This window comes from Rhinatrema bivittatum, chromosome 11, assembly GCF_901001135.1.
Source record: "Rhinatrema bivittatum chromosome 11, aRhiBiv1.1, whole genome shotgun sequence".
Lineage (NCBI taxonomy): Eukaryota > Metazoa > Chordata > Amphibia > Gymnophiona > Rhinatrematidae > Rhinatrema > Rhinatrema bivittatum.
The window spans coordinates 91,193,034-91,459,977 of NC_042625.1; the positions used below are offsets into that span (position 1 = coordinate 91,193,034).

At 45.3% G+C, this 266,944-nt stretch overlaps 10 protein-coding genes across 20 annotated transcripts; 9 read left to right on the forward strand and 1 right to left on the reverse strand.

Moving 5' to 3' along the window:
* The first annotated feature begins 19,854 nt into the window (after nt 1-19,854).
* On the forward strand, nt 19,855-30,856 carry IFNLR1 (interferon lambda receptor 1). Of its 2 annotated transcripts, none has more exons than XM_029571191.1 (7): nt 19,855-19,971; nt 21,498-21,597; nt 24,497-24,672; nt 25,164-25,312; nt 25,952-26,102; nt 26,215-26,345; nt 29,331-30,856. In XM_029571191.1, exons 1-7 carry the CDS (start codon nt 19,896-19,898, stop codon nt 30,171-30,173), a joined length of 1,626 nt encoding a protein of 541 aa, XP_029427051.1. In that variant the 5' UTR covers nt 19,855-19,895; the 3' UTR covers nt 30,174-30,856. The 2 variants fall into 2 exon arrangements, with proteins under 2 accessions (XP_029427051.1, XP_029427052.1); XM_029571192.1 differs by having other exon boundaries at nt 25,955-26,102.
* An 11,851-nt stretch (nt 30,857-42,707) lies between these two features.
* Nucleotides 42,708-60,294, forward strand: IL22RA1 (interleukin 22 receptor subunit alpha 1). Its single transcript, XM_029571189.1, has 7 exons — nt 42,708-43,061; nt 51,798-51,921; nt 52,978-53,153; nt 53,549-53,730; nt 54,889-55,030; nt 55,921-56,042; nt 58,884-60,294. Exons 1-7 carry the CDS (start codon nt 42,728-42,730, stop codon nt 59,832-59,834), a joined length of 2,031 nt encoding a protein of 676 aa, XP_029427049.1. The 5' UTR covers nt 42,708-42,727; the 3' UTR covers nt 59,835-60,294.
* A 7,206-nt stretch (nt 60,295-67,500) lies between these two features.
* On the forward strand, nt 67,501-122,426 carry MYOM3 (myomesin 3). 2 transcript variants are annotated; one of them, XM_029619600.1, is made up of 37 exons: nt 67,519-67,652; nt 69,727-69,856; nt 72,177-72,269; nt 73,047-73,206; nt 74,631-74,788; nt 78,964-79,059; nt 80,041-80,129; nt 81,422-81,466; nt 84,092-84,232; nt 84,838-84,999; nt 87,304-87,445; nt 88,101-88,300; nt 88,734-88,787; nt 90,370-90,497; nt 91,900-92,083; nt 92,729-92,903; nt 93,839-93,960; nt 96,629-96,819; nt 97,361-97,487; nt 99,015-99,193; nt 100,323-100,437; nt 101,313-101,469; nt 102,185-102,291; nt 103,690-103,734; nt 104,613-104,749; nt 106,994-107,138; nt 107,783-107,842; nt 110,189-110,256; nt 110,986-111,096; nt 112,078-112,165; nt 112,667-112,705; nt 113,989-114,094; nt 114,954-115,117; nt 115,204-115,240; nt 116,182-116,204; nt 116,357-116,412; nt 121,682-122,426. In XM_029619600.1, the coding sequence occupies exons 2-37, from the start codon at nt 69,747-69,749 to the stop codon at nt 121,946-121,948; spliced, it is 4,281 nt and encodes a 1,426-aa protein (XP_029475460.1). In that variant the 5' UTR covers nt 67,519-67,652; nt 69,727-69,746; the 3' UTR covers nt 121,949-122,426. The 2 variants fall into 2 exon arrangements, with proteins under 2 accessions (XP_029475458.1, XP_029475460.1); XM_029619598.1 differs by lacking the exon at nt 69,727-69,856 and having other exon boundaries at nt 67,501-67,652.
* Nucleotides 122,427-127,021: 4,595 nt separating this feature from the next.
* Nucleotides 127,022-131,716, forward strand: LOC115073484 (fatty acid-binding protein 2, liver-like). The gene is made up of 4 exons (XM_029571926.1): nt 127,022-127,164; nt 129,801-129,973; nt 130,966-131,055; nt 131,584-131,716. Exons 1-4 carry the CDS (start codon nt 127,098-127,100, stop codon nt 131,632-131,634), a joined length of 381 nt encoding a protein of 126 aa, XP_029427786.1. The 5' UTR covers nt 127,022-127,097; the 3' UTR covers nt 131,635-131,716.
* A 5,812-nt stretch (nt 131,717-137,528) lies between these two features.
* On the forward strand, nt 137,529-161,016 carry SRSF10 (serine and arginine rich splicing factor 10). Of its 2 annotated transcripts, none has more exons than XM_029619899.1 (6): nt 137,529-137,945; nt 146,587-146,691; nt 152,586-152,689; nt 153,121-153,283; nt 157,713-157,774; nt 158,618-158,754. In XM_029619899.1, exons 1-5 carry the CDS (start codon nt 137,881-137,883, stop codon nt 157,768-157,770), a joined length of 495 nt encoding a protein of 164 aa, XP_029475759.1. In that variant the 5' UTR covers nt 137,529-137,880; the 3' UTR covers nt 157,771-157,774; nt 158,618-158,754. The 2 variants fall into 2 exon arrangements, with proteins under 2 accessions (XP_029475759.1, XP_029475758.1); XM_029619898.1 differs by having other exon boundaries at nt 137,543-137,945; nt 157,713-157,766; nt 158,618-161,016.
* An 11,484-nt stretch (nt 161,017-172,500) lies between these two features.
* On the reverse strand, nt 172,501-181,100 carry PNRC2 (proline rich nuclear receptor coactivator 2). The gene is made up of 3 exons (XM_029570895.1): nt 180,897-181,100; nt 179,887-180,107; nt 172,501-175,411 (listed from the first exon to the last, which is right to left on the reverse strand). Exon 3 carries the CDS (start codon nt 175,391-175,393, stop codon nt 174,971-174,973), a length of 423 nt encoding a protein of 140 aa, XP_029426755.1. The 5' UTR covers nt 175,394-175,411; nt 179,887-180,107; nt 180,897-181,100; the 3' UTR covers nt 172,501-174,970.
* A 9,726-nt stretch (nt 181,101-190,826) lies between these two features.
* CNR2 (cannabinoid receptor 2) lies at nt 190,827-207,949 on the forward strand. Of its 6 annotated transcripts, XM_029571080.1 has the most exons (4): nt 191,048-191,305; nt 193,970-194,246; nt 200,395-200,550; nt 201,752-207,949. In XM_029571080.1, exon 4 carries the CDS (start codon nt 201,795-201,797, stop codon nt 202,878-202,880), a length of 1,086 nt encoding a protein of 361 aa, XP_029426940.1. In that variant the 5' UTR covers nt 191,048-191,305; nt 193,970-194,246; nt 200,395-200,550; nt 201,752-201,794; the 3' UTR covers nt 202,881-207,949. The 6 variants fall into 6 exon arrangements, with proteins under 6 accessions (XP_029426941.1, XP_029426940.1, XP_029426939.1 ...); XM_029571081.1 differs by lacking the exons at nt 191,048-191,305; nt 200,395-200,550 and adding an exon at nt 190,827-191,035; XM_029571079.1 differs by lacking the exon at nt 200,395-200,550.
* A 3,538-nt stretch (nt 207,950-211,487) lies between these two features.
* AKIRIN1 (akirin 1) lies at nt 211,488-217,886 on the forward strand. 2 transcript variants are annotated; one of them, XM_029571168.1, is made up of 5 exons: nt 211,488-211,815; nt 212,055-212,198; nt 213,118-213,252; nt 213,435-213,536; nt 217,604-217,886. In XM_029571168.1, the coding sequence occupies exons 1-5, from the start codon at nt 211,605-211,607 to the stop codon at nt 217,612-217,614; spliced, it is 603 nt and encodes a 200-aa protein (XP_029427028.1). In that variant the 5' UTR covers nt 211,488-211,604; the 3' UTR covers nt 217,615-217,886. The 2 variants fall into 2 exon arrangements, with proteins under 2 accessions (XP_029427028.1, XP_029427029.1); XM_029571169.1 differs by having other exon boundaries at nt 211,489-211,815; nt 213,435-213,506.
* A 3,140-nt stretch (nt 217,887-221,026) lies between these two features.
* RHBDL2 (rhomboid like 2) lies at nt 221,027-239,110 on the forward strand. The gene is made up of 8 exons (XM_029571577.1): nt 221,027-221,220; nt 227,816-228,083; nt 229,081-229,229; nt 231,096-231,208; nt 232,300-232,400; nt 232,689-232,749; nt 236,872-236,933; nt 237,708-239,110. The coding sequence occupies exons 2-8, from the start codon at nt 227,868-227,870 to the stop codon at nt 237,885-237,887; spliced, it is 882 nt and encodes a 293-aa protein (XP_029427437.1). The 5' UTR covers nt 221,027-221,220; nt 227,816-227,867; the 3' UTR covers nt 237,888-239,110.
* A 14,041-nt stretch (nt 239,111-253,151) lies between these two features.
* MYCBP (MYC binding protein) lies at nt 253,152-264,490 on the forward strand. 2 transcript variants are annotated; one of them, XM_029571279.1, is made up of 5 exons: nt 253,152-253,305; nt 255,307-255,379; nt 261,933-261,981; nt 262,439-262,568; nt 264,324-264,490. In XM_029571279.1, exons 1-5 carry the CDS (start codon nt 253,291-253,293, stop codon nt 264,366-264,368), a joined length of 312 nt encoding a protein of 103 aa, XP_029427139.1. In that variant the 5' UTR covers nt 253,152-253,290; the 3' UTR covers nt 264,369-264,490. The 2 variants fall into 2 exon arrangements, with proteins under 2 accessions (XP_029427139.1, XP_029427140.1); XM_029571280.1 differs by having other exon boundaries at nt 253,180-253,305; nt 255,284-255,379.
* Nucleotides 264,491-266,944: the final 2,454 nt, after the last annotated feature.

The window sequence follows — 266,944 nt, forward strand, 5'->3', positions numbered from 1 at the left end:
AAAGCGCAAGATGGGTCTTGCTTGTTTTATCTTCCCTTTCGGGCCCATCCGCTCCCTGTTGGGTCTTTGCGTCCCCATCACGCTCCTCGCCTGTCTCCTGTGCAGGTTGCCTGCTCTTTTTTACTTCCTGCTCATTGGGTTTGGAGCTATCCTGTGCTGTTGGCCCACTCCCCACTTCTCATCACGTTCTCAAACAAGGAAGAATGTGAAAACCTAACCGGTACTTAGATTTTCTAGCACTTTTCTCTATGCTGGGCTGCATAGAGAGAGGAATATCTAGTAATAGAAAGGAAGTGATGATCTCCTTGTACAGGGCCTTGGTGAGGCCCCACCTGGAGTACTGTGTTCAGTTCTGGAGACCGTATCTCCAAAGGGACAGAGACAGGATGGAGGCAGTTCAGAGAAGGGCAACCAAAAAGGTGGATGGTCTTCATAAAATGACTTATGAGGAGAGATTAAAGAACCTAAATATGTACATCCTGGAGGAGAGGAGGAGCAGAGGAGATATGATACAGACTTTCAGATATCTGAAAGATTTTAATGATTCATGGTCAACATCAAACCTTTTACAATGGAAAAAAATCAATAGAACTAGGGGTCACGATTTGAAGCTCCAGGGAGGAAGACTCAGAACCAATGTCAGGAAGTATTTCTTCACGGAGAAGGTGGTGGATGCCTGGAATGCCCTTCCGGAGGAAGTGGTGAAGACTAAAACTGTGAAAGATTTCAAAACGACGTGGGATAAACACTATGGATCCATAAATGCCATGGGGGTGGCTTGCTGGAATGTTTACTACCTGGTGATTACTACCCTTACTCAAAAAAATCCCTTGCATGGTTATTGCAAACGCAACGTTGCTCTCTACTTCAACGGCAAAGGGAAATGTGGAAAAGAGGATTTGCATTCAGATAATAACCAAAAAGGACTGAACTACACAATCTGGGTAAATAAATAAATGTGGGGGTAGCTTGCTTATTACGGCGGTTAGTACCCTAAACCAATTAAGCCTGATACATCACTCGAATGCATACACAGTGTTGCTCTCTGCTTCTATGGTGGGGGTAATGTGAAAAAGAGGATTAGCGTTCAGACAACAACCAACAAGGACTAAACTTCATAATCTCATTTCTATGTTTCTATGTTTTCAGCTTTGGCCCTATTGAAAATGAGCTCACCCTTATTGAATCGAGGGCATTTTCAATCATGTAGAAATCTGGTTCATGCTGCATCTTCCCCCCAAGTGTGGAGGTAATGGATGGATTTTTCTGGAAATAACCATGTCTCTGGACCGATGGATAGGCAAATGGGTTGAACCTTCCTCTGAGTGCATTTTAACATCAGGGCCGGTGCTTCCATTAGAAAAACTAGGTATCACCCAAAGCGCTAATATTTCAGGGGCAGCAAAATCCCACTAGCATGAGGTCGGCAAAGGGATCCCTGTGCTGGAGCCACTGCTGCTGGTAGAAGGGAGTGCAGTGCTGGATTTGCCTGATTGAAGGTTTGCCCGGCCAAATTCTCTTGCACCAGCCCTGTTTATCAAGAGTTAAAAGCGCTAAAACTATTGAAATCTGGAGCTTTTCCCATCATGGATTCACATCCTCTCTTTACTTGCTTTCTCCTCTGTTTCTTTCTTCCCTGGTCTAGGCTGATGATCTCACTCAGCGTCTCGCAGGAGACCCTGGAGAAGCCAGACAGATCCCTTTATCCCCCCATCTCTTACTGTCATAAGCACCAGGCAGGAGAAAGGAGCAACATCTCCGCAGTTCAATATCCTAGCCTGAAGGATAGCATCAGCGTCCGATGCTGGCTGCTCATATGCTGTGTTTGCTTGCTCAAACAATATGGGAGAGGGAAGGCATTATTCATACCAGACGTTGGCGTCCCGCTGTCTGATCCTTGAAGTACTGTAGGGCACCAATGGGATCAGAGACGTTTACCACTTACCTAAGTGGGGGCTTCTCTTGGTAATTTTGCATAAAATACCCTTGCTAAAAGCGGTTACAAACCTGGCACCTGGTGTTATGTTAGGCACCTGGAAGACCAGGAACACGTAGGTAAGCAGCTGCCCCATGACTGAGTAGGACGCAGCGTTACCGGGAAGTTCTGAGCGTTACAGCGGGCAAATAACGCAGCCTTAACAGAAGTGCCCTGGTGCCAAGCAACATGAGAGAGGGCAAATTTGGAAGCCATCGCCGCTGGGTAAGACAATCCTCCACCTGCCGAAAAGGGCTTTTACGGAAATTGCCACCACATGCGTGTCTTTCTCCGTTAGGAAGGGGCTTTGCAAGACCATGCGCAGTTTTAGCAGGGTGGAGGAGGGGCAAGATTCAGACAGGGCAATCGAGGGCGCATCCATCCATTTTCATACCACTGATCCGATGTCTTGGATCCTTTCCAAGGGGGCTTTTTCACACTGTTGTGGGCCTGGTTTGTTTTTTTTTTTTTTTTTAAATCATTTCCGAACATCAAACACATTTTTTTTTTGTGCGGAAATGGATCTTTGCAAATATCCTGGAGGCCCGTTTATGTAAAACTACGCCCATGACTGGGTCGGACTAGGTGTTCAGCAGCAAGGATACGACTTGCTCGCAGGCGAATCGGTTTAATATAAATTATGCACCTAAGTTATCGTGCACAAGTTGCAGCCTGCGCGTGCGCCCAGCCGGTTAAGCAACGATGGTCAGAGAAAACTGATGCGTCCCGTTAAAGCCTGCGCACGTTGTACATGTAGACTTTACTAATCTTCCCTGTCCTTAACGCTTTCTCGTTCCTAGCTCGTGACCTGGTACAGATCCCTGCTGATGAAGGAGCTTTTCAGGAAAGGTAGAGAGGGAAATCACAGATGATCTGGGCTCCGCCACAAAGCGGAGGAATTTTCAAAGGTTGGTGGCCAGCGCACGGAAGACGCCGCTCCAGAGACGATCAAACCACCTATTGAAAGCCGTTCCAAAAGCTCCCACTGCTGCCACCAGTTTAACAAAGCCCCTGTATGTTTAGGGATACGTTTTACTGGCCATGTGCGAGGGCACTTTGCAGCCCTCACAAACCACTGTGATATTCAAAGACAATTTATCTGTGTTGTTTCTGTTGAAAGAGCAGGTCGTAACGAAGCTGGGAGCCACTCATCTCCTTTCAGTCATGCCACATGACGGCATCCAGTACGTGTGTGAGATACATACTTAGTTTTTGACCAAGCCTTCCAATTTCACCCCCCCACACACACACACCGCTCCACACCCGCACTCCCAGCAGATCCCTTCTTTTTAATGCAGATAAAAGGATGTACCTTGTGAAAGTGCCCGCATATTTCCAGGCCGGTGCCATTTTGTACAGAACAAGTTAACGACGGTGCCCGCTGCTGTCTGCCCAGCGCCATTTCTAAGTGCACCTCTGCTAGGACAGGAGCAACTGGGAATCGCCCCTGCCCTGTGAAGAAAAAGAGAAATATACTGAGAGGGTTTGGGGTGGAAGGGGGATGGCAATGGATGCCCGGGAGGGGATTTTTAAATCTGCAACCGGGCTGACATTTTTTTTTCATTTCGTTTTGGTTTTTCTTTTCGTTATCTTTCGTTATTTTTTTGTAATGTTTTGTTTCGTTCTTTTGCTTTAAATACATGAAAAGAAATGAAACAAACTCAAACAAAAAGAAAAAGCAAAAAAACCTGAATGAAATGTCACATCCTACACACATTTACGCCTGCTAATTTGTGTGGGTAGTTTTTCCGTGAAAAACACAAGCATGCTTTTGAAAACTCAAAAGTATATACAGTATGTACTGCAAGCCCCTCCCAAACCACTCCCCAGCGAACGCCGTGTGAGTGGTGACAGTTTTGTAAATGCCCATTCCAGCTGTGAAATTTCCCCTCTCGTACACTCTCATGCTGCGTGGCACTATAGCACTTACATTATTTTCCTGGTAACAATGCGTAAAATATTTCCAAGCTTTCGTGCTGGCTGTTCCTGCATTCCCTCCTGGGCATCAGAACTGCCAAGTCCTCTTCAGTCGTGGGGCAGCTGCTTGCTTACGTGTTCCTGGTTTTCCCGATACCTAACATGCAGGCACATGCACCGTGAGATAACTCAGCAATCTGTGATTAACCGTGACTCCTTCGAAATAGCATCACTCTCGATACTAGCAGCAAATGTTACCAAAGAAAACTTTTCAAAAGACACTTCTAGATGTGGCAGAGAAGCCATTTGAACACTCACTACTTTAGAATTGATCTATTTCCAAAACTTTGAGAATGACCATTGCGTCTTTTACAAATGTCACATATGAGTGTTGACCACGAGCTCTGCAATTCTTTCCCCCTCTGACAATCATTATGTACAGGCCAGAAGCCGTTACCTGGAGATACTCATTCAGCTGCCTGTGTGGAATTAGTGGGTGGTCTTCATTTGGTTCCCAGTGAACAGGTGTGCGTGCCACAAAAAAAAAAAAAAAAGACTCGATCATAATTGGCAGTGATTGGAATTTGGAAACCTAATTGGCAGTCCCTGCAGAGAATGAAAGGACCGAATGGACCGAGCCATTCATCCATGGAGGTGGTCCTTCCTTCCCCAGAGCGATGTGGAGCAACACTGATGTGGGCAGTAGGGGGAAACTGCTGGAGTTCTTATTTCATTGGCAGAGGGGCATTTTAAATGGTAAAAGGTTCATGACCCTTATTCGAGGAAGCATTCTGCATGTCCTCGGCACTGGACTGGCTCCTATGTTCACTGAGATAATTTATAATACTGTAGAACTGTCTGGTGGAGAGCTGGAGAAATGTAGCGTGCTATGGTATGAATGAAGGTTCACATCATGTTTCTTAAATGTACTTGCACAGTGGATCACTGTTTCATGTTTGTGAGTGTTGCATCTTCAGATACATGGGTACTCACAGCTCTGCATTATTTCACATATACATATGCACATTTTCCAAGTTATTAGAAGACATGTAGTTGGAAAACCTCACAGAGTTCTCTGAAAACTCTGAGCTTCAGTGCAAATCTTTGAATACCCACCTCCCTGTCCTGACACAAAGATCCAACGAGAGCGAAGACAGAGTCCAAGCAAGCCTGAAATGATATGAAACTGGATGTTTGCAAGTAAAGATGCAGACAGCTCTGGTTCATCTGATTCTGCTCATGAAAGGTTCCAGTGCATCAACCTCCACCTCTCCCACTAGAGATGGGGTCTGAGTTTAATCCAAACAGGTTTACCTAACCCTACAGCCTGCGTCTTGACTCTCCGGTTCTGCCATTTTACCAGGCTGGAAAGTGAAGACATTTCTCTCCAGTCCAGAAATATTGTCAAGGCTCAGAGTATTTTGCAATGTTTGCAAACTGTTGGTGATAGCTCTGAGGTTGGATGCTTAACTGGCACCTTCTGCCCTAGTAGACATCAGTGGTATTTATGAAGATTCATAGAAACTCCCTATCCCTCAGTCACGCTGGGGATAGGGGGCTCGGAATAAATCCAAAAGGGGTTGAAATAGATTTTGGACGAGGATGCAGGCCTGAGACATGATAGGAAGTGCCTCCTTTAAACACAACACCTGACATGTCTGAGCACCACCAGTCTCTGCGGCAGAAAATCATTGCATCTCCCTGCTCTAAAAACATGAACCGCCTGTTGTGGTTTGTGTGGGTTAGTGAGTGCTATCAGCTAAGCAAACAGGGCTGGCATGTTCGATACTATGCCAGCAGTAACGTGATACCATGTGGCTCCCCTGTGCACCGACTCCGTGCCATCTGCATGACTCACTGAGGGCGACTGCCCCAGAAGAAACCTCAGCCGAGTCCCTGCTCCCAGCACACCCAGACCATTCCACGCTTGACAGCTGGTTCAGCCCTTCAGGATGGTTCTCTCACACTCAGCTCCGGGGTCCTGGATCTCTGGCATGAAGTTCTTTTTTTTTTTTTTTCCCTTGCCTAATTAGCAGCCAAGGGTAGGACTAAAGAACACAATTTATCTTCCTTCTTTTTGTAATGTCAGACTCCAAATACCAGCTCATGGCTAATCCCCATGGGACATGGGAAAGCCGCTCTTTTGTGCTCCCAAAGGGTGTTTTCTCATTCCTGAGGTTTTTCTTCCCATTGCAGATCTGCAGATTGGTTTTAGACCCACCCAACTCCCAGGACAGGGGGGTCAGGAGAGCGCTGGCCGTGCTCCGTGGACCCTGAGCAAGAGAGAGGGAGCCATTCAATTATTCTTCATGCCCCGCTCTCCAGAAAAGGATCTTATTATGCCCCGATTACATTCGTGATAAGCCACTCATCTGAAATACATATTTTGCTCACTCATGGGAACTAGGTGAGCAGAAGGCAGGAGCGGAGCCCCAGAACAGAGGAGAAACAGGATAAAATATATCTCAGCTGTTCTGAAAACAGAGAAAACAGGCCGCCAGGCGGAAGGACCTGGGGGTCCATTCCCGAGCCGGGCCGGCTGGTGCTGGGGATACTGCAGGCATTGTATTTGCTTCATGGTGACCCTTCTGATCTTGGGCAGGGTGGCCAATGAAGCGGACAGCCAAGGACGGACAGTGGGGGTCCGAGCAGCGCTGCCTCGTCTCAACACCTGCTGCTAGTGGCCACAGTCATCAATCTCAGCGAGGCTGTCAGGGTAATGTGCAGCCAAAATATGCACATTGAAGCCTTAAACGCCCAGCTGCGCTCACCGTGGCCTAGCCCGACACTGCTCGAGCAGTCCTGACAAAGGTTTAGGAAGCTGCAGCAGGGGCACGCTCTCTCAGAAGGTGCATCGAAGGCTAATCTAAATTGCACAGCAATGTAATTTAGTTTGTACGTCAAAGCTTTTGGTTTTATGATATTTTTCAGAGCTCATTTTATGCTGCGTGTTGTCTGATTTAATATTATGCATCTAATTTTATACTGTGCATGGCTTTGATTTAATGGAGAAAGGTGATTAAATAAATTATTCAACTAAACTGCAGTGTTTGGATTCATTTTCTGCAAGTTTAAAAAAAAAATGATTCCCTAACATCTGCCTCCAGAGTGCAGTGGCAAAGAGGGGTGAACTGATGCAACAGGACTGGCTCACCCTGCCTGCGTGGCAAAATGGCAAATGCCAAGCATTGTGAGGGTGGCCCTAAAAGGCTCTGATGCCTCTCAATCTGCACTTTAAGCTTAGAAAAAGTAAACAATAAAATACAATTATAAATAAAAAACAGCAAAAAATAACATTTAAGTACCCAGACCTGTCTGGTGAAAGAAATCTCTTTGCTGTTTACTCATCCTGGGCACCTTTTTAGGTTTAGGCTTGCGAACCGGCTCCAGATTCACCCGACAGCATTGACCCAATCTTGGCTTTGCCCCATTGCATGCAGGGACTTGTAGTTCTGATTTCCGTACAAGTGCCTGCATGCGTGGAATAAACCCAGGACTGGATTAATCCTGTCGGGCGAATCTGGAGCCAATCGACAACCCTATTTTGGATACTTACCGAATAATTTCTGGAACCACTGGGACCCTATTATTGAACAGCGATGTGCTGGAGGGGCCATTCCCTCATGGGAGGGGAGATGAGGAAAGGAGCGCTGGTCACACTGTTTTATGAAAAAAAGTAACACTTTGCTAGAGAACAGCACTGGCCAGAGTCCCTTGATAAGAAACCAGTAGCACTTTATTATATTGAAAGCACCAAAATATATTGTATATATGTTTAAACCCAATCTTTTAACAACTTCCCCTGCCCACCAGTTTTGTGTTGTGGGTTTTTTTTAAAGGACTAGTCCCAGAAAGAACCTTTGTAGGCTGTGATACAAGGACCTCCAGACTCCGAGAACAGCAGGACCCTCTTCCAGATGTCACTGGGACCCGGGCATTACAGGATCTCAGAACAGAAAGACCCCCCAGGTTTCTGCAGGACCAATTCGGCTCCATCAGCTCATCAGCCGGAAAAGGTTGTCTGGGGGGGGGGGCTGGCGTCACCGTTACCCACCCCATTTTCTGATGGATTGTATAATTCATTTTACAATCAGGGCAGTAATAGCTGCACAAAATGACTCGCACGGAACAAGGAGTGCCCCATTTTTGGAATGAAAGTCATCTTTAAATAGGCTCGGCGCGTGTCCTGAGGACAGTCCTAAATTCTGCCCCAGGGCCCTGCTTTTGGCAGCGCACCAGATTTGCAGGAGTGCTCGGTGAGTGGCTGAGCAAGTCCCACACAGAGACGTGTGCTCTTTAAAAAAAACCTATAAATACATTTGCAATCTGGTCTGACGAACTTGCCTAAGAACTGCAGGTTCATGACATGAGTTAATTTTAAAGCATGATTAAAAATCCAGTGCAAACCCCTAAAACCAGCGAATCTGCATCGAAAGTTGAGCAGATTTGCCTCAGTTCACGAGCTCCACACTAGGCAGATTGCTGCAAGCAGGCCAAATCCCTCAGAAATCTGCATCCTAGTCAAATTTTTACCACATTCGCTGGGAAAAGCTCAACCGATTCCGTCAAACTCGCACTGGGCTGAAATTTGCCCGAGTCAGGCTCGGCCTAAACTTTTCCCCAGTTCCTCCATCCTATGGGGACCCTCTTCCTGTTGTTCTGACTGGGTTTCCACTGCTTCTGCCGGTTCCGGTTCATTCCAAAACCTGACACTTCCAAGCGGGCGCATCGACACGCACAGAACGGGGGCTGGGAAATGGGTCAGAAAGCAACCAGCGCCACTGTGGAAAGTGTGACGTGGCCCGCTCTTCACTTCCAGCTTTCAATCGCATCTGCTGGCCGAGGAGAAAAAAAATCCCCGTTTGATTTCTGGTTCTGCATCACCACCTTGTGGTAATATGGACAAGTACCTTTTTTTTTTTTTTTTCCCCTCATAACCAAATATAAATTGGGGCAAATCCATGCCAGGAAATAATTTGTGGATATTGGCCATGCCTATCCGCAGGCACCTTCAAATGCGGAGACTTTCATCTTTGCCGATCTGCTAGTGGCGGGAAAAGGAGGCGCGTGACCTCCCGGTGGCAAAGGAAGGCCTTGCCTCAGCTCTTAACCCTCCGCTGCAACAGATGAGACTTTGGAAGGACACCCAAACATTGCCGATGAATACAGCAGGTCTGGATGGATCCCTTTGCTGTCACTTCTCGGGGTGAATTTCCAGTTTGGTCGGGGAGACCAAGTCAGTGCCCTTTCAAATACCAGTCGCAGAGGCATTGCGAGTCCAGTGATAAGATGCCACCCCCTGCGGCCATCTCACATTATCCAATGCAGGGAGAACACCTTCAGAGGGCCAGATCATCTGGTGCCATCTTGGAGTACGGCTTAGGAGGGGCAGAGGCAACTGAGATGGCTCCTGCATCCTTTGGATCCCGTGGCTGTGTCTACGGTGGCGAGCCCGGGAGAGATATTTTTTTTTTTTAAGTCTGGTGGTGGGCTTAATCGGTGAAGGGCAGCTACGGCAAATGAAACTAAAGAAAAACAAACACAATTTCACTGGTTTCTGTTTCATTTACAAAACAGAATGACACAACAGCGCATCTCTAGTAGGATTTTTTTTTTTTTGCCACGGAAAATAAGGTGGGTAGAGTTGGAAATACGCATGTTATTTTCTGATCCTGCCGAAAACGTCTCTGAGAACGTTGCTTCTAAATGTGGCTAACTGTGCGCACGTTTTAGCTGCATTGAAGGAGCACGATGTTTTGAGATGGCTGATATATGCATATAAGTTGCTATTTACTCATGTAAACGGCTTTGAGAACTGTCTTCCGGCTGCTGAAGGGTTCTTGTCTCTTCCCATTGCCTCCTTCTGTCCGTGTTTGTCTCGCAGGGTACGCTTGGCTGCTGAATGCTGGCGTCCCTTCTCCTAAGTCGGGATTTACTTAGGATGAGTAAGAATGGAATGAGTGCCCATAGGGGTTCCTTCAGAAACGGGCCGGTTCCGGTCTGAGCTTTGCTGACACGATCCATTTTGAAGGCCTGGCAACAGTCAACGCTGAGCTGGAATGGCAGATGCCTCCCGGGCACCAGGACAGGTTAAGCAGGTTCAGGCTGTGGCCCTTTTGCCTCCAGGGAGCTGTAGTTCTAGCTCAGTGATGGTGAACTCCAGTCCTCGAGTGCAACAAACAGGCCTGGTTTTCAGGAGCTCCACAATGAATAGGCATGAGATAGATCTGCATACAATGGAGTCTGTGCATGCAAATTGTTCTCATGCATATTCATTGTGGATCTCCTGAAAACCAGGCCTGTTTGTGGCACTCGAGGACTGGAGTTCGCCATCTGTGTTCAGCTCCTCTGAGAAATGCAGTGCCGAGGGCAAAGGTTCAGCCCTCCTCCAGTGCAGTGATGCAGTGCCAGGGCCATGGGCAGGGTGACCATGCAGCTCTATTTCCAGGGGGGAACAAGCAGAACCAGTCCTGGTTTTACCTCCAGTGCTTGCAGGTGATGTGGTCCTAGGGAAATCAGACCTGAAGCTCCTTGCACGCCCTGGGGCAAAACCAGGTCTACTTTTAGATCAGTTTCTGATCCAGTGCCACCTAATGGTGGCCTCAGATCATTACATACAACTTGATTTCCCCTTAAGGGGAAAGAAGAAAAAAGAAACAATATAAACTAATTTAAATGAAAACCAGTATAATATGCCTGGAAATTAAAGAGAAAAACAGGGCACTGGGATAAACAATGAAATATTACAGTGAAGAATGTAATCTGGGGAGGGGGGGAGGGGGGGGTGAGCAGAGCACACTATTTAGTGTCCACCTAGTGGGGTGGAGGAGTAGCCTAGTGGGGTGGAGGAACGGGCTAGAAAGCAGCGCTCCAATCCCACTGTTGCTCCTTGTGACCTTGGGCAAGTCACTTTACCCTCCGGGGACCCTCGTTTACTAAGCATTTTTCCCACAGACACAGAATTTAGTAAATGAGCCCCTTAGACTGTGAGCCCTCTGGGGACAGGGAAGTACCTACAGTACCTGAACGTAATCCGCTCTGAAGTGCCGAAAAGTGGAATATAAATCAACAGACCCCGCGACGTAGTGCTCTGCCCGGAGGCAGGGGGGCGGAGATCTGCAGTTGTGGTGGGGGAGTGGGGTGGCTGGGCGGTGTCAACTGGACGGGTCCTAGAAGCGGTGGTAGGGATGCTAAGAGCTTGGTCTCCGGAGGCGCTGGTAGATTTTTGGGGTGGAGGGCTTTGCAGCTGCTGGGATGTTGGCAGGAGCTGAAGATGAGGGGGCTGCAGAGGAGGGAGGTTCAGGAGTGGTAGATTTGTCATCTTTCCTTGGCTTGGGGCACACCATGTGGATATGCCCCACCTCACCTCCTCTGATCTATAATATATAGGGTGCAGGGCCCCCTCATGTGGGATGATAAAGGACCCCCTCCACCTCCTCCCTTCCTTGAAGCAGCTTCATGATGACCTGCAGTCTGTAGGACAGGACAGGGCATACGGAGTGGAGTGGACCACCCCCAGGCTGTGCACATACCCCATTAACACTGCCTTAGGTATGTAGGGTGGTACATTTGATAGCACCACCCTAGCTCTGGGGACCCCCAGAGGCTCAGTCGATACATAGACCCCCTCCACCACTAGGCCACTCACAATTGCCAAATGAGCGGCGGCCAGCGCACGGAGAGAGAAGACCATTTTTCCATACATCCTGCTGGCCGCCACTATAGCTGCAGGGCCCACCCCTCCGGCCAGTGCCTGTACATGGGCCTTGATAGTTGCCCCTCCCATCGCTGGGCACCTGACCCCCATGCCTCTGGGTGAGGCCGTGGAAGGGGGTGGGAGGGCTCCCTATGTCTGCACCTGGCAGGTGAGTCTGTCTTTCTATTCCCCCTGCCAAGCCATTTGCTGCTGCCCCCAACACAACCGTCATGTGCGATCTAATCTAGGGCAGTCTGACGGCAGCGGAGGTGGATGTGATGACAAGAGGAAGAATTAGGGCTCGGATGTTGGCCTTTTGTGCACCCTGGCTGCCGCTCGAGGTGGACTGATTATATCTATAGCAGCAGCAGCGACGTCGTTTGCCTTTCCGGCTGACGGTGCAGCCACTTCCAAGATGGAAGGTTGCTGGCCAGAGTGGCTGCGGCAGGGATTGCGTTTACAGTGGTTCCAGCCACAGAGGATTCCCTCTAAAGAGGGTTCTCTGCCCCAGTATTTGACAGTGCTGGGGCAGGAGTAGCATCGCCGGCAGCGGCAGGATGGATTTTATCGTGAGCCGCTGCCGGGTTATGTAGAAGTTGCACTCTCAGGGAGGGCAGTGATTGTGGGCGCCAGGGGGAGAGCTGCAGCTGAAGCCGAGGCAGCGTTATGGGTGCCGGTCAGAAGCCAACAGATGTTCTGCTTTGGCATGGACTTCCAGCTGGCATTCCCACCCCCGGCTTTACCAGAGCCTGTTTGAGGCTACTTCTTCCTCACTGCCCGGGCTGTTCTGTCTTTGCAAATACTGGCAATGGGGACTGGTGCCGAAGCAGCCTCTAAAGAAATTAAAAGTGAGGTGAAGGATCTCGTTAAAGTGTGACTATTTTAAAACATTTTTTATAATTAGTTGCATAACAATAAGTGCAATTATCTATCTATTTATTTATTTAAGGTTTTTATCTACCGACATTCGTAGGTGCATCATGACGGTTTACACAGAACGGTATTAACAGGAGAGAGAGAGTTACATAAAACTGGAGCATTGTCAAGAGAAGAGATAAGGAGTTTCAAGAGATAGGGTAATAACAAAATGCGAAGAATGAGAAAGGAGAAACAATTGCGAAGTTACAAAACCGTGGATTAGGCATCAAACAAGGTGTTGAGAATGCAGTAGGATGGATTAAGGGTAAGCTTGTTTGAAGAGCCAAGTTTTGGGTTTTTTCTTAACTTTCCGGGTGCACTGTTCTTGTCGGAGATCGGGTGGCATGGAATTCCAGGATGACGGACCTGCAATGGATAGTGCATGTTCTTTTCTGGTGGTGAGGTGGGACAGCATAGGTGAAGGTATGCATAGAGTGCATTTATAGGTTGTTCTGGTTGGTCTGTTAGGGGTGTGGAATTGTAAGGAGTCATTTAGCCAGTGCATGCTCTGGTTGTGTAGGGTTTTATGGATGATGTTGACAGTTTTGTAGATGATACGGTAGGAGATAGGGAGCCAGTGAAGATGTCTGAGGATGGGGTGTTATGATCTTTTTTGCGGGTATTTGTGAGTATTCTAGCAGCGGAGTTTTGAAGCATTTGTAGACGTTTAATTGAGGCTTTGGGGAGACCAAGGAGTAGGGAATTGCAGTAACCTATTTTGGAAAGTATTGTGGCTTGGAGAACAGTGCGGAAATCATTAAGGTGGAGGAGTGGTCTCGGTTTCTTTAGGGTGTTTAGTTTAAAATAGCATTCTTTCATCGTCGAGCCAATGAATCTTTTTAGGCGGAGGTGGTTATCTATGATGACACCAAGGTCTCGTACTTGCTGCAAGAATGTAATTGCTTGGGGTAAGGCGCTATGGGATTATGGGGTGGCGAGATAATAATAAGTTCCATTTTGGAGGTATTGAGGGCCAGATTCAGGATGGTGAATAGGGTGTTGATCGAAGAAAGGGCATTTTCCCAGGTTTTAACCGTGAAAGCCTAAATGAAAAAGTGAATCTGTGCTCCAAAAATTAAAATGGGAGTGCAAAGAGGAGTGAGAAGTAAACTAAAATGTAAACTTACTTAGAAAAAAGGCTCCTTGGCTGCTCCAGGATGGCCATGCAGCAGGTGTCTGATTCCTGCTCAGCCGGGCCATTCCCCCTTCAGGAGCCCAAGTGTCCAAGAAAAGAAAAAGTTAAGAGCTTGTTACTCTTTTAAATTATAAAAATAAAATAAACTCAAAAAGGCAATTATGGAGGAAGAATTGAAATTAAATAACTAAATCAAACAAAACAGCAGAGAAAGAGCCCTGCCCTTCAGCTCTTATGAGAGACTGAAAGGCAGAGCACAACCAAATGTAAAAGTTTAAGTCAAAGCAATAAGACAAAAAATATGTCCTAGGATTAACCCTACCTAAAAATAAAACTCACCCGAAAACTAAAGCCCTGAAAAACTGTCCCTGAAACTAACTGCGTATGCAGGGGAAGGCAGAGGGGCCTTCTCTAAAGACATGAAACAAACTCTAAATAAAGGTGAGGCCTGACGCCGCAACACAAACTGAACTAAAATATGTCAAAATAATAAAGCTAAAGAAATGGAAACATAAGAAAATACAGGTTTCTTAATAAAGGTTAAACTTGGAAATTGTGCATCAGACCCCTGAACTCAGCCAGAGGAGTCCCCCAAGGCTCAGCCCTATCCTCCACCTTGTTCAACATTTATAGGTTACCCGTCTGCCAGCTCCTAACCGACCTAGGCCTCACTCATTTCGTTTATGCGGACGATGTCCAAATTCTTTTCCCTATAACTGACTCCCTCTCTAACGCATTAAAAATGAGGGACAACTGCCTCACGTCAATTAACACCGAGCTCCTCCTCATATCACACAATTTAACTATCAATTCCCTCGCAAACACAACCTCTAACCCCAATGCACCCCTTTTCTCCCAAAATTCCCGAAACCTGGGAGTCATTATAGATAATCAGCTTAACTTTAAAAAATTCATAAAGACCACCACTAGGGATGTGCAGAGGGACGCCATACGTTGCATTCATAATTCGTATTCGTCGGGGGGAAGATACGCTGCATTCGGCAAGGGGGCCCCCCGATACGTTAATGCGTTACTTTTTATTTGTTTCCCAGCTAAAATTAAATTAACTACAATCCCCCACCCTCCTGACCCCCCCCCAAGACTTACCAAAACTCCCTGGTGGTCCAGCGGGGAGTCCAGGAGCCATCTCCTGCACTCACACCCTGGGCTGCCGGTTTCAAAATGGCACTGATAGCCTTTGACCTACCATGTCACAGGGGCTACCGGTGCCATTGGTCAGCCCCTGTCACATGGATGGCCGGCGCCATCTTGTGCTCCTACCATGTGTCAGGGGCTGACCAATGGCACTGGTAGCCCCTGTGACATAGGAAGGGCAAAGGCTATCAATGCCATTTTGATTACTGGCAGCCGACGGCCCGAGTGCAGGAGATTGCTTCTGGACCCCCACTGGACCACCAGGGACTTTTGGCAAGTCTTGGGGGACTCTGCTGACCCCCACAAGACTTGCCAAAAGTCCAGCGGGGGTCCGGAAGCGAACTCCTGCACTCGGGCTGTCGCTTGCCATTATTCAAAATGGCGCCAATAGCCTTTGCCCACACTATGTCACAGGGCCGACCGTCGGCCCCTGTGACCTAGTGAGGGCAAAGGCTATCGACTGCTATCGACGGTCGGCCCTGTGACATAGTGTGGGCAAAGGCTATCGGCGCCATTTTGAATAATGGCAGGCGACGGCCCGAGTGCAGGAGGTCGCTCTGTTCAAGGATAACCAATTTTTATTTATCCTTCTCATTCGCCCCGTATATTACTCTTTTTTATTCATGCTTTAATATTGATTTTCTTTATTATTTTTTTCGTTTTATCTTATTTTCTCCTTTTACTTTTTACTTGTAAAATCCCTTCTCCCTAACTGCTTGTCCGACCCACTTGTTTATTCTTATTATCATATACTTATCAAGGCTGCCGCCTTTGTCTCTTCTCATGGGTTCGGATCTGCCTGCTCGACATTGGCCATGTTTCGGCACCGTGTGCCTGTCGCCCACGTTTACACGTATAGCACAAAAAATATGTCGACACTGTGACCCCGGATTGGACACAGTAGATTTCTCTCCCGCAGTCCCTGAGCAGGCACACAGTGCCGAAACATGGCCAATGTCAGGCAGGCAGATCCGAACCCATGAGAAGAGACAAAGTTGGCAGCCTTGATAAGTATATGATAATAAGAATAAACAAGTGGGTCGGACAAGCAGTTAGGGAGAAGGGATTTTACAAGTAAAAAGTAAAAGGAGAAAATAAGATAAAACGAAAAAAATAATAAAGAAAATCAATATTAAAGCATGAATAATAAAGAGTAATATACGGGGCGAATGAGAAGGATAACTGAAAATTGGTTATCCTTGAACAGAGCTACCGTACAAAAAATACCACCAAACAAGGTTTCCCTTGAATCAGCTGATGTTGGAGACTGATGCAATTAATAGCAGTGGTTATTCCCTAAGTAAACTTGATTAATAGCCGTTAATGGGCTTCTCCTCCAAGAACTTATCCAAACCTTTTTTGAACCCAGCTATACTAAGTGCACTAACCACATCCTCTGGCAACAAATTCCAGAGCTTAATTGTGCGTTGAGTGAAAAAGAATTTTCTCCGATTAGTCTTAAATGTGCTACTTGCTAACTTATGGAATGCACCCTAGTCTTTCTATTATTCGAAAGTGTAAATAACCGATTCACATCTACTCGTTCAAGACCTCTCATGATCTTAAAGACCTCTATCATATCCCCCCTCAGCCGTCTCTTCTCCAAGCTGAACAGCCCTAACCTCTTCAGCCTTTCCTCATAGGGGAGCTGTTCCATCCCCTTTATCATTTTGGTTGTCCTTCTCTGTACCTTCTCCATCGCAACTATATCTTTTTTGAGATGTGGCGACCAGAATTGTACACAGTATTCAAGGTGCGGTCTCACCATGGAGCAATACAGAGGCATTATGACATTTTCTGCAAGGTCTTCCTGCAATTTATCACAATCTGCTTATGATTTAACTACTCTGAACAATTTTGTGTCATCTGCAAATTTGATTATCTCACTTGTCTTTCCAGATCATTTATAAATATATTGAAAAGTAAGGGTCCCAATACAGATCCCTGAGGCACTCCACTGCCCACTCCCTTCCACTGAGAAAACTGTCCATTTAATCCTACTCTCTGTTTCCTGTCTTTTAACCAGTTTGCAATCCACGAAAGGACATCGCCACCTATCCCATGACTTTTTACTTTTCCTAGAAGCCTCTCATGAGAAACTTTGTCAAACGCCTTCTGAAAATCCAAGTATACTACATCTACCGGTTCACCTTTATCCACATGTTTATTAACTCCTTCAAAAAAGTGAAGCAGATTTGTGAGGCAAGACTTGCCCTGGGTAAAGCCATGCTGACTTTGTTCCATTAAACCATGTCTTTCTAAATGTTCTGTGATTTTGATGTTTAGAACACTTTCCACTATTTTTCCTGGCACTGAAGTCAGGCTAACCGGTCTGTAGTTTCCTGGATCGCCCCTGGAGCCCTTTTTAAATATTGGGGTTACATTAGCTACCCACCAGTCTTCAGGTACAATGGATGATTTTAATGATAGGTTACAAATTTTTACTAATAGTTATTTATTTAAGACTTTTATCTACCGACATTCGTGGACACATCATGCCGGTTTACATCGAACGTTGTTAACAGAGAAAAGTAAGTTACATAAAACAGGGGCAGGAGCAACAGGGAAGTTAAGGAAATAAAGTTATTTCAAAATATATGGTAAACGCAGAGAATAACGCTAATGCTAAAGGCATATCAAGATATATGAATAACGTAAGACGGAAACAATGTGATCACTTGGCATTGGGGTCATCTAGCACAGCTAAGCAGGATTGCAAGGAAGTAAGTCCATGTAGGGAGGCATGGGTGGGGAGGTGGGACTCTTACATTGAACGATGTTAACAGAGAAAAGAGAGTTAAAAAAAACAGGGGCAGGGGCAACAGGGGAGTTAAAGGGATAGAGTAATTTCAAAATATATGGTAAACGCAGAGATTAACGCTAAGGTATATCAATATATGAAGAATGAAAAGCAGTAATAGTATGATCAGATGGCATTGGGGCTGAGAGCGATTGCGAGATAGTATGTCCCAATAGAGTAGCATGAGCAGACTGGTGGGACTCTTATAGGGGGGCGGGTGGGGGGGGGGGGGGGGAGTTTAAAAGGTGGGATGTGTGAAGAGAGAATTGGTGGGGGGAAAAAGGGGTTAAGGGAAAGCTTGTTTAAAGAACCATGTTTTGAGTTTTTTCTTAAATTTTTAGGTCTGAAATTTCATTTTTTAGTTCCTTCAGAACTCTGGGGTGTATACCATCTGGTCCAGGTGATTTACTACTCTTCAGTTTGTCAATCAGGCCTACCACATCTTCTAGGTTCACCATGATTTGATTCAGTCCATCTGAATCATTACCCATGAAAACCTCCATTACGGGTACCTCCTCAACATCCTCTTCAGTAAACACCGAAGAAAAGAAATCATTTAATCTTTCCGCGATGGCCTTATCTTCTCTAATTGCCCCTTTAACCCCTCGATCATCTAATGGTCCATCTGACTCTCTCTCAGGCTTTCTGCTTCAGATATATTTTAAAACATTTTTACTGTGAGTTTTTGCCTCTATGGCCAACTTCTTTTCAAATTTTCTCTTAGCCTGTCTTATCAATGTCTTACATTTAACTTGCCAATGTTTATGCTTTATCCTATTTTCTTCTGTTGGATCCTTCTTCCAATTTTTGAATGAAGATCTTTTGGCTAAAATAGTTTCTTTCACCTCCCCTTTTAACCATGCTGGTAATCGTTTTGCCTTCTTTCCACCTTTCTTAATGTGTGGAATACATCTGGACTGTGCTTCTAGGTTGGTACTTTTTTAACAATGACCATGCCTCTTGTACACTTTTTACCTTTGTAGCTGCTCCTTTCAGTTCTTTTATAACAATTTTTCTCATTTTATCAAAGTTTCCCTTTTGAAAGTTTAGCACAAGAGCCATGGATTTGCTTACTGTCCCCCTTCCAGTCATTAATTCAAATTTGATCATATTATGATCACTATTTCCAAGCGGCCCCACCACTGTTACCTCTCTCACCAAATCCTGTGCTCTACTGAGAATTAGATCTAAAATTGTTCCCTCTCTCGTCGGTTCCTGAACCAATTGCTCCATAAAGCTATCATTTATTCCATCCAGGAACGTTATCTCTCTAGCGTGACCCGATGATACATTTACCCAGTCTATATTGGGGTAATTGAAGTCTCCCATTATTACTGCACTACCAATTTGGTTAGCTTCCCTAATTTCTTTTAGCATTTCACTGTCCGTCTCACCATCTTGACCAAGTGGACGGTAGTATACCCCTATCACTATAGTCTTCCTGGATACACAAGGGATTTCTACCCATAAAGATTCAATTTTGTATTTAGTCTCGTGCAGGACGTTTATCCTGTTGGACTCTATGCCATCCCAGACATAAAGCGCCACACCTCCTCCCGACTGCTCCTCTCTGTCATTGCGATATAATTTGTACCCGGGTATAGCACTGTCCCATTGGTTATCCTCCTTCCCCAATGTCTCTGAGATGCCAATTAAGTCTTTGCCATCATTCACTGCTATACATTCTAATTCTCCCATCTTACTTCTTAGACTTCTGGCATTAGCATACAAACATTTCAAAGTTTGTTTTTTGATTGTATTTTTATTCTGCTTTTTAATTGATAGGGATAAGTTAGAATTTTTTAGCTCAGGTGAGTTTTTAGTTACGGGCACTTGGACTACTTTTCTAATTATTGGAACCTCACTGTCGGGAAGCCCTAATTTTAATGCATCATTAGTATCCTTTGAAGATACCTCCCTCTGAACCATGTACAGGCAGCTGACGAGTGAATCTTCATCAGAGCCCCATGCAGGTGTTGCCGGATGGGTATTAAGAAAACAGACAAGCAGCTTCAGGGAAGAAGTCAACATGGCATGCGGCCAAATTTAAAACTTTTTTTAAACCTCTCTCTCTCTCTATATATATATATATTTATATATATAATATCAGTTTAAATATAGCATGACATAAAAGGTAGGAGAGCTAGGAATAAAAGCAAAGGTGGGACGGCCCCAGTGCTGCACCTGGCGCACCCCGGGAGGCGGGACCCGGCCCCCCCCCCCCCCCGTGCACTCTGCACCGCGCAGCGAAAGGGAAAGCGCCGGCGAGCGCCAGCGCGGGAGGCTGCCCCCGCAGACGATGTCGTCCCTCGCCCGATCTGCCCTCCTGCTCGCCGCCCTCCTGCAGCGCCTGACCGGCGATCCGGCCCCGACAGGTGGGAAGAGCTCGGCGCCGCCCCTCCCAGGTCCCTGCGTCCGGTGAGCGATCGGCAGGAGCGGAGCAGCGCTCTCCGTTTACCTCCCCCCCCCCGCCAGGGACTCGGGCAGCTGCGGAGTGCGCAGTAAGTCTGTGACAGCACTCGGTGACTGCGCGGCCAGGGGAGGAGCCCGCTCTTAGCTTCCAAATGAACCTTGGGCAGCAGCGGTCACCCCAGGTGGGCGGGGGACCAGCCCTGGTGTGCACTTGTAGTTCCTGCCTTTCTGCGAGAGATCGCACCGGGGGTCAGAACCGGGCCTGGCTCGCCGGGGTCTGCAGTCGGTCCGTGACTGCGACCTGTAAGCAGGGCTGCTTCTAGCTAGGACAGGACTTGGGAGAGTTTTACCTGTAAAAGATCAGCAGAGACAGCCATTACAGTGAAAAACCCTGCTTTATCATGGCCAGACAGGAAAATCCAAAGCAGCAATGTGTGACTTCTTATAAACAGACAACGTCACCATTACAGCATTAGCTGCGGGGGAGTACAATGTGCATACAACACTCCTTATATTCGGTGCTGGGTTCTGTGATTCTGTAACGGTTCCTGCATGTCAGAGCAGATCCATTCAGCGGCACAGTGACAGGTAGGGGAAGACCTTGCTTCTGCTTCCTGGGCTGTACCTGTCCTGAGGTGGGGCGGTGCCTGTGTGTGGGAGGGATGCCCTGCACTGCTACCTCTTCTGTGGTGGCTCAGCCCATGTGGGAAGCTTGCCATACTGTCTCCCCTACTGTACCTGTTCTGTATAGGGACAGTGTGTGTGTGTGTGTGTGTGTGTGTGTGAAGCTTGCACCACCGCTGCCCGTGTTGTGTCTGTGCTGGCACAGCGAGTGAGCATGCGTGTGTATGTTAAGTGGGAAGCTTGCAGTACTGTCTCCCCTACTGTACCTGTTCTGTATAGGGACAGTGTGTGTGTGTGTGTGTGTGAAGCTTGCACCACCGCTGCCCGTGTTGTGTCTGTGCTGGCACAGCGAGTGAGCATGCGTGTGTATGTTAAGTGGGAAGCTTGCAGTACTGTCTCCCCTACTGTACCTGTTCTGTATAGAGACAGTGTGTGTGTGTGTGTGTGTGTGTGTGTGTGAAGCTTGCACCACCGCTGCCCGTGTTGTGTCTGTGCTGGCACAGCGAGTGAGCATGCGTGTGTATGTTACGTGGGAAGCTTGCACTACTGCTACCCATTCCTGCCCTGTCCTGTGGTGGGGGCTGTGAGTGTGTAAAGCTTGCATTGCCGCTGCTTGTGCTGTGCCTGTTGTTTGCAAAAGTGGAGTGACTTCGGCCTTCAGTGCTGCCACTCCAGCTCCTTTTTTAAACACTGAACCATTAGGAAAAAAGAAAAAAAAAAAGATAATGAAAGTTCACAGTGTGGCCCTTTCACTATTGTAGCCATCACCATAGTATCTGACTGCCATACCTCCAGCTAGTGCAAAACGCACACTTTAGTCACCGCAATTTCAAATGAACAGGCAAATTATTTCCTGTCTTCTCAGATCCTCGGAATGTAACTTTGTTATCAAGGAACTTTCGAGTGTTGCTGACATGGCTTCCAGCAGACAATCACCCTCCCGATGTGCTGTATTCGGTTGAATGGTAACATTTTCTGAAATCTCCTTCTGAATATCTAGGTGCTTGTCTGTCACTCTCTCTCCCACAGACAGCCCCCCCCCTCCCGTATTAAACTGATCTGCACACCTTTATCCAGATTCAGTCGTCTTCAATCTATATGGGAAACCTGTATAGAAAAGTGAATTTGTTATGTGTTTGAATGTAGGCTGCTCAGGTTTTCAGAATACTCATAATGAATATGCATGATAAATATATCTGCACGTGTTATAGATGCATATTCATTGTGGATACCCTGGGCACCCGACTGGTTGAGAAGTCACCAGGACAGGTGCGGGAAGCCAGTCTAAGATTGCTGATGCAACGATACCCATGGTGAGGATGTTGGGGAGATACCAGTTCCGGAGACGGTTTTCAAGGATGATGAGTCAGATGAACTGAACCAAATCACTGTGAACCTGGAAGAGGTAGTAGGCCAGTTTGACAAACTAAAGAGTAGCAAATCACCTGGACCAGATGGTATGCATCCTAGGGTACTGAAGGAACTCAAAAATGAAATTTCTGATCTATTAGTTACAATTTGTAACCTATCATTAAAATCATTCATCATACCTGAAGACTGGAGGGTGTCCAATGTAACCCCAATATTTAAAAAGGGCTCCAGGGGCGATCTGGGAAACTATAGACCAGTGAGCCTGATTTCAGTGCCAGGAAAAATAGTGGAAACTATTCTAAAGATAAAAATCATAGAGCATATAGAAAGACCTGGTTTAATAGAACACAGGCAACATGGATTTACCCAAGGGAAATTGTGCCTCACAAATCTGCTTCATAAAGGTGAACTGGTAGATGTCGTGTATTTGGATTTCCAGAAGATGATTGACAAAGTCCCTCATGAGAGGCTTCTAAGAAAACTAAAAAGTCAAGGGATAGGAGGTGATGTCCTTTCATGGATTACAAACTGGTTAAAATACAGGAAATGGAGAGTAGGATTAAATGGTCAATTTTCTCAGTGGAAAAAGGTAAACAATGGAGTGCCTCAGGGATCTGTACTTGGACCGGTGCTTTTCAATATATTTATAAATGATCTGGAAAGGAATATGACGAATGAGGTTATCAAATTTGCAGATGATAAAAAATTATTCAGAGTAGTTAAATCACAGGCGGATTGAGATACATTGCAGGAGGACCTTGCGAGATTGGAAGATTGGGCGTTCAAATGGCAGATGAAATTTAATGTGGACAAGTGCAAGGTGTTGCATATAGGGAAAGATAACCCTTGCTGTAGTTACACGATGTTAGGTTTCATATTAGGAGCTACCACCCAGGAAAAAGATCTAGGCATCATAGTGGATAACACATTGAAATCGTCTGCTCAGTGTGCTGCAGCAGTCAAAAAAGCAAACAGAATGTTAGGAATTATTAGGAAGGGATCACCTTCAGTGACTAATCTGTGTTATTTGACCCTTTGTTTTAGATATTATTTGATTTTATTTTTTGTGTTTGTATTTTTATGTTAGTTATAATCTGACATTTATTATTTTATATTGTGAAATATTATGAGTGTATTTTTATGATCCGCCCTGAATATAAGAAGGGCAGAATAGAAATATTTTAAAATAAATAAATGAAATAATTAATAAAATGGAAAATGTCATAATGCCTCTGTATCGCTGCTTGGTGAGACCGTACCTTGAATATTGTGGACAATTCTGGTCACCGCATCTCAAAAAAGATATAGTTGCAATGGAGAAGGTACAAAGAAGGGCTACCAAAATGATAAAGGGGATGGAACAGCTCCCCTATGAGGAAAGGCTGAAGAGGTTAGGACTTTTCAGCTTGGAGAAGAGACGGCTGAGGGGGGATATGATAGAGGTCTTTAAGATCATGAGAGGTTTTGAACGAGTAGATGTGAATCGGTTATTTACACTTTCGAATAATAGAAGGACTAGGGGGCACTCCATGAAGTTAGCAAGTAGCACATTTAAGACTAATCAGAGAAAATTATTTTTCATTCAATGCACAATTAAGCTCTGGAATTTATTGCCAGAGGGTGTGGTTGGTGCAGTTAGTGTAGCTGGGTTCAAAAAAGGTTTGGATAAGTTCTTGGAGGAGAAGTCCATTAACTGAGATGGGATCTACTTAGTGTTTGGGTAATTGTCAGATTCTTGTGGCCTGGATTGGCCTCTGTTGGAAACAGGATGCTGGGCTTGACTGACCCTTGGCCTGCCCAGCATGGCATGTTCTTATGTTCCAGTTTATCTGTACAGATTGCTATTTCCCATATAAACAGCTTTGAAAATTACCCTCCTAGCCAGGGGGGGGAAGGGCAACAATAACAAGTCTTTATGTGGCTAAACTCATGTTGACCTATGTAAAAATGAGGGTTGTTTATTGGCACCTGGGTATGCGCTGCGGGTGAAAGGGCACATCCTGTTATCCGTACAGGGGCGACACTGCAAAGCATGCATGGATTTTACCGTGAGTAGCAGGTGCAAACATATGAGGATGAAAAGTCCCCGCTTTCCCAGGGCCATCCCACACTACTGACACAGGCAGATAGAGATCTGTGGGCTTCCCCCCCCCCCCCCCCCCCCCCCCCCCCCGATCCTCCTCATCTGCCCAGTTGTGTGTCTGCATCTGGGGTTATGTAAACCAAGGCTCTGTTTGTACCCGGAGCTCTCACCAACCTCCTCGCCGCTGGCAAAATCCAATTTCAGAGAAATGTGCTAGACTTGGTAATTTCAAGGCAGGAGGGTGTGTGTGTGAGTGTGTGTGTGTGTATGTATGTCTATCTGTGTATGTATGTGTGTTTCTGTGTGTGTGTATGTATGTCTATCTGTGTGTGTGTGTGTTTGGGGTGGGGCACGGAGAATATTCAAGCTGCGTCACGTTTCTCGTTGTTTTCTATGTTTTTATATTTCAGCTTCCAGCCAAACAAATGGAAAGCAGTTTGCACAAATATTACTGAGACAGAATGTGACATAACCTGTATGGACTGTGGGAGTCCGAATAAAAAGTACAGCGCTCGTGTAAGGGCCTCTTCCGAAGGCTTGCTGCCATCCTGGAAAGAGGCTGCGCCTTTTGACTACTATGATGGTGGTAGGTTGAACAGGGCGGCACCGCTTCCTCCCTTCTGGGGAGGGTGGGGGTGGGGGGGGGGGGGGAAGAGGGGTCGACAAAGCCTTAAAACTCAGCAGCAATCTCTGCAGGAAAAAATAAAAAGAATCGATCCCTCTCTCCTTCCTTCCACCCCCGCTGTGTTTTAAAAGGGGAAACGGGCCAAGAGATTGCAAGCGCCAGACTGCGACCCCCAAACCCCATCCTAGTGTTTGGGCTTTTACCTCCGGACGTGGATGGTGGGATGAGGATCTGACGTTTGCAGTCACAAATAAGTCCCCGGTTTTATAGGACCACTTCAGTCTGTGATCCAAGACACCTCCACCACATGGCAGGTGGCGAGAGCGACCTTCTGCTGACCATCAAAGGGAAGTCTCAGACTGGCACCATCACTTGCAGTTGTACCCACTCTTTGTTTCTCTAAATCTCCTTGGGTCCTACCTGTAACTTGTTTTCTGTCCAATGATTTCCAGTGGAGCTCGGTCCACCCGAGCTGAAAGTGAACGATACGGATCCAGAACTGATCGTTGAAGCCATCGTAGATGTGCCAGATTGCATGGTATTCCTGTTCCTGGGTCTGAAGTGCGAACTGCGTTGGTGGAAAGCTGGAACAGATGATCACGTATGTGCAGCGCAACTTCAGCAAAGTAGAAGCTTCCTTTAACCTCCGTTTCATAGGGTTTTACATCCTCAGAAACCACGCAACAATCTTCTGTAATGAGGGGATAGAAGAAATCCGTTCTTTGTTTAAATATTTAAAAGGACGGGCTCTTTTGACTTCTGAAGACACGAGAAAGCTTCTGAAATTGGCTGCACAGAACTTTTTTTTTTTCGACTTCCAAATCTTAAAATGAGGCCCAGAGGCTCAATGGCAGCGCACATGCGGAGGACCTGAGTTTGATTGCTGGGCCAGCACCCTGCTCCCCAGGCCAAATGGGAACCAGGGATGCTATGGCGGTAGAGTTCGCAGACCCTGAGGCAGTCCTGCTCATCGCGCCATAACGAACCTCCTCCCCTGCAGTGGCTGGATGGAGGTCCGTATATTACACCAGTATAAATAGATGTTCATTCTTCTTTCCAGATTTACTCACAGGGCCTCCCTCTTACCTCGTAAGCCCTGCTGCATAGTTTATAAAATACTAGCATCAATCTCCACGCGTCCACTTATGCACATAAATGCTGTAATCCGGATAGGCTGGAAAGTTAGGCTCCCGGTGTATTATAAGATCATAGTAACTCTCTCTTCTTTTGCCTTTATCAGCAGGACTACTTAAATTGCGATGTGGATTACCTACAAATAAACAAGACAGGATACAGCGGGAATTACTGCATGTCTGCGAGAACAACATTTTCCCTAGGAGAGCAATTCCACAGTGCATATTCAGAGCCACTGTGTTTGATGCTAAATGAAGGTAAGCTGCTGAGAAAGCTCTGACCTCTCTTCTAGTGCAGTGGCCCTGAGGTCGAAATAGAAAATTAAATACGAATGATCCTGTTGGTTGGTTGGGTTTTTTTTGTATGCAGAGACTCGCTGGAGAATTCCTCTTGTGATAGGCATCGTGCTGGTGTTACTGGCTGCCCTCACTGCTGCCGTGGTCTTTGTTTACTTGTGTGCCTACAGGGGAACTTATGGACTAAACTCGCCCATGGCTTTGGTATGTATGTGAGGGAGGGGGAGGAATCTCACATTTTGTATTTTCTTTCTCTCTTTTGTATATCCCGTTGAGCCTCTAAAATGCATCGTGCTGCCCTGGTTTCTTGCTCTGTTTTGACCATCTCCTAAACTTACTCAACTGTTTTCTGGTAGAGCTCCGGTAGAGCGCACTGTTACCCCGCGTTTGGACGCGCTAGCTCTACCCCTTATTCAGTAAGGGGTAATAGCGCGTCGAAAACGCGTGTCCAACCCCCCCCCCCCCCCGAAACTAATAGCGCCCGCAACATGCAAATGCACTTAAATTCCTGCGCAATTCCTGCGCAATTCACTAAGTAAAATGTGCAGCCAAGCCGCACATTTTACTTTCAGAAATTAGCGCCTACCCAAAGGTAGGCGTTCATTTCTGCTGGCGCCGGAGGTCCTAAAAGTTTAAAATAATAAAAAAAAAATAAATTTTAAATCGGCTTGCGGATTGAAAACCGGATGCTCAATTTTGCCGGCATCCGTTTTCCGAACCCATGGCTGTCAGCGGGTTTGAGAACCGACGCCGGCAAAATTGAGCGTCGGCTGTCAAACTCGCTGACAGCCGCCGCTTCCATCAAAAAGGAGGTGCTAGGGACGCGCTAGTGTCCCTAGTGCCTCTTTTTACCGCGGGCCCTAATTTGTATGCTTGTCCCCCCTGAATCGCGCGCACAGGAGAGTGGGCACTCGCCCGCTCTCTCGCGACCTTTACTGTATTGGCCTGATAGTGTTTTGCATCATTCGTAATGTTTCAGCACAGGGAGAAGCAGTTTATTCCTATTGCCTGTAGCAGGCTGGAAGAATCCTGCACAATATCGTAGTCATGCTTATCTTTGCAGGCAGCTACACTTATCACTTACCGGTATGAAGAAAGGCTGAGCAGGTTAGGGCTCTTCAGCTTCAAGAAGAGATGGCTGAGGGTAGAGGATAGAAGTTTATAAAATCATGAGTTGCTGGGACAGGTAAATAAGAAATGGTTATGTCCCCTTTTGAATATTTCTAAGACCAGAGGACACTCCCTGAAACTAACAGCTAGCAGATTTAAAACAAATTGCAGAAAGTACTTTTTCACCGGCGCACAATCAAGCTGTGATATCTTTTGCCAGAGGATGCGGTTAGTGTATGAGCAGAGAGGAGTTTGAAAAAGATTTGGACAGATTCCTGGAAGAAAAGTCCATAATACATTTTTAGCCAGGTAGGCTAAAGAAAGCTATTGCTGTCCCTGGGAGTGAGTAACAAGTCTGGGATATGCCAGGGATTTCCTAATGAGCTGGACCGGCCACTGTTGGAGACAGGATGCTGGGCTCAATGGGCCTTTGGTCAGACTAATCACGGCACTGCTTATCTTCTTATCCATTTTTTTACTTTTCAGTCTTTCTTATGTTAAATATATTATCCAAATAAATTACAGTGCAGACATTTCTTAGTATGTACTGATGATCATGTTAATGGCAGTGCTTTGGACTTCCAGCACATAAAATAAAATGCAGGTGCTGAGGGGCTCTGCTCCTTCCTTGCACTGTTCTGAGGCTTAGAATTAAAAGTGCTCGAGCGGATGGAGCAGGTGATAGGGAATCCATCTCCCCTCTGGAGCTTGAACTAACGTCCCCTTTGGGGAAGGGGCTGCATTTTCAGCTTCACTACAGTTCATTGTCAATCCCCCATCTAGAGCAAACCCAAACCCTGGGAAGGAGTCAGTCCGCAACTTGGATGAGGGTTCCAATAATGCCAAATCTGAATTTAACCAAAACATGGGGGGTATTCAACAAGGCTCCCACAGCAAGGATCGCAACAAGCAGCCAGTAGCCAAAATAACTTCTTTAGCAGCCTGACAAACTCCTCAGCATAGGAAATTAATTTCCCACAAAATTCCAGCATAATTCATCTGAGAAAATCGGCCACTTACTCTGTTCCGAGGCCAAGATAAATGATGAGACTTCCAGAGGCAGGCTGGTGGTGACCTAGGGGCTCTTCCAAAAGCCTAGGATTGACGTATATAACATATTCCCTCCCTTGGTAAATAGTATCTTCTCTGGTGGTTAGAGCAAGGAGCAAACACATAGCAAGCAGGCAAAAAGGTCCTTACCCTCACTACAAGTCTCACCCTTTATATCAGTAGGTATCACTCTGACATCCCCCAGGCTTAAAAACACAATTCCCCTCCCCTCACCTTCCACCACTAAATCATTTGTAAGCCATTGCTTTACATGGGTGGAGGCGAGACCGCACCTTGAATACTGTGTGCAGTTCTGGTCGCCGCATCTCAAAAAAATATAGGTGCACTGGAGAAGGTACAGAGAAGGACGACCAACATGATAAAGAGGATGGAACAGCTCCCCTATGAGGAAAGGCTAAAGAGTTTACAGCTGTTCAGCTTGGAGAAGAGACGGCTGAGGGGAGGATATGATAGAGGTCTACAAAATCAGGAAAGGACTTGAACAAGTTAATGTAAATCGGTTATTTACTCTGTCAGACAATAAAAGGACTAGGAGACACTCCGTGAAGTTAGCAAGTAGCTCATTTAAAACAAATCAGAGAAAATTCATTTTTACTCAATGCATAATTAAGCTCTGGAATTCTTTGCCAGAGGAGGTGGTTATGGCAGTTAGTGTAACTGGGTTTAAAAATGGTTTGGTTAAGTTCCTAGAGGAGAAGTCCATAAACTGCTATTTATCAATAAGTAACAGTAGTTTGGATCTATTTAATGTTTGGGTAATTGCCAGGTACTTGTGACTTGTATTGGCCACTATAGAAAACAGGATGCTGGGCTTGATGGACCCTTGGTCTGACGCAGTTTGGCATATTTTATGTTCTTAAGTGAAAATTAGATAGTGGTTAGATACAGACCTTATGTGCATAAAGGTCACAGGTTTAAGCCAGAGCCAGACACATGTAAAATTAGATTAAAAGACATTCTGAAACATTCTCAGATCTCTTATATGCCCTCACCTTCTCCCCCAATTAGGATTTTGTGCATATGAGACCCACTACTCCGAAGCAACCAGAACAGCGAGAGGAGTATCTTGCTTTTATAAATGTACAACCAGAAGGGAAAGGGAATCCAGTTTCCCTCGCTTCATCGTTGCTGGAGGACAGCGAGGAAGAGGAAGGCAACTGTGGAGGTTACACGGAGAGATGGCAAGCCCCGCAGACAGAGCCATCCGAGGAAGAGTGCATGGAGAGTGAGAGTGAGAGTGAGACAGACTCTCAGGGGCATCGCTCTTCTGCATCAAATCCCCAGGCAGGATCCCCGCAAGCTTTGAAGGTCTTGGCATTTTCCCGGGACCGAGCGTTTCTGGAAAACAGAGAGTACTTTTTGGAGATGGATAACGTGAGAGATCCCAGCGGCTGCCAGACCAGAGGAGAGCCTTTCACCGGCGTTGAGGGCTGTTTGCTTCACAGCAGGTCTCCAGACTGCTCCCAGGTCCCCCTTCCATTACCCCAGCTACCCTTTGGGACTTGTGACTTCACCATTCCACCCGCCACGCAGCGCATCCCTGCAGGAGGTGTGCATGAGCTGCAGCGGTGCTCGGAGACAACAGACCTTCTCGCGCTATTGCCCAGCGTACAGGAGGACATTCGTTTTCAAACACTGCAGCTGTCAGAAGACAGCGGCCAAGCATCCTGCTCCAGCTGTTGGGATAGGGCTGAGCTGATGGAGGACACGGCTGAACTGAGCCAGCCAGTCGTACTGGGTGTGAGTCCTGGAGAAGTCACAAGAGCAGAGAATATCCATGGGGACTTGGAAGCAGGAATCGGGCAGGAGAGAAGATGCCAAGGAGGAGGGCATTATATGTCGAGAGAGTGACAAGGTGACAGAATGAGTGGATGTGTGCACTGAGCCGCGACGGCGTGTGTAAAATGCCATGCCTGCGCTGTACCGTGACACTCGTCTCTTCCTCTTCCTTGAGCTCTGTGATTCAGACTTCCTCAGTTTAACACCTCCAGAAGACGGCGTGCTCCTCGTGGGCTTCTCCATCGGAAATCCATCCCCTCTAGTGGATCTCTACGCTTATCTCTGATTTCCTCCCCACTCTAGATTGGGGTGTAATCCTGGACAGCCTCCCATCAGTCCTGTGATTGTCCTGGAGGCTCAAACACCAGTGAAGCACTTACTGTGTGAAGCACTCACGGTCTCCAGTTAACCCCCTCCCCCTCCCTTCATCACCGCCTAATCTCTTCTTGCCTTGCACATCCTATCTCCCTCCTCGCAAATCCCAGTCTGCATCTTCCCACCCCTCCATCCTCGTTAGGAAGAGACTCCGTGTTACAGCAAGCACAGGGCACGCACCGGCCCCATCACTTACGATTGGATTCAAGATAGAATCAAGCAATATTGTCTAGGGGACAGGGAGGGGAGGGGCTTATTTGTTTATTATCAACATTTAGGTCCCTGCTCTGAGCAGTTTTTAACTAGAACATCAAATTATAGAAATACATATAACAAGAAAGGTTTTTTTTTTTAAATTTTATTTTATATTCTGCTTTTCGGCACTGCAAAGTGGATTACATTCAGGTACGGAAGGTACTCGAAACAGCAGAAGCATCACAAACACTGCCTCCTGCACATAATTAATGGCCCCTCTAGATCAGGGGTTCTCAGCTCGGTCCTCGGGACGCACCTAGCCAGTCAGGTTTTCAGGATATCCACAACGAACATGCATGAGGGAGGTGTGCGTGCGCTGCATCCAGGAGATGCAAATCTATCGCATGCATATTCGTTGTGGATTAGGGATCTGCATTCGCCGCGTACGTCGCCGACTTCCTAGTGCATGCGGGGAAAACGGAGAGCACGCGTGTATGTCATTTATTAAAAACACACGCATGCTGTCCGTGAGGTACGCGCCTACCCGCCGAAACGGACGTGGCGAATGCACATCCCTATTGTGGATATCCTGAAAACCTGATTGGCAGGGTAGGTCCTGAGGACTGGATTGAGAACTGATGTAGATCACTTAGAAAGTGGAACCAGGCGCCTATCAAGACAGGGATGGGTCGTCACGGAGATTCCACTTTGCTTGCTCCTAAGCTCATTAAGGCTGGCAGTAGCCAATGAGTGTGCTTGGTTTCTCTCCGAATGCTCCAACCAGCTTCTAACAGCCTCTCCCGTATTCCGCCGTGGTCCTGACTCCCTCCTTACTGGCTCCTCGCTTGCTTCCTTCCCTCTGAGCCTCAGACCAGGCAGTCTGCTGGCCCTCCTCACCTTCTAGACGCTGCCTTTAAGTCTGCACGAGACGCTCCCATTCTGTTTCCTTGCACTACTAGGTTCGAGTTTCTCTTCCCGGTTGTCTTAGTAGCAGGCAAGCTCTGGAAGGCCTTTATTTGCATCAGGCTTACAGTTATCTGATAATGTAATGTGCAATGCTTAATTCTTCCTCATTCATATTTATTATCATGCAAAGTATTCTACATGCCAGGCTGGCAATTATAACATACCTTTAGATAATGCATATAAAATACCATTTATAAAATGATTTTTAAATACCAGTTCCCACACCGATAGCGCTGAGAAATACATACAGTACGTCGTAACGTGATTATCATAATTCTGAACTGTGAACGTGTGCCATAGGAAGTCCCTGATCAGGTTACAAGGGGGCCATGTTGGCGAGGCTTTCGCTGACCGCTAGGTCCTTGTCACCTCCAGCCGCACAGCTGCATGAGAAGCAGATTGTTACTTCTGAACCTTGGCAGCTTCCTGGGCTTCAGTTAGGGGTTTCATCCACAGAAAAGCGAAAAGGACTCTGGACCAGCAGCTGGTGAGGCCTCATCTGGGCTACTTGGTCCAATTCTGGAAGCCACATCTGCAAAAGGATAGAAACAGGTTAGACACGGGCCAGAGAAGGGTCCCCAGGACGGTGCGCTATGAAGCGAGGGAGCAGTGGGGGAGTATTAAGGGCGTACACAGACATTTTTTTATTTTCTTTTGGGTTCTGTTTCTTATTTTTTTGTTTAATTTGTTTAAATTTTCGCCAAACATTAACACTGGCCCTGGCCTCGGTCTGCTGATGCCATTTCTAATAGCAGCAGAGTCAGGAAGGAATGACCCCTGAAGATATTTCTGGTAACATGGTCTGGGGTGAAAGAAAGGAACGGTGTGGGGGGGGGGGGGTTGTGTTTTTTTTGCATGGCAGACTGGCAACCTTAATTTAAAAAACAAACAAACGAGGAAAACAAATTAAATTTCATTCCTTTTTCTTTTCTTTTAAAAACAAACTGAAACAAAATTGTACGTTTTGTTAAAATTTCCCATTTCATTTCAAACAAATAGAACAGCCCTAGGAGATGCAGTAGAGACATTCAAATACCTCAAAAGTATAAATAATGCAGAAGACGCAAACGTTTTTCATTAGAAGGGGAGTTCTAAAACAAGGGTGCATGTTATATTTTGTACTATTTATTGAATTTTGTATATTTATGTATTGAATTTTTTGGAATTTTTTTTATATTGTAAACTGGGTGAATTTTATATTCAGAAGAGTGGGTGATAAATCCAAATAATAATAATATTCTGTGGTAAACTGTTTGGGTTTTATTAGATGGAGTATAAATGCTAATGTAATAGGAGGTGTAGGGGAGTGGGAGTAAGGAAAGGGTGGTGGATGCTTGGAATAGTCTCAGTAGAGTCTGTGGAGGTACTGACGTTCAGAAATGCAGACACAAGCACGGTGGATCTTACGAGACGAGAAAATGTGAAGAAAGCCAGGTAGAGTCTGTGCTGTAGCGATAGGGAGGGAGAATGGGTTGACTGGATGGGCCTTGTGGTCTTTATCTACTGTTTATAATCAATGAGGACAATATTGAGTGGTGTGGACACTGGGAAGTTGGCCAGGCAAACCTTGGTCAGGATATTCAATGGAACTTAACTGGTGTTAAGTCCAGCTGAATATGCGTAATTTGTCAGGTAAGTCATCTGGAAAACCTTAGACCTGCCTTCCACCACGAACAGACTTACCCATCTACATTTAAATCCCAACCCTAGAGTAACTCCGGGCCGCCTCTGTTTTATCTGAGTAATGCCTTATCCATTCAGTGGGGTGGGAAATTAAAATCTGAGTCCCAAACTTAGCCAGACAAACCCTTTCAGTACCGATCTCTATGAGATAGATATTCAAATACTATCTGGCTAGAGAAGTTAGCCAGGATACTCAGTGGTGCAGCCATTCTGAATATACCTGGATATCCTTTTAGTTAGCCACATAAGTTTATCTGGCTGACTTTAGACCTGTTGAATTGCAGGTCTAACTTATCTGGCTAACTTAGGGCCTCATTTTCCAATATCGCATTGGTATCGCATGCGATACCAAAAAGGGGTGTACCTTATGCTAATAAGCATGTGTATCATGAATTGCACTATCAGCTATGCGAAAGGCTGTTATTGCAAGTTGCACTATTAGCCTGAGAGAGAGAGAGAGAGAGAGACTTACCATAGTGCCTCCTCCCTAGTCAGGTATTTGTATCCCTATGGGAGGCCCACCTAGTAACTCGAGGTGAGGGTTAAGTATTAGTATAGGGGGTTAGGGACCACTTTGACATTCAAAGTGAGACGTACGAACAGAACAGTGGTCTCTTGTGAAGATTTGATGATCTACGCAGTGAGGAAACTCACTCCAAGATGAGATTTGTGCAATGTTCTCTCAACCTAGAGTCCATCAAGCTAGGTGGAGTTACTAGGTGGGCCTCCCATAGGGATATAAATACCTGTCTAGGGAGGAGGCACTATGGTAAGTCTCTCTCTCACACACAAACGCGATTTGTGGAATTATCACACGTGGTAACTCCTTGGAAAATGAGGCCCTTAGCCAGATAAGTCTAAATATCACTACTTCTGCAGCTAAGTCTGCCAGACAAGTAGCTCCTCCCAGTTAGATTGATGATGATTTTCTGCCAAAAACTTAATCAGCTAAGTTGGACTGAAAATTAGCCTAACTTTCTGCCAAACTTTGGCTGGGTAAGTCGAGTGCTCAGCATGTTTTGAAAGCTGACCCCCTTCACTCTGCTGAATGCTTCTGAGCTTTGAAGTTTAATGGTGGGGAAAGGCAGTGATAATGCGTCCATAGAGGGGCCAGTTCGTAAGCTTTCTCTCCCATTCTGCACCTGTGGGAAAAGACCTTACCAAATCAGGCCCATGATGTCAAAAGCTTCCATCACAAAGTTTCCATAGGGAGGATGATTTTAAAAGGGAGCTGTGCAGCTAACCAGGGAGTTACCACCCTGGAATAACATTGTTTTTCACCTGCTTTCAGTTTATTTGCTCTTAACAGAGTTGTTTTGCTGACAAGTTAAACATTACCATAAGCTCCACAGAAGACCTGTGCTTAGTGAGACCCTGAGAGGATGGCTTGCTGATACCCTTGCTTTTTCTGTAGCAATTACTTTATGACATGAAAAGTGATTTATAGCATGCAGTGCTAGATAATGCATTTATTGCATCCCATGGACCTATGACATCATTCTGCGTTGCAGTAGCTTTCATTACATTACCCAACAGTGAGATTCCAATTATAAGAAAAGTAGTCCAAGTGCCTAAAAAACTCAGCTGAGCTAAAAAATTCTAACTTATCCCTATCAATTAAAAAGCAGAATAAAAACACAAAAAAAAAACAAACTTTGAAATGTTTGTATGCTAATGCCAGAAGTCTAAGAAGTAAGATGGGAGAATTAGAGTGTATAGCAGTGAATGATGACATAGACTTAATTGGCATCCCAGAGACATTGGGGAAGGAGGATAACCAATGGGACAGTGCTAGACCGGGGTAGAAAATTATATTGCAATGACAGAGAGGAGCACCTGGGAGGAGGTGTGGCGCTTTATGTCTGGGATGGCATAGAGTCCAACAGGATAAACATTCTGCACGAGACTAAATGCACAATTGAATCTTTATGGGTAGAAATCCCTTGTGTGTCGGGGAAGACTACAGTGATAAAGGTATACTACCATCCACCTGGCCAAGATGGTGAGACTGACAGTGAAATGCTAAGAGAAATTAGGGAAGCTAACCAAATTGGTAGTGCGGTAATAATGGGAGACTTCAATTACCCCAATATTGACTGGGTAAATGTATGATTGGTACATGCTAGATATATAAAGCTCCTGGATGGAATAAATGACATTTTTATGGAGCAATTGGTTCAGGAACCGACAAGAGAGGGAGCAATTTTAGATGTAATTCTCAGTGAAGCACAGGACTTGGTGAGAGAGGTAACGGTGGTGGGGCTGCTTGGCAATAATGAACACAATATGATCAAATTTGATTTAATGACTGGAAGGGGGACAGTAAGCAAATCCACGGTTCTCGAGCTAAACTTTCAAAAGGGAAACTTTGATAAAATGAGAAAAATTGTTAGAAAAAAACTGAAAGGAGCAGCTACAAAGGTAAAAAGTGTCCAAGAGGCGTGGTCATTGTTAAAAAATACCATTCTAGAAGCACAGTCCAGATGTATTCCACACATTAAGAAAGGCGGAAAGAAGGCAAAACGATTACCGGCATGGTTAAAAGGGGAGGTGAAAGAAGCTATTTTAGCCAAAAGATCTTCATTCAAAAATTGGAAGAAGGATCCAACAGAAGAAAATAGGATAATGCATAAACGTTGGCAAGTTAAATGTAAGACATTGATAAGACAGGCTAAGAGAGAATTTGAAAAGAAGTTGGCTGTAGAGGCAAAAACTCACAGTAAAAACTTTTTAAAATATATCCGAAACAGAAAGCCTGTGAGGGAGTCAGTTGGACTGTTAGATGATCGAGGGGTTAAAGGGGCACTTAGAGAAGATAAGGCTATCGCCGAAAGATTAAATGATTTCTTTGCTTCAGTGTTTACTAAAGAGTATGTTGGGGAGGTACCCGTAATGGAGCAGGTTTCCATGGGTAATGATTCAGATGGACTGAACCAAATCACGGTGAACCTAGAAGATGTGGTAGGCCTGATTTACAAACTGAATAGTAGTAAATCACCTGGACCGGATGGTATACGCCCCAGGGTTCTGAAGGAACTAAAAAATGAAATTTCAGACCTATTAGTAAAAATTTGTAACCAATCATTAAAATCATCCATTGTACCTGAAGACTGGAGGATAGCAAATGTAACCCCAATATTTGAAAAGGGCTCCAGGGGCGATCCGGGAAACTAGAGACCGGTGAGCCTGACTTCAGTGCCAGGAAAAATAGTGGAAAGTGTTCTAAGCATCAAAATCACAGAACATATAGAAAGACATGGTTTAATGGAACAAAGTCAGCATGGCTTTACCCAAGGCAAGTCTTGCCTCACAAATCTGCTTCACTTTTTTGAAGGAGTTAATAAACATGTGGATAAAGGTGAACCGGTACATGTAGTGTACATGAATTTTCAGAAGGCTTTTGATAAAGTTCCTCATGCGAGGCATTTAGGAAAAGTAAAAAGTCATGGTATAGGTGGTGATGTCCTTTCGTGGATTACAAACTGGCTAAAAGACAGGAAACAGAGAGTAGGATTAAATGGACAATTTTCTCAGTGGAAGGGAGTGGGCAGTGGAGTGCCTCAGGGATCTGTATTGGGACACTTATTTTTCAATATATTTATAAATGATCTGGAAAGAAATACGACGAGTGAGGTAATCAAATTTGCAGATAATACCAAATTGTTCAGAGTAGTTAAATCACAAGCAGATTATGATAAATTGCAGGAAGACCTTGTGAGACTGGAAAATTGGGCATCTAAATGGCAGATGAAATTTAATGTGGACAAGTGCAAGGTGATGCATATAGGGAAAAATAACCCATGCTATAGTTACACATTGTTAGGTTCCATATTAGGTGCTACCACCCAAGAAAGAGATCTAGGCATCATAGTGGATAACACATTGAAATCGTCGGTTCAGTGTGCTGCGGCAGTCAAAAAAGCAAACAGAATGTTGGGAATTATTAGGAAGGGAATGGTGAATAAAATGGAAAATGTCATAATGCCTCTGTATCGCTCCATGGTGAGACCGCACCTTGAATACTGTGTACAATTCTGGTTGCCGCATCTCAAAAAAGATATAATTGCAATGGAGAAGGTACAGAGAAGGGCGACCAAAATGATAAGGGGAATGGAACAGCTCCCCTATGAGGAAAGACTGAAGAGGTTAGGACTTTTCAGCTTGGAGAAGAGACGGCTGAGGGGGGATATGATAGAGGTCTTTAAGATCATGAGAGGTCTTGAACGAGTAGATGTGAATCGGTTATTTATTCTTTCAGATAATAGAAAGACTAGGGGGCACTCCATGAAATTAGCATGTGGCACATTTAAAACTAATCGGAGAAAGTTCTTTTTTACTCAACGCACAATTAAACTCTGGAATTTGTTGCCAGAGGATGTGGTTAGTGCAGTTAGTATAGCTGTGTTTTAAAAAGGATTGAATAAGTTCTTGGAGGCGAAGTCCATTACCTGCTATTAATTAAGTTGACTTAGAAAATAGCCACTGCTATTACTAGCAACGGTAACATGGAATAGACTTAGTTTTTGGGTACTTGCCAGGTTCTTATGGCCTAGATTGGCCACTGTTGGAAACAGGATGCTGGGCTTGATGGACCCTTGGTCTGATCCAGTATGGCATGTTCTTATGGTCTCATGGGAATGGCCAAGGAGCTGAAGGGAATAATAATATTGCTTCAGGGTTTCTTCTCTTTGAATGCATTTGACTCATCAGATGAAGGGCCGATCCATGATAGATGGGTCTCCTGGGTTCAAAACATCCCACTCTGCAGGAGGACTGTGTGAGAATGGAAGATAGGGCATCCAAATGGCAGATGAAATTTAATGTGGATAAGTGCAAGGTGATGCATATAGGGAAAAAAAACCCATGCTGTAGTTAGACAATGTTAGGTTCCATATTAGGAGCTACCACCCAGGAACAAGATCTAAGTGTTATAGTTGATATTACATTGAAATCGTCGGCCCAGTGTGAAAAAAGCAAACAGAATGTAAGGAATTATTAGGAAGAGAATGGTGAATTAAACATTGTATGTCATAATGCCTCTGTATCGCTCCATGGTGAGTCCGCACCTTGAATACTGTGTGCAATTCTGGTCGCCACATCTCAAAAAAGATTTAGTTGTGATGGAGAAGGTACAGAGAAGGGCGACCAAAATAAGGGGCATGGAACAGCTCCCCTATGAGGTAAGGCTAAAGAAGTTAGAGCTATTTAGTTTGGAGAACAGGTGACTGAGGGGGGATATGATGGAGGTCTACAAAATCATGAGAGGACTAGAATGGGTAAATGTGACTCGATTATTTACTCTTTCAGATGATAGGAAGATTAGGAGGAACTCCATGAAGTTAGCAAGTAGATCATTGATATGATACAGACTTTCAGATACTTGAAAGGTTTTAATGATCCATGGTCAACAACAAACCTTTTCCGTTGGAAAAAAATCAGTAGAACTAGGGTCACGATTTGAAACTCCAGAGAAGAAGACTCAGAATCAATGTCAGGAAGTATTTCTTCACAAAGAGGGTGGTGGATGCCTGGAATGCCCTTCCGGAGGAAGTGGTGAAGACTAAAACTGTGAAGGATTTAAAAGGGGCATGGGATATACACTGTGGATCCATAAAGGCTAGAGGATGGGAATGAAGAGAAGAGCCATGGGGGTGGCTTGCTGGAATGGTGGCTATTACCTGTTGATACCTACCCTTACTCAATAAGCCTTCACATGGTTAATGCAACTCCAACATTGCTCTCTGCTTCAAAGGCAAGGAAAAATGTGGAAAAGAGGATTTGCATTCAGACAACAACCAACAAGGACTGAACTACACAGTCTGGGTAAACAAATAGGGGCAGATTTTAAAACTTCTGTGCGGGCATAGATTTGTTTGCGCAACCTGGCGCGAACAAATCTACGCTCAATTTTATAACATGTGCACGCTGCCGCACGCATGTTATAAAATCCAGGCTCGGCGCGCGCAAGGGGATGCACACCGAGCCCGAGGGGAGCCCCGATGGCTGTCCCCATTCCCTCCAAGGCCGCTCCGAAATATTCACTCTTTCAGATGATAGAAAGATTACTTCACTCCTGCTCCTTCTTTAAACTTTATATTTCTCGGTTTTAAATGCTTTTGTACAGCTATTTTACAAAGAAACAAATACAGTATAAGACCGAAGGGATATGATAGGAACATCAAATAGAGGCCTAAGATCACTAATAGCGCGACCAGTGCCACTGAAGTCAAAACATCAAATTATGAGACAAATTCTAAAGTAACAGAGAAAAGCCGAGCAGTTAAAATATAGCCAGCCAATCAGCACTGAGGCTCCAGCCAATCAACATGGAGGCTCCAGTCAATCAGCATGGAGGCTCCAGCCAGTCAGCGCTGAGGCTCCAGCCGGTCAGCGCTGAGGCTCCAGCCAGTGAACACGGAGGCTCCAGCCAATCAACATGGAGGCTCCAGCCAGTCAACACGGAGGCTCCAGCCAGTCAGCGCTGAGGCTCCAGCCAATCAGCATTGAGGTTCCAGGGCCAGCAGGTCTCAGGAAGTTAGCTTGAAGTAATTTAAAAGCCTTTTAGAAACATGGCTATTCAGACAGGCATTTTACTAGCCCCTCCATGACTATTGACTTTGTCATTCTTTTATATACATTTTACTTGCTTTTCTTTTATGTTTTTATTTGTTTATAAGTACATATGGTTTTATTGTCATTTTATTTTTTACTAATGAATATAATGTATTTGATTTTATGTTTTGTTATGTATGTTTTAGGTTTCTTTATGGATTGTTTGTAAATTGCCTAGGATATAGGCGGTATATAAATCTGAAATAAAGATAAAGATACATATCTTTCCCAAAACTTGACTTTCAAAAAACCCCACCTGAGGAGACTCGGGGCAGGATGAATGGGTGCCCCCTTGGGGATCACAAGTGTGAAAGCCAAAATTAACAATTCTAGTTGCCGTCGGGCTGTGCATTATCCTGACTGATGTGCCCTGAAGTTGCATTAAAATCATATTAAAGCATTAAAGAGATGAAATTGCCCAGCATAGCCTTGGTCTGACCCAGTATCACATATCTTATGTTCTTCTGTCCCTGTTCCTTCATCCCATTCCCCACAGTCTAATCCCAAATGTATACTCGCTGGCCTCTGAGCTCTTCCTGTGGTTTCACTGTTAGGTGCAACGCTGGGGTTTTCCTACGTCGGCTGTGCGTTAGCATCTGCTGGCCCAGCAAGATACATGAGCATTACTGGGAAGGCTGCTTCCCTTTAGAGCAGGAGTGCTGTGATCCCCATATAGCCACCCGCCGCCCCAGTTACAGAGGGCTAGCGGGGTATAAGTCACATTTAAGAGGTTTCGCAGATGTTGAAAAGGACCCTTTGCAGCAGAGAGCACCAAGTTGTGGTGCAAAGGAAGTCCGCACAGCAGGCTGGAGTTCCCAGAGGTTTTATTATTGGGGTAGAAAAGTTGCAGGCCTTTACAACGGAAGACAAACATACAGGCTGACGCAGTATTCGCGTGGGAAAAACGGGTGCTCATGATTGAGCGCCGTCATCCTTCACACGCGCATATCCACCTCCCCTGGGTGTGTGATGCAGTAGGAAAATGAGCCGCTACGTTAAAAAGGGGGCTCAGACACAGGTTAGGAAAACGGACGCTTGTAAATTGAGCGTCCGTTTTCCTAACCTGACCGCCATCAAGACTTTATTTTTATTTTTCACGTTGCTTCCTTCTGTGGTTCCTCTGACTTAATATCGCCACAATGTTAAGTCGGAGGAACCACAGGAAACCAGTATTTTCTGCTTTTTTCGTTCAGCTTTTGGTGCTCCACAAAACGTAACACCAGCTCCGGGTCTGGTGTTAATTTTTGAGGGTTAAAATGTGTGCATTGGGTGCATGGTTATTTTTTACGTCAGTGGGTTTTAGCTAATAGCCTCAACAACATGGCATTTTACATGTGATGAGAGCTATTAGCCATGCCCTGGCTTGGAGGTGCATTCTGGATGCACAGATCTCCTTATTGCATCAGGGGTTATGAAGGCACGTCCATCCGCGGGTTAACCTGTGTGCTATCCTGAGCACACGGTATTGCATCGGCCTGACATTCTATAAAGAGCCACTGTTTTTATTCTTACTGAATAGCCATTTTCTCTCCCCCTCTTACTGAGAATTCTGAATTCACTCTGCAAGGTCCGAGGGGAAATCCATTAGTTCAGGGCAGACAAGAACATAAGAAATTCCATACTGGGTCAGTTCAAGGGTCCATCAAGCTCAGCATCCTGTTTCCAAAAGAGGCCAATCCAGGCAACAAGTACCTGGCAAGTACCCAAACACTAAGTAGATCTCACACTACTGATGCCAGTAATAGCAGTGGCTATTCCCTAAGTCAACTTGGATTTCTCTTCCAAGAACTTATCCAAATCTTTTTTAAACCCAACTACACTAACTGCACTAACTATATCCCCTGGCAACAAATTCCAGAGTTTAATTGTGCATAGAGTGAAAAAGAATTTTCTACGATTAGTCTTAAATGAACTACTTGCAAACTTCATGGAGTGCCCCCTAGTCCTTCTATTATCCGAAAGTGTAAATAACCGAGTCACATCTACTCGTTCAAGACCTCTCATGATCTTAAAGAACTCTATCATATCCCCCCTCAGCCGTCTCTTCTCCAAGCTGAAAAGTCCTAACCTCTTTAGTCTTTCCTCATAGGGGAGTTGTTCCATTCCCCTTATCATTTTGGTTGCCCTTCTCTGTACCTTCTCCATCGCAACTATATCTTTTTGGAGATGCGGCGACCAGAATTGTACACAGTATTCAAGGTGCGGTCTCACCATGGAGTGATACAGAGGCATTAGGACATTTTCCGTTCTAGTAACCATTCCCTTCCTAGTAATTCCCAACCTTCTGTTTGCTTTTTTGATCGCCACAGCACACTGAGCCGACGATTTCAATGTCTTATCCACAAGACTCAGTCTGTGCCTGCCCACCTGGACTGATGCAGAAGTGCTGGTCACCTCTGTCCCACAGGGCACTGACACCTCAGGAATGCCAGTTTCCATCCGAGAGTCCTACTGGGCAGACGGGGGGTTTCCCTCAGGCATCCTTTTCCCTGGTGGTTCTCGTCCCTTCAGGAGAGGATGACCCTGGCCTGGAAACCCTCCCCCGACTGAAACCGCCTTCCAGCGGGCGTGGACCGGACCATGGAGAACAGCTTGAAGTCCCAGACCAAGTTCCTACCGTACTGGAACTAAACCGCCTGGCATTCACTGCTGCCCAAGAGGCTAAGCTGCCAAAATGTCTCTGAAACTGCCAAGATTTTAAAAAATGTCTTACAAGTAGAGGTAATCGAGTCAGCTCGCAATACCTCTGCACTGCTATTGCATAATACCGGCCCGCTGAGAAGGTTCGGTGGGGAATGCTGAATCCATCCGAATCCCCGCTCCGTGGCTCTGGATCGAACGGTCCGGTCCGGTCCAGTCCCGCAGCACAGCTTGGGGCTGAGGAGAAGGGCAGGGATTCGCTTCCTCTCCTCCGCCTCCCTGCATCGGATTGGACTCCAGCCCTGGGAGGGACCCGGGACCGGGACCGGAAGGAGCGGGCGGGCCAGTGGCGAGGGCGCTCCCTTCTCAGGAAGCAGCGGGCTGGCTGGCATTCCCACGTGCGCCCTCATTACACGGGGACGCCCGAGCGGCCGCTTCCCTCCATGAAGAGCGCGGCGCTGCTCCTCTGGGCGCTCTGCTTCTGGCTGGGTAAGTACCTGCCGCGTCTTCTTCGCGCAGCGCGAAAGAGAGGAGGAAAAAATCGACCCCCGCCCAACCGAGAGGAATGGGGGCTACCGAAGGCTGCTAAAGGATGGATTTAATTGGGAAACGAGGCATCTGAAAGTCGCTGCTGCAGCTGCTCTCCAGATCCTCGTCTGAGAGGACCAGAGGGCTGCCCTGCGCCCAATAAACGGGGGCACCGCTTCACTGATCCCTCTCCAGGGCTTGGCGCTGAGGTCTGCACCCTCTGCCCGAGCTCTGCTCCCCCTGCGCCTCTCCCTCCTGCCTGCGCTTTCTCAGTCTCCCTGTGAGCTCTGCTCCCCCTGCGCCTCTCCCTCCTGCCTGCGCTTTCTCAGTCTCCCTGTGAGCTCTGCTCCCCCTGCGCCTCTCCCTCCTGCCTGCGCTTTCTCAGTCTCCCTGTGAGCTCTGCTCCCCCTGCGCCTCTCCCTCCTGCCTGCGCTTTCTCAGTCTCCCTGTGAGCTCTGCTCCCCCTGCGCCTCTCCCTCCTGCCTGCGCTTTCTCAGTCTCCCTGTGAGCTCTGCGCCTCCTGCGTCTCCCCCTCTCCTGCCTGCGCATCCTCGGTCTTCCTGTGAGCTCTGCTCCCCCTCTCCTGCCTGCGCATCCTCGGTCTTCCTGTGAGCTCTGCTCCCCCTCTCCTGCCTGCGCATCCTCGGTCTTCCTGTGAGCTCTGCTCCCCCTCTCCTGCCTGCGCTTCCTCAGTCTCCCTGTGAGCTCTGCTCTCCCTGGTCTCTCTCTCTCCTGCCTGCGCTTCCTCAGACTCCCTGTGAGCTCTGCTCCCCCTCTCCTGCCTGCGCTTTCTCAGTCTCCCTGTGAGCTCTGCTCCCCCTCTCCTGCCTGCGCTTCCTCAGTCTCTCTGTGAGCTCTGCTCCCCCTGCGTCTCTCTCTCCTGCCTGCGCGTTCTCAGTCTCCCTGTGAGCTCTGCTCCCCCTCTCCTGCCTGCGCGTCCTCAGTCTCCCTGTGAGCTCTGCGCCCCCTGCGTCTCTCTCTCCTGCCTGCGTTTCCTCGGTCTCCCTGTGAGCTCTACTCCCCCTCTCCTGCCTGCGCGTCCTCGGTCTCCCTGTGAGCTCTGCGCCCCCTGCGTCTCTCTCTCCTGCCTGCGTTTCCTCGGTCTCCCTGTGAGCTCTACTCCCCCTCTCCTGCCTGCGCGTCCTCAGTCTCCCTGTGAGCTCTGCGCCCCCTGCGTCTCTCTCTCCTGCCTGCGCGTCCTCGGTCTTCCTGTGAGCTCTACTCCCCCTCTCCTGCCTGCGCGTCCTCGGTCTTCCTGTGAGCTCTGCTCCCCCTCTCCTGCCTGCGCTTTCTCAGTCTCCCTGTGAGCTCTGCTCTCCCTGGTCTCTCTCTCTCCTGCCTGCGCTTCCTCAGTCTCCCTGTGAGCTCTGCTCCCCCTCTCCTGCCTGCGCTTTCTCAGTCTCCCTGTGAGCTCTGCTCCCCCTCTCCTGCCTGCGCTTCCTCAGTCTCCCTGTGAGCTCTGCATCTGTCGTCTGCTGCCCGAGTTGATACCAGAAATGTCAGCAGTTGTGTTTTCATGTTTCATCACATTACCCTAATTCCTCGTCATCCCGTCCTTCACCACCAGCTCAAGTTTATCCTGATGCAGGGACTTGTGGGTTCCAAAGTTGTGATGTGCATGGAAAAAAACTTTTCTTTTGATTCGGTTTTTCGTTTTGTTTTATATTTCGCTTTTTTTTTTTTATTTAGCTCTGGCTAAAACAAAAGAAACAAAGCATTTTGTTGTCTTTTTGTGTTGTTTTGGATAGGAAGTGACACAAAATAAAATAAGAGCGTCATTATTTCCTTGTCGTTTTAAAATGACAGCAGATCCCTGCTCCCGAGTGACAGTTTTGGATATTCTGCTGAGTGCAATTGGCGGTTTCACAAGCCTCAAAGAATCTGTGCCGTTTTGTTTACCTGAGATTGTGTGCAGTGCGGATTTGCATCTTGAAACCATTGCCCTCGTCTTTGTGTCTGTTTATTATGTACTAATCAGTTTTGTTGATTGATTTGATTGTATTTGTGCATGGCTTTGGGCAATCCAAACTGGATGAAGGAAATGGTACAGAAATGTTTTGAAATAAAGAAATCCAGGTCAAATTGGTGAAAAAAATGAGAAGTAACTAACTTTAAAGGGGTTTAAAATTCAAACATAATATAAAATCGAGATAAGTCACTGGAAGATCATCTGGATAGATGCACATTTTAAAGCTATTGGTAATGTGTGTACAGGAGATGAATTTGGTGTATTAATGAAGTGTGGAAAACAACCCTCTACGATAAATGGTAAAATCTCTGTGCCAAAGAGCCTATAATCTTAGTCTTATAAACAGAGTGGTCATGTGACGGGCTCAAGGTCACACTCTGGGTGGTGACATTAGAGAAGAACTGGATGGGGCTCCAGGAGGTCCCTATTGAAAGCCTTGCTGGCTAACAGGCCGATACAGTACAGTGCGCTCCGACGAGGGGCCGGTGTCCGATCTCCTGCGGACTTTACTGTATCGGCCTGTAAGTAAGTTAGCCAGGATATTCAGTGGTGCGTTGAGATAGCCGGATACATTTATCCAGCTAACTTTAGACCCTGCTCAATAGCAGTTCTGAGTTATCCAGCTAAGTTAGCTTGATAAGTAATTCATCCCAGTTGTGCCCCCATCCTGCCCACCACTTAGTGGGCTGACTAGTGGAGAGAGGCAAGCAGTGGAGTGCCTCAGGAACATGTACTTGGACCTGTGCATTTTATTATTATTATTTTTATTTTTCAAATTTTTAACATCTGTCACATAGATAAAAATCACACACATGTCTCACAAAGAACAAAGCAAAATTGGAATAGCAGTAAGATCATCAAAACCATATAATGCCTAGCTAATTACAGTCTGCAGATGTACACCTTACAGATGAATTATCTATTCTCCAGTTTTATCCCTGAGAGATGTTTCCAGATGAAAAGGATCAGTAAATACAAATTCAAACACGTACATGGAAATCTCCTATTGATAATACCCATTGTCTCATCAGGAAAAACCTTTTCCTCCACCACTGTAAAATAGCAGACATCGGGGTATTTTCTGATCACAAAACAGGAAATGTTTTATTCAGGCAATATTTCTGGAAGACCATTTCTTTATCCTTCTCTGCACAGGAGGACACTAGGAGAGTAGCTCTTAAAGGGATGTCATCTAACGAGGACGCAAGAAAAAGAGACAAATCCGAACTGTTAGGCGTGAATAGATCCAGCCTCTCTTCCTCCATGTTAGTGACCTTCTTCTTACTGGGAATGTACTCAGTCTGGGACACGGCTGGAAACTCTTCCTCAGATATACTCAGAATATCTCCAAGATATTTTCATAAACATCTCATAATAATTTGATAACCTCACTCATCGTATTCCTTTCCAGATCATTTATTTATATATATATATATTGAAAAGCACCGGTCCAAGTACAGATCCCTGAGGCACTCCACTGTCTACCCTTTTCCACTGAGAAAATTGACCATTTAATCCTACTCTCTGTTTCCTGTCTTTTAGCCAGTTTGTAATCCACAAAAGGACATCGCCTCCTATCCCATGACTTTTTAGTTTTCTTAGAAGCCTCTTATGAGGGACTTTGTCAAACGCCTTATGAAAATCCAAATACACTACATCTACTGGTTCACCTTTATCCACATGTTTATTAACCCCTTCACAAAAATGAAGCGGATTTGTGAGGCAAGACTTCTCTTGGGTAAATCCATGTTGACTGTGTTCCATTAAATCATGTCTTTCTATATGTTCTGTGATTTTGATCTTGAGAATAGTTTCCACTATTTTTCCCGGCACTGAAGTCAGGCTCACTGGTCTATAGTTACCCGGATCACCCCTGGAGCCTTTTTTTAAATATTGGGGTTACATTGGCCACCCTCCAGCCTTCAGGTACAATGGATGATTTTAAAGATAGGTTACAAATTTTAACTAATAGATCAGAAATTTCATTTGAGTTCCTTCAGTACCCTAGGATGCATACCATCCGGTCCAGGTGATTTGCTACTCTTTATTTTGTCAATCTGGCCTACTACAGCTTCATAGTGATTTCGTTCAGTTCTTCTGACTCAACACCCCTGAAAACCATCTCCGGAACTGGTATCTCCCCAATATCCTCATTAATAAACACGGAAGCAAAGAATTCATTTAGTCTTTCTGTGATGACCTTATCTTCCCTAAGAACCCCTTTAACCCCTCGGAACCAACAAGATGGCAACTCGTCCCTCCACGAGGCTTACTGCACCATCGTCCTCTGTCTGGTAAGCCCCCCGGACTAGTGTTTTAATATATTTATAAATGATCTGGAAAGGGGATCAACAGGTGAGGTAATCAGATTTGAGATGGCGCAAAATTATTCAGAGTAGTTAAATCACAAGCGGATTGTGATAAATTGCTGGAGGGCCTGCAATTATCACAAGTTCCTGGAGGAAAAAGTCCATTAACATTTAAGGGAGAGTTGCAGAAATCCACTGCTTATTCTTGGGATAAGGCGCTTGGAATCTCTCTACCCCCTGGAATCCTGCCAGGTACTTGTGACCAGGCTTGGCCACTGTTGGAAACAGGATATTGGGCTTGATAGACCTTTGGTCTGACCCAGTATGGTAAGCCATATGACCTTGTGAGACTGAAAATTTGGGCATCCAAATGGCAGATGAAATTTAATGTGGACAAATGCAAGGTGATGCACATGGGAGAAAAATAACCCATGCTGTAGTTACATGATGTTAGGTTCCATATTAGGAGCTACCACCCAGGAAAAAGAACTAGGTGTTTTAGTGTATATTTCATTAAAATCATCGGCTCAGTGTGCTGCAGCAGTCAAAAAAAGCAAACAATGTTAGGAATTATTAGGACGGGAATGGTTAATAAAATAGAAAATGTCATAATGTCTCTATCGCTGCATGGTGAGACCGCACCTTGAATACTGTGAACAATTCTGGTCACCACATCTCAAATAAAATATAGTTGCACTGGAGAAGGTAAAGAGAAGGGCGAACAAAATGATAAAGGGGGTGGAACAGCTCCCCAATGAGGAAAGGCTGAAGAGGTTAGGGCTGTTCGGTTTGAAGAAGAGACAGGGGAGGTGGGGGGGGTATGATAGAGGTTTATAAAAGCATGAGAGGACTAGAATGAGTAAATTTGAATCGATTATTTACTCTTTCAGATAATACAAGGACTAGGGAGCACTCCATGAAGTTAGCAAGTAGCACATTTAAAACAAATTGGAGAAAATTCTTTTCACTCAATGCACAATTAAACTCTGTAATTCATTGCTAGAGGATGTGGTAAAGGCAGGTAGCGAAGCAGGGTTCAAAAAGAGTTTGGATACATTTTAGAACGGGCCCGGCCGCACGCGTAACCCCAGTTACATGCCGAAGTGTTGGGCCCTGCAAAAGGTGTGTGCCGGGAGGCGTTGTGTGGGCAGGGAGAGGCGGGGCAGAAGTGGGCCAGGACAGCGCCAGCAGCTGGAGATTATTTCTGCTCCCAGGGAGCAGTAAGTATTAAAATAAAAAATTTAGGGATAGGTAGGGGGAGGAGAGGGGAAGAGGTAGTAAGGTTAGGGATAGGAAAGTTTCTTCCCAGTCCGTTTCTTAATTGGAGTGGACTGGGGGAGGCCCGATTGCATCACCGCGCTTATTTTCCTAATAACCCCCCCCCCCCACCCCGTGCACGGAGCAGGCCACCTGCCCGCACACGAAAATCTGGTGCACATATGCACGGGACCTGTATTTCTTTTTTAACATGTGTGTGCCGACGAGCGCATGTTATAAAACTGGCGTGTCCATGTGTGCATGCGTGCTCCTTTTGAAATCGACCTCTTAATTTTGGTTCCATTTCGACTGCCTGTAGTCTAATACCCTTCCCAGTCTTCCCTGTCCCCAGCCGTAAGACTTCTGTCTATTGGTGTTCAAAACCAAGTTACTACCTTTTTTTTACAACCACCAATTTATACGGGACAAGGTTTGCTCCAGATCAGAGCAGGAAGGGGCCAGGATCTGGGTGTTGTCAGAGTGAATATATTTATTTATTTATTTTTTACTATACCGGCTTTCATGACCGGAATCACATCAAACCGGTTTACATTTAACAAATTGTGCAAGGTAAAGAGAACTCAAACCACAGTAACAAGAGCATGGTTAGGAGAGTGAAACAGTTACAATATAACAGGGAAGTAAATAACTGGGATCAGGAAAAGAGAAGGGGGGAAGTTAACTGACAGCAAAATATTTACAGGGTAGCAAAAACGATTCCAATATAATAAAGTTTGAATAGCAAATGACATTAATAACACGGTAATGGAAATGACGGAGAAGTGAGTGGTTTCTTATTTAAATCCATTTTTTGATAAAGTGTTTGTGATGTTGGGTGAGGATCTCAATCGAGGCCTGGAAAGGCTTTTTTAAAAAGCCAAGTTTTCAGCCTTTTCCTGAACGTTAGTAGGCAGGGTTCCTGTCTCAGGTCAGCTGGGATGGAGTTCCATAAAGGTGGACCTGCTGTTGAGAATGCTCTGACACTGAGAGATTTGTGTTGGTAAGTTTTGGCGTGTGGTACCTGAAGCGATTCTTTGTAAGATTCCCTGATGGGTCTGCTTTATGCTTTAAAGCCTGCTTCCCGCACTGTGCTCCCTATCTGCCACATAAAGATGTTAAACAGCGGTGGAGAAATTAGAAGAGGGTTTCCAAAACTTACCTCTTTCCTACTAGAGGTTGTACCCCGAAACACCACCCTCTGTCTTTTCCCTTGCAAAAAAAAAAACGTTTAAGCCATTTAATCACCAAATTTCTCAATCCCAAAAACTCGCATCCTTGTACCAGAAGAAAAGCACTCGACAGATCTGATAGTATCAAAAGTGCATTTTCTCCCCATCTAACCTAGGCAACGCATCCTCTATCAATGAGAGCATCAAGGTCGCTGTACTACAGGCCTTGCTAAAGCCGCCTTCTGCGGGATCCAATATATCGGCATTTTCCAGATCAGTAGAAATTTGTTCAGTAACCACTTTTTCCATCACCCTGGCCACAACTGGTAAACTTGATATCGGGCAATAGTTACTGCACAGTTTTGGATCCAGTTTTCATGTTTCGTTTGGGCTGAAATAATGGCAGTCTTCCATACTTGAGGGAATTAATCAGACTCAGCAGATAACGTAGCACCTTATCTGAGCAGCCTTTAGTTAACCCTGCTGGGCAAGGATCACGTAGATAGCTGGATGGCCTGATAGCAGCCAGGATCTGTTTCGGTGCATAGCCAGCTAAATCTGGTGCCGTTCTGAAGCCTGCTCCCGGGCACTGGAGTTCTGCTCTGCTCAGGATGGTAGGGTCTGCAAAACCACATGACATTTCAGGTTCATTTGCGCAAGACCATTCCTACCTGAAGGAGCGTGGCGTGAAGGGTTTTTCAACACGCATGAGAGTCGGCGGACTTTGAACCGGGCTGGGCCTCTTGTAAACCTCTGGCTGGCACGATATTAGATCGGCGTCTGTGTGGATGACTTCCCTCTGCAAACACGGGGGTGGGCAGCTCTGCAAATTCTCACAGTTCACACGCTCCCTCCCTTCTAATAGCAAAAGACTGGGCAACCTAAGGGGCCGATGTAACAAAACCCGCACTAAAATTGGAGTTCCATTTTAGAGTTGGTGGTAAAGACCAGAGGCCACAATAAAGCTCTGGAATTTGTTGCCAGAGGATGTGGTTAGTGCAGTTAGTGTAGCTGGGTTCAAAAAAGGTTTGGATAAGTTCTTGGAGGAGAAGTCCATTAACGGCTATTAATCAAGTTTACTTAGGGAATAACCTCTGCTATTACTGGCATCAGTAGCCTGGGATCTTCTTGGTGTTTGAGTAATTGCCAGTTTCTTGTGGCCTGGTTTGGCCACTGTTGGAAACAGGATGCTGGGCTTGATGGACTCTTGATCTGACCCAGCATGGCAAGTTCTTATGATTTAGCAAGTTAATGGCATGCAATTGCTCCTTGAGAAAAAAAAAGTGTGCTAAAAGTTAAATGTAATTAACCCTTTCTTTGTGGCTCTTGGATACCTACTGTGTTCATATTACACTCAGCAATGACTTTTCCACTGCTATCCATTCAGGCTGCCGTGCAGCACTCCACATAGCGCGAACCTGGAAATTAAAAATGAAATATTTTATGGCCTGTGACTCACTGGCTCCCTGAGGGAGACACCGAGCTCCGCTTGCTTCTTCCCATGCTGGTTGTTTCCAGCTGAAAATCACACAGTTAAAAGTGCAAGCTCATTATTCTATAGCACTGTTTGAAACTTCAAGCCATAAGCGCTATTTTCCCAGATCTTTTGCGCCATTAAGCAGAGTAATGAGTGGGGACAAATATTATTTTGCTGACAAGCGTTTGACCTGAAGGCTCTATCGCCATCTGGACTTAACAAAAGAAAAGTGGAAACCAGGCTTTGCTTTATTTTCTCCAGTTGAAATCTGCATTAACGGCAGTGCGTGTATTGGATAAGCTAAGCTTCCTCTGTGTGCTGAGATGGGATTAGGTCATCCCGAGTACATTTCCTACACTTCCCTATTGATGGAGAACCTTTATTTCTAAGGGGCTGAAATGCCAGCCGTTGATTGGAAGCCGCTCAGGTGGGTGGCGAGTGAACATCCTAAGGTGCTGGGTGGCGAGTGTTGCTTTCGCCTTCAAACTAACCTGTTTTTTTTGCTTCTTTTCCTAGGACACGCCAGTGCTGACTGTCTGCCCCAGGTGAAGAATGTGACATTCAGGTCGCTGAACTTCGTGCACGTTCTGCACTGGGAAGCTGTGTCTCAGGCCACAGCCTACAGCGTCCAGTATAAAAAGTAAATGCCTCTCCCGAGTTGCTTGCGGCAGTTTGCAGGGGCTGCAGTGCCCACGCTGCTCCTGGAGAAAATCGGGTATTTTTGCAGGTTGCAATTGCCTTTTGTTGTTGCACCAATGCAGAAATTCTCCCAAGAGGTAGTGGTGAGAGACTTAAGCTGTATCTCCCCCACTCCCATGGGAAAACGATAGAGAGATCTCATGGTGGGGATAATTAATTTTAAAGATGGAATTGTACATGTAGCATATTATAGCAATTTTCAAAAGCCATTTACCCCCATTAAGAGCATTTATAAGGTAAAATCTATTGACAATTCAATGGAACATATTGTAGCAATTTTCAAAAGCCCATTTACTTTGTATAAAGTGCACTTACATGTGTAAAACCCAGTTTTAAGTTTGTAAATGCTCTTGAAAATCAGGCCCAAGGATTGTGGTAGGGATTTGAGTGGTCTGTGTTTTCCCGCAAGGATTCACAGTACGTTGATCCTTTCTCTCTGCTTAGCCATACTATAAAACTGAGTTAATATGGAGGGAGCCATTTTGTTTATTGGTGATGTCATCAGTGCACAACACTGTGTTTCACTGTTGTTTAAGCTCCTTGGCAACGGTAGTGCTTTATTAATCCCTGTTGATTGTAACTTTGACTCATTCCTACCTACTGTTTATCTTTCGTTTACTTGAATAGTTACCCCAGTTTTTTATTCTTGTTAATTGTAAACCGATCCGATATGGTTATTTACTATGAAGGTCGGTATATAAAACTGTTAAATAAATAAATTAATTAATTAATCTTCTGGCTCATGTTCTCCCCTCGAACTGTAAACAAGTCCTTCACAGACATACACAAAATTGAAATAGTAAAACTTTTGCTTTCCTGAATGCATCTAATGACCACCTTGAGTAGAGAGCGCTCTGGTGAGCAGCATCTGGCCAGTCCTTCAAGAAGATTCTAGCATTTTGTCTATATGGTGAATATTCTTGACAAATGTGCTCCACCGTGACTTTCCTCAGGCAAATATGCACCTTGCAGCTCGAATTTCCCTTGTGTGCTTTAGGTATGGTGAGAGCAAATGGGTCCTTAAGAATGACTGCCAGAACATCACCAAGATGTTCTGTAACCTCACGTCCGAGCTGGATGACCTGAGTGAGCAGTACATCGCCAGGGTGACAGCAGTGACGCAGGACTGCGCATCGGGATGGGTCGATACCAAGAGGTTCTCCCCCAAGGAAAGTGAGTATTGCTGCCCCTCAGCCACGCTGGCAAAGCCCCTCCTACGGAGTTGCCATGGAGCTCTGGCTTGCCAGGGAGGCTACCAAGCTGTCCGGGGGCCCAGACAGCCGCCTCTAGCCAACTAGGGCGGGATCCGCGGTCAATCTGTCTCCCTCTTGGCCAACTCTCAGAACTGTCTGAGACCCCTGGAGGAGGCCCGTGTGATGTGCGCATCTGTAATTCTTTTCCAGACCGACTTTAAACCTCCGTCCTGCGTTTCTTATGAAAGTAGTTCATTGTAGTGCCGGCACTCGTGACCTAAAACCTTGCACTGCGTTTGCATTATAGGTTGCTGTGTCCCTGCACATGGGGGGCGGGGGCCCGCTGCATCTCACGATGTCTTGCTTTCGTTACAGCTGTCTTTGGACGTCCTGCATTAAGTTATGTGGCTGGTGTTCGATCTGTAAAGTTTCTAATTCAGCCTACCTACATTCCTTTAAGAAGTAAGACGGACGGGCATCAGCTGACAGTGGAAAGCATTTACGGTTACGATCTCCTCTACCATTTGACTGTATCCAAGTTGAGGACTCACAAGCAGGTAAGAGATGCTACTTTTATTTACCACCGCAGACGACTGGAAATTTCAATGAATATGCAGAATGGACAGCAGGCTCTGTCTTGAATATTTTTTTGTTTTGTTTTTAACCCATTGTTTCGCATGTGGTAAAATCCTCTTGAAAGTAGATCCTTCGTTCCCTTTAGTTCTTCTCCAATTCCTGATCTGCCTGGAGAGGGCGCTCCAGAGCACAGGTTCTCCATTGAGAACAGTCTCTCTTCCCTATGAAGTCGGCGCAAGGGTGGGATGGATTCAGTTCCTCATCTCCACGCCCTTGAGAAGGTTGGGTGGACTTGTATTACTTTCCTATAGTAAAACCCACCAAAGGTGTGCGGTCATCTTTAAAATTACAGAGAAATAATTATAAAAAATAATCACATAAGTAGAAAATAAACCCACTCCAACAGCTACTTACTAAATCTATTTCAATCGGAAGCAAAGAAAAAAAAAACTTTTCATGATTGGCAATCCTATAGAGAACCAATGCGCCGCTAAGAAACGCCTTTTATCATCTGAGGCACTGGAGTACGATCGACAGCCTGGATCGCCAGCACTGAAAACCTGTGGAAGCACACGGTCGATTCCCCAGGACAAAACCAGAGTCGCTTATCTTGACCACCCAACATAGATGAATGTACGAGTTATCCCCCAATGAAGTAAAGTGGTGCTTACCACCCTCTGAGGCGGAGGGACCCTCGAAACACACCGGGCGTTGGGGACCTGAGTGTCATCCGCTCTGAAGTTCCTGGAAAGCAGAATAAAAATGTAAAAGTAAATAAGTTATAGGTTGGCCAATGGTTGATAGCTTTATTTGCTTCTGACTGCGATATATGGTAAGGAGTTGTGGAGAAGGGAAAGAACGACCACGTTTGTCGTATCCCATCTGAAAGGACACGAAAAAAGCAATGAAGTGCTGTTTCGTTTTCTTGTCCTAGCATGCGTTTGAATGGCTTTAGCACGCACTAAAGCACCATTTATCGTGCACTAAAAAGACACAGAGGAAACGAAACAAATTGAAAGAGTTTTTTCCATTCATCCTCACAAAATAACACAAAACTAATTTAGCAACTAATTTAACAGCATTGGACGGCTCTCGAACCTCTTTCACATCTGTCCGATCTCTCCGATTCTTGCTTGCAGTGGACGATGACGAAGAAGGGGAAAGAAATTGACGTCGTCAGCTTAGAGCCGGACACCGACTACAACGGGACGGCTTTCTTTTCCATTCCAAAGACCGGGGAGAAGAGCAAGGAGCGGGCTTTTCTGGTGAGGACGCTGCCGGGTAAGTGGCCAGGATCTTCTCTGGTCTTCTGCACCTCCCGGGTTTGGGGCAGAAAATCAAGACACGGCGGGCATTTAATTTAAAACCCCCCAATAGCAGCAGCTTTGCTTTCTGATCCTGGACACGGTCCCTCAGCCACGTGCGTCCTGGCTGGGCTTGCTGGCGACGGGAACCGAGGTGGTTTTTTTAAGCTTCCCAACTTCCGATGCGCTTTCCTTTTTGTAATCCGCTCTCCGTTGTTTGTCCCCTGACAACTTTGCCTCTGCTGCCCTGGCCCTCAGAAGTTCCTGGGCTCTCTCGTTCCTACTGGATCCTCGGATGGAGGTGCGCGCTTGCTCTGTAGCTCGGCAGAACCCGCCAGCAGTACCGTTTTTGGGAAGGCAGACACAGCCGGGTGTAAAGCTAGAACCCGCCTGAGCTCGGGGAGAGACAGAATCACGGGTGGGGATAGAAATGAGCAAAGCGCCTGGCTGAACTCATTCCATTGCGCTCCGTCTCTCCCAGAGGTTTGGGGAGAAGCAGGGACGTGGCCGACCAGTGTCCTACGCTCCTGTCTACGGCTTCTGGTCAGTTGATGAGGCCAGAGGGCACCACTAAGGCATCCACTGCCACAGTTAGAAAATGTTTTCCTTCCTGCCCAGAGCATGTCGGCAGTGGAAAGGTTTCCTGTGCAGTAAGAGTAAACTGTAAAAAAAGAAAGTTTTCTGCATTTCTAAAAGGACCATATTAGGGGTTTTAATTGTTTCCCACCGTGATGCAGTGGCCCGTCCTGCTCAATACCTGTTAAACTCGCGTCGTCATGTGGTTTTGCTGAGGGGGGGGGAGGCTGGGGGAGGGATGAAAATGTCGTCGTCTCATGCTTTCCCCCTTTTTTTTATTTTCTTGCCCAGACACAACATGGCTGCAGCTCTTCCTGGGGGGACTTGCATTCTCCTTGGTGCTCCTGGTCTTAATTATATGCTACATGGGTTATAAATATGTACGGCATCAAGGGCCGCAGCCCAAATCCTTGGTGAGTGACTTCCGCATGCCAACAAACAATGTAAACCTGAGTGCTTGGAAAAGAAGCTTTTTTTTTTTCTTGCTGTCCTGCCCACCCAAATATTCAGGATATGACAGAAAGACCTGAGGACTCTGACAGGAGTTGGTGGGGTTGGGTGTTTCTTTTTTGGATCCATGTGTGTGCAGGCCCCTTTAATTCGGGGCGAAAGGTCCTGTTGGGTTGTTATGGCTGCTATAGCTGGGATGTAAATGATGCCCATTACCATGGAAACAAGGTGACATCAGTACCGGTCTAATTAACCCTCTCACAACTGCAGAGGTTCTTCCAGTCACCTCAGCAGAACTTCCAAGAGCATGTTCGGGTTTTTTAGCAACAGGAAAGGGTTGGAATTGAGTGGCACGTCTTGCTTTTTATTTATTTATTTATACATACATACAGTTTTATAGGTGGGGGTGGATGTTTCTTTTTTGGATCCATGTTTATCTATCGGTTCCACCATCTGACCTCTTAGACCTGTCAGCATCGCCTGAGACGTGGGAAGCTTGGCTGGCCAGTGCCAGAATAGATGAATATTACTGGTTGGCCTTTGTCTTGTGGTTTTGTTTTGGCCACCATGGATCCCTAGACGTCTTTGGACAGCTCGACTTCCATGGGTGCCATGACCACACCAGACTCCCTCGCGCTATTGAGCGATGATGATGATTTGCATAGAGGGCCTGAATTTTAAAGCCATTTTGGCACACAAGACCATGACTGTCCTGAATCGAGCGTGGCTTGGGCCATGTAACTTGGTTTTATGTGTAAGTTTGCATGAAATGGAGAGAGGCATTCTGGGGGGGGCAGAGTTGGATGTAACAGGCTCCAGTGGAGCAGGTGTGCGCACACATTTCCCAAGCAAACTTATGGCTCTACGTTTGCTTTGAGAAGTTGGGGTGAAGTTTGTGTGTGAAAGGAACCCGCAGGCGTCCCTTTACTGCAGACAGTTATGAAATTATCCTTGTGCTGTTTGTTCATGAGTTTGCAGGGGATTCCTGCTTTCTGTGCAGTACGAATCGTTGAGGAAAGTGGCATATCTGCCTCCTGGGTTGCATATTTCTGACACTCAAGGCTTTCCAAAGCCTGTCTTCATGAGCCGGGAACCAGTTGGCTTTTCAGGATATCCACAATGAATATGCATGAGATAAATCTACATATACTGGGTCTCCAGTGTAAGCAGCTACAGGTCATGCATAATAACACGATTTCTAGTCTCCTCATCTCCTTCCACCTCAAGAAATGCAGCGATTTAAATGGAACTAAAAGTCCACAGCTTTCTTTATTCTTCAATAAAACACAACGACATATTTACAAAGTGGTACCACCTCGCGCTACTCCTAATCGTAACAGCTTTGCTGCTGTGAGTAAGCCGGGCAAGTCTGAGCTTCTTGCTGGGCCACCTTGTATGTTATCGGACAACTCTGCCATGTTTGCTTTTCCGCCTACCCGAGGTCTCCAGTACCAGGCGAGGCAGCATCACCCTGGCTGCAGCCTTTCTACTGTGGTCACACACCTCCCGAAAAAGAGGGCTCCACCCTTCCTGGTGGGAGAGTACTGACCTCCCTCCCTCAAGAAAAGGTGCCGAACCTGCACGTTCCTACTTATTTCCGCCCCCTCACCACCACCACAGCTGTGACAAAATGACAGAAGTGCAGGTAATAAAACTGAACCACGACCATGTGCAAAATAAAACAGACATTTTTAAAATTTTACATTTTACAAATCAAACGGGTCAACGAGAAAGAGAAGCAAAGGCTTAACCTTTATGTGGGAGTAGGTGGGAAGGGTAGCGCCTGCTGCAAAGCTACACATCGCACCCTTACGTTCTGCCCGAGGGCTCATTTCTGTCCCCCCTTGGCTCTGAGATCTGCATCAGGAAATTTCCTGCCACAGCTGGGTTACCTCGGGCCAAGGAGAGCTGGATCCTGTGTTATTCAGGGGCTTCCCTACCCTTGCAGGCCGGGGACCTGGAGTTATTGTGACTCCGAAGGGCAGCTGAAGGAAGGAGTAATGCAGATGTTCTTATTGTTAGGCTGTTCACTGAGCCACAGGGCAATGATGTAACTTACCTCCGGTCACAAAGTAAGAAGAGTGGAATGCAGAAGTAGTCACCGCCCTTCAATAACAAATGAAGGAGTAGTGGGGGGAAAAAAAAAAGTTAACAGATCTAAAATAGCTACGTTCTGAGAGTAACTTTCAAAGGCGTTTTACCTTCCAAAACTCCCTGCGTGATGCGTGGGTAAACCTGCGCATCGAGCGGGGGAGGGAGGGGGTGTGCACTTAAGCACGTACTTCTGCATTTTCAGAAATCTGCGCCTACGTTTTCATGGGGAAAAAAAATTCTGCATGCACAGTAGCAGGTGAAATTGGCCGTGGGTAGTGTTGGTGGGATTGTTTGTTAAAAGGAAGGTGGGCGTCATGCACGTGTTTGAAAACGGGTGCAGGCTGTTACAAAATGACGCCCTAGAAGCTCGTAGCTATTTGGGATCCAGTTGTGCAATCGCATCCTCATAGGGCATGGAGCCTACTTCTAAGCATTTAACAAAACGTGTCCTGTGTAATTGAATGAGAAGCCACAAGATGCATAGGCGATTTGCTCAAGCAATAATTGCACATTGAGAAAGTCAGGAGGGGTCTGGGTGTTGATTTTTAACCAAAAGAGTAACCTGAAAAAGCACATTTTGTATTCTTTACACTGGATATTATGCTCCTTCAATACTCCTACTGTTTGTTAATCATTTTCAGTCTTAATACACAAACAAAACATTTAAATAACTACATTATTTTTACTCCATCTAAAAAAAACCAAAACAGGACTTCAATGGATTGACGTCATTCCAGCCAATGAACCCAGCGAAGGGACAACCGAGCCACTCGTGCATAAATGGCTTTTCCAGCCCCGGTCACTTCATCTCAGCAGCACTACCTCCAGGCCTCACCAGTGCACCCATGGTACCACAGCCACTGGCTGTGCCAGGAAATGCCTATAAATCGCAGACCGTACATCCTCAACCCACTTTCAAGCCATCAGATCCCAAAGATGAGTCTCCTGCGATGTATCGTTCTCAGTTTCAAGAGAAATATAGCCTGAAAGGAAGCTGCAAGACTTTGCGTTCAGCGTATGGCGTATGCGCAGAAGTGGCTAGCCCCGCCGGCCACCGCAGCTATCGGCCCAACCAGGGGCTTGCGGATACTTTAACTGATGGACTTAGCCTGGCCGAAGTGAATGCAGAGCAGTACCAACGTCAGACTCTGATTCTGCCAGATGGCTCCCCTGAGGGTCATCCATCTATGAACACTAAAAGGTTGGATGGTCTGCCCTACCAACAGCAGCGCCCCCAAGAACCCGGGTTCCCGTTCCACAGCGGCCGGCTGGTCCTGCCGCCCGAGAGGGAGAATGGGGAGCTGCACCTGCCTCTACTCATGTCTTTGCTGGTGGAAGGCATGGAGCAGAGCAGCCACCGGCCCCTGAAGGTGGAGGAGGACTGGCGCGCGGAGGGTGGGCTGGACGAACAGCTGCACTCGCTCACCGGCACTCGGGGCGAGCTCCTTGATGGGAGAGAGGGCGCCTTCTCAGATTCCTTGGCACAGCCTTTTCAGTACCAGAGCAGAGAGCCGCGGACTGTAACGGAGCAGCTGAGGGGCGCACAGAGCCATCCGCAGAGCGGAAAGAGCGAAGCTCTGCATTCGTACAGGCAGAGCAATCCCCCGAACGCGGAGCCGTTTTTCTGGAACTTGTATCTAAAGTTACATCGGGAGCAGTGATGAGTGATTTAGAGAAAGCAGAGTCCTGCACAGGAAGTATTAAATGATACTATTAGGAATTTCAGTGTTAATAATAATAATAATCCCTCATACCTACCTTTTTTAAATATCCCCCATTTGTTCCTTCCTATGGAAGTATTGTCTGTATCAGAACTTTCTGCTTAGAACATTTACCCTGCAGAAACTTCAAGAAAATTGCACATTATGAGCTGAAATTGTATTATTCTTGGTTTATGTGAACTAGTTGCTTTTCATGACAGCAAAATTGCTCTTGACCTTCAAGAACTTTTTAATTTAAATTTCTGAGCTAATTGTAGCTGAAGTAAAATGTACATCGCTTTTATATCTGCAGGTACTGTATAGGGGCTCACACCTTATCTTGTAGAATGGAGAGAGCTTGTTGACATGTAGTCGGGCCGATATAGTAAAGTCTGCGGGAGAGCGCCCGCGCCACTCTCCTGTGCGTGTGATTCAGTATTCAAATTAGGGTCAGCGGTAAAAGTAGGTAAAAAGAGGCGCTAGGGACACTAGCACATCCCTAGTGCCTCTTTTTGGACAGGCGACGCTCAGTTATGCCGGCGTCTGTTCTCAAACCCGCTGACAGCCACGGGTTTGGAAACCGGACGCCGGCAAAATTGAGCGTCCGGTTTTCAACCCGTGGGCCAACTTCACAATTTTTTTTTTTAACTTTTTGTAACTTTTGGGACCTCAGACTTAATATCGCCATGATATTAAGTCGGAGGGTGCACAGAAAAGCAGTTTTTACTGCTTTTCTGTGCACTTTCCCGGTGCCCGAAGAAATTAACGCCTACCTTTGGGTAGGCGCTAATTTCTGAAAGTAAAATGTGGGGCTTGGCTGCACATTTTCCTTTCTGAATTGTGTGGGAATACCTAATAGGGCCATCACCATGCATTTGCATGTTCCGGGCACTGTTAGGTTCCGGGGGGGTTGGATGCGCATCCAATCATGAGTTAACAGTGCGTGCCGCCGGAGCGCCCTGTACTGAATCGGCTTGTAATTTCATTCATTGCTTCATGCTAAATATTCAAGTCACGCACCAGTCACACTGGACAGATTATCTGCCAAAAGAGCCAAATCGATTAGACCACTCAGGTTGCTGATCTGGACCTTGCCCTGCGTAAATCCTGTCGCACCTGATAACAGAGCCCACCTCTGTGTGAGGCCTAAGCTCCATGTCCCCCTCTCAAACTGGGCTCTAATGACTCTGAGACCTTAAAATTCTTTCCCCTTCTTATTGTTTATGCCAAAATAATCCTCATGAGGCAGCCGTGACCTTCCCGATTTAGGCTGCTGCAATAGGCACGTAACACAGATAGGAGTGAATTTGCTTCATGGTCTTGGCTCTGGGAAAATAATATCTTAAATGTTTCATCCTGGCAGTAGGAAAATTCAGTGTTAGTCCAGCTCATGGACAGCCCAGCAAGAGGGGGTCTCACCCCGCAGAAAGTGTGGCCCCTTCCCTAGCTTCAGTATAAGGGGGTACAGGTGCTGGTGCAGATCCAGTCCCACGCGTGTTGGGGGGGAGAGGGGGGATAAACTTCTAGGCACTTGGACGCTGCCCAATCACACTTCAGTAATTCAACAAGAACTCTTAAAATTCACCAACTTCAAATGTCACAATCTGACACAAAGTGCCTTTTAGTCTGAGCCAAATCTGTCTCTTCCATCTGTACCTGTGACTCCTAACGGGTGGGGGTTACCTTCCAGGGGCCCCCCCCCCCCCCCCCCTGAGACTGGCTGAGCTCTGCTGCACTGCAGGGCGGCCGGGTTTCCCTGGGAGAAGCCCCACCTGCATGCAAGCTCCTTTCAGCTGTTGTACTGGGTTGGTACCGTGGAAGCTGAGGGGGGTAGTCAGTGTCGAGCTCCTCTTCCACCCCCTGCTCTTCCAGAGTTTTCTCCCCTGAGGAGCCAGCGTGCCCATGCCTGCAAGCTAGTCAAGATCTGTATTATGTTTAGTAAGTTAGTCTAATAAAAAAGTATTACCTTGTATTATTTTTATTTCTCTGCCTTCCAGTGAACTAACATGGTACCCGCACATCCTCCTGGAAACTCTAGGGGTTTCTACAGCCCATTGTAGCAATAATCCAGTTTGGCAATGTCCCATACCATCCATAATATATCGGGCTTGCTAGTGTGTCCATCAGTGCTCGCGCATGTGCTGCAGCCCGCCGATAGATGGTGCAGGCGGCTCCATCACGCCACAGGTACGAAGGACAGCGGCCATGGCAGGACAGGCAGAATATAGCAGAGGAGACCCTGGCACGTCGTGAATGGCGCGCATCCTGCGGCACACGTTCTGTTCGCGGCGAGGCTGGAGGCCCGGCGCGCCATTCCCAGGGAAAAGGGAAGGCCCCCGTGTGCTGCGATCGGCGCACCCGGGTCTTCATCTTTGCCATGAACGCTCCGTGGGACGCGCTCCATTCACAGCAGGCCGGGGTCTCTGCTGAAGGCAAAAATGGAAGGCCCCCATTTGCCGTGAATGGCGCGCCGGGCCTTCATCGTCGCCGCGCATGGCGCAGGTCCCGCAGCAAGCCGGTGTGAGCGAATGTGTGTCGGGGTAGTAACCGCCGTAATAAGCAAGCTGCTCCCGTTTGTTTACCCTGCGTGGAGAACCAACAATGGCTGAATTGCACAGGCAGGGTAAACAAACGGGAGCAGCTTGCTTATTACGCGGTTACTACCCCAAACCAATCAGCCTGCTACTTCACTTAGATGCAGCTCTAGCACTGCTGTCTGCATCGATGGTGGGGGTGGAAGGGAATTAGAACCAAAAAGTTACCAATAAAGGGCCCTGACCTCAGCGGTCAGAGTAACAGATAAGTATGAAAACAAATAGGTGTGAAAGCTTGCTGGGCAGACTGGATGGGCCGTCTGGTCTTCTTCTGCCCTCACTTCTATGTTTCTATGTATGTGAGAGAGCAGGAGCGTGTGAGAGAGCATGGGGGAGGGGGGTGCCGGTGAGAGAGAATCTGTGAGAGAGGAGAGGCGGGGTGACAGAGAGCAAGGTTGGGGAGGGGGGTGGGGAGGGTGTGAGCATGGGAGGTAAGAGAGGGTGGGTGGGGGGGGGGGATGGTTAAGTGTGGGTTTCAGAGAGAGGGAGCCGATATGAGGGGAGGGGGATGCCGGTGAGAGAGGAGAGGGGGGTGGGGGGAGTGCGGGAGACAGCTTGGTTGGTAAGAGGGGGAGTGCGTGGATGCTTGAGTGTGGGGTTTCAGAGAGGGAGCCTGTATGAGGGGATGTGTGTGTGTGCGCCAGAGGGTGAGGGAGCAGATGTGCCAATACAAAGGCTGGCCACCCGGGCGTAGAACGGGTACAGTTGCTAATTTCCTTATAGTCCAGAAATACATCCTCTGCAAAAAGGAATCATGAACTTTGCAAGGAAGCCCCCAGCGCCTTATGCTTATAAATAAAATGAAATCCTTGTGCTTTCCTTACAGCCCTGCCCTGGGAAGGGCAATGTTCGGCCACCCAATTTAACTTTAGTTATCCAGCTAAAATATTTGAAAAAACTGCACTCGAGGGGGACAGATTTCAAACCCCATTTGCCCTGTGTAAATGGCCTGAAGAAAAAGGCTCTCTGAGAATGACCCCCATGCAGCCGCATTTTCAAAGGAGTTACCTATGGAACTGTTTTGCATACTGGCCTAGCACTTTCCAAAAGCCACTTACAGGCGCAAAATGGGTGGACAATTCAATGCCATACATTGTAGCAATTCCATGGATAAAGTACATTTACACGTGCAAAACCCAATTTTCAGCATGTAAATGCTTTTGAAAATCAGGCCCATGTCTATCAACAATGATGGCGCTTTTATCGGCGGATTAGAGGTGGGGCTAAGGCGGGGGAGACGGCAACGCTGGTAGCTCTGCCCATACAAAGCTACCTGCATTTGGTTTTTTTTTTTTGGGGGGGGGGGGGGGGCGCAGGAAGAACCATCTGCTGGTGCGGATCTCTGCAAGCACTCCTCCCCCCTCCCCCACAACCAGTTTTTCCCCAGAGGGAAAGCCTGCACCGACTTTCTCATTGAAAACTGCCCCAGGAGGGTAAAGGTCAAAGCCGTTTACATCCCTAAAACCTGGTTTTATGCCCACCCGTGGCTCGTTGGGAAAGCTGCCGGTCTTTATGCGCGGAGCTCAATTTTATGTTATTTTCTGGGGGGGGGGAAAGCGTGCGTGGAAATCCACGCGCACGAGTTGCGCCCTGCCTGCGACCGATCCGCGGAGGCAGCGAGCAGCAGAATGCGCGGGCAGGGCTGCGCGCGCTCTTCCAGGATGTCAGGGCTCTGCTTGGGTCTGGGGGCTTTACCCGCCCCCTCCTGCTTGGACGGGGATTTATTCTGCACTGGATTGGGCGGAGGGAAGGAAAGCCCGGGCCTGCCCCCCCCCCCGGGGGGGGGCAGGCCCGGGCTCCCCGCATCTGCCGCCAGCCCTCCCAGGGCGCTATAATCCGCCATTCCTCGCCCTCCCCCCCTCCTGGCCAGGCTTGCGCTCACTTTTCCTGCCGAAGGTCCTCGGAGAGATATTTTTGGAAGGGGGAGCGAGGGCAGGAAAAGCCTTGAGCAAAAGAAAGATTGGGTTTCCTTCCCAAAACGGGCCCTGCCGCGCTTCAGAGCAGCGATTAACGTCCGACGTGGCCTGCGGGGTCCGGCCCGAGCTGCCAAAGGTGCCAGAAGGTCATTAAGAATGAAAGAAAGAAGGGGAAGCCGCGATGAGAGAGAAATCTGCACCGAGTGGCTGCCCAGAGAGCGCAGGATTCGGTCCCCGGGAGCCCTTCCCAGCCCTGCAGGGCTCTGCTGCCTCCAGGGGGGAGGAGCTTGGCAGCCCCTGCGCCGGCCGCGCGCCTCCCTGCCCCCGGCCGCCTGTCAGGCTGACATTTGACGGCTGCGGACCGGGCGGTGCTGAATGTGAGCGGGGTCCGCCCGCCGGCTTATTCTTAGTAAAACCTCGGAGATCAGCAGCAAGTGACGGAGGGGACCAGCTGTGGCGGCGGCAGCAGCAGGTGCGGGCTGGACATTTATAGGAAGAGGCTGCCCTCTTTCTGAAGGAAGCGAGCACAGAGCCAGTCCACTCACTCGCTGGAGGGCCTCAGCTGTGGTTTTTTTTTCTGTTTCTTGCTGAATTGGCACCCGGAGCCTTCATTCATAATTTGCTCCAGGGATCGTGTTCTCCTGTTTTATATTCTCCTTTCCCCTCCCCCCGTCTTACCTAGTCTGGTCATTGGAGTTACAGCCCTCGGCTAAGAGCCTTAAAAAGAGCAGAAAAAGACAACAAACCATGCTTAATTTTTTAACATAAAATATACACATTTGTTAAAGCTCAGAAGCTGACACCCTAACAGGTGAATTTTCAAAAGGATTTACAGGTGTAAATGTAACTACTATCGTAGCAATTTTCAAAAGCCGTTTACCCGTGTAAAGTGCACTTACGTGACCAAATCCTATGGACAATTCAATGGCATATATTATAGCAATTTTCAAAAGCCCACTTGCTCAAGAAAAACGCATTTACTTGAGTAAAACCCAGTTTCATGCGTAGAAATGCTTTTGAAGATCAGGCCCGCGTGTGTCTCATGGAAGAAGCCAATCTCTCAGCGCTCCCCAGTGAACATGATACGCAATGGAAAGCTCCGACACACCCAGTACCAGGGAGACGATAACTTCATCACCCATGTCAACACCAAGCTGACCCATCACATCATTGTCTTCAGATGCATTGGACGTGTAGAGTTACCAAATATTCACAGCGCTGAACCCAAAGGGCTCGAGTTAACAAATGTCCCGCGTGCTCATTCCATATGAACATTTGTCATTGTTTCGTTATTCCTGCTCCGTTAATTTTGATTGTACGACATCACCACCTCCGGATTCCCCTTCATCGTTTTATTGCCTCAGTTTCCACTTTCAAAGGGTTTTATTCATTCCAATTTCAGTAGACATCTCGACTCCCTCTCCCTACTCCCCCCCCCCCCCACCAGCGAAAAACCCCAAACCAAAACAAAACCCAAACCAGAACACACCCAATGAGGGTTTCCAATCAGAGAGGCGGCAGCGTGTCCGAGAACAGCTGGATCGTACCTGCCATAGGCCGATCCAAGGGTGCAACGTCTCCGGCTCCTGGCGGAGGAAACGCTGCTCCCAGGCCCTCTTACCCGAGAGAGCAGGATGCATCCTGTTCCCTGGAAAGTGCCCACATCTGATTATTATCAATGCCAGCAGGGAAAGGCGCCTGAGGTACCGAGCTGGCCCGGAGTAGAACAAATTGCACATTTCTCCTCCTTCCTCTCTTCCCCCCCCCCCCCCCCCCCCCCCCAGCTCTTCCCCTCCTATTCCTCTTTTCCCCTCTCCACCTCCCCTCTGTATCCATTTCCTCCCCTCTACCTTACCCCTTCCCTTATTCTCCTTCTCTCCTCTCTCCCCTCCTTATCCTTTTTTCCCCTTCCAACCTCCCTCTTCTCCTCCTCCTCCTTTTCTCATTGCTCTGGCAGGGTTGCTGTCCCCCATTGATGGTCGGGCACGGGCCACTTCTGCCTCCTCCTGGGCCATCACTGCTCCTGCCTCTCTCAGCCCCATGCACCCAGAAACTGCACTGAAGGCTGCTCCCCCCCCCCCCCTCCCCAGCCCTGCTGCCAGCAATATTCTGTAATTATATGACTCGGCTGAATTATTTCTAAAGGTCCTATAAAAAAAAAAAAGAAAAGACAACTCTGATTTCCAAGAGCCACAGGCAGGCCTGGTTCTCGGGATATCCAATATGTGTATGCATGAGCTATAACTGCATACAACGGAGGCAGAACAATGCCAGGTTTGTGGCTCCTGAGGACTGCAGATGGCCACCCCATCCTGGGTGAAAGCTTGCAAACAGCTGCCAAGGCTGCAGTGTGGACTTTGTAGTTCATTTTCATAGGGATACTGTGTGGTTAGGTTCCCTTTGAAAACCGAAGAGCACCTGCTGACTTTGCATCTACTTTTGTGTGGGCAATAAAAAAAAAAATGGAAAGGAGGCGGTTTTTGCTTTCACGCAGAGAGCATGCCCGAGGCCTTTCTTTGGAAGTGTCCTCTGACAGCAGAACCTGCAGGAGGTGTCTCGCTTACCCATCCATCCTGTGGTCCCCAGCTGTGCTGTGTTCATGGGGGAAAAAACCCCCCCACTTTCGTTTCTTTTCGTCTTATTCTGGTCTGGTTTGTTTCAGTTCTTTTTAGCCTGCAATGAATGATTTTAGCCTGCGCCAGGATGGTGGAAACGAAACTAAACAACATCTAGTTGCTGATGTGTCATTTCAGATGGGGAAAAAAAAACACAAAACGAAACAACGAATGTGGTTAGTTCCCTGTGACTGTAAAACCAGTGTCCCACCTTTTGAGGTCACCAAAACTCTTGCCTCTCTGAAGCAGGCCCCGCAGGCCCGGCCTACGACACGCACACAGAATGAAGCAGCTTCGCTAATTATTAGAAACGCATCGTGAAATTAATATCGATATCCCTCAGTTTCTAATTGCAGCCGTTTGCACTGGCAGCTGTGGCTTCTTGCGTTGATCTGGCAGATTTGTGTGGGTTACATTAAGCCATGGGCTGCCCATTGTGTTACTACCACAAGCTTGTAAGCTGCTATATATAAAACCCTTGGACGGGCTCTGGCTGTGGGACACATTCTTTCAGGGGATGGTCATCTTCACGGCGAGGGGAGAGAGAGAGAGGGGGGGGGGGGCAGAGGGAGAGGAGAGCCTTCCTTGTCCCTTCTGTCTCTCTCCTGCTTCTGGGGGACGAGGAAGTACATCCCGGGTGGATCTGACTTTTCGGTAAGTAGTGCTGGGCTCCCCAAGAGATTTTAACAAGACTTTAAGCTATGGCAAGAAACAGTGACCCCCATCTGGCACTTCCAATCCCTGTCAATTTCATCAGAGCCCCCCTCTTGCCTTTCCATGAGCATGAAAAGTAGTGTAAAGGATGAATCTTTTTTTTGTACTTCTGTAGATCAATTATTTGACTTAAGACACCATTGAAAATGGTGATCCTGTGTGGTTAATATTATTTAATAGTTGTATGCACTGTTTGCTGAGGGAAATAGGACGTGATCTTATGTGCTGACGGTACAATGCTATTTCTGTTTCAACAGCTTTCTATCAAATAGCAATGTTATGGGTGCACTTGGAGGGTATTCTCTTTGGAGAGTTGGTTTGCATTTAGGTCAAATACTGCTTAGTTTTGAATTCCCTTCCCACTGATCGTGTCCCCTGCAATGGAAAATGTATTTTTTCTTTGGTGCGTCTATGAAAGGGGACTTGCCTTCTGTGGCACAGACTATGATCTGCCTCCTAATCATCTGATGAGTCGGTTTAATAAATGAAGAGATCAGCGTGCAGTGCTGTCAGGGGGAATGTCCTCACCCACTAGAGAACAAGATAAACCAATGGAATGCATCAGCTCCTGGATAAGTACAGGATGTTCCAAATAAGAAATTCACTTTTCAAGGGCCTGATTTATTGAGGGGGTTTTTTTTCTAGGCATAGAAGAGGGGCAGGGAGTTTTAATTATAGGAAAAGACAGTTTGCAGAGATGCGGTAGGGCTCTGATAGCCCGGAGGCTACACACACAGTTTCTCTGCAAACTCGTTTTGCTGCTTTTTCTTCTTAGTGCTTTTTCCCCTAGGGATTTCATCACTTAATAGTGCCAGTTCGTTTCTCAAACGTTGGTGGGGATTGCGAGTGAGGAGAAAGACGTGTCTTGGAGCTGGGCTAACTGGGAACCAGCAGAGCTGGGAGCCAGGCTTGCTTCAGGAGATAAAGAGATCATTACCAGCCAAGAAGGCTCCCTAGAGGAAAGAGATATTATCATTAGGAATGGCGAGCACAGAGTGCCAACTCCCGGGATACTCAGAACGCCAGCCGCGAGTGCACGCAAAATATGGCAATGAAGGCAGCTGGGATTGAGGCAGTGCTGGGAAGGTAGGGAGCCTCCTTGCCTAGCCTGGGAGATCCTGAAAGAGTATATTTAAGTTAAAATCTGGCCTAGTTCCAATTCCCTGGGGGACATGAGTGAATTATGTACAGTACAAGATCCAGAGAGGCATCAAATGCACTGTGTGCAGGGTCTAGCAGATATTTTGGAGAGGAAATCATGGACAGATGTGTTTACATGATAATCAGATTATGCACCACCGAGCAGTAATTAACAGAGCCATTTGATTAGCTCTCTAAGGGGCCTGTTTACTAACAAGCATTAAAAGTGCATGTTCTGACATGCAGTTCACTAGTGAACATAAAGCCTTTTGTGAAGCACACGTTACAAGTGAAGGAAATATGGATGTTAAAACCATCTAGAGATGTAGTTAAAGTTTTGTGTTAAAAGCATGGATGCATGCATTAGCACAAACTGCACTACATTGAAATGAGCTGCTTTGCACAGTTTGGAATGTTAGTAGGAAATTTAAATATTTACTGTGTTAGTGGATTGCTTTGTAATGCTCAAAGCAAGCAAACACAACAAAACATCAATAAACAAAATAATGCAATAATCAAATACATCATAATGATACAAATACAATCCATCAATAAATACACTCTTAAAATATAAATACAATAATACATTAACAGTATGGCCATTCATAAGTGTCAATATCAAGACTGACCAAAGAATATCACTGGTGAATTAAAAACAAAAAGAATCACAGAACAACATGTTTTATTAGTCGTGTTTGTTGCTGACTAAGCAAACATTTATTTCACTTAGAATAACAGGGCATGGGATACAAGTTGTTTTTTGGGTTTTTTTTAATTCGTACAGTTCTACTTGCTGCCTGATTTCTTGGTGATTTATTGCTGTATTAATGCATTTAGCCTACTAAGCCTTGATTGTCCCCTGCTCGACTGCTAGGTAACAGGCCTCCTGTCAGCATGGCAACAAGACACGAGGTCTACCACAGAGAAGAGGAGCAGTCTGACCAGCGCCAGCAGCACAGTCTGCAGATTTCCTCTTCAACTCAGAAAAGGAAATTCAAGAGCAGGTGAGGCTCACTTAGTAATAAGTGTGCGATACACTCCAAGGTGAGCCGTGTGATTCAGTTCCCATCCCTCACTTTTGCGATGGTGAGGGAACTCACTTAACCTCCTCAGTATTATGCAATGTGCAATTTCTGGCAAGAAGTTCTTTCCGGAAGTGACACTGGTTAATTGTGTATATTATTTTGTATACTGATAATATTACATAATTGATGCACTGTACTAATTTAAAAAAAAAGAATGTTAGTGCTCATGTGCTAGCTTTTAATTGCTGAACCAGCTCCTCTACACTTGTATTCCCTGTCAGAGCAGACTCCAGAAAGGCTCGGAGAGAACGCGGATTCCCTCGCACTCTCAGGATCTGATTGGTCCATGGTGGTTAGTGTCACTGTGACATCACAACACATGAGACAAACGCCAGTCCACGCGAGCTGACTATCGGCTCCCAGAAAGTTTGGGGAGAGTGCAGACTCTCAAATGTAGAGGACGATATACTAACCAGTGGCGTTTTTGCCTGGTTAGCCACTGTCTGGCAAACGTTTGCATCCATAGCTCACTTTTGCGCAGAATGTTTCATGCAAAGTTCGTGGCCATGGCAACATGCAGAACATTTCTGTGGCTGGTGGCTGGTGGGTCCGTCATGTTCTAGTCAGCCACAAAATGTTGCTATCCAGGTTAAAAAAAAACCCCCAAACATTGGTATATCAGGCACTAAGCATTGCAACGGTTTGATTCTTCCCTTTCAAAGTGCGAGCAACAAGTGAAAACTGCAAACCCGTTCTCCGATCATACTGCAGGCTTGTTTTGCTGCCACTTTATTTAACGGTTTTGTTCCTCTGTTAAGTGTCCTGCTGGAATTATTTGTTGCCAGAGGATGTGGTTAGTGCAGTTAGTGTAACTGGGTATAAAAAAGTTTTGGATAAGTTCCTGGAGCATAGATCCATAAACTGCTAGGATGGTAATTAATAAGCAATAGTAGCTTGTGATCTATTTGATGTTTGGGATCCTGCCAGGTACTTGTGACTTGGATTGGCCACTGTTGGAAACAGGATACTGGGCTTGATGGATCCTTGCTCTGACCCAATATGGCAATTTCTTATGTTCTTATAGGTGGACTAGAAATAATTTAAATAAGAAAATAAAAGAAAATAAATAGTAAATGACAGAAGGAAAAGACTCAAGTGGTCCATTCAATCTGCCCAATAACGGCCACATTTTTAAATGGCCATGTGCTAAAAAACAGGTTATGCGTGGGCGGTCCGGGGGTGGGAAGGGGCGGGGCTGGAAGCAACCGGTACAGCAGCCATTTGCCGCTGTGCTGGGGAAGTGCTGGCGCACATAAGTGACACTGGTTAATTGTGTATATTATTTTGTATACTGATAATATTACATAATTGATGCACTGTACTAATTAAAAAAAAATGTTAGTGCTCATGTGCTAGTAAGCAAAAAACAGAAAAGAAAAGGTAGGAAAAAGGGTTTAGGGGGTGGGGAGGAGATGGGGAAGGGAAGTTTATTTAGGGGGGTAGGGAAGTTCCCTCCCAGTCCGTTCCTTAATTGGGAGGGAACTGGGGAAGGCCGGGATGCATCGCCGCACGGAAATTGCATAAGTCCTCCTCCCCACCCTTGCGCAGCCCATGGATTTTATAACGCCGGGAGGCGCGTGCACATGGAGGTGCGCGCGTACCTTTAAAAATCTGCCCAATAAGTTGTTAAGACGAGTTAAGTGCTGCTGGGTTCAGGTTACCCCTCCCTTCTGTTGAAGGCGGATTCTGGCACATGCGCCTCTTTTGCTCCGCCCCCTTCCCTGGCCCTGCCCCCTTTGCAGCAAGGGCAAGATGCAGCCACATCCGCAGAGGGGAGAGGACGATTTCAGAACCAATCCTTCATCTTCATCGTGGAGAACCTGCTTGTAAATGTAAAATAAAGTTGTTATTGCTTTATTATGTAAAATGTCTGGTTTTTATTATTTAATTGATGTCATGTTTGTTTCACTGTGAATGTGATTCTGTAAACCGCCTCGATCAATATTTGTTTTGAAGGGTGCGATACATAAAACTTTTAAATAAATTTGCCCGCTCCGATTTTACCCAGGGAAGGACTTAGTTACCCGGGGAAAATCATTTGAAATTTGCCTTCTCTGGGATTTTCAAGCTGGGTCCCACGATGCGTTTGCTGAACTAATGACACAAAGCTTGGGGCTGGAATTTTCTCAGGATGGCCCTGGAAAATCCAAATTATCTCAAGTCAACCCTCTCTTTTTTTTTTTTTTTCCCTCCCCCTTCCCCTGATTTGCTCTTCGGTAATTTCCATGCCACGGGGAAGCGACGAGGATGCTGCCGGCGTGGAGCTCTCAGCCCTTGACATGGCCTTGGCGAGAGCTGCATTGACTTTGGACATCCGCCTGGAATCGCCATGGTAGGTGTCCAGGGTTAGCTTTCCTGATCTGTGATGCGGGGTTCCTGCACGGGGCACTGATACATTCCGCCTTTCCCCAGGATGTTTGAGGTGTAGGTGCGCTGGTGCAGAATAAGAGGCGCGCGCGTGATTTGAGCAAGGTTCTCAAATTAGAAAATGAAAGAAAATGTAAAAGATTACAAACTGAAATCAAACGACCCCCCCCCCCCCCCACCACCATAAAAAAAACCCTCCTGTATGACCCTACTAGGTTGTATGTACTCACTCTTCTCCAAAAACATATCCATTGATACTTTCTTGCATTTCCTTAAAGAAACCGAAGCAGATCCCAGATGGTCCAGTGGCCCAGTAAGAGTCCTGCATGCTGCCATGTGATTGCCATCCCCGGCTTTCAGCCCAGCTGGGAAATGGGAATGCAGCAGAGGCAGCATTCACAGCCCCTGGTAGGAAGGATTTTGTCATTGCTCAATGGTGACACCTAGTGGCCAGACCCAGAGAGCACTCATACTGGGCTCCTGAGGGAGCAGTTGTCTGTGGCCTCTGGTCTAGGACCTTCACTAAATAGCTGGGCTAGGTAGAAAGAAAAGAAAACCCTAGGTTATAGTGAAGAAAAACTCGTAACCCAATAAAAACTGTTTCCAATTGTGCTTAAAACATAAAGGGGTAGTAAGAAATTACTGGAACAACAACAACAAAAATCAAAGCACAGCCAATTTTGGTCCAAGTTTGTCTAACATCTGTAGATTCATGGCGGTAACAGAGGTTTTCCTTTTACAGGGAATTCACGCTGAGAAGAGAAGCCATGGCTCTGGAGCTGGAGACCAGGGGGCAGAAAAGAGCTGCATTCGGAAATGACATGGAGAGAGTGGAAAAGGAGTTAATAAGAACCAGTCGCTTCCTAAGATTACACATGGATCGAAAGGCGCTTCGAAGGAAGGTGAGAATGGAATTTCCTAACGATGGATCTACTGATGGAAGACAGAAAGGTACTGAGAAATGGGAGCTAGGGACTTGGAAAGCTCTTTAAAAAAAAAATTACAGAGTATTGTAGACTCATTAGCTGTCGTTAGGCCGATATGATGACCGTAGAGAGACGTGTGAAACGTGCAGATTTAACCTCGCAAGAAATTCTGCAGGACATCCGCAGGATCCACAAACTCCACAGAATTTTTGCTAGGGGCGCTCATTTCATTTTTACGCTTTTATTCTGCCTTTTTCCTTCATAGATGTGAACCCAAAGTGGTTTACAGCAGTAGGGAAAGGTCTGTGCAGGATGCTAGGGATGTGTATTTGTTTCTTCTGTTTTGGCGGGTAAGCACATACCTCATTGAATTTGTAGTGCATGCGAAAAAACGGACATTTGTACATGCATAATATACGGTTTTTTTCGCATGTACTATAAAGTCGGCGAGGTACGCGCGTACCCGCCAAAATGCAAGAAATGAACGTACGTCCCTCCAGAATTCTTCAAAACGCCACGGAACGCCGCCAAATTCTGTGGGAAACTGCATAATGCTGCAGAATTGACCATTGTAACCTATGCGCGTCTATGGAATTTTGCTGAAGGCACATCCCAGTCGCCATGTGATGTTTTTATGCATTTTAAGTGAAATAAAACACGGGGACAGGTGGCTTTCATGAAATATCCAAGGAGGTCAAAATCAGTGAAATCTTACGCACAGAAAAACGTCCACAAGTCTAGAGCCCATTCTGGCTAATGTATTGTAGAGATGTGGGAATATGTTTTCCCAAAGTAAAAAAAAAAAAAAAAGAAAGTGGTGTTGTCTTGTGAATAATTGACAAGACACAATTTCTTACCGTCATTCAGCAGACCTGTCAATGCCCTCCTGCTTCCTAGACGTTATGCAAAAGGGCTTTTCCAAACCTTTGCCGGATTTTTGCTGAGTGCACAGATGATTACGCGTTAAATCTTATGGCTAAAGATTTCATGAGAAAGGGAAGACCTTCTTTTGAAATGAGTTGTGAAGGTTAGAAATGTTCTCTTCGGACACCCCTAGTGGTGTGTCTCTGACAGATCATTACTTTTCTGTGCCGTTCTTATCACCATGAGCAATGGTGTTAACACCCAGTGGCTGGTGCACGAGAAGTGCAAAGGTCATGGCCGGTTCTCATTTTTCCCCTCATTAAAATATCTCCCTTGGGGCTGTAAATTCAACCTTGCCAATTTGCAAAATAAAGTAACGTTACCTTTTAAATGCTACTTTGTATTTTTCTGTTGTTCCTTACCGTTCCAACCCCTTTTCCTCTGCTACTCCCTGCCCCCCCTCCCACCTTAAAAAAAAAAAAAAGAATCTTTTGCTTTTCTGAACGAGGGCTGAGCCTTACTTTGCACTGTTGCAGGCCGAGGAGAAGATTCGGGAGGCGCGAGAGGTCAGGGAGCTGTGTTCGGCCAGGGCACCCATGTTCTGGATCCCGCTGAGAGCTCACGGCGTCTGGGAGAAGATGAACGTCACGCTGTCTTGCACCGTTCGGGGTTCCCCTCCGCCAGACGTCAAGTGGTAAGCTATCGTTTTGTTTTAGACTTTGAGGACGATTTTCAAAGCCGATTTTTTTTTCCCCCCCCCCCCCCCCCCAGGTAAATAAGGATATACCTGGGTAGACTGCCCTGCCTGAGCGTTGCTCCTCTGGGAGCAGAATAAAAAGTGCATGCAGGATTTCAGATCACACCCAGCTTTAGCCCAGGTTAAAAAGAGGCGTTGGCACTGAAGGGGGGGGTGGGGGTAGTTAGGTTGGGGGATTAAACCGTGTCTGCAGCTTTGGATTTCCAAGGTGAGGTGTTGTTACCCCGAACGGCTACCTGACCAAATAGCAAAGTCTACAGGCGTACACAGTACGCACGAACCCAGTTCCTGAGTAGTTTCTCTTTCAAAATTAACTAAAAGGTACATGAGTACCTTGCAAACCCAGCAGACTTTTCAGAATTGCCATTCCATATGGATAGATTTAAGGACCAGCTGAAAAGACCCATTAAAAATGAGAGGCCGAGATGACCTCTGCTCCCCCCGATGTCTGTTTGCCAGCCCCTGGGGACCGCTTTTCCCCTCAGCAGTGTTGTCCATCCCCCTGCCTCCCCTCCCCCGTCCTGCTGCAGCAGTGGGTGGCATTAGCACCCGTGCTGTATCTGGCAGAGCCCGGGCTCCCTGCCAGTCGTGCTACTCACTCTTTGCCCTTCCCCCTTTGCCGGGCAGCTATAGCATTGTCCTTTAGAACAATGTTTAATGGGGTTGTTTTATGGTAGTTAAGTCTTGGTCAGATCAAAGAGGTCCAATGCATTCTCAAAAGAGTTGCAAGAGAGACTGAAGGGAGCCATTGGATATTTTCTGGCATTTCTTGCAGGTGCTTGCTAGTTACTCGCCATGATGCGGCTTTTAATCAGAAGAAGCAGGTGCAACGGGATGGGAGCTCTAACTCTGATATGGCCAAAGGTGTCCCCAAAAAATTGGTCCAGAGGGCTCTCGACCAATTTAGATTTCAGGATGCCATAATGAATATTTATGAGTTGAATCTGCATACATTTCGTCTAGGAAGCAAGTTAATTTGCATATTGTAGTTATCCTGAAAACCGGATCTGGTGGAGGTTCTTAAGGACTGAATCTAGTCTCCAGATCCTGGCCAGCTTGCCCCCTCCCTTCTTCTTTGCTGTTTACCCAAGGTGCACTTGGTCCCGTAATGCAGGTGGGGCTGTGGCAACAGAGGGACAAGATCTGGGAAGTGCATCCTCTTCCTGTTAAAGGGCTTTTCTTCTTGCAAATGACATCAGCTACTATTTCTGTCCAAATCTTAATGAGGATTGCTTAAGGAACCATCGCATCGTTACGTGAACAAGTTAAACTGGCTCCACCAGGCAATTATGAGTCCTAGTGCCAGCTTTTATTACGTGCCAGGGCTACTGTCCCAGACAGAACATCAAACAAGCAACTCGCTTTCTTTAGAAATCTTGCAAGACTGACTTGAGATTACTTCATATGCAAAGCAAAGGCCTATCAGCATGTTCCATCCCATCAAGGACATTATCCGCCCCTCCTGTAATTTTTAATTCCCATCCATAGAAAGTCTGGAATTTGTTGCGTCAATCCAGTCCTGGTTTAACTGAATTGCATACAGGAAATTGTAGGTCTGATAAAAGTCCAGGCATACAGGGGGGTAAAGTTCAGGCTTAGCTTGCTTGTTATATATATTAAAAAAAAAAAAAAATAGGAACTGGCTAATCAACTTCAGGCCTACCAATCCCAGAATGCTTAGAAAAAAAGTCAGAAAGTTCGGAATGTCTCAAAGAGCCCCCTGAAGCCTTGCAGGGAGCTGGCAGCTGCTGGAATTTTTTTAAAATTTTCTTTTTATAGAACTAAGTGATAAGCCTCCTAGAAAAAAAAACCCCACTTAAAATTTCACCCAGTGTAGATTAAAAACTGCCAGCTCTAGGAACATACATCAGTTCCTTTCTCCTGAAGAATTCCTTGGTCCCAGCCTCCTGGAGGAGTGGGCCCAGAGTTATGAGCTTTAAAGTGTGACGAGCAGCCCTCTGTGCTCAGTGGGTCTGCCTGCCAGCACAGGGACGTGTCATACTCGGCTAAATAAAGTTCTGGCACCAAAGAGCGTGGGACACTCAGGGTAGTGTGTGACAGATGAGGCAGCTGCTGAAGCCTTGACTCTGACGAGAGGAACAGCTCCTGTGTACGCCAGGGTCCAGTCACTGCCCGTTGCAAGGCAAGAACCATTTCAACATCTCCTTTCCAGGCAAAGTCTTCTCCCTCACGGCTGACGGCAAGCTTCACACCCCACTGAAGGACAGGCCGGGGCCAGTCCTGCTTCTCCCCCCCCCCCCCCCCTCCCCTCACTGGACTAGTTTGTCTGCAACTGCTCCTTGACTTCCTGCTCAATGCGTCATGAAAATGAATATTTTAGATGGGTACTGCCAAGAAAAAAATAGAGAAGAAAGCTTGAAATGTGCTCTTCCTGCAAGCAATGTCATCAAACAGCTCGGATTGTTATAAAGTCATGAGCCTAGTGCCTGGAAACATCGGTGAAAGAAAAAGCACATCTGCAACTTTGCATTCTGGTTTTTCTAGTTAGTCACTGAGTGTGTAAAGGAAATGATCATTTTAACCAGTAAACTCATCAGATATGATCTTGAAGTCACAGAGCAGCCATAGATCAGCAGCCTTCTAAGAAAGTTTTTAAAGGCGTTACATATGTAAATGTAGTATACTATCCGAGCAATTTTCAAAAGCCACTTAACGTGGACAATTCAATGGCATATATTGTAGCAACTTTCAAAAGTCCACTTACTTGGGTGAAGTGCATTTGCACGTGTAAATCTCAGTTTTAAGCCTGTAAATGCTTTTGAAAATCGGGCCCTTAGTGTCTCATTCTTTTATAAAAACTTTTGTGATGTGAACAAATGCGAACTGCTTGTCTGGGTAGGGTAGAACCTAAAAGCTTTTACACGAATAAAATAAATAAATCAGAGAAATACTTTACGAAAGAACAGTAAACGTTTCCTTTAGGATACAGTGCTTAGGGCTGACGTCCACGGGGTCAAAGCACGTAATTTTCATGTGTAAGTCTACTTTGAAAATGAGTGGGCACGTGCAGACCCTCGCACGGCGCACACTACTAATGATATCATCCTTTGCTCATGCAATGCTCCTTGGAAGCCAGAAGGATGCAGCGGGAGAATTGTAAATGCTGCCTCCTATTATTCCCTCGCATGTGATAAGATCAAACATGGGCGGGGCTCTGACCTTAGGGGGTGGGTGCAGCCACGGCACAGACCAGCCAAAACCCCCCACTTTCTTCCAGCAAAGAGAAGGAAGACGCACACACCGGTATTCAGGGTTACAAAATCTGCCCGAGCGGTAGAAAGTGTTATAAAGCAGGCTGGGACACAGAGCCACGCCGATCGCTTTAAGGCTTAAACGAGTCCATGCATCTGTAAAATGTGCCTAGCGGTAAATGTTGACGAGTAATCATAAGGCTTGGGATTAGCTGCACGGAGCAGCAGTTGCTACCTTTTAAGAAAAACTTGGGAGTAACCTGTACGGAGCGGCAGTTACTACCATAAGAAGCTTGCTGGGCGGACTGGATGGACCATTTGGTCCTTTTCTGCCGTCGTTTCCGTGTTACTGTGTGTGCAGGGACAGTAGGTCCTTCACATTGCTTGCAATTGTAAAAGAAAGAGGATCAGATTAGGAATTAAAAAAAAAAAGAGGAGTATCCTGGTCTCAGTCCTCCTGCAATGGCGACAGAGAATGGACAGGTTTAGGGCTTGTGATCGCAGGGTTGGCTTCTGGTAGTGCAGCGGACTCGAGTCAGCTGAGGAAGCTGTGAATGAAAGGCTCATGGCACCAGATTCCCGGCCCTGGTTCCAAGTGAACTGAAATTGCAAAAGAGCCATTCTCCCCTCTCCTCCCTCTCCCCCCAAAAAAGGTCCTGCTTGGCTGAGCACTCGATCATTTTGGAGAAATTGTGACTGGTTTTCTCTTTCATCGATTTGGGTGTTGATGACAATGATTTGTGTCCGATTTATGCAAGATAACACAAAGATTATCAGATATGAACTGGGAAATGCAGCATCCAGAAAAAGCTAAGCAATGATAAATGTGAGCCTAAAGCATCCCACGTAACGCAGGTCTTGAGTCACTAATGGAGCGCAGCGTTGAATTCTGTCATTTAGGTATAAAAACGGCGTGCCGATCGAGCTGCGCTTTGCCGAGCCCGGGAAGTACAGAATCCAGAACAAGTTTGGCGTGCTGTCCCTCGAGATCTGCAGGTAAGGTGCCGCGGCTCCTGCTACGCTCTTTGCAAACAGAAAGACATTTTAAAAATGGGATCTTCTCTAGCACAAATAACCCGAGGTGGTTACAGCCCTCTGAGAAGTTATCAGATGAGCAAGGCTGAGCAAAGCTTGGCTTGAGGGCGGCTCTGTGGGGCCTGAACTGACCTACAGCGAGCACGCAGGGGTTCATGGCGGAGTGGCCTGGTATTCTCACTTTCTTTGGCTACAAAACTGTCCAGTGTTTCTTTTTTTTTTTTGTACTGTCCTGCACAAAGGAGTCACCCAAGTCGCTGCATTTTAAATGACATTTCCTGTTCATGTTGGACTCGGCCTTTTTTTTGCCTGCCCGCGTCCCTGGGGAAGGCAGTTTTCGAAGACCATTTCTATGGATCAAAAGTACGCGCTCTCTTCCACAACGCGCAGTCTGTCAGACGCACTTGGAGGAGGCGTTCCCAGGGGCGTGGCCAGGTCGGGGGAGGGAAAAGCGCGTGCATACGTCTTCAAATCTTCGCGCGAACTTTTCACACACAGTTGTACCTGCAGGTAAAACGGGCACAAGTGACCGGAAATGTTTTCCTTTTGATAACTGGCGCCGAGGCGGTGGGTAAACGGTCCACATGGACTATGCACGAAAGCGGGCGGTTTGAACCATTGCCCACTCTGAGGAGCTGAAGAAAAACGGGGGCCGGGGGGGGGGGAGAAGGGAGTGTTCCCCCTCCCCCCAGTCAGTCCGGTTTTCAGGAGAGCCACAACGAATATGCAACGTGTAACCCGGTATCTGCAGATATATCCCTTTATTGTATTTAAGTACCATTCTTTCATACCGTACACTCTCTGCGCAGAAATAAAATATGACAATTCTTCAGTCTGTAAAGGCTCTTGCTAATCCCTTTGTATGTGATGCCGAGCGGCATCGATCTGTACGGATTAAGAAGATGAACAACAAATACCCAATCCGGATTCTTTGCTTTGCAGATGTTCCTCGGAAGATTCTGCTGATTACAGCGTTATAATTACCAACAAGTATGGTCAGGCCACTTCATTTGCAAACGTACTCGTCAGAAGTAAGTAGGGACTATTTTTATTTCAGTGGAACAGGATTCGTACCATGGCAGTAAAAGCAGAGACTGGCGGGCTGTGCTGTGCTAGCAGTACAAGAGTTAATGCAGGTTAATACCTGGATATAAACTCATTACAGACACCCAGCTAATGAGGCTGAATGATCTTTGGACGCAGCGAGGTTGATATTCAAAGGCTTTGCCCGGTTAAATGTTGGAGTTAGCAGGTCAAAGGCTCAAGGTTTGAATATTTCCCTCTCTCCCGCCTCTCGCCAAGCGGATAATTTTTGTGTGCGCAGGTCACTGTGTGTCCAAAGTTTATCCCGATTAAAAAGAGGTGACGCTGGAGCTGCTCCTTTTGCAGGGGTTAACTTTAGCCAGAATGAGCAGATATTGAGCTAAGATTATGTGCACAGGTCTGGTTGGAAAAGCACCAGTCGTCAAGTTATCCTGGTGCATTCAGCAGAGAACATATCCGGGGAAGTCCTGCTCAATATCCAGACAGAGATATGCACATAACCTACCTACCCACCAGCGCTCTGAGTCTTGACCTCGGCGTTCCTAGATTGCCCGATATTCCAGCTCCTCTAAATGCATCACTTTTCTGCTTTCTGGCCCCCTCGGCTGGGCCTTGTCTCGTGTCTCCAAAAGCCCTCGGGAATTCTGGGTGGATTTTCAGCACTGAGAATTAGGAAAACTTCAGGGATGCCCCAGCTATAGTGATGTCGAGGGAAAAGTTGTTTCATTTTTTGTTTCGGGTGTTTTTTTTTTAAATTCGTGTTTTGATTTCCTTAATGTTTATTTCGGTTCGTTTTGTTTACAGAACCAAAATAAACATTTAATATAAAAAAAAACACCAAAAGAAAAAGCAACAACAACAAAAAAAAAACAACTGCCCCCACACTCTTCAGGTACCAAAACAGAGTCTCTTACCCCTTCCTGAGATCTGCAAGCTAGGAAGAGGCAGGAGTGATCCCCAGTTTGGAAACGATGCAGGCTGGCCCTGAGGTCCGGAGCATGGAGGAGTGGGGGATGGGGAGAGATATGAAGAAGGCCTGGGGAGGGGGAGGGGTATTTTGCTGTTTGGGTGGCTCACAGGGATATTTTTTGTTGACTTTCTGGAAAGGCACTTGGTAATTTTGCCTATGGTAACAGTAAATATCCGCACACCAGTTGCCCTCAAAAGATTGCATCTCTTTTACCAATTAACTTTATGGCTTTTTCTATGTGTACACGAAGGTCAGATATAAGCCATCCCGAACGCAGCATGACATCTTTGTCATTTCTTTTTTTTATAGCATATTTTGGGCTGCTATCGGGACTTGATTGGGACGCATCGAAAAGTGAGTGTGCCTTCCTGAATGCCTGCTTCTGGTGGCGATTCTGTTGCTGCTGCCACACATGATAAACCTTGCACGCTCTTGTGAACCATTGTGTGAAAATCAGCTTTCACCCTTCACAAGGATTTTGGCGTTTTGTCCACTTTGTTGCCGACATTTTGCACCACAGGATTTGATGCAAGATCTTTAAGGATCTGTTTTCCAAAACCCTGGCACACCCGAGGCAGCCGGTTAGATATCAGCTGGCAACATTTAGAAGAATTTTTAACTACAACTTCGCTGGCTAAATTGTGGATGAATATTCTCCTATCAGCGGGCTAAAATCTAGATCAGTTATGTCGGGCACTGGGGGATTTTGAAAACAGATAGATCCCTCTGGGTGACTACAGAACATCTAAATCCTTAAGTGAGGGGGTAGATATTTAGAAAAAAAGACTGCTGACCTCCCTGCCCACAACCTAATCAGTCACAGATTCTCGCTCCACATTCCTCCCTCTCCCCCCCTTATTGTCACTCCCTCCCTCCTATACCATGCCCCCAACAGCTGATGGGGAATTCCCCAGCTGGCCTCCTACCAATCCATCCCCTATTCCTCTTTCTTCCCTCTCCACCCTGCAAAAACTCCCCTGGCTATGATCCCTCCCTCCCATCCACCCCGCAGCAAGAATAGATGATGAGGACTGGAGCGGGGGTGTTCCCCGTCAGCTGCTCTTGCCCTGGGGTGGTAGGGAGGGAGGGTTTTCTGATCGGAGGGAGGGAAGGAGTGGGCAGTAAATATTAGATCAGGGCTGGCTCCGGCGCAAGCTGCTGGCTACATTAGGGCCAGCACTAAAAAATCCATGCTAACGTCCCTCCCCTGATCCAGCCTTTCCCCTAGGGCCGCCCCCTTTTCGGGAGGTTGAATTTAGCTGCCTTGTGAAACTTACAGGCCAGTGCAATATCGGCGCGCAGGAAGCAGGCGCTCAATGCTGGGCGTGCGCCCGGCCACCTCTCCTGGGCACCTGATGTCCTATTTAAATGACCCGCTGCGCTAGGAAAAATTGTGTGCCCTTGACATCGGGTGCGTAGGAGACATGGCTGGGTGCCCAGCGGCTGACCTGACCTAAGCTCCTATCTCCCAAGCAGTCCGGTTCGGACCCCGGAGTCCAGTACCTGAACTCGGGAATCGGAGGTGCTCAGGAGAAAACCGCCCTTGCCAGACTGCAAGTCTCGGTCCCTCCCAGCCAGGAACCCCTGCCAGAGACCCTCCTCGATCAGGGCTGTTCCCGATTGGTCCTTTTCACTGACATGTGACAGTGAATGGACCAATCGGCAATAACAGCTCCGGCGGGGGTTCCTGGTCTGGAGGGGAGGAGATTTGTAGTCTGGCAAGGGCCATTTTCGTAAGGACCTCAGATTCCCGAATTCAGGTGCTGGACTCCCCCGGGTCTGACTCAGACCGCTTGGCCCATCGGGCCAGACCCTGGAGCTGGTCAGACTGGGTCTTTTTATTACAATTTTTTTTACCTTACTCCTCTCTGTTCCTCCGACTTAATATCGCCATGACTTTTTTTTCTTTTCCAAAATTAACGCCTGCCTGGAGAGTAAAATGCGTGTTGGGCGCATCGGGGAACAGCTGATTTAGTTAATTAGCCATGCACGCGATTGGACGCGTGTTTGGATGTGTTAACCCCCGTTTTGCATTGGAGGTTATGGACGCGCATCGACCTGTGCACTGCGGCCAGCGCACGATATTGCATCGGCCTGTTAATGAATAGGCAGAATCTGGCAAAAGAGTAGGTGCAGCGTATATATCTAAGACCATCCTGGAATAAAATATTCTGGTGCCTGTGCTCATCCGTGCAGATATATTTATTTATTTATTTAGCATTTTTATATACCGATTTTCCAGTAACAGAATTACTAATCAAGTCGGTTTACATTTTAAACAATAACATGACAGGAGGATGTCTTACAATAAACAGGAAGATTGAACTTGGATAAAAATAATTGGGGTTAACAACATAAAGCTACATCTTTAGTCTTGATCATTTGTTGGCATTCAAATAGAAGCTGAAGTTAGGAGAAAGCTTGGTTGAATAACCAGGTCTTGAGTCTCTTTTTAAATACAATAGGGCATTGCACTAGTCTGAGGATATACAGACCTTTATTTCTACGTAGGGGGTACAGTGAAAAGTAAAATTCTGCAACAGTGTTTAGGAAAAAAAAAAAGCTTTAGAAGTGTCAAAATCGCTCCCACGGGAATTGGGAGCCGAGATGTAACCCAGCCCGGGGCAGGCATCCATATACCCAGCCGTATTTGGGTGCGCTTGGGCTTAATGGGCAGCGTGAAGGATGTTGATGAAACATCTCTAGTGACTCCTTCTGCTCCGGAGAACCCGCAGACGTCTTTCTTCAGGCTGCGGTGAATATTTTCCATTGCTGTCACGTAACTTGTGAGCTTCTCCTTTCGCGACAGAAAACACCAAAAATATGTCTCGCTGTGTGGTCTCCGGATAGACTGGGTCCCCGACCCCCCCCCCCCCTGGCAGCTCTTTTCTGTTGAAAAGTCGCACCCTGTTCCCCGCTGCGCATCCCATTGCTTGTCGGTGGGTCACGCTTCTCCGTTCTCTTCTTCCTCTTCCACAGTCGGGCTGGCCGGACGCGAGGCGGACTTTCTCAGCGTGCTTAAACCCGTCTTCTCCAGGGAGACCGAGCCTTTCACCCTGAGCTGCACGTTCTCGTCGGATCTTCTCCAGCACCAAAGAGATGTCTCCTGGTTCAGAGACGGTTAGTGTCCCTCCCTCTCTCCTGTCCCTCCCTTTCCCTTCACCCTACTCTTTCAGACTTTTCCGGCTCAGTAAAACAGTGCCTTTAACATCTCGGAAACAAATCAGCTTAGGTTTTTTGTTGTTTTTGTAAAGAAAGTCTGGAAGATGGTAGCAAAATACCTTGTGATATTAGAAAAAGACTTTTTTTCATTTTTAGATTTTAGGGTTTTTTCCTCAAATTTTCCTGGAATTAATCTATTTGGCCCTGCCCGTAAGAAATTTAAAGGAGCTCCTACGTCTTGCTGACTTGGGCATGACTGAGACTGAAACGGTCGGGCCTCAGTACATTATAAGGTTGCACAGCGTTACCATCAAGCACCAGATACCGTACCCTTAAAAAGAGACGATGAATTTTTTTCTTTTAACTTGTTCCCTCCATATTTCAGGGCCTGGTGCCCGCCCAGAGAACTTCACCCTCCCTGGCGGTGCCACTGCCCCATCTTCAGAGCTTAGACTGATGGGCCAAGCAGGGCATTCAGCGAGAACTTGGTGCCCAGGGGAAGGCTGCCGGGCACAGAGCGGAGGGTGCGTGTGTGCCTGAGATCCTCTTCTCTTTCGTTTCAGGCCTGTTACTGAAGGAGTCCGACCGGCGGAAGATGAAGTGCTGGGGTCCTGAAGCTTCGCTCGCCGTCTCTTCTGCTTTCAAAGAAGATGAGGGGTTTTATACCATTTGTATTCCGACGCAGACGGGCTTCAGGAAGCAGAGTGCTTACGTTTTTGTCAGAGGTAAGAGCCTTCCCACCCTCCCTGTGCTACCTTGCGGGGATTACTCCATTGCGATTCGTTTCATGTAGAGACGGGAAAACAAGGAACACAGCACAGGGCAAGAAAAAAAACACACTGTGCCCATAAACTTAGGATTCAGGAAAGTTTTTAATACCAAAGGTCCAGATGTATCCAGAGAGGTCCAAACTCAGAAGTGAAGTCGCACGGTCCCCGGACACGGACCGTGTTTCGTACAAAAACTGCGGCGGCAGGGACCCAAATCACAAGCTCGTCAAATGTGTCGGTGAAGAAACAGATTCCCAACATTCAGCGAATGCAAAATGGATGAGGAGATCGAATCATCTGTGAGGTATCCAATCCAGCATTCGTTGCTTTCCTCCGAGAAGAGAGACGGCAGGTCGGAAGGCAACATGTGTGCAGCACTTCTACCAGCTTGAGCTCTTGAGAACAGGGGACGCAATACATCAGGACACAGAAATCACTCTTCCCAAAGATGAAGCCTTGTCCAGATAAGTTTTGGAGAGCGAGGCAGTCATAAATATACCCTTTCATTTGGTAATGGGGCCGATGTTTGCTCATTGATTACCGTGAAGGTGATGGTCTGTCTACCCCCCCCAGCTCTCTCTAACTAAATGCTGGACATGTCTACTTTTTCCTTTTCATTTGCAATAGAATATCATTTAAATACTTATTTGGGTTGGTTCTCTATACTGGGGAGTGCTCTTCCGTTGTGCTCAGTAGCTTTCCCTAAGCTCTGTGCCAGGTGCCACTAGGGTCACCCCGGGAATAGTGAGAGTGCCTGCCTTGATTTAGGCTGGCAATGAGAGGACTCCCAGTCACAGCCTGAAATAGCTTTGTGGAAGATACTTGGCATGCTTGGGACAGATGCGGAGGACAGAGATGGGGCAAGGGCTGAGAGGTTGGGTGAAAGACATGGGTGAGGGATGAATAAAGGGATTTTACGTGCATCTGCCCAAACTAGATGAGATTCAGGCCTGCTGTTGTGGTCTTTATCTGCTGCTGTTTCACCTGTTACTGATCTCCATAATGATTGCTAGCATGAAGGGATCAGTGGGGGAAGAGATGAAGCTTATCCTCCGTCTCACTTTCCTGTGCCCGAGCACATGTGGTGAAAACAATCCTGGAGCAAACATCTGGTCAGGCTTACGGAGGAAGCGTCCAGCTCTACATTCCACACCCGTCCAAGCCTGGTTGCTTTTATGATGATGGCGCAGTGCCCCAGCGACCTCGATTTTGCCGTCCACTCACAGAAGGATGAACACCAGCTCACGTAATTGAGTTTTGTGCACCAGCATTAGGCAATCAGAAGACCGTGCAGAACCTCGTCAATGATTAAAAAGTATAAAACGATCTAAGGGTGGTCACGTCAGCACGGCCCTCTAATCAATAAAATACCTGCCCTGAAATCCAGTCTCTGCTGTTAAATGCTACAAAAGCAGTGCCCGACGCTGTCATTCACTGCTGCGCTCTGCAGCCCTTTGGGTCTGGCAAACTCCTGTTAGCTGGTACGATGGTGCGACGGTTGTTCAGAAGACATTTCAGAGAGCTGGGGGTCCTCTTACAGAAGAAGGTCTCAGGGACCACTTCATACTCTAGGTCAAATATCTCCAGAAGGTTTTGGGTTTAAAAAAGGATTGGCTAGGTTCTTGGAGGAGAAGTCCATTACCTGCTATTAATCAAGTTTACTTAGAAAATAGCCACTGCCATTAGCAATGGTTACATGGGATAGACTTAGTTTTTGGGTAATTGCCAGGTTCTTATGGCCTGGATTGGCCACTGTTGGAAACAGGATGCTGGGCTTGATGGACCCTTGGTCTGACCCAGTATGGCATGTTCTTATGTTCTTATGTTCTTATGATCCAGGGTATATGTGTTACAAAAGAAGGCAGACCGTGATTTATCATTTCTCCTGGGCAGGTTCATCTGTACCAGCGCATCTCTTGGAATAAATCTGTTTAAAACTCCATTTTTCCCCCACTGTCCTACCGTCCTTTACAATCATAACAGTCTGGGAGTCTCAAACTCCACCCTCGCGGCCAGTCAGGTTTTCAGACTATCCATGATGAATATGCATGAGATACATTTGCATATACTGGCTCTGCAGCACATGTAAATTTAACTTAATGCTCGTTCATTGTGAATAGCCTGAGACTGGAGGGGGGATGGGGGTGTGGGGGTCGCCAGGGCAGGTTTGCGAAGGCTTGCAGTCTGGCGGGTGACTGTGGGAATCTGGGATCTCATTTTAAATGGTTCAAACCCAGTCCCGATCTGTCTCTGCTCCAGATGCTGCGGCTGCCGTGGTTGGCGCTCCGGGGGCCCCGCTGAGCGTGAAGTGTCGCGACGTGTACAAAGATTCTCTGCTCCTTTCCTGGACGCCTCCCAGCGACGACAGAGGAAGCCCAGTCTTCGGGTATTATGTCGAGAGGTCAGTAACGCTGCAAGGCGACACGCGCGGGGGGGGGCCCTTCTTCCTGAGGGGCTTCTCTTGTTCCGCGTCCACGTCAACAGTGGTTTTAGAACAGAGTCCAAGGGAAAAACCCCCCCCCCGAAAAATGGCGCATCAGTGCCCTGAAGTCTATAGAGCGCTTTCACCCTGGTTCTAAGCAGCGGCTCACGTAGCGGGAGAAATTCACTGCGGTATTTGTAGGATTTAAACATGGGGGAGAAAAGGGATGTGAAGACAGAGCTCACAGGAAAAAATACATTTGGAAGAGTCAAGGCACCCCCTACAAATCTGAGAAATAGGAGTGGACATTCATTCAGGTGTTTACTTCAAGCTGAAAATGTTGGGAGCCCTGGCATGGGAGAAAATGGCTGGAGCTATGGAGGGGGATGTGCTTTCCTCTCAACCACATCATTCATGGCATATTTCAGCCCCTCCCCCCCCCCCCCTTAAATATCCAAAGTCCTTCATTGTAAGTTTTAAAAGTTTCAAAGAAAATTGGGAAACTGAAATGCATGGACGCCTGTGGTCCCAGACTCATCTTTTCTATGTATTACTGTTAACCGTCTTGGTTCCTCGTGAAACACATCGGATGTAACCATGCGTGGAGCTCTGCCTTGTCTCTCTTGTGTTTCAGGCGAGACGTAGAGACTGAGGAGTGGGTGCCCTGCAATGAGCACCCCGTGAAGATCTGCAGGTTTCCCGTCTCGGGACTCGCTGAAGGGAAAACGTACCAGTTCCGAGCTACGGCCGTCAACCAAGCAGGCGTCAGCCACCCTTCCAAGCCCAGCGCGGCCGTCACGATGAGAGACCCCACTGAGGGCAGCCGATCCATAGGTACGCTGTGACTTGTAAGAACTGCAGCTGGCACGGCCGCCGTTACTCCTGCAGATCAATGACGCCCTCTCGTCATCTGGGCTCTTGCCAAAAAGCTGTTTCGGCGTCGGTGGATTGGAAAATCGTGCTGCCTTCAGTATTTTGTAAAAGCAAAATGTGTTCACCTGCCAAAATCAGAATGAGGGACAAGGACGTCATCAAACTGGCTGGTGGCAGATGAAACCTCTATAAATCTAATGGATATTTATTGTTGGCCCAGGGCAGGGTCTGCAGGGAGGTGTCAGGGTTTTATTGATCTGCATTGGTGCAGTGTTTTCATCTTAAATCCTTTGAGCCGTTCCTCCTCAGCTGCAAATTCTCCCTGTAGTATTCTTGCCTTGGCATTATTTTGGAAACACACTGAGGGCTAATCTCAGGTTTCTTTCATCACTAGTGATCCCTTATGATGAGGGGAAGCAGATTGTCATTTCTAAAGATGAACTGGAAGGTAATTCTGTACATCTGCTCTCTTTTTTTTTAATGCCACAGTCAAAGGGTGCGCTGCTGCATGCCATCTCGAAAAGCAGCATAAAACACCGTTTCGTTTATTTTGCTTATTTTGTTTTCTTTTTCCATCTGTATTGTTTGTTTTGTTTATTTCATTTGTTTCATTTTTAATGTGTGCTCTTTTTTTCATAACTTGCGGATTTTGAAAACGGTGCATGTTAAAATGCTTTGGCGTGCTGCTAAAAGATCAGAAATATTTAATTTGGTTTTTTTCGTGCCGTTTCAGATTAGAAATGGCACAACACGATATAACTAGCACACCCCTAGCGACACTGATTCTACAGAAAGCTGAGAGCTCTGCTCTGGTTACAGGGGGCGTGATTTCATGCACATTACTGCTAAGTACTCGGGTACATTTGTTACCCTGGCCCTGGTAGCTAACGGCCAACTAAGGTATGAGGGTAAAGAAGTACCCAAGTACGTTTTCTTTCACCTGCTACTTCTGCGGGCAGTGGAAAATGTGCAAAACAACAGGAATGTTTCTGTTTAATCAGGCCAAAAGTAAATGCAATGTGCAACTTGACAATTACTTTTAGCTGGACTGCCAGTCAGTTTTCAGTCAAGGCAATCTACCTAGATAACTGCACTTGTTACCCAGCTACATCCCTTTGAAAATTATCTTCAGAATGTTTCACATTCTTCCGGAACCTTCCCTGCAGTCCTCTTGTCCTCTGTGATGGCGGCCATGTTGGAAGGTTCGCATGGAGCAATGCCCTGGTGATCCATGTTGTTGATGATGTCACATTGCACTCGCATAGGCTGTATATAACACCAATAGACCAACTGGAGAGCAGGACGTGTGATGTAATTTCTGACATTATTTGCCAACTTGGCTACTTCTGGGGATAGAGGGGAGCCATGGAGAAGGCGAGTACATGATAATGTAAAAGAGGTATATTTAATTCGGAAAAAGTAACTGATTGCTCACCCTGTGAACATCTAAAATGCTGCTCAGTGGCCAGTGCCTGAGGATATCCGTGAATAACAAATATTTCCTATTCTCTGAGCCAAGTACTGGAGAATGAATGCTAACTGGGCTGATACCGATATCAACTCGTCTGTTTTTTAGGGGTATGCATGGAGAAAAATATTTAGTTTTTGTTTTGCTGTTCTGTTTTTCTTGTTTTGCCAGTTTAACACAAAGCAAAACTTTGTCTTTTTTTCTATTATTTTGGATTGGATACGACACAAAACGAAACACATTTTTTTGGTGTTTTTGTGTCCTTTGGAAATGATAGTTGAGGCGCTACTGTTTATTGGTTTTTGCTCCTTCTTGTGGTCCTTTTCATTGATCTCATTTCACTGTACACTAATATATGATATTTTGGGAAAAAAAGTGCACATCTTTTATGACCATCCTCATCTGGCGCCATGAATTTGATGATATGAATTGTATTTTGCCGTGGGATTTAATATAATCCCTGCTGAAGGCCTCTGCATGGAATATTTAGTAGGATAATCGTTTTTCCTAATTCCGCTTTCTGTAATATAATTGTGAAATCGTTCATTGTGGCTTGCACTAGGAGACATTAAGATTCCTCTGCCACCAACTAATGTCCACGCCTCTGAGATCAGCGAGGATTACGTGGTGATTTCCTGGAACGAACCAGATCCCAGAGGCAAGGAGCCACTGAGCTACTACATGGAAAAGGTAAAGCAGGTGATATGCATGCACAAAAGTCTTAAGGAAAAAAACAAACAAAGAAAACACTGACTGCTGCTAGATAGAGAGAGAGAGATTTTAAAGATCGGATTTACTGTAGGATGGCTGACTCTCACTGGCTATTTTAGATCAGTTCTTGGAATGTGAGTGTCCTGTTTTTCAAGAGGTCAAGGTATGAGACCACAGAGAGGGTAGGCTCAGGTGTAACCTAAAGAAATATGTATGCAAATCTCGTATCCATATTCAGTATGGCTATCCTGAAAACCCTAACTGGTCAGGCATGGCTCCTGGAGAGGGTTGGAAAACACTGGTCTAGATTTACATGCAGATATGCAATGGAGGATATTTTGGGACTTGAGTGGCAGGAATAATGAACGTCATGAATCCCCAATGAAATAGTTTGAATTGAGGGAACCAATAAGGCTAATGTAACATACTATCATGCAGCTTTCAAAAGCCCACTTACATTAAGTGCACGTAATGCGGGTAAAACCTATTGATATGTAGTAGGAACTTTCAAAGGCTTTTGAAAATTGCTACATTATATGCCTTTTGAATTGCATATACTGCACTTCATGTGAGTAAATGGGCTTTTGAAAACTTCTACGGTAATGTTTAATTTACATTTTCCTTTGAAAATTACCCTGGGTTTTTGCAAGACCAAATGCAAAACTTGAAATTCTTTAGCCCAAAAGTTGGGACTTCTCTGAATGCAGAACAGTTGGTCGCGCTATAAAATTGCTAAGAACCGTGTACTGTAATTTGCCCAGTAGGGATGTGTATTTGTGTGAAACGAAATTTCCTGTTTCATTTATCTTTAGTTTCATTTTCCAAAATAGCCATCAGCCCTGCCCCCAGCCCCCACCCACCCAGCGGAAAAAAAAAAAAGACTCAGCACCAGCCCTGCAGAAAGTTTAAAGTTGAAGCCTCCCCCAACCCATCTCACCCCATCTGTCAGTGATCTCCAGGGGCTCCTGTCCCACTGGTGCCAACCACAGGGTCGCAAGGACCTGGACAGGCAGAGGCCCCCCCCATGTCGTAAGAGCCGTGGCTGGAGGTGCAGGCAGGGCTGAGGATGAGGGGCAGAGGGGTCGGCTTCATTCTTCAAACTTTTATGGCACCGGCGCTGGTTGGAAGGGGAAGGGAGACTCTCTGGCCCCTTCCTTTTTTTGTTGTCTTGTTTCATTTGTTTTTCAGTTTATTTCGTTTCAAATAAATGAAACGAAATGAAATAACCAGAAACGAAATGAAGATGGAAGAAGGAAAACCAAACAAAGTGAAAAACAAATCGAACCAAAATAATCTAAGTGTCCACCCCCTGTTGCCTAGTCCTTGCCTAGGAAGTCAGATGGTTCCTTTCCTTTTCTAACATCCCCCACCTCCCCCCAAGTCCATTGCAGGCAGCGACAGCTGGCAGAGGGTGAATCTGGAGGCTGCTGTGGAATCTCCCAGGTGCTCCGTCTTTGACCTCATCCAAGGGAAGTCTTACTGTTTCCGCGTGCGCTCCGTGAACAAGCACGGAATAAGTGTTCCCTCGCTGCCCAGCGAGCCCGTTTCTCCCACAGCCACGCTAGGTAATTTTATACCTCTATCAAACCTGCTACTTTAGCTTGTGAAAGCGGAATAATCTGGTTTTTTGGGGAGGGGGAGAAGGGGAAGCAGTTTATGATGGCTACAAGAAGAGGATACCTTCTTGCTAGCTCTGCAAGTCTTCCCGAAGTGTAGAAAATGTGCAGCAATGCCAAAATTGACCCCAGAGGAAGTAACTGGAGCTGCATGGCTGTGACAGCGCTGGGGGGTGTCTAGATTTAAGCAAGAGTGAATATATTCAGGTCTGAGGCCTGCTGGTGATGAATATGTTGGGTGTTTATAGGAAGGTGGGTGGCGTGGAGTATCTCTGCTAGCTCTTCCCCTGCATGCATTTAGGTATCTTTTGCGGGGGTTTGTCAGATATCTCACGGGTATCTGCTTTTATGATCTTCGCTCACCAGAGGTCAAAATAATTGGCAGCCAGTTGAGCACTGTGAGTCTCGGCGCAGGCACCTCCGAGCCTGCTCTCCTGTATGACAGGTCTCATGCCGAGTTTTCCCACACGCTGGCTGATCTCATCTGTAATTAATGGCTGATGTGTTTTCTATGAACTCTTTACGAAATCTGCAGTCCGACCTGCAGGACTGCAAGCTGGGCGTGAGCACATTCAACTTCATTTGCCATTTCAGCTGTTCCGCCTCCTCCTGAGCACGTGGTAGCCTACAGAGACACCAAGACCTCTGCCGTGGTGGAATGGGACAAGGTGGAGGACGAGCACGAGCTGCTTGGCTACTACGTTTACAGCCGCGAGTCTGGCGAGACCGAGTGGCAGACGGTCAACAACAAACCAGTCACGGACACCAGGTGAGCGCAGGAAACCTGCCTGTCCTGTGTTTTATCCAGGCAGTAGGCACAGCATGGGGTGCATCGGATCGGTGCCTCCTCCCCGGGGACCACTTCTAGACACTGCAGTATCGAGCATAACAGCAGTGACCCCCCCCTGCGTCGAGGTGGGTTCATGAGGTGGGTTCCTGTCCAGTGGACTGGGGCCAATGACACACTCTTTATGTGAAGAATGTAACGGCAAGCCAGCGGGGCTAGGCCAGTCTCACCGGAGGGGCTCTCGCCAGCTCTGCTCAGCAAGGCACTTCATGTTATAAAATAAGATGAGGAGGGGCTCCCCCTCCGGCACATCACCAGGTCCATCGGGTCCCGTTCTGTAGCTGTCACTTTCAGAGCATCCTGAAATCAAAGTTCCGCTTTTTTCTGTTGAGAAAACTGGAATATGAGTTCCGCCGCTTGAGAAAGCAGAATCGAAATGAAAAAAGAAATGAGGGTCAGAGAATTTGCATGAATGAAGCAATGAAGATAACCCCAGTACACTCAGCAGAAGGCTTCTGGGGGGAGACGGGGGTTGTTATCTTACCCGCACGGTCCAGTTTTCTTTTTTTGTGATTTCAGATTTTGTGATCTGCAAAATCTACCAGGAGGTAAAAAAAAAAAAAAGAGAGAGAAATTTGGTAGCGGGTTTAGGGAGCACAGTCCGGAATCCGGATTTCCTGGTGCATTTCATCCTGCCAGACTGTAAAAATCAGCAGGGATAGTGATTGTCACAACTTGGTCTGCAAAGAGAGGCTGATCCAGTCCTGCTTTCCTCTCCTCATTGCACCGATGAACTGGTAGCTCCTAATTCTCTTAGAGAAAATGCAGCTACGAGTCCCCCGCGTGCAGCAAGACCAAAGCACAACTGGGCCAGGCTGCCACCTCTCCACCTCCAATGGAACCCGTGTCTCTTGCAGATTCACCGTCCCGGGGCTGCAGACGGGGAAGGAGTATGCGTTCTGCGTGAGGGCTGTCAACGAAGCTGGCATCGGCTCGCGGTCTCCGGAATCCACGCCGATGGTTGTCAACGAAGCCATCTGTAAGTAACTCCTCGGGCCCTGCTGGGCGAGCAGCTTGCCCCTTCCTGTTACAGGGACCAGAAACCCGCACATGCGCCAGCCCGCCCACCAGAAAAGAGCCGCAGTGATGCAGCCAGACCACAAACTCATTCACTTCTGAGGGTCTTCTGAACAGTCAGCACAGTGCAAGCGACCAATGAGATTTTTTTTTTTTTAGACAGTTCTGTTGGTCAGTCAGAGCAAACCAAATCATGGTAACGCCCTTTTTTTTATTCTGAGTTTTATTCTAATCCAGCTAAGGTGCTAGTGTCTGCATGTGAATCGGGGCATTATGTGTCTAATCCTTCCAGAGCTGCATGCAGACATCGCACTGATCCACGTAATATCAAAACGCAGCACCAATAACTAGGGTGTGAACTCAGTAAAGAAAGGTCTGCAAAGCAGTCCTGTCACCGTAACACATAAGTGCACAACTAAAATTAAGAAAAAAAACTGTAAAAGTGCAAGAAATAAAAATAAAATGCATTAAGAAGAAAAAACAGAATGGTTTAGCGCAGACGTTAAAATAGAACAGTAGATGAAAATTGCAAAGACCTGTAAATCTGTCCATTTCCCTTATCCATTGCAATACCAGAGACCCTAACTACTCTCTAATGTTACTCTGCTCTCTATTCTTGCTCTCAGGCCTTCTGCATACAAATGTTTTTTCTACCCTGTCGCTTCCAGTGGGAAGCTGTTCCCTGACTCCACCACCCGTTTGGTAAAGCCTGTGTCTTCCTTGCCCCTAGCCTCATGTCCTGACCCATTATGCCAGAATCTCCTTTCCATCAAAAAATGGGTTGCCCAGGTGGCCTACGCATGAAACCAAAAGAGGAACAGAGAGTCAAGAAATGAGCAACCCAGACAGTACTTCTGCTTTAATAAGGCTTATGTCTCATTACACAGTGTTTGCTTGTGTATTAGTCTTCTGCTTTACAATATCCTCTCAGATTGCAAACAGCATTTAGGAAGCAACCTGCCAGGCCTCCGGGGACCATATGCCTTGTTCTGTAATTCACGATCCCAATAAAGCATGTCTCATGGAATGCCACCAGATGGCGCTGCAGGAATATGCATTCTTTGCAGGACATTTAGTACACATAAAACAGGCCTCAATAAAAATCGATCAAATAATTATTTCATTCACCAAATCATTTTTATTTGTTTTTGCATGTTAACTAATAATTAGGAGGATGTGTCTAGTGCATCCTGGAAAAGCAAAACAAAGTATTTACTGCTGAAAGGGTTGCAGCTCAGTCATCGCCTATTTTGAGGTCCCTTTGGAGCCCCAGCACACAGTAAGGGCGATGCAATAAGGTGCGTTCAGCAGAGTGCATGATTTTACCCTCAGTTGTGTGCACATTCATTGTGCGCAACTGTTACTCCCAGTGCAGCAAGGAGTTTTGTACACAAAAAATGTGCACCTAGAACTGTGCATCCTCACCTGGAAATCTCTTGCAAACCAAGGGATTAAACATTTCCCTCCCAATGCAGAGCTGGGCGCTGGCTTAACTCAGGTTTCCTTAGCGCTGGGAATTTTCCTCCTGGTCAGAGGTGTGGAGTAAGATTTCCAGCACTTGTGTCAGTCTAAGGGCAGAAGCTGAAATTCCAGCACTGGGACCCGTAATTGGGATTTATGAGCAGAAAACACGCTGTCTGCACTGAAAGCATTTTTGTGCGCATGAATCATGAGTTTGTGTGCAAAGATTATGGTTGAGAGACCTCCTCACTCCCCTGAGTTTAGAATGTGCATAGATCATGGTGGAGAGACTTCCTCACTCCCCTGAGTTTAGATCATGGTGGAGAGACTTCCTCACTCCCCTGAGTTTAGAACGTGCATAGATCATGGTGGAGAGACTTCCTCACTCCCCTGAGTTTAGATCATGGTGGAGAGACCTCCTCACTCCCCTGAGTTTAGAACGTGCATAGATCATGGTGGAGAGACCTCCTCACTCCCCTGAGTTTAGAATGTGCATAGATCATGGTGGAGAGACTTCCTCACTCCCCTGAGTTTAGATCATGGCGGAGAGACTTCCTCACTCCCCTGAGTTTAGAATGTGCATAGATCATGGTGGAGAGACTTCCTCACTCCCCTGAGTTTAGATCATGGTGGAGAGACTTCCTCACTCCCCTGAGTTTAGAACGTGCATAGATCATGGCGAAGAGACTTCCTCACTCCCCTGAGTTTAGAACGTGCATTCAGCCTGTGCTTGAGTGCACATTTTCACTCGGATTTGTTTGTGTGCACATTTTCCAGCCAGCGCACTGCACCGTTTGACCTGCTCATGCATTAGCTTGTTGCATCAGGAGGTAAACCTATTTGTAACCTGTCGGCCACAAGATGCAGAGGGCATTCTCTGAGCTGAAACCTGCCAGATACTTTTGCTATCTTTCCATTTATTTTTCTAAAAGTGATAGCTCTTTCTCATCAGGCTAAACCACCACAATAACTGCTCTTGCCCATGCTTCAGGACAGTAACTCTTAATTACAGCTCGCCAAGCACCCTCTTTAGAAGACTTTTGGTTTTTTTGTGAATCAAAACTGGTTAGCTCCTAAAAGATTAGCCTAGCTCAGAGCCAGTTCATGTTCCCTCCTCTTCTCACCAAACGTTATTCTTCACCTGTTGGCCTGTATGTTTCTGAACACAGATTGTCCATCACCGCCGTACGACTTTGCTCTGCTGAACTGTGGAAAGACCGAAATGGTCATCGGCTGGAAAGCTCCCAAGTTCACCGCTGGCAGAGAAATCCTGGGCTACTTCTTGGATCAGCATGACTCATCGGAGGCTGAATGGCACGGCGTCAATAATATCAAGGCTATTCCTCAGCGAGTTTGCAAAGTAAGGGGCCAGCACCTCGCCTTTAGCATCCGGTGAAGGTGCAGTGAAATCGGACGGCACTGCGCCCGAGCACCCCTCCCCCCTCCCGTTCCCACCTCCCGGTGCATGGGTTAAGAACTGGCTTAAAGAGAAAAGTGCCCATCGCCGAGCCGTGCACAGCGTCTTCTGTGGCACTGCTCAGACAGATCCAGTTTAGCTCCTGAGCAGTCATGAGATCGGGGAACCGCAGTCCGCTTGTCTGAAAGGTCTTTCATGGATACGAGACAGAATGGAAAGGCAGCATAAGTGTTTAGAGAATGTGGTTGATCCTGTAGGTATCTGGGTCTGTGCCGTGGACTGATAGAATTTCACCACATCCCTTCACACCCCCATCTGCACACCTAACTCTTTCTAAAATTCACAAAAAAAGTTCCCAGAATAATCCTATCATTGCTTACTGGATTTTGTGGGTCACCATAAAATTCTGATCTTTTGGATTGATATTAGGAATCTGTTGGGGGATTTTGTATGTAACAAATTCTGTCTTTTTCTGATCTTAAAGGTAAGCAATCTAAGCGAAGGGCATTTCTACCAGTTCCAGGCCCGTGCCCTGAACATTGCTGGCCTAGGAAAGATGTCTGAGCCCAGCGAATTCTTTAAGTGTGAGGAATGGACGATGCCCCAGCCAGGTGAGAGAAAGTTCATGGCCACAGCAAAAGTACCAGATGGCTTCTTCAGGTCACCGGGAACAGGGCTGCACCAGGTCTGGGCTTGCCCCTCTGCATTTTGGGAGATGTAGTTTAATTTTCTCTGAATGAAGTGGGACTCTGTAGATGTAGTGAGCCTAAGTTAGCTTCTCAGCAATAACCTGGAGTCTTCTGAGAGCCTCACACACAAAAACAAACAAAAAAAAAAGAAGCTCAGAGCACTCCAGTTATTCCCAGGGGTGAGCACTTTCTGTGCATTTAATCTTTGTCCAATGGAAATATATTTACTTCCTAACTAAATGCAATTGTCCTTTCGGAGCTGGAGGACTGCACACCTCAGTGCGTGGCTTAGTATTGTGGTCTTTGCAGAAATATGCTTGCGTGTATTTTTATGGCTTTCTAGCTGTGTCTGGGAGCAGCTGCTATTAGATTTAATTTTGATGTTTCCCGTGCAAACGAAACCTGCTTTGCATCCATTAGTATTTCTCGCCTACACTGCAGGCGTGGTGGTGTTTCTTACACATGGCTGCAGGTTATGAAGGATGTAACAGTGCCCCAGATAGCCGGGGGGTGATGCTGCATCCAGCCTGCTGCTCAGAGTGGTGACACATTGGCACCCGCACCCCCTCCCCACCACCACCACTGATAGGTGATCCAGGTGGCTGCAAGGGGCAGGCAAAACAGGCACCCACCTGGAGCACCTATCAGTGGTGGTGGGGAGAGGGGTGCGGGTGCCAATGTGTCACCCTATCAGGAATCTGTTGCCCTGAGAATAGGCAACAGATTCCTGATAGGTTTTGGGGGTTTTTTAAATCATATTTCATTGCATTCTGGGACTTGTAGTCCTTGTTTTTTTCAGGGAGAGTAGAGCAATGCATTCCAAAATCCAGGTGGAAGTTAAGCTGAGGCAAACAGCGACTGAATCGCATCCAGATCTGGAAGTATAGAGGAGGCAACTTTAAAAAGTCATTTGTCCGGGTACCTGGCCAGCTGAAAATGACCCAGCCCTTATTTGGCTAAAAGTGCACGCAGGGGTCAACACCACTGAGGAAAATGTGGGCAGACCATAGGGATGGAAATAACGCATGTAGATCACATTTTCAGATTTGCGTGTGTTACTTTCCAGGGAAACGTATCCACAGAAAACATGGATGCATTTTTTTTGCCTGGGTCCATTTTCCAAAGGAAAGTTTGCTCGTATTTTTCCCTTTTGGAAGTTAAGAGCATAGACACCCAGGAGCATCGCCGGACTTTGCCCCAGGCTCTCAGTTTTGAAAATTACTACCCCCCCCTCCTCGCAATGGCCCGATGACCTTGACCCAAAACCCTCTGACACCCCCTCCCCCAAACATGTTGCATGAGGCAGGAAGCGTGACTCTTGTGCATGGCGGAAGGAGCTAGAGGAGAGCCACGTGTGGCACCTATTAACGTACCCAGGGCGTGCTCAGACGGGGATAAAAAGTGCCTTAGTTATCACCGCTGATTGTCCAATGATTTGCCTTGGCGTAGGTCCACCCTACGATGTGACGTTCACCGAAGTGCGAGACTCCACCCTGATGCTCCACTGGCAGCCCCCATTGTATACAGGAGCCAGCCCAGTCACGGGCTATTACGTAGAGATCAGCGAAGAGGGATCGGACCAGTGGAAGACTCTCAACAAGCAGCCGACAGGGACCACGCATATGAGGGTGTGGGCCGTAGATATCCACTGCAGCCATACTGTTCTTTTTTTGTTTTGTTTTCACAAAGTTCAAATTTATGTAAAGAAAGCACCTGTGAGGTTTAAATAGATCCTGCTTCTGGTGCGCTGGCTCTCATCAGAATCCCGTGCAGGTATCCTACCTGACAAGGAGAGTGGGAACACGGCCTTTTAGAGAGCCTTATGGCCAATTATATTATCTGAGAAAGTGTTTAAGTACAAAAAGTGAAACGTAGGAAGGTATAAAGGGAACGAGACCTAGGAATAGGATCCAAGTGAGAATCAGCAGTGCCAAGAAACAGGAAAGTGGATGACAGGAATAATTTGGCCAGTATCACTGCTTTATAGAGGCAGTGGCTCCATTTCAGACATGAGGTTAATTTGTAGAAGGCAGAGTGGCTCGCCTGCCCCTCCATATCATCACATATAGACTGTGGCGTTGTAGAGAGACAGGCAAGGAAAAGGGACAGAGCAACAGGCAATCCAACAGACAGACGGGCACGGGAAGTTATAGGACAGCACAAAGGATCTGCTGAAGACAGCAGTGACATACAAGGTTCCCTGGGTACAGGAAAGCAATGCATGGGAAAAGCTTTTGTTTCATTTTGCTGTTTCTGCATTTTTTTTTAAACTCTTTATTTATATGACACAATGAGAAGGAAGACATTATGGTATGTGATAAGGCGTGATCAGACAAATAAGTGTCTTGACAAAGTAGCAATGAGATTAAATGACACAGGTTGTGTTTCTGCATTTCAGCAAAATGAAAGTTTTTTTTTCTGCTGTTTCATATTAGAAATGATAGGAAACATCGAGGACATTTTGTTTCCTATGTCGATTTAAAACGTCTGCACACCCCTAGAATAAAGCTAAGGCGGTAGGTGAGGGGTGAGGTGAAGAGGGAGCTCAGGGCTTAGCAAAACTCTTTGTGAATAATGGAGGCTCTGAGACAGGGTTTGAAGGTGCGGAGCAAGGTGAACGAGAAGCTGCGGCTTCCGGAGGCAGGAGAATTCCCCACCCCGTCCTGCTCTACCTCGTGAGCAGCTGTCACCGAAATGGTTGCTGAGAAAGCTATTTGTTAGCTTCTTGGGGTGTAATCTTTCTGTTGGCATTTGTAGGTATCCGAGCTGGAGAAAGGGAAGTCCTATGTGTTCCGGGTGAGCGCAGTGAATAAAGCCGGCACCGGAGCACCTTCTGTTCCCTCGGATCCTGTGATAGCTGAAACCAAACCAGGTGCATAATACTAACAGTAGAGGGGAGGGCTTGGGGGCTACACAGAAAGATAGGCCTTGCCTCCCTCTTCTGGCTTGGCCATTTCAAAGGGAAGGAAAAGGTGTTCCCATAACTAACAGAAAATCTCAAAGAATGTTTGTTTTTTTCAGTATGTGGACGATTGTTGCTAAATTCCAACCTTAGTGGCACCTTCCTGCTGCTCCTTTGGCTTTCTAGCTCATTTGGAAATGGCCTCTGCTGGGCCTATGGCACCATCAGTCTTCATATGAACTGCGCAAACTCCCCACCTAACTTAGCCATTGCAGTGACTGTCCAGGCTGCAGCTCTCTCTGCAGCCTGCTGCATGCGCTCCCAAAGGCTACCCAGCTGCTGTTGATGGTTGCACAGCGTACGTGGCCTCCCCCAAGATGGGCTGTGAATGCTCCATCTGCAGCCCCAGCCGTCTCTGATGGATCAAACCCGGGTCTTCTGCACGGTAGTGCCCGGCATTACTAGAAAATCACCAGGCCGGCCCAGAAACCTGTTAGTTAAGACCACGGCGAGCTTCAGTTTTAATTGAAACTGTGCTGTAGAGCTGTCATGGAATACGAGGCAGATAAGGACGAGAGCCCTGGGCACATTCTTATTACGTTGGTGCTCCCTTTAAGGCAGAGATAGATATCTGTGTATTTACTTTGTTTACCCCGTGCCTGATTGCTCACATGTTTATTGCATGTTATTGCGTCCTTGTTTTCCTAACGATGGCACCGTACCTCTATTGTTTTACCCACCTATAATACTGCACCCCTCTTTATTTTATTTATCCAAATGAAGCTGCCATACCCCGCTTTGGAGCGGAAAATAAATCCTAACAAATAAGTATTATTTCTTCCCAGGCACAAATGAAATAGAAGTGGGCGTGGACGAGGAGGGCTTCATCTACTTGGCTTTCGAGAACCCCGAACCCTTGGACGATCCTCAGTTTATCTGGAACAAAGATTACGAAGCCGCTCTAGACGCCGAGCGAACCGAAATCATAAACGAAGGAAACAAGTGAATTTGCCAAGCGTGCGACTGTCAGGCTGCGGGGAGGGAAGAGGGTTGGGGCGAATAAGAAATGGCCGAGAGCGCCAGGGCCGCTGCTTCCTTTCGGTGAACGAGGGCCACAGCTTGGGGGTGGAAAACTCGCGGGAGAAGGCCCAGAGGCCAATGGCGGCCGAAGCATGCAGGAGCTGTGGGTGGGGAGGGAGAGGCTGCTTAGGACACCGAATACTCTTGCACCATCCCTGGGGCGTGGAGAATAACAAAAGAGACTCGGAGAAGAAGGCAGGGAAGTTGGAGGCAAACAACCCTTCAGACACTGAGCTGGAAAAATGCTAAACATTTTCAGATTGTCCTAAGCAGTTCCGTGCTCGCGCCTCCAGTCTTCTGCTGCCGCACCGGGGAAAGTTCTCCTGCGGCCAAGCGTCCTCTTCAGAGGGGTCGGCACAACCCTCAGAGCTGTGAAGGTGCTCCGGGATGTCCACCTGCAGGGCCCTTCATCCATGCTCCTGTGGCCATAAACAGAGAGCACACCCCTTCCCACCCCCAGTGGTCACCCCCCCGTTGCACTGCCTTTTCTTTCTGATTTCTGGCTCTTCTCTCTAAACTACTAGCACTATTTCTGTAGCACTACTAGATGTACACAGCCCTGTAGAGGGACACATAAGGGCTCTATCCTTCACATAGCCAAACTGGTGTTTGTTTTTTTTTTACCTGTCTTCCCCAGATCTAAGGTCAGACTGACCAGGCCATCGGAAGAGGATCTGGGGACATATTCGGTGGTGGTGCCCAATACAGATGGTGTCTCTGCCAGCCGCACACTGACAGAAGAAGGTATGACGTACGATTTGTATAGCAGATGTTAACCCATGTAATATTCTCTGCCGAGAGCCGCGATGACGTCCCTGTCTTGTATTTGGGTCACTTTATTGCTCAGATGTGCTGTTTATCCATTCTCACCCGTTTCACTGGAGTTTCATATCTCTCAATGGCACAGTTTGCCTTTCAGAGAGAAGCACTATGGGGAGGATGTTAAATTATTAAATTGTACGATGATGTTCCTAGTGCGTGAGTCCTTGTAATAGGGATTAAATTAAAACCTACAAATATCATTGTAAAGTTTATATATTGGTGGCAGAGAGGAAAGCAGGACACAATTTCACTTTGAGAGCTAAGGTGAAGTGTAATAAAAAGAGGAACGATAAAAGAAGATAATAAGACGGAAGACAGCAGAAAGCACCAGGCCAGACCGCTCCATTTTCCTCTCCTGTTACACTGCCGTAGCCCCAGTGAGGGTCCTCGGTGCTTATCCCTTGACTCTACCACCTCCCCCCGGGACGGGGGTGGTCTTTCCATGCATCCACCACCCTTTCCATGGACAAATAGTTACTGATGTTACTCCCGAGTCTGCCCGCTTTGAGTCTTGCTATCTGAGGGGCACAAACTAGTCTGGTCTTCAGGATATCCCTAGTGAACGCGCGAGAGAGGGGTTTGCAGGCGCCCGGCCTCAGTTGCTTGCAGATCTATCCCATGCATATTTATCGGGGGGGGTTTCCTGAAAACCCCAGTGGCTGGCGGTCCTTGAGGATCTCAGATGGGCACCCCTGTTCAGGCCGGCGTTCGGGATGCTGGTGGTGAACGTGCCTGAGATGCAGCAGGTGCACGACGGGGGCAGCACATTCATTGCAGATATCCTGAACACCAGACTGACTTGGGTGGTCCTGGAGGTTCTCTAACTACTGTTACGGAGCGTTGTCGGGAAGGGTGGCGGGGAGTTTGCCTCTCAAATCACTGGAGTATCTGGTAAATTCTGCCAGTGGCACCCTTAGCCCAGGCCATCCTGGCTGCAGGAGAACTCCACTTCTCTAAGGCTGCTTTTTAAATGTTTTTGGTCTAAGAACGTGCAAGTTCTTCTGTAGTTAGCCGGATAAAGGGAAGGAGCCCAGGGTCCGATCATCCTCTTCTCCAAGAAGAAACCATTGCAAGCGTTTGATTTTTCTCGTGTGCATTTCTATGCTGTCTCCCTTCCCTGAAGAGCATACAGTCAAGGTGAGCCCCTGCGGCACAGGGGCGATAATTTCACTTGCCCAAGGTGGCAGAGAGTGGCAGAGGCAGGACCTCAGCCCGTTACACACAGCCCTCCCCCACCTGCAGGATTGACAACTTTTCTTCTACATTTTCTCTGCAATTTTAACCTCGGTGATTTTTTTTTTTCTTTTCTTTTCGTTACAGAGCTGAAAGACCTGCTGAAGCGCAGTCACGAAATAAGACACCCACGTAAGGAGAATTTCTCATTATAGCTACGGCACATGTTCAGACTTGATCAGCTTCTAGGGTCGCCGCCTTGCTCCAGGTCAACCGAGCTGGCTGCTCCGGTCCTAGTCCCCAGCACATGGATGGAGCTGTGGCTCTGATTTCCCCAAGAAAGTCGGAACCAGGAATCCATGCAGTGAAATCGGTTGAAACCAGGGTTGCATCAGCCTGGGGTTTGGCGGCCACCCTACCAGCTCCCACAGAACAGCCTTCCTCTTCCCAGAAGCCTTCCACTGTAAGGAGTTCCTGGCATCACGAAGGCCGAAGGAGTTTAAGGTTTCCGCTGGTCCTCAGCCTGGGCAGGACACGCCCTAGGGATCAGCCGGGTGATCCCTCCTGCAGTGCAGGGATAACATCAGGGTTGCAGGTCTGCGGGAAACGAAGCCTGGATGGCATTGGTTGCAGGAGAAAGTGCAGGGTGCCAGAGGAGATTTTGGACCGGAGATGGTGCTGCTACACCGGGAAAGGGTTGGGCCAGGGGGCGGTGATGCCGTGACAGAGCGCACCTCTTCCTGCCCAGGCTTGCTTCGGAGAAACCACCCTCTCCAACCCCTTCCTAGGTTGCACCCGTTACCCCCTCCTCCGGTGGCTCAACTTTAACGGCTGTTGTCCATTCAGGACACATCGGGACTTGTCTGATGAAGTCGTAAGAGATGCTGGTTTCTAGCACAGCTGACAGTACAATAAAGGAAGCCCTATAAACACCCTGCTGGCCACGGCAGAGCAGGTGTAACTCCCAGGGGCTCTGCAAAGGCTCTCGCTGCGTAAGACCTTGCCCTGTCTGGTTCAGTCGGGGCCTCAGGTTGCCACATGTCTGACTGTCTCTCTCCCCTTCCACGCAGTCATCCAGTTGATATCCGGGTGGAACATTGATGTTCTCGAGAAAGGCGACGTGCGCCTCTGGCTACAGGTGGAAAAGCTGTCGCCTGCTGCGGAGCTGCTGTTAACCCTGAATGAACAGGAGCTTTCAGACACTCCGGTTTGTGACATGTGTTTCGTGATTATTTCATTCGATAGTGGTAGCGTACGGTGTGCGGCGAGAAAGTGCTATCTCCTCCTTAAACTTGAAATCGGGCTGCAGTCTGAGCTGCCCTTCCCCGTCACTGCTGCTACCCTCAGGAGCAATATGTTACTCACTTGAAGGCTCGATAGCAGCTACACCAAGGGGAAATGCTGTACAGTCTGTGGAAATATGGCCATCAACTTGCCCCTCCAGTCATCCCTCAGCCCATGTCCTCTGCACTCACAATAAGAGCCAGAAATCATCAACCTTCCCCTCCAATTACTTCTCACCCATGTCTGCTACATGGCCCCTCCATTGTTCCTCAGCCCACGGCCCCTACATGGCTACCCCTGACTTTTCATACGATGCAAACTACTGAAGTCAAGCTGAAGCTGTGGGAGGGAACAAAGGCAGCAGGGAGAGAGCTCTCCTATTGGTCAGAGAGAATGGAAGGGAACAAAGGCAGCAGGGAGAGAGTTCTCCTATTGGTCAGAGAGAATGGAAGGGAACAAAGGCAGCAGGGAGAGAGTTCTCCTATTGGTCAGAGAGAATGGAAGGGAACAAAGGCAGCAGGGAGAGAGTTCTCCTATTAGTCAGAGAGAATGGAAGGGAACAAAGGCAGCAGGGAGAGAGCTCTCCTATTGGTCAGAGAGAGTGGAAGGGAACAAAGGCAGCAGGGAGAGAGCTCTCCTATTGGTCAGAGAGAGTGGAAGGGAACAAAGGCAGCAGGGAGAGAGCTCTCCTATTGGTCAGAGAGAGTGGAAGGGAACAAAGGCAGCAGGGAGAGAGCTCTCCTATTGGTCAGAGAGAGTGGAAGGGAACAAAGGCAGCAGGGAGAGAGCTCTCCTATTGGTCAGAGAGAGTGGAAGGGAACAAAGGCAGCAGGGAGAGAGCTCTCCTATTGGTCAGAGAGAGTGGAAGGGAACAAAGGCAGCAGGGAGAGAGCTCTTCTATTGGTCAGAGAGAGTGGAAGGGAACAAAGGCAGCAGGGAGAGAGCTCTCCTATTGGTCAGAGAGAGTGGAAGGGAACAAAGGCAGCAGGGAGAGAGCTGTGCTATTGGCTGAAGGCTGGAAATGGAGCTCTAGAACCAGGAAAGCCCTTTATTGGGTGATCTAATCCTGCTGCCCCTGTACCTGTTACAAAGGAAAATCTGATTTTGCAGGATACAGACACCAAAAAATCAAACCATACTGGACTCTGAATTTAGCAAACCTGAGCTGTCTTCCAAGTCAGTCAGGCTGATGCAATAAGATGCGTGCAAAAAACAGGCATTCGTATTGAGCATTTGTTTTCTTAATGCGCGTGCAGCCACATCCCCTGTGCGCCCGAAGCATTATCCAAATGAGAATAATTCTGAGCGGCGTAAAAAAGGGCGCGCTGAGCGGGAAATGTGCGTTTCTGGTGCTCCAAAGTTTATTACATTAGGAGCATGGGCGTCTAAATTGTGCAATCATAAGAAAAGTGCACTTGGAAAACTCATTTAGAAAATCCGGCTTTCACTGCCATGTGCTATTAGGAGCCTGCAGGTTAAAAAGCCTTAATTTACTGCTTCTCCGGTGTCCCTGATCAAGAAAATGTATATATATTTTATCCAAATAATACACATTATTCTCTGACTTGCTTTCTTGTAACTAATTTAATAAGTGCTGATTAAAAAAAAAAAAGTCTTAGCAAACCTGAAGGAAATGTATAGCAGCATGAGGACCTTTTCCTTCAGACACATTTTTAAACCATTTTAAACCTGCACTTATTAAATTGGTGACAAGAAAACAAGGTGGAGAAAACCATATATTATTTGCTATGAAATATATACATTGACTTGACCAGGGAAACCGGAGAACAGTAAATTCAATCAGTCAAGATGATACTAAGGAGGAAGACACATTTATGGCAACACAGAGGAGCAATTTTTTTTATGTTGCTTTCTGAGCCTTCGACTGTGCATTAACTTTACTCCACCTCCAGAGCTGGAGTGACATTTCCCGCGTTATAGAATGTGCGTTCGGGCAGTAAGAGCTAATGTCTTCATTTACATGGAATTTCAATGCGTTGAGCGCTATCCGGTACACGTTGTAGACGCGTTAACCTCCTAACTGCATCGCCGGCTGTTATTGCGCGCACGAAATCTGCGCTCAAACCCGTGCGCTAGGCTGGACGCACCTTATTGCATCGGCCTGAGGGTGTGTGTGTGTGTGTACTCTGTATTTTCTCTCCTACAGACGCGGAAGATCAACTTTGACAGGGCAAAAGGCCTCATTGAGATAATAATCCAGGACTTTTCGGAAAAGGACAAGGGGACGTATACAGCGGATCTGAAGGATGGAAAAGCAACGAACCAGTTCTCGCTCCACCTCGATGGGGACAGTAAGCACATTTTGTATGCGGGTACTCTATTGCAAATCCATGTATTTATGTTCACTCGATTTTCTCAGAGCCAAACTGGGTCTAGTCTGTTTCTGATTATCCAGGTTAATTCGGGGAACAATATTTCCAGATCTGAACCTGGATTCAAACCAAGTCATGAGAGGGGGTTTTTTTTTTCATTTTGATTTCTCCAACATTTGCTCAGACAACATGGGCATCGTTTCTCCCTCCCACTTAATGACATCATTACGTTCTTCCTGTTCATGACATCACAGTCATAATGACATCAGTTTGGCATGGTCTGGGGATGCTAGGAGTACCAGAAAAGCTTTGGAATATTTTAACGTGCATGGCCAACTCAGAGGCAGTATATTGATTATTTTTATCCAGTGAATCAGACCTCATAATAAATGCCCCTATTGCATAGACTGTGCCATTCAATGATAGGACCTGCATACACTTCTGAGCTAAAGGATCCTATGACAGACCGTGGAGCGATTTTAAATAGAGGGGCACATACATCATTAAAACCTGTTTGCATGGAAAAAAATAATTGATATGCTTGTTGAGGCCTGGCCCACATGGGGGTCTTTCTGAGTTCATGCAGTTTGGATTGCATAGTGAGATACGTTTTGTATTTACAGAGTTTAATGAAATTCTGGCGGAGACCGACCGAAAGCGAAAAGATTGGGTGAGAAAACAGGGTAAGGCGTTCAGCATCACCGGCTTTTCCAGGATCCAACTATATCGCCGCTGGTCAAGCCTAAAGCAGCACGGCCTACGACGTTTTGTACTGAACTCTGAGATACAAAGAGGCCCCCATGTACTAATGTGCATTTTGCCTTTGTAAACGCAGTGACGTGGAAAAACTGCAAAATCGCATTGGCAAAATTTTGCAGACCTTATTTGCCAGTTTTGCACACATAATTTTGTCTTTGCGAGAGCAACAGCAAACCGTATGCAAAATCATTAATAAGCTGCAGAATTGTAAGACTCGGTGCAATCACAGTTTTCCCAGAATTACATTTTGTGCAGAAGTCGCATACGTTGATGGTTGTGCTGACCTTCAGCAGGTCCTCATGCAGGCACTTAAAATAAATAAATAAGGATATATATATATAGATACACACACACACATAGGTAAAAAAAAATGTTGACCATGAAAATAACAGATTCTGACGTCGTTTTGAAACATTCACTGTGTAAAAGAGAAGGATGGAGAGGGAAGAGAGAGGGGAGAAATGAGGAAAGAATGAGAGAAATGGCGATGCCATGCCAATAGAGCATCTCAAGCAGGAAGGAGAGACCCAATGTGAAAGAGACAGAGACACAAGAAGGGGGAAGAGAGAAAAAGAGAAGGTGAGAAGAGGGAGGGATGGGAGAGACAGAGAGGAGAGAGAAATGGCAGGAGAGACCGGGGAAGGGTTAAAGAGAGAGAGAGAGAGAGACCATGAGGTCTATATTCTGCCACAGTCCAGATAGCTAAGTTAGCAGGATAAACTTATCCGCCTGACTTTGGAGACATATTCAGTAGTGCAGCCACACAATTTAATATAGCCGGCTATCTTAAGTACTTAGCTGGCTATTTATTTATTTATTTATTTAACATTTTTTTATATACCGGCATTCATAGGACACATCATGTCGGTTCACAAGTAACTGAGAAAGGAAATTACAATGAACGGGGATGGAGGGCTAACTGGGAAAAAATTGGATAATATACGAAACTGGATAACATATGAAAGTATAGGAGAGAGAGTCAACGAGCAGGGATACAACATTGTTGAACGACATGGAGATTACTTATCCATGTTAAGATAAATATGCATAAGCAAAGATTAAATATGTATAAGTAATGTTAAAGGAGGCATGTGTGTGCACTTATAGACTTAGTATAGGAACTTATTTACAGTATAAAAGGAGGCATGTGCACTTATGTACAATTATATACAGGGGGAGGAGGGAGGGGGAAAGGAAACAAAATGACAAGGTACTTTCAGGCAAAGGTAGCTAGAGGGGTGAGGGGCGGGGTGGAGGGGAGGCTACGGGGCGCAGGGGAAGGGTATAGGGGAGGGAACGGGGGGGGGGTACTGGGATGGTAGAGGGAGGTCAAGGAGAAGGTATAAGGGCTGAACGGGAGTTGAGGTGGTTCAGAGGTGAACTATGACTGGGGTTGAGAAGAGTTGGGGTAGGCCTGTTTAAAGAGCCATGTCTTGATTCCTTTTTTGAAGTGGCTCAGGGACGGTTCTAAGCGGAGTTTGGCAGGGAGGGAGTTCCAGAGGGTGGGACCCGCAATGGAGAAGGCTCTTTCCCTGGTGGTGGTGAGGTGCCCAAATTTGAGTGAGGGGGTTTGAAGGGTGCCGGCGAGGGTGTTTCTGGTGGGGCGATTAGTTTGACGGAAACATGGCATATCTTCAAGCCAGGGGGAGATGTTTTTGTATAATGTGTTATGGAGGATGGTGAGTGTTTTGTATTTGGAACGGAAGGCAATGGGGAGCCAGTGGAGATCCTGTAGTATGGGAGTGATATGCTCTGTTTTTCTAGTGTTAGTTAAGATTCTTGCCATAGCATTTTGTAGGATTTGAAGGGGTTTAATAGTAGAAGCTGGCTAACTATAGCCACCTAACTTTAGGACAGCTCTTTGACTCGACCAGACTTAGCTAACTCAACTCTTCCCAGTTACGCCCCCAACTTATCCTGCTAAATTCTAGCCACATGACTTATTTGCTGACTAGAATTTAGCCGGCTAAAGGCTCAATTGACCTCAATATTCCTACATTCCTTTTAAAAGGGAGCAAAATGAATGACTGATTAATGGAATGGTTCAGGCACTATTCTTGGCCACCTGAATACATATTTTGCCAAGCGCCCCACATGTAAACTCAGGTGGGCACATTCACCGTTCAAAGTGAGCCCTTCCCATAAGCGATGCACGTGGGCCGGCCAGCTGATGGAGTCTGTGCTATGATCCTGTTGCCCACTGACTGTGTGGCCAGTCCTGCATTAGCCGGCTGCAGGATAATGTCAGCGGTGTTGTATTTGTATTGCAGGCCCACATTTTGTGGAGAATCTGCGGTGGACGGTGACTGAGGAGTGTCAAGTGGTGCTGACGTGCAAGGTGACGTGCTGCAGTCTCGGAAACGCTGCATTAAAGTCCAGTCGATGCGCCCCTGGATGCTGATGGAAGAAGCATTATCTTCATCCAGTTTGTCCGGTTCAGTCCTGTGCCCCCTGCTTTATAATCGTACAGTGGCATCCTGCGCTTTGGATGTCATTACTGGACTGTACTTCCGTAAAGATTGAATGTGACTGGGGCTTCCTCCTTCGTGATGCTGGAAATAAGTTTTGCCCATTCGCTAAGGGGTTTAGATTGCGTTGCAGGAAAAGTCCGATTTTTTTTTTCCCCCATTTACTTTGTCAGGAAGCACGAGGTTGTCGCAGCCCCCCGCGCCCCCCCCCCCCCAGTCCTGCATCCAAGAATTATCCACCCTCTTCTTTCAGAATGTTTCATTTTTACCCAATGAAACCCATGCACTTGGGAGCTCGAGCGCCAGCTCACGCTCGTTTGCTTGGCCCACGCAAACTGGCAGTCATGAAACGTGAGAAGTCCTTGCGCCCAGGGTGTCTCTTTCTCTCCGAAGCTCACAGTGAAACCCACTCCTTGCTGTTAGGCAGTGAATCCAGAGTCTCCATTTCTGGATTTTCTTCTATATTTTGCATTATCCCAGTTATAAAATACTGTGGTGGGGTTTTACCGAGCTCGTGACGGTACATTATTTGGATCTCCTCCATGCTTGCACTGTCACCCATGTCCTCGGGCTTATTTATTTTTTTACGTTCTCTACAGGTAAGCAACATAAGGGATGAAACCACATTTAAATGGTACATCGACAGGCAGCTGCAGCTCAAGGGGCAGTTTGACCCACAGACCGGCATCGGAACTTTTCTCATCAAGAAGGTAAGGCCACGGTGTAGCAGCTTGGAGCTCTTCCTTGCTCGTGCATCTCCGTGTTTGCTTCTGGGGTTGCAACCTTCATCAGCGGATGCCAGTTTAGTTTAATTCATCTGTAAGCTATAAATGTCTTCAGAAGGGATCATCAATGTCTCCTGGGAGGGAAACTAGCGCCCCCCCCCCCCCCCAGTGCTATCCTTATCTAGTTTTCATATCCAAGATTTCCCAGATCAGTTTCATAATGGTTATAAAGAGGGAGGTTCTGAAAGGCGTTTACTGGGGTGCCCGGGTATTTAGCCAGGAATAACGGCTGGACTAAAAACCGCCTTCCCCAAATGCGACTGAAAGCCTATGGATGCCTAGGCGCATATACATTTAGCCGTGGGAAACGGAGGCGCCCCTCTAGGCGTGTTTAAGTTGGGGGAAGGAAAACGGCACGTGTACATTTCAATTTTCAAATGCAAGGGCGCTATTTTACCCCTCCCCCGCACCAACAGCAGGTGTCAAAGTGTGCGGACATTTTAACACGCGCACGTGTGATCATTTCCAAAGGGAAACCAGGCGGCCAATATCTTTTTGAAAATATGTGTAAAGAATGAGCATTAAAACTGCATCCCCCATCCCCAAGTTTGCAACTAAGAAAGTTGTTTGAAAATTACCCCTAAAACTGCAGAATGAATCATTTTCTGCTGCTAATTTGACCGAGGACCAGAGAATCTCCCTGTGGTCGGCCGTTGAGTTTATTTCTTTATTTGAAAAAACATTTTTTGCCCGCTTATCTAAAAGCCTGAGGAGGTCATTTTCAAAGGGCATTGCACGTGTAAAAGTAGCGCGTATCTCAGCAAATTTCAAAAGTCCATTGACGTGCGGAAAACCTTTTTTGACAGTTACCCCCTAAGCAGATAGCAAAGCTGCATTCATAATAATCAAAAAGAAAAGAAAAACCCCAGGAGCTTAACGTGACGCAAGCCACTTCTGTTTCCCCAGTTCACCGATGAGGATAAGGGTCTGTACAAGGCAGTGGTCTCGGATATTCGAGGAGAAGACTCCAGCGAACTTGACCTCACTAAGGAAGGTTGGTACGATGTCCGTCGTTACCTAACGTGACTTGGGCTGGTTTTTTTTTGTTTTGTTTTGTTTTTTTAAGCAGCATTTATGCATAGCCAGCTGAAGCTCAGCTGTTGCACCTTCAAACTCTATTGTTATCTTTTTGTTTTGTTTTGTTTTTAATTTGATTTTCAAAAACTGTTTATTTTGAATTATTATATTGATGAAACCTTACAGCAGAGCATTTGAGCAGCATGTTAAAGTATCTCTAACCCTTCATCCCACTTAATTGTATTGTATTAAGTAAATATAAAATAACAATTGTCCATTCAGGACCTGATCTATTCCCTTCATTTCAGCTGTTCCTAGATTCTCCCATGCCTTGACCCAACAAACTCTGCCCACTCACTGCAGCCTCTTTAATTTTCAAGCTCCTGCTATGGAGTTAGTGAACTGGGCCCAGTTCAGTACAGTCAGGGCGTAAATCTTAGTTGCCTTTGTTAGTAAATCTTTTCTTTTGCTTTTTAAGGTTTTGAGGATGTTCTCAAAGAGCTTTGCAGGATCGGTGGTAAGTGACGCCTTGAATTACTGTTTACTGGCCTGACGTCGAGGCCTGTGTAAAGGCCTCGACGTCAGGCCTTTACACAGGACCCCACTGAAAAAGTTGCCTTTTTCAGTGGGGTCCATGGGACCCTGTAGCTACGAGAGCCCTGCTCCTTGCTCAGAGATTGCTAAACCTAATTTTTCCGGGCAGGCCCTTTATTCTCTGAGCCCCTCCTGCCTGTGCCTGAACCAGTCGGCCAGTAAATCCCTCTTATCCGGCAGAGCTGCCTCCAGTCGTCTGCCCACCAGATCCCGTCGGTATCCATTCCAGATCCGAATTCTAATTCTGTCTGAATTCAGGCGGAGTCCTTTTATCAAACCATGAACGCCTGATGCTGCTGTTGGGACTTCTTGCCTGAAGCAATACTGAGCTTGAAGCGAAATGGTTTAACAAGGGGCCCTGCTAGTCATTGACAAGCAAGGATGGTCTGTGAAAGGGAGACAGCAGAAAACACAGAGCCAGATGGGGACTTTTCACGTATGCTGAAGAGTGCGAGTGCCGACGAGATGGGCAAAGCTTTATTGCTGCCTGCATGGAATGAGAAAAACCCTTTAGTACGACTGCCCCAAAGGGTCTTTGGCAGTCACTTCCCATTCTTAACCCCAGGCACTGTTTGCAATATATGCTATAGAGAGAGAGAGTGCCATCATGTACTGCGCATGGCATGTTGGTGCTGCGGTTAAAGCATCCCCACCATATCTGGGAGAACCACCTGCCCAGGTTTAACCTTTTTTTTGTTCGGGTCAGGAGTCGAAAACCCCAGCCTAGTTCCCATGTTACTTGTGAGCCAAAGCAGGGCGGCTCCCCCAATATACATCCGCGGACGTGTAGGAGGCCGGCGACACCCAGGACATGTCTGGCGATCCGGCTGAGGGGGCCAGCTGTACCGGGCCAGGCTGGGCGGGTGGCCTCAGGGGTTTGCGTTAGCAGAAGCCTGAAACTTGTGAGCAGCAGCAGGGCTGATCATCAAATCTTCAGCCTTGGCTGTTACTCCTGAGTTTCAGACTTCTGCTCGTTCAGCCCCATTTTGTGTTGGCACCGTGTGTCCAATATACGCAAACGGACTTCCCTGAGAGGCATAAAAAATCCAAAAAGTGTCAGAGAAGGGCACTATAAGTCAGATTATCTCCAGATATTTAAAACAATAACTGGGGGGGCAGGGGGGGGGGGGTACTGAAACGTTCATTCTTTAGAGTTAATCTTTCTCATCCCATTGACTTCTTCTGACCTCTTTCTTTTCCAATTAGCCTTGTCTGCGTCACCTCTGAAGCTCCTAAGCACGGAAGAAGGCATCAAACTCTACAGCATAGTCAAGTATTTCACCGACTACATGCAGCCCAGCTGGTACCACAAGTACGTCGCCGGGACATTTAGTCTGAACCAGGGGGCTGTGCCGAAGCTGCGGCCGCTCCCTGCATGACCCTCGTGCAATCGCACCCTCTCCCTGTGCCCCAGGTCTCATTGGGCAATAGCCCGCTCCCTTTCCCTACCCACCTCCCCTCCCTGTGCCCTTCAGAGCACCTCCAGGTCATCGACCTCGGAGGTGGCTGCACGTTTCTAAGTTCATAACCAGTAGGGCCAGCCTGAACGAAAGGCTTTTGTGTGGCTGGAAATTGTTCCTCGTGCTAGGATTATATAAAAGCCCTGATGCAGGCAGAAATCTTTGCTCATGCGGGGGTTCTTTGCAGTGCATAAAACGCCCACAGCCGCCCAATCTCGCTGGCCAGTTCAAGTTTACCCTTAGAAAGCAGGACCCGATTTCTCTCTAGATAATGCATTCAGCGTGTCCCCCCCCCAGAGCAGAAAACAGAAAATAAGAGCTGCCAGCCGGTTCCCTTGCAGCCCGTCCGGTCCTGGTGCTGCCCCTCTTACAAGGCATGGACTTGTAGGGTTATTTGTTCAGGGGAAAGCAGAATTACAAGTCCATGCTTGCAATGAGAGGAGGCAGGGGTTTAAATCAGAACGGAGTCAGCCTGACCAGCAAAAATAGAACCTGAAAATGTCCCCTGTAAGAACCAGGGCGGGCTAAGTAATTCAGTCCAGAATAGATATTATTAGAAATGTATAACATTTCATGGCCAGTACGGCAGTGATAAGGAAAGGGCTGACCTCCCCAGATATGTGTGTGTGTGTGTGTCTTCTCGGAAGAAAATTCAGAAATCGAAAGCTGCTGCAGAACTGACGCTGTCACTGCACGTTTTCTGTGCGGCAGGGACAGGAAGCTGGCGAGCACGGAGCGGCTGAAGTCCGGGAGCACCATGAACCAGGTGTGGCTCCACATTCTAAGCCCCACCGAGGCGGACAGGGGCCTGTACACCCTGGAGTTATTTGACGGCAGAGAGATTCATAAACGATCCCTGGACTTGTCTGGGAAGGGTGAGCAGCAGTTTCACAAGTCTCACTTGCCCCTCTGAGCCCGGTAGCTTCCCTTAATCATCTTCTCTCGCCTCTGCTTTCCGTAGTGTTCGATGACGCAATGGCGGAGTACCAGAGGTTAAAGTAAGTGATCGCTCCAGGAACGCTTTTCTCCCGTTCTCCTTTAATGACTTTTTTTTTTCTTTAATAGCAGAATTAAGGGTGGATTTTAAAGAAGGGACAAAGCAGGGAATGAAAGTTTATCCTTTGCCCAAAGATCTGATTTCTTCCAGCTTCTGGAAGGGAAATGTTTGCGGGCAAAAACCTCTGGGAAATGTATGGTGGGCTTCTGACCCGGAACGACTGCTTGCCTGGGGGAGAGCAGGCATGCGGGAGGGAACCGTTCTCAACGCCAGTAAAGCCCATGACTTGAGCGTCTGTCTGTCCGTCCGTCCCCCGTCCCCCCCAGCCCTCAGCATGGCTGAAAGGGCCTGCGTTTGGAAACATTGCACCTCCTTTTAGCCTCAGGAGGAGGCGTCCCTCGGGGGGACGGTGTGAATATTGTGACTTGCTGACTAGCACTAGCCCTGGTCTCGTTGCCTTAAATGCAGATCAAGCTTAAGAGGTCGATTCCAAGGGCATTTTTAAAATTGCCCCCTGCTGACTAAATCTAGGGACCGCGTTTCACAAGGCGGGGCTAAATTCAGCTGCCAGATAGAGGGGGGTGGTCCCCCGGGGAGGGGGGGGGGCAGGGAGAGGTTGGGAGAAGGAAAGCGCATATAGGGAAGCACAAAAGGGAATTGATTTTCAAACACACGCGTGCACGCACGCACGCATGTGTACTTTCCTGCGCGGACCCTCCATGCACAAAATATGGGTGCAGAGTTCACCCACGGACCTTGCAGCTTCAGTTTTCAAAGGGGGGGGAGGGGGGGGGGTGGTCATTTCTCATTGAAAATTAGCGTGAAGGTCTCCAAGCACAAAAAATATCTGTGGACCTTCAAACTGTCCGGAAAAGTTTCAAAGTTACTCCCCAAATGTCTTTGTGACCAAACGAAGGTAAACCTGTTGTTTCTGTTTTCCAGAGAAGCAGCTATTGCAGAAAAGAGTGAGTACCTCCAGGATTGCTTTCACAAGAGATAAAGCTCTTTGCAGAGGACTTGCGCTGGTAGCAGTCAGTGCCTCTGACCGGGGCATTCGCTAGCAGCGTACGTCTCAGACGTTGGGGAGTGGTTAACCCTCCTTCTCTCTCCCTTCCAGATCGTGCCAAGGTTGTCCGAGGCCTGCCTGACGTTGCAACCATCATGGAGGACAAGGTTAGCCTTCCCCAGTGACACCTGAGCTGGTTGTTTTGTCTGGGGGAGGGCTTGGCTTTTCGTGTGTGCAGGCCCGGCCCGCTGGCTCGGGTCCTCGCTTCGATCCCTGGCGCAGCTGGGGGCTGGTGTGGCGAGGGGGATTCATGGCCATTGCCTGCTGGCAGGATTCAGGCCCCTTGGAGACCTGGTGCATGCCCGGTCCCCGTAGTGACTGAAGAAAAGATGAATCGTGGAAAGGATATAAAATAGGAGGGAATCAAATCCCCAGGTAGCTGTGAGCAAAGGCTCCCGGTGCTCGGATACCAGCACTGATTCCACCTGAGCTGGAAGTACAAAGGAGGAAACCGCTGAATATAAAAATGTTTTTTTCCTGTACTAAGTGAATGAACGCCTTTATCTTTAAATGAAATTCAAACGGGTGCAGAAATCGAAGACCTGCAGTTAAGTTTGTTTCATCATCATCATCATCATCATCATCATTATTATTATCTTAGGAGCCGGAGTAACGAGGTGGGCTCGGCTGTTGTGTGCATGTTTTTTTTTTCGTGAGCAAACTTGACTGCCGATGCAGCAAGAAGTTGTACGCAGCACAGCAATGTGTGCACAGGTCCGCGCCTTTGCGTGCAAATCCCATGCTAATGAAGGCATTAGCTATTACCCTTCCCCTCCCCCCCCCCCAATGCAGATATGGGTGCCAGCTCACCTCCTGCTTTCTTGGCGCTTGAAGCTTAACTCCTAGTCTTAGGTGGAGTAAAGTTTCCAGGGCCAATGTTAATCCATGGGGAGAAGCTGGACTTCCCGTGCCGGTGACCTGTAGACGGGATTTTATGCGCAGAAAATAGGCTTTGCGCACACAAAATATGATTTAAGAAACAAGAAATTGCCATACTGGATCAAACCAAAGGTCCATCAAGCCCAGCATCCTGTTTCCAACAGTGGCCAATCCAGGCTACAAGTACCTGGCAATTACCCAAACACTAAATATATCCCATGCTACGGATGCCAGTAATAGCAGTGGCTATTCTCTGTCAACTTGATTAATAGCAGGTAATGGACTTCTCCAAGAACTTATCCAACCCTATTTTAAACCCAGCTACACTAACTGCACTAACCACATCCTCTGGCAACAAATTCCAGAGCTGAATTGTGCGTTGAGTGAAAAATAATTTTCTCCGATTAAGTTTACATGTGCTACTTGTTAACTTCATGGAGTGTCCCCTAGTCCTTCTATTATCCAAAAGTGTAAATAACCGATTCACATTTACCCATTCTAGACCTCTCATGATTTTAAACACCTCTATCATATCCCCCCTCAGCCGCCTCTTCTCCAAGCTGAAAAGTCCTCATAGGGGAGCTGTTCCATCCCCTTTATCATTTTGGTTGCCCTTCTCTCTACCTTCTCCATCGCAACTATATCTTTCTTGAGATGCAGCAACCAGAATTGTACACAGTATTCAAGGTGCGGTCTCACCAGGGAGCGAATCAGAGGCATTATGACATTTTCCGTTCTATTAACCATTCCCTTCCTAATAGTTCCTAACATTCTGTTTGCTTTTTTGACTGCTGCAGCACACTGAGCCGACGATTTTAAAGTAGTATCCACTATGATGCCTAGATCTTTTTCCTGGGTAGCAGCTCCTAATATGGAACCTAACATCGTGTAACTACAGCAAGGGTTATTTTTCCCCCTATGCATCATCTTGCACTTGGCAGATGAAATTTAATGTGGACATTTGGATGCCCAATTTTCCAGTCTCACAAGGTCCTCCTGTAATGTATCACAATCCGCTTGTGATTTAACTACTCTGAATAATTTTGTATCATCTGCATATTTGATTACCTACCTCGTCGTATTCCTTTCCAGATCATTTATAAATATATTGAAAGCACCGGTCCAAGTACAGATCCCTGAGGCACTCCACTGTTTACCCTTTTCCTCTGAGAAAATTGACCATTTACTCCTACTCTCTGTTTCCTGTCTTTTAACCAGTTTGTAATCCACGAAAGGACATCGCCTCCTATCCCATGACTTTTTAGTTTTCTTAGAAACCTCTCATAAGGGTCTTTGTCAAATGCCATCTGAAAATCCAAATATACTACATCTACCGGTTCACCTTTATTCACATGTTTATTAACCCCTTCAAAAAAAATGAAGCAGATTTATGAGGCAAGACTTCCCTTGGGTAAATCCATGCTGTGTTCCATTAAAGCATGTCTATCTAAATGTTCTGTGATTTTGATCTTTAGAATAGTTTCCACTATTTTTCCCGGCACTGAAGTCAGGCTCACTGGTCCATAGTTTCCCGGATCACCCCTGGATCCCTTTTTAAATTTTGGGGTTACATTGGTTACCCTCCAGTCTTCAGGTACAATGGATGATTTTAATGATAGGTTACAAATTTCAACTAATAGATCTGAAATTTCATGTTTTAGTTCCTTCAGGGCCCTGGGATGCATACCATCCGGTCCAGGTGATTTGCTACTCTTTAGTTTGTCAATGTGGCCTACTACATCTTCCAGGTTCCCAGTGATTTGGTTCAGTTCATCTAACTCATCACCCTTGAAATCCATCTCTGGAACCAGTATCTCCCAAATATCCTCATTATTAAACACAGAAGCAAAGAATTAATTTAGTTTTTCTGCAATGGCCTTATTTTCCCTAAGAACCCCTTTAATCCCTTGGTCATCTAACAGTCCAATTGATTCCATCACAAGTTTCCTGCTTTGGATATATTTTAAAAGGTTTTTTTTGATGAGTTTTTCCCTTTACAGCCAACTTCATTTCAAATTCTCTCTTAGCTTGCCTTATCAATGTTTTACACTTATCTTTACAATGTTTATGCTTTTTCCTATTTTCTTTAGATGGCTCCTTCTTCAAATGTTTGAAGGATGTTTTTTTGGCTAAAATAGACTCCTTCACTTCACCTTTTAACCATGCCTGTAATCATTTTGCTTTCCTTCCACCTTCCTTAATGCATGGAATATATCTGGACTGCACTTCTAAGATTGTATTTTTCAAAAATATCTATGCCTGTTGTATACTTTTAACCTTTGCAGCTGCTCCTTTCAGTTTTTTTTTCTATTTTCCTCATTTTATCAAAGTTTCCCTTTTGAAAATTTAGTTTAGATTTACATATTTTACCCCTTCCGGTCATTAGTTCAAATTTTACCATGTTATGATTACTATTGCCAAGTGGCCCCACCACAGTTACCTCTCTCACCAAATCCTGCATTCTACTAAGAATTCAATCTAAAATAGCTCCCTCTCTCATTGGTTCCTGAACCAATTGCTCCATGAAGCAGTTGTTTATTCCATCCAGGAACTTTGTCTTTAGCAAGTCCTGATGTTACATTTACCCAGTCAATATTGGGGTAATTGAAATCTCCCATTATTACAGCACTGCCAAATTGGTTAGCTTCCCTGATCTCTCTTAGCATTTCATCATCTGTCTGATCATTTTGGCCAGGTGGACGGTAGTATACTCCTATCACTATACTCTTACCCAACATACATGGGATTGCTACCCATATAGATTCTACTGAGCATTTAGTCTCTTGTATGGTCTTTATCTTGTTGGACTCTATACCTTCCTGGTCATAAAATGCCACACCCCCACCAAGTTGATCCTCCTTATCATTGTGGTATAATTTGTACCCTGATATAGCACTGTCACATTTGTTATCCTCCTTCCACCAGGTCTCTGACATTACAATTATGTCTATCTCATCATTTACTGCTATACACTCTAACTCTCCCATCTTACTATTTAGACTTCTGGCATTGGCATACAGACATTTCAAAGTGCGTTTTTTGTTTGCATTATCAACCTTTTTTTCAGTTGCTGGCATAATTTGGAATTCTTTAGCTCAGGTGATTATTTACTTATAGGCACATGGACTCCGTTTGCTTTCATTGGAACCTTTCTGTTGGGATGCCCTAATTCTTCAGTTTTGTTAGTATCCTTCGGCTTTCTCCCTTGTTCTAGTTTAAAAGCTGCTCCATCTCCTTTTTAAAAGTTAGCGCCAGCAGCCTGGTTCCACTCTGGTTTGCATGCACACGAAAAAATAATAATAATAAATTCTGCGCTGATTGCAAAGCAGCTTTTCTGGCTAGAGGATTGTTTTAGAGCACAGGGTGTCATGTTTACACTTCCTTGTTTGCCCTGAGACTAAGGAAATAAGTTAATGTTGTTAAAGACGGTAACATAATAGCACTGGCTGTTGCAACCACAATTACACAAGACCCCTCGCCTGACCACCGTAGGCGTATCCTCTAATTATGCCACAATCTGAGGACCTGTAGACAGTGAAAATGATCTAGAAGGGACTAAAACTCGGGCCTGAGCTTACGGAGGACTTTGCTATCCTTTTTGGGAAGGAGCTTTTGTAAATCAGGCCCCACAGTTTCCAGAACTTAAGCTCCTTGAATCTGAAGCCTTTTGGCAAGTTGTCAACAACAACAACAAAAAGAGATCCACCAAAACAGCAAAATGAATTTCCGTCCCAAGCCCTCCACACCCTGAAGTTCTCTTTCCTCCTTCATGGGGACTGCACAGTAGAAAGGGGTAGGAGTGATCCCCAGTTGCTCCTTCGCCACCAGATCCCGGCTCGAAAATGGCACCGGCCAGCCCTGTGTCGAGGTTTGGCTGACCAAGTTGGATGGCTGGCGCTGAACATTACTCAGCGCAAGTTGCCTTACCCTCTTCCACTCACCTAACCCCAGCCCTGGGGGCCGTGCTGCTAAGAGGGGGGAGGGATTTTCATTTAGGGAGATCTCCCCTTATAACGCCCTAGTTAGGCAGCTTAGGTCCCTTTGAAGGTGCACCCCACATATCATAATTGGATAATAGCGTTGATCATCGTTAGTCCAGGCAGCATGTGCCCCAGAGCTGGCTGTCTTTCTGTTTTGAGATTCTGTTTGGATGAAAAACACTACAGCAATTGAAATTATTGTCATGGTGGGAGGGGGATGCAACAAAAAATAAATAAATCAAAAAATAGATAAAATTTATAAAATTGACCCCAATATTAGCAAACAAACGATTCTTTTCCATCTCCGAGGCCTGGTGTTTTCCTGCAGTTAAGGGTCAAGCAGAAGCACCTATCAGTTTGTTTACTGGTTGAGATATTTGGGGATCAGCTGGTGTTTATCAAAATATCTTAACTTTCCCTCTTTGTAGCGGCGTCCCTTCAGATCCCGGGTCGGACTCTCCTCCTGTAAAGCCAGCTGTGAATTCCCTCTTGTGACACTGTGCCCCTCTCTTCCCAGACCTTGTGCTTGACGTGCCACATCTCTGGAGACCCAACTCCCGAGGTCGCCTGGCTGAAGAACGATAAGGAAGTCGTCTTCAAGGACCGCTACAAGCTGGAAGTGAAGGGCATGGTCATCACCATGACCATCGAGAAGGTGTGCGGCGATGACTCCGGGCGCTACGGCATCTTCGTCAAGAACAAGTATGGGTCAGAGACGGGCCAGGTGACCGTCAGCGTCTTCAAACATGGAGAAGAGCCAGCGGAGCTGAGAAAAATGTCGTAAAGCCATTGCAGCTCCTTCAAACCCCCCCCCCATGCAGGCCTGATTGGAAAAGGAGATTTGTTGTACATGCGGAGTGAGAACAGGGTTCCTAGAAGAGTCTCCAAGGGATCCCCACTAATACTCTGGAAAACAATGTGTTCACCAGTGGTATCTCCCCCAGCCCTCACGGACCAACAACAGGTTGGGTTTTTGGGATGTCTCTAATGAATATGCATGAGAGAGCTTTGCATGCCCACTGCCTCCATTATATGCAGATCTATCTCATGCATATTTATTTGGGATGTCTTGAAAACCCGGCCTGTTGGCGGTTCTCGAGGGCTGGGAGTGAAGACCACTGCTGTACACGGAGCAGCATGAGGTGAACATACCAAACTGGCAAGGACTGTACTGAGATTATCAAAACATAATGGTGTAGTGTAGTTCTCCTGCTAGTCCACAAACTTTGCTGGGTTTATCTAATAAAAAGGGGATCACGTGACACCTGTGTGCTGACTTTCATTGCTTAAAAAACGTGTGTATTCTCTTCTGCAGGGCCGTGGCCTATGAGAGCTGGAGAGAATTCCTTTATTTGCCTAGGCCCTTTCACGGTAATTCTGGCTGCCTCGTTCGTGCAGTGTCCTGTTAACCTCTCATAGCTCAGGACAAGTCTGACAGCAGACCTGGGCATCGTGCTTCCTGTAGCAGGGCCTTCTTGGATGCACACCTCTTGGGGACTCACATTTTTTTTTTTTTTAGTGTATGTACCCACAGAAACCATTTAATAAAGTGTGAAACGCAGAATTTCTGTATTGCAAGCCCTTGCAAGTAGGCAAACAAACTGCACTAAGCAGAGGAAGTGGAAAGAAGGTTTCAATTTTTTATTACCTAGTGCATTACAAATATATGCATTTGTAATACTTTTATTTGTAACATAGAAGGTGTGTAACGTTTTGCTACAAGTGCCTTCCTTGTTCTGAAAGGCGTCCTGCGAGCACTTGTGCTGGATTCAGGCTGTACATGCACAGGTCAGGCAGCGTCTGCTGGGTTTTATATAGGGGGCTCTGACAGGAGCTGCTCCACTTGCTGAGATGCTGTTTGCTCCCTGGACTTCCACGGCGCCTCTCTGACAGGGTTCTGATTGTGATCAGCCCAGCAGCACCCTGGCTTGAGTAAGCTTGCTAATACTGGGCATGACGAGGGAGAAGGCACTTTTAAAGACAAAGTGAAGTAAAACAACAGAGAGAAGCAGAGAGCGCTCAGTGACTGTGCTTCAGCTGCCTGTGTTAATTGCTGGACGAGAGTTCTGGTATTCAGTTTTAGCACAGCATGTCACAAGTATAGCCTTGAGAGCAGAGTGTACCGAGGTCACTGTTAACCAGGGCTTTCAACTCCACGGTCAGTGGCCTCTCTCAGACTCCAAAGCTGAAGAGGCATTTTTTTTTGTTCTGAGGAATATTTAATTCTTGTTATTAAAACTTGATTTAAGATTAATTTCACAGAGCCCGCTGTGAAAATGCCATGTGAAAAACTGCATTTGCAGTCGGAAACGTTCCTCACTGGTTCCACGAAAGGGGAGCGGTGTCCGCCAGACATTAAAGGAGAACCCACAGGCCACATCATCCTATGAAATCGTGCGTTTCCCTTGTATTTCTTGCAAATACGGAGTCAAGAGGACATTTGTAAAGGTTCAGGGGCCTATTAAGCAAGTTAAAACAAGAAGCGCCTCGCCTAAATCAGCCAGAGGTATTCTGGCCTCTTGCAGGCCATTTTGGAGGCAGAGAAAAAAAGGGATTTTTTTCTTTTTATGTTCAATGTGTTTATTTAAGTTTCTTAAGTGTTTGCTACAACAAGAACGAAAGCGGGAGAGATCTCAGTGGGGGGGAAATGGTGCATCATTTTTCTGGGTAGATCTTTTTTAATGTATTGATTTTCTTTTATTTCCAGACTTGTTAACCGCCTCTCCCGTTAGGCTACAGAAAACAAATGCAAAGAGAATAGAAACATAAGTCACTGAGGACATAGGCGAGGACAGTGAACATTGCACCAAGTCGCACACAACCTTATTCTCATCAGAAAGAAACAGAAAATGCTGGACTCCATGCACACGCGGAAGCAGAAAGAATCATTCACAGTAGCTAATTTTAAGAGGAACACGTATTGATGCAGGAGCTGAGATATGCTGCGATGTTTATATCATGCGTGCAAGTATGCGCGTATCGGGTAAAATCCCCCTGCCCTGAAGGGCCGGTACAAGGGTATTAGGCGCCCTGGGTGAACCTTCTGCCTTGCGCCCGCCCTGCCCCCCCCGGGTCCAGGCTCCGGCCCCGACCTCATTCACTCAGACATTCACCCCCTCTCTTACACACACTTAGGTTCCTTGTCTCATTCACACACAGGCTCCCTCCCTCTCTCTCACTAACACCATTGCTCTCTCATACGCACACAATCCCTCTCGCACACACACAAGCAGAGGCACCGCTCGTGGCCCCCCCCCTCCCCCCCCGAGTAACCTGCTTTCCTCGGCTGAAAGCAGGATGGGCTCAAGCAAATGTCCCACGCGTATTTCCACTAGGGCTTTTACTCGCCTTTGCAGGGGGATTTCAAAATGTGCTGGCAAGAGGGAAAAACCAGTTTTTCCACTTAGTCCACCAGTCTGTCTAGTTGATAAGAGGGTCTTCAAGGCCCCTCCGGTTCTTCATCCCTGTAAGCCCCCCACTTGGCAACGAACCTTCACACTGTGCTGAAAGCCCTAAAAGGCGAGATCTCTAGATCTTGCTCCTCATCAGGACCCGCAGCAAAGTTACACACGGACGCGTGCCGCGGTCAGCTTTATTTAAAAAACCAGAGTTATGAGCGTGTCTTAGCCCCGCCCCTTTCCCCACCCCCTTATTCTTGACGCGCGCGTGGATTTGCATGCGTGTACTTCGCACATTCTTAAAACCCGCGTTACTTGCGCGTGGCCCGCGTACGCGGCCTTTTTTTTTTTCTGCACGAGCAACGCTTTTAAAATCTACTTCAAAGCTTTTGACAAAAAAAGTCAAGCTTTGCACATCTTTCTGAAAGTAAAAAAAAAAAAATCATCAGTGGCTCTAGTGGATAACGGAGCTGTAGGGCCCCGGCCCAAGAGGAGCCTCTGGCTTTAGCTTCCACCACTTTTGAAAGAAGGAGGCTGTTGGCTGCGGTCCGGGGAGATCTGATCGGGTGCAGCGCGCTCATGCAAAACTCCGAAAAATAAGGAGGAAGATTTCTGAACTGTTCTCGGGGCTGCAGGTCACCCGTGCGGAGCTTTCAGAAGCCGTTTGCATGGGTCGTGATCGGCCGAGCAGCTGCAGCCTATCCAAATGACATTTGGGTAGCTCTGCTCGCAGTGAATTGAAGTTGTTTATTGAAGGCTGGAGTGCATTTTCACTTAAGCAGCGGCATAAGTCGGTGATAGTCTAATAATTACGCTAATCTGCTTCTGGAAAGCCAAGGCTGAGTCCAGCTAAAAACGCAACGTGTCGTCCCCGGGAAATCTGAAGGCAGGCCCGGGCCGGCGTGGCTCATTTTAACCAGGGCAGTCCTGTCTCATTGTGATTTAACTTGAACGTATTTGAGGACAGCCAGCGTTCAAGCTCTTTGCGGGCATTATTTCGTTCTATTGATTCGTCGCCGAACTCCCCTACGCAGGTTCATATTTGCACAGGGTGCTACATTCGCTGACCAGCGGTTCGCACCCTGTAGTGGGACGCGGGCGTTGCTGGCCTGGCGAGAAGCCGATATCCGTGCACAGGGTAGGCGGGGCTCCTTGCGTTTAAACGTCGGCTGGGCGTGTGCAGGGCTGAAAAGAAGACGCCTACCTTTGCCGGGACCAGGACTTGCGCTCGCACTGGCATCGTCTGATGAATGTTTTCTCTCCAGTCAGCGCTAACGCTTCGTGAATATCCTTCTCTTCGCGCACACTTTGGCCAACAGGTGCCCTCCAAATTGGGCTTGTTAGAGAAAGGAAGCACCGGGGCAGTCGATCCGAGGTGTAACAAAATATATTACGCAAGAAGGCAAAACAGGGGCTCATCCAAAAGTTATGGAAAACCAGTTTTAAAATAAAAGGCGGTCTGCAAAATCTTTAAGTACAGCACAATAAAACAAATTAAAAAACCCTTAAAAGTTCCATCTTGGATATAAAAACTCCATAGGGAAAAGCTTCTTTCTGAGTTTCCAGGAAATCCATGTGAATCCCAACCCAAGTGCTCTCTTATTTATTATACATTAATTAAGATCATTATTGTGGAATCCCTTCCTTAAATAATACCCTTTATTAAGTTTAATTAATGCTCTGGTCTTGTATTTATAACAGGTAAACATCTGTGGGATGTTAGAGCTATACAGGTTATTTTGTGTTTTATTGTATTAAAACTAATTTTTTACAATAGAAGTCATTTTCTCTAGGAACTAAGTGCCCTAGCAATGGGGTGTTCTGCTTGTTGTTGAAGTTTCCTACAGAAATATTTTGGCATGCAACCTTATAGGCTGTGACTGGGTTAGACTCCATGAAAGTGTTGGGATTTCTCCTGGCGTAGCTTCCGTGGGAGCGAAACGCAGTGTCTGGGTTGGGATTCATGCCTTAATCACTAGCCCTTTCCTGAGATCATGATTTGCGGGGCATTTGAATCTGCCAGCGTTCATCTAATAAACCCCGTCCGAAGCCTAGTAAATCTGCGGATATGCTCGCGTACCCTCGTACTAAGTAGAAAAAAGAGTTTCAATTCTGTACCTTCTCGATGGATGGACATTTCTTTTTAAATATTTGGTCAGCTGGATTTCATTCATTGTTCTCTATTGTCCCTAACTCATAGCCTTCCCTTTAGCAGCCATCAGAAGCCACGCAGGGCTACCTTGCATCCTCTCCCTTAAGTGTAGGACTTTTCGAGATGGTCACGAGGGTGCATGTACCAGAAAAAAGTAACATCACGGCAAGCTGGTGAGCCGCTGTGAACTTGAGGCTATTTCCATTCAGATCCAACACTGGCTTAATAATTTATCTTTTTTTTTTTCTGTTAATAATTGGGCAATAAGTGTTTGACCTAGAGTATGAGTCTAGCTTGTAGTGCCCCGTAATATAAATAAGGCTCACCCCAGCTAATCCGCTCTCTTCCTAACAGCAGCTTCCTTCCTACTCTCTCCTGGCACCATGGCCTTCAGCGGGACCTGGCAGGTGTTCGCTCAGGAGAACTACGAAGCTTTCCTCCAGGCTGTTGGTAAGTTGACTGCTTCACTCGCCCAGGTTGCAGTCCATGGCTGGGTCACAGCACAGAGCCAGAACCCAGCTCTGCCACTCTTGTCTTATTTTGGGATACGTTCTCTCTTTATTTCCCTCTGTCTCAGTCAAGCCATGGCTCTGCCACTGCTTGATCGGAGGCGAGTCACTCTTAACATATGGACTTATCTACCCAGCAGACAGGGGACTATAATTTTAATACAACACCGTATCAAAGGAAACAAAAGGTCCCTCCAAACTGGACATCTAAATACCACTGGCCATGAATGCTTGACGTAATATTGCTTTGAAATGCTGTGAGATTCCATAACCCACAGGCAGGCCCACCGCACAAATTTTCAGCAATGTGCACACTCATGCACGCAAATATCCTTCCACCATCAAAACAGGCCCAGAAGGCTTTGCACAGAACAGGATTCTTGGAAAAGTTCCCTTCTCAGCACGAGCAAGCGCAGTGAGACAGCAAAGCCTTTCTGCAACAATTGTATACGTAAACATGAGCAAACTTGCAAATAAATAAATCTATAAAAAATGAAATTATTACTAATTAAGCATGAAAATATTCTTGAAAATAAACAAAAATGTATCAACGCATCAAAGAACTAGATTATGTGCTGAGCTAAAAAGGTGGACCTTGTCATGTTCTCATTCTCTGACATAACACTTTCTTTATTCAGTGAAAATTTGATATCCTGTTATTCCCTAAAGCATCAAAGCAGGTTACAATACTATATCTAGACAGATAGATATGAAATAACTGAATGCATTCACATGGCAATGGGGGAATAAACCGACCGCGTTACCTCTGGGGGTAGTTTGCGGTGCCCATTGAATTCCAAAGCCACGCCTGCACCCAGGCTCCCGCTCCTCGGCCCTGCAGAAGGAGCCTCTTAATCGCTGATCATCCTACAGGACTCGGAGATGATACTTTGCTGCACTCAGCCTTTTCAATAATGCAGGGGCCTGGGAAATAATGAGATTAAAGATAGCAGGTGGCTGGCAAAGAGAGCCAGCTAAAATATTACAACAGAGGGATTCTGGTCATCGCCCTCGGCTACAGTCTGCTTTATACTCTATTAGGGCAGAAAGCATTCAGGCAAAAAGCCAGTCCAATACTGTTCTGCAAGTTTACAAAGTATGAATAGCACAATCACACCTTATGCTAGCACAGTCAGGATATATGTACAGTATGCATGTATGTGTGTCTAGGGATAGTGTGGAGGGATATGCTTTATTTTAATTGGCTGCAACTCACACAGCACAGATAAACTTGCCATTTACCTGTTCTTCAGCAACCTATTTTCTTGTCTAAATAAAAGGAAAACTCATGTATTTTCTTTTCTAATTTTATGGATGGCAAACTTGTCATGATGATCCCAGCCCCAGGTCTGCTCAGGAGTAAGAATCTGCAGCACCGACCCCCCCTCATGGGCTTACCTGATGATGCTTCAGCTAAGGCAGGTGTCTGAGCTGTAAATGCTCAGGGCCTTTCCTCTGCCCTGGCATCACGGAGTATCTCCGTGTTCTAGATTCAGATACTGGAGCAAAGCTGGGTCCAGAAAAGTGGGGGAAGGGAGGCTGGAAACCAGCTAATTTTACTGAAGGCTCAGAGACATCCCATGAACTTTCAGGGGTAGGAGTCAAACTGAAGACACCAGTAATGTGCAGAAGCAAGATGTTGAGAATAACAGGAGTATGGACTTTATTTAAAAAAAAAAAAACCCACCAAAACTGCAAACCTTAATGGAGAGGGGGTGGGCATGGGGAAGAAGGAAAATGTGGGAATCTGCTAGCGAGGAAAGAGTTAAATTACAAACAGGGCTGACAATAGGAGGCTGTGGTTCATTCACCTTGAATGAACCACAGCGGAGTCTTGAAATGCTGACATTATAGAGGTGGGAATGTCGGCGTGTGCAGGTTATAAAATGTGGTTCCTGCACGCACATGCGGGCTGGATTTTAATGTCCGCATGCACATGGCCTCCTCCATGCGCGGGAGGGGGTGGATTTTAAGAGAATTGCGCCACGACACGATCGGGCCTTTGCCCATTTCACTAACCCTAGGCTTCCTCCCCGACTCCTAAACCTACCCTAACTGGAGTTTTTTTTGTTTTTGTTGAAGAACTTACCCGCTCCTCTGAGCGGGAGTAAGTTGCATGCGCTGGCCGGCTGCCGGCGCACGCTTCCCCGGGACAGGGTCTAATGGCCGCTGTGCCTCCGCCCCTCCCCAGCCAGACCCCGCCCCTTTTTTTCAGGTCCTGCACTTCTGCGCTTATCGGGGCCTTTTTTTGAAATGCACTTGGGGCCAGATTTTAAAAAGCATTTACATGCGTAAATCTGGGTTTTACGCATGTAAATGCACTTTACTCGAGTAAGTGGGCTTTTGAAAATTGCTACAATATATGCCATTGAATTGTCCATAGGATTTATTCGCATAAGTGCACTTTACGTGAGTAAATGGCTTTTGAAAATTGCTACAATAGTAGTTACATTTATGCGCGTAACTCCTTTGAAAATTACCCCCATAGTGTGTGCACAAGGCCCGGCCGTACGCGGGCCTTTTAAAATCTTACCTGTGAGCCCGTGGACCACAATTCTCCCTTCTTCTCTGCCACAGGCCTGCCGGATGATATCATCAAGGTTGCCAAAGACATTAATCCAGTCATTGAAATCCAGCAGAATGGAGACTGCTTTGTTGTCACTTCCAAAACACCCAAACAGTCCGTAACTAACTCATTCACTATCGGAAAAGAAGCCGACATCACCTCCATGGATGGCAAAAAAATGAAGGTAAGAGGGGGTTCCCGGCCCTTGCTTTATACAGTTCCTTACCACAGAAATTCTTTGGTTGAATTTTGAGACAGAATCCTTTACACAAACGCATTTGTTGGTAAAGATATGATACATACTTCTCTCTCTTTATGTACGGACATCTAGAATAGTGCTGTCCACCCCTGCCTGACTGGTCAGATGGTGACATGCAGCGATAACGCCTTCTGGTCAGATACAGCCGTTATATTCACTGCTAAAGTATTACATGTCTGGTTTTCTGTCGCACAGCTGCATGCAGACGGGATTAGCCTACTATTGACTGCTTGGTTGTAACAGGCACAAAAACTATTACTGTGCAAACTGCAGTGCCCCGGTCTCCTCTGGTTTGGAAGAGATGCATATTCCAGCAACTATTGGCGGTGCCAAATCCAGCAAATACAAGCCCAGGTTTTGAACACGCCGGGAAGAGAAAAACCGATTGCACTTTTTCAATAGTGATTTACAGGATTTAGCTTCCAGCCTCAGACACAATGTGTAACTTTTTATGGTTTGGTTGGTTTTCAAAGCATTGACGAGGTTCTCCCCTATTCCAGGAATAAAATATGTGTGTGTTCCTTGAATTATAGACAAGGTGAAACACCATGACAAAATTGCTCTGTGTTTCACAATGGCTGAGATATAAGTCCCATTCTTTGGAATGCCCTGCCTAATACCTTGACCACCTGCACAAACGTAATTTAAAAAACAGACTTGTTTAAAAAAAAGCATTCGATGTCAAACTGAAACAGGACAGGCCTTAGAACCCTACAAGCAACATCCCCTCATCGGATTGCATAGACTGCAGAATTAGATTTATTCTGTATTCATATTTAGTTCTAATGTAATGTTTGTTTTATTTTGTTGTTTTATATTGCGAATGTAAGTGTAAACCGCTAGGAACAATCCTTTGGCAAGAGCGGTATATAACAACTTTTAAATAAATAAATATCGTGACCGTTTTGTGTCTGCAGTGCACGGTGCACCTAGAAGGTGGGAAGCTTGTGTGCAAGTCAGAAAAATTCTCCCACATCCAGGAAGTTAAAGGCAATGAAATGGTGGAGGTGAGTAGCCTGCCAGGAGCGCCCCCAGACCAATTCACAATGGAAGATACACCCACCAGACGAGGCCAATTTGAACCAGCTTCTCTCCAGCTCAGTCAGAGTTCAGACACAAAACGGGGCGGGTTGAATTAGCGCATGTTTGAAACTTGCCAACAGTCGAGCCAGGGTCCTAGACTTGATGGTCAGCATGGCCACTCTCAAGTTTCAGACTTGTGCCAGTTCAGTCCCCTTTTGTGTCTCTTACCACATGGCCACTGTATGAGCAGGGTTTTCTCAAAACAGAGCTCTCCGTTTGCTGTGAGATTACAAAGCTGTCAGCTTGCGTCCTGCTTTCAGGCGGCTGACAGCTTGAAGAGTGCCCACAGAACAAGAAGAGGCCTGGAGCCTGTGTGTACGGCATGCTGGACGTGTGGTTTGCGCTGAGATGTCTGTAAAACGCAGGGATTACATTTCACGATCTATACAATCAGCGGGAAGTGCAGACCTTGCGAGAGAAAAAAAATTAACAATAATTATTTGTCTTTATAGATCTTGACCATTGGATCAGCAACACTGACCAGAAGAAGCAGGAAAGTCTGAAGAGACTTGGAACTATTATGGTCTCCTTTTACATCGGCTGTGACTCACTTTGTAACATAAAATAAACATAAATATCGTCTAAGCCTGTTTCCCAATTAATTGGACTTTTCCTATCATTAGTAGAAATGCTTTTGGACAGAACTCATCCTGGAGGGTACAAACCAGTCTAGATTTCAAGGCAACCAAAGAAGCCCAGGTTGTAAAGTGGGCAAAAGCTTTGGCAAGCATTAACATGTGTTAAAAGCACCGTTAGTGCACACACTCTAGTTTCCATGCAAAACAGTGCTCCTGCATGCATTAAATTAGGACATGAATGCTGTAACACAAAGCCCTATGCTAACAAGTAGTGTAGTGGTTAGAGAAGCAGACAAAAAACTGAAAATCCCACTAATGCTCCTATAACAATGGGAAGTCATTCATTTCATGAAAAGTAGAATATAACGTCAATGTTAAATAAATTATAAACCCTCTGGGGACAGTGGAATGCTACTATACCTGCATGTTATTGGCTTTGAAGTGGCTGCCCAGTCCCAAAAAAAAAATCAGATGAAAAAAATAACTCGTTTTCTATGGGTACATAGAAAAAGTGCAAAAGTAACAGACCTGTTAACAAAAGAATCTTACTTACACATCAGGGAGGTGTAGTTACGTTTTGGGGGGATAACATCTGTATTGATGCACTAGCAAATGAACACAAACCTAATTTGAATGTTATTAACCTGTGCCATTAACGCAAGTTAATTAGCACATTTTAGTAAACAATAGTACATTAGCATCAAATTACACTAATAAATGACCCATATATGATAGTGTATCTCATAAATATCCATGGGAGACACTCTCAAAGCTGAGAACGGAGGGGGGGGGGGGGGGGGGGAGTCGGATTCTGTAGGACTGGGTTGAGAACCACGTGTCACAGGAAACAGGTCAGAAACATCCAGAGGGAATGATCAGTCCAGTTCCTTTGCAGCCTCACGGTTATGTTGAAATCTGGGTTTCACTGTCTTTGTTGTGTCAGAGGACTGAGAAAAGCTCATATGGACCCCACCAAGTCCATCTGCACACCCATTCTCTGATGATGGCAGTAAATTATTTTGTGACTCTGCCTCTAGATAGAACACATCCTTTGCTTTCTGTTCCAGTTTCACTGCAGTAATTGTGCAAATAAGTCTGGTTTAATCAGTAAAACAAGTTGACCTCCAAGTCACAATCACAGTCAGGTAACCTAAAGGTTTAATTTGTGTCACCAGTGGGATATTTTTATGCAGTGCTAAAGCAGTTCTCTTCATGTGCAAGTCAATCATACAAATCAAAATAGCAGTAAAAGCAGAAGTTGCTGTGGGTGGGGGATCCTATTGCAGGTTCACTGTGTGTGTGTATGTGATAAGGACACAAGAATAAAATACAGCAGGCTTGCATTTATTTATATTCCGCCATTCAGACACTTCAAAGTGAATACCAGGATTAGCAGTGTTCCAGAAAGCCAGGCAGAATACACAGATATAGCAAAGGCAATAGATGTAATGATAATACCATAGTACAAATAGTTTCTTACAGTTATAAGGGCAGCTGAATTGATTCTTTCGTTGAGGATTCTCTCTCACTGTCTTGTCCCTCTGCCATCTCCCTCCTCCTGCCTCTCAGGCAGGATACAGTAGTTATACCATTTCCATTTGTCTATCTGAAACCGTGTTTTGAAAAACGCAGGCATTTTTCCCAAAACACAGCCCAGGCTTTCTCTTACCTTGCAATTCTAATTCCCTTGCTATGGATTCTGCACATCTGATGTTTACCTCTTTCTTTCCCACACTTGTTACAGTCATGTGATGTGTGTCAGTTTTTATTTACGAACATTTGATATTCCACTTTTTGCCAGGTTTGGTCTCAAAGCGGATTACAGAAATTAAGATTTGAGCAGATATTTAACACTGAGTGCGACTGTATGGCTATTCTTAATAAGCCGGCTGGGGAAAGGTCTGATTAAAACAGCTATGCCTTGACTTTTTTATGGAAAGCGAGGTAGCATGTTTCCTGGCGGATAGGTAAAGGAACCTCATTCCAGATCTTGGGAACATGGTAGCTGAAGGCTCTTAATCTTGTGTCCTTCAGTTTGGCAGAAGTCAGGGATGGGGAGGACAAAAGGCCCTTTTGCGAGGATTGGAACGCTCTAGCTGGAGTGTAAAAGGCAAGGAGATGGCTGAGATATTCTGGGGCCTGTTTGTTCAAACATTTGAAGATGAAGCAGAGGATTTTGAATTTAATCCTGGTTTCAACTGGTAGCCAATGTAGTCTGACAGTGTAAGAACTCTGAATCCATGAAGGCCTAGGTTCTGATTATATCCTCATCCAGCGTAGTCAGATCCAAACTAAGTAATTCCATTAGAGGTCCCTGAATGAGTGGGAGGGGCCAGCATTGTGACATAACAAGGTGTAATCATTTATAGCTTTAAATTTGCTTTCTTTTACTCATTTTTTTGTCTTTTGTTAATTTTGCTTTTTGTTTTAATTTTATTTCTCTCTTTCCCCTCACACCCCCATCCAATCTTTCTAGCCTCCTGCCTTTCCTCTTCGATGGCCAGTGTCAACATTTTTTCTGCTCCTCATAGACTTCCTTGGTATCATCGTCTTAATATATCTATATCTATCTATCACTATGTATTTCCATAGATTCCAATGGCATCATCCTCCTTCAGGAAGGTTATTTGAGGGGGGGCTGCTAAAGTTAGCGATAGAGGGTTGGTTTTGCTTGTCTTTAATCTCCAAATTGGATCTAAAGTGTGCTGTCATATAATGTTATATTTGTTTTAGAGGAGGTTATTTTAATAATGATTGTATTGCATTTTGTATATTATGTATTCTGTTCATGGTTGTGCACCATTCCAGTTAGCTTTTGCTGAGTGCATGGTCTACAAAAGTTAGAAAATAAATAAATAAACAATGTAGCTCTGTAGATCAACATGAATGTGAAAATTATCCTTTTAAAGAGCAGCCATTAGAGTGAAGGTCAGTTTGACCTAAAATACTAAAATGAAAGGATAACCTTTATTGTACACAAGTTCTAACATTCACTCATGTCAGTGTCTTCCTAGCCAGATTCCAGTTTAAAACCAAACACAAGTTAGTCCTGGGGGAATTTTGCGCAACTGCGGAGCACAGAATTCCTGCAAAATTCCCGTTCTCCTAGAATTTGGCAGGCCCCGGCGTGCCACAAGCGGAGCCTGTCCCGTTCACAGCGAAGATGGAGCAGGTGAGAGTGAGTCTGTGTGTATGTGTAAATGTCTGCGAGCCTGGGCGGGTGAGAGAGTGGGCATGTATGAGGGTGCGTGGGTGTAGGTGCCAGAGAGAGGGAGACTATGTGAGGAGATTGTGAAGGAGTGTGTACATGTGTGAGAGACTGGGAGCTGGTGTGTGTGATAAAAGGATTGTGTGAGGGCGCTTGCTTGTGAGAGAGTGAGCCTGTGTATGTATGTGTATGTGTGAGAAAGAGCCCGATTGAAGGGGTGTATGTGGGGTGAGAGAGGGAGCCTATGTGTAGGCGGGGTGAGCGAGAGAGGGAGCCAGTGTGCAGGGATGTGTGAGAGAGACATAAGTAGCTTGTGTGAGGGTATATATGTGAAAGAGAAAGGGAGCCTGTGAGGGTGTAGGTGCAAGAGAGGGAGCCTGTGTATGTACGGAGGAGGGGGGGGAAACGGATTCTGTATGAGGAGATGTGTATGCATGGGAGAGGGAGCCTGTGTATGTGTGAGAGGGAGCCTGTGTGTGAGGGGCAGTACTGAGAGAGGTCAAACTTTGGGAGTGGAGATGAGTGAAAAGGATTGAGCATTTATTTATTTAGGTTCTTTTAATATACCGATGCTCATGACCAAGTCTTATCGTACCGGTTTACAATGGAACAAGGGGAAACCATTTAACAACTGTATAGAAGATAAAGTTACATTAAACAGGGAGCAAAAAACATGGGCTTGGAAGACAGGAAAGCTATTAAGATATTATAACTGTAGATTACTGAAAGTAGTCATCAACAAAAACAGTTAAGTATCGAGGTAGATAAAGATTAACAAAGGTTAAATAATTTGGCTGGTGATTTATCATAGGCACTTATTAGGAAAAATTTCCTGTGGAGGGGGGGAACAGGGGAGGTAAGCGGGGGGGGGGGGGGGGGGGGGGGGGTGGGGGGGGGGTAGGTGCAGGGCAGGAATGGGGGGGGGGGAGGGAGAAGATAAGGAATGGGTAGGAAGGTGAAAGAGACAATATTGGTTGATAGAGGCTCGATCAACCATAAGCTTGGACCATCAGCCAGGTTTTCAGTTTCTTTCTGAAAGATAGATGGCATTGTTCCTGACGTATGTCTGGGGGAGAGAATTCCAATGGAGCGGACCCGCTGTCGAAAGTGCTCGTTTATGGATGGAGTTGTGGACCAAGAATTTGCTAGGGGGAGCCTGGAGAGAGCCTTTGTATGCGGATCTGATCGGCCTTGTGGAAGCATGAAGTTCGAGGGGGATGGAGAGTTGGAGTGAGGATTGCTGGTAGACAGATTTGTGAATGATAGTGAGAGTCTTGAAGGGTATTCTATAGTGGATTGGTAGCCAGTGTAGGATTTTTAGAATTGGTGTGATGTGGTCTTTACGGCGCGAGTTAGTAAGAATCCTGGCTGCTGCGTTTTGCAGCATCTGTAGAAGTTTAGTAGAAGAGGCAGGTAGACCGAGTAGTAATGCGTTGCAGTAGTCTGTCTTTGAAAACAGTATGGCTTGAAGAACTGAACGGAAATCATGGAAGTGAAGGAGTGGTCTTAGCTGTTTTAGGACCTGCAGCTTAAAGAAGGGGGGAGATAGTGGCAGGTGGAGGAGTTGGGGCCTGAAAGGGCAAAGTGAAAGGAGACTAGCCAAGTGAATAGGGAGAGAGAGGGTGAGACACTCTTACAGTGAACTTCTAGGGAAATTGTGCTCAAAATATTTAAAACTGCATCTTTACGTAATAACTTTTTTCTGTATTAGTCTTTAAGTAATTAATTTAAAATGTATCATGTATATTGTGTTATTTTGGCCAATATAAAGTATGCAGATTTTTGCAGAATTTTAAGCTTTTGTACACAGGATTTTAAATTTTTGTGTGCAGAATTCCCCAGGAGTAACAAGTATACCATTGTCTTAACAGTATTTAGCATTCTTACAAAAACTCAATAAAGAATAAAAAACATAAAACCAAAAAAATCACATAATTACCATAATTCACTATAAACTCTCTCTTCTCGATTGTTGTGTGTCTAGAACTAAGAGCCATCTTTAAATTGGCACGGCACGGCACGATTTTTAAATCTATTTATCAGCCATGGCAGGAGTAGGATGGCTCCTGCCCAAAAGCCAGTTTATGTTAGTGTTTTGGGGGTTTTTTGGTAAACAAATTGAAGCCCCAAACAAAAAAATCAACCAAAAAACAAATGAAGTGAAAACCCACTAAAACTAAAAAAATGAATCGAAATGAAAATGTTGGGCCTCCATATCCCTACTGAAAGCGTGAGAGATTTTGGAGCGGGAGGAATCACGTGTACATAGGCACAAAGGAGAGTGTACGGCGAGATGCACTGCACCCCAACCCCGGGATTTTAAGGATTGTTTTTGCACATTCCTATCTTAATCCACCCCGCCTTGAAACATTTTCTGCCTGTAAATTCACGACTCGTTCACCGTGGCAACACCCTGCACAAAGACAACGCACTCCCCTCCGCAGCGTTCCCCACCACGTGGGAGACACCGGGAGAGGAGACCGCGCACGCCACGAAAGAGTCAGATCCCGGGCGGCGCAGGCGCAGTCTGCAGATCCCGAGGCACTCTTTATTTATTTGTTTGTTTGTTTGTTTGTCTCGTTGTTGGCGCGAGCGGACCGTTGGTTTGGCGCGCGCGCGCGGGGCTCGAGTTCCCGTTTTCTTTCTTTCTTTCTTCCTCTCTCGCGAGACTGCTGCTGCGTGCGTGCGTGTGTGTGTGAACGCGTGCGCGCGGGGCGCTGCTGGCAGCCGCTGTTGCTGGGGGTTGAGGGGACAGGGGAACGCGACCCTCCCTTCCTTCCCGTCCGTCCGTTGGAGTTCTCGCATCGCCGGCGGAAGAGAAACGAGAAGGTTCCGTTAAGGAGAAGCGGGGGAATAAAACTAAAACAAACTGATACACCCCCAGCACCACCTCTCCCTCTGAACAACTCTCGGCGGCCTCTCCCCCCCCCCCCCCACCCCCGACTCTGGAGCGATTTCCGGCCATGTCGCGGTACCTGCGGCCCCCTAACACGTCCCTCTTCGTGAGGAACATCGCCGACGACACCAGGTGGGCAGAGGGAGCCGGCGGGCGGGAGCGATCTGTTCTTTCGAGCTAGGCCGCGACGAGGCCACATGTCTGTCGGACTCGCCGGCAGGCGGTGTGGCCATAAATAGGAGGTTTTGCGTTGACTGCCAGCTCGGTTCCCTTCCCGCATGTTAATTCAAAAGTCAGGATGCCCCCCCCCCCTCCTGTTAGGGTTCGTTGGGGGTCTCTTATTTTTTTATATTGGGGTTTTTAGATGCTGGAGATTTCCAATAGAATGCAAAAACGCGGGAGTTTGCACCATGTTGGTGGTAGGTTTTTTTTTTGGGGGGGGGGGGTCTACTTTTGGCGGGATGCATACATTTTCTTCACCCCCCGAAAAAAAACAACCCAAAACAAATGAGCGACTCTGGCTGAAAATACAAACTTAAAAGTACGATTTCTTAGTGTTCCATTGTAGCTTTTTGTCATTGGACATTTTCCCGCGTCCTTTCATTTTTAGGTACCGAGCGCCATGCGCGCGCTTGACTTAAAATCAGGTTTAAATATTTTAGATTTTAACTTCGATCACAGAGTAATATTTACAAATGATCGATATCATTAGTTTGTGCATGGTTTGCTGTTTGCAACGTGTCGTTTATTGTAATTGCGGCTTAAGTAAAAACAAATCCATATCGCAGTATTGTGGTTAGTGTAGAAAGTAACATTGAGTAAAATGTATGATTTGAGTTATATAAGAACACATGTTTTATATTTAATTTTTTTTTTGCCAGAGAAAGGAAGCGTGCTATCGAGCAGGTCTCTATGTACATTAAAATGTAGCCGGCTCACTTTTTTCTCCGATGGCGATGTGAAGAAGTTAAATGGTTTCCAAATAAAAAAATAAAATAAAGACAGTGAAAATGCAAAGGAACGAGCCTCTTTAGGAAAAAAATAACAGCGTTAGCATTTTTCTTTACCCTTATAGGGGTTCTTATTAGTATTTTCAGCACCTTATTTTTAATTTCATATATATGTTCTTAAAAATTAGTATGATATTCAGTTGTAATTGTGACAGTCATACTGCTGGGATAAATTTCCAGGGCGGTCCACAGACAGATTTGGTTTCCAGGTTGATTACAATAAATATTCATCAGATGTATTTTATTTGTATGCCTGGTTATCTTAAGTTGGAATTTAGAGCTGCTAGCGTATTTATTTTTTTTGAGACTGTTTAACATTTCACAGATCAAGTTCATGATTTTCTAGATTCTTATCTGAGTCCATTAGGTCTATAGTTAAAACTATACTGTAACTATTGTACACTGCTTTGGAATTTTCATTGGGAAAGTGGGTTATAAAATGTTAAAACACAGACAGTGGCAGACTAAATGGTCATCGTCTATCCATTTGTTCCAGTCCACTTTGCTAAGGATATATCTTGACTACTCCCCATAGAATTTGACAGCTTATCCCGTTCAGTGTTGTCTTCCTCTTAGTCTTCACTATTCCAGGCAGATGAGCACACAAATGTCTACACTCAACCAACCATTCGTTAGTCTCCATCTCACCTCCCAATCCTTGCAACAATGGAAGCAGCCACCGAAATCAGTGACTCTGCTACTCCAATATGTAGATGCTTGAGTGTCTTTGCAGGATTGTACCCATTCTGTTGCACTTGGTTTCTGGGGAATAGTGGCCTGCTGATACCATTGCAACTACCTCATGGCTTGCTGTGTTACTAGGCTTACTCAGTCTTGATCCAGTACTGCCCTCCACATCCATGTTCAGCCTCCCTCCACCTTTGCTGGCAGGCCACCCTAGATGCTGTTGTCCCCAGTTGCTGCAGTTACACTCCTAATTCAACATTAGGGCGTCAATTCATCAATAAGCTCTGCAACACCGTACAGACTTCAGTTCTAGTAAAGCCATTGTCCAAATACATCCAGTCTTATGCTCATTGATTTTGGGGGTTTTAACCAGGTCTCTCCTTATAGATAATGAAAGCCTGATGTAATTATACCATTGCTGTTAGTTTTAACTTATGCTCAGTCAGGTTACTCCAATCTCTTTGGAAGCCTGATGCAGTTTTACACCTGCTGTTGGAAATATAACTGTTGCTTTGTGAAAGATTACCCTGGGTAGTAATGGTTTTAACCCTGGCAGCCTAATGTAGCCCTACTGCTGCTGTTACTATTTCACCAAGTCTAGTGCAGTTTTACCTCCACTCGCTGAGAACTTAAGTGTTATGTTGGATCACACTAGAGGTCCATTGAGTTCAGTATTCTTTCACTAACTGGTCAAACCAGGCCATTTTGAAGTACCTAGAATATCTAAATGGGAGGTCCGTTCCCCTGCTTACGCTCAGAATTCCCTAAGTCTACCTAGCTAATAATATTAATGGATCTACCTTCCAGAAAATTGTCCAAACAATTTTTAAACTTAGCTATACTATTAGCCTTGGCCACATTTTTTGGCAGCAAACACCATAGCTTAATTGTGTATTGACTTAAAAACTGTCAACTAACAGTTACATTCATAGTGCCCCCTAATCTTACAACTGTAACCATTAGCTTTTCTCCTCTCTTGCCCTTCAAATTTCATATGGTTGAGTAAACACTGATGCCTCTCCCTCTTTGGGAGCAGGGTTTAGGTGGGAGGGTGACCCCTTCAAAATCAGAGAGGCACGGGGAAGTGAAAAGAAGAGGAAGTAGCAGCAGTGACATACTCCTGCCTCCGGTGGCTGGAACCCCTCTTGCCCTTGAGTCTTTCTTTGTAGGGTTTGTGTTGCCATTTTAGCAGCATTGGAGAAAATTATTTTTCACTCAATGCCAATTAAGCTCTGGAATTCATTGCCAGAAGATATGGTTAAGGCAGTTAGTGCAGCTGGGACTAAAAATGGTTTGGATAAGTTCCTTGGGGATAAGTCCATAAACTGCTATTAATCATGTTGACTTAGGAAATAGCAATTGCTTATTACCTGCTTCAGAAGCATGGGATCTGTTTAATATTTGGGTACTTGCTAGGTACTGTGACCTGGATTGGCTGCTGTTAGAAACAGGATGTTGGGCTTGATGGACCCTCGATCTGACCCAGTAAAGAATGCTCTATCATACAAACCTTCCTTGCCTCGGTCTAACGGCTTGGATGTTGAATGGTCAGTAATTATTCATCTCTTTTTGCCTTGAGTAATCAAATGTATTTTGGTTCCAGCTAGAAAACCGTCCAACAAAATGAACTCTGCCTTCAAATGGATCAAATATGCCCAATGGTGCCAACATAAAACCTTGGACCTGGTTTCTTGCGAGCCCAAGCACTTGATACCATACTTGCTCCTACTGTCTCTGACCTCACCCCATCATCGTCGAATGTATAGCTCAGCATTTTCACGGTTTACCACTTTAAAATACATGCTAAACCCACCTCTACTTACCCATTGTTATCGAGATTTATGAAAGACCTGTGCTCCATTAAGCCCCCCAACATGAAAACCTCTACTTCCGTGGGCCTTGCTTGCTGTCCTTTCCCAAACTGAGCCATCTTTCGGGCCCTAGAGATGATTTTTTTCATAAGTCTCTAACCTGCAAAATAGTGTTCCTCATAACAATTGCCTCAGCATTGAGTCATCCAGCTCCAAGCTCATGTCCGCCATACATACAATTCTTTCATGATCTGGTAGTCCTTCCTATTCCCCTGAAATTTCTACCAGTTTTCCACATATACTTTTTTTTTTCTGAGACCGCATATCTAGGAACAAGAGCCCTTCATACCTTAGATTATAAAAAAAAAAAAAAAGCCTTCTCCTAATAGAACTTCCTCCACATTGCCAGACTTCACACTTACTTATTGCATATGACCCTAACATATCTGGCATCGCAGTTGCCAAACGTACATTGTCTACCTGGATATCTGAATGCATTCAGCACTGCTACATCTTAACAGGACTGCAGATCACAGACTGTCAAAGCTGATTAAGATAGCAACTTTTAAACAGCTACACAGGTGTACATGTGCATGTGTTGGCTCGTGCGAATGGACGCGGTCATTTTATAACGTGCGCATGGTATAAGATCGGCTGTATGTGTGCACGCAAGTTTATATGGACGTGAATGTGCGCGCAAATGCCAGCTCTACTGCGTAAGTGTGTGTGGGTTTTTTTTTTTTTAAAAACACGCCAGTGCAATAGCCCTTTTTCCTAGTTCACCCAATTAATGGATCTGACATCCTAACACACCACCGACGTATGTAGCCTCCCTTTTAACCCCCAACCTTAAAACCCTGCTGACTTGCCTAATTTTTTTTTTTTTTAATACAGAAGTAAAGTTACATGGTAGGAAATTCGGTGTGTGCTTGTGCGCGTAAATACTTGCGCGCACATTTCAAGGTAACTAACTGGAATGCTCACGTCCTGCCCCTTTTGATTTGTGCGCATCCTGGGAGATACACACATACTCGCGTGCTTTTTAAAATCTGTGCCAGTGTGCACCAGCCCAAGACATGCCGGTATATCCTTGCTTTGGCACACATAGGGCTTTTAAAATCAATCTTTAAGTCAGAGCTGTGACTTTTACTATTGAGCAATGTAAGAGAAGTGACCCTTGTGGATCTTTGCAAAGCTGCATCTTGGTCATCAGTTTACATCTTTGTAACCCGTTGCTGTTTGGACAACCTCTCAAGGACTGATGGTAAACTCGGACAAGCAGTTTTGCATCACTTGTTCTCGCAATAGTCTGTGCTCCACAGTGGGATCTGGGTTGTTTATTCAGTAATTACAAAAAGTATATCTTCCCCCTGAAACCAATACAATCCAATACATAAACAGAGGTCTGATGTATAATCCAAATTGTTTTTATATAATTTATCAGACATTTATAACAATCCACTTTTATTAAAAAATGCAGTGTACAAAATCAATACAAAATAGTTGAGGTGCACCCCACAATTAATAAAATATTACAAATACCACAGATCTATAAACCACACCTACTATTTAGGCACTCTATATTATGTTATGATATCTTTATATATATATATATATATATATATGTACCCACTTACCTTTCCTAGGAATCATAACTATATAAAGATATCATAACATAATATAGAGTGCCTAAATAGGTGTGGTTTATAGATCTGTGGTATGATTTTTGTGTGTGTGTAAGTGAGGATATGGTATGGTGGTTTTTAAAATGTGGTTTCACAATATAAATATATAATATGTAATGCTTTATTAATTGTGGAGTGCACCTCAACTATTTTGTATTGATTTTGTACATTGTCTTTGAATAAAAGTGGATTGTTATAAATTTCTGATAAATTATATAAAAACGATTTGGATTATACATTAGACCTCTGTTTACGTATTGGCTATTAATCAATTTTACTTAGGGAATAGCCACTGCTATTAATTGCATCAGTAGCATGGGTTCTTCTTAGTGTATGGGTAATTGCTAGTTTCTTGTGGCCTGGTTTTCGCCTCTGTTGGAAACAGGATGCTGGGCTTGATGGACCCTTGGTCTGACCCAGCATGGCAATTTCTTATGTTCTTATTCAATAATCATTCCACTGCAACCTCAGCTTGGGACTCTCCACATGTAATGGTTAATTCAGCCTGCTTATTGACAGAAAAAACATGTTTGCTCACCATAAACAGTGTTCTCCATATTTAGCAGGATTAATTAGTCAAAGAATACCCTCCCGCCTCCCTCAACTAACTAGGTAAGATATAAACTGAGAAGGCTCACAAGGCAGTGCACATGTGCAGTATACCTCAAAGCTCTACCAGCTAGGAGAGAAGTCTGTTTGGTGCTGTGGGATGATGTCATCACATGTAATGACTAATTTCATCCTATCCACAGAAAATACTGTTTATGATGAGCAAATATGCTTTATCAAATGAGATTCACAATGTAAGCCAGAAACTTTGAATGCTAACCCTGTAAGGGGAAGTTGAACACTAAGGTCACTAGCTTTTTTTTTGTGTATTGAGTGTATAGTCAGGCCTCCCTAATTACTGGTTGAAGCCCCAGATTTATTTCCCTTTTGTTCTTCACTAGCACCAGGGCACCATTGTGAATCTGTCAACCTTTTAATGGTGTTAAAAAAAAACCAAAAAACCAAAAAAAAAAAAACGTCTTAAGCATTTTTAACATTTAAATGTTTCTTTTAGTCGTTTATTTTTGACTGCATAATAAGGGTTTGAGTATCATTGGAATTCAATTTGTATCTGTTGGGTGCACTTATCTGGTTGTCCATAGCAACTGAAAATGTATATAATTCATAGATTTTTCAGCAACCTTCCTGCTATAATTGCTAGATTAAGTCATAATAGTACCTCTTAAAATTGAGCCAGCATTATTTTAAACTGCATACTTTTAAAATAAGAATGCGTTTTTATAGAATGCTGCATTTGTACGCATGCTGAACTTTTCAACATCTGAATTCTAAATTAGTATCTTTCCTCTTTTCATAATGTAATTTCTATATAATACATAACTGCATAGTTTATAATAGCTGAACTGTCTTATTCTTGTGATATTTGGTGTCCTCTACACAGTAATCCAGAAGAAGCTGGAAAAATACTGTACATCTGTAGCCAGTGAAAATTCCTTCCCAATGTCTAATATGACCATGAAGTATCTCTGAATAATCTCTGCTTTTAAATGTAGCTAGATTGTCATATCTCTCTGAATTTTTGTTTACTTCCAAAATTGTCTTGTTTCTTCTGATGATTATTGTAATGGACAATATTTAGTAGCAAAATGTTCTGTAATTTGATCACTTTGGAATGAAGAATTGTTTCCTTTTGAAGGAGATTCAATATTTATTTTGCTGGGTAGAATTTGATACTGATTTTTACATATGAACTGGATTTTAAATTGGTCTAGCATGAAAATTGAGACCTGTCGAAAAATGTTTTTATATAGTTTATGCTTTAGATCAGTCTGATACTGGGAGAACGGTATTTAAAAGTATAAATACAATAGAGTAGTTCTTGAAATTCATTTGTAAATGATAGTAAAATGACTCATACACAGAATTTTAAAACATAGTTTTCAAGGTCTGGAGGTGGTTCAGCAGCTATATTGCTATGCTGAGGACCTAGAGTGGATTCTTAGGCCCGACTCCTATTCTCAAGCCCAGCTGGGTCATATAAAAAATGATTTTTGGTATTCTGTGTGGATTTTATTATTCAGTACAAGATAATACAAAGATTCAAAATCAGCATAGTCAGCAATCCAATTTCTATATTTCTGAGCATGGAACCAAGCTCTGTAGTGAAATGTTTTATTCAGTATTGCTTAAACAGCATAGAAATTAACACAATAGCAGTTATTACAAGTAAGAATTACACAAGCTTTTAATATTGTTGTTGGAACTTTGGGGGGGGGGGTGGCTGCGCTTCATTTTACTAAGGCTTTTTGCCCATTCTGTGACTACAGGAAAAAGACAGTAAATCAGGGCCTTAATATCTGAGGATCAATATCACGGCATTAATTCCTTGCTATATAAGGATTAAGTAATTTTATTGGCATATTAACATACGGGCCGATACAGTACAGTGCGCTCCAATGGAGCGCACTTTAGCCGGTTTTTGGACACGCTAGCTTTACCCCCTTATTCAGTAAGGGGTAATAGCGCGTCCAAAACGCACGTCCAACCCCCCCCCCCCGAACCTAATAGCACCCGCAACATGCAAATGCATGTTGATGGCCCTATTAGGTATTCCCGTGCGATTCAGAAAGCAAAATGTGCAGCCAAGCCGCACATTTTACTTTCAGAAATTAGCGCCTACCCAAAGGTAGGCGCTAATTTCTCCGGGCACCGGGAAAGTGCACAGAAAAGCAGTAAAGACTACTTTTCTGTGCACCCTCCGACTTAATATCATGGCGATATTAAGTCGGAGGTCCCAAAAGTTTAAAAAAGTAAAAAATTAAAAAAATTAAAATGGGCTGGCGGGTCGAAAACCGGATGCTCAATTTTGCCGGTTTCCGAACCCGTGACTATCGGCGGGCTCGAGAACCGATGCTGGCAAAATTGAAGGTCGGCTGTCAAACCCGCTGACAGCTGCCTCTTTTTACCACCAGGACTAATTTAAATACATTCAAATACTGTATCGTGCGCACCGGGAGAGCAGGCACTCGCTCCCGCGATTTTACTGTATCGGCCCGATAGAAAATAAAGGTGAACAAACAAGTTAAACTCTGGTATTTGTAGCCAGGGGATGTGGTTAGTGTAGCTGGGTTTAAAAAAGGATTGGATAAGTTCTTGGAGAAGTCCATTACCTGCTATTAATTAAGTTGACTTAGAAAATAGGCACTGCTATTACTAGCATCAGTAGCATGGGATAGACTTAGACTTGGATTTTGGGTACTTGCCAGGTTCTTATGGCCTGGATTGGCCACTGTTGGAAACAGGATGCTGGGCTTGATGGACCCTTGGTCTGACCCAGTATGACATGTTCTTATGATCTTAAGTAGTAGGTAATACATTAGACTAACTTATATACATTTGTAATTAGCTTTCAAGACCTTTATTCTGCACTTATTTGATGATGGACCATAGCTTGTAAGTCTAATAAAAAAAATCACCAACCACTTGTTTGGTGATTCTTATTTCTACAAAGCTGTATAAGGAAAATTGATTTATGTGCAGCAAGTGATAAAATGTATTTGCTGCATTCTAGGTCTGAAGAATTGAGACGCGAGTTTGGTCGATATGGGCCTATAGTTGATGTATATGTTCCACTTGATTTCTACACTCGGCGTCCAAGAGGATTTGCTTATGTTCAATATCCTTTCTTCAGTCGACTGGTTTGTGAGAGTGGTGAAGCTTGAAATACAAGTTTGTGTGAGGTAACTCATCTAAACATAAAAGCAGTTCACTTTCGTGTTGTAATGTTTCTTTATTTATTGTCTTCAGAGTTAAGCTTAATTTTTGGAAATCGATTGATAATTTTCTTATTTGTAAACATAGACATTAAAATGTTTTGCAGCTTTATGTTTATAAATTTTGATTTCCTTCCTGTTTAAGAATTGATGTTTATGAATCTTACTGCTTCACTGGGTCGGTTATATCTAGTGCTGATCCAGAAACTGCTACCACATATTCAGTTATATAATACTGACAGTAAAGCTGTTTAAAGCTTATTTGTTTTCTTTCTGGGTTTGTTTGATAAAAATGCTACTAGGAATTTTTAGCACTTAATGTAAAATATTGTATTGAACTGAGGTAAGCATATTTTTAAATACTGTCCCCTAATTGTATTGTCCTCTGTTGTTATCTCAGAGATTGTAAAGCTGTACAGTAATGGCGACCCCACAGAGAAAGCATGAAAGAACCTTTTAGAGTAGAGTTCAACAATTAAGACAAGTAGACAAGCCAAAGACCTCTTAATGATCAGGCTTGAAGAGAAGGGAGAGTTTGGGAAAAGAAAAAATAAAGAAAAGCTGGAAGAAGGACAAGCCATAATAGGAGACAAAGCTTCGGTTTATCTGCAAAAAAGGGGGAAAGCGTGTTTTTTTTTTTTTTTTGCCTCAAAGTAAAAGCTATAACCATCTCAGATTGGGCAAGCACCTCATACAAGTCCCTTTGACAAGCACTTAGAATAAAAGATCAAGACCAAGTTGAATGATGGCCAAGATTAAAGGAGCCGTGCCTGACGTATCCTCCAGACTAAAGATCATTTTTCAGTCTTGTGTAAGTACACACATTTGATGATTTGGGGTTGATCTAGGGGAAAATTCTGTAGTATTTAATTAGTGGCAGCTTTTGAAATTCTGTGTGGAATTTTACTTGACATGGGTGCACGAAGGAAGTTGATGATAGAAGAATACCTTTTTGGCACATTATAAAGCAAGTTGGCATGGAGACAGGATTGCCTCATTTATGGAAGAGTAGTTATATGTAATAGCATTGTCTACCAAAACTTGGGATGGATTTAGTGTAATCCATAACTTTTGTAATGGCCAGCTGTAGGGAAACACGGTAGCAGTTTTAATTTTAATGGTTCTGTAAAGTGCCATTTTCAGCTTAGAGGTGTGGTGATTGCTTAAGTTTTGCTTGGATTCATGTTCCCATTTTATGAGGGTTAAAAACAGCATGTTTAACGGTTCTCCTGTTAAGCTAGGATTCCTTTTTACAGAATAGTGTTAATTAGTATCAACCATTATTAGCCCTATACAGGTAAACCAGCATAATTCCTGTTAGATCATGTGAGTGGTTTTTCAGAACATTTTATATTACATTTATTTATCCACTTCAATACATTAATAAATTTGGTTTTGTCCTAGAATTTTCACTACATGAAATATTTATAACAGCCATAATAAAATAGTTATAGAAAGTTATTGTCCTCTTAAAGAGATGAATAATTCCCCATTAGAATCTTGGCTGTAGCCTCATAAGGAACTTCATTATCTAATGTATCACTTGACCAGAGATTTAAAAACTGAAAACCAAATTGAGCACTGATTAAATAGTACAACAGAGTTTCTAGAAAAGGACTAGACATCAATATACATTTATAACACTTTGTTCTAACATGGTATTATCCCAGGACAAGCAGGATGCTAGTCCTCACATATGGGTGATGTCACTGACTGAGCCCTATTGCGGGAAAAACTTTGTCAGTTTCTAGAAACTTTTGACTGGCACTGTGAGGCCACTGAGCATGCCCAGCATGCCATGATATTCTCTGCCACAGGGGTCTCTCTTCAGTCTTTGTTTTTCCACGCTGCTGTAAGCATTGCGGAGCAAGGAGCCCTGTGAGTTTCTCACAGACTTTACTTACTAGAAAGTAATTGATTTTTCAAGATATTTTTCTCCCATAAGGGATCTCTCTCACATTTCCACCGGCCGGTGAGAAATCATAGTCTCATTTTTACTTTTAAGTAAAAACTCTCTCTCAGAATTTTTCCCCTCTTTTCATCGACTGCTGTCTGTGAAAAAATGGCTTCAGGATTTAAAAAATGTCTGGTATGTAATCGGACAATGTCTATAACAGATCCACACCTTGAGTGTGTTCTTTGTTTGGGAGATAAACATGATGTCTCATCCTGCCCTCAATGTGCAGAGATGACTCCCAAAGGAAGAAAATTGACAGGAGAAGATGGAACATCTTTCACCTTCAGCTTCTTCCTTCTCCTTCAACATCGACGAAATCGTCCCCAGCAGGAGTTTCAAAGAAAGTTTTACTGAAAAAACGTCGTTTGGAGGGATCGGGAGATCAAGCATCGATAAGGTCGGTAGTCGAGCATAGGCCTAAACTTTGGCACCGACATCGACACACACAGACTCTAGTGTCAACCCTCTCCCCGGAGGAACCGACCGCTAAGCGGCAGAAACCTCAGGAAACTCCAACACCAGCACCAGGGCCTACACCTTCATCGATAGAACCTCCACAGGGATCTGTAGAGGTAATATCAACGCCTACACCGCTACCGCATGCAGCTGCTCTGTCCACACCAGCTGTATCGCAGGAATTGTCAATTTTTATAAGACAAGCGGTAATCCAGGCTCTGAAAGAACAGACATCTATTCCGGCAACTGTGCCGATGCCGGTTCTTGAACCGATACCGGTATCCTTACCAATGTTGGTGCTCCCACCAACACCGGTCACCATACCGATGCCGACGACTCTGTCGATGCCAATGACAACTACAGTGACATTGCGACCATCGAAGACAACACCATCTTCGGTTCCAACACAGTCACCGTCAATGCCAACCTTGCCTGGGGATCCAGGATGTCCAGATTTGGCATTATATCAGCTTTTAATGAAAAAATATAAACTGCTTGATTCTCTTCCCTCAAATCCCCAGGAAGAACACCCTGAAGAATCACCTATCGATGATCCATTACCAGGACCTTCAGGGATTCCTCGACCACCTACAACTTCCAAATATTTTCCTCAAATCCAAGATCCATATGATACTTGGATTTGAGGAAAATATTTGGAAGTTGTAGGTGGTCGAGGAATCCCTGAAGATCCATATGATACTTGGAGTGATACGCAATCAGACACCTCATCTGAAGCTTTTATGTCGGATCCATCCTCACCAGATCCAAGGAAAAAATCTCCTCCAGAAGATTTCTCATTTACAACTTTTGTACAGGAAATGGCTGACACAATACCTTTCACTTTAGTCACAGAGCAAGATACCAGACAGCAAACATTGGAGGTGCTTCAATTTGTAGACCCTCCAAAACAAGTGGTAGCTATACCAGTCCATGATGTTCTGTTGGATTTGCAACATCGCATTTGGGAACATCCATGCTCAGTGCCAGCTGTTAACAAACGAATGAACAGTACATATTTGGTGCAGTCTGCTCCTGGCTACCAAAAATCACAGCTCCCTCACCAGTCAGTAGTGGTAAAGTCTGCACAGAAAAAGTCCAAAAGACTTGGACCACATTCATCAAATCCCCCAGGTAAAGATCATAGATTTTTAGATTCTCTGGGGCGGAAGGTCTACCAAGGGGCCATGTTAAATTCTAGGATATCTTCATATCAACTTTACATGACCCAATATCAAAGAAATTTGTGGAAGCAAATGCAGGACTTTATTCCATCTCTTCCATCACAATATCAAGAAGCAGCCCAAGCCATCATCCAAAAAGGACTGGAGGCAGGCAAACATGAAATACATGCAGCCTATGATGAACATAAGAAATTGCCATGCTGGGTCAGACCAAGGGTCCATCAAACCCAGCATCCTGTTTCCAACAGAGGCTAAACCAGGCCACAAGAACCTGGCAATTACCCAAACACTAAAGATCCCATGCTTCTGATGCAGTGGCTATTCCCTAAGTAAATTTGATTAATAGCCATTAATAGACTTCTCCAAGAACTTCTCCAAACCTTTTTTGAACCCAGCTACACTAACTGCACTAACCACATCCTCTGGCAACAAATTTCAGAGCATAGCGCTATGCAGAAACATCAGAGATGTTCCCTTCTCCAAGGAGCTTACAATCGTCAAGGCAAGAGAGGCCACTCAGCTCTTTGTATCTTATGATCCAAACAAACCAGGTAAAGCAGTGGGTAAACATACTTTAGCCAACTGGTTAGCAGATTGCATACAGTTTTGCTATGAAAAAGCAGGCCTTCCTCTCCAAGGGCGAGTAAAGGCACATTCAGTAAGAACAATGTCAACCTCAGTAGCACGCTATCGTTCAGTGCCAATCCTTGACATATGTAAAGCAGCAACTTGGAGTTCTCTTCACACCTTTGCAGCTCATTACTGTTTGGACAAAGAAGGATGACAAAATTCAGCCTTCGGACGATCTGTCTTAAAGAACTTGTTTCCAGTTTAATCCCAACTCCTTCTACATCCAACCTGCTGTGATCTTCGGCTGCCTCATTTTCACTAACAATACTTCACTGTTGCTTCACTACAAAATGACTCAGCCTCTAGCTTGCTAATCACCCATATGTGAGGACTAGCATCCTGCTTGTCCTGGGATAAAGCAAAATTGTTTACCTTGTAATAGGTGTTATCCCAGGACAGCAGGATGTAGTCCTCACGAAACCCACCCGCCACCCCGCGGAGTTGGGTCTCATACCTTTTATTTTATTTTTGCTAAAGCTTATTGCTACATACGAGACTGAAGAGAGACACCTGTGGCAGAGAATATCATGGCATACTCAGTGGCCTCACAGTGCCAGTCAAAAGTTTCTAGAAACTTTGACAGTTTTCCCGCAATAGGGCTCCGTCAGTGACGTCACCCATATGTGAGGACTACATCCTGCTGTCCTGGGATAACACCTATTACAAGGTAAGCAATTTTGCTTTCTGCCTAATCAAACCAAATGTGTAAAAAAAAAAAAAAAAAGTTATCCAGACTTTTCTCTAGTTCCTTTTTCTCTACCTAGATTCTTTTATATATAATCCTTTTGTTTGTCTTCACTGTCCTTCATCCCTTCCCCTTTTCATCTTGCCAAGCCTCATTCTGAAGTTATTCTTCCACCCCTCTCATAACTTGCCTCTTGTCCTCCACCTGCTGAAGATTAATATCTTAATTTTACTGCCCCACCTACTCTGCTGAAACTTGTCTTGACTTAGACCAAGTATCTTATCTTGACATTTTAGTACTAATTTTGCAAGTTACCTTACTGGCTTCCTCAGCCTTCCATTACCCTTTGAGGGTGGCTTCTCTAATCTTAGATTTTTAAATTCAAATTTTAAAGTAGTACTAGCTAATTTCCTGGAAACAGTAACCTTCTTGTGTCTGGGTGTTAAGGTTTCCTTTGTGGACTCTTTTCATATCTCCTTTTATTTTGTTCATATACTTTGGGAATAAAAGGTATGTATTTTCCACTATAGACCCATCTCTTGTTTTTAAATCTCTGCTTTCTTGAGTTTACATCACTTTTCACTGTTTCTGGTGCATTTGTTGATGTCTGCATGGATTTCTGAGGTGAAGCACAGCAGTGCCCTTGATTTACTTTGATTTGGAGTGACTTGGAGTTTTGAAATACTTATTCCACGGTGTTGAAATAAAAAGGGGAGGAGGGAGCTGATTTGTTTTGGGGTTTAACCTTAAGTGAAGTATCAAAGAAAATTTGCTAGTACTATTTAAGTGGTAATCATTTGCTGGCTGTAGAAGTTCAGTGGCTAGAAAAGAATCTTGTTAAAGCTTTTGAACTCTTGAAAAAATACCAAGCACCTTAACAGTTAGCACATTTGAAGATGTTCGTGATGCTGAAGATGCCCTCCATAATTTGGATAAGAAGTGGATTTGTGGCCGCCAAATTGAAATCCAGTTTGCCCAGGGTGACCGGAAAAGTAAGTGAGCAGTTGTATATACCTAATTTTGCTACTCCAAAATGTGTAGTGCAGCATTGTGGGCTCTGTTTTTCATCTGCTTAGTTTTACATTTGTTACATCTCCTTTCAATAGACAAACAGTAAAACTGCTTGTCTTCATAAAAAAAATTCTTGAAATGTTACAGGAGTGTTCATGAGGTGTGTTTTTTTTGTTTTGTTTTTTTTAAGAGGTTCCCATTTTGACTTCTGTGCACTTTTCACTGAAGGGATGTATGAAGAGTGGTGATAACACTGTAGGCCCTCGAATTACAGGAGTGCAAATGTGGATGGCTCTTGAGCAATTTTAAGTTATCCTTTCATTTCTGGCTAATTTTAATCTAAAAATTTAGGATAAATGCCAACCAGTAATTACAAAAGAGAATGGCTTTAAGTATTGCTGCCTCCCTACAGCACCAAATCAGATGAAAGCCAAGGAAGGAAGAAATGTGTATGGCTCTTCTCGTTATGACGACTATGACAGATATGGGAGATCTAGAAGCCGGAGCTATGAGAGACGGAGGTCTAGGAGTCGTTCCTTTGAACAAAACTATAGACGATCCTATAGTCCTAGAAAGTAAGTATGTTTCTCTTTTAATTTATTGGCAAAGAATGAAAAATTGCATTATATCACCACTGGGCTTAAAATATGTGAAATATTGACTCAATCCCCAAAACCATACAAGAAAATTAAAATCTCCTCCCTGCCTCCCCCCCCCCCCCCCCCCCCCCATGTTTCTTGCAGTAGCTTAATAGCAGATTCTGCAACAAAGATCAGAAATGTGGTATATTTGCATATAGTTTTTGCATTGGCTCTATGTGCATATTAAGCAAACTTTTATCAAATCTTTCAATATTTTGTCTTTAAACCTAAACAGCCTTCCAATATTTGAGTGCATGAATAATTTCGATTCTGCATTAATCTTTTTACTTTTTATTCTTCCTTTTACATTCTCTTCATCCTGCCTTTTCCAAATGTGACTGTTTTCCTTACATACTTTCCCAAATTTTTCTTTTCCCTTCCCCTTTTTTCTCCCTCCCCTGCTTGCCACTTTCATTAATTTCTCACAGTAAAATGCAAAAATTTACAGTATTGAAGTTTTTTGTACAAAACAAAATTGGGACCTGGGGGGCAATTGGCCACCTTAAGATTAGTTACAAACTGGTAGATAAGGCAACAGCAGAAGCCAGAAAGTTGTTTGGGTGCATAGAATGAGAAACAGCCAGAAGTAAAAAAGTGGTACTGCCTCTTCAGCGAAATCTCTTTTGAAGTTCTGTGTACAGTTCTTACTCCGGGGGGAAAAATGTAAAATTCTGCATACTTTATATTGATCAAAATAACATATATACATCACAGTCTTTGAGTAATTTAATTTAAAATGTAATACAGAAAAGTTATTAACTCAGATGCAGAGTGTTAAATATTTTGAGCAGAATTTCCCTAGAAATATATTGTGTAAGTGTCCCTTCATCTCTCTCCCTATTTCCCTGGCCAGACGTCATTCACTCTGCTCTGTCAGGCCTAACTCCTCCACACCCTCTAGGCTCAACCACTTCCATTTGGTCTTCACCCCCCTCTCTCATTCTGCCCATCTTACAGGCTTCTTCTGTCACACACACCCTCACCTCTTAGGCTACCTCTCTTGCATATACACACTCTTTCACACAGGCTCCCTCTCACGTGCACCCCTCCCCCGACACTCACGCACACACACATCCTCAAGGAGGCTCCTAGGACAAGCAGGATGGTAGTCCTCACATGTGGATGACATCATCGGATGGAGCCAAGAATTATTAAAACATGCCCAAATATCAATAAAATCTTTCAAAACAGCAGACATCGCATAATACCTAATAATTAAATTGGCAGTCAATCAAGAAAAATAAATTTAGAAAGCCACCTTTACTTACCCTCTCCCGCAACTCTCCTACTCCTTTTCCTTCCAGGCCAATAGCACTCACCAGAAGCAGCAAGGGCTGCTGAAGCTCTGTCCTCACAGTATTCTTCCTTAGAGCGCGCACACACACACTCAACTCTCTCTCTCTCTCTCTCATCCCCCCCCCCCCCCCCCCCCCCCCCAACCTTTCCCTTCCAGGCCAATAGCACTCAACAGAAGCAGCAAGGGCTGCTGAAGCTCTGTCCTCACAGTATTCTTCCTTAGAGCGTGCACACACACACTCAACTCTCTCTCTCTCTCTCTCTCTCTCCCCCCCCCCCCCCCAACCTTTCCCTTCCAGGCCAATAGCACTCAACAGAAGCAGCAAGGGCTGCTGAAGCTCTGTCCTCACGACCAGTCTCGGTCTCTCTCATCTTCCTGACCAGTCTCTCTCTCAATCACACTCATGCTCCCTTATATACAAGCTCTCAATCACACACAAATGCTCTCGCACCCATGCACACCAGCTCTCACCCAAGCTTCCATTCACACCCTCAGACACACAAGCTCTCACCCATTCACACCCTCAGACACACAAGCTCTCACCAAAAACAACTTCCTTCACTGCAGGGATGGGCTCCAGTTCTGCCGGGCTTTACTCCGGCGGGCCTTCTTTTTTCGCCGCCATGGGGATGGGCTCCTGTGGTGGCCTTGCTTGGTCGGGTTTTCCTCTTCACCACGGGGATGGGCTCCCGTGGCAGCCTTGCTTGGTCGGGATTTGACACTGCCATTCCTCCCACCCCACCCCCGGGCTATGCGATGCCTGTCTCACTGGTCAATCAAAGGCTTCCTCCCTTCTTCCTGCTCCCACTGGCAGGTAGAAGGAAGAGGCTTCCGATTAGCCTGTGCGGGGGCAGGCAGAATGAAGGAGGCTTCCCATTGGGTAGTGGGGGGTAGAAAGAAAGGAGGCTTCCAATTGGCCTGCGGGGGCTGGAAAAAAGGAGAAAGTACAATGGGGCAGTGGGACACCGGGAGACGAGACACACTTGCTGGTGTTTGGCAACACATTGGTGTGTCGAGACACACTGGTTGAGAAGCGCTGGGCTAGAAGATAGAAATGAAGAAAAGTGGTAACCTATTTCTGAATGGTAGTAACCTGCATGGAGTCGCAGTTACCTGTAACAGAAGGCCCTGGGGAGTGGGGGGTTTAACCTGCATTGAGCTGCAGTTACCACCCAGACCAGTTGCTAGGCTTACTGGATGGAATATTTGGGTCTTTATCTGCCTTCATTTACTATGTTACTATGAGTCTACCTCATTCATGCTCATCCCATGAATCCTCATTTCAGAGCCTCCTTTCCATTGAAAAAGGCCCACCTCGTGTATTTATTCCATTCAAGAAAACATGGGAAACAATTTATAGATACCAAACAATCATGAGGGGAGGCAGACAGAGCTGCAAGAGGCAGGCTGAGCGATTGTTTCCTGTAAATCTGTGGCAAGACCAAGACTTTGCTACTGCAGAATCAGGGAACATGTTCCTTGAGTATGTTCTAAAATGCATATTAAAGTTTTCTATTTATCATAATGAAATGTCACTTAGCTGATAATTAAGTTTTTACTAATAGCAAGCTGCAGGGTTATATGAGCAAATGTACCAAAGATTCTTTAGTCATATCATTTGCAATAGATCATTATTTGGGGACATTGAAATAATAGCACTGTGTTTTAAAATTGGAAGAATTTATGTGGTGGTATGCTCAGATTCTTAGCATTCAGTCATGTTTTCAGGAAATCCTAAGCACTGATTCCTGTCCTTATGACAGGAAAATCTCTGGCATAATGGGAGAGGTTAAGACATGACGCTAAGTAGACTGCATGCTCTTCTGAACACATCATTTAAAACATAAATTGAAAAATAATATATTAAAGAAACTGTACTTGCCTGTACGTACCCAGATCAGTCCAGGTTCCTGGGTTTATTCCTCCCTGCCAGCAGTGGTCATTTCAGGTCACACACATGTTAATTGCCTTGACCACATCCTCTGGTAACAGATTACATTGATTGTGCATTGAGTGAAAAAATACTTCTTAAGATTTGTTTTAAATGTCAGTTTCCCAGTCCTAGTTGAAAGGAGAAATAACCATTCCCTATTTACCTGTTTCATTCCTCTCGTCTCTGAACCCTGTCTGTTTAGCCTTTCTCCATAAGAGGGCTTTTCCAACTCCTTTATCATCACCACCCTTCCCTGTATTTGTTCTGTTTTCACAAACTGCACACAATATTAAAGCTGAATTTGCAGCATAGATCGATATGAGGGCAACATGATATTCTCAGTTTTGTTCTGTTTCTAATATTCTTTTTGCCTTTTTGACCACTGCCACACACTGAGCCAAAAATGTCAAGATGTTGTCCACAAAGACTCTGAAGTCTTTGCTAAGTGACTCCTAACATGGAATCCAGCATCATGTACTTGAGGTTGGGATTGTTTTTCCCTATATTAATTAGCTGCCTAGTCTCCAAGGTCCTTTTGCAGTTTCTCATCATCCACTACTGTTTTAAGGTCTTGAAACAATTTTGTATCATCTGCAGATTTGATCACCTCACTCGTTCTTTCTCTAAATAATTTATGAAGAAAGGTCTAATGACCTTTCTTCATTTGGAAAACTGATTAGCCCAACCCTGTGTTTCATGTCTTTTATCCATTTAAAAGGACATTGCTTCAAATCCATGATGATCCAATTTCCTGAGGAGTCTCTTATGAGGGACTGTTAGATGCCTTCTGAAAATCCAATTACAGTATATCAGTTGGCTCACTTTTATCTGCATGTTTGTTTATAACTTAAATAAAAATCTAGTAAATTGGTAAAGCAAGACCATGTTGACTAAATTATGACATACCATCTCCTTTAGAAAAGACTTTATTCAACAATGAATTGTTTCCTAATTATACCCAAAATAACATTTGTCTTTTGTATGTTGGGAGCTATTTTCAACTGCAGAAACTTGAAAGCATGATGATTATAATAGTAATATATAACTTTAGCAACTTGCAGTTGATATTTACTGAATAGAATTATTTGGCAAAATGGAACTGAATGTAGATTTCTTCTGTGATTTAATTTTAGCAGTCGACCTTCTGGACGACACAGGCGTAGTAGAAGCCATTCTGACAATGACCGGTAAAAATGTTACGTTTTGCTTTTTTTTTTTTTTTTTTGTTTGGGCAGTTTGAGAACTTAAAAATTTGCTGTTAGATACCAATCTAAAGGTATGGGAACAACCTGAATGTCACATCAAAATGAGTGAAATCCTTTCACTGGGTGTTTAGTATTTCTGAATAGCCATGAGCTATTGGTACCACATGCATCCAGAAGAGCAGAAGAAAATGGGCCTTATTGTTATGGAAATACAATGCAGCCATGGTGTGAATATTGCATAACGTATGGTCTTGGGGTTGGAGGTTAGGTAGATGAAGAATAATGTGCATAAACAGCTTGTTATAAAATTGCCTGGAGGCTATGCTCATACTTCTATATGCACAAAAATTAGGCATTCTGGGGGGCAGAGTTGGGATTTATGCATGAACTTTTGATTTTAAAAAGTATACTTGTAAATTAACATGCACAAGTTATGCCCTACAAAGAGCAGATGTAACTTTATTTGGGTTGGTTTGTGCACTTTTTATAAATTTCACAGTGAACTTGTGTGTAAGTTTGCTTTGAAAAATTGCCATAAGTTGTGGGTAGGAAATGTATAATGTTTTAGGTATGTTTAAATTATCTGCCCTGTGACTTCAGCATAGAGGGAGCTATAAACAATGTTCCTCCTGCAGGGTTCTAAAACATGCAATGTAATTACAGGCAGAGGGAAAATGATCTATTTAGGGTTATGATGCGTGATGACTATTGGTATTACAGCAGGTCTCAGTCTAAGGGTACACAGACAGTGTCTTTAGTTGTGCAAAAACTGTATCGGTGTATAAAAATTAGCTGTTTTTTCATATTTTTTTTCTATCATCTGCCTTCCACAGGTTCAGCCGACGAAATCGATCTTACTCGAGATCCAATTCAAGATCACGATCCAAGTCCCATCCAAAAAAAGAGATGAAAGCAAAATCACGTTCTGGTTCTCGCTCCCAATCTAAGCCCAAGGGAGCAGCAAAAAATGATTCTAAAGCACATTTTAAAGGCAGTTCAAGATTTGAAAAAGAATCAAGAAAAAAAACACAAAGATCTAAATCTCAGTCCCAATCCCAGTCAAGATCTAGATCTAAATCCAGATCGAGGTCTTGGACTAGTCACAAGTCCAGTGGTCACTGACAATGTTCCCTGTGTGTGTGTGGCATGCATAATTCAATGACATACAGTTTATTAAAATTTCTGGGACAGGGGTTACAACAATTTTTTTTTCTCTTGTCCTTTTCCCCCAAAGTGGATACAAATAAAAAGTTGAGGCCACTGAAGAGAAGTCCTGTCATTAGTGTCTTGGGGCTGCTTCTTTATTTGTGGCATTTTGTGTACTTTTCTTGTAACTTTTTTTCTTTTAAAATCTTAAGATATTGGTGATTACTTGTTAAATAACCATACATACAACATAGTTCTGCAGTTCATATGTATATAATATTTCCATGTAATAACCTGTAAAACCTTGGGTAGAAAGTGGTTAAATTATTACTAGATGTTAACTACTAATTCAAAAATTTTTTTAAGTATATTGTATTTTGAAATATAAAACTTCCTGTCTGAACACAATACTGATAGCATTGGAACATTAATATGCAGCTTGAATGCATTTTGCAGAGAGGAAGATCTTTCTGCACCTGTTCATAGACAGTTGTCTGAACATTGTCCTTGTGAAGTCACTGCTTGTGATTGCCACTCTTAGTGGGCAAGGGAGTTAATAATAAAAATCAGAATAAGACTAACAAATTTAAAGCATAAGCAAATGAAGACTATTTTGGTAGCTAAATATGTGCATTTTTTGTTTAAATGTACACTTTTTACTTAGTATGTGTTCTGGGTTTTTTGTAGCCCATCTAAAGTTCAGATGGCATTTTAGCATGAAGAATTCTTCTTAACTTCAGTTAGATGCCATCGTCTATGTTCTGTGGAAGCCTAGCTACTTAAATTGTGATACCAGTAGCTGAATATTTTGGTATGCTGAAATGCATATTCTTAACTATTTTTTTCTGTTTAAAGCTAGCGGCTTTTAGAAACTGCAACACTGGGGAAGCTTTAGATATTTTGTTTTCCTGCAGTTGTCATACTACTTTTAGCTTTCCTACATAAACTAGGACAACAAGGTGACATTTCAAATTGTGTATTGGACTGTGCAGTGTCTTTATACATTTGAATTTAAAGAGAACCCCCACAAAAAATGTTTTTCATTTGCATACCTTTCTGCATCTGTGGAAGGTAGATTGGTATGAAACTTGATATAACCTTCATGAGTATTTCCTTGGAATGTAAACAAATGGCTTCTTCCATCCAGACTGGCCTTATATGCCTTTTTCTTGTTATAAAATCTAGCGAGAGCCATGAGCCTAATTAAAAAAAAAAAATATATATATATTTCATTGTTGGCTATAAGACATCTATTTCTGGGGCTGCTTCAAGAACCTTTCCATATTTGATAGTATTTTTTTTCTTTACCATTGGCAGTAAATTCATGTTTTTGCTATGCAATCACATATACATACACTTCCTTTTTTAGAGGCATTCTTAGATGTTAAGTGTTTAAAACTAGCAGTAGAGTGCAGTTCTAGCAGAAGCAAAGAAAGTTGTGGGATTGAACTTTGTATTTCCTTTCTTATAGAAGCTTGTAAAAAGGTATTTTTATATGTTCTTTTTAATAAATATTGTGTATCTTTCAACATCAAATATCCTGATCAAAAAACTGGTCCCACCTTGATCTTTTTCTGCTTGCTGTAAATTTAGCGAAGACGCTATAATAAAGTGAAGGAAAAACCCGTGGTCCTAATTTTTGCTGTCAGCCAGCCGCTAGTGAAAATATCAGTACTATAGACAATCATATATGTACAGGTGATGGAATGTTCTGCCTGAGAGAGGATGCTGTGGTGGGAACATATGGACTGCAGTGTGCAATAATGAAATAAAGGAGGGCTTGGATAGATGTTTAAAAGTACTTCTGGGCTTGAATTTTGATGGCACATTTGTATGATGCCCATATGAAACTAATTATGATTTATAGGTTTTTTGATACTTTGGTTCTTATTCTACTGCAGGTGTTATTTTGGTTAGTCTTTACTACTGTCTAAGCTCCTTCCTGTGTACCATTGTAATGCAAATATGGTACAAATATGTAATTTACATGATTTTAATGATGGGGTGGCTTAAAGCAATCATTTAAACACAGTCCATGTTACTTCATTCTTATATGACAAATTAAAATATCTCCAGTTTTCCTTAATGTTTTTGTTCAACTGCATTTATCTGTGAAATATTACTCTCTGATTTCATGATGGGTGAATAAAAATGAGGCAGGAAAAACCTTGTCTCAGGTCATCCATGTTGTAACCTTTCAAAGAACTCTTTGGGCAGATATTAATACTCTACTAATTGCACAATAATGGGTTTTTTTAACATTCAGATATTGTATAGTGTTAGAGCTTTATAAAATGCTGTCTTTATGTAAGTAAAGATGCTAAAATGTTTAAAAAATCTACCTTCCTAGGCTGTGGCTAGCTACTATCACTGTGGCAAAAACAATTAAGAACAAAATCAATACTTAATACTTCATTTGTATTAAGAGCGAGACCAGAGTGCGTACAAATAGGTACAAGATAATACCAGCCACTATTAGTTGCAATAACTTTTTAAAAGGGCTAGTACAGTAAAGAAAATCTATTCAGGGAAACAGCTACCTTTCTTTTATTTTTTAAGAAAACATTGAGATAGATCAAACTATAACCTTAACTGTACCTAAGGAAAAATTGGTTCTTACCTAATAACTTTCTTTGAGTCTGACCTGACCAGGCCAGATGGATGGGGTTTTCTTCCCTAGCAGTAGTGACAAGTAATGTAAAACGGTTGTTCTCTAAGTTAGTTTGTTACCTGTAGTCTCACAAATACATTTTCACAGGTTTATGTGCAGAGCCTTGTGCACACTGTATGCATTTTACAATGAGCCCAACCCCATGCAGAAAAGGGGTGGCCTGGCTGGGGAAGCATGTGCTGGCAGCAGGCTAGCATGTACAGATTTCTCCTCCAGAGGAGCAGCAAGTGTTAAAAAAAAATTAGAGTTAGGGTAGGTTTAAGGGGAAGAGGGAGGAAAGATAGGTATAGGAAAGTTCCCTCCCACTCCTCTCCTTACGTGGAGGGAACTGGGGGAGACCCGATTGTGTTGCTTTGTAAAATCACCCCCCCCCCCTGTTATAAAATCAGTGCATCCATGTGTGCACCCCAAGAACCACACATGCTTTTAAAATCGATCCTTAAATCTGTTACAAAGGTAGAACAAAATCACTTCTGTCTTTGAGCATAGAGTCTATAGAAATTAGCGAAGCCTCAGAATTAGATTTTAAAACTCCTTTACCAAGTGGCTCTAAATGGCAGAAATAAAATGACCTGCACCCTGACTATAGATATATATATATATATATATATAAATAAAAGTGGGCTTTAGAATCAAAGACTGGAATGCTGGTGTGGTCTGGTAAGACTTGAGGAAAGATGATATAAGTAGGTAAGAACCAATTTTTCCTTCTTTATGGGCCCAGAGATCAGTCTAGACAGATGGGGATGTACCTAAGCTACCCTAAACTGGGCAGGAACCTGAAAGACCCTCTCGCTTGCACCAAATAGTGCAGCATTTGAAGCCTGAACATCAAACCTGTAATATTTGGGGAAGGTGTGCAATGAAGCCCAAGTCTTACAAATCTCCTGTGGCCAAACCAAATCACATTCAGCCCAAGAAGCCACTTGAGTCTTAGTATGATGCTGAAAATCTACTGGCCCTTGCAAATGTACACTGAAAAATTTCCTCTCTTCCAAATGGTCCGCCCTATCAGTCCAGACACATGGGGTTTTCTCCCCTACCAGCAGATGGAGATAGAGGAAAAAAGCTTAGCTGAAACTGTTAGTTAAGGGTGCCACCAGCAGTCCCTCACTCTTGTCTCCAGCAGATTGTAGAGGTGCAAAACCTGCAGTCTGGTGGTTTGGACTGGAAAAAATAACCAGGACTGCAAATTGCTCCCCGGGGTATAGGGTTCCTTGAATGGTCCATCCCCCTCGTAGAATAGGGCAAGCAGGAGTTCCATGTATGTATCCAGATTAGTCCAGACTTGGGATTTGCCTCCCACCAGATGGAGACAGGAAAGTTCACTGACACTGCCACATGATCTGGTGGATGCCTGCAGTCCCTGAGTATTTCTGTCTCCAGCAGATGGTAGAGGTACAAAACCTGTAGTCTAGGAACTAGGCTTAAAAAAAAAAAAAGGAATATAGGTGGTTGGTGGTTTTGGGGTTTTTTTAGATTTCTTCCCAGGAGAGTGGCAGGTCCTGGTGGGTTATCCCTCCTGGTTCTGAGGTGGGACAAGTAGGGGGTTGGAGATGCTTATATTGCTTGGTCCTTCACCGTCAGGGGTAGACATCTGATGTGGCCAGTTCCCTTTCCCCCAGCAGGAATTGTGGAGCCTGCTGCCACTCTTCTGAAAGCATTTTTTTTTTTCTTTCTACCAGTCGACTTGGAGAGAGCGGAGCTGAAGCCCGGTAGGGGCTTGGCTGCAGCGGCTCTTGTGGCTTACGTTCCTCTGGCAGCTGACCACTTATGATCTGGGCAGGCTCAGAGCATGCTGCACAACAGCAAGTGCTCTTTCGTGCCAGCTTTTGCTCCTGCTGCCTCTGGGGGAGAGGGCAGCAGGAACAAACGACTGCAGTGGTGTAAGAAAGGAAGCAAGGGTCTGGGAGGTTCTCCGGTGCATCGGGGTAAGCAGCCTGCCTCTTCCCAATTAGCATGGGAATGGTGGCCATGTTGTATTCACCCACAGCTGCTTCAGAGGCTGGGGGAGGATCTCCCTCCACCACCATCCCTGACTGATTGGAACTGCATGGAGGGCTGGGGAGCTTGGGGAACTCAGTTGGGTTAGGACAATGACCTTGGAGAGGATTTTGCAAGCTTCTCATCACATTTTGTCCTGTTGCTCAAGGCTTTGGCCAGGAAAGCCATGGGGCAGCGTGGTTCCAAGCAGGAGAGGTCAGTAGGTCCGCAACCCAGGAAGAGGGCCAGGGTTTCACGGGCTATTTGGGCTACAAGGGTTCGGCAAGTCTTTGGTATGTCCGCACAAAGGCAAGGGTCGATCCAAAGGTGGTTTGTCTTTTCCACAGGAAAGAGTTGAGGCCCCTAATCCTCTGTCCTTGAGTTAGGGGTAATGGTTCCTCATTAGGAATCCGATCAGGAATAGGTGGATCCAGTCATGGATGGCTCCAGCCAGGGCCTTTCCTTTCCAGTTAGGGGTCAGGGAGAAGGATACCAGAAACAGACTTGAAGGTTGGTACAGCAATGGATAAATTATATCCTTTGCCAGAAGACACACTTAAGCTGTTGATGGTTCCAAAGGTGGATGCCTCAGTGTCTGCGGTTACTAGAGACATACCCATTCCAGTGGCTGGTTCTACAGCGCTGAAAGACCTGCAGGATATGAAGCTGGAAGTCTATCTCAAGATTTTTTAGGTGTCTGCTCTAGGCATATGGCTGCGGTATGCAGCAGCTTTATGCTTCCAAGCTGGGCTGCAATTGGGTGCAGCAGTTGCAGGTAGATAAAGTGATATCTGCATCAGGTGCAGCAGCTCGAGGCTGTGGTAGCCTATGGAGCCGATACATTATATGACCTCACTAGGACTTCTAGAACAATGATGTTGGTGGTCTCGGCCAGGCGACTACTTTGGTTGAGAAACTGATCAGTAGATGTTTTGTCCAAGTCTGTTTCAAAGGAAAGCTGCTTTTTGGAGAAGACTTGGAGGAGCTGATAAAACAGTTGGGAGAGGTTAAAGGACATAAATTGCCTGAGGATAAGCCAAAAGGGGGGAAAAGGATCTTTTCCTATCTGTTTTCAGCAGAATAGGGCTTCAGGAGGAGCCCAGAAGCAGACCACTGGAAGGTAACAGTCCCGGAACCAGTCCTTTCGATGTCGAAAGTCAAACAAAGATGGCTCTGGCCAGTGAATATTCAAGCAGACTTCATCAGCAGGCATGCATTAGATCCTAGGAAATGGCTCTCATTGATCAAGGTGGGGTGCTTCTCAGCTCAACTTGATGGCATTGAGGCAGAAATATAGCACTCTGCTTTTTCAACTGCAGAAGGAAAGTTGAAGCAGAGGGTCTCCACACTGTGTGGGATCCTGTTGTATGTCTTTCCGACTTGGCCTCTGATAAGAGTGCTAAAGCACATAGAAGCTCATCTGGCGATGGTGATACAGTAGGCTGTGGAGTGGTTGTGATATCTGTGGTTTGCAGACCTGGTAAATCGATTTATGCTTGAAGGGAATTCAGAAGTCATTACGGCTTTGCTTCAGGCCAGGAGACCTACTTCCTTGGCTTATGTATGGATATGGAAGGTATTTAAGTTGTGGGCTCTCGGAATGGGTATTCTTCCCCTTCAGACTTCTGTTTCACAGATTCTTGCCTTTTTGCAAAATTGATTGCAGAAAGGACTTGTGTTCAAGTCGATGTGAGTACATGTGGAGGACTTAGGTTGCTTTAAAGGAAAGATATAGGCATTTCCCTGCCTTTGCATCTGGATGTGGTGAGGTTCCTCAGAGGGGTAAAGCATTTGAGGTTGCTGGTGAGATGGGTGTGTCCTTTCTGCTACCTGAATTTGGTCTTGAAAGTTTTGTGTGGCCTGCCATTTCCACTGTTGAAGAAGACATCACTGTAGGACCTTAGCAGTGAAGACTGCCTTTCGGGTGGCAATTTGTTCAGCTAGGAGAATTTTGGAACTTAAGGTGGTGTTTTGTAGAGACTCTCATTGCTTCAGATTTTGGAGGACATTTTCCTTTCATATGGTTCTTTCCTTCTTGCCAAAGGAGAAATTACTACTTTACTGATAATTTCCTTTCCTCTGAGGGAGGTCAAATCTCCACCGATGGGTTATGCACCTCTGCCAGCAGATGGATACGGAGCCTCAGCCCACCAGTATTCTCTGGAAAAGCCAAACTGTGGACGAAGAGATTAAAGTTGAACATTATCATTAACAATCAATCATTCATGCTTCCAACCCAATGGGAACATTGAGCTCAGACAAAAGAAGCAACATATGCATTAAACAAAGGGGCTAAAAAAGCCCCTTACCACTCTTCATCGAAGAGCAGGAATCACACGCTGCATAGAGTTATAGTTAGCCCCTGAAAGAGGCTAACTATAAATTCAACATCAGCAGCCTAGAGCAGGTCTGGGATTGACCTACCCTCAGAGGAAAGGAAATCATCAGGTAAGTAGTAATTTCTCCTTTCTCTGCATGCTGGCAGGTCAATCCCCACCATTCGGGTGTACCAAAGCAAATAGGGTGGGAGTCTGCCAGCAGTCCAGTCAAAACCTCCTGAATGAACGCGAGTCTTCCCTTGCCCGAACATCCAAGCAATAATGCTTGGAAAAGGTGCGCAAAGATGACCTCATCACTGCTGGGCAAATCTCAGGCAACAACAAATGAAGTTCTGCCCACGATACTGCCTTCTGGCATGCAGTCTAATCTGTTTCTGCAAAGCATCCTCAGCAGCCACATAGGCTAATGAAGACGTTATGGCTGCCTAACAGGCTTTTGTTGCCCGTGCTTCCTGTTTACTGTTACCATGGAGCACAAACAAGCAATCAGACTTCCAAACAGATTTAGGCATCTGCAAGTACTGCAGTAAATGATGCTTGATGTCCAAAGAATGCAAAAGACGGTACTCATTCCCATATCTGTCCTTGTCCAAGGTGGGCAGGGAAATGGATTGTTTCATATTAAACTCTGAAACCACCTTTGCCAAAAAACGAGGACACAGTCCAAATCTGTACCAATACGGAGTCATAGGCAGAAAAGGCTCCCAGCAAGAAAGAGTCTGTAGTTCAGGGACTAGATGTGCTGAACAGATTGCTACAAAAAAACAAAACAAAAAAAACTGTCTTCAAGGTAAGCTGTCGCAAGGAAAGATCAAGCAGTGGCCGAAAGCTCAGACTTGCTGAGAACTCCAGATCAAAATTAAGGCCCCACAGATACTGGAAGCTGTAAAAAAAAAAAAAAAAAAAAGGGGGGGCACGAAGATACTTAACGTCAAGAAACGGCACACTTCAGGATGGGAAGACAAAGGCCTTCCATTGTCTCTTCCCCTATAATAACCAAGAGCTGCAACTTGAACTTTCAAGGTGTTAAGGGCCAAGCCATTACATAAGCCATCGTGAAAGAATTCCAAAATCAAAGGACTATCCACTTTGATAGATTTAGAACCTTGGTCAGAACACCAGGCCTCAAAAACTCTCCAAACTCTAACAAAAGTTAGACAAGTAGAAAATTTCCTGGTCCGAAGTAAGGTGGAAATCACAGCAGGCGAATATCCACGCTTCAAAAATTGAGCCCTTTCAGTGGCCAAACCGTAAAACAAAATCAAACCAGATCCTTGTGTAGAATGGTCCCCTGCCGCAATAGATCCTTTCATGACCGAAGCCTGAGAGGACTGCCTACCAGCAGTCTCTGAAGAGCAGCATACCATGGCCTCCAAGCCAGAGCCACTATTAGGATGGTATTGGTTTGACTTGCAATCTTCTGCATAATCTTGCCTATCAGAGGCCAGGGCAGAAACGCCTCCAGCAGGGCGCCACGTGGTCACTCTTTTGTGTCTTGTCTGGACTGAAAAAGCGTGGAACCTTTAGCTTGTTGAAGGTTGCCAACAGGGTTAGGTCCAATAGGTCCCAGCGGTTCACAAGGAGCTGGAAGGCTTCGTCCACCAGCTCCCATTCTTCTGGGTCCAAGCTTCTCCTGCCTAGGAAGTCTGCTCTGGCAGTGTGAGAGACAGATATGCCTAGAAGAGGTTGCTCTGCACACACCATGAGTGCATCTATCTCCCTCGAGACCTGTTGACTCTTCCAACAGGCTGTGGCCAGCCTGAATGGTGAAAGTGGTAATGGCTATTCAGAATGGCAAACTGAAGGAACCAATGATGTTTCTGATAAATGGGAATATGCAGATATGCCTCCGTCAGATCCAGAGATGTGAGATATTCCCCTGCTGGTACTGCTATTATGACAGCGCTCAGTTTCCATCCTAAAATGTGACTTCAACATGACAGCTGATGCCCTTGACATCCAATATGGGTTGAAAAGACCCTTCTTGGGTTCGATAATAATGGCCTGTATTTTCCTGCGATTCGGGAACAGGAACCACAGCTTTCATGTCCAACAACCTTTGTAATGTAGTTTCTCTTGCTACCCACTTCTGAGGAGAGTTGTATAGAGATATCATAAAGGCAGCTGGAGTAGTGCAAAGAAATTCCAGAGCATATCTGTCCCTAACCACTTTGAAGACCCATTGATCCAAAGTAATCTGGACCCACCTCTGTTAAAAATGAATTAGTGCAGGCGATAGGTGGGTGCCTAACAGGTGAGCCTGCAAATTTTCATTGAGAAGATCAAGGGCCTAGAATGCTAGAATCCACATCCTTTCCACACCTTCGGGGGTGAAAGGACTGAGATCTGTGAAAGGGACTGGCTCTCTGGGAAGAACTTCCCCTATAAGGCTGAAAACGCTGGTAGTCCAGGAAACTGGCTTCTTAGCCTCTGGCAAGCATGGGACCTGGGTCTCCTCCACCCATTTTATTTGCTATTTTTTCCAGTTCACTGCCAAATAGAAGCAAAGCCTTGAAGGGCAGCTTAGTAAGATTGGACTTTGAAATAGTATCTGCTGACCAGTTGTGCAGCCATTTCTGTTGTCGAGCAGCTATAACAGAACAACAACTCTGGCAGCTGTGTGAACCGGGTCACAGCACGCATCAGCTAAGGTCCACTACCTGACACAGCACTGCCAGATTCTTGCGAAAGATGCAAGGTAGCTTGAGCTGCCGCTGTACAACACGACGCAATGTGCAAGTTCATTGCCACCACTTCGAAGGGTTTCTTTAGGATGGCCTCAACCCAGTTATTCTGAGCATCCTTAAGAGCTGCACCTCCCTCCACCATGAGAGTGGCTCACTTTGTAATAGAAAACAAACAAAAGAGCCAAGTTATCCCATCAAGGAAATCAAACAAAAGGGAAAACCAATACTTAACTTGTATTAGGTTGCTCACTTGCTATTTTTTTTAGGAAAAATTTTGATTTTTTAAATTTTTTTTGTACTTAAAATAATAAAGTAAAAAATATATGATCTGAGACAACTAATTGGTTGAAAAATATTAGTAGGAAAAGAACTGCATCAGCAAGCCAGTCAGCGTCTCTCCTGAAGCCTAGAGAGTGCTCTGTCTTCTCAATCAATTGCAGTCACTTTAAATGTACAGTCACTGACAGCATGCAAATCAACCACATTTTTCAAAGAACTTTGTTTTAAGAGTTCAGTACATACCACTAGGCGATTAAATCTTCAAATATGATGCAGACACCTTCCATGCAAATTAGACGGTCTGTGAGTGCCTTAAACGCGGCACTTTTCCTACTACTATTTTTCAACCAATTAGTTGTCTCAGATAAAATATATAAAGTACAAAATATATGAAGTACAAAAAAAATTTAAAAAAATCAAAAAATTTTTCCTAAAAAAATAGCAAGTGAACAGCCTAATGCAAGTTAGGTATTGGTTTTCCCTTTTGTTTGTTCGCTTTGTAATAGAACACATGAAAGCATGCACCTTAGGGAAATGCAACTGCTCTCTAGCCTGCAGATCCATGGGATACAAACCCACCAAGGCTGCCCCCCCCTTTTTTTTTTTTTTGTAAAGGATGTCTCTGGAGGCCTGGTGTAGGGTGACCAATATGGGATACTTCTTCTGTACCCCAGAGGAGTCAGCAGCAGCCATATGAGGGTCTTCAACATCTGAGAGCAGCCATATGAGGGTCTTCAACATCTGAGAGCTCACACTCAGCAACTCATCTCTATGAAAGAAATCTAAGAGAGTTTGATGTGGCTCCATACATGGGGCATCTCCCCTTCACAGGGGAGCCACCACCATCATCCTCAGTGGCATCTTGATCCACCTGCATTTGAGCCTTTTCAGGCAGTGCCTCACCACAGCACTTAACCTTGGCGGCAGGACTGAAGAACTCTTGAGCGTATGGACCTAAATCAGGACATACAGTCCACGCGGAAGCCTGCCCCTGTAGAAATGTCTAATCCCTGGAAGAATTCCACCCGGGAAAAAGGAGGACGGGTCCATTGGTCTGAACTTGACATCCTGAGAGCGAGTTTCCCCTGAGGCATTGGCCCTTGGATCAACTGAAGGAGGGAGAGACCAGGGTTGAATTGGGCTTGGTCCCACTCCCCTCATACCGAAGAGCTGAACCATCATCAGCAAAATCAGGAGCTAAATTCTGCCACCCACACCCACCCCCAGAGATCCAGGCAGTGCTGACACAGGCTTAAGGAAAGCTCTGGCTGTATCACCCTGATGTGGTATGCAGCAAAAATACATAATGGCCTAGTCTATGGTCATAAGGTGCTCAGTTAGGTATAGGCACTTGCCCAGCTAGTTGCACAAAAAATGCAGTCGACTAACTGTGCATTAAACCTGTGCCTAAAATGGATGCACGAAAAATGTGCAGCCAGGTACATGTGTATAGTACGCTTGCCCAAACCTGGCATCCAGCTATATACACACACACAAGGAACAAGGGATGCCTAAGTTAGGTGTCCAAGGTGTGTAGCCAAAAAGCTAGGATGCCCAAATTTTGGACACACAGCAAGAGATGCATAATAGGGTCACGAAGGCACATAGGGAAAAGCATGCAAAATCACCCTTGTGGCCTACCTCATGCCAAGAAGGGAGAAGCCAGAAAGCAGGGCCTAGCCAAACGGCTGCTCAATCCACCATGCCTGAACTACCTCCACATCTCACAGAATTCTCCAGAAACATAAGCAGGAAAGCCAAATGCCAAGGAAACAGACCCAGCAGGAAGACTCCTCTTTTGTGTTTTGTTTTTTTTAATAATGTAAAAACTTTTACCCGAGCTCAGCCTTCCCTGGCATTAGCATACAAATATTTCCAAGTTTGTTTTTTGTTTGTTATCTTCATTCTGCTTTTTAATTGATAGGGATAAGTTAGAATTTTTTAGCTCAGGTGAGTTTTTAGTTACAGGCACTTGGACTACTTTTTTAATTATTGGAATCTCACTGTCGGGATGCCCTAATTCTAATGCATCATTAGTATCCTTTGAAGATACCTCTCTCCGAACCATGCGCTGCTAAGTGACTGTTTTCCCCTTTGTTCTAGTTTAAAAGGGGTTCTCTCCCCTTTTTAAAGGTTAGCGCCAGCAGTCTGGTTCCACCCTGGTTAAGGTAGAGCCCATCCCTTCGGAAGAGACTCCCCCTTCCCCAAAAGGTTTGCCAGTTCCTAACAAAACTGAATCCCTCTTCCTTGCACCATCGTCTCACCCACGCATTGAGACTCCGGAGCTCTGCCTGCCTGTGGGGACCTGCGCATGGAACAGGGAGCATTTCAGAGAATGCTACCCTGGAAGTTCTGGATTTAAGCTTTCTACCTAAGAGCCTAAATTTGGCTTCCAGAACCTCCCTCCCACATTTTCCTATGTCATTGGTGCCCACATGTACCACGACAGCCGGCTCCTCCCCAGCACAGTCTAAAATCCTATCTAGGTGACGTGCGAGGTCCGCCACCTTTGCACCAGGTAGGCAAGTTACCAGGCGATCCTCACGCCTACCAGCCACCCAGCTATCTACATTCCTAATAATCGAATATTCAAGGAAAGCTTTTCTTTGGCTCCAGCTGCTAATAGGTTTTTCTCCCCTGTGTCTAGACTGTGGTGTGGGGAACAAAAATTAGCAAGTAAGAACCCATTTTCTTTTAAGCCACTTACCTGTGGAGGCCTTAGATGCCTTCTACCCATTGTGATCACTAATAAAAAGATGATCTGACTTCTAAAACCCATTTGTGATTTTCAGAGCAGAGGAGAGTCCAACTATCTAAAATATGAAGCACCTGAGACACTATAGAACTGGGCTGTGCTTCTTAAAGCCACCAACTCACTTACCTGACCTAAATGAAAAGTGGAAACCACCTTTCACCCAAAAAGAAAAAAAAAAAAGTGGGGGGGGGCATAGACTCTGGTAGTGGAGGGATCCCTTCTCTCCTTGCTCTCCCACTGAAGCAGCAAATTAAGTCACAAAATGGCCACCGTACCTGCCAAAACCGGGACAGCACCATCCCCGGAGTCTGCAGCTCCCAAGACCTCTGCATGCTGCACCCAGAATGCCACACAGCATGACCCGAGCCAGGCTGCTCGCACAGAAACCAAGCGCCGAAAGAAAATTTGCATGAGCCAAACATCTGCTTGGCTGCCTGCCAACTACCTTGTTGCCCAAGACAATGTGCAACGAACAGGCTGTTTAAAAAAATAAAAAAAGCAAAGCACATATTAAAGGCAGCATTAGAAATCACTTCCCTGAAGCAGGCTCCAGTCGTCCTTCTGGAGGGAGGGATCAGACACCAGATATGTCAAAAAGGGTCCCCAAGCCCCTGCTCGTCCACCTCTCCTCCAGAAGGGATGGCCCCATCAGGACCTGCCAACCTTCTGGGAGGAACTTTTAACTTTTCAGACTGCAGGTTTTGCATCACCAGCATCTGCTGAAGACAAATACTAGTGGATAAATTGCCAGCATCAGCAAAACTGTCTCCATCTGCTGCAGAGGAGGCAAAACCCAGGCTTCCGGACTGATCTGTTTACGTACAGGGAATGACCGCTGAAGGAAGACAAGGCAATATAGGGGAAATAGGTAAGGTAATTTATTTGTCAATCCATAATTTTACAGAACATTGCCAAATTTCAATTTGTGAACAATTCTAAACACTTTAGGGCTGAAAAAAATGTACTCAAGGTGACCACTTTGGAGAGAAGGATATAAAATTTAGAAGACTGTCCAATTAAACTGATCTGGGAAAAAAAGTGTTATCCTTAAAAAGCTGCCAACACATTCGGAATGTATAAAGGAAACATAATATGCAACAACTACTTTCAGGTTATCTTCACAGACAAAGCAGTTTACCATAGTTACTCATGTCTGACTATTAAACACGGCACAATATTTAATAGTACACGTAACATTTTGTAAAACAGAAGATGTGATCATGAAATTGGTTATGCTATATCAAAATGTTCTTTGAATACTATGTTGATAGTGTAGAAGTGCATGGTTAAATTGAATAAGTGATAATTCTGTATTAAACTGTAGGTGTAGGGCTTCCCGATCTGGTTCTGGGGACCCTAGGTAGGTGCATTTTCAGGATACCCACAATGAACACCCAGCTGAGGGCCCCAGCCATGGCTTGAAAGGCCTTGTACTAAACGTTCTCTCCCATTTTGTGTCTAAATACAAAATGTTTTGTACAAATGGTCTGTGGGGCAGTTCATCATGCATACAGAATTTAACACCTCTAAAACTAAGTGACATCACTTTGATAGACTGATTGAAAGAAAACCCAGCTGTGACATTTGACTTTTTTTTTTAAATCAGTGTTAATCACTGGAAGAAAGCCTAAACTGTTTTACAGTATTACTAACTGCCCATCTTTTAAGACCTTCACACCAATATCATACATCTTTTATACACTGAATGTGCATTGTTAATTATAGCAGCAAATTTTTTTTATAAAATCATTTTTGCACTGAATTCACTATAAAACCAGTTTACAAGATTTTCACCAAAACATGTATGATTACTGGTACAGTGCACAGGTAAAGCATCGTTGTGCTTTCTTAAAAGTTTTGTTAAACAAAATATTAGCTTTTCCTCAGGCCATTCTGCATGGCTCTACATTCAGCAGTTTTATACTAAAAATACTTTGTTTCTGCAGGCAAACCCTGCATAGATTTACATATGCTACAAGTTTTTATATTTACATGGCTCTTTTTAAACCCGTTATTTATATTTGATGTTTTATATACAGGCCACATTGATTTTAAAACAGCACTGTAAAAGCTTGTACAACACATTTTCTGTTGGAACATAATAATAAAGACAGCCATTTTCAATTTTATACATAAAAATTGGTGCCAAGTAGAAAGTTAACATTCACAATCTTTCTAGGTTCATGTTAAAAACACCCCACCTTCCATAAAACTTCAATGAAGCCAGTGAAGAATACAATTTGGCTGAAAAGTTGCAGTAAGGCAGAGTATGAAGAGGTATACAGAGCGTGCATTTCTACATATTCAATTTGTAGTATAATCAAAGTGATTTGTCTTACTTTGGAAAATGGAACACTATGTAGATTGTAGACGTTCCAACAGAAACGTTTTCTGCAAGGGTGAGGATGCTGATTGTATTACTACTTGTAACAGCTATTTACAGGGTATCAATTGCAACATTAGCCTAAGCTTTTTACATGTTCACAATTCTTTGAATACAAAGAAAATATAAAACTGCATTTCAAAAACTGCTAAGTGCAAACAGCAATTCTGAGCAGTCACCTGGCAGTGCAAAATGCTTCATTCATTGGCACATTTCTAAAACTGGTTTAGGATCAAACCATTTTTGCCCCCCAACATCACTAAGTTCAATTAGCTATTCATAGTGCAGCATTTTCACAAATAGCCTCATAATATTACCATTAGTTTGTGATAGGAAAATTTAGTGAAATATTGTAGCCCATGTACAAATTTTAACCTTTACCAAGCTATCTAAAGGGATTTAGTGACGAAAAACCAGAAGTTCTAGACATCACATCAACATTTTCACTGTCTGGTTGGGAGGTGCGGGGGCACAGGCAGCATGCTGGCACAAGATACAAAGTGCTAGTGGGCTACATTATAGATAGCAAGTTCATTCCCAGCAACCATGACCCACAAAACTAATAAAGCTATAGCATTTACAGCTTGTAACTGCTCTACATAAAAATGCCCTATCAAGCCCAGGCAAAAACAAGCAATTAAAAAATGTTACTATTTTAAGTGCAAGCATTGTGGGTCATCAGACATTTGGTTTCAGTGACATTGCAAGTACAACTTCTCAGTGCAATGCGCACAGCGCACAAGTTTAATGAGATGAAAGTGCTATGCGGACTTTGAGAAGTTTGCCCACCATATAGTGGCCCCTCACATTCAGCCAATTTAGAAATAATTTCCCCCACAGCTATGCAGGCTAAAGATTTAGAACTATTCAAATCTTACTTGTGTAGTTTTGTATTTGAAACCCTGTAAATTTTGAAAAAAGTTATTCATTTGAAAGAAACATGTCAGGCCTGGACTTTGAGCAAGGTTTTTAGCTGACAACTCATTATTTCTTTATCAGGTGGGTTAAAAGAAAGGGGCACCCAGTGGCTTGGTGGCTTGGGGAGAACACTTGGTGAAGGGGGCTCACTAAATTTGGCTCCAGCATAGTTCTGATTGGTTTGACAATTTAAGAGGGGATGGGAACTTGCCAAAACAGAATACCAATTGTGTTCTGGGAAGGGGACAGTATTCTTTCCCCCATTCTGCATGGCCTGCCATACAACTGCTGATTGACTATGTCCATGCCCTCTTTCTTTCTTCAAGTGCATCATGTTTATTGAAGACTTCTGATCTTTGCTCTTTTGCCGGTTATAAAGCTGATGGTTCTTAGTAAGTTTGTTCCTAGGCTGGGGAACTGGAATGTTAAACTTTTCACCTCCACCCATCTTCAATTTCTATGTCACCTAGAGAACAATTAGAAAAATAAATGCAAGTTAAATGAGAGTTGCATCCATTTTTGCTTCAAATGGCATTCGTGTTTCCCAGATCGCTATAATGAATACACATGTAAGATTTACAAACCCTGGTTCTCCAATGTATGCAAATCTCACTCATATTCATTATGAACATCCTGAAAACCAAACTGTTACGCTGCATTATTTGTTCTATGGAAACTGATGAGATGTTCCCAACCAATGTCAGTATATAAAAATGTTAAATAAACTGGTTAGGTTTGCATCCAGGAAAAGGTTGGGAAATACTGCACTAGATTACCGTATTTCCACGCATATAACCCGCGGGTAATGTGCGTTTTTACCTACCCCGCATGCCCCCCGCGGGGTATAAACGTGGGCGGGTTATCCAGAAAAAATTTTACAACCAATAAAGTTTCCCGACTCTGAATAGGCTGCAGCTGAGAGGAGTCCGTCCTATCCCTGCGCCCGGCCGCTTCCTGATTGGTCGCGTGTTAAATCTAGGCCGCAGGCGGGTGGGCGCTTGTTCCAGGCGGGGGCGGGTGGACGCGCGTTAGTTCGAGACGGCCGGCGGGTGGTCGCGTGTTAAATCTAGGCCGGGTCGCACAGGCGCGCATTCATTCACTGCCGATGGGGGCAGCCCCCACCGGCAGTGAATGAATGCGCGCCGAAAGCAGCTTGTTCCAGGCGGCGGTGGCGGGTGGACGCGCGTTAGTTCGAGGCGGGTGGTCGCGTGTTAAATCTAGGCCGGGTCGCTCAAGGCAATCTAGGCCGGGTCGCTCAAGGCAGTCACATGCCGTGACGTCACGGCATGTGACTGCCTTGAGCATCGAATCGCAGGGGTCGCATTCATTCACTGCCGGTGGGGGCTGGGGCAGCCCCCACCGGCAGTGAATGAATTCATTCATCCAGGCGGAGGAGCCGGCTGCTTTCAGCTGCCGCTGCCGGCTGCTTTCGGCGCTCAAGGCAGTAGCGGCGAAAGCAGCCGGCTCCTCCGCCTGGATGAATGAATGCGACCCCTGCGATTCGATGCTCAAGGCAGTCACATGCCGTGACGTCACGGCATGTGACTGCCTTGAGCGACCCGGCCTAGATTGCCTTGAGCGACCCGGCCTAGATTTAACACGCGACCACCCGCCTCGAACTAACGCGCGTCCACCCGCCACCGCCGCCTGGAACAAGCTGCTTTCGGCGCGCATTCATTCACTGCCGGTGGGGGCTGCCGCAGCCCCCACCGGCAGTGAATGAATGCGCGCCTGTGCGACCCGGCCTAGATTTAACACGCGACCACCCGCCGGCCGTCTCGAACTAACGCGCGTCCACCCGCCCCCGCCTGGAACAAGCGCCCACCCGCCCGCGGCCTAGATTTAACACGCGACCACCCGGCTCCCGCCGCCCGCCTGGACCCACGCGGCCCTCCGACAGGTATTTAAAAATTTATTTTTTTTTTGAATTGCGGGTTATATGAGGAGGCGGGGTATATTAAAACTTTTTTTCATAAATCTTGAAAACCTGCGGGTTATGTGTGTGGGCGGGTTATATACGTGGGCGGGTTATTGTCGTGGAAATACGGTACTGTGAAACTAGTTTATTAAGGTACAATTCACAAATATGGAAGAATTCCCTAATCTCAAAGCACTTTTTAAGAGGCCTATGTTATGACTGACATGGCTAGTCTAATCATACATGGTTCTACTCATAATGTCCTTTCCTCTACGGGCAGGTCAATCCCCACGAGGGGGTTATGCAACTATGACAGCAGATCGAGACAGATCAAAAGCTGATGTCACGGCCATACAGTTCCACCCCAAGATCAGCCTACCAATATTCTCTGGCAAAGCCAAACTATGGACAAAACTAATTATACTTGAACATTACTATTAACAGACTTCCCAACCAATAGGAACAATGAGTTCAGCCAAAAGAAGGCACATATCTAGCAAACTAAGAGCTAGAGAAGCCACTTATCACTTTTCAACTAAGAGCAGGAATCATACTCTGCGTACCTTGCCCGTAGAAAAGCTAACCACAAATTTAAACATTGCAGCAGAGGATGAGTCGGGGATTGAACTAACCTTACTAGAAGAAAGGAAATCATCAGATAAGTAGCAATTTCTCCTCCCTCAGTGTTCAGGCAGGTCAATCCCCATAAGTGGGATATACCAAAGCTAATCTCAAAAAGGGCAGGAGGCTGCCAGCAGTCCAATCAATATCGCCCGTGCAAACAGCATCCTCCCTAACCCTAACATCCAAGCGGTAATGCTTAGAGAAGGTATGCAAAGATGACCACATCGCCGCTTGGCAAATTTCAGCAGGCAACAAAGTTCCAGCCATGATACTGCCTGAAACCTTCTGGAGTGTGGTCTAATCTGTTTCAGCAAGGCATTCTCAGCATCCACACAGACTGCTGTAATGACCTCCTTAACCCTGCAGGCTATTGTTGCCCAAGCCACCGGTGCTCCCTGTTTCCCTCCACCATGGAGCACAAACAGGTGGATCAGACTTCTGAACAGCTTTAGTCATATCCAAGTACCACAGTAAATGACACTCGACATCCAAGGAACGCAAAAGACAGTACTCTGCTTCATCTCTGTCCCTGGTCCAAGGCAGGCAGGGAAATGGACTGATTCAAATGAAACTCTGAAATCACTTTTGGCAAAGAGGAGGGCACAGTCCAAAGTTGAACCGCACCCAGAGTCATACAGAGAAAAGGCTCTCAGCAGAAGAGAGCCTGCAGCTCACAACGTGCCTAACAGATCGCTGATAGAAAAACAGTCTTCAAGGTAAGAATACACTGTTTGAAAAAAGTTAGACCTGCCAAGAACTTGAGGACCAAACTAAAGTCCCATACAGGCACCAGACGCCGCAACTGGGGGTAAAGATGCTTAACTCCCTGCAAGAAACAGGACACATCTGGATGGAAAGATAAAGGCCCTCTATTGTCTCCCCCCCATGCAACTTGAACCTTCAAGGTATTAAGGGCCAAACCCTTATGCAAGCCATCCTGTAAAGATTCCAAAATCAAAGGAATATCCACCTTGAGCAGTTGAGTACATCGCTTAGAACACCAGGCCTCAAAGACCATCAAAACTGTAACACAAGCCAGAGAAGTAGAAAATTTCCACACCTGAAGCAGAAAGGAAGTTACAGCAGGCAAATAACCCCGCTTCAACAGAGCCCTTTCAATTTCCAAATTGTAAGTCAGAATTGACCTGAATCCTCATGTAGAATGGGCCCTTGACATAACAGATCCATCCAAGATGGTAGCCCAAGTGGACTGTCCACCAGAAGTCTCTGGAAATCAGCAAATCACAGACTTCGAGCCCAATCCAGAGCCACTAAAAGGACTGTTGGTTTGACTTGCAACATTCTGGCCCAGCCTGCCTATCAAAGGCCAGGGTGGAAACATAAGAAGGGTGCAACTTAGCCACTCCTGAACTAAGAGCATCTATGCTCAAAGGCTTTTGGGTCCCGCCTGAGGCTGAAGCAGCGAGGAACTTTCACGAAGGTCGCCAACAAGTCAGGTCCGGTGGGCCTAAGCTGAACAAACAAGATGAGTGCAGATGGCCCGCAGCAAAAATGCACAGTTACCTCACAGCCTACCACATGCCAAAAAGGAAGAATCCTGGGAGCAGGCCCTAGCCAAATGGCTGCTCAACCCGCTGTGCCTGCACTACCTCCCCAGAGATGTGAATGGAACAGCTGAACACCAAGGAAATGGAACCTCTCTCCCCTGCTCACGTTCTGTTCACTTTTTTTTTTTGTAAACTAAAAAACTTTTACCTGAGCTTAGCCTTCCCTGACTGAGAGCAGGATGGGTCCCGGATATGGGGCGAGAGGGCTAAAGCCTTCACTGCCAAGCCTCTCTCGGCCTGCAACTACTAACTAAAATGTAGGTCCACACCACTCAAGGCTACCGGACTGAAGGCACCCTGATGGAGGGACTCAAGAGGCAAGCCATATAGACATGTCTTTCTGAAATCTCCTCTCAAACATCTTTTTTTTTATACTCACAGGCAATCCCCCCCCGAAGGGAAATGCATGTCCACTCTGTGCTGGAGACAGAGAACACTGAGGCTGTCAAGACAGGATTATATGGCCATGATGTCAGCTTTTGCTCCATCTGCTGGTAGAGGTGCATAATACACTTGTGGGGACTGACCTGCCCTAACACCAAGGAAGGCTAAATGTATTAATCACACCAATACAAAGTGTAGTTACATTTTGTCCTGGAAAATCTTTACAGGACCAACCTGAGTATAACCCAATTGATAAAAAAAAAAAGTCAGTTTGTAAGTCAGTACAGATCAAGAAGTTACATGGCTTTGTTTTGCTAATAGCCTTTAAGAGTCCCCCATGAAGATATGCCTGGTAAGGAAACATCCTGGCCAAACTGGCATCCTGTCGGTGGTGTGATGTCACCGTCTACCACCTCCCCCATTCCATAGCTGTTTTGAACTCATTACCTTTCTGTTGATCGCTCAGACTCCACAGCGCCCACTTTCTCCAATGCCCGGGCCCCCTCTGGCTCCCAAAACCTGGGTTTGAAATGTCTTCCTCGCTCCGATCCTTTCACTTTCCAGCTGGTGTAAGATGGCATGAGCCGGCAGGGTCTGTGCAGCCGTGAAGCCCAGACCCACAACATCGGAGTCCGCTCGGAACAAGGGCTTTGGGGCACCAGTCCCAGCTAGAGACAAACCAAGAAAAAGAGCAAAGCTTAACAGTAAGCAACAAAAAAAAAACTAATTAAACGGATGGGGGGGGGGGGAATCATATTGACAGGAAAAGAATATGAACATCTTCAAAGCTCAAAATATGTTTATAGCGCTAATATGGATAAATGTGCCTGTTCTAAGTGGTGTCCGATCCCAAAAACAGGATGGTTACACAAAAGGAGCCAAGTAATAAATACATCTCTCAAACACAGCAGATAAAAGTGCGAATTCATAAAAACAAAAGGCTGAACTTTTACCTTTGCAGGTCTGTCTGAACGTAAGCTTAAAGAGGAAGGGGCTGCCCCATGTGTACAGTGCTGCGTACACGTCGCAGCACCATGAAAATCCCTAACAATGATCGCAGATGTACAGCTGCTATTTTAGGACACCCAGTCCTTCTAGAAACTGCCTGCGATAGCTTTTATCATACCAATGTAAGAGTTATCCAGAGATGTGATTCGTGGGGCCTCTACCCCCTCCAAAATCAACAAATACAGACAGGAAAAACTGGAATAAAACCGTCAACAGGGGGTTAACCTCCCCCCTCCAGCTACGCGAGTTACATTAACAAAGGAAGCCGGACTTAGATGATTCTTAAACAAGAGAGTCTGCCTCTCAAACCGAAGGAGCTGGCGACAGGGGAGGAGAGCCGGCCGCCGGGACATTATGAAGGGAGAGGAAACCGAAAGCCCAAACTTGAGAGAAACAAAAGAAAGCGGGGAAGAGAACGCCACAATATGGCGGCGGCGGCGGCTCCTCACCGGCTCCCACAGCCTCTCACGCCGCGTCCGAGGAGCGCGCTGGGGGTCACGGGCGGGTGCAAGCTAGGCTCGGGAAGAATCCCCCCTCGTCTTTCTTCGTCTCCCTCTCTCGCTCTCCGCGCCCGCCTCTCCTTCCGTCCCCTCGGCCAAAGCAGCACAAAATGGCGTCGGCGCCACCTCAGGAAAGCAGCTGCAGAGGCTCCTCCTCCTCCCCTACACGCAGCTTCAAAGCTCGCCAGCCCCGCCAATGGCGGAGCGGCGCGTGCGGACGCCTGCCAATGGCAGGCGGCGGGCGGAGCGGTCTCGTCTCCCCGCCGCCCAATCGCGTGGCGGGCGCCCGTTCCCCCGAGGGAGGGGAAGGCGGAAGTAGGTTAGGCACCTCCCCTTGGGCCCGGGGGCATCGTTTGGCTCGCAGTGTTTGCTTTTCGGGGTGGGCTCTCTTGGTTCTTTGTCTCCTCCGATGGACGTGAATCATTTACAATTGTGAAGTCTTTACGGTTTTTTTTTTTACTTTTTATTTTAACAAATGCAGCACAGCACAATTCAGTCCGCAGTATAAGCAAGTTTCGAGTTACAGACAGGAAAAACGTAATATAACCTCTAAGATTATGTTTACACCAAATTATTGACATGCCTCGCAAAAATAAACATTTTTTCTTCTTTTTCCCTGGACCCCGTTACCAGCATTGTCTTGATTTAAGAGAAACATGGGGGTCACATGCACAGAGCGGCAGATATTGCCATAAGAAGCTTGCCAGGCAGACTGGATGAACCCTTTGGTCCTTTTCCTGCAGTCGTCATCCCTTTGTTTTCTTTTTAAGTCCTATTGAAAGTGCTTCTATCAAATATAATCTGCTAAACTCCTGCAAAGAGCTGCGAGAAGAGAGATGTCTTTTTTGATGGGGGACGGGAGTTTGAAACTTGTGAGCAGTGTATGTTGCAATCATTCAGCAATGAAAACAGACCTTGGGTTGGGCAGTTGCTGGCGGAGGTTTCAGGAGTATTACGTGAACAGAAATGCATTTCCTCCTGTGCTGTGCAAAATACAGGGAGATCAGAGATGTACATTTCCCAAAGATGACTTATGTCTGATCCTGGGGGAAACAGAAGAAACAGCTGCTAGAGAGCAAAATAGGCGGTATCCTGCCACCGGGTCAGAGATGAAACCTGACCGGGCCAATACGGACCAGAACCTGAGCCATGTCCCTGATACTGTACTTTCCGTAACTTGTACCTTTACTTGATTTCGTTCCGTTTTGTAATTTTTCCCCGTCTTTTCTTACCCTTTTTTTCTTTTAACAATTCTGTATACTACTTTGGCAGCTCATGTTAAATTATCATGTCAATAAAGTTATCTAAATCTGATGGGTTAAAAATGTCAGGAAACCACAAAAAGCTATGAAATGCTCCCTGGAGATTGCTTCAACATGCGCCATTATTTTTTGTGCTGGAGAATTTTTTTTTAAAGATTTAAGACAAAATTACAAGTGTAGCAGTATATGGGCTTTAAAAAGCAATATCATTGAGATCCCATGTTTTGAATTCTTCTTTTTTTTTTTTTGTGTTGAGATGGCAGGGAGGGCGGTTTAAAATGATAAAAGTTCAACTTAGCTGCTGCTCTTCTGAATCTCTAACTCAAGGGCATGTCTCGAGGTGACTCAGAGCTTTCTTTTCGGTCAGCCCATGGATGTGCTGCATATGAGTGTAATATGAGAACATGAGGGTTGGACTCTGGGATGGGGACTTTGGAAAATAGAGGAACTAAATTATACTCAAAAAATCAATTAAAGTTGACCTAGGTCTGAGACCCAAAGACTAAGCAATCGATCAGTGAAGGAAACTTCACTGATTTTTGAAGATTACTGTGAACAGGGTTTCTTAAAAGGTGCTTGTGATCTGTTGTGAGGCTCAAGTGTGTGTGTGTTTTGAATCAAAATGCATTGCAACCAAGAGGCCATTGTTTTTCCATCTCCAGTTCTACCTCCTTGCAGGGTTGTGCAGCTGCAGAGTTGTGGAACTCCAGGAGGACCTTCCCCATGCCCTCTGACCCCCAACCCACACAGGGTGCCACCGCTGCTAAGTTCTGCTCAGCCTACTTGTCAGGTCTAGTGCCTGATTTATAGGGCCAGCGCTTTATCCAGATTACCCCTTGGTCTCCATAACTCTGGCCCTTATTGATGGGAGCTGAGAGGCAGGGTTTTACTCTCAATTCTATGGCTATGGGATATACCCTTGATGAATCTGGTGCCCTTTATGATGCTACTTTGGGTAACCTGTGGATGAGAAGTATCTAAGATGAAGAAGTTCTGAAAGCCTAAGTCAGAATAAACTGTTCTTATGCTCCCCCATCCCCCCCCATAACCTATATTCTCCTTCGATTTCCATAAAATATATTTAAAAAATGCACAATATTTAATTATTCTGTCTTCATCTCCTTTCCCCAATATTCGCAGTATTAACCCAAGTCAAGCTTTTCCAATCCAAGTCTGTAAAATCAGTATATGTGTCTTAAAGCATTCAGGAAAGCACCTGGGGCTGAAATCTTGGTAGAAGACTAGTTATGCTGGGGCTGCATTTTCAGAATAGGGATGATTTCTGACTGAGCATGTATGAGGGAGAGGCTCAGCCTGCCAAACCCTAAAGCATTTCGCCAGCATCACCCCTGGTTAGTGGAGGCCCATGTCCCCCATGGGCATGCAGTAGGCACGTTAAAAGCACCTGTGTGCTTTACACTTGCTTCATTGGGTGGGCAGTCTAGGAGCATAAAATTGCGCGTGTTGCTTTTGAAAATGTTCCATTCGTGTGCCTCCAGGGACAGCTCCTTGGATCCCAGCTGAAAGTATGCACACCATGCACACAAACACATGCGTGCACCCTGGCTGGGGAGAGGAATTTTCAGACTGGGCAATCAGGGCCCATTAATCCATTTTAATATGGCTAAACTGCTTTCAAAATTGTCCTCTTTGAGCTACACATTTGTTTCCCATTTTTTGAGCCTGCACTCCACTCCAGAGCTCCAGCCCAGCCTGCACATCGATCTGTGCCCCAGCTTCACCGGACCATCCACACCCTCTTCCTGCCTTGCTGTCCTGTGACACTCCAGAGGTGGTGTCCGCAGCACCTCCATTACTGTAGTCCTCACAAAAGGGGGTTTCAAAACACACACACCCCTCACACCCAAAAAAAATGTGACATTTTTTTCTGCCTATGTATTGTACCTCTCAGAATAATTTGGTAGCTCATAAGTTTCCCACATCCATCAGTGCAGGCATAACTTCTGTCATGTGTCCTTCAGGGCCAGCGGTGAACAGCCAGGTCACAAAAGACCACATTCAAAAGTCATTTCATTCAAATCCTAGCCCCTTCCTCTCTTCTGTGCTGCTTACATGTTTAGCAGCATGAACATGGGAGCCACCTAGCAGCCTTGCTTGGCTGCTGCTTGTTGCTACAAGCCTTAGGATTCACTTCTGTCCTAGCTAATAATAGTGAGGTATGTGTTAGGACAAGGCAAGTCAGGGAGGACAGTACGAAGAGCAAAGGTCCAAACGATGGAGAACGTTGCCCAGTCGAGCAGATAAAGCCTTTAGAAATGTAGTTCCAAGTACTTGATATTTCTTAAAGCCAGGCCCAAGGCGGATCACATAAAATACCCAGGCCTAGGCAATGCATAGGTACAGACATGAGGGAGAGCGCCGGTAAATAGGCAGAGGTAGGGTACATGCAAGGGAGGGGCAGAATACGAGGCGGGCGGACCCTAGCTGAGTACAGCGCTCGGGACAATTGAGGCAAAGGGGCCCCCACACAAACTTTCAAGAGCGGGTGGGGAGGGGGCCACTATCTCCTGGCTCGGTGCAGGCGCTCCCCAGTGGTGTTGGATGTCAGGGGTGGGGCCCGGAGCAGTCAACGCAATTCACTCCCCCCCCCCCCCCCACCTCTTTAGGATGATCCCAGAAAATAGGTCAGAAAAAAACCAAAGAATGTGGGGTCTGTGAAGAAGAGGCAGGAAGCTTAAATACCTTCTTTGCTCCCTGTTTACAGAAAAAGAAGGAGAAGGCAAACAGATTTAAGGCAGGAGGTGGCATTAATAAATGTGAAATCACAAAGCAAACAAGGGAAGAGGGAGAGGAGGAGGAGGGACTTGGCTGCGCAGCTCGTGACGCGATTCACGTGCTGGATATTCGGGGGAGGTGCACGGTGCAGCCCTGCTGGGAGGCAAAGCCCCACGCCCCACCCCCGGCATGGGGGACTCGGATTTCTCTCTCCGGGACACTGCTTTCAGACCCTTCTGATCTGTGCTGTGAAGATTCAGACTTGTCTGGAACTGGTATCGCTCTGCTTTCAGACCCTTCTGATCTGTGCTGTGAAGATAATTTCAGACTTGTCTGGAACTGGTATCGCTCTGCTTTCAGACCCTTCTGATCTGTGCTGTGAAGATTCAGACTTGTCTGGAACTGGTATCGCTCTGCTTTCAGACCCTTCTGATCTGTGCTGTGAAGATAATTTCAGACTTGTCTGGAACTGGTATCGCTCTGTTTTCAGACCCTTCTGATCTGTGCTGTGAAGATAATTTCAGACTTGTCTGGAACTGGTATCGCTCTGCTTTCAGACCCTTCTGATCTGTGCTGTGAAGATAATTTCAGACTTGTCTGGAACTGGTATCGCTCTGCTTTCAGACCCTTCTGATCTGTGCTGTGAAGATAATTTCAGACTTGTCTGGAACTGGTATCGCTCTGCTTTCAGACCCTTCTGATCTGTGCTGTGAAGATAATTTCAGACTTGTCTGGAACTGGTATCGCTCTGCTTTCAGACCCTTCTGATCTGTGCTGTGAAGATAATTTCAGACTTGTCTGGAACTGGTATCGCTCTGCTTTCAGACCCTTCTGATCTGTGCTGTGAAGATAATTTCAGACTTGTCTGGAACTGGTATCGCTCTGCTTTCAGACCCTTCTGATCTGTGCTGTGAAGATAATTTCAGACTTGTCTGGAACTGGTATCGCTCTGCTTTCAGAATTCCCTTTGCCAACGCTGGGTGGCGCAGCACGCCACAGTCCAAGGTGAAGAGCCGAGCGCCCTCCTCCTGCACTATTTAGATTACAGAATTCCATGTATTTCTTTTCCCTCTCTGAGATCCCAGCTATCAGGAAAAAAAAACACCCCATAATGATTTGTCACTTTCTTGCCTGCACTGTTAATTAGTGATGAACAAATGAATCTTTCAGCTAAAAAATAACCTGCTCTATCATCACTGGCAGATACGTGATGTTTTTATCATTTCATTCTCTGTGTCCTTTTAAAAAAAAATAAAAATCATCTTTATCTTAACGATTAACTGCATTACTGCTGTGGCTTTTGCTCAGATTTGACAAGTCGGGCCTTGTGCCCTGGACTGTCGGGAAGCACGGGGCACAATGTGTTTAGTAACTCATGGCCTTACCTGTCTGTGACCATTTACCATGAAAGCATGTGATTTATATCCCTGCCTCAGTCTCATGTGCAGCGCAATCTGGCTCGTGCAAAGACGTTTCCAGGGCCAGAAGAGTTGCGCTCTCTCTCACTCCGGGGCGAAGGTGGTTAGCGCTTACCAGCACATGTACTATAGGCTCTCTCCCACGTTCTGTCTATGGGGGAAATGCTTAGTATATATAGAAGTGAATATAGTTTAGGCAGGCAGGTGAGCATATGTTTGGTGGAGGTAATTTTCAAACACGTACGCACATACGCGAGGTGTTTCTAAAACACGTGTACGTACTACTTGCACCTGTGTATGCCAATTTTACCTGTGGAAAAGTCAAAAAGGCACATTTTAAAAGCCCCTGCACGTGCCAAAGCCGAGAGATAAGCGACTACGTATCTTGAGCCGGCGCCAGCTGCGCAGATTTTAAGAAGCAAAATAGGGAGCAAGGCGTTTCAGGACTTTAACATGAAATGTGTGCGCCGGGGTCCCCTATCACATAACTTTACTTCTGCTGTGGACGCCGTGTAAGCGATGAAACAAAGGAAAACGAGGGTTAGGGCTAAAAGGGCAAAAGAGGGGCATATTAACTGGGGGGAGGGGTTAGGAAGTCCTATCCTTTACCTGGGCAAACTGGGAATGGACTGGGAAAACTGGTAATTGCATTGGCGTGCATCTCTAATAAAATCCCCCCGCTTACCTGGTAGTGCTGGCATTTGCCCGCACGTCTAGGCGCATGTGTTATAAAATGGCCGCAACTCTGTGCGAGCCAGCATATGTGCATACACGTGCACCTGCATGGCTGTTTGAAAGTTACCATTAAAGGGTTCAGACTGGGGTTCAAGCCCTGCCTTTGCCTGCCACTTAACTGTGGCCCAGTGGCCTGCACCTCGCTCGGCTGTGCTTCTCCAGCCACCTCCAATGACATTCGCTGCACAGCATGTTGGCTTCTAAAGGCATTGCCTCTATTAATATTATTTGTGATGGTAGTACTCAGCCTGAAAAGGTAAGTTATAAAGGCCTTTATGATGCCAGGAAAAACAAACTGCAAAGGTCTAAGGGGCAGATTTTCAAAGGCTACACAGGTAACATACGCTCGTAACCCGAGAAAATCTGCCCCTGCGCGACGCCGAGCCTATTTTGCACAGGCTCGGCGTCGCGCACAAGCCCCGGGATGCGCGTATGTCCCGGGGCTTTCGAAAATGGGTGGATCGGGGGCGGGGGCCGGGGCGTGGTGGCGGTACGGGGGAGTGGAGGCAGGGCCGGTGGCGGTTCCAAGTCCTCCGGCACAGCATAACGCCATCAAATAATGTAAGGGGGAGGGGAATTTAGGTAGGGCCGGGGGGGTGGGTTAGATAGAGGAAGGGAGGGAAAGGTGTGTGTGGGGGGGAATAAAAAAAAAAAGTTCCCTCCAAGGCCTCTCCGATTTCGGAGCGGCCTTGGAGGGAGCCGGGTTGCGCACACAAATCTACGCCCGCGCATAAGTTTTAGAGTCTGGCCCTAAATGTTTAGGAGAAATACGGTTTCGGTTGGGTAAACTGCTGCCATTAGTAAACAAATACATTGTAAAATATGGTAAAAATCAGCAAAGACAAATAGCATCACAGTAAATATTGAATAAATCAACAAAGACAAACAGCATTATAATAATGAAAAAGATAAAGATTAATCAAAAGAAAAAGATGCGTACGACTAGCAGGAGAAGGGAATGCAGCAGGAGCAAGATTGTTCTAATGGCCTCTGCCTGCTGCCTTGTAGCTCTTAGACTGATCGGGGAGAGGCCATTTCAAGCTCACACCAAGTTGCCACCCAGATACGTTGCAGAGCAGGGCTTATAACCCGTCCCATCTGTCAGGCGTGACCAGCAATTACAGCGCCTGTTTGGCTAGCGCTGGAAAGGATGGGCTGCCACTGCTGCAGTGTGGATGGCTCGTTTAGAAGGGTCTCATTATTTCTGAGACAGATCTGAGTCTGGAACAGCAGATCTCCTCTGCCAAGCCTGCTTTAAATTGCACTTATTATGTTGCCATTTGTATGCAGTTGTAATTGGTTCTCTGAACAGATTTATCTCTTAGCACTTAAATAAATGATTTATTAACATTTCCGGGCAGGGTTATTGTAAACATACAGAAATAAACTATCAGGCCAGCCCAGTGGGTGCGAGGCAGAGCCAGGGACTTCCGTGATCGGTTTCCGGTTTGGGTCTTCATTTGCCCGGGCTGGCCAGGGCTGGCGGCTGGATGTAGGGCTTCGGAAGGAGGCTTGGTACCGAAGGCCGTCACTACAATAACCAGACTAAGCACATTGGTGGGGTTGGGGGGGGGGGGGGGGATTATAAAATAGTGTGTGTGCTGGGGGTGGGATCCATGGATGGTTGCGAATGAAGGCTCATGGCCTGGAACCCAACAGAAGCCAATTCTGCTTGAGCTGGACGCCCAAAAGAAACAGGGAGATAGTGCCAGACCAAGGGTTGCCAACTGGCTCCAGATTTTCAAGACACTTTGATACAGTCCCATTGCATGCTGGGACTAATTTTGATCTCCCTATTGCATTCCCTAACAAAACAAGACTTCAAGTACCCGTATGCAGGGGAGTAAAACCAGGTCTGGATCAACCTGTTCTGAAAATCTGGAGCCAGTTGGCAACCTAGCCAGATCCCCCACCCCCCAAAAAAAAAAAATAATTCTTCTCACTCCAAATGCTCTGGAAAATTCCACCATGGACCTAAATTTATCTAAGAGGTGTAGGAAATGAAATCTACCCCAGCCCAATAGCTCTCCTCATCCTTTGACTCTTATTTACTCCTAAGCTTCAGAAAACAGGAAACATTTAGCAAGAACTGGAACAAACTTGGAACCCAGAAATGTGATAAAAGGACTGCTCGCTCGTGGGTTTTTGGAATTAGTCGCCATGCAGCTTCCCAGATACAGTGCAGCAGGCGACGTCCATCACAGTGCAAGCGGGCCTCTGAAGGATGGACCAACCTTGCCGAATCCTGCTTCTAATATTTTAGTGCCCCCAGGACATCATTTCAATCTCTTTCCCAAAGAAGCCTTGGGTTTGTCAGGGCATTTTATGTACAGCGGAGGCCCAGTGGTCCTGCCCGAGTCAGCCCCTGCAGCAGAGTTATCCTTCCACTGGTCTTTAAACGCGGAGCGACAAGATTTTTCAGTCATCACCAGGCAGCAAATGGTTAACAGCTGTCGCATTTGTTATAAACCGAGCCTGTAGCTCAGGAGGGGAATCCCATCCCATTACTGGGCTTTATTACAGCACACATTATTCACTCAGGGGAAGTTTATGAAATTCCTCCATTAAACTCCAAACTGCAGTGAAATTGTTCCCGAGTAATGGTGACTGTGGTGAGGATAAATAACATCCAGGATACTTGGCTTCCTACTTTTCCAGCAGCCCCTTTCAAAACATTTGTACAATGCTAAGTGTTCCAGTTATTTTTCAAATATTTATGCATTTCACTGACTGTGTGACCTTAAAACCGTTTCTTGGCCTGTTTCTCTCTCTGTGTACTGTATATTTCTGTCTTTCACTACCTCTCCTTTCATCTCTCCGTTTTTCTCTCTTCTCCTGTCTTTCTCTCTCCCCTTCCTCTTTTCAGTACAATGAAATGCATATCCCTTTGGTAAATCAGCCCCTTGTCAATGGTATCAGTGCAGCGTGTGCTGCTTTGGTAAACTGGCCCATTTGCAGTATTATCGATGCAGTGTGCGCTCCTTTAATATTTATTATTTTATTTTCTTTATTTCCTAATGAGACATAACTCACATTTGCCAAAGGTGCTTTCAGCGATGAACAGTAAAAATACCTCATACATGTACAAACAATATAAAATACAAAAAGCCTTTACTTGAGTAAATGCACTTTACTGGATGGAGTAAGTGGGCTTTTGTTACATTTACGTGCGTAACTCCTTTGAAAATTAACCTGTCTGCATTCATATGCAATATAAAACCCACATAAATGAACAGGACTCTGTTATTGGTGTTTATTTTCAGCCCAAAACTTACTACCTACATTTGGCTCAGATTTTACCTAATTTTAGGCAACCACATCAGGTGTTTGGGCTTTTTTTGAATATCAGTCTGTTAGCTCAATTCAGTTTTCACCTAACACAAAAACTCTGTGCCCCCAACACACACACACACACGCGCGTGGCAGATTTGTTCAAATAAGAGGACACGGAAAAAAGCCATCCCATGTGGCTTACTATAAGGGACTATGCATGGGCCTCCCTAGAAGGCTCACAGATAAGGCTTCAGGTGGTTCGGAATGTGGCGGGATGGTGTGAAATGAACCCAGGGCAGTGGTTCTGAACCCAGGCCGCGGGACACGCCCAGCCAGTCGGGTTTTCAGGCTGTCCACAATGAATATGCATGAGAGAGAGAGAGAGAGAAAGAGAGTTGCCTGCAACGGAGGCAGACCTGGTGCATCTATCTCATGCATATTCATTGTGGATAGCCTGAAAAGTAGGACTGGCTGAGAACCACTCACTTGAGGGGATTTAGGAAAAAGGCTCTTCCAGCAGCTCAAGCAGTGACTAACTGGAGACGGAGGTGGCTCTTCGGCAGAGAGGGAGAGAGAGAGAGAGAGAGAGAAAACTTACTGAAGTTCTGAGAACTGAGAGAGGGAGACATTTCAACATCTGCAAACTGACAGTACGATAACCGCAGTGAGTATCATGCCATTGCAATACAAGATTTTTCCTTGTAGCACAGTGCAGCGGCTCTAGCAGCTGCCAGTTCATGTCTTTTGGACTGTGTTACACGAAACCACAATCTCTGCAGGCCACAGTACCTTTTAATTGGATCAACGAGAAGATTATCCCAAAGATGCTGTTTTACATGAGCTTTTCCGAGCATATCCTTCAGATGTGAAGCTACGCTACAAAGCAATGCAGATGGAGCATGCAATTCTGCGCTGGGGTGGCATCCCGAGACAGGTGAGTCCTCAGGAGCAGACCTTGTGTGGGCTGGAGCTGGGGCTTTTCCTCGGATGACAAATTACCCTGGACTATCAGCACAGTTAAAATACTTTAGCACTTAAATGTAGGGTAAGGTAGTCATTTTATGAGGCTGCTCTGTATTATGATATAACCTCCTCTGGCAATAATACTGCACAATTACCATACTTGTGTTCTGATTTTGCAAGGTTTTTATTACCACTCTTCCATAAGATATTTAATCAGAGATGTCAAAAATATTAACATAAAATTATACAACTGTTTCTGGTGTTTCGGAATCCGAAGTGAGTATATGAACATCCGGAAAAGATGAATATATTCCTATCTGAACATTCTGATAGCATAATAGGGCTATTATTGTTATGAGTTATTTTTAAGAGGCAGTGTTCATAGCTCTGACAAGAAAAAGAGAAGAAATGAGACAAGGTGTTTATTGTTCTTATAAAAGGGATTGTGTCCATGACAATGAATATAACTCTGAGATGTTCTTATGAGCTGAAAGTGTTTTCCAGCAAGAATCCTTCTTCTCTATTTTTGTTATTCTTAGAGAAAAATGCAAACACTTCCTTTAAGATGAAACTGCGCACATAAAAAAAAAGAAATCCCCTGAAACAAAAAAAAAAGGAAAGGAAAAAAACATCTATTTTAAACTACTATAAAAAAACACAAAAACAACTCAACCTCTTGTAAAATAATCAACCCACAATACAATAGTGACACAATTTAGAGATCTGATGTACTGGGTTATCATCTCAAGCTACCCTCACGCCACCCCCCAATAAAAAAACAAACACAAAAAATTAATGTGAGAAAAGAACTGCAGAGCAATTCATATGAGAGCTTTTTTGCTCTGTTTAGTGGGAAAATGTAATTCAAACTTGGGTCATATCTGTAAGTTGTAATTTTCATTTTGTTATAAAACAAATGCACATCACCAGCAGGAGCCATTTTGAAAAGGGACAGCAGGGCAGGAGCAAATGAGGATGGCTCATGCTCCTTGGGCTTTGGAGACCTCATGGATGAGGTAAGAGGCATCGGGGGGGGGGGGGCGGTGGATGGAGTTCTTTAGTTTTTAAACATTGGTGGTGCTGGGGGAGGGTTTGTTTGGTTTGTTTCTGACACAAAAGCAAACAAAAAGTACCTGCTTCAGTGGGGTTTTCCGTTGCATTAGAAAACAAATGCACATCCCTAGCTTCACCCCATGCATTACAGTTTCTGTAAGAAAAGCAGCAGAACTTCAGTCCATCCCATATGACAGCTACCCTGCTGCGAACCCAGGGCCGATATGGTACCAGTCTTCATTCGCAGCAATCAATCCATGCCTCCTCCCTGGTCTGGGAGTCCAAACACCCGAGTCGGGCACATGAGCTGCGGGGATTCCTCTGAAACCTGGTGCCAGTGAGCCATGGGGCTTCCAATAGGAGCAATTGTGTCCAAAACGCCAGCCCTTCCAGGGCCTGGGAGCACTGATCCTTTCTAGGCTATAATAATGAACCGGGAGAATCACTGAGCAGAAGAGAACTAAAAACACGGCTATCCAAACACACGTATGAATTAACCTAATACACCGGAAAACAGAGAACCACAAAGACAAGGAAGACAAAAGACAATAATCAAAACATGAAAATAAATCCAAGATATATTATTTATATGTAATAGAAGATTCACAAGATAGATATTAATACATGTAGAGGAATATTACCTCTGTAACCAATCATTGTTTGTTTGTTGAGTCATAACTATGAATGTCACTTTGTAATCCGCTGTGGTCTATTCATGGAACGTCAGTATACAAAATGTCTAAATCTATAAATATTTGTTTATTTATTTATTTAGTTTGGTGAGGCTGGGTGGGAGCAGGGAGTTGTGACATGAGAAGGCTAATAAAGTTTATCTTAAATCCAGCATGAAGCAGCAAAGCCAGCACAGCCAGGGGTCACCCTGCTTTCGAGCTTCAATTGTCCTGACCCTCCGTAAAGGTTGGTCACTGGCATAAGGGCATTCTGTCTTTTCTGGACAATTACTTTTGCACTGATGCCGTGAAAAGGCAGATGCATTCACCGGCTCTTAAACATGTGCACAAACCAAAGGAACGGTTGTTTTCATTGGTTTGCACTGTCATTCAGGAAACAAGTGGTTCCAGAAGATATTTCTTTGTTTTTTTTAACTTCTAGACTGCCTTTCCAATGTTAACTCAAGATGCCCTGGGTTGGAACATATTAAAAACTCTCAGCAGGAGGACATTTGTGCAAATGGGCTGCCCTACCCTTGGAAACCTTTTTTTTTGTTCTTTTTGGCAGAGGGCGGGTTATGAAAACCGATGCTGAGTTTACTGCCGTCGGTCTTCATAACCGGCGGCCGCCGCGGGGTCGCTGGTGCGACCCCACTAATTTGCCTATTGCATGGCGCCGCCCCCCCTTGCGGGCGCCACGTGTGCGTTAAGAAAGCGGGCGCTGAAAAGTCAGCGGAAATGATTGCATCGGGCCCTTAGTAAGCAATGGCTCAGTGTGGCAGAGCACACCAAGCACCAGAAAGGAAGGACTTTAAGGATTGGGGCAGAGGGTGACCATGTGGCACATGGGATTTTCCTGCACAGTCTTTATTTTATTTTATTTTAGTTTAGTTTCTTTTCTCCATTCACAGCAGTATTCATTTCCTTCTGATTCATTGTAAGAGATGTCAAATGCTGCCCCAAAGCCTGCAAAATGTAGAGGAGAGGTTTAGACTGATTACAGAGAAATGTTTTCTGGCCTGCGGTTCACGTCCTCAAATTCTTGCCTCACTGCTTGAGAAAGCTCCAGGAGTGGCCGAGCTTGGGGGCAGCCTGTCAGCCGGGCATGGAGGCTCATCCCTTCTTCTCGCCTCTCTTCATCGTCCTGAGGGAGCGCCCACAGCAGGAGCTGCAGCTGCTCGTGGACAGGTAGGACTTGCTTGGTAAGAGGGCTTAAACCCTGAAAAGATGTTTGTGGGGGAGTTGAACTAGTTCCGTGTGCATCTGTCTCTGTGCTGGTTCGTAGTTGGAGAGGTTGAATTAATCCCGTGTAGTTTTAGGTTTGAATTTAATTCTAACTTTATAATTATCTGTGTGCTGCGAAGTAAACTGAGAGCCTGCAAAGGTCACTTGCTTGATCCGTGAAAGTATGCGAACTGGTTCCTAATAGTCACTGCTGTTTGATTCCCACCCTCCCCAGTCACATTTTTTTTTATATAGAGATTGTAACTTTCCTTTGTTCAAATAAAGAGTCAATTAGGGATCTAGAACAATGTGGTCTTAACACTCATTTGAGTAATTGACTAATTTTGTTCCTATTGCAGGTAATTGACAAAGTAATATAAAACTCTTAGATCTAAATATATCTACTCCTTAAACACCTTTAAGAACTCAGTAAAAATTAAGATGCTGACAGAAGCCTCGCAGCGAGAGGGGAACTATCCAGTCTTTTGCATCTTGTGCCATAGGTATGATTGGTGACCTGATGGTGAAGGGGCTGTATGAGTGCATCCACTACAATGAGCTTCTGGCTCTCAGAGAATGAGTCCCATCTCTGTAGGCTAGATTTGAATGAGCTAAGGCAGATAAAGAGGTATAGGGAGGAGACCTTTGGGAACATAATAGAGTGATCAGAATGCCAGTCTAGCAGCCCTGGGCTGCTTTGGAGAAGTTAAGGTTACCCGGGAGAAGTTCATCGCCTTGGTGTGGCAGGAACTGATCCTGTAGCTGGGACCTGTTCTATGGGTGATGCCTTATGCTCAGGAACTAAGGATGGGTTTCCAGGGCCACATGCCCAGAAGGGAAGAAAGGGACTGCCATTGTAACTGGTGATTTTATAATTAAGAATGTAGATAGCTCGTGGTGGGCATGAGGTTTGCTTGGTAACTTGCCTGCCTGATCTGAAGATAGTGGATTTCATATGTCTCCTAGATAGGATTTTAGAGCATTCTGGGGAAAAGCTAGCAGTCGTGGTACATGTGGTTTCCAGTGACATAGGAAGGTTCAAGAGGCTAAATTTAGGCTTTTAGATAGGAAATTGAAATGCAGAACCTCCAGGGATGCATTTTCAGAAATGCTCCCTGTTCCACATGCAGGACCCCAGAAGCAGGTTGAGCTCCAGAGTCTCAATGTGTGGATGAGATGATGATGGAGCGGCGAAGAGGGCTTTAGATTTGTTAGGTACTGGTGAACATTCTGGGAAAGGAGCAGCTGATGCTCTCAGGACAGTTCCATCTTACCTAGGGTGGAACCGAGTTGCTGGCGCTAACATTTAAAAAGAAGCTAGTGCAGCTTTTAAGCTAGAACATGGGAAAAAACCAATAGTCATACTGGGAACGTTCCAGATTTCACCTGGAAGCTCAAGGGATTTGCATTAATTGCCAGGTCTCTGGGAAAACACTAAAAAAGCTCTGCGTCTCTTTGCTCCAACCATTCTCCTTCCATAAGCCTGCAGGGAACAGGAGAAGACAGGTAAACCCAGAGCACACACACTGCAGGCAACAAGTGGAAACAGTTCTGCCCATAAATCAAATTTCCCTGACTGAGAATAGAACTCAGGCTATTGATGGCGAAAGACCCAAAGCCCAACCACTAGACCACCAGGGACTCTGAACCATGGGGGGGACACTAGAGAGAGGCTGCAACAGACTCAGCTTATTCTGCAGCTGTGGTTCCAGGAGTTGGGGGCTCAGCTGAGGGCAGAATGAGAATGCACGTCAGTGAGCTGTGGATCTCGGGGGCTGGGGGGGGGGGGCTATGAGAGCTCTGGGGTCAGGGAGAGAGGAAGGGGATGAATGCTCGGGTCATCTCTGCAGGGGGAAAGGAATGGTGGCGGTGGGCGGGGGATGGAAGAGAGAGACATTGGGGATTAATTGGGGGGGGGGGGGTTGTGGAAGAGAGAAAGCTGGTATGCATTATTGCTTCTCATCTCCCCCCCCCCCCCCCAAAACAAAAAGGTTCCCAGGCATAGTGAGAGAGAGAGAGAGAGACTGAGACAGACAGAGACTGTTTCATACTGGGTGTTACTGGAAACTGAATAACAAGCAGAATGAGGAGGCGGAGCAGGCAAGCAAAATATTAACACCGGCCCTGGCAGTTCTGCTTTTCAGCTCAACAAAAGCATTTTTATGACCTTGCTTCACTTTCCGTATTCTTCAGCTTTGGATGGCTCGCTCACTGCCACACACAAGGGGCTACGCAGTTTTGTTTTTTTTCTTTGCTATCTAAAGCAGAAGTCCCTGCCTTCCTTTTTTCAGTTTCCCCATTTCCCATGCCAGCTTCTCCCCGCTTCAAGTAGCAACGCTGAAAGAAGAGCCACCAGAATAAAAATGGCAGATTGGAGCACCGGCCCATTGGTGGTGCTGCCGTCACTGCACTGCGGAAGGTTCTTCCATACCTTGGGTTGGCTGTGGCCAGGGAGTGCTGAGTTAGCAATGCTCCCAACTCACAGAGGACACAGGATGTTGTGGCTCTTGCTCAAGGGTGACCCCTAGTGGCCCAATTCCAGGCCTGTAATCACAAGAACATAAGAAATTGCCATGCTGGGTCAGACCAGGGGTCCATCAAGCCCAGCATCCTGTTTCCAACAGAGGCGAAAACCAGGCCACAAGAACCTGGCAATTACCCAAACACTAAGAAAGCTCACGACCCAGGACCACCACTGCAGTGACTGGATTATTTTCTACAGGGGTGAGTGGGATATAAAACAGGGGGAAAAACATGCTCCTTTCTAGCATAGACACTACTGCGCCAAGTTATGGTGCTACCAGATGTGACTTCTGCTCTCAATACCTTGAGTCACTCCATTTTACTTAAGCGCCTTGAGGAGATTGGCATCTCTTGTCTTATCTTTCTGATCGGCTACAATAAGTTAACCTCCTCCAGTTGGCATCAGGTATCCTCCTGAGTACCCCAACGCTCTGCACTCTCTGCAACACTCTTTTAACATTTACCTGTCTCCCCTGTGCCGATGACGCCATTGAAGTAGCATTTGCTGGGCTTATGTTATGAACTCGTATGTGTTGTCACGGTGAATTATATCTGAAACATCCATAATATAAACATACCAAACAAGAATAAATAAAAAGACAAAAAAAATCTAGCAATAAAATAAACAAAAATACACAGTGCATGAAATAAAATTGATACAAAGAAAAAGAAAGTCAAGAAAAAAAATCTAAATATCTAATATACATAAAATCTGAGGCCAGAATAAGATACGTGCATATTGAATCATATCCTAAAAGAAAAATACCAACGTTGCATGAAGATTATTGTGAGCCGACCCTCTGTCTGGATAAAGTAAGTAATCAGCCTGACATAAGCCCAGCAAATGCTACTTCAATGGCGTCATCAGCACAGGGGAGACAGGTAAATGTTAAAAGAGTGTTGCAGAGAGTGCAGAGCGTTGGGGTACTCAGGAGGATACCTGATGCCAACTGGAGGAGGTTAACTTATTGTAACCGATCAGAAAGATAAGACAAGAGATGCCAATCTCCTCAAGGCGCTTCAGTAAAATGGAGTGACTCAAGGTATTGAGAGCAGAAGTCACATCTGGTAACGCCATAACTTGGCGCAGCCCCGATAGTGTCTATGCTAGAAAGAAGCAAGGTTTCGGTACTGAAAAGCCTGCAAAACCCGAATTGGAATTGGTCCAATCCTTGAGCTCATTCTATAATCTTGGCAAGGAAGGGAAGTGTAGAAATAGTTCCGCAATTTTTATAAACTGAAGGGTCTAAGGATGGCTTTTTTAAAAATAAGGGAGGGACAGATGCAAACAAAAAAAAACCCACAATGAAAAAAAAAAAAAAAAGCCAAGAGAATCAAAGTAATACAGCGGCAGCTTTCTGAGCAGCGCCACCTTGTGGTAGGCATGGCCCTTTCTCCCATTGTGTATCCTGGGGAAACTGCTTAGCAAATCAGGCCAGATGTTGTTTCTACATTGACTTAGCTCCAGGTGGCTCCTGTATTAAAGATACATCCCGGATTTATCAATGAAATCCTTGTTATTTTCAATGGGGAACACATTGGTACCGGTTTTTGTTTTTTGTTTTGTTAAATAAATGAGCACCTGTGGATATTCTCTGTCTCACTGTCTTGGGAATGACAGACGGCAGAGTATGTGATCATAAAACCATGCACACACACAGTAACACTCTGCATACCTTTGCTAGGATCAGCAGAGGCACAGCAACCAGAACTGTGACAGAATTTAAGCTCACTAATAAGAGCAGCCAGGCCTGGATTTGTCAATAGGCACACACTAGGTGCCTGTTGTGTGTTTGCTACCCTAGGCACACACTAGGTGTGTGCCTAGGGTAGCAAACCTCTGGGGGGCCGGCCGGCTAGCTGAAGATTTGCTGACTCTCACTCAGCAGAGAAGAGCCTTTTTGCTTCCTGCTCCAGCTCCCCCCCACCTCAGTGCAAAGAATAGGAGGGGAGGGGTGAGGCTGAAAGAGGCAGAGCAAAGATAAACTGTTCTGCTCTCTGTTCCAGCCCCTCCCTTCCTGTCCTCGGCAGGGAACAGGAGGAGAGAGGTGAGGCCAGAACACACAGCAGGGAGCAAAGAAAAGCCAACCCAGCCCTTCTGCTCTTGTCATTCAGGGATGTGCGGGGAGGAAGTGAGCCTACAGCAGATTCAGCAGAGCAAAGCAGGCTGCACCTTACACCTTCTGTTCTATTGTCCCTTGTCTGGGGGGCGGGGGGCAACAAAATCCCTAAGCCCTCACTGGGAGCTGATACGGGCGTTGGAGGGTAAAAGATGAGTAAAGGGGGGGGGGGGGGGGGGGGGGAAGGTCCTGGTTATTGGGATCATTATGGGAATCTGTGTGCTCAATCTCCCAAAAGGGCAGAAAACAAGGCCAGCTTGCACAGAACGGTGCTATGAGTGCGTGAAGCTCCCGAGAAGAGGGGGCAAGATGAAACAGCAGGAGACAGTGGCAGGGCTTTGTTAGCTTCTCAGATATAGTTGAGCGATAGAGCAGGTGGCAAGTTTCCCAGCTTGGGCTACAAACTGACTTGGCTCCACTTCCCAGCTAAGGACAAAGAGAGAAGGAACGATATCGTGCAGGTAGTCAAACTTGTACAGCTGACAACCGTGAGATATTCTCACACAGAACAGTGTCGGCAGGGGCAGCAGGGCAGGCAGTAACTTACAGCATTTGAAAACAAGGGATCTCAACTTCTCAGAGATACCAATGACTTTTTTGTGTGACAGGCAGTGATTTCCTAACCTGATGAAGCCCCAAAACACCTTAAAATGGAGATTTTTAAATTAGAGGGAGCTCAGAAGCTTCCAGCAGTTTGTGAGACATTGTATGCCTACAAAAAGCTGCAAAACACTGAAAAATACCTTAAGGCTGGGGTGGGGTGGGGAGGAGAGCTTTGAAAAAACGTTTTTCACCTTTTTTCTCTTCATTAGTTGACTTCTGAGATGGCTGCTCCCAGTCCTGCGATAATTCTTTGGTGATGAAGTTGACAGCTGCTTTAAGCAGTGGGATATGTTCATTCCTGTACCCATAGATATAAGGCCTGCTTGGGGACCAGACAGATTTATGTCTCTGTTTTATAAAGAAATTCCCCATTCTATGTTGATTTTCTCTGGGAGCTTGGGGCTTCTATGTCTGACTTTTTATTATTTTATTTTTATTAATTTCAAAACCATATTTTCAAAAAATGAACAAAGAAAGCTCCCCAAGTTGCAACAATAAAGAAGAACATTTCCATTTCTGACTTTTAACGCCAATCTCATTGCCTCCTGGGATTTGTAATTCCACACATGGAACTCTACGGCAGAACTACAGAGATGTCTCTGTCACTGCACTAGGAAATTAAATGTACACAACAGATGAACCTTGCGGTTCTTATCTGCCCATCATATTCTGTACTGCGTTTCTCTGTTTCATGCATTCTCCTTGATGACATTTTGAATCAGAAATCAACTGGACCTCAAATCTCTACAAAAAGTGTCAATGGAAACTTGTCCAAGGTAGACTCCTATGTGGTCTTGAAGGCATCTTTTCCTATTGGACCTTTTGAAAAGATATCCAAGCTTAGTGACAATCTACTTATTCTCCAGGGCCAACACATGCTGCATGGGAAGGAGAGATGTCCTGACTTCAGATAGTAACAAACAAACAACGAGGTAGAATCGGTATAAAATGGACTTTATTGAATCTTGCCCGACTCTGGCCGAGTTTCGCTCAAACGAGCTGCCTCAGGGGTTTTATATATTGTAAGTACCTTTAGAGCCACTTGAATTGGCTCAGATTAGCACTGACTTCACATATACCGTAATCCAAGAATCATTAGTCAGCAAACTGACATTAACAGAAACGGCACTCACGTACTCGTCGCTCAAACAAATGTTGTGCAGACTTAGACTCATCCCTAAGATGACAAACTTCGGGGGGGGGACGGACACCAAAGTTGGGTGGGTTGCAAAATGTTGCAGTGGATCAGGGCCTCAGCACCACATGACCCACTCTGTTACATGTCTCGGTGAGGGGAGCAGAGTTTCACAACCCTGATGGTCCACATGAGGCTGGGGAAGCTCTTGGTGCTATCAGCTTGCCCCCTGCCTCTACAGTTGTCACTGTGCAGTAGAAGTTGTGACACTAGGCCCAGTTGGGCCATGGCCCGAAACGCTGCCATAGGCTTCTTAAGAAGGGGAAGGAGAGAGGGCGGCAGTTCATTGGGTGACAAAAACCTAAATCCATGACTGAGCATAGTCGAGCTATAGAGAAGCTGGGTTTAGGTGTATTGACACATAAGAACTGCCATTCTGAGTCAGACCCAGGGTCCATCAAGCTCAGCATCCTGTTTCCAATGGTTCTATCCCAAAAAGTAAATCCTCGGCTGCTATTGTGCAGTGATAAGTAGTGGCTATTTTCTCTTCATAATAGTATATGGACTTCTCCTCCAAGAACTTGGCCAAAACCTTTTTAAACCTAGCTACAATAATTTCCTTTACCACATCTTCCGGTAATAAATCCCGGAACTTAATTGTACATTGAGTGAAAAAGAACATTCTTTTAAATGTGCAATCTACTAACTTCAGGGAGTGTCCCCTAGTTTTTGAACTTTTTGAAAGTATAAATAATCAATTCACATTTAACCATTCTATTCCACTCATGATTTTATAGACCCCCATCGTATTCCCCCCTCAGTTGTCTCTTCTCCAAGGTTAGATTCCTAACCTCTTTAGCCTTTCCTCACAGGGGAGACGCTCCATCCCCTTTATCATTTTGGTCTCCCTTCTCTGTACCTTTTCCAGTTCAACTGTACCTTTCTTGAAACACATGAGATTTTGCTAATAATTCATACTTTTGTTGAACCCCCAAGGAATGTGCCTGATCACTTATTAGGCTTTGTTTTTAAATATGGTGTCCCAGAATGTAACAGTTTATAAAATATTTCCCATTCTTATTTCCCAGTTTCTCCAGAGCCTGGAGGAGGCAGTGACGGAGTAATGTGAAGATGAACCAAACACAGGAGAACACAACCAAGTGTGAAATGCACATCACCGACATTGGATCGTACATGGTCCTGGACCTCTCGCAGGAGATAGCCGTAGCTGTGCTATGTTTCGCCATGGGATTCTTCTGCATTCTGGAGAACGTGCTGGTGTTCTACCTGATATTTAGCTCTCGGCATCTCAGGAAAAGGCCCTCCTACCTCTTCATCAGCAATGTGGCACTGGCTGATCTTCTGGCTAGTGTTATTTTTGTCTATAGCTTTGTGGATTTCCATGTCTTTAAAGGCAGAACCTCTCCAAGCATCTTCTTGTTTAAGCTGGGGGGTGTCACTGCCTCCTTTACTGCATCTCTTGGCAGTTTATTGCTGACTGCTTTTGACAGGTATATCTGCATCTACAGGCCATTGGCCTACAAGACCATCGTGACCCAGCAAAGGGCTCTGCTGGCCCTTGCTGTGCTCTGGATGACTACCCTAATCACTGCTTACCTGCCTTTAATGGGGTGGAATTGTTGCAAACTGAATTCTGCATGTTCTGAGTTGTTCCCTCTAATTGATAATGGCTATTTGTCCAGTTGGATCTGCTTGGTGATGATTTTGCTACTGGCCATAGTCTACGCCTATGTTTATATCTTCTGGAAGGCTCGCAGACATCACCAGTACATGAACAACTATCAACTGCAAAGCGGGCAAGCACAGGACAAAATGAGGATGGACATCATGCTGGCCAAAACCCTGGTGCTCGTGCTGACTGTGCTGGTGACCTGCTGGTCTCCGGTTCTCTTGATTATGATCTATAGCTTGTTTACTGAGTTGAACGATGATGTGAAGAAGGTGTTTGCTTTTTGCAGCACCCTCTGCCTGGTGAATTCAATGGTCAACCCCATTATTTATGCTCTGAGAAGCAAGGAGATGCGGCGTAGGTTGATAAATGGACTTTTTTGGTGCAGGAAGATGCTGAGGATCCCTGGAAAGAATCAGGGGGCTGAGAACTCCCAAAATGCAATGGTGGATACCGTTGGTGAAGATACGAAACAGGACACAGATAGACACACAGAAGGTAATTTTCAAAAGGATTTACCTGCGTAAAACTGGGTTTTACTTGTGTAAATGGGCTTTTGAAAATAGCTACTTTTACGCTCGTAACTCCTTTGAAATTACACTGGATTTGCAAACGGTTTTACATGCATAAATGGGCTTTTGAAAATTGCCACAATATATGCTGCTTTTACGTGCATCACCCCTTTGAGTATTACCTCCTTAGCATCAGAAGGAGTTAGTCTCTAATTGGACAAAATCACATAATCACAAAATATAAAAAGAAAACAAAATTAAGACAATTTTCTTTCCCTCCAGAAGAGCGGCCCTCCAACCTGTCTACCTGGTCACCCTAGCCTACGATGACCAGAGGATGTCCCTCCCATTGTTGTGGGCCATGCTCCTGGGAATTAGAATTGTGGGGACCGCACTATACATCCAGAAAAACGAACAAGTTTTGGGGGCACTCCACATCCTCTTTTGTAGTCTTGAGCAGTAAAGGACTCAGTTCTAGTGGGAGAATAGTCAACGAAACAAACAAATATAGGGCGATAACGTTTTTATTGGACTAACTCAACACATGCCTTGACTAGCATTCCCTTCCACAGGTCAGAGCGAAAGACAACATTGCCTGAAAATACAAATGAATCGCTAATTAGGTTACAAAATCCCACATCAAGGCCACCCCTGCCCGGCCCTTCCTCTCTTTCCTCCTTCCCTAGTATTTTCTGGCAGTGTCTCAGGAAGTGCCTGAGGAAGGGTGAGTTATCTCTCAAAAGCTCGTTAAGAAATGTATCAACTTAGTCCAAGAAAAAGGTGTCACCTGACGCCATTTGTTTTTTTATTTGTTGACCTTGATTTCCAAACATGCAAGTGAATTAATGTGGCAGCCGTTCAACTTTAACCTAGAGAGATAAGAGCTTAATTTTACAGTAAGTCGAGAGATGATGCAAGTCTAAAAGATCCACCTCCCGTTATGTAGAGATAAATCTTCCTTTCCATCGCTGGTGGTTGGTAATTTGCAGCCCCCAGATTGCAGTTAATAAGTGATTTTTAGCTTCAATAACTGGAAACGGCTGGCAAATAACATGATTTATTTATTTAAAAACTCTTCCATCTCGCCTTCTTGGTCAAATAGATCATCCAAAGCAATGTACAACCAACAAAGCACACAGAAATGATAAAAATCACATCATACATTAAACACGAAGCACTGAATATGAAACATTAAATTTAAAAACAATTGTATATAATTTGTACATAGTTTCCCCTTCCTAGAATGTGTTGTTAAATATAGTCAACTATTTCTCCCTGACCCTTGATCCTCCCCCCTCTCCCCTAGTTCTCTTCCCCCCTCGCCCCCTCCCCCCTCCCAGCCCCTCTCTCTCCCCCTGCCCTCCTTAAATTTCCTTCAGTTCTTTGTTCAATGTAAAGCCTGTTGCTGATTTTTGTTCCTTGTTAACCGATGAGATATTCCCAACATTCGTCAGTATATAAAAGCTGTTAAATAAATAAATAAATAAAATAAATAAAAACGCTTTAAATCAATGTAAAACAGCATAATATTGTACATATTGTGAGGAGGGGGCAGGGTGTGAGACACAGTTCTGAATGTACAGTAAGGCAGGTTTTTTGGCTATTTCACCCAATATGCAAATCACAGAGTAAAGCAAACCAGTAAAATGTCCATAATGCCATGGAAGATAAAAGACACTGGAGTATATCATTCAGATGGAGAGGGAAGAGGATGCCAAAGCTCTCGGATAATACCTGACACCACTATGGTAGGCCCTGCACACCGAAGAGAAGAGATTTTAGCGACAGTGTTCTGGCTCAATAAAAACTTCCCAAGTTTCCTCATCCAGACAGCTAACTTTCCTTCTTTAAATCAGTCTCCAAAACAAAGATCTTTTTAGTATGAATCATTTATTGCATAGATAATTTTTCTATTACTCACAATTATTGGATTCAATGTAGCCTCAGGCGAAGATCTTTTTGGCTGGAAGTAGGTAGGAGAGGGGGGAGCAGGAGTTTCTTGAGGTGCAGGGTAAGAAGACGAGGGTTTGAAGCTGATTAGTCTTTTAGGATTAAAGCGGTAGAAGGAATGTAAAAAAGGTGTTCGTGTAGCAGAGGTTACAGGCACGTGCGTCTTCTACATGGCGTGGCTGAGACTGGCCCACAATCTTGGAGAGTGATTACAGGAAAAGTCCCCACAGGCGAGATCCAATGGTGGCGGGCCTAGGATCCATGTGACACAGGAGGGGACATGAAGGGCAGTCCCTTCAACCAATAAGACCCCTAAGAAGACCCAAGTTAGATTGAGAAGGCATGCAGACCCTTTCCCAATGGGAGGAACGGAGGGGAGGGGGGCTTCTGTTAAAGGCAAATTCCCCTTAAAGGCAAGGCTCTCAGACTTTTGTCCTGGGTTACAGAAAATGTCATGAGTTCGAGGGAGGGGCCGTAGTAAACACAGGTGGGATGCAATGTATACAGATACAAACATGTACCCTTTACTGGGGACAGAACAGACAGGAAATAAAAATGTCTGATATTTCTAACAATCCAAGTGCTTAAATCAGCACTGAGCCCCTTAGCTTTGTTTTCCTGACCACGCCCACTTTTAGGACCCTACGTTTAGGCATCTAGTAAGTTCCTAAATTTAGGGACCATTTTCAGTTTGCCAGATCTAAGCGTCTAACTCCTTATGTTAGGTGCCTAGCTTTTCTGAAGATTGAGTTCATGGGATTAATCCTGGGGGAGAAGAAGCAGAAAATTCCCAGCAACAACAACAAAAAAAAAAGGGACTTGGAAAAACTCTAAGTGGACTTTTCTCCAGTTCTCTGTCTGTATTACCCCAGCATAGCCTAAGGCACTAAGCACATTCTAGTATTTTTCAGAGATGGTATTACCCTAGGCGTGCCTTATACCATCAGTCCCAGATGGGGCAGTAAAATGGCCGACGAAAGCTTCTCTCTGGCCAGAAAAGGAGGCGTGGCCTGGTGGATGCAGCAGTGAAGTCTGGGTTGGAATCCTGCTTCTCCCCTTCGGCCACCTCTCCATCCTCCCCCCCCCACCCCACCCCCCACCACTTCTTGTGACCTTGGATAAGCCACTTCATCTGCCGTGCTTTAGGTACCCATTTAGGGCCTCATTTTAAAAAGCTTTTAAACGCGCTTAAAACCGGGTTCTACACGTGTAAATGCACTTTACCTGTGTAAGTGGGCTTTTGAAAATTGCTACAATGTATGCCATTGAATTGTCCGTAGGATTTGCTCATGTAAGTGCGCTTTACCTGTGTAAGTGGGCTTTTGAAAATTGCTACAATGTATGCCATTGAATTGTCCGTAGGATTTGCTCATGTAAGTGCGCTTTACCTGTGTAAGTGGGCTTTTGAAAATTGCTACAATGTATGCCATTGAATTGTTCGTAGGATTTGCTCATGTAAGTGCGCTTTACCTGTGTAAGTGGGCTTTTGAAAATTGCTACAATGTATGCCATTGAATTGTCCGTAGGATTTGCTCATGTAAGTGCACTTTAGGCTGGTAAATGGCTTCTGAAAATTGCTCCGATAGTATGTTATATTTACAAGTGAAAATCCTTTTGAAAATTACTTCCTTAGATTGTAAGCTGTTTTGGGCAGGGATTTATTGATCCCCATTGTACAATGCTGCGTAAGTCTTACAGCGCTATAAAAATAAGTATTGCATTATAAGTATTAAAATGACTCTCCGAAGATGAATTACCACCATAGAGCCTCCCGTACTGCTACCTGCAGAGAGGCATCTGGAGCAGTGTCTCTTAGAAGAACAGTATTGATGGTTTTGTAGTAGATGTTGCCTGAACGGTCGAAAATGTGTAATATCCAATGCCCAATGATGGTTTTTCCTCAAAACGTTTGCTGTTCTGCTTCCTTCATCAAATGCTAAATAAGTGTCTCCAACTGTCTGAAACTCCGAAACACCTTACACTCTTTCCACGTATTTGGGCAATTCAGTGCCGTTTTTGAATATTTGCCCCATAGCCGCAACGCAGCTGGGCCACTTCTGGTTTTACCCCCATTGCATGCAGGGAGATGTAGTCCTCTTTTTCTTAGAGAAATTAATTGGGAAATCAGAACTGCCTGGTTCAGCCCGAGCCCTGGGTCATGGAGCTCCATGATCTCCCTGACTTATTTTACATTGCTCCTTGCCTTTAGCAGTTTGGGTGCTCTACAGAGAAGAGCAGAAGCCAAAGGAGCTAGGAGCAGGTTTGTATCGTGAGCCATGCGTTGCTACTTTATTGTGACATTTGTGGGGCTTGGAGACAACATGGCCGTGAAAGAATTCACATGCTTTGGGAAATTTAGCACCTTCACAGCAAAAAATCTTCAAAGTTCAGGATACCGCTGGAGTATTATGCAGATGTTTTAGCTGAATCATAAAAGCTGTTATGCTAAGTATCTTATATTGTTAATTGTGAGCTAGGGCTCACTAATGTTGCTATTACAGATGGTAAAACAATATAGAAATAGAATTGTATTTCTTCTCTTATATTCTAATTTCTTGTAAAGAAATCTCTAGCTGTAGGAAGCCGAACTGCAAAATCCAGGCAGCCCCCCCCCCCCCCCCCCCCATTCTTGCTAAGAAACACTAACTACACAGCATAATATATTATGCTTAGGCCGGCACATAGTTACAGACAAGGAAAGGAATGTGTAAGGATGTATCTCCTCCCACATCCCTCCCTGCACCTGATTCTAACAAAGACTTTTTCATAGCAGTTCAAACTAACAAGAAAAATTGCCATTTAGGAACAGCGTGTAGGCAGACAGGATGAAGGACGCAGCAAAAGTACATCCAATTTTTAGGTTAGAATTGAAAGCTGAAACTTGGCATTAGAATATGTTGGTTAAGCAAATGAAAGAAGTATGGGAAGTCTGAAATGCATGAGAAATGTCTGAAGCAGAGATAACACTGAAATGAAGGCATCAGATAGGTTTAGCATCCTGAGATGGGGAGGAGTAAAATGATCAGTGAATGTACAATTGTAAGTTGTTTTAGCTTTGTGGGCGTGCCTACTTCTTCTTTCTGGACACCCGTACTTGCAAGTTCGTTAAATAAAGAAATACATTGTCTCACCAACTCTTTGTGTTCACTATATAATTTTCTGAGAAGGTGCAGTACCACTTCTTACATTAATCGAGGGTTAAAGTGCTTACACATTAGCTGGAAAAACAGCAGTGGTGCATGTCTCTGGTGTTTTGCCAGCTTTGTCTGATGACATCAGATGCATGGTGCAGCCTGATGGAAGTCCTGTTGGGACCGAAAAGATCCTCTCACCCCCGTTAAGCCGTTAGTTTAGTCCCTCTCCTGCTTCTCCACCTCCCTGCTTAAATATTGTTACCAGATCTATGGTCAAAACTGTAACTGTTTTATAAAGGCAAATTAAAAAGACCCCCTGCTGCGTGTCCTGTGAAGTGATGCCAAGCCATGCATAAGAGGCCAAGAAACGGGAAATGGGAAAAACCCTTTCTCACATTAGGCATTAAGGTGGTTTCTGTTTTATAGTTTTGAAAAACCTTGGTTGACTAGCTCTGGTTTTTTTAAATTTAATATTTATTCAGTTTTAATCAATATTACATGATATAAAACAAAGCAAATCTTCAATAATACAAGAAAAAGCAAGTGCAATGCATAATTCAACTTCATGAAGAAGTCCACATGAAGGAAGCAGCAGCAAACATTCCTGGTGCTGTCAAAGTATCAGCATTCAAGGATTTTTATCAGAAATAAAAGTTTCTAAATGAACAGGATCCAAAAATATATACGTGTTCCCTTGAAATTCTGCTGTCACCCTTTTTCGGGGAAGAGTGATGATTCCAAAGGGCCATAACAGAATTTCTTTCCGTGGGTTGGGGGCAGGCAATTCTTTCTCTGGGGGTGAAGGATAATCTTCATGGCCCAGGCAAGGGGAACCTTGTGTGTCTTACTCTTCGGGACAGGTAACCTGGATAAAACAGGCAGGACTTGTTGGATGGGTGTTCAAAATAATATTTACTGATATACAGGCCGATACAGAAAAACGCGCAGGAGAGCCCGTTCTCCCGGTGCGCGCACAGGCCACTCTCCTGGGCGCGCGATTCAGGAGGGTGGCCTATGCAAATTAGGACCTGCGGTAAAAAGAGGCGCTAGGGACAGTAGCGCGTCCCTAGCGCCTCTTTTTTGACAGGAGCGGCGGCTGTCAGCGAGTTTGACTGCCGAGGCTCAATTTTTCCGGCGTCGGTTCTCGAGCCCGCTGACAGCCACGGGTTCGGAAAACGGACGCCGGCATAATTGAGCGTCCGTCTTCCGACCCACGGGATGATTTTTTTATTTTTAATTTTTGGGGCCTCCGACTTAATATCGCTATGACATTAAGTCAGAGGGTGCACAGAAAAGCAGTTTTTTCTGCTTTTCTGTGCACTTCCCCGGCACCGGCAGAAATGACTGTATAAGGGGTAATAATAGCGCGTCGAAAATGCGCGTCCAAACGGGGGCTAACGGTGCGCTCGGCCTGAGCGCCCCGTACTGAATCGGCCTGTCTGAGAGTCCACTGAAATCAGAACTACACTGCCTGCTCCTCACTTGGTCTAACTTGGTCCTCCTCCCCCTGCCTATCTCTGCAAGCCTCTGGGGGAGGAGCAGAGGTGAACGGCAGAGCCTGCAATGCACATGGACTAAAATTAACACTGGGGATTGTTCTTACCCCATGAAGAAAAGATAATAGGGGTAAGAGGGTTCAGAGGGGGAAAGATTGCATCTGGGAGGGTTTGGGGTTTTTTTTACCTATGATGGGCCCAACAGGTTTTTTTTTGATCCATTTTTTTCTTGAATTTATCATTTTTTTTAAATAAAGAAAAAAAACCCCAAAAAACAATGGGTCAGATTTTCGAAGGGTTACGTGCGTAACTTACACGCGTAACCCCGAGAAAGTGCCCCTGCGCGCTCCGAGCCTATTTTGCATAGGCTTGGCGATGCGCGCAATCCCTGGGACGCGCGTATGTCCCGGGGCTTCGAAAAAGGAGCGGAAAGGGGGCGTGGGCACGGCGGCCGTGCTGGAGGATCATCTGCTGGCAGCCGGTCCGCGGGGCATAACTAAGACAACAAAGGTGGTGGTGGTGGGGGGGGATTTAGGTAGGGCTGGGGGGTGGGTTATATAGGGGAAGGGAGGGGAAGGTGGGGGGAGCGGAAGGAAAGTTCCCTGCGAGGCCGCTCCGATTTCAGAGCGGCCTCGGAGGGAACGGGGAAAGCCATCGGGGCTCCCCTAGGGCTCGGCGCGTGCAAGGTGCACAAGTCTGCACCCCCCCCCCCCCCCCCTTGTGCACGCCGACCCCGGATTTTATAACCTGCCATTTCAGGCATAGAATTAACAGAACCGTTCTCAGAACAAAGCAGTATGAAAACAAAACATTATCCAGTGTACAATAAAGCAATGAGGGCAAATTATGGAAAAAGCACAAGTCAGAATAAATCACAAAAGTTAGCATTTACAAAATTCCAGGTACGGGTCCCAAATGTGCTCATATTTGCAGGGATTGTTGTAGCGTAGTGCAACTTTCCAATATCAGCAATGTCACGTATCTGATTACACCAGTAATCCACTGGAGGATTCATTTTCCAGAAGGTAGTTATAGTGAATCTAGCTGCCAGGACCAACCATAGTTTGAAATCTACCCGGCACCAAGGAACCCATCCAAATGCCAAGCAGCCCCAACTTAGGACCAATAAAAATTAGAAACCTCAGGATGTCAGCAATTTCCTGAGCCACCAGGGACCAAAAATGAGGAGTAGCCTGACAGTGCCACCACCTGTGCATGTATGTCCTGCTTCACCACAGCCCCTCCAACAGGTATCATCAGAATTAGGGTACATTTTTGCAAAATAAGTTGTATGCAATAAACGAATCCTCAGGGCAGCCTGCTTTGCACAGATTGCAAGGCAATGGGCCAAAGTCTATATCGGTCTCCCTATTGGTCAGGAATAGTCCCAGGTCAGCATTCCAGGCCTCTATCAGGGCTTGTGGCGTAACCGTCCCAAATTTACTCTCCAGGTATAAAACCACAACAAATCAACGCATCAGGATCACCAAGACGTTTTTCATCAAGGGGCTTTCAACATCCCGTCACATAAAATGATTTTTTTTTAAACAAAGAAACACAAATCACTCAGCCCAGAAAATCTCCAACTCCCCAAGTCCCAGCAGCAGGTGTGGAGCAGCTCCCGGCCCAAATCTCTTAAGCCTAAGGCTGTTTTTAGAAGACATTGCCCAGGGTCTGCCCCAGCTTCAGCTCCCTTTAATAGGAGACCAACACATTCAAGCAAAATTAAGGGGGTAGAGCCCCTCCAAACCCCCACAAACATCCAAAGCTCCCCAGCCCTTTAAATCATCCAAAAATCTTAACAAAAATTATGACAATTGAATTGTTCTTGTAGTTGTTTTGCTTGGAGGGGGTGATCGATTCCATAACTTCGGAAGGATAATTATGATCTTTCCCCCCCCCCCCCCCCCAGTAATGGTGCTGCCCTCCATGAGGAGGGTCATCGTGTCACAATTGAGGCAGTTGGCCGGCTGCTGGGATGGTGGAGACGCCACTGCTGCTGTTTCTCTGAGGGACCAGAAGCAGGCGACAGCGGGCATTCGTTTAAAGGATCTCCCCCCCCCCCCCCCCGACAGCTGCCCCTCTCCTCCGCCCCCTCACCTTTTCGTTCACCTCTGGTCCGGGTTAGGGGGGGGGTGGGGCTAGTGCTGCAGAGGGCCATGACATGCGGGGCGACGCTGAAACGCTCACGGGAGTTTGATGCCCTGCTGAGCCCGCAGTCCCATCCTGCCAAGCAGCGGCGCTGCGCGCCCTTGCCTAGCAGCCTGGGCACTCCTTCCCCGCCGCGCTGCAGCCTCCAGCCACCGGAGGCCCAGCCACAGATCCCGCCACAGATGCTGCTGCTGCATGCCGAGCGGAGACTCACACCAGGTAAATGCAAAGAGAAAAGGCCCTTCCGGGCTGGGGGGGGAGGACGGACAGGTGCCGGCCTGGCTGACGATTGTTAAGGGAGTTGTCCTCCGGAAGCTTGTCCCAAACCTTTCGCCACATATTCCGGCAACAAATTCCACGGCTTAATTGCAGCAGGACTGGGGGGAAAAAAAAAAAATCGTTTTAAAGTGTACTTTATGATGTGGGGTAAATCTTTGTTTCCTCTTTAATTCTGGTAGAACAAATTTATCAGAACCTAAAAGAAGAGTATTGCCGCTATCAGAGACAAAGGCAGCTGGAGGTCGCCTTTAATCGAAATGAAACAGGTCCTTCTGATGAGGCTCAGCTCCACTGTTCAGCCATCGCAGCTCCTAGCTCTCCAGGTGAGAATAGAGGATCTCTTGCTACGAGTCCAGTGTGCTGTAAGTCCTGAGGCTGGAGGCATAGAGCATTGTTATATTTTACAAAACGTATCACTGGGGACCGTGGCCCCGTTTAAGACGTCACATGGAATCGAAGTGACTCGGAATCCAAGTTACAGCTGTGACTGAGGTCTGGTGCCTAATCCCCACCTCTGCTGTAAGGAAGACACGTACGAAACCCTCCTGGGCTATCTGAACACCGGCCCGCCCCTACTACCCCTGGCCCCTCACCCCCATCCGCTGGGTCCTCACAGGGCAGGAGGTGCTGCTCTCTTTCACAATGGTGCCAGTTGACCTGAGCCCTAGTAGCATTTTCCTGTATGGTCCTTGGGTCATCGGTGCCATTGCGAAATAGATCAGAGCAAGGGAGGATCGTTCCTGCCCCACCAGTACTTAGTGGATGGAGTAAGACACTGGAGGAGGTGAGGATGGATGGCCAGAGAGCCCGGGAGGGGTTACTCTGTTTTTCATGATGGGGGGGAGGGTTTAAACTAGCTCTCTAGGCAGGAGTATGTTGGAACCGGCTTTGGGGCTGTGCCGGTTCGGATGACGACTGAGATTAGAGCTAAATGAAATTTACAAACCTTGGGTTTGCCATGAGGTATGTCGATTGAGAACGAATTGTGGTTGCTGCGATGTTTGGGGGAACAGATGATCAAATGAACCTAGGTTCACAATTTTCAACTGCGTGATGTCTGAACTGAGCCTACGAGAAATAAATATCTTGCCGCCTTGATTTTAAAGGAATCTTCTGATAAGTTGGTATAAAATTCCTGGGACATCGCAAAGGCCAATTTTGTTCTCTTTCTCACCTATGCGATGAGAGCCTGGAAGTTCTTGAACATTGCATGATATGGTTGGTGTGTTCCTCCCTGGCCAGGTGCATTCTCCATGAGGAAGGACCAACCTAGTTTCACCTTACGGCAAGTTGGAATTTTGTGTGAGCACCTCCTGAAGGACCACGAGGGCAAGATAAGGCAGGAATATGAGCAAATTCTCAACACGAAGCTCGCAGGTAAGTGGAAAAAAGCTCATCAGAGGTCAGGCAGAGCACTGCAAAAGTTTATCAAGCGCTGCATTCCTGTGTCATTCATAAAAATGTAAAAAAAAAAAAAGTATAATAATAATGCAGTAATGGGAGTAAATCAATGCCCGATGGGAACAACTGTTCATTTTCTCTTTCTTTTCCCTTCTCAGAGCAATACGAATCCTTTGTGAGATTCACACACAATCAGATCATGCAACGATACGGCGCACGGCCAGCCAGCTGTAAGTGCAGAGCATCTGATCTGAGCGCAGGTAGTGGCAGGGGACTGCTTCAGTGCACTTCCTTTACTCAGACCCTGGACCTGGCTTCTCATTAATTTTACGCCCCGGGGAATTACGTGAGCAAAATGTTACCCTACCAGAGATACTCCCTGGCTGAGTATTCTGCCACCTTTAAACTGAGAACTAAGCAGTTTTTGCTAAATTGGTTTATTTTTATGTAAGCTTAATTCTGAATTTTTTGGCACGTATTTTGGGTTAGCATGGCGCGTAATTCCCCGGGGGAGGGGGAGGGAGGTAGTAATGAGCTACTGAAAAAGTCAGGCAGGGAACCCATTGACTGGACATCACTGTAGAACTTATTGTGTTTTGAAGGTGTGACATGAACGTGTTTATAAGATATCGGATAAAGGTGAAGGTGTGTTTTGTTTTTTTTTTACTTTTGGTTCTGTCCCAAAAAGGTTGATGTCAAGATGCCTTTTCACTTTATTATGAGAAACAAATTGGACTGTTTTTGTTATTCACTAAAGTTTCCTGCCTTTTGATTGTACATCTGTATACACACACTTGTAGGATAAGGGCTGAACTTGTTCCTCTAGTAACAATTTGACTGCTTTTAAGCAGACTAAATTCTTAACTCTGCATTCATTACAGCTTTGTAACCTGCAATGATTGACCTAGAATTCATATCAGCTAGGCCAGTAAATCCCTTTCCTAAAAGTGCATCCTGCAGCTGGGAAGTCTTTATTTTTCAGGGGTGATTGTGAGGGTATTTATTTGCCCAGTGTTACCGGACTCCTAAAACCCTAGCCTCCAACCTTCCTGTACTAATCATACCCTGTCCTCCTCAGCAGGATTTTGCCTACTTTGAAACCAAACTTGCCTCACTAGTGACCTGGAACTATTCGAAGTCAGTGCATCCTCTCTCCAAACACAATCCGGATCGCGGCGCCCACGAGTGCATCCTCTCTCCAAACGCAATCCGGATCGCGGCGCCCACGAGTGCATCCTCTCTCCAAACGCAATCCGGATCGCGGCGCCCACGAGTGCATCCTCTCTCCAAACACAATCCAGATTGCGGTGCTCACGAGTGCATCCTCTCTCCAAACACAATCCGGATTGCGGCGTTCACGAGTGCATCCTCTCTCCAAACAAACACAATCCAGATTGCGGTGCTCACGAGTGCATCCTCTCTCCAAACGCAATCCGAATTGTGGCGCTCACGAGTGCATCCTCTCTCCAAACGCAATCCGGATCGCGGCGCTCACGAGTGCATCCTCTCTCCAAACGCAATCCGAATCATGGCGCCCACGAGTGCATCCTCTCTCCAAACGCAATCCGGATCGCGGCGCTCACGAGTGCATCCTCTCTCCAAACGCAATCCGGATCGCGGCGCCAACGAGTGCATCCTCTCTCCAAACGCAATCCGGATCGCGGCGCCCACGAGTGCATCCTCTCTCCAAACGCAATCCGGATCGCGGCGCCCACGAGTGCATCCTCTCTCCAAACGCAATCCGGATCGCGGCGCTCACGAGTGCATCCTCTCTCCAAACGCAATCCGGATCGCGGCGCTCACGAGTGCATCCTCTCTCCAAACGCAATCCGGATCGCTCACAAGCGAGCCCTGTTCTTCATAGGAATGTGAGCAGTTTGCTTTTACTTTTTTTCTACATGTGAAGTATATTCTAGAACTAGACTATGACAGGGGTTTCTGAAAATGCTATATGGGACTAAAAGCTACTCCAGAATGAGTTCTGGCCAAAATGTAACGTAATGGGGTAATTTAGGTGGCCACAGCTTGTCATTCTAGGCAACAATCTTTTTCATGTTGAGCTTTCTTCCTCCTCCACCTTTATCTATTTTGATTTTTATTTGCTGGATATCTTATGATTTGCTATGTTGTAGACCTTAGTTATTTACTTATAAAGGCGCTGCTGACTATGGATTTAAAAATGCACAAGCCTGCTGTGGGGATGAGTAGGGATGTGCACATTCAGTTTGGTTTGTGGGTTATTTTGTTGTGCATTTTTATTTGAAATGAAATAAACAATACAAATGGGGAAAAAAACAAAATGGGAACCCCCCTGCCATACTGAATTCTCCCCTCGTCCATGTCTCAAAAAGAATCCAAACGGGGCAAAAGTGCTCCTGACACTCCTGCCCCACTGCGTCACTCTTTTAAAATGGTGCCTGCACCAATGATGGGGTGAAAAGCATCCTGGGGGAGACGTGAATTTTTAAATGCTTGTGGTGGAGGCTCGGGATGGTGGGGGCCCCATGCCAGGACTGGTGGCTGCTTGGTGAGGAAAGCAAGACCAAATGAGGATTGGTTTCCTTTTGTTACATTTTCCAAATGAAATGAATCAAAACAGGATCTCCAGGTCCTTCCAGTGACCACGGGTTGACTCCAGATACTTGCCTGAGTGAGACACTGCACACTGAGATACGTTTCCCCCAAAAACGATTTTGCACTAGAAGTAACTGATAAAGGAGTGTTTACAGGCAAAAGAAAAATAGTGGCTCCTCATGCAGGCCGATACAGTACCACCGGAGCGCACTGTTAACCCGCGTTTGGACGCGCGTTTTTGACGCGCTAGCTTTACCCCTTATTCAGTAAAGTGTAATAGTGTGTCGAAAACGCGCATCCAACTCCCCCCGAAACTAATAGTGCCCACAACATGCAAATGCCCGCGTGATACAGAAAGTGAAATGTGCAGCCAAGCCGCACATTTTACTTTCAGAAATTAACGCCTGCCCAAAGGTAGGCGTTAAATTCTGCCGGCACTGGGAAAGTGGCGATATCATGGCGATATTAAGTCAGAGGCCCCAAAAGTTAAAAATAATTAAAAAATAAAATTTTAATCAGCCCGCGGCTCGCGGGTTGAAAACCGGATGCTCAATTTTGCTGGCGTCTGGTTTCCGAACCCGTGGCTGTCAGCGGGCTCGAGAACCGATGCCGGCAAAATTGAGCGTTGGCCGTCAAACTCGCTGACAGCCGCCGCTCCTGTCAAAAAGGAGGCGCTAGGGTCACACTAGTGTCCCTAGCGCCTCTTTTTACTGCAGGCCCTAATTTGAATATTTTTCTTTACTGAATCGCGCACACAGGAGAGTGGCCTGCGCTCGCCCGCTCTCCCGCGACTTTTACTGTATCGGCCTGTGTAATTAGGGCATCCAGTATTTCAGTAGCAGGGGCTAACTGAAGTTAGGTCCTTCCAACACACTTTCTGACTACTTCCCACTAGGGTTGGGCACTGAATATTGTTTTCTTTTGCTTTATTTTTTCTTTCATTATTTTCTTTTTTTGTTTTGTTTTGTTGTTTGTTTGTTTCTGCTATTTGAAATGAAACTAATGGAAAAGAAAAGAAATAAAAAAAACAAAAAGAAAAAATGTTGGGTCTGCTGTCACCACCAAAGCCCCCCCCCCCCACAACACCCCCTGAACTTCCCCAATTGCTTACCCCCGCCTGCAGATCTAAGGGGCAGAAGCAATCCCCAGGCCTCTGCTTCAGAATGGCTCTGGCAGGCCCTGAGGCTGGCACCATGGGGCAGCATCAAATGAGGATCGCACACTAGAGATGTGCAGGAAACTAAAAATTACAGTCATTTCATGGGGGGGTTTTGGTGTTTGTTTTTTCCCCCCCCTGTGAGTATCGTTTTGTTTAATCTTTATTTTGTTTCTGTCCTTTGCAGAGATAAAGATTAAAAAAAAACCTTCAAAAAGCAAAACCGTGGCCCGCCTCACCCACCCCCAAAAATTTGCCGGGCTAGCAACCTCTCCAAGCTTCACTTGCCCCGTCCGCAGAGGGTCCTATTGGCACAGCCTGGTGCCCTCACCAAGGCCCAGCAATTGCAAACATGCAAACTGAACAGGGTACACGGTTTAGCTCCGAGAGTGGTTCAGTTCATAAGTATTTAAAACAAACAAACAAACAAACAAAAACCTCTGCCTCCAGCATCTGTACAGTCACGTTCTTGCCATGAGTGCTGGAAAGATGAAGTTAGCCACTGCTTGTTCTCTAAATGCATTCAGGAAGGCTTGCGTGCTGGAGGCTGCCCTTACCCGTGCATGATAAGCCAGCTCCTTCCTTTCTGTCTTGCAGATGTGTCCTGAAGTTCTCCTCGGATCTCCCGCTACCAACTTTGACTTTAAGACAATGGCTGCTGCTGCTCTACATATTTGGTTTCTTCGTGTTTTTAGCCTCTTTGGTGCCACATTTTAATTCATCTGAAGGACTTTTTAACACCATTGGTGATCTGTTTTCACTCTTCTTAAAGACCTTCCAAGTTTTCCAGTTGGCACAAACTTTTTTTTTTTTGGTTGGTTTATGTATTTTTTTTCAATTGCTTACTCAATAAAACAGGACTGTATGCTTCCATGTCATATTTCCGACACCCTGATGACTTTCTCACAAGGAGCAGTTTAATCTCTGCCTCCTTCAGCTTCCTGATCATCCTGCCAGACCAGTCCGTACAAGTGGGATTATCCTCCGGCCGGCAGATGGAGGCAGAGACCAAAAGCTCACCATTGAGCTCCTTCTCCATGTAAGCGCCCGGTGCTGCCTCAGTTCCTCAGTGTGGTCTCTGCCTCAGCAGATGTGCAGACGGACGGTCTGGTGCTGTAGCTTCTTGGAACAGAAAGGAGTGGCCCCAGGGCAACGGCACTCCGTAGTGTTGCTTTGCCTAGCACACCCTGGGGTGACAGCCCCCCAAAGGGATGATCTTCCCTTCCCCAGTGCAATCAGGTGTTTCGGTCTCTCTGGTTTCCTGAGGTGCTTAGAGGTAGCCATTCACTGAAAAAGGAGGGCTACACTGAGCAACTCACCCTCCTCTCAATGGAGGGCGAGTTCCAGTACCAAGGAGCAAGCAGTGGAGGAGAATTCCCTGTGGCTTTACCTGGGTGGGTCCGGCAGCAGGAGCTGAGGATGGGCTCCCAGGGCAACAGGCCTGACAAGGTACTGATTTCCCTGGTGGAGCGGGGCAACAGGCCAGGGCAGGAGCCAAAGAGGGAGAAAGAAAAACAGTGCAGGTAAGTCTTAACGGATCACGAGCCTCTGCTCTCCTGAGTAGCAGAAACGGAGCTTGGGAATCCCTGCCAAGAACCTTGTTTAAAAGAAAAAAAATGTATGTGTGAAAAAAATATATAAAGTAGGACAAATCAGCAAAAATAAATTGTTCCGTATGAAAAATAAAAAGTACACAAAAGTTCCCTATCTGACCCGGGAATCCTGAAATCTTTTTCTTTCTCCGCCCGCTATGGTCTTCATGGTTGAAGGCAACGCTCACTCACTGACTCAGTTTCCCACCCTGGAGAAATTTCTCCCAGTGGGTACCAGACTAGCAGATGGTTAAACATAGGTAAACTGGAAGAGGCGGACCTCAGGCGCATCAGATAATCTTTGTTTAACTGCGGGGCTTTAAAAAAAGGACTGCCATCCTCAGCAGCGGCAGCTTATGGTTCTACAGCCCCTTTAAGAGCCTCTGTCAGGCAGAGGGACAGACAGCCGGATCCACTGGATGTTCCCCCAATCCTTCCCCAGCTGAGAGGGTGGGAGAGGTGAGCGGAGCGCCCATAGACTCTGGGAGGGAGAAGAGGCAGAGCGTGTGGCTTGATTGTCTAAATATAAATAACTACTTACTACCTTATCTACACACACACACACATTATATATATATATATAAAAAAGATAGATATATAGATATAATCAAAAGTACAAAATGGAACCCTAATGATAGAGCATGAAACAAAAGGCAATTCTTGATTTAAATGTCTCAAGATAATATCAAAAAATACAAACTCACAAATATAAAGACTAAACAAAAAAATAATACAGTTTAAAGGGCATCATGTCAAGATGTTATAAAATTGGTGCATCCATGTGTGCGTGTGGGAACTGCGCGCGGATCTTAAAATCGACCCCTTACCTGGGTGCCTGGTTCTGCCCCTGAGCACTCCTAAACGTACTCAGCTAACAGATATATTCACAATATAACCACAAGAGAAGAAAAAATCCCATCCACCAACATACTTTGCAAAATGCCAGGGCATAGTGCCCCTTTCATTCCCCCAAAACAGAAGCCCCTCTCCCACGATGCCAAAATCACAGTCCTGGCTCTGGGTCTCCACTCCCCTCCCCAAAGCCCCTAAGGAGCGCAGTAAATTCTCAACGCTCCTGCGGACTCCTCTTTTATTTTTTCACTCTTGCTGATTCGTGTTATTATTACAAATTAAAACGAAACCTTTGGAAATGTGCTAAAAGTGAGGCAGAAGATGCTGAAAGTCCCTTCTTGTACACGACATTGCTATAACCTGAAAGTGGGTGCCTAGCGCCATCTCGTGAAAAATCCAAGAAACTGCGTCATTAGTGGGAAAAGCCCTCCAAAGTTTGCCACTGCCAAGCAGATTCAGTGCGCTCAGCCGAGAACACTGCTATAAGGGGATTAGCGCCCCCAAAATGTGCGTCCAACCCCCCCCCCCCCCCCGCGAAGCTAATAGCGCTCATCACATGCAAATGCATGTCGATGAGGCTGTTAGTCATTCTCCCCCATTAAAAAAAGAAAAAATGTGCACATTTGTATTATCAGAAACTTAGCAGGCGTTCATTTTTGAGCAGCCCAAAAATTGTACAGAAAAGCAGAAAAAACTGCTCTTCTGTACTTCCTCCGACTTAATATCGTGGTGACATTAAGTCAGGAAGAAGAAGGAGCATTCATTTTCCTAACCCGTGGCTGTGCTCGTACAATTGAGCATCCATTTTCCTAACCAGCTGCCCGCCACCGAGAAGGCGCTTTGGCTGTGCAATTTCCTCTAGTGCCTTCTTTTTACGCGGCAGCTGATTTAAATATCGAGGGCCTCCAGGCAGGCGCAAAAGGTGAGATAAACATTTGGGGGGGTTAGAATAGGACTGGGGAGGGGGGATAGGTTAGGGGAAGGGGTGGGAAGGTCGCGGGTGTCAGAGCATGCAAGGTGCACTAGTGTGCACCCCCTTGTGCGCGCGGACCCCCGATTTTATAACATGCGCGGGCTTGGTGCCAAATCCACCAGTGATGCAGCAAATAATAGGCCTTCACTACAAAGGAAAAGAAAGATTGAGAAGCATTTACTGGGTTTTAATGCTTAAGATCAGTTCCTTGAATTCTAAGTCTGGATCTGTGCGTCCTGATATGGGACCCAGCTTCCGAGTTTCCAGAATTACTAGGGGTGAGTGTAAGAGTGGGGGACACCGTCCTTCCTCAGCTCTGTAGACCCAGCCTTCGGCTCTCATTTTGGTGCAAGGAAGGGCAGTTTTACTTTGCGGGACCCTTTCGGGAAGGGAAGAGCACTTCCCAATGCCGAGCTGGCGCCTGTCTCAAGAAGAATGGATCCTTTTGCACCTCAAAATGCATCCCCTAGGAGAGCTTCAAACTTTGCAGCCAGGGAGGGAGGCGGGAGCTGAGGGCCAAGCTGGGCAGCAATAAAAAAAACCCAACCCAACTCTGGATTGTAAGGAGTCTTCCCCCCGGCCTGAGCAGGAAGCCGAGGACTGTGGTCGGGCTGCAGCCGCCCAGGAGGAGGAGGGACTGAGGCCGAGCAGGAAACGCCGCCCTTTTATGTGTTTGGGAGGAGCAAGCAATCGGCAGAGAGAGAGAGAGAGAAACTTCCCCGAGGGACTCTTCCCACTCTATCTGGAGGGGGTTCTTCGGCATCCTGCAAGCGCAAGGAGCCGGACAGAAGCCAAGGGTAAGATTCAACTCCTTCACCTGGAGGTTAGGGCTCAGAACCCATTTGTTTCTACTTTCGCTTTTCAAACAAGGGCGAGAGGGGGAAAAAGTGAGGGAGAAGTGACACTTGATCCTTTTTTTTTTGTCTTGGTCCTGTCAAGAGAGCAAACAGGAGCCCTTCCATCCTCCTTTCAGCCGGATCCAAACTGCTTTCTGGAACGGAACCCAAATTAGGAGGGAGAGCTTTCATTCAGGAAAAGAAAGCCTAGAAGGAGCTTTGGGTCCCAAAAGAAGCCCAAGGGCTGTGACTCAGGTCTAGAACCGGGCAGAAGGTAAGGCTCAGTGAGCCACAATCCCAGAGAGTCCAGCCATGCCCTCTGCATTTCGGTTCCACCTTCAGCCACTGCCAAGTGGATCACAGTAAGCTTAGGAGAGCCGCTGGCAGCACAGCACCTACAACTGAAGGGAGGGGGTGAGGGGTTCTATGTCCAGCCATAGCGAGGGTCATTTTGTAACCTATGGGCGTTACTTTTGACTTTAAAAAGCCTGTGCATAAACCCCAAAGTCCCTGCAGAACACCTACGTTTTGTGTGCATAAATATACACGTGAAATCAGATTATGTGCACAAACCCTGCACAATTTTATAAGGCGCCATTTACGTGCATAAACACGTGTTTTATGTGCATGAATGACTGAAAATTACCCCTGAAATGCTGAAAATCTATGCATGTTATTGGGGTAAGCCTTCCTCCTCTCTCCAAGTGCTCTATGGGGTTTGGAACTCGGGACTGAGAAATTCCCTTTCCTCTGGGACCAGCAGATCTAGAAGGCATGCAGAACGACCCAGAGCTCTTTCAACACACTGATTAAAAGCAGATCCCAGATTAGGACTCATTGTTGAATCTGGCCAGATTCCGTGTTAAAAATCCAGTGATCATATCAAATTAAGGCATAACTTTGGGTCTATATAGTTTTTAATCTTCTTTCTTGCAGGTGCACTAATGTTCTCACTTCTTGCATAGAAGGTGAACAGATTCTTGTATCTTGTTAAGGTGTTGGTAATTGGGCTGCCTGCTCAATATGTTTATATGAAAGCTAAACCTGCGGATGCAGTCTCTTAAGATTGCTGAGCTGGTTTCTGTGGAAGAAATATCTGTAGTTCTCAATTCTCTTCAGTCCCCTTTCTTTTCACAGAATTAATATAAAAGTAGTTTTTGTTTTTACCTAGAATGACAATGAAAAGGAGGACTTATGCAGTGATGAGTAAATTCTGCAGAGGCACGGAAGGGCCCTGCGGATTTGATTTCAATTGTAATTTAGTGGGGTAACACCAAAGTTTTGATCCTTAGGAAGAATGTATGATATGGCCAGGTAGGAGGCAGTAAAAAAGCAGAATAGTGCAATAAGCCGAATGCAAGGGCATCTGATGTTCACAGACGTTAGGTGGGTCCTGAAATTAGGCTCAGGATAAGTAAAACAGAGATAACGCATCTTCAGTTTCATAGGATGCGTCCATATCTGTGGGATTCCTTTAACTTTCAGCCGAGACCTGTGCCTCTTGACTGCCAGTGGAATGGGCTGGGAGTGCCACCTTAAGCCACTGGTCACTAGCACAGACCTAACAGCAGTAACTAGGGCTTTGTTTAGTCTTATAACACAGGTCTGGTGCTCTGTGTACACATTACCTTCTCTGTTCTCCTTTCCTTCTGAAGTGTATTGTTCTGTTACTTATGTAGCATGCCCTCTCCTCCGGCCTGAGTGCACTGTTGCTACCGGGCTCCTGGTCTGAAGACTGGCATGTGAATAGATACTCAGAGAGTTACCTCTGGGCTGGCCCTATGTGCCACAGTGAGTAAAGAAACCTATGCCATCACTTGTAATAAGTTAGAGTTAGAAAGGCATAACGCAAACTAAAATTGCATTACATTACCGTTCCAGCAAAGGCTGTTTTATTTTTCACAGTGACTTCCAGATGAGAAAGGTGTGCCATCTCTTCATGCTAAGCTAAAGTTCGATGTATTTACATTTTTCCTATTTTGTGTCTATGGGAAAAATGCTTAGGCCATAGGCCCCTCTATCTCTGGGCTTTAGCCAGTGGAAAAACCTGAATGGATTAATGGTTGTCTAATGAGTAGGGGCTCTACAGTCATTTGAAAATACACAGACAAAAACATTTTGTATTATTTTCAAAACAAAATGGAAAAAAAGAAAGCATATGCTAAAAGGATAAAAGAAAAGTAAGCATTTCCCCACGCATTCTGTGAATTACAAGCAGCGTACTGACTACACAGAAAGCTTAAATAGATTCCAAAATGTTTGGTCGTTTAACTGAGTCACAAGTCGCTATGTTGGGATAAATCAAAACAGAAAAATTGCCTTGCCATAAAATCTCCCTGGTCAAAGTTGAATTATTTCCTCTTCCACGTGCAGAGTGGGAGAAGTTCCCTCTTACAAGGGGTGCAGTTTTGCAGCAGTCTTGCTGTGCAATGCCCGCAGCTGTGAAGAAAGAAAGAAAAGCTGTACTGAAGCATCTTCATGGCAGCAGGGAAGAAAGCTCCTGGTTTTTGTGTGGTGCTTCGCTGACAGATTTAGTCCTTTCTCTGAAGGGAGTCGGGCATGGAGAAGTTCATGAATGCAGTTTGCACAGATTCTGATTGTACCGTTTCTTCCTCATTTGGGCAAGTAGGAAAGTACCTGACGTTTCTTGCATTTTTTGAGGGGTGGGTTTCTTGGCAGTGCAGGAGAAGTGTTCTGTCTGCTGGAACTGGACCGTTGTAAGCGCGTGGTATTCTGTTTGTCTTCCCACACTCTGGTTCCGAATCTTTATCTAAGCAAGATACTTTTGTAATAATTTCCATACAGGTAGATTTTAAAAGCGTAGCTCACACAGAAACGGCCCCATACACGAGTATGTGGGCTGCGCGCGAGCAACAGGAATTTTAAGGATCCAGGAAGTCACGTGGCAAGAACGAGGAGGCAGAAAAGGGGTGGGGCCAAGAACTACGCGCGTAACCCCTGAATCTTGCAACGCGCGCCATGTTACCTGCGTAACTTTACTACTGGTCCTGGAGAGCGAGAGAGGGAATCGGACGCTCTATACATCTCTCACTGTAAGAGAATCACTTTCAACCCGGGATGGGCGCATTGGTCTGCCTAGGGTGCAAGGGTTGGTAGACCCTTGTAACACCGACACCCCCCACCCTGAGTTGAGTGCCCCTCTTACAGTGGGAGACTCTCTCATGTCACTTGTGAGTACCCGCGTAAAGGCTCCGACACATACCTGCGGTAGGAATATTTTAAACGGTACGTGTGTACCTGCCCGCATGATATAAAATTGAGCAGTTTTTGCTCACCTGCCCAATATGCACATGTATGGGTGTATGCGCGCTGCTTGTGAGGTTGCACGGTACATTTGTACTAATTATCCAGCCTGTTTCCTGACTGTGGTCTGAGCACTTAATGAAACAATACACTGAGACTGGAGAGAGAGGGTTAGCATCGTTACCCTGCTTCATCAAGCTACGGCTCTCTGCTGATCTTTTGTCACAGTACAGATGTTTATGGTCTCTGATTAGAGTTCAGACCAGAAGACCCCCCCAATCTCACTCACTCTCCAGCACTTCCTGTAAAAACTTTCAGCACATTATAGATGCACTGAATGGTTTGTCTGTCTCCTTGCACTGAGGCTGGAAGCTCCTTGGGGAAGAGACCTGAGTATCTGTGTACATTATCTGGTACAGAGCTGGCTGCTATGGAATTCCTCCTCTTTCTTACCTTTATTGGGTGTCCCAGAAATCAGAATGAACCTTACAAGGGGAGGGTGGCATTGGATACTCTGGATGACATCTGATGTAATCTGGTTTAGGATTACACACACATCTGTCCCAGTTTAGTTATGGCTGCTGGACAGGAATGGCAGGAGACAGGGTGGAGGAGCCTTTTTGGTTATTTTGAGAGAGAGAGTTTCTAATCCCTGCTGTTTCCAGTCAATGAAGAGAACTGTTTAGCAAACTGGGAGAGTCTGTGGGCACAAGCTGAGGATAGAAACCACGTTTACCACCGTCCTTTTGAAGGTTACTCAGCAGCTGGTACTTGTCTAGTGCAGCCTGCTCTTTCAGTATGGGACTATTAAAGGAATGACAAGGCCCATGTGCTCAGCTTCAGTGTATCAGTTATTGATCTCTAATCTAAGGCTGTTTGTGTTACATTTGGTCCCTGTTTCACTTCAGCCTGATAAGCCACTAGTGAGAGTGTGGTGATTTGCAGTATTACGAGAAGGTGAATGTCTTAGTTAAGGAGATAATTGCTGTCCCGTGAGTTGGAGTAGTATGAAAAGAATACACTGAAGACATGTTGAGGTGATTTTGAATGTATTTTTTTAAAGGCAGATTTTCAGGCTAGAAGTCAAGTGGAAGGGACTGGATTGAAGACCTTGGCAGTCCACGATGGGAGTAAGCTGTAAAGTCATCCCTGTCAAGGGTTCTCAGGAAAAGCATTCTTGGTTCGCTACCTGAGGGAGGAGGTTGGGTAAGGAAGAGCAGATGGTTCTCAGTCCAATCCTTGGGGACCACCTGGCCAGTCTGGTTTTCAGGACATCCACAATGAATATGCATGAGGTAGATTTGCATGCACTGCTTTCAGTGTGTGCAAATGTATCTCGGGCACATTCTTTGTGGCAATCCTGAAAACCCAACTGGCTGGGTGGTCCCTGAGAACCACTGAGAGATTCATCATTAGGAGCCTCTTCTCTGTGGCCCTACGGGTTGTAGTAACTTTTGATGGGTTGAGACCCTACCCCGCTCTCCCTGGCATGCAATGTTTTGATCATTGCCCCCTATGTGAATGCAGAACTGTACGTAAAATAAGCCAGGAATGGCTTCCAGTCACTGGGCTAATTGGCTGAATGTATTTTGCTGCTTTTAAAATTGCCGTTTAAACCATGAGAGATGCAGGCAATGTTCTGGAGAGAAACCACTAATTTCCAAGCAAACAAAGTCCTTTCCAGTCATATGACGTTTGCTACATTTCTACAAACTTGTCCTTTCAAGCACTAAACAAGGTTTACTTTGTAACAGCGATGATCATTTCAGTTCCAGGTGTATGATTTTCTTACCAGCACTATCCACTTCTGTCTTGGAGTTCAGTTGAAATGATTTTTTTCCAGGGGGGGGGGGGGGGGAAATGACTCACTTTTGTCCCTCCTTAGCCCTCCTCCCACCAAAGGCAGCCATGATCTCAGCTCTGAGCTCTTGGCCACCTCCATAAACATCAGAGTCCTCAAGTCACCTGGGCGCAGAAAGCCTGCACCGTGCCAGCCCTGGGATTTATTTCTATCTGCTCTGCCATTCTCCAGGCTTTCTGCGCCCAGGTGACTTGAGGACTCTGATGTTTATGGAGGTGGCCAAGAGCTCAGTGCTGAGATCATGGCTGCCTTTGGTGGGAGGAGGGCTAAGGAGGGGCAAGAGCGAGTCATTTTCACCCCTCCCGGATTTTATTGACTGCATTTGTAACTATTTCTTTTGATTTTGTTTTTATACATTCCTTTTGGGTTTTTTTTTTTGTTATGCTTGCCCCCTCTCCTGAAAGATTTGTGGTTGAGACACTGTGCAGCAGTGGATGCCATTGGTAAAAATCTGTTACACACTATTTCTACCAGCCCTTCTTAGAGATGGTGGCCAGGGCCATGACCTTCACAGGAGGAGCAGAATATCCCTCGATGGGCTGGATGGTAGGCGTATGCCTGGAATGCCCTCCCGCAGGAGGCTGTAGAGACCAAAACAGTAATGGAATTAAAACCCATGTGGGATAAACACAGAGGATTCTAGTGCAGAGAGGCTGTAATGAAGCACTGGGGTAACCTGCACAGAGCGGCAGTTCAGCCCAAAGCAGCAGCGGTAGGACTTCACTGTGCTTCCATTGGGGTAACCTAGACGGAGTGGCGCTTACAGTCCTAAACAGCAGTGCTATGATAGCAGTGGGATAACCTTCACAGAGTGGTGATTACAACCTTAAATAGCAATGGTACAACAGCATCAGGCTTTCAAGACGGCCAGGGTGGCCAGCATGGAAGGACCATGATTGAAATCTAAACTTAAGTGAACATGGGGAGGCTGGATTTTTTTACAACACTTTTACTACCTCAGAGGCTGTGGGCATTATTGTAAACTGAGTAATGAGGTACAGAAGGGACCTGGGTTTTGGCATAAGAAGCAATGTTGAAGATGGCCCTACTATGAATTTACATTCTTTTGAACTTTGACTACATTTTGATGCTGTCTGTTACCGTTCTATGGGTTGTAAGTCTCTCTGAACATTGTTTTGGAGAAGCGATTTAAGAAATTAAATGAATGAATAAAATAGCAGAGGTGGTTGAGGCCTTCCCTGCAACAGATTCTGGGCATGCTTGGCACAGATATGGAGGGCAGCGGTTGAGAGGTCAGAGGAGAGGGAGCTGGGGTTGGGGAGGGTGTGGAAACTCCTATGCACATGTACCTGAAGTGCACGAATGTCAGCTGGGCAGCCTGGCTAGTTAAGTGCACAGCACTGTTACCACCTGTGTGTTCTGCCCACTAACATGCGTCTTCTGCCCATTTTATTGTGCTTGTGTTGCTAGACGTGAACTTTCATTTCTCACCGGGCAGGCTGTAGCTTTCCAGCACAGCAGGATGGAGGAGGAAAGCATGAACAGAAATTCCAATGAGAAGGAAGAAAACGAAGAAGAAGATGTGGAAGAAAGGCCGTGCCGAGCCTGTCCCTGGTGCGATAAGGTCCACACGTCCATTTCCAAGTGGATGCTTCCTGCAGATGCTAGAGACACATACCTGGAAAGAGCTAACTGCATACCTCCGCCCATCTTCATTATTTCTATTAGCATAGCTGAGGTACAGTGAACATTTCACATTTTGGGGCTCCCCCTTTTCTTGTTTTCTCTTCTTCCTCCTCCATGGTTGCTCTGGTTAAGCTGATTTCCTGTCACTTCCAAGGGATGAAAGAGGAGTCGTCTCCCCCAAAACGGAACCATTCCTAGCACCAGAGTAATCCTCTAGGGCCCTCCATTCTGCTTCTCTCCCCCTCAGATATCCCAGCACACCGACTCCAGTGCCCTGTGTGCCATGTGCTAGGCCTTCCTGAAGGGTCTGGCCATTTGTTGTTTTTTTTCCCCTCAACTCATTTCCACATATCTTCATAGCGGGATTTAGTGCCAAAGGCATCCAGAATTTCTTTGCAGGCTGTGACAGAATTATCCAAAGATAATGACACGACTGAGCCGCTGAGATGACTTGTAAAGACTTCTTCAGAAGGAACCAATGTGTTCTAATGAAAGGTTTCTTTTATTCAAGACCAATATGGCTGCTACACTAACCGGAGTGAATATTCCAAGGAGTTGCATGTGTAAAAGTAGCATATACTGTACCACACATGCAGAAAACCTATTAAAAAACCAGCACCATGGAGTGAATTTTCAAGAGTTACACATGTAAATGTAGCAATTTTCAAAAGCCTAATTACGTGCATAAAGTCTATATAAGCGCATAAAACCTTTTCAAAATTACCTCCAAAATGTTCAAATGTGTAAAGAATCAAAAAATCAAGAAGCAAAACACCTCTCAAATTAATCAAATAACAAATTGTAAAGAGAGGGAGAAGGATCAAAGTCCAATCACAAAACTCTCAAGCAAATTTTTTTATATATAAAAAATTTTGTGATTGGACTTTGATCCTTCTCCCTCTCTTTACAATTTGTTATTTGACAGATGTGTAAAGAAACATTTTATGCTGGCGAATGCTGTACAGCATTGAAAAGCCCCGAACATGGCTTCTTAGTTATTGCCATTGGCTCGTTCTGTTTATCGATTCTCTCTCTCTGTATGCTTCTAGCTTGCCGTATTTATTTACTATGCTGTCTGGATGCCGCAGAAGCAGTGGATTACCCTGGGCGAAGGGATTCTGAACAGTCCTTTTACTTACCGACCAGACAAGCGAGAGGAAGCTTGGAGATTCATCTCCTACATGCTGGTGCACGCAGGGTAACGGCGCAAATCAGCCTGCAGGGGCTAATTTATATTCCACCTATCTCAAAATCATTTGTCCAAAGCGAATTGCAATAGAACATAGTTTTAAAACATTTTGCAGAAAACACTTACATAAAACATAGAATGACATTATCCCTGCTTTTACTCCCTGTTCCATCAATAACTGATAACCCACCCCCAAACCTCTTTTTTCAAGGAAAGTGGCAAGCAGAGTTGGTAGGACCCGACCGCTGCTTATGCAGAAATGGGGCCTGGCAGTCTCAGTCTTTGGTGCCTCTGCCATTTTACCTTGATTTAAATCCATGTTGAGTACTCTGGGCCTGGCCAATGGAAGTTGCATGTGCAGAGCTCTGCCCAGTTACCTTGAGCAGATCAGTTTGTTAAGCTATTTTGTGCAATAAGCCAGCCCTAGGTAAGCTCTCCCTGTGAATAGTAGTGCTGGCGGGAGCACTTCTGAGTAACGACATGGACTGTTCTTTGTTCCTGCCTTGCTTATGGCCCCGTGGTATGCAGACAGACTTGTTTCACGGTGCTCCCACCACATACCACATTTAGTTATTTTTTTACCTGTTACCACAAGAACCACAGCTTGCTTTACTTATTTATTTATTACTGTTGATTTGACTGTTAATGTCTCCTGCAGCTTGTTTCACACCTACTGGGGCTTCATTTGATATGTGCAGGGCTCCCAGTCACAAGGGACAGCTCTGATTTTCTGACTTCCCTCCTGAAGCCGTGGGAATGGATGAGGATGGGAGAAGGCGCTGGCGGGCGTAGGAATCTCAGAATGGAAGTTTCTATATTTTGTTTTTGTGTAGGATAATTATCAAAGCAATTTACATGGGTAGAAAAGTGTTTTACTCACATTTCAGCTGTAGGGGTGTGCATTGGTTTTGAAACAATATGAAAAACGTAACAAAACACCATTTCAATGTGTCATTTGAATTCAAAATGAAACCCCCCCCCCCCCCAAAAAAAAACTCTATCCTCCCCTGATCCACCTCCACCAAAGTCCCCAATCACTGTGGCAATAATCGATTTCCAGGAGAAGCAGGAGTGATCCTACAATAGAAATGCACCCTTTTTACCCTGAAAATTGGTGGAAGACCTGCAGGCAAAAGTCCACGTGGTTTTTGTCCTAGTGCAGGTAGTTGACAACTGTTCCCATAAATGATTGAGGAGTGAACTTTCAGAGCCTCTTCAGGAGTTTAGTACTTCCTTGGGTCAGGGACCAGCTGCTCTGCTGGCCGTGGAGTCTCCTTTATGACATAGGAATTGCATGCCAAGCTATGTGCAAAGATTACTTTTACTTTGGGTAGATGTTGTTGCTTGGTTTGGCCACTAGTGGTGGGAAGCAGGAGGTCCTTGATTAAGACCTTGCGAGGGCTGCGGCTGCATCATGGATGTACTAAATTTGGGTCCTGTCGGGAAGGCTAATTGCCTATGTGGCAGTGACCACCTGGCTGAGTAGCAGAGAAGGCTTACAGTCCTCAGCCAGTAAAGAGGGCCAGGAGGATTCTCCTATGTAGCTATCCTGAGGAGGGCTGCAGGGGGAAGACCCTGTGGGCTTAATATTTCTTTTTCCTATAACTATATTTTTCTTACAAAGAGGAGCTGTAATCATGGCTACACTTTGGCTGGAGCATGGGCAGATCAAGTCCCTAATGAAGAACCCATATCCTGATTTTAACTACCTTCTGTTAACATATTTTCACTGCAAGATGATCTTCTGTGAAGGTCCTGAAAGTCTTCCTGCAGTGTATTGTGTACACTCTTGGTGCATCTCTTTCTGCCAGTCCAGCATCTGTGCGCTCTCTGTCGCGCAAACTCTTGTCTCATGGGGACGTGGCTCTCTTGCAGTGTTCAACACATCCTGGGGAACCTATTTCTGCAGCTCCTGCTGGGCATCCCCTTGGAGCTGGTTCACAAGGGGCACCGGATTGGACTGGTGTACCTCGCAGGTGTCATCGCAGGTTTGTATGCTTTAACTTTCATCTACTTCTTTCATATACACGTATTGCAAAGCAGAAAATTAATGGAATGGTTACATGATGAAAGGACCCTCATACCACTCGAGGTTTCATGACAAAATGTGTTCTTAAGAAACCGTCTGGGTCTCATATAATTATTGGTCCTTACATTTTTAAGACCTTTTTAAAAGTGAGAGTAAAGAAATCAGTGTTTTCCCCTTCAATACATCCAACGAAGATCAAGCCCAACACGATATCCGGTTTCGCGTTTGCTGCTTCAGGGGCTGCAATTGTGAACGTGTGAATTCAAAATTCAATTTTAATGTAACGCAAGAGGATCCCCCAATAGGATATCTTATTCCAAGATTTTTAAGATGCCGAAACTTCTCCCAGACTCAGTAAAGGCCTTTTATGTAGGGGATAATTAAGACCAAAGAAATGACAAAATTGTATCTGTTTTCTTTCCGTCCAATGGATTTCCTTTTTCCCTGTTGGATCTCCTCTTAATTATGTTCTCTTGTTTTCATCAAGATGGTACTTATGAAATGTATATGGAGTTCCTATTGTGACCTCCCTCTGCCTATTCCTTCAATGATTCTTATTACGACTCCCTTCTTATCTTGTTCTATAATTCTATGTTAGTACGTCAGTTTCTCTTTAGATCACAACAGGAACGCCATATACATTTCACAAGTACCATCTTGATGAAACAAAAGAATTAAGAGGAGATCCGACAATGAATAAAGGAAATCTATTGGATAGACACAATTTTGTCATTTCTTCAGTCTTAATTATCTCCTACATAAGTCTGTAGGGTCTTTTTTAAAAATAGTGTTCTATATTTTAAAAAATCCTTTTGCATAAAATGTATTAAAAGATTAATAATATTTTTGGTATTTTTTTCAATACAAGTTAATTACTGTTCTACAAATTATATTGTATCATAATTGTAATAAATGAGGCGGATGTTAAAATGATTATACAGATATAAATAAAATAGGAGCTATCCAGTTCCTTTAGTGGTTGAATTTTGATAGGGATTTAGCTCGAGTGATCGGTATATTTAATAATGGTGCCATGTTTTGTTTTCTCAGGTTCCTTGGCCAGCTCTATCTTTGATCCCCTTGTCCGTCTTGTGGGTGCTTCAGGAGGGGTCTACGCCCTGATGGGGGGGTACTTTATGAACGTTATCGTGGTAAGGAGACTGCTGAGGAACATTATCCGTAACCCGTGATGTGACCTGACGCTCAGTGCTTCTTTTCATGTTGGTTCTCTTGCATCTGAAAAGTTATCTTGTTTCCCCTGCAAATCAGGAACATACGCCGTACACGAGGGAAACAGAATAAGATGTCTATTACTGGGGACTGGAAGTTCCTTCTATTGTGGCTTTGTGTATTATGGATGTGCAGTAGAAATTGTGTTTCTTGTTATGGCGATCTCAAAAGCAGTTATTTAAAATATTTTTCCCTCTTCTATCTCCAAGAATTTTAAGGAAATGGTGCCCTTGTTTGGAATCTTTCGATTGCTCTTCATTATTCTGATAGGTGAGCTGTGCCAGATTTTGTGCTTAGCTGTGAACAGAAATTCACCCTGTGTTTTTAAAAATCTTCCAAATGTATGCTGGTTTCTGATCTTGATGGGAGGCGGTGGGGGGATGATACAATTTTCCCTAACTTCAGGCCAGTTAGCATGGGGGATATCTCAAGGTATCTAATCCAAGGCAGGTCTATTTTTGGCTTTAGCAGGCCCACAGTAACTAGCAGTAGCCCACTAAAGCCTCATTTGCATATGACACTCCCTCATTTACAGGAAGGCACTCCCTAATTTCAGCACATATTGCTAGTGTGTCGGGGATCAATTTTAACACGCATAATAGGGCCTTATTGCATAGAGGGCTATGCATTCGTTTCTTCCATTTAGGTGGGTACCCATATACCTCGCTGACTTTCTAGTACATGCGGGGAAACAGAGAGTATGGGTATATGTGTATTTCGTTAATAAAAAATACACACATACTCTCCATTTTCCCCAAGTGTATGAGAAAGTTGGCGGGTACCTACTGAAACTACTATGCATCCCTACTGCATTGCACATTATTTTAGCATGTGCAAAATGGGCTTAGCATGTACATAGACCCAAAGTGAAGAAAATGTACATGTAATTCCATCTCGGGCCTGGCCCAAGAGGAAAGGACTCGGACTCTGTATTGGGGCTAAGTTCTGGACTCACTCTTACACTGCCTCAATTCAGGTTCTCTATTGGCACTGGGAGGCGGGAGGATAAACCTCCAAGACTCAAGGCGTATACACTCATCTTCTGAGTGTCAGTAAAGAAGCTAGACATGGTAATGGTATTCTATCATAAAACTTTACTAAGGCAGTTGTTTCATACCAGCGCTGTTCATAATGCTACTGAAAGCAGTTAAGCTGTGAATCTGTGGTTCCTTAATCTCTCCCTCAGTATCAATGTTCCCTTTAAGGATCAGGTTGCTATGAGCAAAAATGTATTGATTTATTAGCCTACTTTCTCCGATGCAAAAAGCCCAATAATTCTATGTTCACAGTAACCCCATGCTTAGAGGGAACATTGGAGCAGCCTGCACACAAACTTTCTCACATACGCACTAATACATTTGCCTATTCACTCTCATGTTCTTTCACACACATACATGCTCATTCTCGCAAACACACACTCACTCTCATTCACTTCCCAGACTCTCACGCACATGCACACTCACTAAATTCTCCCTCTCTTCCACACACACACACACACACACACACATCTCAGTAATTGCAAACCCTTCACTGCTAAACACTTTGGGAACCAACACAAACTCCTCAGGACTCAAACAGCAGCAGCCCTATCTATGACACGGCAGCAATGGAAATATTATACCATGCCCTAGAACATTAATGCACCACCTACTGGGGTTAACAGAACAAACCATACTGCTGCAAAAGCCCTATAGAAAAACTAAATGCCAGCAGAAATAGTGCCCCTCAGTTACACACGCAGATCACAGACTGACCCTTACCTAATACAGAATATGTGCATACATGTTATAAAATCCAGGGTTGTCACGCGCAAGGGGGTGCACAATTCGGGTGCATATTTCGAATAATAGAAGGACTAGGGGGCATTCCATGAAGTTAGCAAGTAGCACATTTAAGACTAATCGGAGAAAATTCTTTTTCACTCAACGCACAATAAAGCTCTGGAATATGTTGCCAGAGGATGTGGTTAGTGCAGTTAGTGTAGCTGGGTTCAAAAAAGGTTTGGATAAGTTCTTGGAAGAGAAGTCCATTAACTGCTATTAATCAAGTTTACTTAGGGAATAGCCACTGCTATTAATTGCATCAGTAGCATGGGATCTTCTTGGTGTTTGGGTAATTGCCAGGTTCTTGTGGCCTGGTTTGGCCTCTGTTGGAAACAGGATGCTGTCTGACCCAGCATGGCAATTTCTTATGTTCTTATGTAATTGTGCACCTTGCGCACACCGAGCCGCACTGCCTTCCTCCATTCCCTTCCCCCCCCCCCTCCTCTAGCCCTACTCTAACCCCCCCCTGACTCTTGTCTTACCTTTTGCCACTGCCTCTGGACAGGCGCAAGTTGCGTGCGATCCATCAACACAGCGGCAATGGCTGCTATGTCGGAGGCCTCTGGCCCCCACCCCCGCTCCGCCCTGCCCCTTTTGTAAAGCCTCGGGACTTGCACGCGCATCGCCGGGCCTTTTTATAATAGGCCCGGTGTGCGTAAGGCAGGTTATGAGTGTAATCCTTTAAAAATCCGGCCCAGAGCCTCTCACCCTTCCACAAAATCACACCCAGGCTTTCACCCACCCACAGGCAAACACCCACACCCACACCCCCACCCACAGGTTCTCACCCAGCCACCCCCCTACACACACAGGTTCTTAACCCCCACATATATTCAGCCTCTCTCACCCACACATAAACACAGGATCTCACTCATCCAAGTAGTAATCCACACATAGACAGTCACCCCCTCCCACACACACACAGCCTGGCTCTCACCCCCACACCCAGGTACTCATCCACACACCCAAGTAGTCACTACACAAACAGGCTCTCACCCAGCTACACACACAAGGCCTGGGCCTAGTCTTCGGCTGCCAGTGGGATGGGGTCCACTGGCTGCTATTGTCTCCTCCTCCTCTCTTCAGACACTGTGGGGCAGGCTCTGCAGGTGCCTTCCAAGCTGTGGGGTGGACAGCAGCAGGAGTCGTGTTTATCCGAACGTTATCTCTTGCTGTCGCAGGGCTGATCTCGCAGCAGGAGATGACGTTTGAATAAATGCAACGCCTGCTGCTTGGGATGGGGTGTAGGGAGGTGTGATGCCTCCGATCTGATTGGGCAGGGGTTTGGTTTATCCCTGATTAATCTGATCCCTGCACAGGCAGATAAATGTTGTACGTGGCTGCGCACACACGCAGCTTCGAGAGAACAGTGCTCAGCGTAACCCTTCTCGCTTCGTGAATGGAATGTGAAGCTGCCCTGAGCTAACTGGGAAGGGTCCTCCTGTCCCCTTAGGGATTCCTTTGAACTGCCTGCAATCCACTGCTCGATCCTGAACTCTTCAGTTCTCTATTTTCCTCTCTCATTAATCTTGTGCCAGCTGTTTGCTGTAGGGATGCATCAGTTGTGGTGGCTCTTTTCCTCCTCTCCTCCCAGTTAGGTTCCAGCTGGGTATCTACTCCTCCTTCAAATGAACTGCCAGATTAGCAATGGAATCCCTCAGACTGAGGAACACAACAAAAAAATTCCCCTTCAATTCTTCACTCCCCTCTCCTACCAACAAAAATCATATAATGAATAACCACTCAAAAATAAGAGAGAGAACTTACTAACCACTGGATGTGAGGAGGAAATAACTTTTCATATGGGCCTGTACTATGTAAACCTGAGAGAAGTAAAAGAAAAAGTTCCCTTCAACTCCAAAGCAAAAATCCAGACACAAATATTAAAAGTGGAATAAACCATTGTAGCGATGTCCCGGGGGGGGGGGGGGGGGGGGGGGGGGGGGGAGGGTACTGGCTACTTCCAGGTGACACAAATGGCCACTGTCAGAAACATTGGTCTGACCCAGTATGGCATTTATGTTGTCAACAATGCAGGCTATTCAAAATTTTCCCTTAAAGGTCCATTATTTTATCTTTACTAAGGCAGATATTTATTACAAAATAATAATTTTGCATCTTATAACTGTAAAGTAAATATTTAACAGTATTAAAAAACCACCCGCAATTTTGCTGAATAATGACAAACTAATCATCAGACACGTGGGTATCCGCTAGGCCTAATTGGATCTCAATATGGGAGGCGGGACCAGGGAATCTTAGACATAGGTTGTCTGATCTGGACACCGGACACGTGGTACCTGATACTCTATGAAGTCCTATTAGGGATCATTGTATGTTTTACCTATAAAAAGTCAGCCCTCACTGACAAACGCGGAGACACGCAGGGAGAGCCTTAAAAAACATGAGGCTACCACTCTGTGCCTTCCAGAGGTCTTATATGATTGGCTTTTAATATTAAATAATAAACTTAACTCTGTCTGTACTAGTGGACCTCTGTGTGCGTTCTTGGGGTAGCACCTTGAAGCTGATTTTTAAATTTTCAACACAATGTCTCTCTCTTCTCTAGTCGGAACGGACATGGGGTTTGCCTTGTACAGAAGATTTATAGCACATGCTTCTGGGCCTGCCGTAAGTCCATGATTTTCAACCTCATACATATAACATTTTCTCAGTCAATAACTCTGAGCTGCTGGATTCACCCAATCTGATTTTTTCTTAATTGCCCATTTACAAGCATTCTGAAGGGTTTTAAAATTGGAGAATACGGAATTGATTTGTCCTGGTACTACCACTTATCAAATGTACTTGTTGTTTCTTGATGACGGGGGCAATAATCCAAATTTGTACATGGGTAAACATATATATGTTCACCCACATAAAAATTGGGTTTGAAAATTGCCACTCCCCTCATAAAAGCAGCTAAGAGTATGCACAGTGCATGACTTGGTGTGGACTTTTAGCTGCTGTGTAGACAGCACTGGGAGGGCTTGGGATGGATGTATACTTTGCACCATCTTCAATGCAGGTGCAGAGTACCTTGTACCCTCAGTACGAGTGCTGGCCAGAATTTTCCAAAGGAAATTGCAAAGTACCCACAGGCCTGCAAGCTCTTAAATAATGTCTTAAGTAACACAACATCTGCTGGCAAATAGGGGGATCCTGGCTCACCTGCTCTCTCTTTCATTTCCTTTGTATCTTTGAATTCTGCCACTGGTTCACTTAGCCCCACTGTCTCTGCTGGTAGTTATTCCAGGTAACTGCCACCATCTGACCAGAAAGAAATGCATGAAAGCTGATCCAACATAGACCCTCGCTGTAACCACTATTGGCACCATGAATTTGGTCTGCGTTGGGGTTTTAGCTTTCTTATTTCACCAGCTTTGACCATTTTCTCTTTTTCAGGTCTCCTTTGTGGCCCATATTGGAGGTGGCCTGGCTGGAATGACCATTGGCTATGTGGTCTTCAGCAGCTTTGACAAAAACTTGATAAAAGACCCCAGGTTCTGGATCGCCCTTGCCGCTTACTTCATCTGTGTGCTGTTTGCCGTATTCTTCAACATCTTTCTGTCGCCTGCTCCATAAGTGGAGCCCTGAAAGAAGCATTGCCAGGATGGAAGAGGAGACGTTTACAAACAGATCTTGAAAACTGATGCAAGGGCTACGTGGATTGTCTAATGTTACTGTTTCATAAAGACTACAATTTATAAATTATTCTGCTCGCCCCAAACAACAACAACAAAAATATTGTTAGAGAATTTGAATCCAGAGCAAGGATCTTTCATCTGGATGTGACGGTGCTCACAACCTTAGGAACTAAGATTTAGAGGAGTCTACAACCTCTCTGCAATGTTAAGGCCAGACGTTGGGCACATCATGAGAAAGTGCAACACCTTGCATTGGGTCCATGTGGAGCCGTGGATTCCGTTGCGGATGTGTAGCGCTAAGACTCTCTCTCTCTGCATTGACACCTGCTGTGTGGAGTCCCTCGGATGTCCTGGGAATTTTCTCAGTGGTGGTGAGGTCAGGAGCACCTCTGGTAGGCAAGATTACTAGCGTTAGAGCGTCTGGGGTTCTCCTATTAGTTATCTATGAGAGAAACTTTCGTGAGCGTGAATTACGGTAATTAATATGTAAATACTGGAGGCTTTGTAGGTTTCAATGTCTTTGATTGGACCAACTAAAAAAGAAGATGATGATAGAACCTTTCTTCATGAGCGAGATCATCTTTCTTTTTTCTTGGTCCAATAATTGTGATCAGTTTTCACCAGGATCAATGTAGCCTGCTAGAACAGCAGGGCAACTATTGCAAACTAATCATGAGTAGACAAGATGTTTTTAGTTTTCTATTTATATATTAAAAAAAAACCCTTGGATATTCCCCTTGATTACACGGCCTCACACACTCTAATTCAATTTATGGTTTTCAGTTGCACAAAACCCTGCTGGTGGGCTGCCGTGGACAGAAATACCCAATTGCTCAAATGGCAGAGGACAGTTTTTCCTTCCCTCCTTTGTCCTGGAAAAAATGAAAAATCTCTCTGAAACGAGGAGACAATGAATGTGATGTCTCATCTCATATTCCAACCGGTCCTTACTTACCCTGTGCTTTTTCATTACGTATCTATGAAATCCTCTGACATTTTGTGACAAACTGCCATTCACAATAATGAGTGTAGATCACTCCCCCCCCCCCCCCCAAAAAAAAAAGTTTCCTCTTGGTTTTTCATGCAAATCCAACCTGATCTGTACGGTGCTATTGAATCTTTCTTTTTATTTTAAGAGAATAAACAGTTCAGTTTCCCTGATGACTCTGTAATGTTGTTTTCAATGTGACTGGTAATGCCTTTCCCATATATCGCAGTTCTGTACTGACCCATCTCAGGAGCCCTGTGAAAAGCCGCATCAAGGCACTGGCACCGGGAAGTGGACTGCTGGCATGGGCCTCCGTTAGTGCAAGCAACAGCCCAGTACCGAGAGGCAAGCCCTCATTCTGGTGTTGTTGCGAAGGAAGGCCCATCAAATAGGGGATTTTTTTAAATCACTGGCTTAAGCAGCAGCTGTAATAATCAGTGCTTTGGATGCATGTGTTTGTTTTTAAGTGGGAATACACATCAGCCACTTGTGTGCCCTCCTCCTGTAGCTCATTAATAAATTCCTAACTGTATCTTTCTTACATAGATGAGCCCAAAGGATCAGAAACAGCCACATGGAAACCTGCAGGGACTATAATATTAATTTTGCAGTGAGATTACATCAGAAAGGTAGAATTCAGGGTGAAAAAATATGTTGTGGGTTTTATAGGACTAACAACAATACATGGGTGACTTCACTCGCCTGACAGAGGATAATTCTCACAAGCTAGCCACAGATGTATTAAGTTAGCCCAGTAAAAAGATGTCTCCAAAACGAATTTCTTGACCATTAATTCTATATATCCAAGCGGACTAGCACAGCAACCACAATTCTTTACTTCAGAAAGTTGAATACAATTGTAATAATTATTGTATTTGCTGCAGGATTCCCCAGGAGTACTGTATAACTAACATATCTGGTTTTCAGTGATTTTACTTTAATCAATCCACAGCGTCATAAGAAGCTGTCGTACTGGGTCAGACCGAGGGTCCATCAAGCCCAGCATCCTGTTTCCAACAGTGGCCAAACCAGGTTACGAGTACCTGGCAATGCCCAAACATTCAGTACATCCCATGCTAATGCCAGTAATAAGCACTGGCATTAGTAGCACGGCAGTGCAGCTGCCATTACTTGCAGCATTACTTGCAGCCATTACTTGCAGCATGGCTGCGGCTGCTGTTACTACAAATGCCAGCAGCTCGACCTCTGAGGCTCTGCAGATTGCCAAATTAAAATCCTTGAAAGCCAGAAGCCCTAGCCATAAGGCAGTAGACTACTCTCCCCTGACTCCAATTCATTTCATCCCCAAAACTCTCCCTCTCCAGCTTTTTCAGCTCATCTCCATCACACACTCTCCCCACACCACTCTTTACTCCCATAGCTTATCCACTCTCAGACCATCTCCACTAAGTATCTCTCCTTCTCCAGATTTTCCACCATCATCCATCCTCTCGTCCCCCCCAGTCTCGACCCCTATCTGCCTCTCAGTTTTCACCAGCTCATCCCCCTTCCCAGTTTCTCAATCCTCCCCTCATCGGCTCCTGACCTTCAGGCATTGACCCCCTGGAACAACTGTAGTCTTCCTGCAGTGCCCAGCTTTCAGCGAGTGAGCCCCAAACTCCCAAAGTTTCATAAGAACAGAGCTGGGATTCAGGCACCACCCAACTCACAAGCCCCGAGAGCCGCATGGTGCAGGAGGGGAGTGGTGAGAATGGGAGAGAGAGCGCTGCACCCCAGCATCTCCTTTTGCACTACTTTCTCGCTCTTCCTCGTACACAGGCTGCCCCCATTCTACATAAAGGGAATTCTGCACAAATTCCTTCCTTTCGGCCGAGCTCTGCCTCTTTTGCATATCTTTCAGGTCTCTCTCCTCATCTCTAGGGCACACACATTTAGGTCCTTAAGTCTCATCCCATTCAGCTTTTGTGCACAGACGTTTTTTCTTTTCATTTCATTTTGGGTTTTTTTTAAAATTTAAAACAAAACAAAACCACAAACAAAATAAAAAAGAAGAATAAAAACGCCCCAGCAAATCTTGGCTCATCAGAAAAGGAAAAAGAAAACCACTCCTGGGCCATCCCCCGATTCCTCCACAATCCTTTGCTGCAATTACAAATGGCCTGGCAGCATTGTTAACGTCTTCCATACAAAATGGAGGCCTGGCCCTGGGCTGCTGGTGCCATTTTGTACAGAAGAAGTTAACAATGGTGCCAGCCTTGGTCCGTTAGCGCCATTTGTAACTGCAGGGCAGGAGTGACCAGCGATTGTTCCTGCTCGACAAGAATTCTGCTGGGATGCTGAGAGGCAGGTTTGGGTGCCCCTTCCACTGAGAATTCTTACAAGTAAGAGCGATCAGCCACAGCTTGAGAAACTCGCACCTTCTTGCCCTCAGCCTTGGGATTTTGCAAATATTTGGAGAATGGAAAGCTTAAAACTTGCTTTCCCGTCCTGAATTCCTTGAAAAGGGGAGAGAACTCACAGACCTCTGGCTTTGGGTCTGCAGCTGCTCATTGCACACAGCAGCTCTCAGCTCTGTGATTAAAAAGAGAGAGCTGAATTGAACTTTGTAGGGGTCTCTACATACCCTCAAAAGCACAATCCATTAAAGCAGACAGTGAAAGGGGTGTTCTTTACCACAGGATATACTGACTACTCCTTACTCCTTGTAAAGGAGGCACATTTATCAGTGCAGAATCGAAGGAGGTCCCAACATATGCATAAAATAGATTTGCATGAATCAGGTCTCCAATGCATGCAAATAGATTGTGTACATTCATTATGGATATCCTGAAAACCAGACCAGTTAGGTGTGCCTCCAGTGCAGGTCTGAGAGACCCACCGACCTTTAACTGTTCAGGGATTCATTGTACCTGTGTTCGGTTTGTTTGACAGGGCACTGTGTAAATTCCAAAATAAATACATGTTTTCTTATTTCTGTACCATGTTTTACAGTCTTGGGAGATGGAACTTTCCTTGGAGGCATTTTAGAGAAGTTTCACATTTACTCCACCATTATTGGAAAGGTCTGGCTAATCGTCTTGTTCATTTCCTGAATGCTGAGCCTGGGTGCGGCAGCCAAAGATGTATGGAATGATGAAATGTCCGCTACGACCTTTCCTACATCTCTCATCAGATACTGGGTTTTTCAAGTCATCTTTATCTCCTAGCCTTCCATCTAGGAAGAAAGGGGAACTGGAGGGAATAGAAGTGGACATGACCAAGGATCGAAAAAGATTGGAAGAAGAAATACAAGAACTGGAGCACAGAAAATCCAACAAGCCGCCGCTCTGCAGCAGCCTGCTCTGCACTTATGCGATACATATGTTTAGCAGATCTGCAGTGGTAGGTGGGTCATGGTTGACCAATGTCTCCTTTATGAATTTCAGCTCAGCTCTCTTTATAAGTGCCAGAGGGATCTAGGTCCAAACACAGTGGACTGCTTTGTGTTGAGTCCAATCAACAAAACAGTGTATATACTATCTATGCAATGTATAGTGGCTCTCTTACTCATTTCAAATATTCTAGAAATTGTCCACTTAGGGATCAAAAAAGCAAGAATTTTCAGCAGTATGAAATTAAGAATGAATCCGACTGTTTCAATGAGGGTAACTCCAAGAAAAACTCTATCATGAAGCTGTCTGGTATAGAAACTCTTTCTTCTGCACCAAGCAGCTATGCACTGTCAGTGGAAAACACACCCAACTATCTGTGTATCCAGTTTTACATTTGCCTTCCACGTTCCAAGATGCTCCTAGACAGAACACTAAAATCTAAATTCAGGTAGTAAACAAACTGGATCATTGAGTCCAACCTGCTTATATAATAGAAAGTTATCTTCAGAACACCAGCTCAAACAATAACAAAAGTATACCCAAGACTTGGGAGAGATATAAACTGCACTGCAAATCATGAGGGCTGTTGCCTCAAAAGTATATATTGGAGTGTGAATGATGCTTAGGCCAACTTATTGTACAGGAGGTTGAACTGCCCTATGGAACCATGAAAGCCCCTTAATTGCAAACTAAGCTACTCGCTATGCTAGTGAACCTAATTTAAAAACAACTTAGAGTTAGTGCTTCCTGGATCTGCTCCTCATTGTTGATGGATAGTTACTAAGGAAGGCAAAGCAAGGCTCTTGCATATTCCACAGCTGACCTCAAATGACCCAGCAGATCGGCCACTCCTGTGAAAATCCCTGGCTTTCTCTCCCACATGACAGATGTCACTTGGCGAATGTTAACAGCAGGTGCATTCCTACCGATCTTCAGATTTATTGTTCATTTTCTTCCTGATGCATAAGGCCAGCAGAAGGCATTCTATCAGCATCCCGCCTTTAACTGATATTTCAGCAAGATTAAAAACTCTTTGAAACCACCACTAAATTTAAATTCCCACCTTCTCTGTGTAATCAACTAGGGAAGATTCTGCGAAGGTGTGCACCCAGTGAGAAACCCAGTGTAACCTGTGAGAAAGCAACAAATTCTCTTACCTAGCTAGTAAGCAAGGTCAAATATATATTTTTAAATACATTTTCATTAAATACTTGTTCCTAGCATTTTTATTTTATTTTTAATATTTTTATTGGGTTTTCACAGGAAGTACACAAAGAATAATCTGAAAATACAGTTGCATTATGTATCAATACAGATACAACAAAAGATCCCTGCTGCATGAGACCTCAGCATTACCCTCCCAATACCCCCTCCCCCCCCTATCAGATAGAAAGGAGTTGACAAATAAAGAAATAAGACAGCAGAATACCTGAGTATGAACAAAGTAGAAACTGGAGGTTGTAAAGAGAGAGTCTTAGAAGTCCCCTTAAGTCAACATGATGCTATAGTCTCCTTTACCACTTCAGGCAGGCTGGCATTGTACGGTTGCCAGATTTTGGATACAGCCTCACGTTTAGGAGCTGGCTATTCGAGAGTTAACAACCTGATCATTCTATTTTCCCATTGTTTCAGACACGGAGTTTCCTTTCTTATCCATACTGCCAAAATCGTTTTCTTGGCTATCAAGATCTGCTTTATCTAGAAATAGCTTTTGACTCTTATGAGTAATAAGTGACTCAGCATTATACCGTCTAAATAGCCAAGTTCTGGGGTTGTCTGAGAGAATTACCTTCCAAAAGGACGTTATCTTAGAACAAATCCAGAATCCGTGTAGGAAGTCACTGGAAAGGGCTCCACACTTAGCACATATTGGCGTGGCACACAACTTAGCCTGGTGTGCCCTTTCTTGCAAATAAAGCAATTGCCAAAGGAATTTAAATTGCAATTCTCTCAAGTCTACATTTTCAGTGATATTCACTAGGGGGCAGATCTTAAAACATACGCGCGGGCGTAGATTTGTTTGCGCAACCCGGCACATGTTATAAAAATCCGCATGCACGTTATGCCGCACGCATGTTATAAAATCCAGGGTCGGCATGCGCAGGGAGGTGCACGATTGTGCAACCTGCGCGCCGAGCCAAGCAGCCTGCTTCCGTTCCCTCCGAGGCCGCACCGAAATCGGAGCAGCCTCGGAGGGAACTTTTTTTCCTCCCCCCTTACCTTTGTTGAGAAAGTGGCATAACATGCATGCGGTTCCTGGTGCATGCACATGGACGCACCAATTTTATACCATGTGTGCGCTGGCACGTGCATATTATAAAATCGGATGACCGTGTGAGCATGTGTGGGTGGTACGCTCAGGGGGGGGCATGCACAGGGGGCCAAATTTTCGAGTAATATGCATGGCGATGCAATCGGGCCTCCCCCAGTTCCCTCCCAGTCTGCTCCAATTAAGGAGCAGTCTGGGAGGGAACTTTCCTACCCCCCTCCCTAACCTTCCTTCCCTTTCCCCTCTCCACCCCGACCCCTAACCCCTACCAGAATTTTTTTTATTTTACCACTTACTGCTTCTCCCGAGCAGAAGTAGTTTCCCTGTGCCAGCCAGCAGCTGGTGTGTGCTTCCCTGGGACAGCGGCTAATGGCCCGGCCTCACGCGGAAACCCCAGTTTTTACGCGCACGGGCCTTTGAAAATCCGGGCTTTGGTCTCCACTCCAGGCAGGAGCTGGGGATTTCAACAGAAGGCCAAAAGTGGAGAGAATTTCCCAGAGATACTCAAATATCTGCATAGGTGGTACCATGCCCACCTGCAGGAAGTAATGAGAAAATAATGCCTAAAGTCAAAGGGGATTTGTGTGGCATCTTTGCAAGTGTAGTACAGGAGAAAACCAGGAGGTCCCCAATAGCCAATCTCCCATGTGCCTTAACGTGCAGGCGGGGTTATAGCTTTGAAGATCAGGGCAATTCAAGCCTCCCTGTGCTATAAGTTTACACAGGTTCGTCAGTGACAAACCTGCCTGATAATCTAGGAAATCTGTTCTCTTTATCCAAATGGGCAGCATCTGTAATAAATATAACCATTTAGGTATTTCCATCATCTTTATTAATTGGATCTTACCGCTCAGGGAGAAGGGAACTCGGGACCATTGGTTTAGATGTGCCGTCATTTTCTGAAGCATCAGATCTACATTAATTTTATAGAATTGTCCGAAATCTACAGGTACTTTGATTCCTAAGTATTTCAAATCCATACTGACCCATCTGAGCTGGAATTTAAACCCCCAGCTAGCCTTAAGATTGCCATAGACTTCCAAGGCTTCGGACTTGACCCTATTTATTTTAAGACCTGAAAATTGTCCAAGGAAATCCTGATGGACCAAGACTTTCGACAGCAAGTTGAAAGGGTTCATGAGAAAGATTAATACGTCATCTCAAAAGTATCTTTAACTTCCAGACCTGTAATAGAACCATCCTCACTGAATTTCCGTGGTAACGAGTCTATTGATAATAAGGAGAGCAGGGGGGACAAGGGGCATCCCTGATGTACACCTCTATGGATAGTAAAAACTGAGGATTTACCACCATTGGCTAAGATATGAGACATCAGGTTATCATATAAAAGGGATATTCTCTTAAAAATGTCTCCCTGAAAGCCAAATCGTTTGAGAATTGAAAAAAGATAAGGCCAGGAAACCCGATCAAAAGCTTTTTCCGAGTCAAAAATCACTGCTATGGATGGGACCAAATGATGTTTGCAGTAGGCTAGTGCTGTGATTAATTTAGTAATCAGTGAACCAGCCATCGGACCCTTTACAAACCCCACCTGATTAAGAGAGATGACAGAGAGAAACACTAAACTTAACCTATCAGCCAGAATTTTTGCGTAGATTTTTAAGTCACAATTTAATAAGGAAATAGGTCTATATGAGGATGGGTGTATCTATTGAACGGGTCCGCTGTGTGACCTGTTCAATAGATCCCTAGAAATGGGAGTGGTGCCGAGTGATTGGAGAAGAGCAGTGGTGGTCCCGCTTCACAAGAGTGGGAACAGAGAAGAGGCTGGTAACTACAGACCAGTTAGCCTCACTTCAGTGGTGGGAAAAGTAATGGAGTCACTGTTGAAAGAGAGAATAGTGAACTATCTACAGTCAGGAGAATTGATGGACTAGAGGCAGCATGGATTCACCAGGGGAAGATCCTGTCAGACAAATCTGATTGATTTTTTTGACTAGGTAACCAAGGAATTGGATCAAGGAAGAGCGCTCAATGTCATCTACTTGGATTTCAGCAAGGCTTTTGATACGGTCCCGCACAGGAGACTGGTGAATAAAATGAGAAGCTTAGGAGTGAGTGCTGAGGTGGTGGCCTGGATTGCAAACTGGTTGAAGGACAGAAGACAAGTGTGATGGTAAATGGAAGTCTCTCTGAAGAGAGAGCGGTTTTAAGTGGTGTACCGCAAGGATCAGTGTTGGGACCGATCCTGTTCAATATCTTTGTGAGCAACATTGCGGATGGGATAGAAGGTAAAATTTGTCTTTTTGCGGACGACACTAAGATCTGCAATAGAGTGGACACGCAGGAAGGAGTGGAGAGAATGAGATGGGATTTAAGGAAGCTGGGAGAGTGGTCGAAGATATGGCAGCTGAGATTCAATGCCAAGAAGTGCAAAGTCATGCATATGGGAAGAGGAAATCCAAATGAACTGTATTCGATGGGGGGGGGGGGGGGGGGGAAGGCTGATGTGCACAGAGCAGGAGAGAGACCTTGGGGTGATTGTGTCTAATATTCTGAAGTCGGCGAAACAATGTGACAAGGCGATAGCAAAAGCCAGAAGAATGCTGGGCTGCATTGAGAGAGGAATATTGAGTAAGAAAAGGGAAGTGATTATCCCCTTGTACAGGTCCTTGGTGAGGCCTCACCTGGAGTACTGTGTTCAGTTCTGGAGACCGTATCTCCAAAGAGACAGAGACAAGATGGAAGCGGTCCAGAGAAGGGCGACCAGAAAGGTGGAGGGTCTTCATCGAATGACTTATGAGGAGAGGTTGAAGAATCTAAATATGTACACCCTGGAAGAAAGGAGGAGCAGGGGTGATATGATTCAAACATTCAGATACTTGAAAGGTTTTAACTAACCAAAGACAACGACAAACCTTTTCCCTCGGAAAAAAATCAGCAGAACCAGGGGTCACGAGTTGAAGCTCCAAGGAGGAAGACTCAGAACCAATGTCAGGAAGTATTTCTTCATGGAGAGGGTGGTGGATGCCTGGAATGCCCTTCCGGAGGAAGTGGTGAAGACCAGAACTGTGAAGGACTTTAAAGGGGCGTGGGATAAACACTGTGGATCCATCAAGTCTAGAGGACGTGAATGAAGAGTTGGTGGCTCACGGGAATGATGGCTACTGCCTGGAGATTATACCCTTATTTAATAAACATACACACAGTTAATGTGACTCCAACATTGCTCTAAGCTTCAATGGCAAGAGAAAGTGTGGAAAAAAAGGATTTGCATTCACAAAAAGCGGGGAGTAGCTTGCTTGTTACGGTGGTTACTACCCCAAACTAAATAAGTCAGATACTTTACTTTCAATGCATATCCAGCATAGCTCTCTGCTTCAACGGCAGGGGAGAAAGTCTGATACTTCACGCATATCCAACATAGCTCTCTGCTTCTACGGCAGGGGGAACGTAGAAAGGTGGATCTATATACAGACAATAACCAACAAGGACTAAGTTACATAGTCTGGGTAAACAAAGGCATGGGTGTAGCTTGCTTATTGCGGCGGTTACTACCCCTAACTATGGTAGATATTCATTTGGATGCAGTTCCAACACTGCTCTCTACATTAATGGTGCGGGTGGAAGGAAAATAGAACCAAAAGGTTACTAAGAGCCAAGAGTAACAGAAGTATGAGAGAAATTTAAAAAAAAAGTGCATAGCTTGCCGGGCAGACTGGATGGGCCGTTTGGTCTTCTTCTGCCGTCATTTCTATGTTTCTGTATGTGTACTGGGTCCTTCCCAGGCTTTGCCAACACTTATGTATGCCGAATTGAAATCTTTTGGGAATGCTTCTTTGGTCAAAGCATCTGCATAACAGTGGCTCACTGGCACTAAGCTTTTTTATTTTAAAAATCTAAAATGTACTATTTGAAACAGAAAGTAGAATTCAGCCGTTCATTGTGCAGTCGTGGCCAACACAGTACAACTCTGGGTACGCAGGCCATGGGCCAAAAGGTAAAGTCCACCAGCTACAAATCATGGCAGGGCCAGTGATCAGCTGTGTGAATGTAGCCAGTCTGCTGCTCCTTCCCTGCGCTGGATGTTTGATTCACGTTACAGCTGTGCATAAGAGAAAGTGCCGCTCTCTCACAAACCTTTTCATTTCAATAAAAAACACAGAGAGCAATTTTCAAATGATTTTACCCGAGTAACTCAGCAGTTCCCCAGGTAAAGCTGGTGGCTGAAAACTGAGCTCCTGCTCTGCAAGTAAAAGTGCCCGCGCTATTTTACAATGCCGCATGCCGGCAAGCAATGCTTAGGCATTTCAGTTTGACATCCTTGTACTTTCCCTTTGAAAATTCACTTGCAGACCTGTGGGCCCTCCAAGCAAGGCAGAACTCTAAAAAGGTTCCCCATAATGTGCACAGTCATTCAGTAAAACTGGCCAAAAAGGAATTGTCTGCAACTTGTTTATAGATATGGAAATCAGATAACATCATCGAGATTATGCCAGTCAAATTAGGGAATAAATAACACTTTTCCATTTTCCTTTCAGATCACATTCCTGTATTTTTCTTCTCTCTTGTGAAAAAGTGCTGAGGAAGCCGCATGAAACTCACATGAACTGTTTTTTGTTTTTTGGGAAGGGGAAGGAAAGGATTTTTCTTCATTCTCTGAACCCCCAGAATGAAATCATTTCAGGAGAGAAACTAACCAAGCTTCCAATTACTTTTAATATGCAGGATTAACATTGTAAAGGACTGAATTATCAAAGCCATTTCTGCACATAAAACTTGGTTTTCTGCATGCAAGTGGCTGCTAGAAAGCAAACTTTGACTCAGTATGCACAATCCAGTTTTGCATGTACTCTACTGTAAATTTGGGAGAGGCATTCTAGGGGGATGGAGGTGGGGCACAGCTGAATTTACGTACATACTTTATGATTTTACGCACATACGTTAACCTGCTTAAGTTACACCTTCCAGCGAGGAGGTGTAACTTTCTGCCAGGTAATCTGTATACATTGCATATTGGGCAGATTACCTATGAATTTTCAGAGCAAACTTGTGTGCTATGTTAAGAAGGGCTGCAGATATCCCATAAGTCACTTCTGCTGCGCTTTGCACCCCTGGTCAGCATACACTACCCTCTCAGACCTCACAGAAGAACCCCGATCGTCTTTGTTTCTATCATGCTACCAAATTCATGTGGCACTGCATGGACACATAGAAGAGACCGTCCCTTCACCATGGAGCTTACAAATCAGATAAGACAAGAAAGAAAAACATTATTTATTATCGAAAAATGGTTAAGATCATCAAGGCCATGAACAGGGAGACTCGGGGTTTAAGATTAAAAGCAATCTCTACTTGCAGGAACAGGACAAAGCCAAGGTAGAAAGTCACAGATAGTGCAAAAAATAAAATAATTTTCTAGTATGACAACTGACAGGTGACGGTTAGCACCAATCCCAAAAGGATCTCATTCATTTGTTTGATTACTTATTAAACGAAAGATAGCTTGCTCTTTTATGGGATTCAAATATGCAATATCTGTATATTTATTTATTTATTTAAAGTTTTTTTTTAGACCGACATTCGTTGGAGACATCATATTGGTTTACAGATAAACATAAGGACAGCAAGAAGCTTTACAGTGTATATGTGTGGTTTCTTTTATTATCTTAAATAACTCCTTTATAGGTCACTCAGCAAAGGTCAAGCATCAGAAGTGCATTCCAAGCAGAAGAAAAGTCCTGATGTCCATGGGGAAGTGTTTTATTTCAACATTTATCTGGTACCCTCATCCGGATAGGGTGATGCATGGTCTCATTATCACTGTGGACAGCCGGAGGTGTCTAGACTGGGTATGGCCACGGACACTGGACCTTGTCCATTTATGAAGCATAACCCAGACAGGTCAGATCGGGGGCAGGGAAAAAATGCTGTGACATAAGCTGTGGCCGCCAGTTTAAATAAAATGCTGTGGAAGGCTGGGTAAAGTGCTACAGACTGAAGCTTTGGTCACTGAGGGGAGCCAGGTGCAAACACTTGTAGTCCTCATAGACTGTCAAGGCCATACGGGGTGAGAAAAGTCAAAGCAAACAGATCATACATGAGGAATTAGGTAAAGCAACTTCTGTGCCAGTTTTCCAGTTTGGCTGTTACTTTCTTACCAGGCAATTTTGAAAGTGTTACAGGAAGAGACCTATGTTAACATAATTGCTTTTGCAAACAAAGGAAGTGCTTACTTTTTCTCTCCTTAGGAAATCCAAAGTCATGTGGTTTGTTGTAACATGGCCTAAAGTGTATTATAGACCAAATGACAAGGGTTCCTGTGCTGCAAGGAAGCAGAGTGCCTCAGTGGGGCAGGATACAGAATTTGCGGGGCACAAAATGATATTTCCTGTTCATAATGTGGCCTGTGTTCATTTTAGAAAGCTCTGCCATAGAGTTAATTTGGCAGGGTTGCATCCCTTCTTTTAAAATGTGTGACCCCCGTGTCCCCCTCCCCCACCCCGCTCCCCAGCGAGTTGGGTTTCAAGGATATCCCTAGTGAACATGCATGAGATGTATTTGCATGCTTTGCGTCCTGTATATGCAGCTATTTCTCATGCATATTAGGAACATTCTGAAAACCTGACTAGCTGGGGCGCTGGCCTCAGGACAGTTTGAGCATTAGGGGATGGGCAGACAAAAGTTATTTTATTTCATTTTTTAGTTTTTCCAATTTGTGTATCTTTTTTTTTGTGCACTTTTTGTCAATATCCTGAAAACTCAATTGGCTGAAGGAGTAGGGGGAGGGGACCATTTCATGGACAGAGACACATGAGGAGACACCAGAGTACTCTTTCACATTTCCACTATGATTTCAATTTCCCCAGACTGAATACTGTCTAAACCATTCATTATTACACCAATGAGGTATCAGGGAAGAGGCCAGAGGCCACCCCCAGTCCATATACCCCTGGCATTGCTAGGCACTAGCACATGGGGTCTGTGCCCTGATTCTAGATGCCAGTGCCATGAATGTCGAGTATACTGGCACCATCCTGCAAGCCTCTGCACATTTAATGGGGGTAGGTCAGGTAGGATGCAGATGGCTGCCTGGATGTTTCAGAAATGCTTTAATTATAAACAACATTAAGATCCTGGTTGGAGGAGAGGCGTTGTGTGAATATAAATCACCATTAAGGTGGAGCGGCAGAAATCCACTTCTTATCCCTGGAATAAGCAGCATGGAATCCATCTACCTCTTGGGATCCTGTCAGTGACCTGGATTGGCCACTATTGGATACTGGACTTGATGGACCTTTGGTCTGACCCAGTATGGCTGTACAAAATGGAGCTCTAGGTAAGGGTTGTATTCAGTTTCCTCACTTCTTCCTTTTTGTGCTTATGTGGTCGCAGACTGACTCAAAAGAACAGCGTAGCACCCCACACCCTCCCAGCTTGGCATTGAGAGTAGTTGCCCTTTTTGCCCACCCCTTACGATGGCCCTGTAAGTAGGCTCCTTGTACAATATTACATCCCCTATAATGTCATTCCTGTGCACTGGCACATTAATAATAGTACTTCACACCCGCCTCCTGTCTGTTACAGCTTAACAACTACTTTTTAATGTGTGAAAATACATTTTTGAAAGATGGGAATACAATCCTGTCAAATAAAATCAGCTTTTTCTGAAAGTTTGGGTAATGGATTTAATTGACCGGAGGGAGGGAGGGGCAGGCTGTAAAGGAAATAGCAAAAAATCGTTTTGTTTCCCTACTATCTTGTTTACCATATGAAACAAAATGACACAGGAAATGTCATTTCAAACAACTTTATATCTCTATTAAGCACCACTAGCTACAGCATCGCAATCTAAGGGCTAGATGTACTAAATGGGAAAAAACCCTGGCCCTAAGGCTAAGAGAAATCCTACAATAAGTTTCATGTGTTGCAAATATTCTGAGAAATACCATTAAAATTGCCCACCCTCCCATCGCTGAAAAAATCCTGTCCACTGAGCCTGTGTTTCAAACAGTTCCTCAGTAGAAATATTTGAAATGTGTATAGCTGGGGGTTGGCTTTGGCTGGGTTTGTGGGGCAAAAATATGTGCAAGTATGGAGGTGTCGCTTACTTACGTCATCAAACTAAAATCTATTACATACACTTCAAGCAGAAACTGTTTCTTTATAAAATCAAGCACTTTACTTTCTAGAGGATTTGTCATGCATGCTTTCGCATTATATACATTTATATGGGTGATACACATTGCGCTTCCATATTATATCTGTCCTAAGAGACACAAAACGGGGTTGACGTAGCCCGAGTTTGAAGCTTGTGAGCAGGAGCGGCAAACGTCAAGGCTTCAACCCTGGCTCCGAATTGACATCCTTCCTGTACGTTAATAGTTCAAGCATCGTTTGTACTAATAAAACATTCTCTCTGAGTGCAGCTCTCAGATTCTTACCCGACGCTTGGAAGGGAAATGGCCGGACGCCATGCCGGCGGGGGCGAGCGGCGTGAACTCCCCGCATACGTCAAGCCGAGAGAGACTTTTCACGGAAATACCGCGCAAACACTCACCGCCGACCCCCCCCCTCGGCCAGGAGCTGCTTGGAAGGGGAGGGGGTGCCCTCGTTTCCACGGCAACGGGAAGCGGGCGCGCCTGATTGGCCGGCGGAGCTGACGTGACTGACTGCACGCAGGCGCAGAGGGAGGCCCGGCGGGAGGTAGAGGCAGGCAGGCAGGGACTGGCGCGGGGTGCGCGAGCGACGGCGGGAGGCTGCGGAGTCGGGGGGAGAAGCGAGGCCTAGCATGGCGCATTACAAGGTGGGTGTCTGCAGTCCCCCCCCCCCCCGAGGGGGCGCGAGCGTGGTACTAGGAGGCCTTTTCGTTTTGATGCGCGTGACTGAAGCGGCGCGGGTTAACCTGCGGCTTTTACCCCCTGTGGGCGGCCCTGTGACGATTTGGACGTGTGGGACTCTTTTTATTTCGATTTTTTTTTTAAATTAATTAAACGTATTTTCTTCATCGAGTGAAAAAGTGTTGGGCAGCCGCGATGCCGGTGGCGCGTTTCCGGCTGGCGTGCTCGGGACGCGTTGGAGAGTCGCCTCGGAGCGCTGCCGACTGTTTGTTTGTTCTTCGGTTTCCAGGGGGCCCTGACTGGAGTAGCTCGGCAACGCGCCCTTGGCTGGGGGCCGTGCGCCGAGGATCAGGCGCGGCAGAGCTCCCCACCGGGGAAACGCATCGTAGTTCAACTTTTTTTTTTTTTTTAATTATTATTTTCACTAAACGATGTAATTTTATGTTAAACCGGGAGGTTGTGTCTTCAGAGCAGTTGACTCTGGTACCCGTAAGGTGGGCACAGCAAACCCTTATGTCCCAGAAACCAGTCCTGCAATGAATCCTTTCTTCATGTTTTGAAAGGTTTAGCATGCAGCCGCTGTTAAATTAAGAAAAAAACCCCCCCCCCCAATCTCACAGGAACTGCCCTTGCTGACAGAATGTGCCCTATTGTCATTAGCTTCACGCATGACCATTTGACATGGCAGGTCCGTCATCGTGTTCGGGGGGGGGGGGGTCGGACGGCAGGGCTTTAAACTTCCGCTTATTTTATAGGTTCTTGCAGCCAAAAGTCCAGAAGGGACGCCCCTGACTCAGACCCTGTACTTGGCTATTAGCCAGAAATTGATGTGAGGCGAAGCCACTGTATCAGTGTCCCGATAAGAGGGGACCCTTGTCAGGGATGGGATCCTTCTACCACTGGTGCAAGCATAGCGCATCGGGTTACCTCTATGTCGTTGGGGGAGGGGATGAAGTGGTGGAATCGCGTATAGTTTAGTTTGGAATTCCACACTTCGGCTGCTCTGCGTTTGATCAGATTTCACACGTTAGCCACTTCTGGTTGGCATGAAAGATATTAAAATGACTGCACCAAGAGTTGAAAGGCAGATGGTCACTATATGAACAGCTGGCCTCTGGAACTTTATTTATCCCAACTCTCCAAAAAATGCATATATTTTTTTCTAGGTAAAAGTCAGGATATCTTGGGTTGTTTAATTGTGGGGAAAAAAACATATATTTAAAAAAAAAAAAAAGTAAAACCTGCATTTTCCATCACTGAGTGTAGTAACTGTTTTCTTCTTGGCACACCGATACCGTCATACTATTAGATGAAGAAACTTGAATATATTCCTAGGTAACTAAATGATTGTAAGAAGGGTGGGTCACTTGATTTACTACAGAAAAAAGTGGGTGTTGGTAGTGAGGGGATAATGAGCTGTACTTTAAGAAGTTTTCATTTCATTAATAGAACTTTTGTATTTTATGAAGTGTGAAAAGGGAGGTTCTGTGTAAAATGAGGATTTGAATTGAGAAAGTAAATTTCCTTTGGGAAGGAGAGGGGTGGAGGAAGAGTGTAAAGACTTAATTTTAAACTGTTTGCATACAGGTTACCATCCAGGCTGTTAACTAAAAAACAATGCTTTTGATAGTAAAGGCAAGTACAACATTTTAAATAATTATTAAGTAGATGGTTACAGGCTAGGACATCCACAATAAATATTTGAATTGTTTTGCCTCTAATTTAAATTTTAATGCAGTTGATAAAAAAAAAAAAAAGACCTATCCTTGGTTCTTTGACTGGGTTGGTAATGTGAATGAAGGGAAGCTCCTTGCTGGATAGATTAGTTCCTGTATCTCATAATTAAATTCTGTGAATCAGTTGCTTGAAACATTTTTGGAAATCTGATGTCCTGAAAATCTATAAAAACTTTAAAAACTCTTATTCTTAAATATTTGATTCCAGAACTGTGTGTTATGACTTTTCAGGCTGCCGATTCAAAGAGGGAACAATTCAGAAGATATTTGGAAAAAGCAGGTGTGCTTGATACCCTGACCAAAGGTAAAGGGGTTAATTGGTCATTAATTGTACTTTTAAGAGTAGCCAATAATTTATGATGGAAAGCACTTACCCAGTAGTTGCCACCACCATTCTTGATTGGAGCTCTGCCATCACAGGCCCTAAATCCAGCCAAGTTTTGCCATTGCATAATGACTGAGATTTTCTCTCTGCCCTTCTCCCCAGGGTGGTGAAGGCTGACTTTGCAGCATCCCTGGCTGGCCTCATTTAGGAATCCAATCCAGATACCCTGCATAGCAGTGCACAGCACTGCCAGGAGCCACCAGGCAACCCTCTTTTTTTTTTATCATCAGAGTAACTTGACACCTTGGAAAGTTAATTTTTGTCCCTGATAACATTTTTATACTCTTGGCCAAAGAAGAGTGCATGCTTTACAAAAGCAGCACAAATGATAAAACATCATGAATAGACTCAGAGCGGCTGGAGTAAAGATGAGGGTGGGAAGAGATTCTATGGTGTCCAGATATTGACTTGAAAGGCTATGGGTCTTAAAAGTTGATTCTGATGCTTTGGGGTTAAGGAGAGTATTGGTCCTTCCATGGGGTAAGGGAAAGCAGCAACCAAAATTGCATTAAAAGAGCTTTTAAGAGGCTACTTTTTCACTGGTAAGGCTGCTAGGCGCATGTTATCCGTTTTTACCTGTGCATTATAAATTCCACAAGGTAAATGAATGCACATTCTTAATAGATATAAAATGGTGGGTTTTCCTAGACCTGTGATGGATCTGTGTGTGTACAAAATAACAGGGTGAGGATAAATAGTGGATTATGTAGCTTGGATCTGAGACTCTGTACAGACTTACCAAACCCAGAATGCAACCCTCTCCCCAACCTTAATTTTTTAGCACCTGCAAGTTTGTGGTGTCTTCTGTACAAAATTACTCTTTCATGATTAATACTACCATGTTTCTAGATAGAATTAAAACAAAGATAAAACACAGCTACTTAAATAACTATGAAAAATATTGAGAAAAAAGGCATTGCGTATAACTCATTTTTAAAAATACACCATACTATCTATTTTTATCAGTGTACTATAAAATCTGCAAGGTATGCACGTACCGACAAAATGAATGTACATCCCTAAAATCTATTCTAGAAGCTTGTGTGTTGCAGAAACTGCTGACAAAATGCATTGTCATATTAACCAATGCAGAAAGTTCATGCAATTGTTGTTGTACTGACTTTAATTATTCCCAAGCCGTAAGAGACTGACATATATTTTCACCCATCCCTTTAATTTTGATTGATCTATATTTTTCCCGTTGATAGCAGGGCTGAATTAGCCATGCTGTCATGGGATCTGTCAATCAGGTCCGGGAGGCGGAGCTTGTCAAAGCAGCGATTAGAGTTTTTGCTTTCTGCGGCTGCGCATGTGTTCCCATGCAGGAAAGTAACGGAATCTCCTCAGTCTGTTCTTTCCGCGCGCGGGATCGCACGCGGAGCTGCTGTTCTCCTCAGCGTTAATCATTAAACATGTCAAAATCGGGGTTTAAACCCTGTAATTGCGGCAAGGTAATGTCAGTCACGGATGGCCATGCCCGATGTTACCGATGCCTGGGGCCAGATCACAATCGTGAGGATTGTGAATTTTGTTCAAGGATGTCTCAGAGAGCCCTGAAACAACGGGCCTACAGGCTTCAGGAACTTTTTGCCTCCCCGGATCCATCGGAGGCTCATTCACCACCTGGCCCAGCTATCTTACCGGCTTCCTCAAAAAAGAGGGCATCATCATGGGATCCTCAGTCCTCCAATCTTGGAGGTAAGGACTTGGTGGACCGGCAAAGGCCATTGGATTTTAAACAATCCATAGAGCCAGAATCGCTGGCGCAGGAGACAATGGCGACCAAAATCTCGGCGCCTAGAACTTCTGCGACTAAGATGCTTTATGCGCATAAAACGATAACGGCGCATAACACATCCGCGCCTGAAGAAGGATCGGCGCACAAAACTGCGCACATGGCGCCGAACTCACTTGTGCGCATGGTGCTGAAGGACCCTGCGCGCACGGCGCACAAAACTTCGGTGCGCATGGCGCCGACTCACCCATCCTTCCTACCAAAAGTGGTTTCTCAATTCTATCTCAATCAGACCATGGAATTACCCACCTTTTTCCCTAAACCTCATGCAAATGATAGGGAAAAACTACTGCACACACTAGATTGCAAAAGAGCATTAACATACTATAAAGAAAGGACAAACTCGGACTCCCATGTTTTCTCAACTCTTTTGTCTCCTTTGACCCAAAGGCACCTGGATTACCAGTGGCTAAACGCACCATCTCCAACTGGATAGCGCAGTGCATCAAATTCTGTTACGACAAACAGAAACTACAACTACATTTCAAAGCCTAAAGCTCACCAAGTCAGAGCGGTAGCAGCCTCATTGGCACACCTGAAGAATGTGCAACCCATAGACATTTGCAAGGCAGCTACATGGTCATCGCTTCATACCTTTACATCTCACTACTGCCTTGATCAACAGGCAGCCACTGATGCGAAGATAGGGCAAGCAATCCTACAATCTCTATCATCCTATCCAAGGTGACCGCCACATTGTCAAAGATCACGTACAAATATATATATCATAAACAACGTGATCGGGAGCTTGGGACTCCCATGACAGCATGGCTAATTCAGCCCTGCTATCGACGGCGGAAAAAGCAAGTTTGCTTACCGTAAACGGTGTTTCCGTAGATAGGATGAATTAGCCATGCTGACCCACCCTCCTCCCTGGCAGTCACGTAGTCTTCGACTACACTTCAGCTTATTCACAGACCGAGGAGATTCCGTTACTTTCCTGCGCGGGAACACACGCGCAGCCGCAGAGAGCAAAAACTCTAATCTCTCTGCTTTGACAAGCTCCGCCTCCCGGACCTGACTGACAGATCCCATGACAGCATGGCTAATTCATCCTGCTATCGTTTACGGTAAGCAAACTTGCTTTTCACAAAAACACCCTTGCATGTTTACCTCAAATAAGACAAAATCTGGAAACAATACAAATATATTTTTGTTCTAATATACCTCATATATATCCTTCCTGGTATGAGTTTTTTACACAGCCAAAAGGTGATTATCTGAATCAGCTGGGGATTAATTAGGTTTGGATAACTGAATGTCAGGGAAAAGGACATTTTTCAGTGTATATACTCTTATCTGTTAGAACCTGAATTTATTTTTTTGCAGGAAAGTTACTTAGTGTACCTAGCACTAAGGGAATCACAAAGACGGTGCTTATGTGAAAAATATTACTTAATGCTGTTAAATTGGGAAACACAAGTTTGGATAATTGACTTCTACTGTTTTTTGTATTTTTTAAAATTTTTTAAAAGGCAATTGGTTAAACTCTCTTTAGAAATAAGTTGCAGGTAAACCACTTCAGATTTGCACACTTGGGTGTGACTTTTTTCACAAACAAATCTGTTGCCAGGAGTGCTACAAACCTTAAAACTTAAGAGCTATAAAAGAACTGTTTGGATTTGATTTGTATTTTTCACAAGAAAATGGGCATAGGAGAAATTGTGCTTTAAAAATGATTAAAATTCCCTGATATTATTTAAGATATCTATTGGATATGAACCTGTATTTTTAGATCTTACCTTGTTTGCTTAATAGTGTGTTTTATTCTATTATTGCACATAAAAAAAAAGACTGTAAGAGTGCAAGAGATTCTTCCTTTCGCCTCTTTCATGCTGTAATTAGCTGAAAGTCGGTCACAGAATCTGGTTCCAGAAGTCTTTGCTGTACAAGAACAGGGGGAAAATTTGTTCTGCAAATGCTGGCAGGGGCCCCCCAGGGGTATCTGGGTATTCTAGCCCCCATGGACTTTTTCAGTTAGATGTGAAATGATATAGTAGCTTTATGGAGAAACACCCTTTGGTCTGCAAGTGTATGGCTGTGCTAGGTTTTGCATGTTTCTTATCTCCTTGGTTTCAAGGGTGGGGAGAGGATAAGACATCCCTCTTCTTCTGAACAACATCAGAATACCGTGTTGTATTAGTGGCTGAGCTCATGCTGTTTCCTGTGAATTGTAAAAAGCCCAAGGCCTTTTAAACCAGGGACAAGCCTGGGACCCCCTGGGTCGTCTTTCTTCCTTCTGATCTTTGTCTTTTCCTGCTTTTCTCACCTCCCAGTCCTCCCCCTCTGGGCACTCATCCTAGTTGCATGCCTGTGGTTTCCATAGAAACGTGTTGAAGCGTGGGGTTGCTCTTGCAGCGCTGCTGTGGGTGATGGAGGCTCGGTGAAGTGTAGGTTTCCATAGAAACCAGAGATGCCAGCTCAGGGGAGGTGCTCACCAGCCTTCCCTTGCAGGACTAGTTCTGCGCCTGCTGCACCAGATCTGTAAGGTAATGGAGTAGGACTGTGCCACTCTGTGATACCTGGCAGGGGATTAGCAACCCTGGCAGGTTATGTATCTCCTTATGGCAGTCTCGTAATTGCTGGTATTGAGAGAGAAAGGAAGATAGCTGTGGATTATTTTTAATAATTACTGTAAACGAACCCTGTAATCCCTTACCATATGAGGACGAACCAGGAGACCAGGGTTCGCGTCCTGCTGTTGCTCCTTGTGACCTTGGGCAAGTCTCTTTACCCTCCAGTGCCTCAGGTACAAACTTACAGGCCGATACAGTACAGTGTGCTCCGGAGCGCACTGTTAGCCGGCATTTGGATGCGCATTTTCGATGTGCTAGCTTTACCCCTTATTCAGTAAGGGGTAATAGGGGGTCCAAAATGCACGTCCAACTGCCCCCCCCCCAACCTAATAGCACCCGCAACGTGCAAATGCATGTTGATGGCCCTATTGGTCATTCCTGTGCGATTCAGTAAGTAAAATGTGTAGCCAAGCCTCACATTTCACTTTCAGAAATTAGCGCCTACCCAAAGGTAGGCATTAATTTCTGCCGGCGCCAGGGAAGTGCACAGAAAAGCAGTAAAAACTGCATTTCTGTGCACCCTCCGACTTAATATCATGGCGATATTAAGTCTGAGGTCCCGAAAGTTTAAAAAAGTAAAAAAAAAAAAAAAAAATTTGAAATCTGCTCGCGGGTTGAAAACCGGACGCTCAATTTTGCCGGCGTCCGGATTCCGAACCCGTGGCTGTTAGCGGGCTCGAGAACTGATGTCGGCAAAATTGAGTGTCTGCTGTCAAACCCGCTGACAGCCGCCGCCGCTCCTGTCTGAAAAGAAAGGACTATACAAAACTTGCACAAACAGAAAAAAGGCTCTGTGAAATACACAAGCTATCGATAATGATAGAGAAGACAATGCCACCAATAATAAACTCAATTACATTGTGAATCTAAGTCATCTGAGGACTAGAAGCTTACCTTGCTAAATGTATTAATTCATAGACAGAAATGTCATCTTGGAGCAAAAGTGATTCACAGTTTCAGGACAGGGCTTAAGTTCTTCCTTTTTGCCTGGGTCTTATGAGAGAGAGGGAACAATTTTAACACGACACAGTAGATGACAAAGAACAAGTCTATCCAGTCTACCCAGTTAATTCCCATCCACACAGCAAAAGATATATCCCAGCTGCTAACCATAGTAGCTTGACTGCCTGTAGAATAGCATTCAGTTGGTTTTTCTTCTCTTCCTCTTTTGGCTCCCACCCTTAATATATAGATCTATAAAACATGTAGTAATGTTATGAAAGATACTCCTAACCAAACTTTTGTCTGGTTCTAATGTGAAGATAATGGCCTTTTTGCTCAGAACAGCTCTTGATGTCTGTGAGAGAGAGAGCACTTGCTTGGGGGAAGTAACTTCAGATGACACACACATAAGGCCTTAGACATGGGTGATAACATTTCTCTAGCAAACTGCAAACAGCTCACCAAGTAGCTTTTTAAAAATGACCTCGCCAAAAATGTTTCCTGGCAGTAATCATATTAAGGCTTTAAAGGATTGCTTCTCTCCCTTCTTTTTCTTTTCCAAAAGTTCCCATGAAAAGAGCCACAGTCTGTATCTTCTTCTATTGGGTATTCCACTTCACTCTTCAATAACCCTGTTTCTAACAGATTTTGTATCTGGGAGCAAGGCTTTTCTTGGATCAAGGAATGCTTGCTGCAGTTTTTTCTAAAGTGGTAATCTCGGGCACAGCGCAATCCTCTGCAGTGGCAGCCACATCAAACGCCGTGCAGTACTGGCTCCAACAGCAGTTGTGTTGATCTTGGCTGCAGGCCCAGCTCACAGAGAAGGCATTGGCCAGCGGGGATCCTTCCAACCCCAAACTCTGTGATTATTGCAGTGGTTCTGCAACCACAGGAGTTGACAAACTTGCATGCTATTTTCTCCCTCTACTGCCCCTGCACCAGAGAAAATGGCTGCACAACAAACTTGCTCATCTGCCCTTTGTCATCAGCCAGCGAGGTTCATGAAACTCTTATTAGGCATAACACCAAAACACAGTACTCCTAACAAAAACTATCCAAAAAGAGAGAGGAGGGATAGTGGAGCCGACTTCCAAAGGTGAGACAGTTACGTGCCAGCAGCCCTTTAATGGTGTTTTTTCTGTATTTTTTTCATTTGCAGTGTTGGTGGCCCTGTATGAAGAGCCAGAGAAACCAAACAATGCATTGGAGTATCCTTTTTCCCCCCACCCCCACTCTTCCCTTTGTGTTTGTTATTGAGAGCGAAAAGGCAAAAGCATAAAAGTAAACTAAATTCTTGGAAGAACCTTTACAGAATTTAAGGTTCTAGTGTGTGTGTGCGGAGATTATGGTATCAATAAACAAGTCATAATTTGTAGTATTTATAGACCTAGTTCTGACTAAAATTCTGTGAGAAGTAAGGGGACTGCTGTAATTGTGCACTTGCTTAATCTCAAGGTTTTGAACTAAAGAATGTAGGCTAGAAACTTTAGCATTTCCTGTTGTGTATACAAACTGATGCATTTTTAAGGTTTTTGCTTTTACATCTGTCAATTAATTTAGCACACAGCTGCAAGACATTGTGTTTGGGGGGTGGCGAAGGTCACTACAGCAGAACGCCATAAATCAAAACTTTTCACTGTGTGGATTCTTAACATTGGCTGTTAGCTTCCTGAAACACCATTTAGGAGCATCTGGACCTGATACGCCAGATGTGGAGACTATGCGACTGGAATTGGCTGAGCTCAAACAGAAATATGAACTTATACTAGAGGAAAACCGAGAGCTTAAAGGAAAGGTAACTGACCTTTGCAGCCAGTGCACAAATGTCCTTTTTAATTAAACACTGAAAAGAAGCAGAGATGACTGATTTTTGTTCACATGACTCTGCTGCTGCTTTTTTTTATAATGTTCTTCATGGGGTTGGGGTTTGCGGGGTCGGTATAGTTTACACTTTTTTTTTTTTTTTTGTTGCTGTGTGGGACTTTTTTTTTATCATGGCAGGTTTTTGTTAAACACTCTTAAAAATGTTACCAATAGTAATGAACAGTAAGCCCAGTATTTTGACTAAGTCCCTTTGGAGGACTTTGAGATCATGAGGGATGCAACTTGCTAACGTTCTCCTTTTATCCTAGTTTTTGACCCTGATCCACTCAATTATTAGAGCAAGCAGGGACCAGAGAGCTTTGCCTAGTGTAATGTCTTCATCTACCTAGTCTCTCTGTCTCAGGCCGATGCAGATTTATGCATGTAAAACCGTGCATCCAAGCTGGGTGCCTGTTTTTTCAATGCACGTACATCTACCTCTCCTGGGTGCGCAATGCTATATTTTAATGAGTTGCCATGTTAAAAAGGACGTGCTCAGCTAAAATTGTGTGACCCTAGTGCTCAAAATCATTGGGCACCTAGGAGACATGGCTATGTGCAGGTCAGGAAAACGGGCACTCAATACGAGTGTCTGTTTTATACTGCCACAGATAATTTACATGCACAATATATACGCAGCAAAATCGGCCTGGAGCGTGTAGATTGTGCCGCCAGAATTTTTTTTTTTTCGAGCCCTTACATGTTTATCACATTGTGATTGCATTGTTAAAAAGGGTGCATTGGGTGACAGGCAATTTTCTGCATCACAGGTAATAGCTAATATCCTCATTTACATGGAATTTACATATGATGAGCGCTATTAGTTATGTGCTTGTTTGGGCCTGCATTTTGGATGTACTAATCCTTATTGCATCGGGTGGTGTAACTGTAGCACATACAAAACGAGCATCTAACCATGGGTTAACTTGTGCGCTAGACTGGGTGTACTTTATTGCATTAGCCCTTCTAATGGGTTTGCATCTGTAATGCATTGTATATATTTTAATTCTGATCTGGACTAGGCCCCTGGCAAACAGCACTAATGAAAATAAATATAAAGAAGTTCCACTCTGAACTTATGGAGCTTTCCTTCTGGAACATGTGCATCTACATGTATGTGGATCCAAAAATAAAGCTTTCATTGGGATACCCTTGTACCGTCTGATATACTGAATTTGGTATGGATAGGACACTAAACACAAAAGCTATTAGCGAGGGGAGAGAGAGTAGACACCTACTCCCACCCCACCCTAACCTCGTAAGCCTTCTTTCAGTAAGTAGTCTAAAAACTGATTTAATTTTCTAGACATGGCAATAGGGAGACTACACCTGTCATAAAAACATAAGAACATGTCATTACTGGGTCAGACCAAGTGCCCATCAAGCCCAGCATCCTGTTTCCAACAGTGTCCAAGCCAGGTCACAAGAACCTCTCGGGATCCCAAGGGGTAGACAGATTCCGATCTTCTTATCCCAGAGATAAGAAGCGGATTTCCCCAAGTCTACTTGGTTAATAAGTTTATGGACTTTTTGTCCAGGAACCTTCCAAATCTTGTCTTAAGTGTTTTCCTCCTTGTAAGATTTGATTCTGTTCTGAATTTTTTACAATTGTATTTATTCTTCCTTGTTTTTTCTCTTATTAAAAATCATTAGCTAACCAGCTGTCTGTATTTTTGTAATCCTTCAGCTTGCTGAGTATGAGCCATCTCCAGAAGAAAAGCATCCTGAGTAAGGCCTTCTCCTAGAATACCCTGCCTAATGCAGAGCTTCACCTGACCTGTACAGCATTGTATATTGTGTTGTAATTTTTCTTTTCCCTTTGGATATAAATAAATAGTGGAACATTTGAAGCAATATGAGCTGTCCAATATTAATATCCATCATCCAGTCATGTATTTGTTGATGAAGTTCCAACACTTACCAGTTTTTGCCTAGGAAAAGTGACTCTTAAGAATAGTCTTGTGATTACACTGAAACACAGATTTGTGGCTGGTCCTCTTGCTCCTTACAGTGATAACTGCCTTCCATGTTAATATCTACTATCCTTGCTTTTACTTTTTAAAATGGCAAGTTTGAGGGATTTGCATATTGGCTAAAATGCACGACATATGAGGGTTTGTTTGCCTTCGTAACAAGGGATTGAATGTCTGGAAACATTAGAAACTAAGGATACTATTTGCTAAGCATTTTCCCCATAGACACAAAATAGAAAACATTTAGTAAATAACCCCTTCCCCCAAGTTCTTTGTTTGCTATCATTGCTCAGCTTGTCATAATGAAAATACTGACATTCTCTTTTTATATGTATGCAGTTTATACCAATTAATTAACAGAATAATAAAGTAGATGATAGCAGATGAGGACCACTTTACTTACCGTCAGCTACACTAGTGTGGGCAGAGGCAACTGGGTAGAATGATTATCTCCCAGTTGGCAATGGTATAAATTTGATTGCCTGTACGGTTCTGGCTGTGGTGGTTATTCTTTCTTGTCCTTACACCCCCCCCCCCCCAAAAAAAATTGAGTTTAGTTTATGGTACTGTCTTCCAGGCCACAATCAGAAAATGGGTCAGCTTGTCCTGATAGCTATTCACAATGTCTTTCATGTTACAAATCTTGAGAGCGATTTTCTGCAGAGAAAATGGCTGCAGGTCAGGCTGTCAGGATATTATGAGCATGCTATTCAGAATACATGCTTCTGTTTAAACCTAATTGCAGGTGATAGTGAAGATACTATACAATTAATTCAAAGGCACAGCTGTCCTTTGTGGAAAATGATAAATTATATTACCAGCATTGCTGGATCAGCCCAGCATGCTTGTGATGCAAGGTGAAAGTTGAATTTTTTTTTTTATTGCTATTTCTCTCCACTTTAAAATACCCATTTTGGAGTCTATAGAGGAAGTTGCCTAATCCTAGACTCTGGTAATGTTACATCTTTGAAGAAACAGTAGTAGGCCTAATAGCACTATTGTTCTAAGTTCTGGTATTTTCTTCCTTAGATGCACAGAGCTGTTGTAATACAAACTAAATAAAATAAATAATAAAAAGAAAAAAATCAAACAATTGGCCTTGACCTCTCCTCTCCCTACTTTGAGGCCGAGGCAGAAAGATGTGTTCAGCTGAACGTACCTTTTTGCCTGCACTTCAGTGTGTGCTTTCTGTGTGCAAATCTTACTGACACAGGCCACTCTCCTATGCACGCGATACAGTATTTTATTTAAATTAGGCCCGGCAGTAAAAAGAGGCGCTAGGGACACTAGCGCGTCCCTAGCACCTCTTGACAGAAGCGGCGGCTGTCAGTGGGTTTGACAGCCGACACTCAATTTTGCTGGCGTCTGTTCTCGAGCCCACTGAGAGCCACAGGTTTGGAAACCGGACGCCAGCAAACTTGAGCATCCGGTTTTCGACCCGCCAGCCGTGGGCCCATTTTAAATTTTTTTTTTTTTTTTTTTACACTTAAACTTTTGGGACCTCGGACTTAATTTCGCCATGATATTAAGTCGGAGGGTGCACAGAAAAGCAGTTTTTACTGCTTTTCTGTGCACTTTCCCGGTGCCCGAGAAATTAGCGCCTACCCAAAAGGTAGGCGCTAATTTCTGAAAGTAAAATGTGCGGCTTGGCTGCACATTTTGCTTTCTGAATCGCGTAGGAATACTTAATAGGGCCATCAACATGCATGTGCATGTTGTGGGCGCTATTAGGTTCCGGGGGGGGGGGGGGGGGGGGGGTTTGGACGCACATTTTGGATGTGCTATTACCCTTTACTGAATAAGGGGTAAAGCTAGCATGTCCAAAACACGTGTCCAAATGCCGGCTAACAGTGTGCTCCGGAGCGCACTGTACTGTATCGGCCTGTCAGTAGGCACAGCATATGGCAAAAAAGTGCATAATTATGTAAATAGCAAATTAGTTCTAGTGGTGCAAAATACAACTTCTAATGCATGCTTTGTGTGAAACCAGAGAGGGCTATTTCAGAGAAAGAGTTAACAAAAAAATCCACTGCCTTTTCATTTTAGCATGTAATTAAGAATGTTCCCTGATTCAATAGAAATTTTTCATGTATAACCAAAGGTTCATCTGCTGTAATGCTGATGTGTTCAGTCATATTAAGTGTAGGGGGTCTTAAATGGAAACCTAAAATGTCCTTCATATTAGCATTTTCTCACTAGATTGTATATTACATGTGATGGAATATTTAGTATTTTTGAGGTATAGGTATAATGTACTATAATATATTTTAGAATGAGTTTAGGTTAACCATTATACTTCTATTTCTACTAATGTAGAAATAGTCAGAGTAGGCTT

Coding starts and splice junctions, on each gene's coding strand:
- AKIRIN1 (XM_029571168.1), top strand. CDS start 211,605: ATGACATGCGGGGCGACGCTGAAACGCTCACGGGAGTTTGATGCCCTG. Junction 211,816..212,054: donor CGAGCGGAGACTCACACCAG/GTAAATGCAAAG, acceptor TAATTCTGGTAG/AACAAATTTATCAGAACCTA. Junction 212,199..213,117: donor CGCAGCTCCTAGCTCTCCAG/GTGAGAATAGAG, acceptor CTCCCTGGCCAG/GTGCATTCTCCATGAGGAAG.
- IL22RA1 (XM_029571189.1), top strand. CDS start 42,728: ATGCTGAATCCATCCGAATCCCCGCTCCGTGGCTCTGGATCGAACGGT. Junction 43,062..51,797: donor GGCGCTCTGCTTCTGGCTGG/GTAAGTACCTGC, acceptor TTCTTTTCCTAG/GACACGCCAGTGCTGACTGT. Junction 55,031..55,920: donor TCTGGTGAGGACGCTGCCGG/GTAAGTGGCCAG, acceptor TTTCTTGCCCAG/ACACAACATGGCTGCAGCTC.
- RHBDL2 (XM_029571577.1), top strand. CDS start 227,868: ATGGAGGAGGAAAGCATGAACAGAAATTCCAATGAGAAGGAAGAAAAC. Junction 229,230..231,095: donor TACATGCTGGTGCACGCAGG/GTAACGGCGCAA, acceptor GCTCTCTTGCAG/TGTTCAACACATCCTGGGGA. Junction 236,934..237,707: donor CACATGCTTCTGGGCCTGCC/GTAAGTCCATGA, acceptor TCTCTTTTTCAG/GTCTCCTTTGTGGCCCATAT.
- MYOM3 (XM_029619598.1), top strand. CDS start 67,516: ATGGTCATCTTCACGGCGAGGGGAGAGAGAGAGAGGGGGGGGGGGGCA. Junction 74,789..78,963: donor CCTCCGCCAGACGTCAAGTG/GTAAGCTATCGT, acceptor TCTGTCATTTAG/GTATAAAAACGGCGTGCCGA. Junction 88,788..90,369: donor TTCTAAAGATGAACTGGAAG/GTAATTCTGTAC, acceptor GGCTTGCACTAG/GAGACATTAAGATTCCTCTG.
- SRSF10 (XM_029619898.1), top strand. CDS start 137,881: ATGTCGCGGTACCTGCGGCCCCCTAACACGTCCCTCTTCGTGAGGAAC. Junction 153,284..157,712: donor CGATCCTATAGTCCTAGAAA/GTAAGTATGTTT, acceptor ATTTAATTTTAG/CAGTCGACCTTCTGGACGAC. Junction 157,767..158,617: donor AGCCATTCTGACAATGACCG/GTAAAAATGTTA, acceptor TGCCTTCCACAG/GTTCAGCCGACGAAATCGAT.
- IFNLR1 (XM_029571191.1), top strand. CDS start 19,896: ATGTCGTCCCTCGCCCGATCTGCCCTCCTGCTCGCCGCCCTCCTGCAG. Junction 26,103..26,214: donor GTGTTTGATGCTAAATGAAG/GTAAGCTGCTGA, acceptor TTTTGTATGCAG/AGACTCGCTGGAGAATTCCT. Junction 26,346..29,330: donor TAAACTCGCCCATGGCTTTG/GTATGTATGTGA, acceptor TCCCCCAATTAG/GATTTTGTGCATATGAGACC.
- CNR2 (XM_029571081.1), top strand. CDS start 201,795: ATGAACCAAACACAGGAGAACACAACCAAGTGTGAAATGCACATCACC.
- MYCBP (XM_029571279.1), top strand. Junction 255,380..261,932: donor GCTTGATACCCTGACCAAAG/GTAAAGGGGTTA, acceptor TTTCATTTGCAG/TGTTGGTGGCCCTGTATGAA. Junction 262,569..264,323: donor ACCGAGAGCTTAAAGGAAAG/GTAACTGACCTT, acceptor GTAATCCTTCAG/CTTGCTGAGTATGAGCCATC.
- LOC115073484 (XM_029571926.1), top strand. CDS start 127,098: ATGGCCTTCAGCGGGACCTGGCAGGTGTTCGCTCAGGAGAACTACGAA. Junction 129,974..130,965: donor TGGATGGCAAAAAAATGAAG/GTAAGAGGGGGT, acceptor TTGTGTCTGCAG/TGCACGGTGCACCTAGAAGG. Junction 131,056..131,583: donor AAGGCAATGAAATGGTGGAG/GTGAGTAGCCTG, acceptor TTGTCTTTATAG/ATCTTGACCATTGGATCAGC.
- PNRC2 (XM_029570895.1), bottom strand. CDS start 175,393: ATGGGTGGAGGTGAAAAGTTTAACATTCCAGTTCCCCAGCCTAGGAAC.